The sequence below is a fragment of the Falco biarmicus genome, chromosome 8 (genome assembly GCF_023638135.1).
Source record: "Falco biarmicus isolate bFalBia1 chromosome 8, bFalBia1.pri, whole genome shotgun sequence".
In the NCBI taxonomy this organism is placed as follows: Eukaryota; Metazoa; Chordata; class Aves; order Falconiformes; family Falconidae; genus Falco; species Falco biarmicus.
In genome coordinates this window covers 26,690,275-26,932,262 of record NC_079295.1, presented here as the reverse complement: position 1 = coordinate 26,932,262, position 241,988 = coordinate 26,690,275, and the positions used below count along the sequence as shown (strand labels likewise).

General features: G+C 55.6%; 20 protein-coding genes across 46 annotated transcripts; 13 read left to right on the top strand and 7 right to left on the bottom strand.

Moving 5' to 3' along the window:
• The first annotated feature begins 16,102 nt into the window (after nucleotides 1-16,102).
• RUFY4 (RUN and FYVE domain containing 4) lies at nucleotides 16,103-23,445 on the top strand. 6 transcript variants are annotated; one of them, XM_056350402.1, is made up of 12 exons: nucleotides 16,109-16,191; nucleotides 16,887-17,098; nucleotides 18,097-18,158; nucleotides 18,536-18,642; nucleotides 19,004-19,129; nucleotides 19,403-19,509; nucleotides 19,665-19,808; nucleotides 20,508-21,819; nucleotides 21,901-22,007; nucleotides 22,590-22,736; nucleotides 22,955-23,086; nucleotides 23,168-23,445. In XM_056350402.1, exons 3-12 carry the CDS (start codon nucleotides 18,113-18,115, stop codon nucleotides 23,268-23,270), a joined length of 2,331 nt encoding a protein of 776 aa, XP_056206377.1. In that variant the 5' UTR covers nucleotides 16,109-16,191; nucleotides 16,887-17,098; nucleotides 18,097-18,112; the 3' UTR covers nucleotides 23,271-23,445. The 6 variants fall into 6 exon arrangements, 5 of the variants coding, with proteins under 5 accessions (XP_056206374.1, XP_056206373.1, XP_056206377.1 ...); XM_056350399.1 differs by having other exon boundaries at nucleotides 16,103-16,191; nucleotides 17,002-17,098; nucleotides 22,955-23,445; XM_056350398.1 differs by having other exon boundaries at nucleotides 16,108-16,191; nucleotides 22,955-23,445.
• Nucleotides 23,446-24,595: 1,150 nt separating this feature from the next.
• LOC130154370 (C-X-C chemokine receptor type 2-like) lies at nucleotides 24,596-29,146 on the bottom strand. 3 transcript variants are annotated; one of them, XM_056350397.1, is made up of 3 exons: nucleotides 29,036-29,146; nucleotides 27,523-27,817; nucleotides 24,596-25,994 (listed from the first exon to the last, which is right to left on the bottom strand). In XM_056350397.1, exon 3 carries the CDS (start codon nucleotides 25,987-25,989, stop codon nucleotides 24,916-24,918), a length of 1,074 nt encoding a protein of 357 aa, XP_056206372.1. In that variant the 5' UTR covers nucleotides 25,990-25,994; nucleotides 27,523-27,817; nucleotides 29,036-29,146; the 3' UTR covers nucleotides 24,596-24,915. The 3 variants fall into 3 exon arrangements, with proteins under 3 accessions (XP_056206372.1, XP_056206370.1, XP_056206369.1); XM_056350395.1 differs by having other exon boundaries at nucleotides 27,534-27,817; XM_056350394.1 differs by having other exon boundaries at nucleotides 27,550-27,817; nucleotides 29,036-29,145.
• Nucleotides 29,147-29,369: 223 nt separating this feature from the next.
• Nucleotides 29,370-49,767, top strand: ARPC2 (actin related protein 2/3 complex subunit 2). 2 transcript variants are annotated; one of them, XM_056348208.1, is made up of 10 exons: nucleotides 29,370-29,570; nucleotides 39,623-39,657; nucleotides 40,675-40,787; nucleotides 42,824-42,869; nucleotides 43,418-43,604; nucleotides 44,009-44,102; nucleotides 46,429-46,555; nucleotides 47,669-47,769; nucleotides 48,244-48,344; nucleotides 49,325-49,767. In XM_056348208.1, exons 1-10 carry the CDS (start codon nucleotides 29,497-29,499, stop codon nucleotides 49,347-49,349), a joined length of 903 nt encoding a protein of 300 aa, XP_056204183.1. In that variant the 5' UTR covers nucleotides 29,370-29,496; the 3' UTR covers nucleotides 49,350-49,767. The 2 variants fall into 2 exon arrangements, with proteins under 2 accessions (XP_056204183.1, XP_056204184.1); XM_056348209.1 differs by lacking the exon at nucleotides 39,623-39,657 and having other exon boundaries at nucleotides 29,424-29,570.
• A 287-nt stretch (nucleotides 49,768-50,054) lies between these two features.
• Nucleotides 50,055-54,403, bottom strand: AAMP (angio associated migratory cell protein). 2 transcript variants are annotated; one of them, XM_056348198.1, is made up of 11 exons: nucleotides 54,248-54,403; nucleotides 53,769-53,921; nucleotides 53,231-53,350; nucleotides 52,936-53,075; nucleotides 52,676-52,820; nucleotides 52,434-52,517; nucleotides 52,101-52,216; nucleotides 51,642-51,745; nucleotides 51,050-51,140; nucleotides 50,596-50,750; nucleotides 50,055-50,327 (listed from the first exon to the last, which is right to left on the bottom strand). In XM_056348198.1, exons 1-11 carry the CDS (start codon nucleotides 54,333-54,335, stop codon nucleotides 50,252-50,254), a joined length of 1,272 nt encoding a protein of 423 aa, XP_056204173.1. In that variant the 5' UTR covers nucleotides 54,336-54,403; the 3' UTR covers nucleotides 50,055-50,251. The 2 variants fall into 2 exon arrangements, with proteins under 2 accessions (XP_056204173.1, XP_056204174.1); XM_056348199.1 differs by having other exon boundaries at nucleotides 54,276-54,351.
• A 129-nt stretch (nucleotides 54,404-54,532) lies between these two features.
• Nucleotides 54,533-66,667, top strand: PNKD (PNKD metallo-beta-lactamase domain containing). Of its 2 annotated transcripts, XM_056348207.1 has the most exons (10): nucleotides 54,533-54,658; nucleotides 55,006-55,216; nucleotides 63,842-63,957; nucleotides 64,186-64,298; nucleotides 64,525-64,583; nucleotides 64,734-64,826; nucleotides 65,072-65,235; nucleotides 65,357-65,443; nucleotides 65,551-65,666; nucleotides 65,845-66,667. In XM_056348207.1, exons 1-10 carry the CDS (start codon nucleotides 54,595-54,597, stop codon nucleotides 66,016-66,018), a joined length of 1,197 nt encoding a protein of 398 aa, XP_056204182.1. In that variant the 5' UTR covers nucleotides 54,533-54,594; the 3' UTR covers nucleotides 66,019-66,667. The 2 variants fall into 2 exon arrangements, with proteins under 2 accessions (XP_056204182.1, XP_056204181.1); XM_056348206.1 differs by lacking the exons at nucleotides 54,533-54,658; nucleotides 55,006-55,216 and adding an exon at nucleotides 62,442-62,638.
• Nucleotides 55,983-63,315, bottom strand: TMBIM1 (transmembrane BAX inhibitor motif containing 1). 4 transcript variants are annotated; one of them, XM_056348201.1, is made up of 12 exons: nucleotides 63,147-63,315; nucleotides 58,744-59,004; nucleotides 58,555-58,637; nucleotides 58,401-58,465; nucleotides 58,223-58,276; nucleotides 58,035-58,085; nucleotides 57,800-57,839; nucleotides 57,587-57,624; nucleotides 57,273-57,360; nucleotides 57,071-57,166; nucleotides 56,756-56,809; nucleotides 55,983-56,652 (listed from the first exon to the last, which is right to left on the bottom strand). In XM_056348201.1, exons 2-12 carry the CDS (start codon nucleotides 58,976-58,978, stop codon nucleotides 56,509-56,511), a joined length of 948 nt encoding a protein of 315 aa, XP_056204176.1. In that variant the 5' UTR covers nucleotides 58,979-59,004; nucleotides 63,147-63,315; the 3' UTR covers nucleotides 55,983-56,508. The 4 variants fall into 4 exon arrangements, with proteins under 4 accessions (XP_056204176.1, XP_056204179.1, XP_056204178.1 ...); XM_056348204.1 differs by lacking the exon at nucleotides 63,147-63,315 and adding an exon at nucleotides 61,989-62,169; XM_056348203.1 differs by lacking the exon at nucleotides 63,147-63,315 and adding an exon at nucleotides 61,939-62,056.
• A 385-nt stretch (nucleotides 66,668-67,052) lies between the features above and the next one.
• Nucleotides 67,053-69,562, top strand: CATIP (ciliogenesis associated TTC17 interacting protein). The gene is made up of 9 exons (XM_056349119.1): nucleotides 67,053-67,128; nucleotides 67,342-67,542; nucleotides 67,677-67,732; nucleotides 68,064-68,150; nucleotides 68,287-68,457; nucleotides 68,640-68,764; nucleotides 68,846-68,922; nucleotides 69,021-69,109; nucleotides 69,338-69,562. The coding sequence occupies exons 1-9, from the start codon at nucleotides 67,053-67,055 to the stop codon at nucleotides 69,560-69,562; spliced, it is 1,107 nt and encodes a 368-aa protein (XP_056205094.1).
• An 855-nt stretch (nucleotides 69,563-70,417) lies between these two features.
• Nucleotides 70,418-76,988, top strand: SLC11A1 (solute carrier family 11 member 1). Of its 3 annotated transcripts, XM_056350369.1 has the most exons (15): nucleotides 70,420-70,624; nucleotides 71,207-71,340; nucleotides 71,848-71,970; nucleotides 72,301-72,420; nucleotides 73,208-73,314; nucleotides 73,405-73,475; nucleotides 73,585-73,652; nucleotides 73,787-73,942; nucleotides 74,081-74,239; nucleotides 74,419-74,508; nucleotides 74,685-74,804; nucleotides 75,303-75,452; nucleotides 75,537-75,610; nucleotides 76,096-76,249; nucleotides 76,337-76,988. In XM_056350369.1, the coding sequence occupies exons 1-15, from the start codon at nucleotides 70,585-70,587 to the stop codon at nucleotides 76,445-76,447; spliced, it is 1,677 nt and encodes a 558-aa protein (XP_056206344.1). In that variant the 5' UTR covers nucleotides 70,420-70,584; the 3' UTR covers nucleotides 76,448-76,988. The 3 variants fall into 3 exon arrangements, with proteins under 3 accessions (XP_056206346.1, XP_056206344.1, XP_056206345.1); XM_056350371.1 differs by lacking the exons at nucleotides 76,096-76,249; nucleotides 76,337-76,988 and adding an exon at nucleotides 75,778-76,018 and having other exon boundaries at nucleotides 70,418-70,624; XM_056350370.1 differs by lacking the exon at nucleotides 70,420-70,624 and having other exon boundaries at nucleotides 71,218-71,340; nucleotides 71,859-71,970.
• Nucleotides 76,989-80,271: 3,283 nt separating this feature from the next.
• Nucleotides 80,272-85,657, top strand: CTDSP1 (CTD small phosphatase 1). 2 transcript variants are annotated; one of them, XM_056350229.1, is made up of 7 exons: nucleotides 80,272-80,505; nucleotides 81,929-82,071; nucleotides 82,280-82,381; nucleotides 82,640-82,696; nucleotides 83,223-83,315; nucleotides 83,582-83,767; nucleotides 83,860-85,657. In XM_056350229.1, the coding sequence occupies exons 1-7, from the start codon at nucleotides 80,439-80,441 to the stop codon at nucleotides 83,986-83,988; spliced, it is 777 nt and encodes a 258-aa protein (XP_056206204.1). In that variant the 5' UTR covers nucleotides 80,272-80,438; the 3' UTR covers nucleotides 83,989-85,657. The 2 variants fall into 2 exon arrangements, with proteins under 2 accessions (XP_056206204.1, XP_056206205.1); XM_056350230.1 differs by lacking the exon at nucleotides 80,272-80,505 and adding an exon at nucleotides 80,681-80,756.
• A 572-nt stretch (nucleotides 85,658-86,229) lies between these two features.
• VIL1 (villin 1) lies at nucleotides 86,230-94,835 on the top strand. Of its 4 annotated transcripts, none has more exons than XM_056350426.1 (20): nucleotides 86,230-86,539; nucleotides 89,077-89,162; nucleotides 89,396-89,470; nucleotides 89,610-89,806; nucleotides 90,058-90,166; nucleotides 90,502-90,612; nucleotides 90,709-90,911; nucleotides 91,400-91,478; nucleotides 91,624-91,722; nucleotides 91,821-91,974; nucleotides 92,083-92,183; nucleotides 92,320-92,457; nucleotides 92,635-92,793; nucleotides 92,885-93,064; nucleotides 93,180-93,325; nucleotides 93,432-93,576; nucleotides 93,855-94,043; nucleotides 94,199-94,267; nucleotides 94,431-94,568; nucleotides 94,658-94,835. In XM_056350426.1, exons 1-20 carry the CDS (start codon nucleotides 86,338-86,340, stop codon nucleotides 94,769-94,771), a joined length of 2,694 nt encoding a protein of 897 aa, XP_056206401.1. In that variant the 5' UTR covers nucleotides 86,230-86,337; the 3' UTR covers nucleotides 94,772-94,835. The 4 variants fall into 4 exon arrangements, with proteins under 4 accessions (XP_056206401.1, XP_056206402.1, XP_056206403.1 ...); XM_056350427.1 differs by having other exon boundaries at nucleotides 86,423-86,539; nucleotides 89,054-89,162; XM_056350428.1 differs by having other exon boundaries at nucleotides 86,425-86,539; nucleotides 89,057-89,162.
• A 579-nt stretch (nucleotides 94,836-95,414) lies between these two features.
• USP37 (ubiquitin specific peptidase 37) lies at nucleotides 95,415-134,002 on the bottom strand. Of its 2 annotated transcripts, none has more exons than XM_056349239.1 (24): nucleotides 133,863-134,002; nucleotides 132,848-133,055; nucleotides 129,256-129,427; nucleotides 128,603-128,703; nucleotides 127,173-127,354; nucleotides 126,732-126,806; nucleotides 126,054-126,151; nucleotides 124,438-124,522; nucleotides 123,389-123,550; nucleotides 122,790-122,921; nucleotides 120,648-120,771; nucleotides 120,238-120,443; nucleotides 119,037-119,154; nucleotides 117,712-117,791; nucleotides 115,123-115,287; nucleotides 113,636-113,701; nucleotides 112,292-112,442; nucleotides 108,337-108,589; nucleotides 105,766-105,932; nucleotides 103,889-103,949; nucleotides 101,658-101,773; nucleotides 100,332-100,401; nucleotides 99,812-99,950; nucleotides 95,415-99,020 (listed from the first exon to the last, which is right to left on the bottom strand). In XM_056349239.1, the coding sequence occupies exons 2-24, from the start codon at nucleotides 133,001-133,003 to the stop codon at nucleotides 98,933-98,935; spliced, it is 2,967 nt and encodes a 988-aa protein (XP_056205214.1). In that variant the 5' UTR covers nucleotides 133,004-133,055; nucleotides 133,863-134,002; the 3' UTR covers nucleotides 95,415-98,932. The 2 variants fall into 2 exon arrangements, with proteins under 2 accessions (XP_056205214.1, XP_056205215.1); XM_056349240.1 differs by having other exon boundaries at nucleotides 132,899-133,055.
• Nucleotides 134,003-134,121: 119 nt separating this feature from the next.
• CNOT9 (CCR4-NOT transcription complex subunit 9) lies at nucleotides 134,122-148,902 on the top strand. Its single transcript, XM_056349622.1, has 8 exons — nucleotides 134,122-134,280; nucleotides 139,204-139,383; nucleotides 140,482-140,597; nucleotides 141,882-141,991; nucleotides 143,033-143,142; nucleotides 144,084-144,182; nucleotides 146,399-146,490; nucleotides 147,204-148,902. Exons 1-8 carry the CDS (start codon nucleotides 134,257-134,259, stop codon nucleotides 147,370-147,372), a joined length of 900 nt encoding a protein of 299 aa, XP_056205597.1. The 5' UTR covers nucleotides 134,122-134,256; the 3' UTR covers nucleotides 147,373-148,902.
• A 731-nt stretch (nucleotides 148,903-149,633) lies between these two features.
• On the top strand, nucleotides 149,634-159,339 carry PLCD4 (phospholipase C delta 4). The gene is made up of 16 exons (XM_056350143.1): nucleotides 149,634-149,758; nucleotides 152,049-152,101; nucleotides 152,452-152,610; nucleotides 152,999-153,227; nucleotides 153,469-153,598; nucleotides 154,165-154,396; nucleotides 154,802-155,003; nucleotides 155,317-155,461; nucleotides 155,938-156,090; nucleotides 156,458-156,598; nucleotides 156,988-157,144; nucleotides 157,477-157,593; nucleotides 157,871-158,049; nucleotides 158,215-158,350; nucleotides 158,444-158,593; nucleotides 158,725-159,339. The coding sequence occupies exons 2-16, from the start codon at nucleotides 152,077-152,079 to the stop codon at nucleotides 158,829-158,831; spliced, it is 2,262 nt and encodes a 753-aa protein (XP_056206118.1). The 5' UTR covers nucleotides 149,634-149,758; nucleotides 152,049-152,076; the 3' UTR covers nucleotides 158,832-159,339.
• A 123-nt stretch (nucleotides 159,340-159,462) lies between these two features.
• ZNF142 (zinc finger protein 142) lies at nucleotides 159,463-169,723 on the bottom strand. Of its 2 annotated transcripts, XM_056350127.1 has the most exons (9): nucleotides 169,375-169,723; nucleotides 168,830-169,152; nucleotides 167,590-168,228; nucleotides 167,075-167,338; nucleotides 165,785-166,597; nucleotides 165,350-165,527; nucleotides 161,440-164,683; nucleotides 160,442-160,547; nucleotides 159,463-160,084 (listed from the first exon to the last, which is right to left on the bottom strand). In XM_056350127.1, the coding sequence occupies exons 2-9, from the start codon at nucleotides 169,110-169,112 to the stop codon at nucleotides 159,585-159,587; spliced, it is 6,027 nt and encodes a 2,008-aa protein (XP_056206102.1). In that variant the 5' UTR covers nucleotides 169,113-169,152; nucleotides 169,375-169,723; the 3' UTR covers nucleotides 159,463-159,584. The 2 variants fall into 2 exon arrangements, with proteins under 2 accessions (XP_056206102.1, XP_056206103.1); XM_056350128.1 differs by having other exon boundaries at nucleotides 167,075-167,335; nucleotides 168,830-169,723.
• Nucleotides 169,724-169,760: 37 nt separating this feature from the next.
• Nucleotides 169,761-174,733, top strand: LOC130154236 (mitochondrial chaperone BCS1). Its single transcript, XM_056350142.1, has 8 exons — nucleotides 169,761-169,822; nucleotides 170,688-171,064; nucleotides 171,337-171,476; nucleotides 171,592-171,786; nucleotides 172,181-172,244; nucleotides 172,620-172,789; nucleotides 173,235-173,352; nucleotides 174,034-174,733. Exons 2-8 carry the CDS (start codon nucleotides 170,745-170,747, stop codon nucleotides 174,284-174,286), a joined length of 1,260 nt encoding a protein of 419 aa, XP_056206117.1. The 5' UTR covers nucleotides 169,761-169,822; nucleotides 170,688-170,744; the 3' UTR covers nucleotides 174,287-174,733.
• Nucleotides 174,734-183,397: 8,664 nt separating this feature from the next.
• Nucleotides 183,398-189,343, bottom strand: RNF25 (ring finger protein 25). 3 transcript variants are annotated; one of them, XM_056350135.1, is made up of 10 exons: nucleotides 189,258-189,343; nucleotides 189,076-189,150; nucleotides 188,895-188,997; nucleotides 188,733-188,800; nucleotides 187,975-188,044; nucleotides 187,777-187,848; nucleotides 186,894-187,034; nucleotides 186,003-186,092; nucleotides 185,341-185,475; nucleotides 183,398-185,215 (listed from the first exon to the last, which is right to left on the bottom strand). In XM_056350135.1, exons 1-10 carry the CDS (start codon nucleotides 189,293-189,295, stop codon nucleotides 184,490-184,492), a joined length of 1,518 nt encoding a protein of 505 aa, XP_056206110.1. In that variant the 5' UTR covers nucleotides 189,296-189,343; the 3' UTR covers nucleotides 183,398-184,489. The 3 variants fall into 3 exon arrangements, with proteins under 3 accessions (XP_056206110.1, XP_056206111.1, XP_056206112.1); XM_056350136.1 differs by having other exon boundaries at nucleotides 185,344-185,475; nucleotides 189,258-189,342; XM_056350137.1 differs by lacking the exon at nucleotides 186,003-186,092.
• A 41-nt stretch (nucleotides 189,344-189,384) lies between these two features.
• On the top strand, nucleotides 189,385-206,179 carry STK36 (serine/threonine kinase 36). Its single transcript, XM_056350129.1, has 26 exons — nucleotides 189,385-189,856; nucleotides 190,726-190,866; nucleotides 191,598-191,675; nucleotides 192,101-192,231; nucleotides 192,470-192,719; nucleotides 193,097-193,190; nucleotides 193,413-193,582; nucleotides 193,799-193,998; nucleotides 194,078-194,204; nucleotides 194,316-194,459; nucleotides 194,727-194,906; nucleotides 195,094-195,191; nucleotides 195,542-195,647; nucleotides 196,041-196,182; nucleotides 196,465-196,592; nucleotides 197,197-197,301; nucleotides 197,532-197,630; nucleotides 197,844-197,938; nucleotides 198,254-198,317; nucleotides 198,517-198,627; nucleotides 198,776-198,850; nucleotides 199,291-199,462; nucleotides 199,844-199,991; nucleotides 200,215-200,374; nucleotides 200,635-201,381; nucleotides 201,483-206,179. The coding sequence occupies exons 1-26, from the start codon at nucleotides 189,773-189,775 to the stop codon at nucleotides 201,678-201,680; spliced, it is 4,047 nt and encodes a 1,348-aa protein (XP_056206104.1). The 5' UTR covers nucleotides 189,385-189,772; the 3' UTR covers nucleotides 201,681-206,179.
• TTLL4 (tubulin tyrosine ligase like 4) lies at nucleotides 201,931-228,551 on the top strand. 3 transcript variants are annotated; one of them, XM_056350133.1, is made up of 19 exons: nucleotides 201,931-202,070; nucleotides 209,118-210,486; nucleotides 211,178-211,287; nucleotides 211,719-211,773; nucleotides 213,495-213,619; nucleotides 213,915-214,025; nucleotides 215,024-215,100; nucleotides 215,834-216,028; nucleotides 216,112-216,194; nucleotides 217,262-217,390; nucleotides 218,037-218,159; nucleotides 219,707-219,805; nucleotides 220,378-220,512; nucleotides 221,252-221,389; nucleotides 222,659-222,761; nucleotides 223,383-223,593; nucleotides 225,877-225,947; nucleotides 226,542-226,624; nucleotides 227,636-228,551. In XM_056350133.1, the coding sequence occupies exons 2-19, from the start codon at nucleotides 209,180-209,182 to the stop codon at nucleotides 227,775-227,777; spliced, it is 3,297 nt and encodes a 1,098-aa protein (XP_056206108.1). In that variant the 5' UTR covers nucleotides 201,931-202,070; nucleotides 209,118-209,179; the 3' UTR covers nucleotides 227,778-228,551. The 3 variants fall into 3 exon arrangements, with proteins under 3 accessions (XP_056206108.1, XP_056206106.1, XP_056206107.1); XM_056350131.1 differs by having other exon boundaries at nucleotides 201,996-202,130; XM_056350132.1 differs by lacking the exon at nucleotides 201,931-202,070 and adding an exon at nucleotides 205,837-208,039.
• Nucleotides 228,552-230,862: 2,311 nt separating this feature from the next.
• PRKAG3 (protein kinase AMP-activated non-catalytic subunit gamma 3) lies at nucleotides 230,863-236,268 on the top strand. 2 transcript variants are annotated; one of them, XM_056350138.1, is made up of 11 exons: nucleotides 230,863-231,111; nucleotides 231,403-231,641; nucleotides 231,726-231,807; nucleotides 231,894-231,952; nucleotides 232,232-232,277; nucleotides 232,407-232,461; nucleotides 232,552-232,678; nucleotides 232,788-232,953; nucleotides 233,128-233,165; nucleotides 233,395-233,541; nucleotides 233,627-236,268. In XM_056350138.1, the coding sequence occupies exons 1-11, from the start codon at nucleotides 230,994-230,996 to the stop codon at nucleotides 233,741-233,743; spliced, it is 1,194 nt and encodes a 397-aa protein (XP_056206113.1). In that variant the 5' UTR covers nucleotides 230,863-230,993; the 3' UTR covers nucleotides 233,744-236,268. The 2 variants fall into 2 exon arrangements, with proteins under 2 accessions (XP_056206113.1, XP_056206116.1); XM_056350141.1 differs by lacking the exon at nucleotides 233,128-233,165 and having other exon boundaries at nucleotides 233,627-233,763.
• A 100-nt stretch (nucleotides 236,269-236,368) lies between these two features.
• On the bottom strand, nucleotides 236,369-241,768 carry LOC130154233 (sterol 26-hydroxylase, mitochondrial). Its single transcript, XM_056350134.1, has 9 exons — nucleotides 241,515-241,768; nucleotides 239,236-239,426; nucleotides 238,765-238,964; nucleotides 238,484-238,681; nucleotides 238,185-238,345; nucleotides 237,679-237,845; nucleotides 237,323-237,404; nucleotides 237,034-237,234; nucleotides 236,369-236,937 (listed from the first exon to the last, which is right to left on the bottom strand). Exons 1-9 carry the CDS (start codon nucleotides 241,749-241,751, stop codon nucleotides 236,812-236,814), a joined length of 1,563 nt encoding a protein of 520 aa, XP_056206109.1. The 5' UTR covers nucleotides 241,752-241,768; the 3' UTR covers nucleotides 236,369-236,811.
• Between the last annotated feature and the right edge of the window lie 220 nt (nucleotides 241,769-241,988).

Here is a 241,988-nt window from a genome sequence, read left to right as displayed (position 1 = left end):
GGATGGAGCCCTGCTCTCCCCAGCCACACCTGGGGTATCCCAGCCCTGGCTCTGCTGGGCAGGCAAGTGCTCAGCGCCGGGAGACCAAGGAGTGATGGGGGGAAGCCCCCAGCAGTGTGAAGCACTGGGGAGCCCACCAGTGGTAGCCCACAGAGTGGCGAGCCAGCCGAAAAGGCAGGGAGCCAGGCACCCGGCCCAGTGCTGTTGACATTTTCTCGCCCAACACCTCCCCGTTCCTGTTTGCGTTTCCGTCCTTGCACTGCGGGCTCAGCCAGAAGGCTGGGGCTGGCTCTGCTGGCACAGGGCAGGACCCCAGGGACCCCTCCGGCCTTGCCACCCCCCCAAAAAGCAGCAGGGAGGGGCTAGTGGTTAGGAGCTCTCCTTCTGCCCTCCTTCAAGACTCCCATAAGATGCACTACCCCTGGAGTGCAATCCCACTCCAGCAGATCCTGCCCAGCCTCTCTGTGCCTCAGTTTCCCCAGCAGCCGGATGGTGCTGTGGGATGGGAGCACTGAGAGGCACCAGAAGACCCTTCCCACTGAGGGACAAAGCACCAGAACCCAAACATTCCCAGGGGGCACCTGCTCATCCCCCTCCTGAGCAAGCGCCAGACCCACTGCGCTCCCCAGCACCCAAGGGCATGGGGCTGGACCCCAACAGACACCACTCTGGGGCCAAAACCCCCCCACCAGGATTCATGGGCACCCCCAAACAAGCCCCCCAGCACCCAAAAAGCAGGCATTCCAAAAAGAGGGGAGTGCTGCAACTGGGATAGAGGGGCAGTAAAGGTCCTGTGCCAGAGAGCTGGGCATGGATGCCAGCTTGGCTCCAGCGCAGACCCCCGCACCGACACCCCCCCAGCCCCAGCGCCTTGGGAGGCAGCTGCAGGACAGCTCCTGGACCCTGGGAAACAGCAGCAGCAGCAGCGCCGGGGCCAGATGGGAAAGTATCAGCATCTGAGCAGGGTGGAAATGAATGAGTGAGTCAAGGGCACTGACAGCACGTCCCCATCCCCAGGGAGGTGATGAGAGCTGGCCCCTGGGGAGATGATGTGTTCCCTTCACAGGACACAGCCAGAGAAGTCCTGACAACATCCCTGAACTCCAGCCCCCTACGTACCTCCCAGAGCCATCGGGTCAAAAAGCCAGTGGGAGCAGGTCCGATGGTTGGCTCAGCACCCCACGGGGTCCCACCAGCACCCCCAGAGAAACCACCCGCATATGAACCAGCTGCTCCACAACCCAAAACAATCCTTGAGCATCACCACCCCAAAATGTCAGCAGAAGAAGGGGGACCTGGGGACCAGGGACCCAGCGGGATCATCTCCAGAGGTGAAAGCACACAGGAGATAAAGCCCCAGTGTGGGGTCTGTAAAGTCCCTCTTGAGTCGGATCTTTCAGCTGGTTTAGGGTTGATGCCACCCCTTGGAGCATGCTGGGGGTCCCCAGCCACCCAACACCCTTCCTGGGGCAGGTCCCAGGAGAAGTGGCCATGGGGGACGCAAAGTGGTCTGGGAACGAATAAAGTGAATGAGAAAAGAGACAGAGACGCTCCACAGGAGCTCCCATCCAGCCCAGACCCTGTGTCCCACCACCACAGGCCCCTGAGGGGGCTGGATCCAGCCCTGGAAGCCCCTGAGGAGGGAGGCCGGTGGTCCCCACTGTCTCAGCTAACACCTCCCAGGCAGTGCTCACCAGTGCAGCGAGCATGGGCGGTCTCAGCACCCCCACTCCCCTGCCTGCCCTCCCTGCACACAGCAGCACCCAGAGGGTGCAGGGAAGGGCCCCGGCTCCTGTGAGCAGCCAAGCCGACCCCCCTAACCCCCCACCCCCCCACCCCACCCCCGCCACCTTGGAACTGAGAGAGGCTGAATATTTGGGCAGTGACGTAAAGAAGAGGAAAAAGGAAAGAGGGAGGAAAAAAGAAAACCAGAACCCCCTCCAGGACCCGCTGCACAAACACGACCTGGCAGGGCTGATCCCCACAGCCCCCCATCCCGCCACCCCAGCTGGGCCCGTGCCAGGGCCAAGGACACATTCCTGCGGCATTCCTCCCCCTCTCCGCCTTCTCAGAGGAGGGATGTTACTAATTACTTGTCCTGAAGCAGTGGCAGGGTGGCTTTTAACGGGGCATCAGGGACAGGGACTGGATGGGCAGCTCCCTGTGTGACTGGCACATCATTCCCTGCACTGCACTGGGAGGAGGCAGCTGGGCAGAGTGGCTGGGGCAGTGAGCACGGACAGGACAGCCACATGTGCCCTAGCATGACCCTGCTCCAGCTGGGACATGGATGTCCCCTCCTTGCAGCCCCCATTCCCGGCACAGCCACAGGGAGCCTGCAGTGCACCACCTGGCCATGCTCCCCAGCACTGCCCATGCCCCTGGCCATGTCATGGCTGCAGGGTGCCCACCACCACAAGTCAAGCCTGCCCAGAAGGGTCCAACCACTCCCTGCCTCAGTTTCCCCTCCTGGCTCTGACTTGCTTTACAAGCAGGGGAGCCCCCAGCACCAGCTGAAGACAGGAGATGCACATCCCCTTTGCCACCACCGTATGTCCCAGCATGGGTCCCACTGCATCCCCAGCGCCACCAAGGGCCCAAGGCACTGGGAGCGATTGCTCTGGCCAGGACGTGCCTCACTGCCCAGCTCTGGCCCTGCTCCAGCCCCCGGTTTAATGATGGACAAACACCCCCCCCGGCCAGAGTCCCATCGCAGGGGGCCACTCGACAAACAAGCCGGGCCTGGCATGAGGCCAGTAGGAATGGATGGCACTGAGCTGGGAGCACACGCATGTGACCACCTGCCCATGTGCAAGCACACGTGCACACGGATAGATATTCTTGCACGCACATGCATTGCCCTGAAGGCTCACGCACACATTCATGCACCTGTGAGTGGACATGATCATGCACACATATGATCATGTAAATGTGTTCATGGTCAGGCACACACATGCACACACACTCACACAGACACGTTCACATGCACAGACACACACGTACTCACACACATGGCCCAGCAGCCCAGCAAAGTTCCATCACCCAGTGAGAGCTCACCAGGGGACAAGGCAGCCCCCAGATGCCTCTGCCCCATGCACTGTGCTGTGCCTCAGTTTCCCCTCTTGGCACAGCCCAGCACCCCCACTCCCCCAGGACCTGCGGGCCCTGGTGTGGCACAGGGTGACTGGGGCAGGCTGGAGCCCCACCAGGCCCAGCTGCCAGCACAGTCGCCACTTCCCAGAACCACTCTCCCGTCCCCCAGCCAAACCAGCCATCACTGGGCTGGCTCTCGCCACCAGGAGAAGCATTGTCCCCTGTCTTTTCCCAGATTCTCCAAGCAGCGTCATGGCAAAATCCAGCCCCAGTTGGAGGGAGCACATCCTGGGGGACGCAGATGCCCACAGCACCTCCCTTGCTCCATGATTTGGGACATGCCTGCCTAGCTCCACTGCCTGGAGCATCCTCAGGCTTATTCCCCCCACCCCAGCCAGGATGTCAGTGACACCACCAGATCCTGGCAGTGCCACAACTGGCACATGCCAACACACAGGCTCACCCAGCCTGACCACTTCCACGGAAAGCACTGCGCCCCACGCCATGTCCCCTACCTCTGTCTGCCCCCAGGCAGGGCTCTGTGACTCAGTTTCCCCACTTTTCAAAGGGAGCTACACGCCCCCTGCCTTGGGCAGGCAGTTTGGGTGCAGGGAGGGAGGGACCAGACAGGCTGGGGGGGTCACGTACATGCCAGTGTCCATCCATCCATCCCCCTCAGAGGGAGGGAGGGAGGTTTGCTAAGCGAGGAAAAATCCCTGAGTGGAGGCGCTGAGCACGAGAAGGGCCTTACATGGGCATGGGAACGGCGTGCTTCCCAGCTGATGCGTGTGTGGCTGCCCCAGCCCCCCCAGAGCCGCCCACGGACACTGGGCACCCTGCCAGCATTGCTGCCACCGCGGGGCACGGGTCCCACCACTGTCCCCCACGCTGTCCCTCAATGGGTGCAAGTCACTCCTGGGGCACAGATCCTGCCTGCCCTGGCACAGCTATACTGCTCACTGTCTCCTCAGGAACTTGGCACTCAGCAGCATCCCAAAACGTCCCTGGTGTCCCCACATACACCCCAGTGCTCCCCCCCATCCCCATCACACCTGTGATACCCCTTGGCACCCACACCCATCACCCCCAGGACAACCCTTCACACCCAGCCAGCCCCTCTACCCACCCCTCTTTTGCTCCCCTCTCCCCCCCCCCCCCCGCTCACCATACCCAGTCCATTTGGGGTTTGTAAGGGGGGCGTCCCCCCAGCTGGGCCAGGAGCCAGCTATTCCAGGGGCAGCCGGTGGGGCAGAACAAGGGGTCAGGGCAGGTCCCAAGGGGGTAAATAAGGGGACCAAGGGGAAGATGTTGCCAATAGCACTGTGTGACAGGCTCCAGGGCCGGAAACCGCCAGGGAGGGGGACACAGGGTCCTTGCAGCATCTCCAGGGCAGGAGGAAGAAGGGTTGCGGGGGGGCAGCTGCCAGCACTTTGGGGGTGAACCCATCTTCCTGCTCCAAAGTATCCTAGGGGTGCAGGGGTTAAACGTAAGGGGCTTCAGGTAGACAAGAGGCCGTTTTTGCTCCATGCCAAGCCCCCTCCCCACAGCGCCCTCCCTGGAGACCCTACAATAACAAGCCGGCGTGTGAGTCAGCTGGCCGCTTGCCCAGCCGAAGGAGCCCCTCCCTGGGCGCTGGCCCAAAGGAGCTCCGCAGAAGGCCCCTGGCCCTGGCCCCACGCACGCACCCCCCTAGCAGCACACCCCTCAGCTAGCCGGCCCCACTGAGGGGGCTCCAGCTTCCAAAGAGTGTGGGAAGGGTGATGGAGGCTAATGAAACACAGCCGGCTGCAGGAGCAAGCCATGGGTTGCCCCTGCACACAGGCTACCCAGATGCTGGGACCCTGGTGTGACCCTCCTCTTAGTGCACTCCGTATCAGACATCAGAGAATCCCCACTGGGCGAACGCCCAGACGCATGTGCTTCCCGACACTCCCTCCTGCCTGGAAACCACTGGCAGATGCACCCTGCCACCACCTGCCATACTGCAGACATCCCCCCACCCCGTGCCCCCCTCGCCTCCCTCTGCGGCATCCCAGCATCAAGGCAAAGCCACCTCCTCTGGCCCCAGCCCCTGGGCGTCTTCAGAACAGGGTCCCAAGGCTGACACAGGGTCCTGGGATGGCAAAGTCCCCAAGATGGCATAGGGTTCCCCAGGGCGGCACAGGGTCTCCAGGGTGGCACAGCCCCACCAAACCTCCTGGCCACCTCTGTCTTGCCCACTCAGGGCCCAGGGTTCCAGGCATGTCCCCAAGGTGCCCCCATAGCCCCCACCTCCTCCAACACCCTGGCCAGGGCTTGGTGCCTGGGCTGCTCCCAGCGCCTGCCCCACACCGCCACCCACGCCGCAGCACCCGGCAAAGCCCAACGCGTGCCTGGCCCGCGGCACAGCTCCCCCCTTCCCCGCCCCCCCCTCCCCAGGCCTTTCCTCTCCCTCCCTGCCCAGCCCGGCATGGGCACGGACACGTCCCAGCCTACGCCGCTGCCTGCCCGGGGTGCGCCAGCCTCTTCCCGCCTGAGATGCCAGCCCCAGAGCCGGCTGGCACACATGCCTCCCCAGGGATTCAGGAAAGCACAGCCTCCCCTGCCCTGGCAGCTTGGTGGCAGGCACCGTGCCCACCTCTGTCTCCCTGGAGAACCTGGGTTGCCGTAGGGTCCCCCTCCACTGGCGCAGCAGCCGGACAGCCGGACATCACCACCGGGCATCCTTGGCTCCACTCCCTCCTGCCAGTGAGATCCGCCCCTGCCGGCGCTGGGTATCAGGAGAGGTGCCCAGCCTGCGTGCGTGCTGCCAGCAGTGCTCAGCCACGGCGCATGGCGCCCACATGCAGCAAGCAGCCACCCTGGCAAAGGGTATCCTGCTCCAGGCGCTGGGGCACAGATCCCTGCCACCTCTGAGCTGGGCTGCACCCCAAAACCCAGCCCTGTACCTAGACAGGTATGTGTCATCAGCAGCCAGGCAGCATAATGGCACCGCCAACCTTACCCACTGGTGACACCAGTGCCACCATGACTAGCTCACAGACACCAGCCCATCTGGGTGCCCATCCAGTGGGGTCAGCTGGGTGGAAAGTGGCATCCCCCCTCCGAGTCCCCAGTGCTCCCCAAGCAGGGAAGGGCACACCTGAGGGTGCTGGCCTTACCTTGGCTTGGCACTTGGTGTGGCAGGAAAGCTTGCAGCCTGGGGGAGGGACAAGGGAGAGAGGGTTAGTGGGGGCAGGAGAGGGAGTATTTCTGGGGTCAGCCTGTGAGCACCCCACATGCTGCAGGGCATGGAGCCCCTTGGCACTGGGCACAGGCTGCTGGGACATGCACACATGCACACAGATGCCTACAACTTGCACACACACATGCACACTCTGGGTGGCACCAGCACAGCATCATGTGCACATGCACGTGGCACTCGGGCACACACCCACACGCACGAGCCATCCTCCCTGGTGCCAACGTGCCAGGAAGCATGTGTGTGTGCAAACCCCAGTGCCCAGGGGTTAATGGTATGAAGGGGAGGCTGTGCACAAACACGTCTCCCAAGGCCTCGCATGTGCACCAGCGTGCACGGGAGCACCATGGGGGTGCAGCCAGTGCAATTGCCCCTCCTGCCCGCTTGCTGCTGTTGCACGCTCACACCCACGCCCCTGCTGATGGTATGTGCACATGGTCAGCACAGGCCTGTGTTTGCCACTGCTGGGGACAGATGCTTATTATACAGGGCACCATGCCTGGGCAGCCCTGCAAAGCCACATGTCCCATCCCCAGGGTACACCAGGGTTCCTGTGCAGCGTGGCCCCCGCCACAGTCACCCCCCGGCCCTGTTCCCCCTTGGGGCTGTTTCCTGCAGCGCAGGAAGCTGCATTGTTCCCACAGCAGCAGGGTTTCCGACCGCCACCCCTTGCACGGGGCTTGGCAACACCACACACGTGCGAGAGGCCGCAGCACCGCCTGTGTCCCACCAGGCACCACAGGCAGTGAGCACAACAGAGGGCACGAGCACCCGCCCGTGCACACAGACCTGCATGTATGCACCGACGCATGACATGACAGTTGCACACTCGCTGCATGTGCATGCAGCTGGCATATGGCCACACGCACGCAGGCAAGTGCCTCCACAGGCCCCCCCTACTTTCCAGCCACCTTCGCACCCACAAAGGCACCACGCACACTCTTGCACACCCACAGGCTCCCCCGCTAACACACGTGCACACAGGTTAGCATAGGCAGGTGTTCCCACCTTCACACCTTTGTGCACACAGCTGTACGCGCAGGCACACACATGCACCCCCCGATGGCCTGACCCCTCAGCACACCCCCTTCCACACGTGCATGCCCACGCCCCCGGCTCACCTCGGCAGGTGCTGCCCTGGCGCGTGATGGCCTGCCGGCAGATCCCACATGCCTTCACCTTCTTGAAGCTCGTCATCTCGAAGCTGTGTTCCAGGGGGGCCTCCAGGTCCTGAGGCTGGGGGAGACACAGGGCTTTGTCAGCGGGACCGAGGTGGCACGGAGACTGGGGAACTCAGTCCTACCCTGCCTCAGTTTCCCTCTGGGCAAGGGGTCATCCTCCACCCCCCCCTCCCCGGAAGAAATGTGCCCTCCCCTTGCACACCATCACCCGAGGCCGCGCCTTCTGCGGCAGGAGCGGGGCCGTGGGGCGGTGGGCACGGCGGGGATGGGACCTGGGCTCGCGCCCCGGTGGGCAAGGGCTAGTGCCCCGTCCCGCGCTGCGGCGGCCCCTTTAAATAGTCTCTGCCGCCCCCTGGCGGTGCGCGCCGGAGGGCCGTGCGCGTGTGCGTGCACGCGCACGCGCCTGTGTATACCATGCGCACAGCTAAGCACCGCCACACCTGCGTGCACGCGTGTCCACCGGTGTCTGAGCACGTGTGCGTGCACATACGTGTGTGTGTGCACGCGCGGTGTGTGCATTTGCGCATCCCTGCATGTTGGTGCATTTGCACACGTGTCCCTGTGAATGCCTGCCTACGCATAAGCGTTTCTGTGAGCACGTGTGCAGGCACAAGTGTGTATGTACGCACACACGGGGAGGTGCACATGCTTGTATGCACGTATGTGTGTGCAAACTTGTATGCACATAAGCACATGAATGCACCTACGTAAACGTGTCCGTGCATGGATGTGTTTGCATGTATGTGTGTGAATACACAGATAAGTGTGCAAACACACATGTACATACCCTGTTATGTGCAGGGGCTGCCAGAAGGGTGGCAGGGGGAGGCTGATGCTGCAAGTGTGAGTGCAGAATGGATCCAGACTTGTGCAGGCACTGGGGTATGAGCGTGCAAGCATGTACGTGTGCTCATGCATGGGTGCTGAGGGCGGAGCAGGGGGCCTGGCATAGCTGCAAGCAGCCAGTACCCCTCCTGACACCCCCCACCCCCCTGCAGTGTTTGGGAGGAGGGGACCTCCTGGCAGTGTGCCTGCCCTGCCCACTCACCCGCCGCCAGATGAAGACATGAGCCCCCATAAATCCGCCTTTTCATGCCAAGACTAATGAGATTAAGCAGAGGCCCGGCAGCCTCCCCTCACTCGGGCACCCCGCTCTCCTCTGGCCTCAACACTGCACCAGAGCCAGGGGGGGATGGTGCCAAAGTCAAAGTGTTGGGGTGCCAGGTATCTCCCTGCAAAACCTCCCTGCCTCAGTTTCCCCAGTGCACTCATGGACAGGCAGAAGGACCACACACAGGCCAGCATGCATGCATGCAAACACCCCTGGAGCTGTGAGGGTGCTGCGCCTGCTACACACAGCCTTGTGTACATGTGTCAGGGCACTGCATGTACATGCACACCGGTGAGTGTGCAAGTGTGTGCAAGCATGCACATCGCAACCAGCCACAGCAGCAGCACACACGTGGGCTGAGTTCCACGTTCCCACATGCAAATCCATGTGCAATTGTATGCACACTCATAAGTTTCTACACACACCTGCTCCCACAGGGCCACTCTCTGGTTCCTCAGCAGCCCCCAGCACTTGTGCCACCCTACAAAGTGGTGGTGGTGGTAGTCACCACCCCTACGACGAGGGGCACACAGCTATATGTATACGCATGCATGCACATGCATGTGCACAGGCGTGTCGTCACCCATCCAGCAGACGTGGGAAAAGCTCCCCGGGCTGAGAGCTCCCACGCCACAGTTGCTGGGTGACAGAGAGGCCAAACGATGCCATGAGCTCGTTTGCATATGCAAAGCAGCATCTTTGCTGCAGGGTGCCCCGGGAAGAGGCCTTGGCCCCCCGCTCCCAGGAACCCAGCCGGGATGCCCGTCTCCCACGCATTTACCCCCCACCCTGCCCTGGCACCACGTTAGCATGGGCCTGCTTCATTAACAGCAATTATCCTCGCTAGATGAAGAGCTGCCTCCCCCCTGTTCCCAACCCAAAGAGCCCCCTCTGCTTGTCCTATTGCCAACACCATCCCCATGCCAGGGGGCTGCCAACCCAGAAGCCAACTTTACGCCCCCAACTCCCTGCTGCCAGGGGGGCACCTTGCCCACCCAATGCCTTCCTGCTGGCCAGGGAACCAGCTCATCCTATGAAAAAACCCTGTCCCAGCTCCATACTGGCAGGATCCCAGTTAGCTTCCCTGCCCCCAGGGCTGGGAACTGCTGGTGGGACACATGGGGAGGCCAGGGGGCTTCTTGGGGATGTGACCTGGGTACCCAACCATGGGCACCCACCTCCAGGAGCCAGCCCCCACACGGTGCAGAGGGGGGGGTGGCACAGACATCTCTGGCCATGGGCCCTCCAACTTGCAGACACAAGGAGGCTGGAAGGGGACCCAGGTGTCCTGGGCTGGAAGAGGCACTGGGGAGAGATGCCAGATTAATCAGGAGCTGGGAGGCCTGGGTTCATTGCCCAGCACTGCAGAGAGGTGCAGCGGGGCGGGGGGCGATAACGGGGGACGGGGACGGACGGACTGGGACACCCAGTTCCCCTGAGGCTGCAAAGCTGGGGTGGGTGGGGGACACTGGGACACCTGGGTCTAGTCCTGTGGGCTTGGGGCCACTCAGCACTTCACCCCCCACTGTGCCCCGGGGCCCAGCTCATCCTGGTGACAGGGAGGGGGGATGCAGAGCCCCAAACCCCCAGCACTAACTGGACCCCCTCCCCAGTTTGCCCAGTTTCCCTCCCCTCCTGTGGGGTAGCAGAGCCTCAAACCGGGGGACTGGTGGGGGCCCCCGGCTGGTGCCGCAGGCTGGGTGGCATGGGGGACCAGCCCCCCACCCTCCCCATCCCCAACCCCACACACCCCCTCCACAGCCGCCACCACCACCCCCGGTCCAACGTCCTTGTCCTGCATCCCATTCCGGTCGCCCCCTTCATGCACCCCCAGCCCGGTGCCCACCGCCACCGCCTTCCCGGGCTGGGTCCCGCTCCGCTCCCCCCGCTCCCTGGGGCTCCTCCCGGCCCCTCTCCCGGTCCGGTCCCCCCAGCCCCACCCCGTCCGTCCGTCCCTTCTCCTCTCCGCTCGGTCCTGGTCCCCCCCCGAGCCGGTCCTGGTCCCGGTCCCGGTCCCGATCCAGCACAGCCGGCTCCCCTCGCTCCCGCTCCGCCCCGGCCCCGTGCAAACGCCCCCGCTCTGTCCCGGTCCCCCCGCAACCAGCCCCATCCACCGCCCGTCCCCGGGACCAGCCCCGCTGCCGGGCCCCACCGCGCTGCTGTTCCGCTCCCCCCGGTGCCCCCGGTGCTCCCGGTGCGGGCGCGGCGGGCCGTACCCAGAGCAGGCAGGAGAGGCACAGCCCGGTCATGCTGCCCGCGGCGCGGCCCCCCGGCCGGCCGAGCCCCCCGGCCCCCTCGCTCCGCCCGCCCGCCCCGCCCCGCCCCGGCCCGGCCCGGCCCCTGGCCGCCCCTCCAGCCGGGGGGAGAAGGGGCACGGCAAAGCCCCCCACCGACATCCCGGCCGAGGTGGCCCAGGGGGCGGCCGGGACCCCCTCACCGCAGCAGAGAGGCTGCGGGACTGGGGGGGTCAGAGCGGGCTGTGCCTTGTCCCGGCCCCCCTCTTCCCCCGCACACATTTGGGATCCATTTCCTCCGCTGACCCGGGGGGCACCCGCCACCCCCTCACTCCATCCCTCCTCAGGCCTCCAGCGGGTCCTGAGGCAGGGTGTCCTGTCCCCCCCCATCCCCCCCAGCTGTGTCCCCTGGGTGGTCCCAGGATAGGAGACAGGGAGGGATGGGCGGACATCCATGCACCGAGCCGGGGGGGCCTCAGCCAGGGGGAACAACTTCCAAGCAGGATGGACAGTGGCTTGGCTTGGCTTGGCTTGGCTTGGCTTGGCTTGGCTTGGCTTGGCTTGGCTTGGCTTGGCTTGGCAGTCCGTGGCCCTGACGGGGGTGGGTTCTGCAGGGGAGTACCCCAGCCCTTCCTGGGGTGGCTTGGCCAGGCAGCACACGGTCCCCCCACACCAGCACTGACTCCAGCTCCAGCGTGGAAACTTGTGCTCAACTGGCCATGACCACGAGGGAGTGAGTCAGGGTGGGGGATGCGCCGGCGGGAAGGACACGCAAGCAGGACAAGCCACAGCCGGTATGGGGACCTGGGCACGGTGGGGACGTGGGCACTGTAATGCCCCCGCTCCTCATGCCTCAGTTTCCCATCTATAAATTGCATACAGCTGCCAGCCCGGAGAGGAAGGGCAGGGTGGGATGGGGGAGCTGCCCTTCCCAGGCACTGGGGTGGTAATCTGACCCCCTCAAACTGCAGCATCCCCCCCCAAAATATCCCCAGCCCAACACTCTCTGCACCACTGCTTCAATATGCCCATGGTAGGAGTACCCCTGTGGGAATGTGCTAGCTTGGACAGGGGACAGATGGGGACAGCACCCCCGTTCCCCCATGACAACCAGGCCCAGGGAGAGAGGCTGGGGGGCCTGATCCTGCTCACAGCACTAAACAGGCAGAGAGTGCCCATCCATGCACACAGGCACAAGGCGCACGCATGCACGCACGCACACACGTCATTATAGCTGTCATTAATCAAACCTCGTTACTGCCCACAAATGAAAGCCCCAGTGGAGAGGGGTGTCCCCACCCCCCCCATAAATCACCCCCTCTCGTTCAGTGCCATGACAAGCCCGGGCCCCTCAGAAGGGCAGGGACAAGGGTCATGCAACAGGGACAGGGTAGCCACAAGGGACACTGCCAGTGAGCATCATTTAGGGCTTGTTTTCTCAGCAGGGTGTGGGGGGACACAGACAAGGGCACTTAGCCCAGGGATACCCCCCCATGGGTACCACTGGTGTGGGCATGTACCCCCAGTGCAAGGCCAGCCTTGGCAGCAGTCTTTTGTGTGTCCCCTCCTGGAGCTACCATGTCCCCAGAGGCCCCCACACCTTCCAGCAGAGCTGTCCCCACACTGCCCTTGGGTGCACAGGGCACACACATGTTGCAGACACACCCTCATTGTGTACACACTGGGGCACACTCACACACACCACACATACAGCCCATGTCACGTGTGGCAGGTGGGCACCCGTGGAGGGGGCCATCTGGGCGCAGGATGGGCTGGGGAGCACCCCTCTAACAGCTCACACCAGCGCCAAGCCCCACTGCTCCTGCACCCAGCACACACACATATGCCGGGGGCACGCACACGCACCCACGCAGGGACACACACCCCATGGCAGCTCCCCAGAGACCTGCTGTGCACCCACACCCACACGAGCTGCAGTTCGCTTTCACGCTTGTCCCACCTGCACACTTGTGAACACACACATGCACAAGCAGGCATGTGTTACACATGAGTCCCTGTTCTCAGACCATATCGGGGACACATGGACACAGGGCCACACAACTGCCTCCCCACACCTCATCAGTGCCACCCACAGCCCTGAGCACACACACACACACCCCATGCTCCCAGCAGCTCATGGTCCTACATCCCCAGCATGTGCTGGGGTGCCCAGGCAGCCAGGGGCCTCTCCCTCCTCCAGGCTGGGTCCCTGCCTTGGCACATACTGGCCTGCAGTGACACTCCCCCAGGCACTGTCCAGAGGTGGCTTTGGCACCTGCCTTGCTGGCACAGTGCAGCCGGAGCGGCCCATGCCATCCCACCAGACATGGGGCAGCTTCCCAAAGGTTAAGGAACAAAGTGAGGGTGGTGCAGTGGGAGCCCCGCGTCCTCCACCAGCCTCTCCCCTCCCTGCCTCAGTTTCCCCAGCATGGGTAGCAGAGCAGGATGGGTCCCCACACCAGGCACTGCATGGGCACAGGGATCTCCCATGTGGGACAGTCCTTTGGCACAGGGATCCCACACACACCAGGTGCCGATGGGCACAGAGATGCCCCATGCCAGTTGCTTGTGGACATGGGGGTCCCTCATGCTGGGCGCTTCTCTGGGCACAGGGATCCCACCCAAACTGATGACTTTACGGGCACAGAGCTTTCCAGTGCCAAGTGCTTACAGGCACAGTGATCCCACATGCTGGGCACTTTATGGGCACAGGGATCCCACATGCTGGGTCCTTTATGGGCACAGGGGTCCCCCTGTTGTGAGTGCTGTAAAGACACAGGGACACCCCCCACCTCTGCATTCACTCTGTAAGGACACTGGAGGAGCCCAGCAGATCCCTTCTCATGAAACGCTGTACAGCAGATCCCAGCAGACCCCCTCCAGCTGGGCACTGCAAGGGCCCGCAGGTGCGGGTTACATGGGACAGGGCTGGGGGCAGAGGGTCACAGTGCCACGCTGTGGGGGGACACAAGGAGGGACAAAGGACATGCCCGGCACCCTGGCATGCATATGCTCGGTTTAACCCACCGCTGCCCGCACGAGGCAGGGCCAGTGCCAGCCTGTACCCCCCTCCCCCTGCACCCACCGGAGCCCACCCCATCTCCATGCCCCCCCTGCAGACCCTAACCCTAACGCAGTGCCCGGCGGTGCCTGCTTACCTCCCGGCGGCGGCAGGCACGGAGGGGCAGGAGACAGGACACCAAGGACTTCCCCCAGCGAACCAAGGTGACAAAGCACCAGCTCAGCCGGGTCATGGTGCCCCTGCCCGGGGGTCACCCGGCCGGTGGGGTGCGCAGGGCCGACCCCTGCCCACGGCGCACTCGGGGGGACGGCCGAACCCAGCCGTGCCTCTCCCCGGCTGCAACAAGGTCCGGTGCCCGGGCAGTGCCCAGGAGGTGCCCGGCGGTGGGCACGGGGCCGCGCGGCGACGGGCTGGGGGGCTGCGGTCCCACCGGGCCCTCTCCCCCCGCCGGTCCCCCAGCGTCGCCTGCGCGCTGGCAGCCAGGCAGGGAGCACCGTGCCCGCCCATGTCCTGCAGTGCTTGGGTAGGAGCCAGCTCCGCCACGCTCCCCCTCCTCCGCCGCCTCCTCCTCCTCTCTGCACACGGGGCTCGGCGCCCCCCGGGCTCCCCTGCCTGCCCCCGGGCACGGCATCCCCTGGGGTGGACGCCAGACCCCAGCAGCTGCCCCCTCTCCAGCCCCCTCTGGTTTGGAGCTGGAGGAGCCCGGACACCTGGGTTCGGTCACAGCTCAACCCGCGACTCCCCACCCCGACACTGCCTCAGTTTCCATGCAGAACCCCCTGCCCACCCTAAACCCTAAATGGCAGTGCTTGCACATGGAGGGGCTTCCCTGCCCCTCTGCCAGCCCCCCTGGCACCCCACTAAGCCTCTCTCCTTCCCAAGAAGCCTGAGGACACATTCAGGGACCCCCCATCCAGCCCCCTCCATTGGGGTCCCCTCTCCAAAGGGTGCCTGGCTGATGGACCACGCCGTGGGCACGGTGTTATCCAGGGGACCCCCTTGCCACAGGACACCCCCACACAGCTGTGGGCACCCCCACCCTACCACAAGGTTTACACAGGGCAGGGGGACAAGGTGCACCCACACAGACACCCATTGCAGTGGTGCCAAGGGGGGCTGGCGGCAGCATCCCCAGATGCCACTGCGATGCGGCAGTGATGCTGGGCAAGGACCTGTCCCTGTGGGGTGGCTGCCAGTGCCAGCGCCCAAGCGTGGGCAGCAGCCATGCCAGGCCTGAGTACTAATTGCGTTTGACTCAGGAAGGCTCCTAACGAGCAGCGGTGCCAGGGAGAGACATGGCAGGCAGGGAATTCTGGGGGTCCCACACACTTCATGGCTGTCCTCCACACCCTGCCTGGCACCCTGGGGCTGGCAGAGGGCTGGCGGGCAGGGGGTGCCAGTGTATGCCAGGGTACAGCCCCCCACCCTGAGCACCAATGAGGTGACATCACTGCTGGCTCCATTGTCCCCCACCCCCATTTAATTAGCAGATGGCCCCCCAAACCCCCCCGCTGGGCAGCACCAGGCCTGTGCAGGGCCATTAGCTTTATTGGCTGTGCTGAACAAGGGCCAGGCCTCGTTAATTGAATTGCACCCGCGCCAAGGACGGGCAGGCGTCTTCTCCCCTCCCCAGCCCCCGGCACCCTGGCCCTGGCCCTTGGCTGGGGCAAGGACAGGGGATCCTGCTGCCAGGGTGCTGCAGTGGGGTGGCACCCACCCCAGCAAGGGGTGGGCAGGGGCACAGCCCCCCTGTGGGTATCAGTGTCCTGCCCGTGGGGTGCCTGGCATGGAGCAGGTAGGTGCAACCGTGGGCATATGCATGTGTGTACATGCACACATGGGTGCCCTCAGCCCCATGCCCGTGCCTGCCACATGTATACTGCCTGCACCTACATGTGCACGCACATAGCCGTGCACACGCAGCCTGCACACAGATGCAATCTTACACATGTGTGCACACACATATGCATCTCCCTGGCACAGTGAGGTGATGCTCCACCACCCTGCCTCCATCTACCCATCCACCCCACCCCCCATCCAACGTGGGGTGCTGTGCTCCATGCCCGCAGCACCACCCACTGCGGGGTGGCATGGAGCAAGGGGGTGCTGGGGAGGCTGGGGTCACCCAGAGCACTGCCACCAGTTCCCTCGTGCCCTCTAGCTGCTCAGGGGCACCCCACGGCCCAACATAACCCCCCGCCCCCAGGAGCCGGGAGGGTGTGTGGAGGCCCAGGCTCCCGCTCAGCATCACTTCCTACTTTCGCTTTGGAGCTGAGCCGAGGCCTGGCCTGGGGGAGGCGGGTACCCCCCTGGCCCCCCGGGTGGCACAGGTAGGGGCAGTGGGTGCTGTGAGGTGGGTGCAGTGGGCAGCAGGATGTGGGGGCAGCTGGGTGTCACTGAGGGCATCCAGCAAGTTAGACAGTGCTGGGGAGCAGGATGGCAGTGGGTCCCCATGCGGGGCACTGGCAGGGTGAGCTGGCATCCCACCTGCCCCCCTGCCAGCAGATTTAGTCCCCACCGCAGAAGAAACTCACAGGACAGGGCTGGCACAACAAAGGGGGACGGGCATGGTGGCTGAGAGGCATTGCCAGGCTGGGGGCCCCCCAGGCATACATTGCAAGGGGGGGCCTTGGGTGCCCCGGGAAGAGTTTACACCCAGGCTTTGGGCTTAGGGGCATAGCCCCGATGTGGGGGCAGATGTCCAAGGGGGGCTGTGGGCCTTGCTGGAATGGGCTGCAGCTTCTGGAAGGGGGTATCTCTGTGACTAGGGGCTGTTGCCCCTGGGGGCTGTTGTGCATGGGAGGGGGAATACTGTGCTAGGGGCTGCTGCTAGCTGGGTATGGGTCCCAGACCCTGTCCCCAAAAACTGCAGAGGGGTCCCTCAAAGCACTCTCAAGCCCCATTTGCGTGCAAGGGCATCAGGGTCACCCCCAGGCCTGGCACTGTCCTTCCCCCACACCATGGGGCTACACGGAGGGACCAGCCTCACTGGACTCCTCCCCAAGACTGGCACCTCCCAAACCAGGGAGCTGGGTGTTGGGGGACCAAGCCGCGGTGCCTGATGTGATGTGGAGCTCGTTGGGGGTGGCTCCTGCAGCCCCCCCAGCCTCCCACACTTCCTCCTGGCTGAGGTACAAAAGGAGAAGCAGGCAGGCACGGCGTGGGCACAGGCACACTGCAGCGTCCCCCCTGGCACCCAGCAAACACCTTGGGGCATCCCACAGCTCCCAGCCACAGGTAAGGGGCTCCTCTTCCAGGGGAAACTGAAGCATGGGCAGGGTGGGCTGGTGGGTAGATGGCTTGTCCAAGGTCATCCAAGGGCACCAGGACGGGAACTCAGGCATCAGGAGTCCCGTGTCCTGCTCTGCCTGCTGAGCCACTCTGCCATGGGGGGGTGTGGGGGGGTGGGGGTACAGAGCACTCATGCATGGTTGTGCACACTTGTGCACACACGCTCCTGTGAGCACACACGGCCCCTGCCCTGCACACACACGTGTACTCCCCCAGCCCTGTGCCCAGCCACCACCTGCTGCGGTGACAAGCCCCGGACCTGCCACCTCCATGGGCACTGTCCCTTGCCCTATCTCCAGGTTGCCACCCACCACCCCTCAAAAACACCCTACTGCATTGTGCCACCTGCCCCCCCACCCCATGGCCACAACACTCCCAAACCCCGTGCCAGCCCTATAGGCAGCATGCTGTGCCAGGGGGCTCTGCCTGTGGGGAAGATCAGTTTGGGGGGCTTCATGCTGGGGGCTGTGTGCCCCCCTTCCTCAGCCCCCCAGGATCCCCACACACTGTTCATGGTGTAAGTAAGGGAAGCGAGAGCAGAAGCAAAGGCAGTGCTTCCCCCATGCCAAACCCACATCCTGGATCCTGGGGGATGGGGAGAGGGATGAGGACAGGGACACACTGGGGTGGGGGCTGGGGTGGAGACTCAGCCTCAGGAACCCCCTAAGGAATGGGGGCAGAGGCTGGCATCATTTTGGGACAGGGAACGTGGACAACTAAGGGGGTATGGGATGGGACACCTTTGCCCACCCCATACCCCCTACCCCATGTAGTGGGGAAGATGTGGGCAGGGAAAGGGGGTGTCTGAGCTCACCACCTCTTACCTTAAGCAGGCAGCTCTGGGGTGGAGCTGGGGGGGCAGACCCTTTTCTTGGGGCAGAGAGTTTGGGGGTGCCAGGTGAGTGCCAGCCTGGCACTTCTCAGTGCTGCCCCTGCCTTTGCAGACCCCCGGGGACAGCCATGGCAGGAGACGGGGAGCTCAACCGTATCATCAAGGACCTGCACAGTAAGTGTGCCAGCCTGTCCCCTGACAGTGTGTCCCCTGCATGGCACATCCCACCCTGGCTGTGCCGGGTCCCTCCTCACATCCAGCCCATGGAGCAGCAGAGCGGTCACTGCCAGGGGTGCTCCAGAGCCCCCCAGTGCCAGCCCTGCTACTGCCACCTGCTCCCATCCTCGCCATCAGCCCCAGGAGACCAGCAGTGCCCAGCGGGTACCTGTGTCCCTCGCTCCCCAGTTTCATCCCAGGGCAGTTCCTCTTTCACCCGCTGGCAGAAATCCCCAGGGCTGGGAGCTGGGAGGTGACGAGGAGCTGGGGTGGGATGGGGCAGGGTGCCCACTGCCTGGGCAGGGCTGTGCCAGCTCAGCTCTGCCATCCTGCAGAGACTGTGGACGAGCTGAACCGCAGCTACCGGGAGCAGAACCTGCCAGTGACAGACGGGAGCCGGGAGTTGCACAGCCTCTGTGCCCAGCTGGAGTTCCTCCTTCAGGTACTGCTGCTCATCTGTCCCTGTCACTCCCTGCCTCAGTTTCCCCTGGGGCACAGTTGAGAGCAGACGGGTCCCCATGCTGGCTGTTTCAGGGGGCTGAGATGACCCCAGCTGGCTTTGTCCAGCCCTGGGCATCCCCAGCCATGTAAGCACCTGGATCAGGCTCATCCATGTCTGCATGTGTAATTGCACATACTGCAAAAGGGAAACTGAGGCACAGAGCCAGCAAAGAGGAGACAGCCAGGGGACACTGAGACTCATTCTGCTGGGGAAGCTGGCTGGATCCCAGCCCCACAGGGGACACATTGAGGGGACAGGGGACTCCTCCAAATAAGCAAGCTCAAGTTTGTGTCTCTGCCAGTTTGACCTCAAGGAGAAGAAGAGCTTCTTTGGGCAGCGCAAGGACTATTGGGATTTCTTGTGCCAGGGCCTGGCACAGCGCCGGCAGGAGCACGAGGGCATTCGCTTCGTCACCTCCCTGGACAAGGTGGGCATGGGCTGGCAGGGCACCTGGGGGCTTGCACACGCACACGTGTGTGCGCTTCTGCTTGTGGGTGCATATGCGTTTGTGCACCAGCACACACTCACTTGGGTACCAAGGGTTCACCCACTGGCACTATAATGGGTTTTCTCCCCTCTGGGGTCTCCGCTGCCCCCCAGCCCTGTCCCTGGAGGCCCTGTTCCCCCCAGTAGGCTGGGGGGGTTGGCGTGGAGGGGGCAGACTGGCATGGCAGTGCTGGATAACCCCTTCTCCCCGCAGCTGAAGACCCCCGTGGGCAGGGGCCGAGCCTTCCTGCGGTACTGCCTGGTGCACCAGCAGCTGGCAGAGTCCCTGCAGCTCTGCCTCCTCGACACTGAGAACCTCCGGTGAGAGCAGGGGCACAGGCAGGAGATGTTCATGGTGCTGGTGGGCACAGCCAGGGCGGGCAGCACCCTGCAGCATCCAGTCAGTAAGGGTGCTGCAAGGTGCATGTGCTCGCCCGGGGCACAGAGGAGTTCATGAGCTCATTTTGTGTATGCAGTGAGTGGTACTACGCCCGCAGTCCCTTCCTGAGCCCCCAGCGCCGGGCCGAGATCCTGGGCAGCCTCTACGAGCTGGACTGTGTCACCTTCCACCTGGCCCTGCACAGGGCTGACCTGGACACTGCTTGGCCCATGTTCTCTGAGTGAGCCTGGGGACACAGGGGGCACCGGGGACATCAAGGGTGCTGGGGATGTCAGGGGCACCTGGGGTTCAGCATAACGAAGCAGCACGCAGGCGTTGCCCCACCATCTGGGACCCCATGTGCCACCCTAGCTGTGCCAGCCCTCCATACATGGCCCCAGGCAGGCACAGACACTTGTGCCAGCATGCATGCTATGCCTGTGCCTATGAACATGTCACATGTGCCTGCACCCCACCCCCCCCACTGTCCTCTGCCAAGTACATGCCCAGGCACAGATCTGCTGCAACACCGTGACACTGTGACATCTGAGACATGGGGGCATATCTGTATGTGTGCACACCTTTGCCCCCAGGCACACTTGCAGGAGGGCATTCGCAGATGCAGCCACTCCAGCACACTCACACCTGTTCTGCTGCTTACACACTCATGTGCATGCGCTGCCAAAAGCACACATGCAGCCCCCAATTTCCCACTGCAGCCTCCATGGGGTCTCTGGGTGCCACCTGTTCTGTGGGTGCCCAGGCTGGTAGCACCAGCATCCCTGATCCCCTGTCACCAGGTGCCACCCAGCGTCACCAGCCCTGCTGCACTTCCCATCCCCAATGCCTGCCTCATGCCCAGGGAGCTCGAAGGGAGGGTGGTGGCGCCCTGCTCAGCCTGGGAGTGACCTGGTGGCCCTGAGCCCTATGTCCCCTCTAGGACACTGGTACGGCCCAGCCCGGTGGCCGGGAGCAGCCTGGCAAAGACGGCCCTGCAGACAGATGATACTTGCACCGGGATGCATGGATGGCCCAATGGCATTACCCATCCCACCGTGGCACACGGTGGGGTGCCAGCCCACCCATGCCCACCTGCCTTGGCTGCCCTGCAGGTAGGGGATGCAGAGGCGGAGGATGCGGAGGAGGATGTGGAGGTGAAGAAGGATGTGAAAGAGGAGGTGGAGAAGGATGATGATGATGAGGAGGAGGTAAAGGATGTGAACGTGGAGGTGAAGAAGGATGTGGAAGAGGATGAAGAAGAGGAGGTGGAGAAGGATGAGGAGGAGGATGGGGAGGAGGTAGAGGAGGTGGAGGTGGAGGAGGGCATGGAAGAGGAGGTGGAGGAGGATGAGGAAGAGAAGGTAGAGGACGTGGATGTGGAGGAGGAAGAGGAGGTGGACGAGGATGTGGAAGAGGAGGTGGAGGAGGAGGAGGTAGAGGACATGGAAGAGGAGGACGAAGAGGACATGGAGGAGGAGGAGGTTGAGGACGTGGATGTGGAGGAGGACGTGGCAGAGGAGGAGGATGTGGAAGAGGACGATGAAGAGGAGGACGAGAAGGAGCTGGAGGACACGGGTGCAGAGGAGCTGGAGGCCGCCCGTGGCGCTGGCCGCGCACCCCAGCCTGACGGTGACTGGGAGCCCGGCACGTCCCCGCCGCCCGGCACGGGGTGCGCGCCGGGCTCCACGCCACCGGTGCCCGGGCAGGACGGCAGGACGGCGGCGTCCCTGCGGGCGCTGGTGTCGCGGCTGCGGGCCGAGCTGGGGCAGCGGGAGGCAGCGGCGCGGGCGCTGGCGGCCCGGCTGGCGCGGGCGGAGCGGCGGCACCAGCGGCGGGAGCTGGGCAGCGCCCGGCGGGCCCAGCTGCGGGCGCGGGAGGCCGAGGCGCTGCGGGAGACCAACGCCTTCCTGGGGCGGGCGCTGGCGGCGGCGGGGCCGGGCGGCGGCGCGGGGGCGCTGGCGCGGGCGCAGGAGGAGGCGCGGCGCTGGCGGGAGGTGGCGGAGGCGCGGGGCGCCCGGCTGGCCGCGGCGCTGGCGGAGGCGGCGGCGCTGGCGTCGCGCCTGCGGGAGTGCCGGGCGGCGCTGGCGGCGGCGGGGCGGCCGGCCGTGCTGGAGGGTGCCGGTGCCCCGGCCGAGGTGGCCGCCGTGGAGGAGGCGCTGCGGCGGGCGCTGGAGCTCGCCCGAGGCCCCCAGGAACCCCCCCCGGAGCCCCAGGTGGAGGGGGAGCCCGGCACGGCCGCCGACATGGCCATGGTATGGGGCAAGCCCGAGGGGACCCCACGGGGGGTGTGGGGGGGTGGGGTTGGCAAGGGTTGAGCCCCCGCTCTCCCACAGCGCCTGGCCACCTTGGCCACCGCGGCGCGCGAGGAGGCCCGGCAGAGCCGGCAGCAAGTCCAGGCGCAGCGGCAGGAGGTGGCGCAGCTGCGGGAGCAGCTCGGCAGGTCAGGCGGGGACCCCCTGCTCCCATCACCCCGCAGCAGGTCCCCCCCATCCGCACCGGCCACAAAGTTTCCCCTGGGACGCCCACCGTACCCCACTTGGACCCAGGGGAGCAGCAGCTGGGGATGGGCAGGGGAAGGGAGGGAAGGATTTGGGGAGGGAGGGCTGGAGAGAGGAGGGCACTGTGGGCCTGCTACATAGGTGGGTGCACAGAGGGGTAGAAGAATGAACTTGGCATGAGTAGGTGGATGGAGGGATGTATTTGGGGTGAATAACTTGATGGGCGGGTACACGGGGGGATGAAGTTGGGACTAGTAGGATGGAGGAACAGAGGAATGAATCTGGGGTGTGTAGATGGATGGGTGGGTGGGCAGAAGGCCAGAGGGATGGATGTGGGGAAGGACAGATGCGCAGCTGGGAAACAGATGGGTGGCTGGCCCTGCAGATGGCAAGGTGGCTGTGGGGATAGGAAGCCAGCTTGGGGATGGATAGGCAGCAGATATAGGGAGGGAGGGATGCGAGGATGGATGGAGAGATGGTCAGCTGTGTGACAGGGAGACGATCTCCCCGCTGCCCTGCCCCAGGGCTCGGCAGGATGGTGAGCGCTGGGCATCGGCGCTGCAGCGGGCGCAGAGGGAGGCCCTGGAGCGGGAGGCCACACGGGGTGCCGAGCAGGCACGGCAGCAGGAGCTCATCCGCGACATGAAGGGACGGCTGCTGGAGCTGCTGCGGTGAGAGCCCCAGGGATCCCACTGGTGTAGGGCCATGTGTGGGCAGGGGAGTCCAGACACCTTTGCCCAGAGGAGGGCACCAGAGCCCAGGCAAATTCATTCTGCTCACCACCTCAGGAGACTTACGTGCCCACCTTGGGTCTGGGGTGCCAGGGCGTGCTCCTGGACCTCCACCACCTGGCGTGTTCCTGCCAGGGCTGATTTGTTGCCTCCCGCAGGGAGAAGGATGCCCTGTGGCAGAAGACGGAAGGCATCAACACCCCAAAGCCCAGCCCGGCACCCCATGATGCAGGGCTGTGCGCCCGCTGCCACAAGGATTTCCGACTCCTCTCCCGGCGGTACAACTGCAGGTGGGCTGTGGCAGGCACCAGGAGGGGGGCACCAGCATGGCACCACGGTGGCAGAGCTCTCACCACCCACTCTCTCAACAGGTTGTGCCAGGGCAAGGTGTGCCACACATGCTCCGTGGACGTGGGCAAGCAGGGGCGCTGCTGCCTGCTTTGTTACCAGCAAAGGCACCCACAGGCTACATGAGTCAAGCCCTTGCACCGTGCCTGGGACACCCCCTGCCCTGGCTGCCTCGTCTCAGGCTTACCAGGTACCTAGGTGTCTGGGGCCTGCAGGCAGGTCCTGCTGCCTGACATTTTGGGTTTGAGATAGGTCTTTCTTGTGGCTGGTCCACAAAAAAGAAAACAACCCATTCCTGCTACCCCTGTGCCTCCTGTGTTGTCTATCAGTCTTCATCGGATTGACCCCCAGGCTGGGCATGGGGTGGGGGAGTGCTGGCGTGGGTGTGTCTGAGCACTCCTGGGGGGAACCGTCCCCATAAGGAGTGTCCCAGCTGCAGCCAGGCTGAGCCACCATCTACCCTGTCTGCTTCTGCCTCCCTGCTACGGGACAGGGCAGATGGCTCTTGGCCAACAGCCCTGGCTTCCTGCTGGGCTGTGAGGAACCGCTTGGGCAAGAGGTTTCCCAGCTGCAAAGGTAACGGGCAGTCCCTGTCCAGCACCCCTGCTGCTGCTGCCCAGCCCTGAGTCCCCAGGGCTCCCGGCCTGGGTTCTGGGGCACTCCAGTAGCCACCCATGAGCCAGCGCATGGATGGCTGGCACCTACTCATGCCCACATTGTTAGGGCCCCCAAGATCCTGGATCAGGGGCAATGGAGGAGCAGTATGAGACCCCTACACAGAGATGCTTGGGCACACTGGGGCAGACACCCTGCTGCCTGGCACACAGGGTGGCAGGAGAGACCCCAGCAGGGTCACAGCCCCCTCTTCAGCTCTTCTGCCCCATGCTGGTGCCAGCCCCCATTGCCCAAGCTGGGGCGGAAGCATCCTGGTTGTGTAATGGACAGGTTCCCAGCCTTTTGCACAATGATGTCCTGGCACTGCAGTGTCAGGGGGGGCAGGGAGCACCCTGGCTGCTAGCACCCTTCAGGCAGGCGTCACAGGGCTGGCTCAGTGTCAAGAAGGGGTGCTCAGGCATCTTGCAGTGATTTGCTCCACTGTGGCTCTGATTGGGGTCAAGAAGGAGTGGCTTTGTCCCCAGGTGGGACAGATGCCACACAAGAGACCCCACACTGGGGAAATGCCAAGACCTGGCTGGGTGGATGCAGGGAGTGAGACCCGGGTCTGGGTCCCCTCTGGCCATGCACAAGATGCCGAACCCTCTGCAACAGCCTCTCAGGCAACAGCCCTTCTCTGGCTGGGCAGTGGGGTTACCCACAGCCCGCCAGGCTCAGCTGGCACCACCGCTTTGGCACTGAGGTAGAGAGCCCAGCACGCACTGTCCCTAGAGATGTGTCCCGACCCCATCCCACCATCTCACTCCCAATGGCAAAGAGGAGCCAGACCTGGGTGACCAACATGCCAACTCCTTTATTGCTGGATGGCTGTCGGCCACGAACACTGTCCCCACAGCAGGGTCGCAGAATCCCCGGAGTCACAGGCTCTGCTCCAAAGAGCAAGGAGGGTGTGCAGTGCTTGGCATCACTCCCCTGGCAATGGGGTCCTACCCCCTTGCTGCCCAAGCCCACTTCCAGCCAGGGTCCAGCATCCAGTGGTGGTCCTGCCAATCCCTGTGGCATTGCTACCTGCATCCAAGGGCGCTGGGCAAGGATACTGGGGTGTGTGGGGTGCTGAGACCTGCTGGGAGCTGTGAGGGTTGGGTCCCAGCAGGGCTCAGAGGGTGGTGGAGGTGTTGCCAGAGGTGGAGGCATAGGATGTGCGGCCATAGCGGGCCACGGCATCCTTGCTGATGAACCCACGCTGCGCAAGGATCTTGAGGAAGCTGTTGCGAAACTTCTGCCCAATAAAGGCATATATGATGGGGTTGATGCAGCTGTGAGCGAAGCCCAGAACCTGTGTGACGGAGAGGGCCGTGTCAATGCGGTTCCTCCTCTCGCAAGTCTCAGCGATGGCCCGTGTCCTCATGAGGGTATCGCTCACCAACGTGATGTTGTAGGGCAGCCAGCAGATGAGGAAGACCAGCACCACAGCGAAGATGACCTTCATGGCCCGCTGCTTCTGGGCATTCTTGGTCTGCAGGAGGGTGTGGATGGTGACACCATAGCAGAAGAGCATCACCAGGAGGGGCAGGGCAAAGCCGAAGGTCTGTGGCAGGACCCGCAGCACCACCCGCCACTTGGCCGTGTCCTCACCGCCAATGCGCTCGTAGCACACGGTGCCATTGCTGGGTGAGGGGAAAGCCTCACGGAAGAGCAGCACAGGCAGGGAGAGCAGCACGGAGAAGACCCAGATGCCCAAGCAGACAAACTTCACCCAGTGCCTCTTTTCAGTGGCAGCCCGGGTGGCGTAGACGATGGCCAGGTAGCGGTCCACACTGATGCAGGCCAGCAGCAGTATGCCGCTGTAGAAGTTGGCCTCCTGCAGCACAGAGATGGCTTTGCACATCACAGTGCCAAAGACCCACTCATGGGCTCGGTAAGCAGCCCAGAGCGGCAGGGTGAGGGCAAAGAGCAGGTCTGCCACAGCCAGGTTGAGCAGGTAGACATCGGTGACGGAGCGGCTGGTGTGGCTGGAGGTCACCACCAGTACCACCAGCCCATTTCCCACCACGCTGAGGATGAAGACGAGGCAGTAGATCACTACCACCAGGTACTTGTTGAGGACAGAGCCATCGGGCCGGCATGGGGCAGAGGAGATAGCAGTGTCAGGCATGGCTGTGTAGTCATAGGTATAGTTGTAGAGGGTGAAGAAGTTGGAGAAATCCCCATTGAAGGAGAAGGACTCCATTTAGCCTGTGGAGCACAAAGCAGCTTGAGGGTGGGGTGGGAGGATGGCATGGGCCAGGGGTGACAGTGTCTCTGGGTCCCCTGGCATTTCCATTGCCCCCCAGGTCCCTTCCCAGCCAGTGGGCAGCCCCTCTCTATCACTCTACTGCAGGTGCACACTGACCCTCATATGTCTTTTTGTACAACACCCCCAGCACCCCTCAGTCTGCCGCACTTCACTCCAACTCTGTCCCTTCATTGTCCCCCACAGAGGAAAGGGGACCCCACAGACCAGCCACCTCTTCCTGAGTTGGAGGGCTCCCTTATCAATGCAGCATCACATCCCTCCAGGAGACACCTGGCCCCTCCATCATCCCTGGGTCCCCCTGGATTGTGTGGGTCCTTCAAAATCCTCTGAGCTCTTTGAGCATCTCAGGGTCCCTCAGGCACCTCCAAAATCCTCCAAGCACCTCTGGGTCCCTCCAGCTTCTCCATCCCCTCAAGCATCACTGCTGGAGCTGCCCCTCCTGCCAGCCCAGCTGGTGGTGAGGCTGCAGTCACAGTGCATGGGGCTGGCAGCACTGAAGAATGTCTGAAGGTGGTTTCATGCCCTTCTTCCCCTGCCCTAATCCTGTCCCTGTGCGGGTGGTTTCACTGCCGGATGGAGAGACATGTCACCCTTTGCGGCTTTGAAAATATTTCACATCTCTGGTTTTCCTGTTGCTCAGCCGGGCGCTGCCAGGTGTCCCCATGTCCCCTGTGCTCAGCCACGATGTGGAAATCACAGGTGACAGTCACTCTTCCTGTCTCCTCACACGTAGGACATCCTGCTTTGTCCCTGCCTCCCCAAAGACCATTGGGTTTCAGCCTTCTTCCAGTATGGATCCAGACTCATTTCACCCCTCTGCCCCATCTCTGAGGCCCCGAGCCCCTCCAGGGCTTGGCAATGCTAGGGCTGCTTGGGAATGCCGATGGGTCAAGGTCCCCCCCGAGTGGGGCTGCCACAGGCACGGGGCACAGCCAGACACCAGTGCTTCCCCTCGGTCTATTTTTGGCTGCTTCTTTCTGCCTCCCCACTCCAAAATCACAGTGGTTCCTGCAGGACCGGGTATCCCTCAACCACTGGTACCCCACAGCCAGCCCAGCCAGGAGAACCAGCAGCACCCCATTTCCCCTCCTGACCCTGGAAGGGTTGGAGGACACTGGTGTGGCCCTGGGGGTCCCACGGGGAGGAAGGAGGGATACACCATGAGGAAGCACCCTTCCATTTCATGGCTGTGCAAGGAAATGGGAGCGGGCGCTTCTCCCCTGCAGCACCCACAGCTGATGTCCCTGGGGACCACAAGAGGTTTGCACCCCAAATGAGCTCTAAGCACAGTCCCAGGTGGCCCCACCTGCTGCCTCCCACTCCCCCTGCACCAGGCAGACCCTCAGGCAGCCAGAGCAGCCACCGTGACCCCCAGCCCAGCTGGCTCCCCACATGTGAGGGGGCTCAGCCGGGTGCTGGGGGAGCCAGCACAGCCCAAGGAAAGCCCAGATCTCCAGTGGAACACACCAGGGACTCACCACTCGCTGCCCTCACCGTTCTCCCAAATCTGGGGTCTTCTCTTGGTCCCAAGTTGGTTCTCACCGGGAAGCACCCGGGCACAGGGAAAAATCCAGGCGTCACTCCCAAAGGGCTCCGGTGCAGAGTGTGGGAGGACGTGGAGCAGCACCAGACCTGGGGGTCCTGCCAGGCCAGTCAGAAGGTCCCTCACCTGCAGCCACCACTGTGCTGCCTCCTGGCACCCCTTCCCTCCGCTGTCCGATTTATGCCACCCAGGGAGGAAGCGAGGTTGCAAAACCTTCTCCTAGCATGAAGGGGAAGTGGCAGTCAGCAGGGACCCTTCCCCGGCCCCCCCCAGGATGCTTTTGTCAGGGCCGGGGGGAGTCTGCAGCACACCCACCCACCCTACCTCAGGGTGTCCGAGCCACCCGGCACCAGGTGACACCGGGGCACATCCAGGGGTGCCTCTCTCCCCCTGCAGCGGTGCACCCCCTGGGGGTCTCCAGCCAGGGGTCCCCACTTTGTTCCCTGGCCCCCAGTCGATGTGGAGCTCCCCTGCGAGGACTCCCTGGGTGCTGCAGCCCCCCTCGGGAGGGTGGAGGCCCTCTGGGACTGGGGGGCTTTGGTGGGCAGGCCAGTGGGCAAAGACAGGCCAGGGCTCTGTGCCTCAGTTTCCCAATGGTTGGGTCGTGCTATTCCCCATTGAGGGGGCTGGTGTTGGCGTTTTGGGGGCACAGGGGGACCCCCATTGCGGGGCTGGCTTCCTCCCCATTGAGGGGTGCAGCAGGGGACCAGAGCAGAGGAGCCCCACCCGCGTCCCTCCTGCCCTGGCTGTGCTGCGCAGAGCCGAGCCAAGTGGCGCCGTGCCACCAGGCGGAGCTGTGCCCCCATGCCAGCCCCGCAGATTCGGGGGACCCTCCCTGGCACCCCCATAACCCTGGGGCACCCTCACACCTCCGAGCACCCCTGCTGCCTTCGGGGGAAACCTGCACCGAGGGCACTCCCCGGGTACCTCTGTTCCTCCGGGGCACCCCCAAACCCTTGAGGCACCTCCATCCTCACACCTTTGGGGTGCTTGTCGGTCTTGGGGGTCCCACACTTTTGGGGCACCTCCCTTCCCTGGGGGCACACGGACAGTTGTAGTTGCACCATCATACCCCTGGGGCATCACGAGGTCACTCATATTCCCTCGGAACATCCCCAAAGGTTTGGGCACCTCCCCAGCTCCAGGGCACCCTCACAGCCCCCTTAGGGTGTCCCCACTCCCTGGGGGCACCCCACATTTTTATGGCCCTGTAACCCTGGAATCATCCAGTTCGCAGGACACACTTTTCCCCTGTGAGCACCCCCACATCCCTGGAGCACCCAGTTCTTGTGCAGACCTTCATACTCTGGGGCACGTCCACTACTTCCTGAGTTACCCCTCTATCCCTGGGGTCACCCCACACCTTTGGGGACCCCTCATACCCTAGGAACACCCCATATCCCTGGGAGCACCCCGCACCTTTGGGAACCCACTCACCCCAGGCACAGCCCGTATCCCTGGGGGCACCCAGCACTTTCGGGGTCCTCCATCCTCCAGGCGCACCCCATATCCCTGGGCCCCCAAGGGGGGGGGCGCCCACACAGAGGATCAGCCTCAGCCCCCCGGGGCACCCCTCTGCCCCTGCCCCACGACATCGGCGGACGCCCGAGGTACCCGGTTCCCCTGACGCACTCCCCTCCCCTTCGCCCCCCCTTCCCGTCTGTCCCCCGCCGCTGGTGGGCGGGGCATCCCGTGACGTCAGCGAGGCGGGCGAGGGCGGGGCGGGAGGCGCGGGCACGCTAGCTCTGCCGCCTGTCGGCCCGCCGGGGCCGGAAGTGACGTGCGGGCGCGAGAGCGGAAGCGGCGGCGCAGGCTCGGGCGGGTCCCCGGTGCGCGCAGCGGGCTCGGCTCCCTCCGGCCTCGGTGCCCTGAGAGCCCCTCCCCTCCCCGGCACCGACATGATCCTGCTCGAGGTCAACAACCGCATCATCGAGGAGACCCTCACGCTGAAGTTCGAGGGCGCGGCCGCCGGGTAGGATCGGGGGCGCTGGGACGGGACGGGCTTGACGGGCACGGGGGCGGCGGGGCTGGGCCGGGCCGGGGCTGCGGCCTGAGGGAAGGGCGGACGCCGGCTGGCGGGGGCAGGGCTGTGCCAGAGGCCCGGGCAGAGGGGAGGGCCTGGCGGGTGGCGGGGCGGGTGGTGCCTGTGTGGGATGGGGGCCCGTGGGAGGACAGGGCTGAGCGGGGCCGGGGGGAGCGCCGAGGCAGGGTGGAGGTCGGGGGATGGAGGGGCTGAGCTGGAGGAGGTGGTACGGGGGCGGGATGGGGGCTGGAGGAATGGTGACAAGGCAGGATGGGGGCCTGGAGAATGACGAGGGGTTGGCGCTGAGGTGGGGTGGGGGTCTGGGGAGCCAGAAGGGCAGAGCTGAGACAGGGTAGGGGTCTGCGAGGTGAGAGTGCTGGGAGGAGGGTCTGTACTGGGGGAGGGTGGTCTGGGCTGGGGTAACTGAGCTGGGGGCCGTGGAGTTGATCATAGCTTGGGCAGAGTGAAGGGCTGGGGGACGAGGGAGCAAAGTCAGACAGGCATAATCAGAGGGCAGAGTGGGGCTTGAACAGGTTGGTTAGTGCTGGGGTAGTGTGGCGGCCCGGGGAGGGAGGAGGCAGCTGGGGAGGGTATTGGAGATGGCGGTGCTGAGGTGGGCTGAGGGAGCAGAGCTGGAGAAGAGGGCCTGGGCAAGGAGGGAGTTGGGAAGGGGGAAAGGTAGTTTTCCATGGATGTTTGCTTTGGGTAAAGCCGCATTTATAAGAACAGGCCCAGCATAGTGCCAGCACTGGTACAGAATGTGTGTGGGGAGCTGAGGAACAGGAAGCCTGTGTGTGGAGTTGTGGCCTCAGCCTTCTGCTTTGTGGGTGGGGAGCAGATTCCAGCCTGACCCCCTTTGCTTTCCAGAGCAGGAGGGATGTAGGCCCACAGCCCCTGGTGCCAGCCTGGTGGATGTCCTGGCCTAGGGGCATGGTTGGAGGTGCTGGTTTGCACCTGCATGTCTGGCTGGGACAGTTGAGTCCCTGGGGAGCTAGTGATTGTTTACTGCGAGTGTTGCACCAGGGCTATAAAGGTGCTTGTCTGAGCACAGCTTAGCTTGGAAGAGAGTCCCTTTCATATAAATGTCCTTATCTGTAGCCAAGCTCACTGTGCTGTCTGCTGGCGTGAGTAACACCAGGCACCTTTGTACGGAGACAAAGCCTTGAGAAGCAAAGCACAGTGGTGTTATCTCTAGGGTGGAGCCTGCCCTGGCACCTCAAATAGCATGGGCCAGGCTGCTCTGGGAAGGGACCCCACACACAGGCAGGTGCCTTTTTGTGTGTCACCTTTTCCTTCAGCGGCTTTTGAAGCTCTCAGCCTTTTATGTGCAGAACTTTGACAGAGGCCATTTCCTCTGCTTTCTCTTCTCAGTTGACTTGTTGCTTGAGTTTGGGGTTTTTTTTCATAAAATAACCTCACAGACTGCACTGCCTTGCAGGATAGCTGAGCTGCTTGCAGGCTTCTTACTCTTCTTGAGCTTGATCATTTAATGCAACAAGTTTCCTTTCCCCAGAGCGCAGGCACCATGCTGGGAAGAGAGAGCTCCTGGGTGACTACTATGGTATTGCAGCTGCATCCATTAGAAAATATTATATGTACAGAGGTTAATAGTGTGCGTCAAAAATGCTCATTCATCACTAGTCTATACCAAGGCACTCTTCCTGCTGGAGAGAGAAGAATGTGCATGTGTCCCTGTGTTGGTGATGTGTAGGTGGTAGTCTGCAGCATTTAAATGCACCTTAAAACCCCAACTCTGTGTGACCAAAGCTGGACTTGCTCACTCTGCACCAGCCCACAGGCCCCCAAAATTTCCATTTCACAGTACAGCAAAGCCTCCTTGCTTCTGCATTGGCATGCTTGCATGACATACTGATTGTTCCTGGATCAATTCATAGTGCTGCTGATGGTGCTCTGCTTCTGCCTCTTACTCATCTATGGCGTGTTCTTTTCTTTAGATGTCATTTCTAGATAAGTTTTCTGTCTTGAGTGTGTTGCTGGAGGAGAGGAAGTTATTTACTTCTGCATTTTCTTCTCTGCTTATGCTGGGGCCCTCCTGTTCAGGCAAGCACAGGGTGGAGACAAAGTTCCAAGATGTGCAGGGAGGTGTATTTTTTTTTCTGTCCTGGTTTCAAGTCTTCTAGGGAATGGGTGTTACGCAGTGTTTATTCATATTAAATTTCTTTTCCCTCTGGCCACAGTTCTGGGGTCATTCCTGTGGCACCGAGCCTGGAGAAAGGAGGGGATTTCCTGTATTTCATGATTTTGGTGATGCCTTTCCCAAGGCTTGTCTTAGGAATGGACACAGGACAGTCAGGGCAAGGTCAGGCTTTGAGGGATTCGGCAACTGGGAGGAGTGAGTCTAGACACTGACAGAATTGGTTTTGCATTATTTGCTCTAAACCAAGACGGGGCAGATGCACAGATTTGGCTGTAGCGGTTGTCTCAGAGCCAGGTGTGCCTGGTGGCTTCAGCACCAGGCTGGGAGTCAGGCAAGGTGAGGCTTATTTCCAAATCCTTTGCCAGAGGCTTGTTCTGTGACATGGGCTGTGTTGCTCCCCTCTGCTTCCCATGGCTGCATTGTGGCCATGATTCAGCGGGCTCCCTGCAGAACTTTTCTGGATGATCAGATGAGAGGCACTTCATATTTCACCTTATCGTATAGAATGAGGTCAAATTTAGAAGTTGGAGCTAATAACTGCTCATAATATTATTGTCGTATATTATATGTCAAAATCCACTCTGCGTGGAGGTCCATCAGCTGTCTCTGGAGTTCCCAGTGTGGAAGGTGCCTCGGCAGGGCTGCAGGGATCAGGCCTCGAGGCAGGGCCTAATCTATGTCTTGAGAGTCCTCCCTTGACAAGGTCCTTGGGGCTTGGCAGCATCCACCTGTAAACAGGGTAATTCCAAATTTATTTTGTTTTTGTGGGTAAACCCCATGGAAATATCACATCCTTGGACAGCCACCATTGAATGGTGGTATTTAGATCAAGGTAGTGACAGGTAATGGACTTCAATGCATCTGATTTTTTTCTTTATTTAATATTGTAATTTCTTGTTTTAAATCCATTTCCTTAAAACAACCACATTTTTAAATAAAAGGCCTAAAGCTACCAGAATCTGTTGAAATAACTGGAGTTAGAAATTTGCTGCTGAAACTTCCAAGCATTGAACTGCTGCAGTACCTGGGAACAAGCGTGTTAAAATGAGGCAGCTTGTGAGCTTTTGTAGGTGTCAAGAGAATAAAATGTTCCATAAGCTTTTGGCTAATTTATTTGGACTTAAGAAGTCACCTAGAAGCTGAAGTCATACTTGGGTTTTCCCATTTCTGATAGAAACCTGATGTGAGGGGATGAGCTCTACCAGTTGGAAGATTTTGTTTCTCATCATTGCTTCCCTTTGCTAACCACAAAGGAAAAAACCCACAACAAACAATTTAAGTATAAAACATTTTCATGCTTGTTCTCTGTACCTGGTACTTGTTCTGTTTAACACATGGGGAGGAACTGCCTCCCAAAACAGATTTGCTGTCCCATTTTGTCCTGCTCTAATTTAACTGACTCCAGTGAAAGTGTGGCACAAGGCTGCTTCACAGGGTGTTTGGTTTTCCAGCCATACATAGCTTGCTATAAATCTCTGATAAATTAATCACCTGCCTCAAACTGTTACTTAGTATTTATCCACTGTGCAAAAGAAAACAAATTTGCATAGCTGGGGAACAGTGTGCTTTTTCCCTTGGTCGGGGTGGAGGGAAGAGAATCCTGAATTAAACCATTGGTTTCTTAATAGGTACAAATCTGCAGGGCTTCATGACTATTAGCTACATAGGAACACAGCTGAAGCTTGAACTTCCCTGATGTAGAGCAGTTCCTGTGAGATAGCTGGAGAGCTGGGCTGAAGCTGCACCCACGTGCTTTTTGGTATTTCCCATCTGTGGTCTCTTTGGTGCTAGTCAACTGTAGAGCTGAGCCTTTCAGACCAGCAGGCTGAGTGCTGGCTTGAAACGAGGTAGTGTGAACTTTGTGTTCATGATGTGACGTGTGTAAGTTCATTGTGGGGAGACCAAGTAGCATCTGGAGGCTGTCAGGCACGTTGGGAGGGTAGAGGAGCTTTGTGTCCTGCTAGGTATGACTGAGAAACATCCTGCAGGAGTGGCTGTGGTGATCTGTCGCTGTGGCACTTCAGGGGAGATCAGCAGCCCCACTGAAAAGAGAGGTTGCTCTTTGCCACCCCCTCCTTCTTGCTGACACAGGCATTGTTGTGGCTTCAGGGGAAGCAGGATTGGGGAAGTGACCTAGGCTAAAATTAAACAGGCAAAACTGGGTATTTTTAGCCCAGATGAGTTTTCTCATCTCATTCATTGTGTGAAGGCTGCGCAGCTGAGGAGCAGGGATCAGCCCTCCCTCCTTCAGCAGTAGTGGCAGGTGCTGGCTCAGTGTCCTCACAAGCCCAGCCTGGAGCTGCACACCTCCCCTAGCACATCCTCGCCTGCTGAAACAGCCTGCCTGACTCTGAGGAGCACTTGGATGATGTGGCTGGCAGAAAGCAGTATCCTTGGGTTCAGCATGGCATAGGTGGCACTAGTGGTAAACCTTGTCCATCCACATTGAGCATGTTGTAGGTGTTTGAGAGTAGCTCCTGGGCTGCCACAGCACATCTGGCTTCAGCCACCAGTGAAAGTGACTTTGCATTAATGATGGATTGTGAGCCACCTCTGTCCGGAACTAGGCAGTGCTCTGCTTTCAAGGAGTAGCACAAGGAACAGCATGGGAGAGCAGCCCAGATCTGCAGTGTTATGTTTTGCAAGTTGTTCTGTCATTGCTCCAGCCTCAGTTTTCATCTCAGGTTCCCAAGAGAGGCCTGCTCTGTATTATCCTCTGAGAATGGTTCTCACTACAGCCACTGGTGTTTGACACCAGAGAAAAGTGGGTATCAGTTGCTATACCAAAGAAGTGTAGTGAATGGTGTGTGCAAAATGAGGCTTTTCCCCAGAGACCTGCTGAGCGCTGGATCACCCTGGTGGGGAACTGTGGGCTACGTACCCGCAGCTGGAACGGAGATGTACAGGGCACAGACCTGGCTGGAAGTGGACCTGCCTGGACCTGCGTGCTGCAGCACCAGCTCGTGCCTTGTCCACTGGGAATCCCAATGCCTTCCTACCAGCCAGCCTCCTCCAGGCTGCCAGGCCCTCAGCGAGGGAGAAGCTTGAGCACGGAGGGGTCACCGAACCAAGAGAGGAGAAGTAGCAGGTATGGGGGCTGCCATACGCTACTTGGTGTTGCTCGCCTGACAGAGCACTCCTGTTCAAGTTCGTGGTGGGTGTGCTGCCAGAGCTATGGGAGCTCTTTGATTACATACGCTCCCGCAGCTTATGCAGAGTAGCTTTTGTTAGCTGAGCAGGGTCCGTGAATAGAAGAACTGTTCAGATAATTTTAGACATTGCTCATAATTTTTTTATTGGGGTGACCTTTCTCTGGTGAGAGCCTGCAGTCTGTCACTGAATCTGGCATGCTCTTGCCAAACTGTGTGTTGACTCTGGTGATCTGAAAGCTCTGCTCAGGGCTTTAAGCTTTGAAATACCCCCTTTCTTTCCCCCTGCCCCTCTCCTCTGGGGCAAGAGATTAGAATATCTGCATGCCTGCAGCTTTTAAAATAATTGCCATCCTCCTTTATTTGATACAGGTATTAACTGTGATGTGGGAGGTGCTTCAATATGGTTGTTGGCCTGTATAATTAGAGTCTTTGTTCTTCTGTACTTAGATTTGTTGTAACATTGGGCTAAGAGCCTCTGTGGCCTGAGAGTGAAGCGGGGGAGTCTGGAAGTTGTTTGAGTCAAAACTGAGGAAATGCTGTCAGAGAAAAAAAAAAAAAAAGGTTTGCTGTTGCTCTAAAGTGCTCACTGGTGTCTCTCTGTGGGCAGTGTGGCTTTTCATGGATGTTCTGCTGGGGTGAAAAATCTGATCTAGAGCTGGCTCTGTATTAGATAGACAGACCATAGGAACCATTTGGAGACAAGTAGGAGGAATGTGGGCAAGAAGACATAAAACCTGTCAGGGTCTTCTATTGTTAAAAGCAGAGAGTAGGTGGGATTTGGTGTGGATTTTTTCTTCAGACCTGGTAAGTGTTATCAGAAAGCAGACCGCTGCTGCTGCTTAGAACAGCTGCCATTTTAGCATCTGAGTTCAGGCAGGGTTTTGCAGAAAGGCCTGGTCTGGATTTGGTGTTTAGCGCAGAGAGGAGCCATCTCAGTTATTCCCTATGTGAGCTGGTTTTATTGTCCATTTGGGACAGAGGGTAGCAAACAGGGAAGGTCGCTGGGGGAGGCTATGTTTCAGGTAGCATTGGCGGTAAGGAGCTTGCAGGAGTCGCAGCAGTTCTCTGCCCAAGGAGCGGATGGGCTGTACTGTCTGAGATCCTCTGAGCTTAACCAGGCTTAGTCTGGTTCTCAGAGAGACTTGAATCAGGGGTGGAAGTGAACCCCAAATGAGGTCCTGGCTGCCCAGAACCCTGCTTCAAAGTAAACCACAAAAAGGATGGCTGGGGTTTACAGTCACTCTGCACAGAGCTGCTAAACTGCTAATTCTCACCATAGGTGTGGATGGGTCTCATCACTGAGGCAGGGGACACTGGAGCATGCTAAATGTTGTGAAATTGCTTGGAGGGGGGAATTACAGATTTAATATTATAACAGCGCTTTGGGGAAAAATACAGCACTGGACCAGGCAGAGCCCTTTGGGATCGTGCCAGTAACCTGATGGTAACCAGTACCCGGCCTGCAGTGGTGCAGCCCTGGTGCCAGGCCTACTGCATCCCCTGCTCCAAGCCTTCACCTGCCCAAGAGCAGGGTGGGCTGGGAGGGCTAAACACCAAGAGGACATGCTGTGCCTCTGCGGGGTGTTCAGCACGTTCCTGCTGCTGTTTCTGTTGGTGGAAGGTCAAGGGGAAGTGATGACATGCGCAAGTCTGCTGTGAGTCCAGAAGCCGCGGGAGGCTGGAGGTGAGAGCTCCTCTCTCTTCTGCCTGGGGAATTCTTGATGGGGGAACAATTCAGGTAGCAAAATGGGTGATTTTTCTGTTGTACAAACGTTTTAAGTAGCCAGGATAGCTTTGGTAAGGTGAGCCAGAGAGATAAACAGAAGCACTTTAAACTTTGGGCTTATAAGACTGCTGAACTGTGAAGGGCTACGAGAGCTCGCTTTGCTCCCAGTCACACTTCTGATACTCTTACCTGTCCTCCCCTGGGCCAGGCCAGGCCTGGGTTACTTAAGCGTGTGCCAGGCAAGGCAGAAAAAACACCCTGCAGTAGATGACAGGGCCAGCGCGGCTGCAAGGAGCTCTGTATGCAGCTCACGTGAGCGCTCGCTTCACTGATGCTGTGCCGGGAAGCAGTTGAATATTCAGCACACCAAAGTTCTGCCCAGTTACCTGCTTTTCCTTTAAATATCTCCCCTCCTCAAAATCCCCCAGTACAAGAATTGAGCTACTTGGGAAATCAGTGTTACAGTAACTTCTTTAAGAAATCATGCTTGCACGATGAAAGGTTCAAAAATGGGGCTGTGTTAGAGGTAGGCTTTTGTGTGCAGAACAAAGGCTCTCCTGCAGAGCCATTAACCGACTTTGGGTACATGGTCTCACACAGCTTCTTAAATAATGTGACCAGTGATCTTCTGCCTTCCCCTGGGGTACTGGGTGAGTGAGCAGGGGAATCGTTGTCCTTCCTAGGTAAAACTACTTCAGTGCGCTGGCTGTCAGTCTTCCCTGTGTTGCTGAGAGGGAGGTGCTGTGTTTAGGGGCTCTGCTGGGAGCTGGGGCTCTGGGAGGCGTCAGCTCCATGTGCATGGGGAATGGGGTTTGAATGGTGTAATTCTGAGAAAATGGAACAATGATTTAAGGATGTGTCCTCTTTAATATTCCTAGCTCTCGTGTGCCTGACTGTGCTATCTTTAAAGCTTCCTACATAGGTTTCTTTTTTTATAAAAATTTATACTGCCATCCAAGCTGATTCCCAAGTCTGAGTGTGGTACTCTAAAAGAAGAAACATGTCTGCATTGACTGACCTAGTGGGATCAGCAGGATTTTCTTTTATTTCTGCTCTGAGCAGTACTCGGTGAGCTGAACTGACTTGGATGTGGCTTGGGGAATTGCTCCCCTTTCCAAGAGCCTGGGTTAAACATGCAGCCAGGGATGCCTGCTAAGCCTCTGTCTCAGGCCCAGCTGGGAAGGGGAGATGACAGAAGAGAGGTCACAAGTAGCTGGCACAGCTCTTAAACTAAAGGACCTGCCTTGGGTGCACTCGCTCAGCTTCTTTCAAGCGTGTGGTTTTTGTCTTCAGCAGTGCTGCACAAAAGACAGGCTCTCCAGCCTCCCGACAAAAAGGTCTGTTGCTTTTCACAGCTAATAACTTTCAAGAAGCAGCCACACCTCATCGTTCCCACTTAGGATCTCTGGCTGGAAGTTAATTCCTCCCTTTCCACCTGAGTAAAATGTTGCTAACACAATGCATGGTCTGGGATCAGTGCTGTTCTGTGCCTTGGTCTCCCTGCATTGCCCATCTTGAGATTTAGCACATCACGGTCATTCCTGGCTTCCAGGAATGAGGCTGTCTGCAAAAAAGCTGATGGAAGAATAGTGCTTTCTGCTGGGGGCGGGGGGGAAGTCATTAAAACCTTTCCAGAATATGGTGAGGGAAATTAGAGTCATTGCTCCCCCGCCTTTCTCTGTGTATGTACCGAGGTGTAGCTAGTACCTAGCAGCATGTACGTGTGTGGACAGAGCAATATTTGGTGAAAAGGTTGAAGCTGGTCTCTGGGAAGCAGCAGCATAGTTGAGGCCACAAGGCTGTCTCAACACACTGGCTTTGGTTTGAGGAGTTATTTCAGTACATTGGTTCAGGTGGGTGTGAATGAACTGCTTTAGAGGCTAGATTTGTTAGCAACAGCCATTAGCCTGTACTTTGTTTAATGTCAACTGCTTTTGAAAAGTAAGTGGAGATACACAGTGAAACAGCTGCATTTTTATCCTATTCTCATTTTTCCACCCCTGCTGTCATTGATGGAGACCTTTGCATTGCTCCCTGTTGGAGAATGGCCTATTAATACTAGTCCCCTCAGAGCTGCTGAAGCAGTTTATAGTGCCAGTTCCAACAAAATCACTTTTCAGAAGCAGTTACATCTTTCACAGGATCCTAATCTACAAATCGTGGACAAACTGGCAAATAGGGTCTGTTAAGATGTTGTGAAATCTTCATACCCACAACATAAGACGTGATGTGCCTTTGGCTTGCAAGGTGCTCTTGTTGCTGATGAGAGGATCCCAAAGACCACACTGGGCAGTGTTACAGCAAACCCAGATGTACAGTTTTCCTGCAGAGGTAGTTGGCATAGTATTGGGGTATTTTGGAAGGGATGTGCTGGGTGCGGGATGAAATGCACATCTGGAAAGTTTCCTTCTGTGGTTCACTCCTAGCCCCAAACTTGCAGAAGGGTCCTCTCTGTGAGTGAGTTATATCAGTGTGTTTGTAGAGTTGCTGTTGATGGCAAAGGTGGCACTGCGTCTGGAAGGATTGTTCAGTCTCTAAGGCCCTTCCATGAACTAGTATCGCAGGAACTTACAAAGGAGCCTCTGTCCCCAAACCTGGATTGTGGCTGTTCTCTGTGGAGAATGTGCTTGTTAAACTCCATAGTGACAATTAGCTTTTTCAAACATTCCTAACTGGAAATCTGCTATCTCAAAATCTATTAATAAGCTACAAATAATAACAGTCTCTGCCAGCTTCAAGACCTATTTCCTATCATCTAAGGTAGAACTGGTGGGTACAGGAATGAGGAGAATTTGAAGATCCCTTGTTGAAGGTTACCTGCTGGTTGAACAGCAGGAGACAGAGGGGTTTTCAGGTAGAGCTGCTTGTGAGAAATAAAGCATTGGAAATTAATCCTCTTTTCTTCACAGCTTGGAGGCTGCTGTTTGCATTCTCATTTACCTCCTTTGTTTTCTTTGCTTTTTAGAAATAAACCAGAGGCAGTAGAAGTAACATTTGCAGGTAAGCTCTGCAGCTCTCTTGACTTCTCTGAAAAAAAGGGCTGGCTCAAGTAGTCTGCCCACGGTTATGCCTGCTGTGGGGCACTGCAGCAGGGGGCGGAGAGCCATGCAGGGACAGATGGTGTGGGCACCCCGCAGCCTTCCCAGAGCTGGGGCTTTGTCAGTGTCCCCACAATTTTCTCTGTCCATTCACCTTCCCTGGGACTTTCTCCACAGCAGTGAGTTCAGTGGTGGCAGAGCTATCTTTGGTGTGGTTTTGTTACCTAGCTCTTCTTTTTTACCTCGTGTATTCTCCAGTCCTGCCCTTGATGCTACTTGTCATTAGGTCTTTAGCACCATCTGGTTTGGGTTGTTAGAAAGCTGGCTCAGGGTGACAGGCAAGATGAATTCATCACCTGAAGTTTACTCTCCAGGACAAGAAGTGCCAAGGAATTTCAAGTGCTCCTTCAGCAACCGATTTTTTGCTTCTGTTATCAAAAATCTTTGTAAGCTGCAGAGCTCCATGGGGAAGTAGAGCTTGCTAGGTAGCTGGAGGGTTGCCTTTCCCTGCCTCCTGCCCTCTCTGCCCAGTCTGCAGTGAAGTGGAAGCTGTCTCAGCAGGCAGCAGCTGAGATGCCTTTGCTGGCAGAGATGTTTTCCCCTCCAGGCTGCAGCTCTGGCCCGGTGGCCTTGTCAGTTACTTTCTGTGCTGGCCATCCAGAAGGCTCCAATCTCTGTGTGTCTGTATCCTCGTGTGTTGAGCATAAGCAGATTTTCCAGGGATACTAAATGACAGTAGACTAAAACTTTCGATGATGGACAGGTGTCAAAACTGTTTCAGCTCTTTCAATGGTAACAGGTCTCCCTACATGACATTACCGCTTTCTTTAATTATGGGTTTCTCTCTTGGTGTATGTGTGAGGGCTGGAGCAGGGGGAACAGTGTCTCTTTATGCAGTTCCTGGAACATGTAGGGAAAACCTTCCTCAGAAATAGGAATTGGCTCCTGTTCCCTCACATTTCTTTTGCTTGCTTCATAGACTTTGATGGAGTCCTTTACCATATTTCAAACCCCAATGGAGACAAGACAAAAGTGATGGTCAGTATTTCTCTGAAATTCTACAAGGAACTCCAGGAACATGGTGCTGATGAGGTGAGCATCTCTGGGTCTTGAGCCTACAAATACTGTCTTTAGTGTAGCCAATGTCTTTGCAATGTTGATGGATCTAACATCCAACCCTTAGAGAAGCACCTGTGCTCCCATCTCACAGTGGTCAAAGGAGCAGCCCTGGGCCAACCAGGAGTCCCACTTTGCTGGAAGACAAGGGCAGAGTGTGTTCACACACTCTCATGAATAAAAAGCCATCTTATATGACCCTGCAGCCTGAAAGTCAAAAGACATCACAAGTTTTGAAAGTCCAAATGAATGTGAGGCCTGGGCACATAGAAATAGTTTCCCTGACTGATGTGCTGAGTCCACAAGTTGAAGGCAGGCACCAAGGCAAATCCTTGCTGCTGTTCCTACTCTAACCATGTTTGAGAGCAAGTGATGGGCTCCTGCTGTGTGTGGCAGATCATGATCTGCAGACTGGTTCCCTTTTGTCTGCTGCTGTGTGAAGCAGTTGGTTCAGTTCCTGTTGAATGGGCCGGGGCTGTGGAGAGCCATTTATGGTAGAAAGACGGAGCCTGTCTGAGCTGTGGTTGGGTGCTGAGGCAGGAAGTATGACTCAGTTCCTGAGTCAGTTTTCAAATCTCCACATAGTAGCAAATGAGGTTCACCCAAGGCTCTTAAGCAGGCTTTTGCCTCTGGGTGCCTGTCCTTGGAGGAAAACAAGGAAACTGCTCCATGAGTTTGAGTCTGGTGGAAAACAGGTGGTTTGAACCCGAAGTAAATTCCTGTGAGTTGCTGCAAGACATACCGAAGTCAGAATAAATACGTTTGAGTGTCCTCCTTTCCTGGTTCCTTGTGCAGAGCTTTCTAGGAGCAGCATTGCCTGCTACTGAAAGGTACCGCTGCTGGCAAACAAGAGAGTCAAGCAGCCCAAATGGTGGAACTCCCACAACATATTTAGTGAGGATCAATAGGGATTGATCCCAAGATAACTGCTGTGGTGGGTGAGTGGCCGATGCCACTATGCACCAGCAGCCATCATGGTGGTTGGTTGAAGGCAACTTCCCAGGTTTTTAGGGTGAAAATGGGATCTCTGTAGAACTGCCTTGGGAGTGCTGACTAAATAGAAATTACACTTTTAAATTGCCAGTTAGCAAACTGTTGCTTTCTGTGCTTCCCTGGAGATGATGGAGCTTGCTTCTGCTCCATCTTTGGTGAAACTCCACTGTGAGGAGCGCAAAGTGGGGTTCCTGCTAAGAGCATCTCCCTGGGCTGCAGCAGGCAGGCAGGCTCTCTGCTGAAAGGAGGTTTTTGACATGCAGAGAACCTGTGCATCCTCTCTGCATGGTGGTGGGTGTCATCCCAGGAGAGCCAGTTCTGCCACAGCATTATTGTGTTCTCTGTGAAATACCTCCTGTTCCCAGCCCCCTCATTGACACAGAGCTATGGCTCAGTTGAAAATTGCCATTGATGTAAAATTCAGCAGTGATTACGTTTGAATAAAGGTTTTTGCTGTGCTGTAGGCGGCTCTGCTTCTGGGAGGCATCCAAGCTGCTTGGCAGTCTCCTCTCCATCCCCATCTGTCCCTTGCAGTAGGCTGAGACAGGGTGGGTGATCGCCCAGCCATGCGGTACATGACCCCCGCTCTGAATTTGCCTTCCCACAAGGAGAGGGACGGGGCACACTTTGCATCTGCCTTTGAATGGGAAGAAGGGTTTGTAGCCCTTAGATCTGTTGTGTCAAGCTCTGCTACAGTTCTCCTTTGAAGTTATGGGGTGTATGGAGGGGTTTTCTACCCCATACAAGTTCAAGACTAGCAAGAACTTTAAAAAGTTCCAGCTCTCAGTCCTGTCCTGCAGTGCATCCCCTGTCAGTGGCGGTTTAGGGAGCTACACCTAGAGCAGGAGCAGCCAGTAATACTAGAAGCAGATGACTTAGTATTTGTCCAAGTTCACTTAGTCTAAGAGAGGCAGATGCTGTAATTTGATGTTTCTAAATGAAGACCACACATGGCCTGGGCTTTGCAGGAGGAAACAACCCTGACAGCTTATGCTTTCAATGTTTAATTTCTTTCCTAGGTATTGAAGAAAGTCTATGGAAGCTACTTGGTAAATCCTGAATCAGGTAACCCTGGGGTAACATTTACTCTTCATGTGTGTGAATGCAATTCCAAAATTACTTCAGTCACTTCAGAAATGCTCAAATGAAGGCTGCACTTCAAGAGCTTGGTATCTGGGGCTCTCTGTACCATGAATGACAATATAAAAGGTGGCTCAAGTAAGTCAGGGCTGCAGTAGCTTGCAGCACAGGCTGTAATTCGTGATGCAGTCCTCCTCTGGGAAGCCTCTGTTCCTCACAGTTGGGGTCTTTGTTCTTCTCAAAGACGCTTTGTGAGACACAGGAAAACCATGGTTACCTGTGACAGCATCTCTTCCTACTCACTGCAAAAACTTGGGAGCAGCTGAGCTGGCACTTGTGTCTGGGAGCTCAGGAAGGAGCTCCAGGTGTGTTGCCATGGCTTCTGATGATACTTGGGGTAGGAAACACTCACTCCTGGGGCTTCTGGGAGGGCTTAAGGCAAAGGTGGGACTATATATGTCTCTTTTGGAAAATGTCTCTGACTTCATTAAGGCCTTGCGTAGATAATTAAGGTTAGTGGCTGTCCCTCCTAGGTTACAATGTCTCTTTGCTCTACGACCTGGAGAACCTTCCCGCAGACAAGGATGCTATCGTGCACCAAGCTGGCATGTTGAAGCGCAACTGCTTTGCTTCAGTCTTTGAGAAGTATTTCAAATTCCAGGAAGAGGGCAAAGAAGGAGAAAAAAGGGCTGTCATCCACTACAGGGACGATGAGACAATGTAAGTGTTCAAACCAAGCAGTACAGGAGTTTGCCAGCTGTAGGTTGTGGTGGAAAGTCAGGAAATCATACTGCTCTGTACTTTGTCAGGGTAATAAGGGCCTGTCCTAGGCTGTCAGAATTATCCAGTGAGGGCAGTGCTCATCCCTCAGGCTGCAGGGTGTTAAACAAGAGTCTCTTGTTAGTGCCAGCACTTGTGGCTGCATGCAGGAGAGGAATTGGCCGCTCCCAACAGAAATGTTTTGCTCCCTGTAAATACTGTCTTGAGGGAGGGGAAATTTTCAGCAGCCAGGCCTGTGAATGATTGTTGTATCTGCTTGACCTCGTCACACGGTTGCTTCCTCATCCAGTTGTACTTCTTGGCTCTGGTTCACAGCTCGATTCTCCTCTCTCACTCATCTGCAGGTATGTTGAGGCAAAAAAGGACCGTGTCACAGTTGTGTTCAGCACAGTATTTAAGGATGACGATGATGTGGTGATCGGAAAGGTGTTTATGCAGGTATGGAAACTGAATTGTGGGGAAAGGGTCTGGTCCTCAGTTCAGATGTCTTGTTGCTTGAAAGAAGCATTGCCAAAACAAGCAGATGTTAGGCTGAAGTGAGCTCACAGGCAGCTTAACGCACATAAATGCTTTCTTTGCAGGGCTCCAACCTGCACTGGGATGGCATAGGCAGTGTATTTTCAAATCCAGACACATGCATTGGCATCTTTTATTATCAATGGTCTTGTTCATGTGGGCAATTAAAGATATTACCTGTTACAGATGAGAAACACCGTGGTGAATACTTCAGTATCCACCTTGAGGCCCTGTAGTGCAGCTGGCTGTGGTGTGGGGATTGCCAGCCAGCTGAGGAGCTGAGCATGGTGGGGAGGCTGTAGAGGCAGAAGAAGGGGTGAGATGGTGCTGAGAGTTGTCTTCACCTTGAAGTTTGTTCCTGCTAATGTTCAAATGCTGTAGAGAGACTCCACAGCTCAGTGTGGCTGCTCTCACGTGCCATGATGGTCTCTTGAATCCAAGCTTTGCAAAGCTATGAATTTGCTTAGTTTGCAAATAGATTGCTTTAATCTGTCATGATAATGCCAAGTACCTCTGGATTCAGCTACTCTTTGCAATTGCCATTCAGCCAGGAAGCATTCAGAAGCCCGTAGTAAACGCTTTGCATGTCTCTTAGTGACTGCGTGCAGCCTGTGGTGATTGAGACGTTTGTTTACAGCTGAGGAAGGTTCAGTGCATGTTGGTGCATGTGTTCATCCATGTCGCTGGCCCACCTAGCTCACTTGTGTCTGCTGAAGCACCTGAGCAGCTTCCTGCGCAGTCATGGCCACGGAGCAGGGCCCTGCAGGGTGTTCCCAGGGCTAGAGGAGCTTTATTTAGCCTATCCATTCAGGGGTATAAGGCTGTACTGCTGACAGGCTTGTGGACAGCAAGTTACTGTCCCAGTTTGCTGGATACCAGTTTACCTGTACTGGGAATCACTAGGGCGGTGTCTGTTGTGATGGGAGTCTCATCTTGCAGTTCTGCTCTCTGTGTTCTTTAGCCATGGGCAAGGCATCTTCTCTGGCTTTGAGGTTTTCCCCACCAGCATATCCCACAGCCTGGAATTTAGCTTTTAAAACACTGAAGGAGGATGAGGTGAACAAAACAGGGTTTGTGAGGCTCCCGGGGAGGTGGCAGGGTTTCAAGGCAGCAGCTGTCCCAGAGTATCCATGTCCCAAGTTCTTCGTTTTTACAACAGCAAACCCTGCTCCTGCCCAGCCACAAGAATTTCCACTCTGAGTCACGCTGCCTCCTTCCCTCCAGCTATTGCTCTTGCGTAACGCAGCCCAGTCGCACATGGTGGCTGCTTATCTGGGCTGTCATGGAGAAAATCTGACCATTAACTAACCAGTGAAGCCATTTGAAGTACTTCACCCTCTGGCATAAGTAGGCGAAGTGCAAGCTAAGCATTTTGTTAAGGAAACCACAGTGAACTACTCAGTTCTCTAAAAAGGGCACAGATGCTCCTGCCCTTCCCAGGGTGAGCTGTGCTCAGAAGGGAGGAGAGGCCAAGGTGGCTGATGTGTAGCTTGGGCTGGGGGTCTGTGAGGCAGAGGAGAGGCTGCCCTGTCTTGGGGCAGGAGAATGGTGTCTGGACTTTCCCAGCCCGGCATAGGGACAGTCCTGTAAGTCCTGAAATGCGGAGCCAGTTCATTTCATGTGAGGTGGGGTCATGCTGCTGTCAGGTTCCCTGGCAGAAGTGATCTGTTGTTTCAAGGTGTGGAGAAGCGTTAGGAAGAGCAGGCTTTGCACATAATCTTCAAACCTATAGGTGCCTTCTAATGCCTAGACAAAGACTCCTGGTGGGAGATGCTTTCTCACATGGAAGAGTCTTTACACTAGGTGCAATGGAGACCTTGCAGCCCTTTCTGAGAATTTCCTTTCCTTTGGGATGATGGGCACTGCCTGCTTTCCCTGGAAGCATTGATGGTCTTGACTTTCTGGCAGGAGCTGTGCTGTCTCATGCGTTTGCTGAGACGGGGGTGTCCCTTCCACAAAACACCCGTGGCAGGAAGTGCAAGGCTGAAAGTCACCCCAACTGAGGGGCTGTGCTAGGGCCACGTGCAAACCCAGGACAGCTGTGCATTTTGGTCTGGTTTAGCTGGGAAAAAGGATTGTTTTCCCAAGGTTTGGCCTGATGGATTAATCCCATTCAGGGAAAACAGGGAAACCTCCTGCTCAGCTGCCCTGCGGGAGTGTCCAGTGGGCATGGGGAAACCCCATTTGCTTTCCTAGTGTGTTGCTGGACTGTCACAGTGGGACTCACCTTCAACTTTGTCTTGTTCAGGAGTTCAAGGAGGGTCGCCGGGCCAGTCACACAGCCCCACAAGTGCTCTTCAGCCACAGGGAGCCGCCCTTGGAGCTGAAAGACACAGACGCAGCTGTTGGCGACAATATTGGCTACATCACCTTTGGTAAGCAGGCAGCTCTGAGGCCTGGGAACACTCGGGGAGGAGAGAGGTTCCTGCTGCCGCATGAAGGAATTCACCTTCCCTGAGTGTTCAAGTTGGTCATTGAAGGCTGAAGGGACTCTGGAGTTGGATTCTGTGTTGTCTGTCCCCTTTGGTGTGTCCCTTTGCTGTACTGGGTCACCTCAGCTCTGCTCAAGGTGTGGAAGTAGACAGTGAGCTATTTAGTGTCTGCCTACAAAATAAATTCAGCATTTGGAAGCAAGGGAAGAGTAGCTTTGCTGCAGTACTGTGGAAACTGGATGTTTCCTGTGGGAGGTTTCATGTGAGTGTATTTGTAGCTTGTCCAGCTGCAGGCATCTGTGTGGTGCTTGATAAGCAATCGGAGAGTGGGACAGTGAGTTCTGCTTCTCCAGCTGTGCCTCTTTGCTCTGGGTCAAACACTTCCATCTCTTAAAGAGCCACTTTCCCCTGCCTGCGGAGGTGCTGGCCAGCAGTCACCACTTCCTCCTGGGCAGCAGTGCTGAAGGCTGAGCCAATTCCAAACCCTGCCCTGTTCAAAGGAAAAGGTCTTTTCCAGAGAAACTGGAGATTGTCATCCAGACAAAAAGGTCTTTCAGGCCTTGGATCTGAGTTGCTTAGCACAGCAGCAGCCTCTGGAAAGAGCAAGCCACCAGGCCCCTGCAGTAATCAAGTCTGGTTCTGTCATGGGGCCAGCAAGCTGGTCAAGGGTAGACTGGATCTTGAAATCAGTTGAGCAGCCTGGCTGCCCTTGTCTGCCTCTTAACTCTCTCCTCCATTTGCTGCTCCAAAGTACTGAAGTAGCATCATGCAGTTTCCTACAGTGCCATCATCTCTGGGCACTTGGCCTTGCCGGCATCCTCCAGAGTGCACAGCTGTGTCCAGGCTGCTGCGGGAGACATGGAAAAGTGCTGCTAAGCCCTGTGTTTAAAATCACAAGTGCTGCTTAATCTTTATATTGTGTCATAGTAAAGGGCTCTTTGTAGAGAGCCAAGTAGGTGTTCAGAGCAGCACACCCTGAAGCCTCCAGTACTGGAGGAACGTGAAGCCCTTTGGTAGCCTCAGGAGGCACTAACAGTTTGTATCGCTCTCTTTTAGTGCTGTTCCCCCGTCACACCAATGCTGCTGCCAGAGACAACACCATAAACCTGATCCACACATTCCGGGACTACCTGCACTATCACATCAAGTGCTCAAAGGTACTGAGGGGATGGGGGATACAGGGTAGCTTCAGCCCATCCAACCGGGGTGCTGCAGCGGAGGAGCCACAGGGCAGAGGTGCCCCCCTGAGAACTCACTGGGGTCTGGCATTGCCCTCCCCAGTCATGCAGGGGGGGCAAGTGATGCATTATCCCCTTCTCCCTGCTCTTTGGCGCAGGCAGTGCCTGTTTGCTTCCCATCGTAGCAGCGAAGTAGAATTTTTTTTTTCCCCTTTTTGGATCTGGTTTCCTTTCTGAGAACAGGAGGGCAGTTGTTCAGAGAGACCTGGCTTTGACCAGGGCTCAGGCAGCCATTTTCACCGTTGCCTCCTGAACTCCCCTCACAGCACCATGGCCATGCAAAGCTAGGTGCTTTCCCAACAAGCAGAAAGATAGCTCCTGCCCTGTGTCCTGAAATCTCAGCTATGAATACAGGATCCTGACAGGTCCCCATTTTGTCCTTACAAAACGCAGGCCTATATTCACACACGTATGAGGGCAAAAACATCGGATTTCCTCAAGGTGCTGAACCGTGCCCGTCCAGATGCAGAGAAAAAAGAAATGAAAACAATCACGTGAGTAGCACAGCGAGGCCCAGCTCCCTGGGCTTCTCAGCCAGCCATGAGCTTGCTCCTTCTCAGCTTGACGTAATCCGGTCTGGGGAGGACTGGGATGCTGTGGGGGTCACCAGACCAGGGCTTGATGTGCTGGGACCCCATCTGAGAGAGAAGGAGGGTGTTTCACAGTCAAGTGCTTGCTTGGGTGTCTTGAGGTGACTGGACTCCCAGGACCCCTGGTGCTCCCTCCGCCACAGTCACTTACTGCCTCACATGTCCTTTGAGGAGCTGGGGCTGTGGCGAATCCTGTACGGGCAGGTGCTATGTGAAAGGCTTGTACACAGCTCTGCGAGCCCCAGTGTCTCCGCTGCGTGTGTGTCCCCGGGCCTGTCCATGTGGCATTCGTGGGGCTTTTCCCCTGTTGTGTTAAACATGGTTGATCAGCTCTGGGGGCAGCTCCAGCTCACGGCGGGGCCGGGGGAGAGTGGCCCCGTGCTTCCCGGGGGTTTGTGGGCACTGGAACAGGTTCCTCCTGCCTGGTGCGTGTGCAGCTCCTTGGAGCCCCTGGCCAGCAGGTGGTTGGGGCCAGGAGCGCTCCCAGGCCACCACGCTGACAGGCCAGCTGGCTCCCTCTTGTGAATAAAACAGCCCAGAGGGAAGTGGGCGGAGAAGAGTTGTGTGAACGTGTTTCCCTCGGGTCCTTTACCCTTTGCTCATCCCACAGGCCCCCTGGTGTCCTTTCGCTGTGTGTCCTGGCATGTCCCCTTAGTTGTTCTGCTCTGGGGCCACGGGGTTGTCCCCTCTGTGAAAGCCAGCCCTTCCCCATAGCCCCGTGACCTGGTTCCGCAGCTATAAACGCCTGTGAGCTCTGAACCAGCGGTGCCTGCCTGGCTTTGAGAGCTCGGTGCAAGTATATGCCCCACCAAAAGCCCTGTAGCTGCCCTGGGGGACCCCAAAACAGCTGGGGACTGTGCTGACCTCTTTCTGCATTCTTTCAGGGGGAAGACGTTCACAACCCGTTAACGCCAGGGTCACTGAAGCTGCCGTGGAGGACAAAGGTTGGGGCACTTGCTACCCGATAATCGTAGCTTTTAATGTTGCACCTCTGTGGGCTCATAAGGAATTCAAGCAATCGGGGTCTGTTTGTACGACAGTTTGGGGAGTAATCTGCAGAAACGAGCTGTGCTTGCGAGGACTCGATCGTTCCAAGAAACAAAACCTTAATTCCAGTTTGATTGACTTAATTTCTTTTCTTTTTTAATTTTTTTTTTTCTTTTCAAGCTGTTTCGCTTTGCAATATGTTACCGGAAATAAGTTGCAGTATTTCTTATGAGAATAATGCAATATTAACTTGTTTTCTTCTGAGTATTTGAGTTCAAAACTCCTGTATCTGAAGAAATACTGTTGGGGTTCATTAATAAAGGAGATCTTTCTATCTTAAGGGGCTGTGGGGCTTTGGCTTGTCAATGCATGTGGCCTTGCCCCCAGAAGGGGTATTTGGATAATTACTGTATTGTAGAGCAAATTACTTCTGGTGATCTCTGTCTTGAGGGCTGAAGTGGGGGTGCTGTGCCCAGGTCTAGGAGTGAGTAGCCTGTTGTGTTAGGGAACTCCTGGACTGCACAGAAGAGGATTGTCCTACCCTCAGTGAGCAATCTGCACCCTTCCCTCCTCCCCTGACGCCTTTGTTTCTCTTCCCTCCCAACAAGCAGAGTGGATGGCATACAGTTAAGTGAAATAATTTATATAATTAAAAGACGTTTTCATACAAAACCCCACACTTGGCCCCCAGATGGTGAGGGCAAAGCAGGGCAGGCGGGAAAATTACAAAGCACACAGTGGAGAAGGGCATGAAACCCATCTCCCTCATTCCTCTGTACACAAGCCCCCTGGCAGAGCCAGGACACCATCCCTCAGCACAGTTCCTAGCGATCAGGGCGCTGGACACAGAACACTTTGGCTTGGTGGTCACCAGAGGTCGTCACCACAATGGAGGCATCCCTGGGGGAGACAGGACTCAGAGATGGGGCTTTGAGCATCCCTCACCAACGCCCTTAACCCAGCTCTGATCTGCCCTACTCGCCCTTGAGACCCTCAAGTCTCAGCATGGACCTGGTTTGTGCCCCACCCGCCCACCCCCCCCTTGGGACCAGACCCCAGGGGCACCCAAAGGAGAGAGCTCATGATTGAAGTTCCTGAGGCTGGAGGCCCCTGCCACCCCTGGTCTACTCTACCCCTCAGGGAAAGGGTCTAGGAGTTTTCTGCTCACTTGTTGACGGCGAAGTCAAGGATTTCAGCTGAGTGCCCTCGGTACTCGCTGATCATCTTCCCCGAGCGGGCATCCCAGAGCCGCACAGCCCCATCCAGGCTGCAGGTGTACACCACGGCTGAGCTCTCCTCCCACAGCAACTGCACAATCCCTGACTGGGGCAGGAGGACACCACAGGGTAAACACTGGGGATCCCCAGCAAGTCTCTGCTCCCCCCACATGCCCCACCCAGTGTTGTCTGCCATCCCCACAGACAGGAGAGCCAGCCTCCAGGGCCAGGCTCTGGGGCACATCCTGTGTGCAGGGACTGCGGCTGCCTTTGGGGAAGCCCAAGGGGCTGAGGGAGAAGTGCAAATTGGGAACTGGCCCCAGGAAAGCCCCTGGCCTCCAAGGGAGATCTCGGAAGGGCCCAAAGCCCACCCCCCAGGCCTAGGAAGAGGGGGCAGGGCAGTACCTCATGCTGGCACTTATGCCTCAAGCTCTGTGTAGAGAGGTCGTAGATAGCCAGCGTGCCATCCAGGTAGCCTACAGCAGCCAGTGGCATCCTGCAGAGAGGGGAACAGGCACTATGTGAGCCTGGCAGAAACCGGGATGGAAGCATGTGGAGAATCAAGGCTGAAGGCAAACTCTGTGCTAAAGACTACAGCATATCAAGAAGATGAGGGACAACCCAGTGGCCAGACCATGAAACTCCCTGATCAGGAAACCTGACAGGACAGTCAAGAGTCAGCAACCAACCCAAGGTTTACAAGGGAGAAGATAATGTCCTGGTAGGAAAGATCCCCAGCAGCCATGTCTAGAGGGTATCCTGGCCAAACAGTGGTCCATCAGGCTAGCCCAGACACCCCAACGTGGTGGGGGCAGGACTGGGCAGCTGGTGTCCCTTGTCCTCTGTGTCACACCCAAGTGACTCGGGATGTCCACAGCCAGCTGGGGAGGACGGAGGTGAGAGAAATGGCAGCAGAATGAGCACAAGAGGTGGAAATGGATGTTTGTAACAACCCCTGTTAGATCTAGCATTGAAAAGCAGCTGTCCCCACACTCACACGTTACAAAAGCCCAGCGACTCCACCGAGTTGGACTCTGCCTCCTCGCCTTCGCCGGCAGGGGCCTTGGGGGCCATGCTCTCCATCTTGAACACACACACCACCTGGGTGGAGGGAGGCGGACTAGTCCCCGAGGGGAGGGAAAGGGGACCCCCAGCCACACCGAGGTCCCCTTCCGTACCCGGGATCACGCCTACGTTCCCTGGACACCAAGGCCCAGCCCGACCCCAAAAAACCGCAGGTCCTCAGCGCTAACAAGGGGGAAGCTCTTCCAGGAGCCCAGCGGAACCGCCCTGGGGGAAGCGGTTGTGTTGGCGAAGGGCGCCTCCTGCTGGCTGCCGCTGGGCACCACAGGGCTGCTGGGGCCGGCAGCGCACCGATGCGGCCCGGCGCACGACAGGGGCTCGGGAGGCCGGTCCCCCGGGGTTCCGGGTTCTGCCCCCACTCACACGGACCCACCTTGCCCGTAGCGGAGTTGACCAGCTTGGCGTGACAGTCCACAGAGCCCGTCATGATCAAACTGCCGTCCTGGTTGCTAGCTACACACGTCAAGGGGTCCTGGTGGCCATCCTGGCCTGGGGGGCGAGGAGGAGGGGCATGAGCTCCACGTGGCCTCTCTGCTGCGACCCTGTGGGCCTCGAAACCCACCCTCCTGCAGCCTCCACCCTGCCTGGCTCCAGGCTCTGCCCAACAGCACCTGGACTCAGAGGGTTCCACCACTCCACCTGGCAGGCACTGAAAGAGGCGGTTCCCCAATTAAGGAGCATCCCAGGTGATTAACCTCTTCCCTACCTTTCAGAACATGCAGTGAGGTTCCCTGCTTCAGGTCCCAGATGCGCATGGTCCCATCCTCATACCCCACCACCGCTCGCTTCCCTGGGTGAGACAGAGCCAGCAGATAGAGCCAGAGCTCCCCTTGTCCCTCCACCTCCTGGCTCAGCAACAGACTGGCAGAAGCAGGAGGGCAGATGATGACAGCTGGGATCAGTCACAGAGCTGCTGACATTCCCCACCCAACAGCTCCTGTGCCTCACCATCAGGCAGGATCCTGCCACATGTGGCTGGGCATGCAGGGCCCTGGAAGGTTTTGCAGTCTCCGCTGGGGATCTTCCACATCCAGGAGTTCCCATCAGCTGTGCCCGCCAGAAGCACATGGGCTTGAGGGTGCCACTCCATCCACTGGGCAGAGAGAGGGACAGACAGCATCATGGGGGTGGCATCCCCCCTGCCACCCAGGTGAGTCCCAGATGCCAGACCAGGAGCTCCCCACAGCACCAGAGGTCCCACCACTCACCTCCAAGTCTCCCACCTCAAAGGACCACACTTCTTCCTTGGCATCCACCCGCCATACTTTGATAAGACCAGACATGTCACCCGTGGCCACAAACACAGAGTCGTGACTGAAGCCGGCACAGGTGACCGAGTCCTTGTGTCCTGAAGACGTGGGGGACAGAGACTGCTCAGGCCAAGCCATGAAGGACAGCCAGGAGCCTGACTCCAGCAGAGCATCAGCTGGGAAAGAGCACGTCCAGAGAGACACGGCTGGGAGGAGATACAGCCTCTCACTTGGACAATTTCAAGTGCCTCACCTGAGCATTCAAACAGGAGCTCTCCATCGCTCACACGCCACACAAAAGCCTTGTCGTCCTCCCCACCTGTCACCGCCAACGTGTTGGTCTTGGGGTCGAGGCTCACACAGAAAACAGAAGCTTCACAGAAGAATAAAGACAGGCTGCATGGCCTGGATGCCACTCATGCCCCACCTGACATTCCCAGGGGATCCAAACCCCACATAGCACTGGGTCTGGGCAGGATATCAGCAAGCTGAACCTCCCAACCCAAACCAGTGGGAATCAATTCTTCCCATGGAGGAAAAGCAGCACAGGCTGTCTGCTGAGCCCAGGGCGAGCTGCCACGGTAAGCGGCCCAAATGGCTTCTCTACCAGAACGTACGGTAGAAACAAGCGCAGCTGAAGGCAGCACTGAGTCAGGACGGCTGTCCCAAGAATGGCTAGGAGACAACTGCCTGGCAGACACCTGCTGCACCCCCTTACCCTGGGGAATGCCAGGGAGGGAGCAGGCCCTGAGGGAGACCCCCAGCTGCGGCTACCTGTGCCCATCACTCACCCGAGTGGAGGGAGAACGTGACCTCGCTGTCATCCTGTGCCTCCATGCTGTCCTCCACCCCCTCATCGTCCTCCGTCTCCCAGGCCTCAGCGCTGGGCTCTTCCGCCCCCTCGTCATCAAAGTCTACGTCCTCCATCTCGTCAGCCAGGTCATCTGCAGAGAGCAAAGGTGAGAAGGCAGCTCGAGGCCTGCCCGGCTCGGCCCTTCCAGGGCAGGCGGCTGCGGCCACGGGGGACCTGAGGGACGGGGCAGCGCGGGGGGGGACGCGCGATCCCGATGCCGCCGCGGCCAGGAGCCCCGGAGCAGAGGAGCTGCAAAGGAGCGAGGCGCCACCCGGGGAGAGGCCGCGGGCTGAACGGGTCGGGGCCCGTGGCCCGGCCTGGCGCAGGGGCGGGGCCGGAGCGGGCCCGGTGCCCCGGCGGGAGGCCGGAGCCCCCGCAAGTCCTGCCCGGTGCGCAGCGCGGTGCGCCCCGTCTCACCCGGCCCGGGCGGGCCCAGCTCCACCACCTCGATGATCTCCTCATCGCCGTGGAAGCTCAGCGCCCCCGGGCCCTCGGCGGGCTCCATGCCGGCCTGCCCGCGCACCCCACCCCGCCGCCGCCGCTGCCGCCGCTTCCGCCGGTCGCCCCGCCCCGGCCAATCCCCGCCCGCCGCCCTCCCGCCTCAGCCAACTCCGACCCGCGTCCTTACCCGGGCCCCGCCCTTTCCGCCAGCCGGGTAGCCCGCCCCCGCCCCACGCGGTGTGCTCTGGGAGCTGTAGTTTCCCGCGCGCCGCCCGGGCAGCTCCGCCCCCCGGCAGCCCAGCGCGCGGGCGCCAGCTCCCGGCATGCAGCGCAGGGGCCGCGCGCCTGCCCGACCCGCCATGGCGGCGTTGCTCGGCGGACTGCGGGGTAACGGCGGGCGGAGCGCGGGGGGGCGGAGCGCGGTTGGGGCCCCGGGAGCATCTCGCCACCACCCTCAAGGCACGGCCCCGCGGCCCCCGGCGCACAGCCTCGGGGCGCCCCCAGGGCCGGCCCCGCCCCGCCCGCCTGAGGAGAGGCCCTGCGGTCCCGCCCCCCGCGCGTGGCCCCGCCCCTCAGCCTTGCCCCCACCCGGCGCGGCTCTAGCCCCGCCCCCCCGCCGCGGGGGCATGAAAGGGGCTAGGACAGGGGCAGAGGCGGGAGCCTCAGGCAGCTTGGGCTGCGCCCCCTACAGGCTGCCACATGGCTGCCCCTCACTAACACCTCTCTCCCCACAGGGCTGCTGGTGGCGGTAGGACCAGCAGCGGGTCCTTCCAGGCCTTGGGCGTCGCTGGCACCTCCGGGCACACGGCTGTTCAGGCAGAGCTGCCACCGGCTAGTGGGGCCACAGGCCAGCCCGGAGCCTGGCCGTAGCAGGCTCCCCGAGGGGGTGGAGTACATCCCCACACGCAAGGCCAAGAACCCAATGAAGCCAGTGGGGGTGGCCTGGTGAGTGGTTTGGGCAGCGGGAGAGGCTCAGCACTGGGAGGCTCCACTATTCTGTGGGGTCTGGTTTGGGACCAAGGGGGCCCCAGACAGCTGCGGTGCCAAGCAGGGGGGTGTCCATGCCACTCTAGGGTGGCACAGAGCCCTTGTTTCCCCAGCAGCTCCCTCCATCTCCTGCCTACTGGCTGTCCTGCAGGGCCATCGGATTGCCCTCTGGCATCATCCTCTTCCTCCTGGCCAAGCGCGAAGTGGACAAAAAACGTCTGGAGCAGCTCAAAATCCGCCAAAAGATGATGGAAGCCAACCAGGGCGAGTACGAAACAGAGCGATACAAGAGGGTGGCCAGGGGAGCATAGCCAGGTTGCCCCTGCCCCCAGCCTGGCACCTGTGATACCTTGAGGGGATGTCAGCCTCGTGTGACATGCAGCACTGGCACCTGCCCTCCCTGTCGACCCAGCAGGCTGGGTGTGGGGCTGGGTAGGGACAAATAAACCTTATCCTCAGTGAGTGGAACAACTTGGTGCCGCTGCGGTCACTCCCTCAGTGCTCAGCCTGCCCCCACAGCGCAGGGGCCCAGCTCCTCTGCCACCAAGGTTCTGCCCACAAGGGCAGACGGGTACAGGCAGGGGAGGGAGGCCAGGCCTGGAGCAGCTTGACCTTGTTTTTTCCACCCCAAAGTCAGGTTTGCACTGCCCCACACCACAGCCTCCACTGAGGCTGCCCACGGGTTTTTTGGGGGAGTCGCCACACCAGTAAGACTGGGACTGTCTGGAAAATTAAAGTGTTTTATTTAGCAAGTGCAACTTTGCCCATGTCCGTGGCTCCAGGGCATCTGCAACGTGAGCTCTGCCACGAGTCCCTCCACGGGTGTCCCAGCTGCCCCCTGCCCACGCTAGGCACTGCCACAGCACAGGAAAGGGGGCATGGCCAGAGCAGTGTTTAAGGCACCAAGTGGTGACACCAAACGGGCTCTGTCAAAAAAATCCCAACACAATCCCAGCGGACACTGTCAGTTCCCCACACCCCAGCAGGACTGTGGCAGTCCACTGCCAGCCTGGCACTGCCAGCAGGGCCTCAGCAAGCAGTGCTGAGGCTGGGCATTGCCTAAACACTGGCAGCCAGTCTCCCCCACCGCCCTTGGAGGCTTGTGGCAGGGTGATCAAGGGAAGCAGTTTCCTTAGCAGCCTACGGGTAGGGATGCTAAAGCATTAGGAGTCATGGGAAGTGGCCATATCCTGTACAGAGGCCAGAGGAGGGGTGAGGGGTAGTGGGGGTTGACAGGAGTGGTCCCAGGGCTAATCCCGGCCCACGATCTGCAGGAGGAACGTGAAGATGTAGATGATGTCAGTGTAGATAGTGAGGGCACCGTAGACATACTCCTCGGGGCTCAGTGTGTTCTTCCTGTTCCCCAGCACAAGTTGGGTGTCATAGGCAAGGAACTGGGGGGGCAGAGGGTGTCTCAAGACAGGAACCAAGGCAGGGGGATTCCCCCCTACCCAGTCCTTACCTGATACCCTCTGCCCATCCCAGCCATCAACTCACCAGGGTGAAGGCAATGGCACCAATGGCCGCGTACAGCATATGGAGCCAGGGCACCTGCGCGGGGAAGGGGACATGGGCAGGGTGAGCCAGGTTGCTGGCACGCAGCAGACACGGCAGGGCAGGTCCTGCCCGCACCTGGCTACCGAGGAGCTGCTGCTGATGCCGACGCACCCTCTCCCTGCAGGCAAACTGCCTCTGCCGTGGCCAGCACCACACCCTGCTTCCTGGCAAAGAAGGACCACCCAGCCCCCCCTGCCCATACCACCCCTGGGGACACCTGTGGCACCCCACAGCCCCTCTGTCCTCCCCACTCACATATTTGAAGGAGAGGACGATGGCTGTGACAATCCCAGTCACCATGACCACGATGCCCAGCACGCAGAAGAGCCCAGGACATGATGTAAAATCAACCTGCCGGGGCAGGGGGACACATATGTCACAGGAGAGCCCAGGTGTCCCCACCACCCACCTCCCTGCGCCTGGACCTCCACAGGGCAGGGCACATCCCCCTACTTGCCTTGGTCTGGAAGCAGAAGATGGTGACAATGATGGCCACAATGGCAGTGATGAGCATGGCGATCAGGACGGCATTGGTTCGGTACATGCTGCAGATGGAGGGGACACCAGAGTCACCCCACACTTAGGCATCCTCCTGCCAGGGGGGTGTTGGTGACACCCCCCCCAGCCCTGATCCTGGATAGGGGCCCCTCCATCCCCAAGCCCAGGGGACCAGAATGTCCCCCAGCTCCTGGCAACCTCTCATTTGAGCCAGCTGCATGGCCAGGACAGGAGGGCCCCAGTTCCTGTCACTGCAGCGTCCCCGGGGCGTACCTGGCGATCGTGCCTGTCATCAGCCCCATGGCCAGCGTCTGTGGGAGAAGAAAGAAGCGTGGGCTCAGCAGACTGAGCGGCACCATGGTGGCCAGCAGTTCCTGGCTGCCCCCCACCTGCCCACGCACCCCCCTGTCCCTCCCAGCCCGCCTGGGGAGCTGGGATGCCACGGGGGCACCCCCAGGCCCCCCCTGCCAGCCCCAGCCCACTCACGAAGATGCTCAGCAGGATGATGTTCCAGGGGAAGCGTCTCCTGGGGATGAAACAAGGAGAGAGAGGTGAGCTGGTGACAGGGGCCACGTTACGTCCCCCTGATCCTCATGCCTCAGGGGCAGCGCCAGGCAGGGACACCCCCTCCTGATGACCTGGAGACACCCCCCATATCCACTGTGTGGGTATGCCGCTGGGACACCCCCAACCCCAGGGGTCCCAGCCACCAGCAACTCACCGGGGACCCTGGCAGCAGGCCAGCACCAGGTAGGTCACCAGGAACACACCACTGCAGAGAGAGATGGCAGGGGTCAGCCCTCTGACCCCCCACCAGGACCCCTCCTGGGCTGGGAGTCTGTGATTGTGGGGTGCCAGCTAACAGATGGCACCCCAGAGGGGGCAGGAGCTGGCAGACCCCCTACTCACTACGAGGCATAGTAGATGGCAACGTTCCTCTGGACAAAAGAGCGGACAGGGGAGCTGTGGGATGGGAGAGACGAGCGTGAGGGAAGGGGGACAGCAACTACTGTCCCCCCAGAACCCCACCCCAGGGGCCAGGCTCTCCCTTTTTGGGGGCAAAGCTAAGGAAGGACCTTCCACTCACACAAAGGTGAACACGGCAATGATCCCCACCGTCACCAGCAGCTGCAGGGAGATGATAGCGTAGACCTGCAAGAGATAGGGCGGTGAGCACCCAGCCCCCCACCCTGACAGGCACCCCCCACCCTGACGGGTGTCCCCAGCTGCCCAGGACTCACCTTGCGGATGAAGGTGTGCCGGACTTTCTTGTCATCCCAGTCAACCGATTGGAAGGGGGAATCATCCCCGATGGCACTGTCGCCTGCAGTGGGGGACACCTCTCAGCACCAGGGTGGGCTGCACAGCTCCCCCATAGCATCCCTGTTTCTAGTGCCCCCCCAAAAAATACCCAAGCTGCCCCCACTTACCAAACCGAATAGGCATGGTGGGCATGGCCATCCCCGGCTGGGGGTACCCCCCTGGCTGTGCATACCCCCCTGCTGCAGGGTACCCCCCTGGCTGTGCATACCCCCCTGCTGCAGGGTATCCCCCAGGCTGCGGGTACCCCCCAGCGTAGTGGGAGGGCTGGGGGTACCCCCCTGGTGGTGGGGGGTAGAGGGGGTTCTTGTCGTCGTAGGGAGGGGGTGCGTTGGGCTGCGCCATGCTGGCTCCCAGTCTCCCACAGGCACCTGGAGGCGAGAGAAGGTGGTGGGGAGGGGGGTGTCAGTGCAGGTCCCCCTCCCTGGGCAGTACGCATTCCCGGCAAGTGAAGCTGCAAGTGCAGGGACACAAGGGACAGTGGAGCCACAAAACCTCCGCCTCCCACTTTAATAGCAGCTTCTAACTAATGACAAGCTGGCCTCAATGCCAGCAGGTCAGTGAGACACAAGGGACATTCGGCCAGCTGGGGCCACCAGCATTCCTGTGCCCTGAGTCCTGCGTCAGTAGCCAGCCACCGGCAGGGCAAGGCCACGAACTGACTCAAGCTGTAGCAGGGACATGACCTCTCTGGTGAGGGTATGACCCCTCTGGGCTCTGCAGCCCACCCCGCCATCGCTGACCCACGCAGATCCCCCACTGCCCACCCCTCCATTTTGGGGGTGCCCCCCACCCAGCAGCCCAGTGGGTCACGCAGGGGCTCCGGAACTCCTGAGTCCCCCCAGGGAGTTATAGGGACAACTGCCACCCACGTCACCTCAGATGGAGGTGGACACGTCCCCGGGGAGGGGAGCCAGGACCCCCCTGAAGCTGAACTCTCCACGCCAGCTGCACTGGGCCCCCTTGCAGAGCCCCCGGCAGCCATGAGCAGCCAGCCTGGGCCCAGGGCCAGCTGCTGGGATTAGCCCTTGGAGGAGGAGGAGAGGGAGAAAGAGGAAGAAGACAGGATCTCCAAGGCCAGGAAAACAATGGCACTGCCAGGAGCCGGTGCCAGGCCTTTACCCGTCTGCCACCCCCCGGCACTGCCACTGGCGGATGCCCACCCCAAGCCCCAGGCAGATGCCAGAACCCGCCACGTCCCCTCTGCCTGCAACAGTGACGTCCCCTCTGCCTGCAACAGTGATGTGACCCCAGGACCATCCCTGGGAAGGAACCAGGACTGGACTCCACTGGGAGTGGGCTGGGAGACGACTGGGTGCTTCCTCCAGCATGACGTCAGTGCTTCCCATGGCTGGGCTGGGCGGGTGGCGGAGCAGGGGGGCACACCCGAGCCAGCCATGCCAGACCAGGGGGAGCAGCTCAGGGTCCATCCCTCCATCCTTCCCACCGTCTGTCCTAGCCACAGCAGAGCTGTCACGGCTGTGCCGCCCTTCTGCCATCACGAGGATGGCGGTGCTGAAAATAACCAGCACGGCACTGACCACCTGACCAGGAAGTTTCAATTCCACTGTTCTGCGGTTTCCCAAAAAACAGCCGGTCCCCCCCAGCACTGCTTCATCTGTAGCGCCTGGGAAGGGCCCAAAATAGGAGCCTGACCCCAGGAAAACCCCTGTGGCTGGCACCTGGTTAAGGGGAACCAGAGTCCCTAGGAGAGAACCCACGCACCTAGGGAAAGCGGGACTTACCTGGCCAGCACATGGTCACTGTGCAGGTCCCACCCTGGAGGCGTCCTACCCTATGCCCATGGCCAGCACCCTGTGGCCAGGGTCTGCCAGTTGCCCCAGTCCCCCCTGACCCCACGCCACTGGGGTAGCCTTGGGAACAGGGAAGGAACCAGCCTGACGGGTCCCTGTGGCCCCGCCGCACCCAGAGAGGCAGGCAGCACCCTGCACCCTCCCGGGGCTACAGCACAGCACAGCCCCAAAAGCAGAGGTCACCAGCTCAGTGGCCCTGGCATGACGTGCTGTCCCCGGGGACAGGGTGCTGTTCTGCACTGGCACTGTGACTCAGCACAGATAAGGCACACGTGGTGGGGACCAGGGGCGCAGGCGGGTGTCACCCCCGGCACAGCCCCATCAGGCAGCGTCTCCGCTGGCTGCCTTGGCCTTCCTGCCAGGCTCAGGCTCCTGCCACCAGCTCTGCGGGGACCCTGGGGCACCAAGGGCCACCTTGGGGGGGGATCAGCGTTTGGGGGGGGGGCAGGGGAGGGGGCGGCCAGGGCTCCCCACTTTCCCCATGGCTCCCCACAGTGAGGCTGCCTGGGAAAGCATTTGACTTCCCAGAAGAGCCTGGAAGCTCCCACCAGTATGGCACTGCTTGGGAAGGCACGGCTTGGGACAGCACAGCCCGGGATGGCACAGCCTGGGACAGCACGGCACGGCCTGGGACGGCACGGCACGGCCTGGGACGGCACGGCACGGCTCAGTACAGCACAACTCCGTACAGCACGGCCCAACAGAGCACAGCACAACTTGGCCCAGCCCGGCCCAGCTCAGCTCGGCAGGGCTCACGCCGGGGGGGTCAGTGCGGCCCCCCCCCCCCCCCCCCCCCGCTCACACGACACGAGTTTGCAGGAGCTCAGCATCGCCACCGCGCCTCTGTCCGCGCCCCCTGCCCGCCTCCGCGGGGGACGGCGGTGCCCCCCTGTGCCCCACGCCAGGAGCCCTCACACCGTCCACAGCCGGTCCCCACGCACCCCCCGCGGTGCCACGCCGCACCCTGCCGGGCACCGACCCGTGCCACCACCACGGGCTCCGTGGGGGACACCCTGCACGGCATAAAAGGGCGCTGCCACCCCTGTCCCGCCCCGAACCACCCCCACACCCGCGCCCCTCCGCGATCCCGTGGGGTCTGGAAAACGGCATCAGATCCCGCCCGTGGGGGTCCCGTCCCCCCGCGTCCATGCCCGCGGGGTCCCACCCCGTCCCCGCGCTCACCCGCCGCGCCGCACCTCGCCCCGAAGTGCCCCACCCGCCCCGGGGACGGGGCTGGGGGGGTCGCAGCGCGTTCCCGCCGTTCAGGGACCAGCCTCCCACCCTCGCCCGGACCCCGCCGCCCGCCGGGACGCTCGGTGCGGCGCTGGGACACCCCCCCGCACCGGCTGCGGGCCCGGAGGGGGCCGGGACAGGGGGGTGGGGGGGGGGCAAAGGCGGCCGGAACCGGGCCGGGGGGGAGCCGGGGGAACGAGAGGAACCGCGGGGTGGGGGACGGGGGTCTCCGTGCCCCACCCGTGTCAGCGGCCCTACCTGGGAACCGGGAATGGCGGGGGGAGCGGAGCGGGGCCGGGCCGCCCTACCTGCTGCGCGCTGCTCCGCCGGGCTGTGGCCGCGACGAGCCGGGACGGGGCGGACGGGGCGGGGGAAGGCACCGCCCGCCGCGCCCCCCTGCGGCGACTCCGCGCCGCTGCGCCCCGGGGTGCCGCGGAGGCCGGGCGGGGGGCGCTCCCCTCCTGTTGCTGCCCGGGACGGACCCCCTCGACCCCCGCCCGCCGAACGAGGCGCCAACCGCCCCGCCCGCGCCCTCCCTCCTGCTGGCCCTGACGTCACTTAGGGACCCCCCTTCTCCGCTCAGTGACGTCACTGGGGGGACACCTTTTGCGGCGCTGGGGAGAGGGGAATCCCCTCCTCTCTCTGCCGGTGACGCGGCCGGTGTGTCCCCCCTCCCCGGTCCCCGCGGCAGTGACGCAGCGTGACCAGCAGGGGGCGCGGCGGGTGCGGCGGCGGGGGGCGGTGGCGTGACGCGCGGGGAGGCGGGGCGGGGCGGCATGGCCGCGGGGCGCGGGGGGCGGCACCCGGGCGATGGCGGGGCCGCGCTGCGGGTGGCGGTGGCCGGTGCCCGCGGGCTGGGGGCTGCCTGCCTGCGCCGCTACCTGCCCCTCCGCCGCCTGGCCCGCCGCGCCGCCGCCGCCCTCATGGCCCTGGCCGGCCCGCTGCTGTTCCGCGTGGGGTGAGTGTCCGCCGGTGCGCCCCGCCGGGAGGGAGCCACCGCCGCCCGCCTTTGTTCTGCCTGCGGCAGGAAGGGCCCGTTCTCCGCTGCTTGTGCAGAGCTCCCCCGGCGATGCCAGCGGGGCCAGCCCGGCGTGCCCCGGCCCCGCTGGCATCGGGAGGCCGGGCTGGGGCTGGGGGTGGGCAGCCGGCCAGCCCTCCACGGGTGCTCAGCCCGCCCAGGTCGGCGGGGCGAGGGCAGGCGGTGTCAGCCCGGCTACCGGGGGGGCTTTGCGGGGCCGGGAATCACCCACCGGCTCTCCGAGCACGGTGGCGGTCACCCTCGTCTCTGAGGCCCTTCCCCGCCCCGGGGCTCCTTTCCTCGGGTCTGATCATTAACCCACCCCGGTGCCCAGCCGTGGCCCTGCTGCCCGGTGCTGCAGGAGCACCCGCTGCCCGGCTTCGGGCTCCCACCACCCCCTAGATGCAGGAGACCCCCAGCTTCTGCCAGGATCCCTCCTGCCATGTACCTGCTGGTGCTGGTGCGGAGGGTGTAACCGCCCAGGGGGATGCCTTTGGCCCAGAGACGGGCTTTACAGCCCGGGGCTTTGCATGTCCTTCTTGGCACTGGTTTCCAGCCCCAGCCCAAAATGCTGCTGTATAAACAGGGGGTCCCCCTGGACCCCCAGCCTGCGTCCGTTGCACCCCTGCATGGCACATGCCATGGGGCATTTGTAGCTTCCCTTTTCCCCAACCACTTCGGCCCCCGCTTCCCTTTTTCCCAGGGCTGTGGCACCCAGGGCCAGCCCTCAGAGCAGGGTCAGCCCTGGGCATGGCCCTTCTGGCAAGGAAGGGGACACACCGCACAACACACCCGGGGATGCCTGGCTGTCAGAGTGCTGCTGCAGGCAAATCCCTGAAGCTCCAGCCCTTCCTAGCGAGCAGAGCCCTCCTGGACAAAGTGACGGACACCCCCGCGGTGATGTCACCCCTGGCCCTTGCTGCCCAGAGCAGCTGGGGGGACATGCCTGAGGAACTGATTCTGCCCTTGCTGTAGATCAGGGACAGGGGAGGGGGAACGGATGCCACCTTCAGCCCCCACGCATGGGAAGGTGACCTCGTATGTGTGCCCTGTGGGGGTCATGGCCCTGGCAGCAGCTCCCCCTGCAGCTGGACTCCTTGGAGGGGCTGGGGTTTAACGCCAGGCGGTGTCTGCCCTCCCCAGGTACAGCCTGTACGCCCGCACACGGCTGGGCTACCTCTTCTACCAGCGGCAGGTGAAGAAGGCCCGGGAGCGGTACCCACATGGCCACTCTGTGCCCCAGCCCTGCCGCTTCCCTGGTGAGTCCTGGCAAGCCCCACCACTGCCGTGACCCCGTCGTGTCCCCCCACACTGGCACTTCAGGGTGGAGAGGGGTTGCCATTGCCAAATTGCCCAAAGCATGTTTAACTGAGAATTTGATTTAAGGTGTGGGGAGTTTGGCCTGTCCTCCCCTTTCCTGGGCAGGGGCGTCGTGCCCTGATGTCTGTCTGCCTGTCCATCTATCTATTCATCTCCTCCACCCCCAGGGTTGAAAATCCTGCCCATTCCCGTGCTCTCCAACAACTACAGCTACCTGGTCATTGACACTGGCTCTGGCCGGGCGGCCGTCGTCGACCCCTCAGACCCGCTGGCTGTGCAGGTGAGACCCCCACAGCCCCCCCCAACCCAGTGTTCGGGTGTCCCCAGGTGAGGGTTGGCATCTCTGGCTTTTTTGGGGGGAAAATCTGTCCCTAATCTTCAGCCTTTAGTGCCTGGGACAAGGTTGGAGGGTGGCAGGGCTTGTTCAGTCTCTGGGGAGCTGGGGGAGGGTTAAGGGTCTGTGTCCCCCCAAGATCTGTCTGTCTGTTCCCTCCCCCCATTCCCAGGCTGCCATTGAAGAAGAGGGGGTGATGCTGGAGGCCATATTCTGCACACACAAACACTGGTAAGGGGCAAGAGGGGGCCCTGAGGGCGTTGGTGGCTGCTGTGGAGGGTGCCCGAGCTGAGGCAGCCCCCAGCCCTACCCCCCAGGTTGCAAGGGGTGGGGGAATATGGGGGGCAGCACATTTAGGGGCGCTGATCTCCCTGTCTGCAGGGACCACAGTGGGGGTAATGCAGCACTCTGCCAGCAGCATGGATCCTGCAAGGTATATGGCAGCGCCCTCGATGCCATCCCAGAGCTCACCAAGTAAGTCCTGCACCCCACATCCCCCACAGCACCCCTGTAATTTTGGGGGAGTGTGCGTCAGCCCAATCACCATTGTCTGCTTCACCCACCCACCAGTCCCTGTAGTACCACGTTGTCCTCTTCATGGGCAGAGACCTGACACACTTATGACACTAGTGCACCAGGAAAGGGTTGTATGGGGAGGTGGGTGTTTTGAGGTGCTGGGGCGGGGGGCACCCTGACCATGCACCCTGTGCCTGGTGCAGCCCACTTGCAGACCGGGAGAAGGTGAGCGTGGGCTGCCTGACCTTCGAGGCGCTCACCACGCCTGGCCACACTGTGGGCCATATGGTGTACGTGCTGGATGGCGGGCCCTTCGGCGGCCCCCCCTGCCTCTTCTCTGGGGACCTCCTCTTCCTTGCTGGCTGTGGTGAGTGTGCCCAACCCCAGACCTGGGTGGCTGGGCAGGGGGGATCAGTCCTGCCCTGGGAAGGGCTTGGGGGGACCTCCCCAATCCCCTCCCCATGACAGGTGGTTGTGTGGTGGTCCAGGCAGGCTGTTTGAGGGCTCCCCTGAGACCATGCTGGCCTCCCTGGACGTGGCTGTGGGCTTGGGTGAGGACACACTGCTGTGGCCGGGTGAGTGTCCCCAGCAGTGAAGCAGAGCTGTCAGCGTCCCCCCCAGCCCCTGCTGCCAAGCTGGGATGCCAGACAGGAGCAATGCTAAAGGGTACAGGGGTCCACAGGCCATGAGTACGCGCTGGAGTGCCTGACCTTCGCCAGCCTCCTGGAGCTGGACAACCCCGCGCTGGAGCAGAAGCTGCGGTGGGCAATGCAGCAGCGTCAGGAGAAGAGGAGCACGGTGAGGCTGGGGGGGTCCCCTCGCTGCAGCCCCTACACCCCAGCACCTTGCGGGATTCCCCATCCCTTGGCTGGAATGCTGCACCCCAGCACCCCCTGCATGGTAGGGTGCGTAGGGGAAGGTGGTGTTGGGGGGGGGGCCCATGCTCTGGCAGGGGTCTGAGCGGCTGCCCCCACAGTGCCCCTCCACGCTGGGGGAGGAGCAGACCTACAACCCCTTCCTGCGGACCCACCGGCCGGAGCTGCAGGCGGCGCTGGGGCTGCGGCAGGGCAGGGGGGAGCACCCCGACGCCTTCCGTGCCCGTGTCCTCAAGGAGGTGCGGCAGCGCAAGGACCTCTACAAAGCCACCTAGACCCACCCCCCCATCTTTCCATGGGGCCGGGTGCTGCTTGGACACAGGGGGCCTGAAGACTGTGTGGTTTGATTTGCTGTATATCTCCCTCCTGGGGTGCTGAGCTGGGGAGGGAGTGGAGTGCACACCCCCACCCCATGGGCACCCACCTCCGTGGGCACCCCATAAGTGATCCCTGCCTTTGCTCCCCCAGACTTGGGGGTCACCAGCTACCACGTGGAAGCACCTCGATGCCCCTTCTGGGTGTCTGTAGCCCCCCACCCCACTGCTGGGACTGTAGGGATGGCACCAAGGGCTTTTCCTGACCCACTCAGCCCCGTTTTTCTAGGAGCCTCCAATTCACACAGACACTGCTTCCCCCCAGCCAGCACTCAGGGAGCCCCCCCCTTCCCCTGCCAGCCCCCAGTGCCGTGCATCTCCTTTGGGGGCAGGGGCTGGGATGGAGCCAGCAAGGGGAGGGGGGGGCAGCACTACCTCCAGGCAAGGGGCTCTTCTCCAGCACCCCATGCTTGGTGCCGGAGCCCCCCCTGCACACACACACGCACAGAGAAATGGGGCCATGGGGGCACGCTGGTGGGGTGCTGCTGTACTGGGGACTGGATACCCACCCAACACCCCCACCCCACCCCCAATAAAAGACTGGATCGGATTTGTACCTGTTTGGTCTTTTCTCTGCGCGGCCGGTGCCCCCCCCCCCCCCCGCGAAACCCCACTGCGAGGTGGCTGCCCCTTTAAGAGGCGGGGCCAGGCCGTTGCTATAGAAACGGCTGAGGCGTCGCAGGGGGGTACCTGGGTCCGGTCCGGGCAGGTCTGGGGGCCGGGGGGAGCCCCGGGGCTCGGCCGGGGGACTCGGGGGTGTTGGGGAGGCTGCGGAGGGCCGGGGGTGAGGATTGGGGGGCGACGGGGGCTGGGAGGGGCGGTCACTATGTGCCCCCCAGGGTTACACATGTGGGCACGGGGGGTGTACCGCGGTCTGGGGGAGACGTGCAGCCCCCTTACCGGGGGGTCCGGCAGCAGGAGCCCCCAGGCTGGGCATGGAGCCCCCCCGCGAGTGCCGGCAGGAGACCCCAGCCATCAGGGAGGCAGCCGCCGAGTTCCTGAGCCTCATCGGTGGGTCCCCGGCCCCGCGCTCCCCCGCGTCCCCCTACGCCGTGCCCTGGGGATCCTCCGTGCAGGGGTGGGGGCCGTCGGGTCCGGCAGGAGGAGGACGGGGCGGGGGGGCTTAAGCTGGATAACACGGTGAGGGGCTCAGCCCGGGCTGCAGGGCGGGGGGAAACTGAGGCAGGGGGTGCCCCGGGCAGGGGTGACGGCCCCCCCGCGCAGGGCCGGAGGAGCTGGAGCGCTGCCTGTTCGCCGAGACGCTGGCGGTGGTGGCCGCGGAGGGACAGGCGGCGGGGCAGCGGTGGGCGGCAGCCCGGTGGGCGCCCTACGAGCGGGAGGGCGCGCCGGCACGGCGCTGCCTGCTGGTGCAGGCCGGCTCCCGCAGCAGGCGGCACGGCGTGCCCGCCTCCAGCACGCTCAAAGGTGAGCCGGGGTGGGGCGTGTGCCCCCCCGTCCCCAGGGCTGGAGCATCCCCGTCCCACCGGCCCCCAGGGCTGGGGTGGTGGGCACTGCTGCAGCGCCAGCAGGGTGGACTGAGTGTGGCTCTACTCTGCCAGCCTATGTGACCCTGCAGCTGGAGACCCTGGAGCAGGAGGAGCAGGAGCGCCTGGAGGTGACTGGTGTGGCAGTGGCTGTCCCCTTGCATGTGTCGTTCCCCCCCTGCCCTGGGGTGTGCCCTGCAGCTATGCCCTCCTGGGGGCTGTACCCTATGCAAGGTCGTTGCGGGCAGCTGGGTGTCCCCTCCCCAGCTGGGATACCACCTCTGTCCCACCAGCTTGGTCCCCACCCCCTCCTCTGGGTGGCAGCTGGGGCAGAGAGTTTCCCATAATGCATCTGGTGTGGTACCCTGATTGAAAGGGGTGCTGGGATGTGCCACCTCAGAAAGGGGGTGCCCTGGCTCTACCCTCCACCCTGTGTGTGTCCCGTCCCCCTCCATTCTGCAGCTCAGAGCACACCCCATAGTGAGAAGGACCCACATGGTGAGCCACCAGCATGGGATGACTGTCACAAAGACCTTCCAGGAAGGAAAGGTGAGGGGGGGGCGGGGCGGGGAGCGGAATGTCTCACTCCTCTACCCACCAGATGGGTCACATCCTGGGGTGGGATGCGGTGCATGGGGCTGGTGAGGCTGTAGCTGTCCCATGAGGTGGCCAGGTCTCTCCACAGGCAGAGCCACACTGCTGGAGCTTCTCCTACAGCTGGGCCGAGCTGCAGGGGCTGGTGCTGGAGGGGGCCAACCTGCTGCTGCTGCGGGTGATGGCGTGCCGACAGATAGTGCCTCCTGGTCTCGTCTTCCCGACCATTGACACCGAGGGCCACCTCTGCACCTCCAGCTACGTGAGCTGCTGGCCAAGGGGGGCCTGTGGGATGGGGAGGTCTGGAGCAGCTTGGGGTGCCAGGGTGGGAAGTGGGAGATGGGAGTGAGTAGAGTGTGGCTGACAGCATGGGGGGACTTGGGGATGGCACCCAGGGCCAGAGGTGACTCCAGGACAGGGGTGACCCCTGTCTGTGCCCCCCAGTGCCCCCTGGGCATCCAGCAGCAGGCAGTGGGCTCAGCGGAGGCAGAGGTGTTTGTGATCAAGCGAGCTGTGCACACCAGCACTGGCGTCTCCACCATCTGGCACAGCAGCTTCCTCCCCAGCGGGTATGGATGGGAGTCTGGCCGGGGGCAACCCCAGCCCTGTGGAGACCCAGGAGAGGGGGTCACCAGCTCTTCCTCCTGCAGGCGTTTGGCCCGGATGGAGCAGGTCGGCTGCCCGATGCTGGTGCTTCTGCAAGATGAGTCTGTCCTTGGCAAGACAGGTACTGAGGGGGAGGCTTCTGCCCCCCAGCATGGGCAGCCCCAGCCCGCTGTCTGGCAGCCAAGTGGGGAACACCCTGTCCTGCCTTTCTGCTGCCAGATGGGGTCGAGCCTCAGCCCCCCTTCCCCAAACAGCCCCTGGACTGGGAGGAGGACATCCAGCTCTGGTCCTGGTTCATGGACAGGAAGGTGAAATGGGGGAATGGGGACAGGGAGACATGGGGCTGTGCCACTCCCTAGCAGTGTCTCCCCCCGGGGTGCCCAGGAGGTACAGTGTGGGGGGCAGGCTGGCCAGCATCCTCTCCCACACCTCCTCAACTGTGGGAGAGGACTCAGGCATCCTGCCCTCCCCACCCTGGCACAGCATACAGGGTGGGGACACTGGTGCCTGTGCCCACCCTGGCCACCCCACCACAGGAGGAGCTGCAAGCGTCCCATGCCGCCTATGTCCAGCAGCACCCCGAGCTCCGGGCGCTGCTGTCTGACTTCCTCCAGGCCCTGCTCCTCCAGCAGCCCTGTGACCCCATCTCCTTCGCTGCCCAATTCTTCGCCCACCAGCAGCGCCCCAGGACCCCCTTCACCTCTACTGGGGCTGCCAGCCCCAGCCCCCCACCTCACCGCCCCCTGGCTAACAGGGAATAAAGCTGAGAGCGGTGCCTGTCCAGGCTTGTTTGCTTTGGGGAAACTGAGGCACGGGGAGGGCAGGGGGTGCTGAGTTGCATGCTAACGCGCCCCCATGCCAGTCTGGGGAGGACCCTGTCCACCTCCCAGCTGTTCTAGCCATTAATTGGGGTGGGGGGTGTCTGGGTCATACCCTGGAGCAGGGCCAGGCTCACATCCCTGTGCCCACCCCACCCCCACATCTCCTTGGGGGTAGACCCCGATGCCCACTTCTCTATGGGGCACAGCCTGTCTGGCAGAGGGGTGCCCCAGAAAGTCAGTTGGTGCTCCCCAGGCACCCATAGGTGCACCTGGGGTGCTCTCTCTCCCATCTCAACAGCCATGAGGGTCCTGGGGATGGGGTGCCTCACTTTTGTAGGCACAGCCTGACCTGCAATGACACTGAGCACCCCATCTTTGGGTGAAGGCCCCCCCACCCAGGGGTGGTGTGAGCACCCTGTGCCACAGAGCCTGCCTGCTGGGTGCTCCCCCCCCCCCCAGCAGCTGAGGGTGCATTTTGACCTGCTCACGCGCTTATGCAACACTCCTGCTTCCTCCTCGCTCCTACTCCTCCGGCCTTTCCCCTACTCCCGTGGGGCCAGCCCTCCCTCCCCACGCGGTGGGACACTGTCCCCGGTCCCTCCAGCCGCCCATGGAGCAGGACCCCTGGCAGGTGATGGAGGCCGACATGCAGACATGCTCCGACACCCCTGGGCACACTGGTGTGGGTGCCCCGGGCTTGCACATGCCTGTGCATGCCAGGGGGGAGGGAGGTGCTGGGTGTCCCCCCCCCCGCCTGACAGAGGGTGGGGGAACTGAGACCGTACACATTCATAGCACCCAGCCCGCACTAGGCAGGGCCCCTTTCCCACCCCAGGTCTGCGGATAGGGAAGGAGCACTTCCTCCTCCTCCTCCTCCTCGCGGGGGCTGCAGCTGGGGGTGTCCTTTAAAAGCTGGACGGCAGGCATTGCACGCAGTGTTGAAAAAGGGGCCTCCCAGCACCATGTCCAGATCAGACCCAGCCACGGCATCGCTGGAGGCAGGTGAGTCCCATGACACTTGGGTCCCCTTGCACCTCCTTCCCTCCCCTAGATCCCCTTCCCTCCGCCCCAGAACACCACCTGGCTCTGCTCCCCCAACCCACCCACTGCCCCAGTGGGCACCATCCCCCTTAACCTGTCCTGGCTTCCCCACTTGGCCCATCCTCTGTTCCCCCAAGACCACCAGTGATTTACCCACGCTCCCAGGACATAAGTGGGCTGGGGAAGGGGGCGGTTGGGACCAGTATGAGCCTCTTGTCCCAGTCTGCCCATCCAGCAGCAAGACCCAGAGCACGGTCCCCTCCTGTCCCTCCTGCCCAGAAATGCACTTATCTCTTGGACTTGTGAAAGCTGCGTGCGACCAGGGGGCTTTAGGGACACGTGAGCTGGAGGTGGCATCTTACCCCTCTGGGTAGCCACTGACAGCCCTCATATACCACCCTCAGAGCCCCCCTGGGAAAATGGGGCTTGTCCCTCGTGGGGCTCACTGGGCAGCGGCAGGGGGGACTGAGGGGAAGCTGGTTTCAGGGCTGCCAGCCCACCAGTGTCCTTGTCCTCCTCTCCTCTTCCTTGCCCTCCCTCCAGGCCTCACTGGGTCCCTGAACCGGGACAAAGCCCAGATTTACAGCACCGGCCGGAGCCCCATGCCCCCCCAGCGCCCTGGTACCCGGGACCAGACCTACCTGGATGAACTCATAAGCATCCCCAAGGGCGGCGGGGTAGGTGCTGCCAGGCTGGCACCTCTGGTTGAGGGTGGGAAGAGACAGGGTGGGGGGCCAGTACCACAGGGATCTTGAGGTGGGAAGGCAAAGGGCCACCGCAGAGGGGGACACATGCCTGGGACTTGCCCTGGGGACCTCAGTGTCTCCAGACCTGGCTCAAGCAAATCCCAGCCCCAGGCTGAGTGTTTCCACATAAAGGTTTCCAGATTGGGAAACTGAGGCACAAGGCAAGGTGCTACCCAGCCGCAGGGATCACCCTGCTGCTTACGCACTTTCTGAGCTCCCCGTCCTGGGCCACCTGTGCCCAGGCCCGTGGGGGTCCCCAGGGCTGCCTGCACCCCACCAGCTCCCCCATCCTCGGCTGGTCCCAGAGGCGGAAGGGAGAAGGGGAGGGAATGGGGGTTCCCCTGCCGGGAGGAGTGGTGAAAGCATGGCCCAGCAGCAGGAAACCACGAAGTGCAATTAACGGTGCCTGACAGCCCCGGGACCCCCTCCTTGTCCCAGCCTGGTTTCAGCTTTAGGAAACTCTGGGCTTTCACTGGTCCCGGCTTCCTCATGAGCATCGCATACCTGGACCCGGGCAACGTGGAGTCGGACCTGCAGTGTGGGGCTGTGGCGGGGTTCAAGGTGAGCCCTGGGCCCCCCCAGCCCCGGCATCAGGAAGCAGACGAGGGTTTTGTAACCTCTCCCACGCTAACGGCCGCCCAGCCCCATGGCAAGCCAGCCTCCCCAGCCTGAACAGCGGGAAGGGCATGGGTGGGGGGCCTTGGTGCTGGGGGAGGGCACCCAGGGGTGGGAGAGGGCCACCCCTCTGCCTGGGCTGGGGACCACCTCTAGCCCCTCCAGGCTTCTCTTCCCCATGTCCCTGGGCTGGTTGATAACCTTGCTGGGATCCCGGGAAGCCAGATCCTGCCTGGTGCTCAGCCCCTGCTACCTCCCTCCCTCCTGCCCCCCCAGCTGCTGTGGGTGCTGCTGTGGGCCACCATCCTAGGGCTGCTGTGCCAGCGCCTGGCCATCCGGCTGGGTGTCGTGACAGGGAAGGACCTGGGTGAGATTTGCTACCTCTACTACCCCAAGGTGAGCAACCACTGGGAATCCCCCAGGGGGTCACAGCCTGGGGGAGGTGCTGCATTTGGGCTGATGACAGTCCTGGCAGTGACTTGGGGGGCTGGAGAGGAGCAAGAAGATACTGTGACAGCCCCACCTTCCCCAGGGGCTCCCCAAAGCACCCCCAGCCCCAGTGCCCACACACTCCTGCAGTATAGGGGCCCAGGGTGTTGGAGGGAAGAAGCTGCCTCGGTGTCCTGGTCCCATCTGGGGACATGTGAACGCGTCCTCGGTGGGGGGGTGAGCCCAGGCGTCGAGGCAGCAACGCGCAGCTGAGACGCGGGATAAGCCTGGGCGTGTTGGTGCAGGGAGATGGGGGAGCTCAGGGAGGGGCAAACAGCAAAGGAGAGGGGGAGCTAGGGGTCCCTTCTAGGCAGCAAGGTCCTGAGGGGGGGGAATAAGTGATGGCTGATGTTGGCTGAACGACAGGTCCCCAGAAGGACGGCTGGATATGCCTCTCTGCCCTGGTGTGCCCCCTGAGCATCATATCTAGACAGCTGGGTCCTATCCTCAGCTCCCACTGGGGCAGGTATGGGGGTGGGGGAGGCAGGCTGGGATTTAGGATCCATCTTGCGCCCTGAGACTGTGTCATGGGACAGGCTGGTGGGGTGTCTCCTGGTGTCCCCATGCTGCTCTGGGTGGCTTGCTGCAGCCTGGGGACAGGGATCTCCACCCTGGAGGCTGTGCCAGTTCACCTGGGGCCAAGCTCCTCTGCGAGCTCTGGCACCTCATGGCACCCTGGCCCTGGCCCCTCCAGGTGCCCCGTGTGCTGCTTTGGCTCATGATCGAGATCGCCATCATTGGCTCTGACATGCAGGAGGTGATTGGGACAGCCATTGCCTTCAGCCTGCTCTCAGCCGGCCGGTGAGCTGCTCCATGGGGACTCCCATCCTCCCCCATGGCCCTGCTCTGTCGAGGGGGACATGTCTAATGCCCCCCCTTGCCATCCTGCAGAATCCCCCTCTGGGGTGGGGTCCTCATCACCATCGTGGACACCCTCTTCTTTCTCTTCCTCGACAAGTATGGTAAGTGCCAGGGTGGGGGGACAGGGGAGACGCTCACCTGGGAAGCCCTGGTGCCCATGTGGCACTGGTGTCCCCTGCTCTGCCCCACTCCATCTCTCGACCTCTCTAGGGCTCCGAAAACTGGAGGCTTTCTTCGGCCTCCTGATCACCATTATGGCCCTGACCTTTGGCTACGAGGTGAAGGGGGGAGCTGGGGATACCCCTTTCCCTGCAGGGCGCTGGCAGGGGACCCCTGTGGGGCATCCACACTGGCACTGGCCTGTAGTGGGCAGGCAGGGCAGCTCACACTGCCCCTTCCCACCGGTCCCCAGTATGTGGTGGTGAGGCCAGGGCAGGTGGAGGTACTGAAGGGCATTTTCCTGCCCTATTGCCTGGGCTGCGGGCGAGAGGAGCTGCTCCAGGCCGTGGGCATCATTGGCGCCATCATTATGCCCCATAACATCTTCCTCCACTCCTCCTTGGTGAAGGTGAGACAAAGGCACTGCCATGGGCACTGCCACCCCAGGAGTGTCTCAGGGGACACTTGATGGGGATCAGCTGGTCCTGGATGTGGGACAGGGGTGCTCACCTGACCCTGTGGCACCCATGTCACCCGCCATGCTCAGACACGGGCAATCGACCGATCCAAGAAGGAGGCGGTGCAGGAGGCCAACACGTATTTCCTGATCGAGTCCTGCCTAGCCCTTTTTGTCTCCTTCCTCATCAACCTCTTTGTCATGGCTGTCTTTGGCGAGGCTTTCTACCACCAGCGAAACGAGGATGTGGTGAGTGTCACTTCATGCCTATGGGGAGGTGATGGCTGTGTTAGCTGTGGAGACGGGCAGGGCGAGCATCTCTCGGAGAGTGGGTATCCTCCTGCCCCAAGTCATGGTGTGGCGGGGTCCCCCCATGCCTGTGGAGACTACTGGGTGGCCGTCACGCTCACGCCCACTGTGCCTTGCAGCACAACAAGTGCATCAACAGCAGTGTCCGCCAGTATGCCAGCATCTTCCCCACCAACAATGAGACGGTCTCTGTGGATATCTACCAGGGGGTGAGTGACCCTGGGCTGTGCCCAGTGGGCATCTGTACCCACTGGGGGAACATAGTGCTCCCCCCATTGACCCCTGGGGCTGGGAGCTGCCGCAACCCTGCTGGAAGGCTGGGAGCTGATGGAAGTACCCCGGGTGGGGGATGATTTGGGATCCCCATGGGACTGTCTCTCCACAGGGTGTTATCCTGGGCTGCTATTTCGGGACAGCGGCACTGTACATCTGGGCCATCGGGATCCTGGCGGCGGGACAGAGCTCCACAATGACTGGGACATATGCGGGGCAGTTTGTCATGGAGGTGAGGGACAGGGATGCTGGCCCTTGCCCCCACAGGTAGCACGTGGGAGCGGCGGCAGGAAACACAGCTGGGCCCTGGGTGAGGGGTCCAGTTTGGCAGAGTTAATTGCCCCCCATGCCTGCAGGGAGCTGGGCATACAGCGATGCCCACCTGGTGGGTGGCAGCTTGCTCTGGCACCAAGGTCCTGGGTCCCCAGGAGGTGGGATGGGGACAGTGCCCACCCATTGCTGCTGCATGGCCACCCCCATTCCCTGTGACACCCTCCCCGAGGCACTCTGTGGATGCCCCACACAGTATTTCCCTGAGATCTTTCGCTTAATGAGCTGGAGCTGACATCTAGTGGGGCCCAGCAGCCCTGCAAAGGCTTGCTCAGTGCCCTGGCATGGAGGAAGGGGTGATGCCCCACATGTTCCTCCAACCCAGATTTGGGGGGTCCACCCTAGCATGGTGCCCCAGGCACAGCAAGGGGTGAGGGCACAGATTTTTCCTTGTCCCCAGGGCTTCCTGCAGCTCCGCTGGTCCCGCTTCGCCCGGGTGCTCTTCACCCGCTCCTTTGCTATCTTGCCCACTGTCTTTGTGGCTGCCTTCAAGGATGTCAGCCACCTCACAGGCATGAATGACCTGCTCAATGTCCTGCAGAGCATCCTGGTAAGGTAGTGGTGGGGGAGCACCACCTTCCCCCCAACACCCCAGCCTGATGGCTATGCCCCCTTCATCCCCCTCTCCTTCCAGCTGCCGTTCGCTGTCCTGCCCGTCCTCACCTTCACCAGCCTGCACCCACTCATGCAGGATTTCACCAACAGCCTGTGAGTGCTGGGGCACGGGGGAGGTGCGGGGTGGGTAGAATGGAGTGCTCCAGCCACAGGCACCCTCCTTTTGGCTCATCCTGTCCCCCAAAACCATGCCATGGGGTCAGTTGGTGTATGGGTATTGGGATGGTCTAATTCCTGCCTGTTCGCTCCCACCTGTTCAGGGCATCCAGAGTGGGACAGACCCATCACTGACCTCTCCATCCTCATCCAAATGCCAAGTGTGGCCCCCTCAGGCATCCCTGGGTCCTCAGCATCCTCCTAGCAACTGCCAGCCCTGCATTCAGAGGGTGGCCAAAGCCCACACCCAGACCCCCATTGTAGGGGTGTAGTATGGCCATGGGGTGCAGAAATGTTCTAGTTGGGGTTTTGCTCACCCACAAACCCAGATCCCCCAGTCCGCTGTGCCTGGTGGCATGCAGCTGGTGTGTGTGTGTGTGTGTGCTCTGCCCTGGCACTGATGCCCACTCCCCTGCCCGCAGCCTGGGGAAGGTGCTGATGACCCTCATCACGGGGCTGGTCTGCGCCATCAACGTCTACTTCGTGGTGGACTTTCTGCCCACACTGCAGGGGCTGGGGTACTACATCCCCCTGGGACTGCTGCTGGCTGCCTACGTGGCCTTCATCGCCTACCTGGTAAGGCTGGCGCTGTGGGGAGGGGCAGTGGGTGGGGGGCGGCATCCCTGGTGGGTGCCCATCAACCTGCCCGCTTTGCCCCCACAGATCTGGACATGCAGCATCGCACACGGAGCCTGGTTCCTAGCCCGGGGCCACCATAGCCGGTTCAACTTCGGCATCTCCTTCGACCCAGCGGCAGTGGCAGGGACCCGGTGACAGACCCCATCAGTCCTTGCTGCCCCGCAGTCCCTGCCCAGCACCGTCTCCCACACCAGGCACCCACCAGATGCCACGCCAAGCCCAGGGATGATGCTCTGGCCAGAAACACACCCAGTAAGGAAGGGGTTAACAGCCGGGCAGCCCTCCCCCCAAGTTTTTAGAGCCTCTTCTTCTTCCCCCCCCCCCCCCCCCAGTTCAGGTCTGGGTGCTGGGGGGGGTGTGGATGGCAGCAGGATGTGCCAAGGGCTGGTGAGCGAGCCGCCCCGGAGACCTCCCCCCCTCCTCATTAGTGCCGGGAACCGCCGGCCCCCGGGACCGCTAATTACCGCCCGGGACCGCTAATCACCTCCCGGGACCGCTAACCATCCCTCACCGCCCGCCTCCCGGGGCCACCGGGGCAGCCCCGGGGGGGCGGGGCCGCCAGCGCCGCTGCCCGGCACCGGCCCCAGCCCCCGGCCCGGCCGGAGCCCCACGTGGGGCTCCCAAACTCGGGGGGATTGGGGTGCGTGTGCTGATAAATGGCGTGTTTGTAACCTGGCCTCAGCCTCGCTGCTGCTGCGCGCCGCGGCGGCGGGCGGGGACCCCCACGGCACCCGCATCCCCCGGGCCCGACCCTTTGCCCCAGGCTGGGGGGCTCGGCGGGGGGGTGGCGTGGGGTGTTGCTTACACCTACGCGGGGCCGCGGGAGGAGGGGCTCAGCACCAGCTCCTTGCATTCCCCCGGGGGGAGCGGGGGCCCACCGTGCCCTCTCCGCCCCGGATGCCCCGTTTCCCGCCCGCCGGCACCGCCGGATGCGGAGCCGCTCGGGCCTTCCCCGGCTGCGGCCGTGCCCCCTCGCCTGCTCCGCACCCCGGGCCGGGGGTGGTGGGGGGGGGGTGTCCCGCCGCGCTTCGCCCCCCGCCGCGGCCCGCACTTGCGAGACGCTCCCTGGCTGTTTCAAGGCTCCCCCCTCTCCCCAGCACCCCCTACCCCAAAATCCCCGTTCCCAAACCACCCCGGCCGGGAGGTGGAGGGAGGGAATTGGGGGGCCCGGCCCCCCTGGCCCTGGCCCCCCCCGCCCCCGGGAAGGGGACCCCCAGCTCCCGGGGGCCGCGCTTGTTTATGTGAAGAATTTCCCCTTCCTTAAAAGGGCGATGCCGGCCGGGGTGGGGCGGTGCCTCCCCCCGCCTTCGCGTTGGCCTGGCCTCGGGCTGTTTGAAGGAGGAGCCAGACCGGTGGGGCCCACCAAAATGCGGGGTCGTGCCGCCCCCCTCCCCAAGGGGCGCAGCCGACACCAGCCGCCGGGGCTGCCACTGGCCCCGGGGAGGAGGAGCAGGGACCACCCCGCACCCCCCTCGGCGGTGAGAAGCACCCGCAGAACGGGGCGCATCTCCCCGGGGGTACAGGGCTGGGGGGTCTCGGGGTTGTCCCCAGCGGGCGCGGGGCCGGGGCCGGGGGCTGGGGTCTGTGGGGTCCAGGGACAGCCCCACGGCTCGTCGAGGGGCGGGGGGTCCCCAGGGCTGTGCCTTTGGGGATTGCCCTGCTCCGGCTGGGACCTGCACCCTGGGGGCAGCCGCAGCGGGGGGGCAACTGCCTGGGCCCAGCTTTAGCAGGAGGCATGCGGCCTGGGCTGTGGGGCAGCACGCCGTGGGGCAAAGTGCCCAGCGCTGTGGCTGGCTGGTGGAACAGGGGACAGGATGCAGGACCCTAGCCTGGGGACAGTGGGGTGGCACAGAGGGGTCCCTTGGTGCCTGGCTGCTGGGAGCCGGGTGCCACTCTGCCCTGTGCCCGCACCCCACAGCATTCACATCCAGGTGGGATTCGCCTGGGCTGGGGGTGCAGGATGAGTCCCCTGTCCCCACCAGCTTGGTGTCCCCAGGATGGGTATGACCCCCCTCCCCAGCTTCCCGATCTGGCCGCAAGCAAGCAGCAAAGCTAGAAGTGATGCTCCAAGTGCTGCTGCAGGTATCTGGCCTGGAGACGTTCCTAACTGCATTAATTAAGAGGACTGGCAGGGCCTGGCTAAGCTGGGGCTGTAGCCTGCGCATGGCTCATCAGGGAGGGAAGAGAAGGATTTGGCCAGAGGCACAGGGATGCTGGAAAGGATGCTGTGTGGTCTCCACTGCTGCCCCACGGTGAGCAGCATCCCCTCGCACCCACCAGCAGCCCAGCCAGCCAGCAGGCATCCTGCCCCACTCCACCTGGGCTGAGGGGGCCGCACAGGTCAGCCCAAAACAGAGAGTGGAAGAAGCACGGTCTCTTCCTTCCTCCTCCTCCTGCCAGGCAGCGGGGCAGTGCCGGCTGCCTCCCTGCCCAGTGCGGCAGAGGGGCAGAGAAACCGAGGCATGGCTGCTGCCTGCTGCCGGAGCGCGCGGAGGGGATGGCAGGTTGCAGCGTCCCGGTTCCCCCTGGGGCTTGTGGTGCCAGGATGCCCCACGTGGAGCCGGGAACACGGGAGCCACGGGCACGAACTGGCTTTTGCTTCACCAGTGTTTCCAGTGCCTGCCTGGTCCCGCTGTCATCACAGCATTCTAATTCTTCAGGAAGGCACGTCCTGATGCCAGACCCCATTTCCCCGAGGGGTCCCTGTGGGCATGTGTTGTGGCCCACACTGGCCGCGGGGAGCACAGGTCCCCTCCCAGCCCTGTTTCCTAGGGGCTGTTCCTGCCGTATCAGGATGGCTCAGCCCTGTGCAGCTGCAAGGGCAGAGCTGTACCCGGTGTGTGCCACCACGGGCATGGCAACCTTGCCTGTGCCCCTGCACCCCCCCGGGCCAGAAAGGACGATCTCGACCCCTGAAGTCCCCACACTGCAGCTGGGAGAGATGGAAAGACCCCTAACAAGCTTAGACAGAGAATTTCCAACCTGCTCTGTCCCTGGGGCAGTGCTGACAGTGGCCATAGCATCTCCTGCCACCGAGATGGCACGGGAGGGAGTGACTGGGACCAGCCAGACCACAGGGTCAGATGCTGGGCAGTGTGGGGTGAAGCTGCCCTGGCAGGGCCCGGACGGGCTTGCCAGGGGGAAGAGGTTGGGGCTGGAGGATGCCAGCACATGGGGGGCTTGGGCAGTGGGGCAGGAGTGGCTCCTGAGGGGATTGGTGCATCCTCAAGCTGCTGGTAAGAGCCGTTTTTCGGAGAGCACCTGGAAACAGCCCTGCTTCCCCGCCGCCCCCCCGAAGTAGGAGGGGAGGAATTGCAGGGGGAGGTATATGTATTGCTTACATATATATATGTGTATATATATTTTCCCAAAATAACTGGGGAATTGCAGGGGAAAGAGGGAAAGAAAGAAAAAAGCAGGCAGCTACTGGCGCAGCCCCCCAGCACCTGCTGACCCGTATGCTGGCCTGCCCTGGCAATGGGGAACGTGTTCCTGGGGCAGGGGGGAACGGGGACGACGGGGACCACCCAGCCTTGAGCCACCAGATCCAGGGGTCTCTGCTCCGGGGCAAACCCAGCACTGGGGAGGGGCTTCATCTGCTGCAGGAGTCCCTTCCCCAGGGACTGCCAGCTGGACGGGGGGTGACAGCAGGGCTGATCCCCCTCTCCATTATCCCTGAGCCGGGAGAAGGGGGCGGGGGTTGGTTCCGTACGACCACCGTGGCACAAGGTGGTGGTGTTCTTCCCAACCAAACCTGCGGCGCAGGCGCCCCCACAGAGACCGCCAGCCCCTGTACCCCCGGTCCCAGCGGCGGCTCGCCGGGGACCCCCGCTCCTCCCCCGCGGGGCGGGTGCCGGGAGGCGGAGGTGAGAGGAGGAGGAGGAGGAGGAGGGGGTCACCCCCCCCCCCGGCGTTGCCCTTTTAAGGGGTTCCTTGAAACCGCGCCCGGGTTCCATGTTTGCAGCCCCAGCCCGGGCGGAGGAAACTCCATGTTGTAACAAAGTTTCCTCCGCGGCGCCGCTCCCCGCGCCCGCCGCCCCGCGCCGCCGCCGGCCCCCGCCCCGCCTCCCCCCCCGGGGGCCGCGCCGGGGGGGGCCGCCCCCTTCCCCCCCCCTCCCCGGCGCCCATGGAGCACCAGTCCATCATCGCCCAGGTTAGCAGGGAGGAGGGGAGCGCCCCGCTGCAGGAGAAAGGTAACGCGGCGGGGGTGTCCGCCCCCGCCCCCGGTGCGGGAGAGGGCGTGGGGGGGGAGGTCCCCGGGGGGGGTGTCTCAGACATCGAGGGGGCTGGGGGCCTGCGGGTGGCTGCGCCCTGAGGGTGTGATGAGCTGCGGGCCGTCTCAGCCTGCCCCCGTGCGTCCCGCTGCCCCAGGGCTGGAGGGGGATGCGCTGGGGCACGGGGGGGCCGCGGCTGGGAGGGAACGGAGTTGTCCGCACCCGCCGGGGCGCGGGGGGCCGGGCTCCGTCCCTTCCCGAATACCGCCGGTTACCCCGGGGTGTTCGGGGCGCTGCTCGGGCCCCGGTGCTCGGCGTGTCTGCGCCGTTTCCTTCGGAGCCGGGCGGGGGTGCGCGCCGCGCCGGGGGGAAACTGAGGCAGGGAGGGGGCCGGGCACCCCGCCGCAGCCCGGCGTCCCATCTGCTGTGCTCCATCCGCTGCGCTCCGTCCGCCGGCGCAGGGGGTCTGGCGGGGAGCGCTGCCCGTCCCGCTGCCTGACGCGCGGGTGCTGCCCGCCGGCCGGGGGAGCGGGCAGGGCCGGGGGGAGCAAGCGTGGGAACGGACCCCGTCCCCAGCGGGCAGCTTCTGCCCCACGGGCTCCGTGCCGTGGGGCGCCCCACGGGGTCGCCAGGGCGCAGCGCTCCAGCCCAGCTGCTGGGGGGCGCGACCAGGGGCAGCCGCGGCTCCCGGCCCCGCTCCCAGCCCAGGGGCAGGATCCGGTGGGGAAGGGGCTGGAGCCGCCGCGCTGCCCCCGGGGCGGGCGGGAGCGGCCCCTCTGCCTCAGTTTCCCCTTGATCCGCCAATGGGGGCCGCGGGCACGGCGCCCAGGGGCGGGCGGTTCGCCCTGATTGGGCTCTCGCCTCTGGTACGCCTGAGTCGGCCAATGAGAGGGGGGCAGGCTGGGGGCGGGGAAAGGAGTGGCTGTAAGCCCCGCCTCCCCCGGCGAGGCCCCGCGCGCGGGGCCACATAACCGCGTGAGTCTGTGCCCCCTGCGGAGGGACGGCGGGGCCGCCCGGGACACCGGCACCGCGACGGCCACAGCCCCTCCCCTGGGGCAGAGCTCCGCTCTGTTACTGTAGGGTCTACAGCCGCGCGGGGGGCCCCACGGGGGTCACCCGTGGTGGGGGACGCGCCCCAGCAAGGGGCTGTGGGTGGTCTCCAAACGCGCGTGTCCGCGGTGCTGCCCGGCGCCGGCGCTTGGCGGGGCAGGAAGGGCGGCCGGAAGAGTGCTGGGGGCCGATAAGGGCACGGGGGGCTCCGGGGCCCCCCCTCCACCACTCTGGTCCAGCATCAGCACCCCGAACCCGGCTGAGCCACCCCTTCCTCGGCGGGCTGGGGCCGGCCCCGGGGGTGCCCCTGCCCCCTTACCCCCCTTCCCCCCCCGCCACAACCCCCCCGCAGGTACCCAGGCCCCGGCCAAGAAGCCACGGAGCCGCAGCATCCTCCAGTCCCTCTTCTGTTGCCTGTGCCGCGATGAGGGGGAGCCCTGCGCCAGCACCACCAGTGCCCCGCTCCTGGTGGAGGAGAACGGGGCCCTGCCCAAGGTACCCCCCAGCCCCCCGCCTGGCACTGGAGGGTGGGGGCAGCACTTGGAGGGCAGGGCAGCCCATCCCCAGAGCTCCTCTTGTGCCAGTATAGTGGGGTTAAATGGGCTCCCCCCTGCCATGCCCCTGCTCTGGGTGGGCAGGGGGGGAGGGAGTGCCCCTTGCCACCCCGCTGATCCCTGGGTTTGCCCATCCTGCCCCGCCGCAGGCTGCCGTCAAACACCTCCTGCCCGAGATCAAGCCGCAGGACGCCAGCAAGCTGTGTGTGGTCATCGACCTGGACGAGACGCTGGTGCACAGCTCCTTCAAGGTGGGGGATACCCCGGCCAACCCCCCATCCCTACTGCCCCATGCCCCCCACGCTGCCCTGCTCCCCCCCCTCATCCCTCCAGGCGATGCCCAGCACCCAGGCACCCGTGGCCAGCACCTGGCACAGCCCTGCGGGGTGGGATGAAGTGTCCCTGCGAGGGGGCTGCGGGGCTGGCAGGAGGTGCATACTGGGCAGAGGGCAGGCAGCGTGTGGGCAGGGGGCGCCTGCCTGGCGCTGACCCTGCTGTGCCCTCCCCAGCCGGTGAACAATGCCGACTTCATCATTCCTGTTGAAATCGACGGCATCATGCACCAGGTAACAGCGTGGGGCTATGCCCATTGGGCAGAGGCCACAACCCTCTCTGCCCCCCCCGCCCCCCCCCCCGGGACCCGGAGCCATCCCAGTGCTCTGCACCAAGGGGCAGTCAGGGGCATCAGGGTGCCAGGGCTGGCACCCTGGGGGGCAGAGGTGGGTGCCCCTCTTCCCAGCAGGGTGGGGAGGTGAGGGGGCGGTCCTGGCACGGTGCCCTCCTGCAGTGGCTGGCCCCGGGTTCAAGTAATCCAGGATAGGCTGTGGTCTGGGCAGTCAGCCTGTTCTCGGTTACTTGGCTCTGGAGCCGGCCAGATGCTTCGCCCTGGACGTGCCAGCAGGGCCGTGGTATCCCCCAGCCCACATGGGGCAGCCCCCACGGCATGGGGCACAGGCAGCTCTCTGCTCCCCTGCCCCAGCAGGGAGCTGTGGGCTGGGCTTGGGGACACGGGTGTCCCCTGGGGTGGGCGTGTGGGTGCTGAGTGGGGTTACTGGTGCCCGCGGCACGCTGCCCTCTGCCCCGTGCCCACAGGTGTATGTGCTCAAGCGGCCGCATGTGGATGAATTCCTGCAGCGCATGGGTGAGCTTTTCGAGTGCGTGCTCTTCACTGCCAGCCTGGCCAAGGTGGGTGCCCCCACCGCCCCCCGCCATCGCCCTCCCCTTCCCAGCCACCCTACTCGGGTGGCACGACTCCCCCTCCCTCCCCACTTGTGGGCATACCTGGCCCCTTGTCCCCTGCCTACCTGCAGGCAGCGCCAGCATCAGGCAGCACTGCCTGCCTGCGCCTCCAGGGTGCTGGTCAAGGAGAGGCATGGGGCGAGCTGGGTGCCATGGTCACCATGGAGTGGGCACAGTAGCACAGCGTGGTGACCCCTCTTTTGTGCCTGCAGTATGCAGACCCTGTGGCTGACCTGCTGGATAAATGGGGAGCTTTCCGGGCACGGCTTTTCCGGGAATCCTGCGTCTTCCATCGCGGCAACTACGTGAAGGACCTGAGCCGCCTGGGCCGCGACCTGCGCCGCATCATCATCGTGGACAACTCTCCTGCATCCTACATCTTCCACCCCGATAACGCCGTACGTACCCCGGGGGTGAGGCTGCAGGGGGAGCACAGTGGGGAGGTGGCGGGGGGCCCACCCTCAGCTGCTGCCCGCTGCGCTGCCTGCAGGTGCCGGTGGCCTCCTGGTTCGATAACATGGCAGACACGGAGCTGCTGGACCTGCTGCCCTTCTTCGAGAGGCTCAGCAAGGTGGAGGACGTGTACGCAGTGCTCAAGAAGCAGCGGACTAACAGCTAGTGGCCCCCCACCCCGCCGGTTGCTGCCGAGGGGCACCGCTGTGGCAGCCGGGTGCCTTATTTGGGGGGGGGGAGTATGTCCCAGTGTGCCCCTCATCATCCTCCCCAGCCCTGGTGGGCGCGGGTGCCCTCCCTGCCTGCCGGTGGTGGGAGATGTGGGTGCCCCCTCTGGGGGACCTGGGTGTCCCCCTCCCTGTGGAGGAGGGGTGGCCATGGGTGACCCGCTACCTTGCTGTGCTGAGGACCTGTTGGGGGGGTCCTGTCCTCCCCCACTGCCCCGTCCCCACCGTCCCCACCCCAACCTGCATCCCCCCTCCCCGAAACAGTTCTCAGGTCCTTTTCCCCTCCATGTCCCCCCAAGTGGGGAGGGGGGGTCAGCAGCTGCTGCTTTCCACTGCCTTTGGGGGGAGTCTAGATCCCCCGCATCCAGGCTCTGCCTGCTGCAGGGGCTGACGGCCCTTGGCCCCTATTGCAGGGAGTGCGGGACTGGTTAAGCCCTTGCCACCCCCCAGAAATGGGGGAGTTTTATTGGTCTTGGTGCACAGGGGTGCCGCCGTACCCTTAACTCTGCCTTGGGTGCAGCTCATCACCTCGGGGGGGTGGGGGTGGGGGACATGCCCCTACCCCCTGCCTTGTGCCTTCTACCCCCTGCCTTGGGGGTGTGTTTTGGGGGGCAGCCTGGCCTCAGGGCTGAGCCCCTGGCCACGAATGCCCCCCACGTGCCTTGGGACACTGTGTCTCCGTGCCCCCCCAATTCCTGCAAGGGGTGTGCCTGGTGGGGGGGGCATTCTTAATGCACTCCCTCCAACCTCGGTTTCTTCCCATGGGGGGAATCTGGTGGCTTCCCCCACCTCCAGCTATACTGTGCCAGTGGGAGCCACTCCAGTCACCGACGGGGGGGTTACCTCCCTTGTGTGCGGGGGGTGGGGGGGGTGGTGGTCCTGCGCCCCGTCCCCATCCATCTGCAGCTTCATCAAAGGCTGCAGCTCCTAGGGGGAGGAATCCCCGTACCAGCCTTAGTGTAGCCCAGCCCCCCAGCTGGGGCAGGGTTGGGGGGAACTCTGGGGTTCCCCCCCCTGCAGCATGGGGTTACCCTGACCCCTGTGGGGTTGGGCTTGTGCCAGGATGTCCCCCAGCCTTGAGGCACTGGGGGCTCTCAGGGAGGGTTGGGGGGCAGGGGGCGGGAGCTGAGCTCAGCCAGGCCTTTTTTAGCGTTTCAGCATGGACAATGTCTCAGATCTCTTCAGGGGGAAAAGCAACGGTTTCCCAAAAAATCATGGATGCCTTCTTACCGCTGTGCCAGGGAAGGGGAGGGGGCAGTATTTGGGGGCGGGATGCGAGGGGTTTTAGCTCTCCAGTGCGGTCTAGCCAGCTCCTGCTGGCACTGCCCTTATCCCAGCACTGGGTGCCGGGGCAGGCAGGGGTCCCCCCAGGCCTGTCTGCACTCCGGTGGGGAGGCGGGGTGAGTGGTGCTGTGGTACACGCACCCCCTTGGACCCCTGCCTGCCCCAGGCCTGATCCTGCCCCTCCGGGAGGGTTGAACTCAGCACTTTATATTAGACAAGTCAAACGGCACCAGCAAAGCCTGCTGCCCAGCAAGCACCCATGGGTGCTGCAGCACCCGAGGAGTGCAGCCCCCGTGCTGGGCACCCTTGGGGGGGTCCGGGGAGGGGGGGAGGTGGCACTGGGGGGGTTGGGGAGGGCTGGGGGACCAGATCGAAGTGCCTTCATGTGATTAAAGCTGTCAAACCATCTTGGAAAGGGGAGTCCTGTGAGTGTGTGCACGTGTGGGTGTGGGCACATGCCACCTGTGTGTCACTAGTGCGTGTGCACAGCGGGGAGGCAGAGAGCCCCTGGGATCCCTTAAATTCCCCCTGGGAAGGGGGTTGCTGCAGGTCAGTGCTGTGGGAGCACCCTTGGGCTGCAGGGTCAGGGGAGTCACCCCTTGTCTGGTGCCAAGGGGGCACCCTCATGCTCCAGGGCAACCCCCCCTCCCCCAGCTGTCCTGGCACCCCCTTCCCCCTCCTCCTGGCAAAAGGACCCTGATGCCATGGGGATGGGTATCCTGCCCCATAACAAGGGGGGGCTGAATTTACTGTGGTAATTTACTATCAGATTTACCAAATTTAGCCAGCTTTGGGGCTTGGGGGGGGGCTGGGGGCACGAGTCACAAGTGCTCCCTTCCTTGGTTTGCTCTGAATAAGGTGTCAGACACACCCCCCACCCCCCCCACCCCCACCCCAGGCAGCCTGCTGCCAACGTGTAGGCAGTGGGGTGCTGCCCCCACCCCCTCCCCGTGCCCTCATTGGCCCTGTGCCTCTCCTCATTAGCAAAGTCTCTGTCCTTCCCGATGGTTGCACTAATTATTGAGTTCATTAGTGGCCCAGGCTGTTCAGCTGGGGGGCCCTGGGAGGGGGCGAGCCCTCTGGGCTGGCGTGGGGTCCCTCACCCCCGTGCGGCACTGGCAGTCTCAGCCCTGGAACGTGACCACCGAGCGGAGAGCAGCCCCCCAAAACGCAGCCCTGCACCCCTGCTGGCGGCTCTGCACCCAGGTAAGGGTCCCGTGGAGGACAGTGGCATGGGGTGCAGGGGGTTGGAGCTGGGTGCTGTGCTAGGAGCGTTTGAGGGTTTTGAGGGCCAGGGGAGCAGAGGGCGGCAGCAGAGCCCATCCCTGTGGCATCAGGGAACCCTCCTTGTTTGTGGCCAGTACACTCTTGGTCTGGTTGAGCCCGATGCCATCACTTTGGGGATCCTTGGCAGGTGAGCAGTCAGGACTTGAGGCTCACTGTAGCCCAGGCCTGGTGCCAGGGTAACAGCTGGGGTGTGGGATGCCGGTGGCACTTGTGGCAGGGGCTGCTGGCCCAGCAGGGCAGCCGAGATAAGGCTGCAGCAAGCCTGCAGGGCTGGGGGAGAGATAGGAGCAGGATGGAGAGCCCGGGGGGCTGCCTGCTGTAGTGAACACCAGCCCTCCCTGCCCAGCTTTATGTATCCCCAAAACCACTTCAGGGCTGGGAGCCACTGGGCAGGACTCCAGTCCTTTCTCCTCTTTGCCAGCACCAGCCGCATCATCAGGTACTACCCCTTGGGGCTGGGGGCTGGAAGCACGGGACAAGGCATAGGGTTTAGTGGTGCCACCACTGTGTGCCCTGCCCCCCACCCCCAAACCCCAGCCCCATGCCCCATCCCTGTGCCCCTTTCCCATCCTTAAGGCTGGAGCTGCAGAGATGCCCAGCACAGGGAGGCAAAGCCCATCGGGGAGTGGGCAGTCATCTGGCCTGCAGCTGGGGCGGTGGCACAGCATGGGGACAGTACCATGGGCAGGGAAACGATGTACCAGGTAGGGGACGTGAGGACACGTGAGGTGGGAAGGGGATGTGCTGGGAAGGTGGTGCTGCATTGCTGGTGGCACCAAAAACCCAGTTGCCACGGGACAGAGGGGATGGAGGGCAGCAGTGTAGACTGGCCCTGTGGCATCAGCCTGTTGCTGTCACTTTGGGGAACCTTTTGGCAGGGGGGAGATGCCAAAAAAACCCATTGCCACAGGCTTAGTGCTCCATGGCTGGGAGGGTTTGGGGGTTTTGGAGAGTGGAGGGCAGTGGCAGAGCGCATCCCTGTGGCATCAGGGCACCTCTGTGGCTGACACCCCCTTGGCCTGGTTCAGCCCATTGCTATCACTTCGGGGAATCTTTTGGTGGGGGGCAGGCATCAAAACCCCCATCACGGTGCCAAGGGCCAAGAGGGGAGCAGGCATGGGAAGGGCACAGGTACCACCATGGGCACAACAAGCCTGTGTGCAGGGTGCCTGGGGTTGCCTGTGCTGCCATAGTACCTCGGGGGGGAGGGGGGGGCAATTACCCCATGAGTAATGGGGCTCCTCAGGTACTGTGAAGCCTTGGAGGGCCGTGGGGACCTTGGCTCTGGGCTGTTCCTGCCCTTATATGGTGAACGTAGGCTGGGACAGGAGGGGACAAAGGTCTCCTGGGTGCTGGCACCTGAGCACTTTGCCTAGGTACGCTCACCTGTGCCCAGCTCTGCAGGGAAGGTGAGAAGCTGGGGTGGGGGGCTGGAAGGTGGGCATGGTGGGGGGCAGCACATCCCACAGCCACCCCTGCTCCTGGCACGGGGGTGGCCTGAGGATGGGGCCTGGGGACCCATTGCCCCACCTTGGGGCTGCACTTGGGGGGACATCACCCCCTGGATCTGAGGGCAGGATGTGGGTGCTTTCAGGAGAGCACGGTGGGACCAGGCAGAGGTTTGTGGGGCTGGGGCAGCAAAGGCCTCTCCGTTGGGCACTGCTGGCTCTCCCTGCCAGCCCCCTGCCGGGGCACACGGCGGGGGAGGGGGGGGCTTCGCCCAACGCCGGCTGCCTGACCTTCCTGCCTGCCTGCTGGGAAGCACTGCCAGCCTGGCAGGGATGGCTGTGGGCAGCCTCGGCAGCACCGGGGCTGAGCCCTGGCACGCTCAGCACCTCTGCGGGGCTGGGCTGTGCCCTGCCGGGGGCACATGGATCCGGTGGTGGATTCAGGAGCGGGGGAGGCTGAAGCAAGGAGTGGGTGCTTACACACATGTGTATGTGTATGTGCATGCATGTGAATGAACGTGCGAGGCCATGTCATGCCGTGCCATCTCGTGCCAAGCCGTGCCAGGAGCAGGCTGAGCAAGGCCGGTTCCTGCTGGTCCTGGGGAGGAGCAGGCTGCTGCACAGCTGTGTCACCCAGCTGTGGCTGCTGTGCTGGGGATGCCTTGCACAGCCCAGCCCCGTACCGGGGCACTGGGGCACGCAGGGGACCCAGCTCCTGCCCGCTGCAGAGCCTAGTACAGAGCTGTGACAGCCCCCAGCAGCTGCAGTGCCAGTCAGGCTAAGGGGGACAGTAGTCCCGCTTGTGTGCCCCCAGCCCTGGCACCAGAGTGCCAGGGGGTCCCCTCACCCTTGCAGCTCCAGGTAGGGGGTTTATGGCCTGGCTTGCTGCAGACTGGGCAAGGCAGCAGATGGCACGGCAGGTTGGCTCTGTCCCAGCTCTTAATGACACCACCTGCCATTAACAAGGGCGTTGCCAATGCCCCAGCAGGTCCCCTTGCCTGCCTGCAGCACTCATCACCATGGTGGAGCTCAGCACCAAAGTCAGCGGGACACTCAACAAGACCACGCCGGGCCTCCAGATATGGCGAATCGAGGTGGGGACACGGGCGCAGTCTGGGCACCCATCACCCAGGCACCCATCACTGGGCTGTTTGGTGGGGCTGCGGGAGGGGAGATCCTCCTTGGTGTCCTCAGTGCCTAGGTTTGGGGGTATCAGTGCAGCATCCTGGGTTAAACCCACCCAGGTTTTGGGGACGGGGTCAGTGGGGCTGTGTGGGGCTGGGGTGGGGGGTCTCCACCAGGGCTGGCATTTTTGTTCCTTCTGCAGAGCATGGAGATGGTGCCAGTGCCCACCAAAAGCTACGGCAACTTCTACGAGGGAGATTGCTACATCCTGCTGTCGGTAGGGCAGCCTGCGGTCCCACGGGGGACTGGGGACAGGCTCTGTCCTGGGATGGGGCTAGGGGGCAGGGAGGGGTGTCCCTGGTCAGAGTGGCCTGCGGGCATGGCGGGTCTTCTAAGTGGGGGCTGGTGTCCTGCAGACACGCAAGACTGGGAGCAGCTTCAGCTACAACATCCACTACTGGCTGGGGGAGAAGTCAAGCCAGGATGAGCAGGGGGCGGCCACCATCTACACCACCCAGATGGATGACCACCTGGGCATGGTGGCTGTGCAGCACCGTGAGGTCCAGGGCTACGAGAGCGAGACCTTCCGTGCCTACTTCAAGCAGGGACTCATGTATGTCAGTCACCCCTGGGCACCTGCTGCCACAGTGGGTTATGGTGAGGGGGGGTCCTCTGCATGCCCCCCATGGGGCTGTGTCCCAGTGGGGTGGGGGTGGCAGGAGGAGGATCTGGAGCTGGTCTCACTCCATCCATCACCCACGTGGGTGGGTGGGTGTTCCTGAACTGTCCACAGAGGTGGGAAGGGGGACCCCACTGGAGCGAGAAGGGGGGGCCCAGGGCTGACACTGTGTTCATTGCCCCCAGCTATAAGAAGGGTGGGGTGGCCTCAGGCATGAAGCATGTGGAGACGAACACCTACAAAGTTCAGCGCTTGCTGCACGTGAAGGGCAAGAAGAATGTGGTGGCAGGAGAGGTAGGTTATGGGATGTGGTGGGGTCCCCAGCCACCAACCTGTGCAGAGGTGCTGTTTGTGGTAAGGATCAGGCCAGAGCACACAGCCCCCTGCCACCCCCTCTCCCCGAGCCCACTGCCCTCAAGCAGGGGATAGAATGGGTGTGGGGCCATGTGGCCTTGCCTCAGGAGCAAACTTACCTCCAAAAGCCTCTCTTGGGGCAGGGAGGAGGAACACTGGCTGGGAGCATCAGCACTGAGCTAGGGCAGGTGGGGGCTGCAGAGCCAGGGGAACCCAGGTATCCTGCTGCTTGACACACAGCCCCCTCCCCACAATCCCCCCCCCCCCCCCCCCAGGTGGAGGTGAGTTGGAAAAGCTTCAACCGAGGGGATGTGTTCCTTCTGGACCTGGGCCAGCTCATCATCCAGTGGAATGGCCCTGAGAGTAACCGAAATGAGAGGTTGAAGGTATGGCCAGGGAGTCCCAGGGTCTCCCCCTGGAGGAAGGGGGTGATCGGCCACCCCCTTCCCAATCCAAGCTGACCCTTTCTCCCCTGGATGCAGGCAATGACCTTGGCCAAGGATATCCGGGACCGGGAGCGTGGGGGCCGTGCCAAGGTGGGTGTAGTGGATGGTGAGGACGAGGGCGCCTCGCCGAAGCTCATGCAGGTACTCACACACGTGCTGGGCGAGAAGAGGGACATCAAGGCAGCCACCCCTGATGACAAAGTGGATCAGAAGCTTAAGTCCTCCCTCAAGCTCTACCAGTGAGTTGCCAGGAATGGGTCACCCGTGGGGGCATCTCACAGGGTGCCAGAGGGACCCAGCACCCCTCTCTTCTATGTCCCACAACTCCCATATCACCATGGACAGCCACAAAGAGGGGTCAAGGGCACTGCAGGGGTGGGGACAGGTCCTTTGAATGCTGTTGGAGCAAGGGGTTGGTACCTGGTAGAGAGATGCTCATGCAAGTCTGACCTTTACATATGGTGGCAATGTTCCTGGGTGTTCCCATCACATCTGACACCCCTTTGCCCCTCCCCATGGCCACAAGTGAGCTGCATGGCAGGGCAAGCTGCAAACCAGGTTGCCACTATGGGCAGGGAAAGAGGGTCCCTGGGTACCACCTCTGCCATGATCATGGTGGGGATGGAGAGGGGACACCCCAACCCAACCCTGCCATCCCAAGGTGAGGATGGGGACGGGGCTTTTCAGCTCTACTTCTAACTCCTTCTCCTCTCTTTTCCCCTGCCAGTGTCTCTAATGCCAGTGGGAACCTGGTTGTACAGGAGGTGGCAGTCCGACCACTGACTCAAGACATGCTCCTGCATGAGGTGTGTCACCCATGGGATGCTTGGGGGTGCCCAATTTCCTTGGCAGCTTTAACCCTTCAAAAACTGATTTGGTGGGCACCAAAAGCTCTTTTGAAGGGTTAAAGCTGCCCAAAGTCCTAATTTCTGCTGTTGTCCCTCCTCCAAGGACTGCTACATCCTTGATCAAGGAGGTCTCAAGATCTTCGTGTGGAAGGGCAAGAACGCCAACAAGGAGGAGAAGCAGCAGGCCATGAACAGGGCGCTGGTGGGTGTGCTGGCTTAGAGGTTGGTTATGGGACAGCCTGGCTGCTCCCTAGGGAGCCAGGTACCCCATGCCCATGCTCTGGGTCTGAATCCCTCCAGAGCTTCATCAAAGCCAAGAACTACCCAGACAGCACCAGTGTGGAGACAGAGAACGACGGGTCTGAGTCAACCCTCTTCAGGCAGCTCTTCCAAAAATGGACTGTCCCCAACCAAACCAGTGGCCTGGGCAAGACCCACACTGTGGGCAAAGTGGGTGAGTGTCTCCTTCTGATGCTGCAGGACTCCTCGGATTGGGATGGGGGGGCTGTGGGGACCCCCACTATCAGTGGGATGTGGCTCAGCCCTCTGCCCTCCCACACAGCCAAGGTGGAGCAGGTGAAGTTTGATGCCACCACGCTGCATGCCAAGCCCCAGATGGCCGCCCAGCAGAAAATGGTGGATGATGGATCTGGGGAGGTAGAGGTAAGGATGGCTAAGGCAGAATGTAGGACCCTCTCAGGGCACCCTCTGGGCTGTGCCAGGGGATGTCGTGGCACCCAGGGGCTGCAGGGTAGGGGGATGCACCAGCCCTGGCAGCAGCACATCCCTGTCCCCCCAGGTCTGGCGTGTGGAGAACAAGGAGCTGGTGCCTGTGGAGAAGAGATGGCTGGGCCACTTCTATGGTGGGGACTGCTACCTGGTGCTCTACACCTATTTTGTGGGGCCCAAGGTGAACCGCATCATCTACCTCTGGCAGGTGAGACCCCTTAGGTCACTGACCCGTCGCAGGGGGGAGGATGACAGGGGCACCTCCCTGGCGTGGGGGTGCTCTGCCCCTACGCGTGACCCCATGGAAATAGCACGAGGGTTCCCCCTTTCCAAGAGGGAAAAGGGGGGCCATGGTGGCCACTGACCCCCTCTCTGCCCTGCCCAGGGCCGCCAAGCCAGCACAGATGAGCTGGCTGCCTCTGCCTACCAAACTGTCATCCTGGACCAGAAGTACAACAACGAGCCTGTGCAGGTCCGTGTCACCATGGGCAAGGAGCCAGCCCACCTGATGGCCATCTTCAAGGGCAAGATGGTGGTGTATGCGGTGAGTGCGGTGCTGCTGGGGAGGGGTGGGCAGTGGGCAGGCGGGTGAGCCTGTGGCACTGGTAGTGATCTCCTGTGCTGGTCCCCCTCAGAGTGGCACCTCGCGGGCAGGCAGCACGGATCCCACACCCTCCACCCGTCTCTTCCACGTTCATGGCACCAATGAGTACAACACCAAGGCCTTTGAGGTGCCAGTCCGCGCCTCCTCCCTCAACTCCAATGATGTCTTTGTGCTCAAGACCCCCAGCTGCTGCTACCTCTGGTATGGGAAGGTGGGTACTGCCAGGCACTGAGGTGGGTGCTGCCACCCCCAAGAGAAATGTCCCCATCTCCTCTTCCTCCTCCTTGGCTGGGGCTGGTGATGCAGCTGCTGGGCTTGCTTGGCAGGGCTGCAGCGGGGATGAGCGTGAGATGGCCAAGACTGTGGCTGACATCATCTCCAAGACAGAGAAGCCAGTGATCGCAGAGGGACAGGAGCCACCTGAGTTCTGGCTGGCCCTGGGGGGCAAGTCCCAGTATGCCAACAGCAAGAGGTACCAGCCCTATGCCCAGGGGCCCCTTGTCCCACAACCCCCACTGTCAGGGGTAAGATGGGCCAAGCTCCATCCCCACCACCACTGCCATATTGCCCCCTGCCAGGCTGCAGGAGGAGAACCCCTCCGTGTCCCCCCGACTCTTTGAGTGCTCCAACAAGACAGGCACCTTCTTGGCCACGGAGATTGTAGACTTCACCCAAGATGACCTGGAGGAGGATGATGTTTATCTGCTGGACACCTGGGACCAGGTGACTTGGGAGGGCATAGGGTGGGGGACATGTTTGTTCCCACAAATGTCCTGGAGTGGTGCAGGACCTGCAGCAGCCAGAGGTGGGATGAGAGGTTGAAACCCCACGTCCCTGGCCCCATGGTGTTTTTTTCCAGCCCCCCTGCTCCAGGGATGGCTGAGGATGGACCCCAGTGCCCTTTGCTGCAGGCAGATCCTGTGTGCTCCCAACCATGTGTCGGGCACGGCCCCAGAGGGCCCTGTCTCACCCCAGTGGTAGACACAGTGACCTCATTGCAGGTTTTCTTCTGGATTGGGAAAGGTGCCAATGAGTCTGAGAAGGAGGCGGCAGCGGTGATGGTGCAGGAGTACCTGTGGAGCCACCCCAGTGGGCGTGACCTTGACACCCCCATCATTGTGGTGAAGCAGGGCCATGAGCCCCCCACCTTCACTGGCTGGTTCCTGGCCTGGGACCCTCTCAACTGGGCTGTGAGTCATGGAGGTGGCTGGAAAGACCAGGGAGGCCCTTTGCAGATGGGACCAGATGTGGATCTGGCCCCAGCCAGCATCTCCGTGGTGCAGGCAGCGGTTTGCCTGATCCCTGCCTGTGCCAAGGGGCTGAGTGCTTTTGTCCCCTTCACCAGGACAAGAAATCCTACGAGGCACTGAGAGCTGAGCTAGGGGATGACAGCAGCTTCGGGCAGCTCACCTCAGTAAGTGGCACAGGGAGAGGGGGCAGCCAGGGGCAGAGAAAGGTCCTCTGTCCCCTTGGAGGTGGTGCAAGGACACATCCTCCTGTAAGTGGACACCTGGAGCCAGCCTGCTGCCTCTGTCCCTGGGGCAGCCCCCGATGTGACCCTATCCATTGCCATCCAGGTGCTCACATCCAGGCAAGAGGTCTTCACCGCAACCACCACCCTCTTTGCTGACAAACTGGAGACCTTCCCACTGGACGTGCTGGTGAACACCTCGGCCACGGACCTCCCAAAGGGTGTGGACCCCAGCAAGAAGGAGGTGAGACAAGACCAGGGGGCTGCTGGGGCAGGGGGACCAGACTGGGAGAAGTCCCCAGCTTCAGCTCAGCCTTCTCTCTTCTCCCCCAGTGCCACCTCTCTGACCGGGACTTCCAGGATGTTTTTGGCATGAGCCGCTCTGCCTTCGGCAACCTGCCCTTGTGGAAACAGCAGCAGCTCAAGAAGGACAAAGGACTCTTCTAGTGCAGGAGCCTGGGCACAGGGACAATGTCAGCTCATTATTTTTATTAAATAAAATGGAGTTGGAGAGCAGGTCTGCTTCTTCCCCCCAGCCCCCTACTTATTTAGCAGAGATGGCATGCAGGGGGACATGGGTCTCCACCAGGCACCAAGGCAGTGCAGGGAAGGACCCTCAGCTCATTTTCCTCAAACCCTTCATTTGCCCCGCTATGCTCAGAGGCAACGCGCAAGCTGCCCAGCCCCTGGGGCACCCTATCCCACCCCGGCAGCTGCAGCTCAGGGCTAAAGGTCTGCTATACAGCTGGAGCTGCTCCCTCCGCTATCACAGGAACCTCAGCAAACACGTGCGGTACCAAAGGTAAATGCAACCAGCCCAGTGGCTGATGGGATGGCACGTGTGTGGGGACAGAGACCTGGGATCACTTGTCCTTGCCCCTGGGAGGGGAGGAGGACATCCCTCCTGCTTGGGATGCTGGGAGAGGGGCTGGGGGGGCGGGGCAGGAGGCATAGAACCATATACATGCTATTCCCAGACAACTGAGCCAGGTCCCAATGCCAAATGGGGGGCTGAGGTGCAGTGCCCAGTGCCTGCGGCACCCACGAGGCATCAGCTCAGGCACCATGGAAATAAGATCCCAAACCAAGAGAGGGTTAATAAAGATATTTTAATTTCACAAAAATCTATCTACACATCGTTTAAAAAGGGGCTGGGAGAACCCAAGAGCAAAAACTGTAAAGAATAGAGAGGAACAGGTCTGCTAAAACACAGAGAAAAGTGCTGCTCCACATCGACAGTGTAAAGAACCAGAAAGCTGGGGTGCAGGCAGAAACTGGCAGCAGCCACCCTGTGGCAGGCAAGGCTGGAGGCCAGCAGCAGAGCTACACGGACAGCAGCTGCCAGGGGTCCTGCAGCCCTGATTTTTTCTCTTTGGTGGGTGATTACAGGGATAATTAGCTCCATTAAAAAGAAAACAAAGCAGATGAGTTATTTCCAGCCCCCACCAAAGCACAGCACTCCCCACATGCCTGGTGCTAGGGTGAACCGAAGCGGGAAACGCTGGGCTGGCCGCCAGCCCTTCCTCGGGATGCGGGTGGGAAGATGCACGGCGGATGGTTATCTGTGCCGCACTGAGCAGGAGGTGGAAGGCGAGGCCTGGCCACAGGCACGGGAGAGCCCCGTGCTCCTCCTCCTGCTCAGGTTCTCACTTTGGGTCTCAGGCTGGGAAACCGGCCCTCGCTTTTCAAAGGCTCTTTGTGCAGCCCTGCCGCCAAGGCCCCCCAGGGACCCACGCACACAAGCTCCAGTTCATTGACAGGAGCTGGTTTGCACCTCTTGGAATAAGGGAAAAAACCGAGACCAAATTATCGCAGTCAAACAACGAAGGGGTGAGAGGAACGGCAAGATGGGAGTTCCTTGTGTTTATATGCTGAATCACACTTGGACTAAAACTAGGCTGATTCAGGAGCAGGTAAATGTTTAACCGTGACTGTCCATCGGAGGAAGAGCCTGCACATGTTCAGGGACTGTTAACTGAACTTCACCTCCCTATACCCCAGGATGGGTATCCACCTGGAAGGGATGATCTTACTGAACTTGCTGCTGCAACAGCATGAGCACTGGGAATATTACAGCTGGTGGGCAGCACACACCTTGAGGATTACACATCTGTCTTCCCACTGTTCTCAGACAGGGAGAAAGCTGGCTTCTGCAAGGAAGGGGCTCCACCAACACTCCTACCAGGGTGGAGGTGCAACTGAGCTGCTGTATACCGAACAAAAAAGCTTAATTAAATTATTTAATAGATGTCTGCAATTCTTAATGGATAGAATAATAAGCAAGAGCTTTTCATAAAACAAGGAACACTGGTTTCAAACATCACCTTTCATGTGTTGATCCAAACAAAAACTGGTTTTAAACAAAAGTTACTGCACTGAGAAATCAGGCAATGTTTGCTTTTATTATAAATTAACTGGAGTGCAGCACCTTGCAAAAACAAACTTGCCACCCCAAAAAGCAGAGCTGACTTCTGATACTACAGGAATACCAGTTATTTACAACACTAGCACAGGATGCACTTGGGGAAAACCAGATTTGCTCTCTGGACAGAGCAGCCTCTTCATCACATTCACAGGGGCCATCAGTTCGAAGGACAACTCCCATGTCACTGCCTGTTCCCATTGCCCCAGAATTCTACCAAAATTAGTATCGACAATAGAAAAGTATAATGCTTTGTAATAAATTAACATATAGACCCACTCTGGCTGCATCTTACAAGATAAAATGCTCTGTCATGTTTACAACCATTCACTCCTAGCTCGGAAACCAGAAAGGTGTCACCCTGACCAGGTCCACCAAGCTCATCTGACACGTGGACTGGAAAGTCAGTCAGTCTTTTCACCACACTGGGGTCCCCAAAGTACTCTGCTTGGGGAGGACTACCGATGGCTGTCACTCACTGCTGCGCAGAGGTGTGAAGAGACCATTGAGGAAGCATCCCCCTGCCAGCCGGCTAGGAGAAACTCTAGCGTGGAAGTGCCCATGAAAGAGGTGCCTGCTGTCTCCTAAATTGATGGTTTTGTCTGCTTTGCTTCAGCTGATTTATTCCTGAGAAACTCCTAACAATAGTTTAAAAACCCCAGAAAATATCTTGACAGCAAAAAAAGGCATTTTTTTTTAATTTAGAAAAAAAAAAGTAATCTTTCACCTCTAAAATTCAAGTTGCAAAAATCAGAACTAGAGGCCAAAACAAGAGCAACTACTCTGTTTAACAGTAACAACTTCTCTGAAACAAATGCCAGCAAAAGGAAACATCTGTCCCTGCCAAGTAAGTGCCAAGATGCTGAAAAAATTAAGTCACTAGGCTTTCCTCCCCTGCTGAAACAAGCTATAAAAGGAGCATCATGCCTCTAAATCCAATAAAACGCAACACTTCTTAACTGTGTTGTTACTGCTGAGCGTGGCCTTTCTGAAAGCTTTCCACCTGGTTTAGTTTCACAGTTTGAATGCTCTGCACTCCTCAGAAAGGAGAACAGAGGCATAGCTGTAGTAAAAACCTTCTCACCCTGGGATACAAGAAGACCAAGGCAAGACCATGGTTTGATCAAAGAGCAATTCAAGCGCCAAGCCTACCCTGCAGACCCTTTTCTCGCCATTCCCATTTCACAATGACTGAGGCCTGTGCAGAAAGGGTAATGCTAGAATGCTGCTTCCCTCCCAGAAGATACAAAGTGGCTGTTGCTCACCTTTTGCTACTGCTCTCAGCCTGCTCAAGGTGTTCACCTACCCCCAGAGTTATATCAAAGCAGCCCTAAGCAATATAACTTCAGTGCGAAATACTGTGCATCCAAAGAGAGACCTTTCCTCTCCAATTGGTACTTATGCAACAACCTTATGAATAAAATGCAGTCAAATAATAGAACTTGCAAAACAAAAGAAATCACATATATAATCTCACATCTAAATGACGATGACCGTGAATGGTGAAAAAAACCAACAGAGCTGCCACCAGGTATGCAATACATTCCACAGCACCAGACAGTTTGTTTCCTGGAACCGCATGTAAATAGCAGAGTGCTTACAAACCCATGAATGTCGAAACGCATCAGCTTGAGTGATTCCAAAACGCCTGTTAGAGAGATGACTGGCAAGAATATACTCAGTGATCTGGGTTTCCAGTGAATATTACTAAACACAACACACGCCAGGTTACAGAATCTATTGCTTAAACTGCTCTTGGAGGAAAAAAAAAAAAAAAAAAAAAAGCAAAAAAAGCCAAGTGATATGTAAATCCTTTCCACTCACATCTCACAGGTGAATGGGCTTTTAAAATTAAGTCTCTTTTTGCACTGTTTTTTTTTTTTTTTAAAAAAATCAGTTTATGAGCAGCTGTAGTCTTGTGGCTTGATGCAACTCTTTAAGGCTCCATGCTGACGAAATTATTTGAGGAACAATAAAAACTTAACCACAGGAGGATCGCTCTGGGATGTCAAGGTTTAAACACGTGCTTCAGGCCCAGGACTTGCACAGATGGTTCAGGAAACCAAGCGTCCCATATTTCTACCTTTTTCCTCTTGTTTTGGCCCTGAGCTGTTTGATACTCCTGCATGTCTGGCCCAAGTTCAGAATCTTCCTCGTTCCTCAGGAGGAACAAGGTGTTTTACTCTTCACAGAGGCTGACGAACTGATCTTCCTACTTCCACGCTAAGTGGCTGTGCATTTTTTTCTGTTTCTAGTAACTCATCGAAGATATCCCTAAAACAGAGAGAAAGACCAACAGTGAAACTTACGTACAACAACAAACTGCTATGAAAGATAGCTCTGAGGGAATCAGCCACTGGATTTCATCTACTAACTCAAGCATCACAGATCCTGGTACAGAAAGGTGTCTTTAACTGGCATCTCTAAGCAAGGCTCCTTGAATCCCACAGGACTTTTTTTTTTTTTTTTTTTTCCATTATTACAATGAATAAGGTCAGTGGTAAGCCTCAGAGAGCAGTAACAATAGTGAAAATAACTCCTGGCTGGTAAAAGGATCAGAAGCAACACAGGACCAAATCTGTAGATGAAGTAATATCCTTTTTTAGAGCAACCAGTAAAGACAGAAGGAGGGGACAAACTGAGGCACAAACCCCCTTCTTCAGTTCTTATGCCTGAAAAGATACCTCTTCTACCTACAAACCTCACCTTCCTCATGTCCTGAGATGACCACAGCTGCAACAACACAACCACTAGGAGCAGGGATAAAGGCATTTACAAGTATCACAGCACTTCAGGAAAAAATCCAAGCTCCATTATGATTCCTGATGCAAGTATATACAGCTGAGACACTGAACCCCCTCCTTAAAATATGATTTAATGTGTGTTGTTAAAACCCTATGTATTACTGACATACAATTCCATGCCTCTGAACTCTTGAGGACTTCAGTTTTGTCATCCTTGCATACAATTCTGACAAATACATGGAGATACTTTTCATCCTAGCAAAGAGGACTAGAGGAGAGGAGGTAATAATTACTAGCACTGAAATTTCCCAAGACACCTACTTGTGCATGTAGAAGAAGATGTACCCGCTTCTGTCTCTGTCACACTGAACGGTGGCCTCTAGAGTTCTAGACACTTCTAGGTCATTGTAGGTGAACCAGGATTGCTTCTTGATATCATAGACATCACTGATATAATGACCTTAAACACAGAGAACACACCTTTCTTTTCATGCTGCAGTTCAACCAGTAAGCTGTTTAGCTAGACACCCTGGTCCAGCAACCTATGTCAGATTTAAATGCTAGAAGACTCTTAAGATCGTGGTCCCTGGATCATACCTGGTCCACGAATGGGTAAGAAGCACAAGCAATTCCATGGACCCCATAAGCAGTACACTGCCCACATGCTGCAGTTAGGCACCATGACATCCCCAGCCTGCACCCCCACCAGCAGCAAGGCACGATGGAAGACTTGCTTTGCTGCCTGAACTCTTCTCTGCAAATAATCCTCCTACGGTAATTCTGTATTACAGATTTTTTTAAGATAGATAAGAGATGAAGGATAAATTATGGTATCTTTTACCTGAAGATGATGTGCTTCCGATATGGCTAACTATGCTGATGAGACGATAGGAGTGAGGAAGCTCTCCTGTCTGAAAACAAAGTTCAATTAAAGCTTTTAGGCATTCACTTTTGTCCCACGTAGCTTATGGACAAGAAGATTTATAGCCCAGATACCAGCTTTGGCTACTATACTCAAAGCTGCAACCCAATCAAGGATTACAGAGACACACCCTGCTTCAGACCAAACAAGGAGTTCTTCCAGAAGTGGGAAAAAGCCTTCCATCTTCTTCAGTCTTTCAGCAAGCCAATGAACATGCAAAAAAAAGGAGCCACTCTGACCTCAGAACAGATGCTCACACAAACTCTACGCCGCAAGTTTTCTAAACAATCATTTCCTGAGCAACTTCCACTGATGTCAGAATTAATCCACCAAATAAACATAGAAAAGCAAAAAGGAAACAGCATGCTCTTACTTCTGAAATATCAGAGAAATACCCTTCATAATGGCAAAGACACTTAACAGTTAATACTAGATGTGTAGCCCAGATTCTCTTGTCCTGCACCTGTAACGTCAGCAGACAGTGCCCTCTCTGCATGCAGGAAATATGCTCTGTCTATTCACTGACAATAAAACTAAACAACAGTAATTGGCTTTTGACAATTATTTTTTAATCCTCTCTGACCAGGAAATGTTACCGATACCATTCACTAACAACACTCTTAAAACGTAACTCTTGGTTTAAGGGTAAGGAAATTGGTGAAGGATTGTAAGAAAATAAAAACTACTCAAAGAAACCCCAATTATTTCCACTCTACACAGTACTCCTTCCGCTGAGGCAAGCAGGCAACTTTCACAACACTGCTATGTGGAGCCTGAGCGTGCAAGTGGCTGGCAGCACAGCCTAGGTTACAGTTACATTTCACCTAATGGGAATACAATCCTGCCACAACATCTCAGTTCTGGTGGTGCAAGATCTAGAAGCCCATGATGCTGCAACTAAACTACCACGCTGGCTGAAGTCCTCTCTCTCTGCAAGTAAAAATTTCAAGCCCACTGCTTTATATGCACTGGAACATTTCTGCTATAAAATTACTGTTTCCTTTTCACCATTGTCCACATCTCAGAGAAACTCAGAGACCCTCTGCAACCACTTAGTTTTGTTTCTTTAAAATTAAAATAACACAATAGGACAGACTCTTAAGGACAGAAATTTTCACTCTCTTAACTTTTGAACACAAGACCTTTCTAGACTCTATACCTGCTCTGTAAAACTACCTCCAACACTAAACTGATGGTCAAGATCGGGTATATTTCTCAGCTGGCTTTTGAAATCATAGATCACACCTCAGCATTTCTTTTCAGCTCTTCTGCTTCAGCTTCTGAATACTCCATGTCAAGAACATCCTCATTCCCAGAGTCTTCATCAGAACCAATGCTGTCCAGGAGTGAGCTGTTAAACTCTAGATAGCATGGAAACAATGACACTGTGTGAGAAGCTGTGGCACGCGCAGGAATTCACAACAGGTTGAGGTATATCTACCCACATAAACAAGCATAGTAAAATCCTAACGCAAGGAAAGCAGGAGATATTGGAATTTCCAAATAAAACCTCTCTCCCTTCCCAACTTGTCAGAGCAATAATTAAGGAAAGTATCTTGGACTACAGAATTAATTTTAGCATCATCTGTCTCATACTTTTACAAAAGGGCATGATGGCAAATGACAGCTGGGTGATAAAAGAGCATTTAAACACCCAATTCACTCCAGAGCACCAGTGGTCTGCAGCCAGGACTGACATTAAAAGAAGTACAGCCAGTCTGGTCAGTGAACTGTAAGTTTCTGCAACGAGAAGCTATGAATTACAGTTTTAACTATAAGTTCCAATAACAAAGTGCATCTTTCAATTAAAACTGGCATCAAAACGCTACTGCTGGCAGCAGGCATCTTTTCATTGTTTTCAATGGTAAGAAGGCTGCTCACCGCAGGAACTTCCAGTTTGCTTGGCTGAGCAAAATGCAGGCAGCTTTCTGTAAAGAGCCGGAAGGCACCACTACTCCCTGTACACACTGTTCCAAACTTCCTGGGATTCTGCAGCTACCCAACTAATTTAAGATTTTGTACAGTACTCATTAGGAGAAGTAGCTATGCTTTCACCAGCTAAATTAAAGCTATGAAGTCCTGTGGGTGAGAAGTTGAGATTAACAGGACACACTCAGGACTGTGTTTTTTTATGAGACTTATCATGCCAGTTGTGATGGAGATGTTTTGCCAAAAACAAAACGCACTGTTTGCCCTGTTAAATCATCACATTCTGGATTAGTATAGTCTTCTTGGGAAGTTTATAGACAAATCCCTTTAACTGAGAATATTTTCCTGCTGATTTCTACACTAATTTGGGCTGTGGCAAGCTAGACTTACAGCCAAGAAATGCAGCCACTTCAGTAGGTATCTGCATGAAGCGCTTGCCATGGGTACTGCTAAACACCACTTCACCAACAGCCCCTGGATGATGAGCAGTTCATTGATTGCAGCACTACTAGGAACCTTACTTAGACAAATACTACCAGTTATAAGGCTCAAGATTATTAGCACCTCCTTGAATGACTGCTGGCTGATGCCTTACAAATGAGTCAGTAGGAAGTTGAGAAGCACAAGGCAACGCTCATGTTTAAGTCAAGCAACTGCAAATCAGGAGGAGGAAGGATTTCTAGCCTTGAATTCTTCCTGGACACAAATCAAGGAAGACTTGGGAAGGACTGGGCATTCAGTCTACCACAGCTTATCAGGGAACAGAACTCAGGTCGAGGGATGCTTAAACAGCATTCAGCTTCTCTTCAGAAGCATACACAGGTTCATCCAGTAATAACCGAGGGCCTTTAAAGGTGCCTGAGCAACTATGAGTATTTTAACACAATAATTTAACCCCCCTGCCTCTCCCTCTTCAGAGCAGGAAATTTCTCTTGGTTATGCTTTGCCCTGCCAGATTGTATGAAATCACTTGCATGCCAGCCTCACACAAATGTTAAACAGTGCCTGAGGCTCACCACACTGTCTGGATTTGGAGAAGACAGTGAATTTTGGGTTTCTTTTTTCACCCCCAACAGCTATACCTTGCAGTGAGGTCTCCCTCCCTCCCATCCTGTACAGACAGATACAGCACTTGCACTGAAATACCAATGCAAGTAAGAAATAATCCTTACACTCTGAATAGAGCCATTAGCATGCTGGCTTTTGATGGGACTGCAAAATTTCAAGGTCCATTTTGGTCCCTCTAGATTAATATTATGTATTAAATATATAATATATATTTAATATCATATATATATAGATGTATACATCTAAGTAAAAACTCAAGAGACTGAAATAAGTAATTGAAAAATTAAGTTTTTTCCTGGCATTTGCTTTCACAACTAAGAGCAAGAAAAGCTGACCTGAGCAAAGCCAAACACAACAAAGCACACACCAGAAGAACATGAAATCCCAGCTGACTTACAGACACTCAGGAGCTGCACTCATACATACAGATCTATTTTCCCTCAAAAGCAACATCCTGGAAGAAGTTAAATAAGTTTCACCTTGTAGACTTAATTCCGTGGCTCGTTTGAGGTCATCATCCTCTTTTTGCTCTCGTGCCTCCTAATGGGAAGAGAACAAAACTTAGCTCATTGAGACACTTCACTGTTTAAAATTCTTGTGGTGCTCTTTTTCCATTGAAACTGTGCTGCTCTGGTTTCTACAACAAACCTGACATTGTAAATTAAAGGTTCTGTGTGAAGGAATGTTTGCAACCAGTGAGAGTCCAATGTTCCCGTGCAACAGAACCTGGGACAAACCTTCATTAAGGCTTGTCAAAGCTCCTGAAGTTTGGTATGCAGCAGAGCAAGTCTCTAGTAAGACCAAACGCTTTCTTTGGATCATTAATTTGAAAAGCATCTGAATGAATTTGCAACTCTTCGCTAAGGAAAGCTGTCACTTACACACAAAGCTCCTCACACTTCGGCAAAATTTAGACGACTTCTGCCCAAAGCCAGCTGAGGACAGAGTTGTTAAATTCTGACATACTTTATTATTTTTAAGCCATTTGAAAGTAGAGCCAGTGGTTTCATGTTAACAGGTGTAATTCACAAAGGCAGGATGCAAAAAAGAGACACCACTAAACAACCAGGTATTAAAAATAATACCATGAACAAGTAGCAAAGAAACCTCAAGTCAACAAACCTTTCTAATCTTTGGATAATATCATGCTCCTGTTCCTCCCACCACTCTTGAAAGCTCAGAGCTACAGCAAGCCAGTCAATAATATTTAATGAGCTGGCTTCTTAATTCAGGGTTTGAATGCTTTCATGCACCTGAACGCAGAACCCTAACTACATATTTCAAATCAAGATAACCACAGCTACTACATTTCCATGCCTGAATCATTAGAATAGCAGATTTTTGCTTCAGAACTGTAGCAGAACAACGCTCAAAGGGCAGTTTTACATTATTAGCATGAGGCCTTTTTATCTCGCTATTTCTAAAGCATTTGGGAATCTTTGTTAAACTACTCAGCACTGCTGAATCAAAGCTACATCTGGCATGGAACATACCAACCAGCACCTCATAATGAGCAATGGGAGAGAAAAATCCAAGAGCCATGGAAACATCAGATCTCATAAGGAAAACCATGACAGCTTTAGTATTAATAGAGAGCAGACAAGGGCACCTATTTAAAGAAAGACGTGGCTAAGCACTTGCTTCACTCTCAGCAGCTCGGTTAAACTTGTGGAAATCAGTTACAGGTCTTGAAATTCAAGTGGAATACAGATGGTGAGCATACAACCGAAGATCCCAATTCTTTCCAAGTCTAATTTAAAGGACTTACTTTAGATTAAATTATTCGGGATCCTTTTTCCAATTTTCTAACAAGGAAGGGTCACATAAATGTTCAGTTCCTATATTTTTGCTAAGCATCCCCCTCCTTGGTAGTACCAGAAACAAGACACTGGGACAGACAGATCTTTAACCTGACCTGCCACGGCCGTTCTTAGCTTTTGCTTTGAAACCTGCCTCTCTCACTGAGTCTCGACATGACACACTGCAGGAAGCAACTTTCAGGGAAGCTAAAGGTGGGTTTGGTTCTTGGTGATAGATACTAAGAGTTTTGTTCAGTTTATAACTGGTTTTTATGTGATTTTACAAGACAGTGTATAAATGTGCACAGAAGGCTTTGAGAAATCCACAGGTCTGTGATGTGATATATGGCTTCCAAAGCACATACAAAATGTACCCAGACGTATTCAGTGCCATGACTACTGACACTGAAGCTAGAAGAAACCCAAACCTTTTTTCATCTGGTTCTCTAAAAAAAAGCAGCAGAATCCCTTTGCAGTTACTGTTGGAACACAAGTTTTTCCTTTAGCCATCAGGTTTCCAGTGTGGGGAAGATAAGGAAGCAAACTTTATTTCTTACTTGCTCTTGAAGGCTTTGAGCCAGTGCCTGCTGAAGTTCTTGTTCTTCCCTCTCTCTCTCCATATCATACTGCTGTAGCCAGTCAACGTCCCCCTGGGAGCCCTCCGGAGTTTTGTTTTCCTTATTCTCATCAAAATCTTTAGTTATCTCAGTGAAATTGGCAGGACCTGAGGAATCAGAAATTACAGTTATGCTTTCCTGGGTCTTCATTATGTTACCAGCTAAATCCCCTTTAAATCACCACAATCCTTGTAGCACAGTGACATCTATTGACAGGGAGAGTTCACCAGCCATAAAAAACCTCACAGAGTCAAATGGAAAAAGCTCCAAAGTGCAGTCTTGCATTTATTTTAACAGGTGTAAGATGAACCATTTGATTATCCCCTGATCCTGTTCTCTTAGCCTTTGATGTTCACTCAGAAACAGCAACTTTTAACTGAAGTAAGATGTCACACTCCACTAGGTTTCTGCAGCCATGAAGCCGACACTTGAATTTCTCTAGAAGGAACTATGGATTACAAAAATTTGCATTGCATATTATACCTTGGAGTACTACAGATGAAGCCACAATTAAAGCCAAACCATATGCAAGGCGGAGGGAATACAAATCTCAAGTACTGTTTAAATTGTGTCAACTCGTTTCCTCAGGTAAGAGCCTCAATTTTGTGAGCACTGTCTACTGCTTTGAAAGTGCAAGAAGATTATAACTTTTCAGTTCACCTTTAAAGAGAACACACTATGGCAGAAATATTTCACAAAACTTCTGGAATGAACATCCATTCAACTATCACATACATCTCCCTGCAGTTGCAGGACACTTTGATTATCCCATTTGCTGGCAGCTGAGAGTCAGGACTTGCTCCAACAGCTATCACACAGCAACATGTGAAACTTTATACTTTTGCCCTACGCCGACTTTGACATCTGCTCATTAGTTATTAGCAAGGATTATACAAGGCAGACTCTGGTATCTGTGACCTCTTAAACACAAGACCACCAGAACCAGCACTATAATCCATCAGTCTAATCCTCTTACCATGAAAAACAAACCAAAATTTATTACACGACCTTTGAGAACTTGCAGTGCAAGAAGTACTCACTCGACTCACACAACTGTTATTTGAGGCTCATGTAGCAGAAAAGACATCTTCTGTCATATCCAAATTAGCCTTTTTTGAAAGCACCACAAATTATTCAGTGTTTACAAGAAAAATTATTACTAGCAGTAACAAGGAATGGACCAAGTTAAATCCATCACGTTTAGAATCATCTTGCCTGATATAGCAAAGTATCCTTTGCAATTAAGTTTCCTTTAAATAGGATATAGGATTGTGAACTCATGGCATGCCACATTCTGCTGCCATAACTGGTAACTCAGTGTACATACATAATCTCATCTGAATGCCAAACCGTATGCTTTGAGTAGTACTTCTGTCTTTTTGGTCATGCACAGCCAAATGCAGAAAGCAGAATGCAACACTGAGTGTTTAACTCCATTCTTAATCAGAAAATAGAGAAACTTTTATTAAACATATTTTTTGCTTAAGTGTCACAATAGAGTCTTCAAAAAATTACATTATACTTTGCAAAGAAAACCTGGAGAGAGATACATTCATGTGGCTGGCCACACTCTCACAACTCTTTCACACACCCATAAGCAACATCAGCGTATATAAAGGAGGGTAACAACAAGGCTGATTACGGATTTAGTTTTCTTAACATACTTTCCCAACACAAAAGCTGTCAAGAGCTTTACGTTGAAACAAGTGTAATTTTTGGTAAGAGTGGTTTTGGTTTTTTTTTTTCCCCAATATTTAAACTCCTGGCTCTTAAAAGAGTAGGAGAGCATACTGTTGGCCTGTTTTTCCAGGCTAGGGGAATTAAAAATGTAACAAATTATAAAGACTTAAATTTCCTTCAGCCAATTAAAGGAAGACACTCAACTTCCTCACACTGACATCAAACAGGCTCCTTGTTGTACTTAACTGTGTTTCTGGGTTAGAGGCTGTAATTCACATGCTCAAGGGTCTACACTCTCATATAAAAAAAAGTATTAGAAAAATTACAGAGATAAATTAATTAGTAACAAAATAACTACATTTATGAAAGCATTCTAGTCTTATGCACCCCAGACATTGCTCTTGCACACCAGCAGTGTGAACAGTGCTACATGCTGCCCGGGCTGCAATAGCTACAGAAACAACGATACTTTCTGATTATGGAAGGTTAAGTTCCAGATGCTGCCAAAACTTAGTAAATTGAATTGTCTGCTATGGGAACCAGTGGAAGCACGTGTTAATCAGGAGAGAAAAAAAATGGAAATTAATGCTGAAGGATGACTTTACCTTTATCAGAGAGGTGACAGACATACAAGAATACATGTTTTCACAGTTCAATGAATTAATTAAATGCTTTATACACAGGTAAACTGGAAAAAGAACTCTGAGGAAGTCAGGCAGTTTCAGTAGTGCACTTGCACCTAGATTTTGCCACCATACATTACTAATCTGCTGCTGTCAGTAATTTGCTTTAGCTTGCCCTAGTCCAGCCAAGATGGTTACTTTGCCTTACCTGAGTCTAATGCTGCTTTGGGTTTCTCCATCTCCATAGATTCCAGGTTTTCTGGCAATTCCTGAATTTCATCATCTCCAAAACCAGTGTCTGGGCTGCTTGTGGGCTTATCTTCGTCATGGCTCAGAGACAGAGAAGCTTCCCTTTTGCTAATCTCCAAGACAGCTGCTAGCAGCTCATCTTCGCTCATCCCATCAAAACCAGCATTACCCAGCTCAGGTTTATCACCCTCCATTTTACTTCTTTTTGAACCCTAGAATGGAGTTATGATAAGTGCTTAAATAAACAGGTATATAAAACCACCACAGAAATGTAAAGCTGATGTATTTTATTTATTAACTCCAGGGAGTGGGAGCTTGGCTCTGTCAACATTAAACAGATAATTATGAGACTCAATGGAGAGACAACCTTTGTAGCTACATTCACTCCAAGGAACAACATTTAAATATAAATTACAACCCAGTTTTTACAGGCCCTGTGGATTAACATACACAAGGTAACTCTTCCCTTCTTCCTTTCCTTCAACACATGGGTTCCACATTTAGGTTCTGATGAACCCTCAAGCCTCTGGCAAGTCAGTGCTGAGGCACAACTAGCAAAATCGCAAGTTTGTTAACAAAGGCTGAAGCAGCAACATGAGAGTAATTGCACACATGGACGGAAGAATAGAAACTGAAATCAGGCTGGTATGAAGAGCAATTAAAATTAGGTTTGGTGCTGTAGACTTGCCATATGAAAGATAGGGGGATGGTGGTGAGCAGGACTCTGCAAACCTAGTAAGAAAATAGTTAACCAAAGAAAGGGAGGAATTTTCTTCCTACGAACAACAGAATGACTTTAAAGTGCTTTTTCTTTCTTCCAATTTAGCCTTAATCTGAATTTTTCCCTCTCTAGCTATTTCCCTAAAACTGACACTCATCAACTCCTACACCATACTGATTTGCAACTAATATAGTAATTTCAATCATTTTGATATTAGCTGTTAATCAGGAGCTTAACCTCCATGTACACATATTTACACAATTACATTACTTACCATATGCTTAGATTTATTTTTTCTATTTTATGTTAAAAATGGGGGGAAACAGTTTCTATCAGAATGCACTTATCCAGGTCTCATTCCAAACTGCATTTGGCTGGATCTCAGAACTTGGTTAAAATGAACAAAAATACATTTGCACTGCTGCTTTTTACTTAAATACAGCAAGCCTTTGATGAGCAAGACTAATTTTACATAGTAAACATTTTGTATTAAAACTGGCTTATCAAACAAGATTAGCAAATGAATTAGCCAATTAAATTGCTTGTTCAAGACATCATGCCCTCCAAGATTTAGAACTGACAAATTTAAACCTCTCTCCTCAATCACGTTCATGCTGAATAAGGGAAGCAGGGTACCTGTTTTATAAGCTTTCTGATTTCTCTCTCTACACCTGTAGGCTACTAACGTCAAAACTGGTTTAGCTCTTCAGCAAACCCTAGTTCCAGGCACTTTGCCAACAACTACCATTAATTCAGTGGCTGGACTGTAAAGACTTGGCAGCACCTCTGTGTTATTTGAATATAACTTTTCTACAAGAAATTATTTGCGTAGATTTTAAGTAGCTTAGGCTTTAAGACAGGCTGCTTTAGGTAAGTATTTTTTAAAAGTACTTCAAATATCACTTCATCTGCAGAGGCAGAAATCACAGGAATTGCAGTCCTGCCCACTTTAGATGGATAACTGCTATTTGCCCCTACAACCCAGTGTTATATAGCCCTGCTGTGCCGGCAGTGCCTAACAGGGGATATACCGGCTGTGTGGGGTGACTGCTGAATTCCTAATGCCACTATGAGAAGCACACCAAGGGAAACGGTGCAGCGGCAGTAATGCCACTTCCAAGGACCAGGGCCAGGTCCTCCCAGGACAACACTGAGAAAGACAGATGATCTGAGTGATAACAGATAGCTGGTGAAGCCTGTGGTTGAGGAGTGCCCAATGTGCATGGCCACAAAGAATAAAGTCACTTATGTGGAATCATCACCGCTACTGTCTCATTCCCACAACAGGCCAGAAAGCCTGTAATTAATTTGCTATTCAAATTAATAGACTTTATTCCCACAACAATATTTATGCGATAGAGACTACCTACACTTCCTCGCAAACAAAACTTGAGGAAGAATCATGTAGGACACTTTGGAAAACTTCTATACATAAGAGGGATTTCAAAGGCAAGCTAGTTTCCTTCTCCTACCTGCAGCCAGCTATAGACGTGCCATGCAGGACAGCAGTTGCCTATCTTGTTCCCGAGACCTTCAGCAAAGAGTTATCTGCTTTCTCCCAAGGCACCACATTCTATCCCTACGAGCATCAGAAAAATTTCCCTGATATTGAATCTAAAAATTACTGTCTGCTATTTAGTCTATTACTTCTTGTTCTATCCACCAAGGGCACAGAAAACAGCTCAAGTGTTCCTATTCATTTTTTTCCCCTTCCTTGAAGACACAAGCCCTGCTTAGGTTTCTACTTAAACTATTAAGACCCAAGTTCATTTGCCTGCTCTTTCCCCCAGAATCTTCCTTTCTAGATCTCCGACCATTCATGTTCCTCTCCTCTGGTGCCACTCCAGTTAATCTACAACTCTTTTCAGTCCCAAAGCTGAACACATAAGTCCATCTAAAGCTCAATGCTGAAGAAAAAAGGAGGGTTACATCACACAACCTGCAGGCTATGCCTCTGTCTATACACTTCTGTTTTCAACCAGCCTGACCTTGTGACCATTACCTTTCACACCCTTTCTGAAGGCCCACTACTTTCCCAGCTGTTTCCGTCCCACATTTACAGTTGATTAGTCCTGCTAAGATTAGCACCTTTAGCCTGTTCCTACTGAACCACCCTCCTATTTTTATGCAGTCTCTCAGATTTGTCAAGATCATTCTAAATTGTAGTTCTGAGATTCATCATAACGGCAGCCCTTCCCAGCTCCGGGTCTTCTGAAAATTTAATACTCATTATTTATTTTATTATTTCTTAAATAGTGAGTGGATCAGGATCCTCGCATCAGATTAGAAACTGTAGATATCTTCCTCTTGTTACCTACTGCTATTCAGCCAGCTTTACACTTGTCCTTTAATGCCATAATCAAGACCCCAAGTCCTGCTTGATTAAAATAACCCCATGAACACCGTCAAAACCTTTAAAGAAGTAGAGATGCAGGACACTTGTCCTAAGCACTAGACCTGCACTACTCTTAATAGAAGAAAGTGGACTGCAAGATAATCCTCTAAGCTTCTTGTTTTCCCTTGGGGGTCATCACTCCTTCCCACACAACTCACCTACCTGCTACACTGCCGTGACAGAGGCAAAAAAAATAATCTTGGTAACTTTAACACTAGTCACAATGAATAGCTCAAAGGCAATTAGAAATTAACTGTGCCTTTATATCAATTAACTTGATCTCTACACAATTCTACGTGTCCTCCTCCAAGGACTGATAGCTTCAGTTTCTGAAAGTTTTAAAAAGCCACACTTGAAAGGGGACACAGATTGAATATGCAAGAAGTTGTCTCAATTGAATATTTTGCTTAGCCCAACTTGTACTGGATCTAATTTAATCAAGGGATTTACTGCATAATTTTATTACTGACAGCCCATTACATTTCAGCCTGGGAACGTTATTAGTGAAAGTTACCCAAAGGACTGACAAAACTGCTAAGCAGCTGGTATACATAACCTGAAAACTCAAGTGCAGTTGCAACACAATTACCTCTGTTCCCAGTGGGAACCCAAGACAACTGTACAGAGAGGTCAATTAGCAAAGCACTCCCCTCCAGCATTGTAGTGCTAACTAGGAGAAAAACCCCCACCTTTTAATCTTACATCAGTTTTACTCACAATCTGTGCTAAGAAAAGCACAACAGGCCAGACAAGTACATATAGGAACTAATACATAAAAGTTGTGTTTTTTTCCCTTACCTTTTCTGGCTCTTCTTGCAGTTGTTGCTGATCTCTACTCTGTATGTTACACAACCTTTGGCTATGGCCAACAGAGCGTTTCAACGGCTCGTCATCACTGTCAGAATCTACATAGAGGGCTGCAGAGCTTTTTGACTTGAAAGTGTATTTTCTGTAAATTAAAAAAACATGGCTATAAAACTTTATAGCATTATACAAATCTGTTTCGAAGCAACCATTAACAAAACATTACACCTAACTTTCACACTGCAGGGCAGTGCAATTTGGGGAACAAAATGCAACAACTGACAATGACAATTTATTAACATAGCAGGCAGGGTTTTCAGAAAAAGTGTATTTACTAGGTTAACTGACCTACCTACTTCAAGCATGCAATAGCAACTTACAGTGTTAAAAGTTACTAAGTGTATGGCTCTTGCTTCTAAGGCCAAGGATTCTGCACTTTATTACCTAGCAATCCTAGACACTACGCATTTGAGTCGAGTCCACAGTAACATGTAGAACTCGACACAAACCATTTGACTTCCAAATTTTACTAAGCTGGACACATGACTTCTTACATCATTACTAGAACATATAAAGTGCAAATCTGCACTGGTTTTCAGTTTTCCTGTTTGCTCTCTCATTAAGATAAATTCTTGCTTCTTTAGAACAGAAGACAAGGGAGTCTGGGGAAGTTGCAGTTTCTGCTTGATTACAAAAACTGGTGTTTTAAGTATTCCACAACGCAAAACTATCCAGTGCAATATCGGTTTTCACTATATCAAAAACTAGCCTTTCAAAACAGCCTATAAAAACAATGCCCTCTCATCTTCGCAAATAAACTTAAGGCACTAACCACCTGTTCCCACAACACACATGGGGGCTCCATAGAGCCTGAACAGAGCTAGACTGCAGAATTAGAAACCATTTTGCTTCTTATATATGTGACTTGCAACTACAAATGCAAGCTAGTTTAAGATATCTGGCACTGACAAATCATCTGTACCAACTAAATCCAGTTCTCATTCTGATGCTCAGCCTTCTGTCTGAAAAAAAAAAAAAAAAAAAAAAAAATATCTTTGCTTGCTTACAAGTTCCCAAAGGCTCTCAAAATAAATGCTAAGGTCATCATGTCAACTAGGCAAATTGTACCACTGATACTAATTTCAGCTAGCACGTAACACAACAAAACTCAGATATGAAAATAGTTGAAATAATTTACTACAATATAAAAAATAGGAAGAAAAGAAAACAAATAGCAAAAGTGGAATGATTAAAGAAAAAAAATTTGAAAATTTTAAAATGCATTAAAAATTATCCCATGAAACTCCAGGCCATGGGCATTTCAGAGCTATAACTCACCTACAAGGCGTGGAAGTGCTTATAGCACAGGAATTCACCATTTGGGAGGCTTTCAATGGACGGGAACTATTAAAAAAGCAAAGTATTTATTGCAGCAGTTACAGTCCTTAAAAAAATGTTTACTTGTCTGCTATGCATGCAAATCCACCACCAAAGAAACAAGTAGAGTATCAGCATGTACCTGCTAACTGCTTAGATTTAGAGTAATAAATCCATCACACTATAAATATACAACAGTTGTTCAAAACCATATATAATACTTTTAACTTGATTCACTTAGTGATGCACCCTTAGGGACAAGCTCACAAATTAAAGGCTTTGGGCTCCCATCTCAAGACAGCCCATTCCTTTATTTTTTTATTCCCACCAGCACTTAAGTTCCTGCTCCCAAACCGCAGTCTCCTGCTACTATCTGGATCAGCTGGTTTTCTGGAATGTCCCATGTCTGTTTCTCCTCCCTTACCTACGTTCTTCAAAACAACTTCCTGCTCCATTTAATCCTTTCATGGGCTCCTCCATCACTATGTATCTATCCACCAGATGGCTGCTAATGCAGAAATCTTTTTCTAATCTTCCTCTCAAACCAGGGCTGCTTCTCTCCAGCCCAGTTACCCTTCCAATCTCTGGTCAATCAGAATGGTTTCAATGACTAAAGAAGCCATTGAAAAGCTATTTCAAACATATTTTCAAGTATTTGTGCTCTGGTTAGCTTAAGCTGTTTGTTGTGTTTAAGATTTCTATTGTTAAAGCAAACTCTTGGAAAACATCCATGTAAATCTCAAATGCCACCAAACATTCAGCACAAAACATATGCCACATGACTGAACACATACACCAGATGTGTCCTAACTCACAACGGCCACCATGGTTAGGTAGGGACCACAAGAGGCCTGAGGGTTTCTTTTCTTTATTCTGCCACAGACTTCCTATGTAACAAGTGGCACATTTAATCTCTGTGTCTCAGGACAAGCAGCTGTACAGAAATAACTGTCACAGGGAAAAGGATATAGTATTTTTGCATGTGTAGTGCTCAGATACTACAGTGGCACAGGAAAGACAGTAAAAAATGAATGATAGCACAGGAGGTATGAGAGGAAATTAGCAAAAAAAGGTAGGATTTACATGTCCTAAGCAGAATTAACTGTGCTGTGAAAAGTAATCTAGATTATTTTGGATCGAGGCATAAATTTTAGGACAAAACAAACTCTTAACAAGGACAGAAAGTTGTTTTCGAAGACAGAGAAGAATATTATCTGACCAAATATTACATAGATAATGCCCCACCAACTCTTTCTACTGTTTCTATCATGCTTCCTTTCCACACATGTTCTCATGATGGCATCATTACAAAGTAGCAGTGCACATATGAAGCTGCATAATTTTAATGTTTCCTTGCCCAGGTGTCTTCTGGAAAAGATCTGACAACTGCCTACCTTGTGGCATATGTGCTTAACATGGCGTGAATCAACCACAAGTTGTTTACTTACACTGCAGAATGGATGCTCCATCCCAGCATCAGCGGCGGCCTAGTGTTTTCTGTGCAGTGTGAAAGCAGGGTTAAATATCTTGGAATAACCACCTGCTGCCCGACTTTATGATTGAGAGACAATGCTACATTGAAGCTGTATCGTTTCAGATGAAGAATCAGGACCCTGGGAGAGATGACAGAAGGACAAATGTTAATCTCAAGACAGAAGTCAGAGAAAACCTATTCCGAATCCAAGTAGCCCTGCTTACAAAATGCATTCACCTAACTCTAAAACAGATTATTACTTCAGGGTGGTAGGGAAACACTATCCATCTCTTACCTGGCAAGAGACAGCTAATTACTCTCCTGTCCATCATTCAAATTTGTGCCAGGTGCAGAGTGCAAATTCTGCCGACTCAAGAGCATTCCTGCTTTGATCCACATCATCTTGCTCTTCAGTCAAGCATAAGCAAGCAGCTCTTAGCAAATTTGTTGTTTTTATTATGCAGTGAGACGCAGGAAACAATCAAAATACCATTACAGGCCAGAATGCTAGTATATTAGTCCCAGATATTCATGACACTGATGGAGGGATCACACAGATGTCCATAACGGAGGAGCAATTGTGCCCAATGCAAGATGTGTATTTGGTTTATCTGTCACGACACTTTTTCTTTGAAAGAGCTTTTGATCACAACAGTATAGAAAGCCTGAAAAGGCCTCCTTATACTGAGTCTTCTCCCTTACACTGCATTTTGTGCTCCCTATTTTGATCATGCAGCTGTATCATCACTTATATTGTAATAATATTCAAAAACTTTGACAAGAATTTTGCAGAGCTAGCACAAATACACTATCCAAGCAAAATGCAAACTAACTATCAAGTTACTGGGTTCAGTATAAGTACACCTGGGACAAGGACATAGACCAGGTAAAGTCATCCAACAGACTTTTAGCTTTACGTCCCATGAGAAAATGGGAAGCACTTCCTCTCTAAATAATGAACTAAACCCAACCACGAGGTCAGAAACTATCAAGCATGCCATTAACCCTCAAAGTGTCTGCCGTCTTCCTCAAAGTGCCATGCTTACTGAGAGAGAAAACAGGGTGAAACAGAGAAATCTACATGGGAAGAATTAACTGATCAGAGTAAAACCCTCTATACAACTTCTGGCACTAATGCCTCCAGCGCAGTCCCACCCATCACGTCAGCTGAGCACAAAATATTAACTTCCAGAATATATTTACTGTTTCTGTTTCCTTCAGATCGCAGGAACCCCATGAAAAGGGGAAAACTCAGCCCTCCTTGTGTACCAACAGGGAAGAAGAAAAAAGTGTTGCAGAGGGTGCCAAAGAGAAGCTTCTTTAGAGGGAAACTCAAGAACAGCAAGAAGACTACTGTCTGCATGTGCATCTTTCTCACATGCTGACCACCTCTATCGGGTTTGCGTGGCAAGGTTTTGGTAGTGGTGGAGCTACAGGGCTGGCTTCTGTGAGAAGCTGCCAGAAGCTTCCCCTGTGTCCAGTGGAGCCAATGCCAGCCAGCTCCAAGACTGACCTGTTGCTGGCCAAGGCTGATCCAATCAGCAACAGTGGTAGCACCTCTGTGATAACACAGTTAAGAAGGTGAATAAAGCACCTGCGCAACAAATTGCAGCAGAAGAGAGGAGAGAGAATACACAAGAACAACAACTCTGCAAACACTAACATCAGTGAAGAAGGTGGGGGAGGAGGTGCTCCAGGTGGTGGAGCAGATTCCCCTGCAGCCTGTGGTGAAGACGACAGCGAGGCAGGTTGTGCCCCTGCAGCCCATGGAGGTTAATTGAGGAGCAGATCCCCACCTGCAGCCTGGGGAGGGCCCCATGCCAGAGCAGATGGATGCCCAAAGAAGGCTGTGACCCCGTGGGAAGCTCAGGGTGGAGCAGGTTTGCTGGCAGGACTTGTGACCCTGTGGAGGACTCATACTGAAGCAGCCTGCTCCTGAGGGACTGCACTGCATGGAAGGGACCCATGCTGAAGCAGTTCATGAAGAACTGTAGCCTGCAGGAAGGATTCATGTTGGAGAAGTTCATGGAGGATTGCCTCCTGTGCGAGGAACCTTACTGGAGCAGGGGAAGAGTGGGAGAAGTCCACCCCCTGAGGAGGAAGAAGTGGCAGAGACAAGGTGTGATGAACTGACCACAACCCCTATTCCCCATTCCCCTGCACTGCTGATGGGGAGGAGGTAGAGTTGTGCCCAGGAAGAAGGGAGGAGTGGAGGGAAGATGTTTTTAAGATTTGGCTTTTCTTATTATCCTACTCTGATTTGAACTTGAACTAATTTCCTGAAGTCAAGTCTGTTTTGCCCTTGACAGTAATTGGTGAGTGATCTCCCTGTCCCCATCTTGACCAACAAGCTTTTCATTGTATTTTCTCTCCCCTGCCCAGTTGAGGAGGGGAGCGATAGAGCGACTCTGGTGGGCACCTGGTGTCCAGCCAGGGTCGAACCTCCACACCACCGTACATGCTGTCCTACCCATCCTCCCAGCTTTACTCTTCAAGTGACTTCTGCTTGCACTTTTGTAATGTGTGCTTTCAAGGGAAGAGACGAACACATGTCAGCGTTTACCTGGGAAGCTTGTTGAACTTGTGTGTGACAACAGCAGACTTTCCATTGCACTTCTCACAGGAATACTCGATCTCCTCTGCCTGTTTAAGACAACAGAAAAATGACTAGTGGAGGAAAAGACACATCAAACAGATCTCAACAGAACGCACATCGCTTTTGCTGTCACAGAAGCTCTTCAAAACAGCAGTTACACTTAAAATTAGAATCACCTTCAACATGACCTGACAAGAAGGCATCTAGTAAGAGGACAGGTAGCAGAACTTACAATTTGACAACATATCCACTAATACAGGTGGAATTTTTCCTGCAAGTCTATTGCAGACCAGTGAATTAGCTACAGTTGAGACATATTAGCTTCCAGAGAGAGGGAACTGTCTTACATGGTTTATAGTTTTCTCTTCCACACACAGGGTTGGTTTGTTGTTTTTTTTCCTAATAATCATTGGTGGAGGATAATTTGCCATAAAGTTTTCTCTCCCTTGTTCAAAACCTCAGCTTTGTTCCTGAAAAGTTATCCTCATCTAAACTTGTCAAGGATGTGTTACACCAGAGTAGAGTTTTGAACAGACAGCAAAAGGGGAAGCATCACTGTGATTAAGTTACATGACTCATCCATCAAGCATTTCTACAGCCCATTTTTTTTAAAATGAGGTCAAGTGACACCACTATAATTTTAAGAATCTTTTAAAATCATAAGACGTCCACCAGCTTTTAGAAGAATAAGCACGTCAATTACTCTACCTGTTGAAAACACCATCTGTAAATGGAGAAAACACACAGGTCTGTCCCAAGATACAACAAAATACTACACTAATTCACAGGTGTAAGGCTCATCTTCAGCTTTCAGAAACCTCACCTTGAAGCTCTACTTACAAGATGAGCACTCACATATAAAAATTATTTTTTAAATTACTGCATCTGCATGACCTTTTCCCTCCCTGCTAATTTAGGCCAATACATAAGCTGTTGAAGCATCCTAACCCAGAAGAGGAAGTAGCAATTCCTGAGCAACTGTCTCAATTTGACAGCCTCCCTTCTCTCCCGTGTATTTATTTATGCCTCAACTCTTCCACCACAAAATGGGGAAGTTTACCTATCTCACAGCAGTATTGTAAAGATCATTAATTTCTGCACAGCATTTTACAATAAAAACTTCTGTATACTGTTAAGGTATATACCTAAAAAAAGCGCAAAGTTTATTATTTCACATGCCGGCAACCCCTGTCATACAATCTACTAATCAGCCATACAATCAAAATTTCCGTAGGGTACATAACCTACACATAACTCTACAGTGAATAAAAAAACCCTCCAAAACTATGTACCCGAAAAAAGAGGTCAAGGGAATCCTGGATCGATCGGGAAGGAAGCAATTTCTTTCTTCGAGGAAGATCAATGGAGAGGTCATTAAACTGTTCTCGTTTAGTGACTGTTTCACCACACCTAAGAAGGAAACATGCTTACGTAAGTCTGATGAAAAAAATATTTGAAATTAATGACAACTTACATTTTTTAGGCTAAAGTAACTTCCCAGTAAATGTATGACTCTTGATCCGTCTATTTTTACTCATAAAAAAGAAACTGTTTGATGCTTATGACAAAGCTGAACTTTGGGGTTTCACTTTGATGCTTTAGAAGTTGAAAGAAACATTTGTGTAAGGGTGAGGACAAAAACCCACGGACTGCTTTGGATAGGCAAGTGATCAAGTATAAAGGAAATCAAAGTGACTGCCATGTGGCTGAACACACCTTCTTCATTCAGCATTCTTAGAAAAAAAGAAGTCAGCCCAGCCCAGAAGAAAGGAAAGCCTAGAAATACTTTCAAACAGTTTTTAGAAACAAAATAGTAGACTTAATCTTAAAAAAAAAAAATAAATCTCAAATTTCTTGTGCTTTTGGGGTGGGGGGAAACCCTACAAGTCATTTGTCTTCAATAATTATTACCTGCACGGAATGTACATTTAATTATTTTAGGGAACCTGTGCAGTACACACAAAGTAATATTCCCAATTATCTGTGTTCAAGAAAACTCCGTGGAATTGCAAGCATCCCATAGGGGAATCTATGCACAGGTCATACACAATGAATGCCCACACATACCGGTTTACATCTTTTTTTGCAATAACCTAGAGAGACAGAAGAAAATGCCATTGCCTGGAAACCCTTAGAAACAACAAATTAAAAACATGGGTTCCAATTTTTTTGAAAGAAAACATTATTTGGCTGAACGCCCCTTTTCTCTCTATTCTCATACAACTGGTACACAAAAAGCAAAGCACAGAGGCTTTCCACTGGATACATAATGAAGAACTAGATGGTATGACACTGTTTAAAGAAGGCCTGTAGCAGCAGGTAGTGTGGTGTAAGGTTTACAGCATTTCTAGACCACAGAATATTTTCTAAATATCTAGCTTTGGAAAAAACACAGCTCTAAGTTCTAGTTATAACCTGCAGAAGTTTTGTAACATGGAAACACTTCCCAGTCTTTTAAGGTAAGTATGAGAAAAAGCTCTCAAGCATACTTACATTTTGCAAATGATAGAATGCTGAACCTCAAACTCTAAGTTACTGACAACTGGACATGTATAAACTTTGGTGGCTGAGAGATCATCAGAAGCCCGTCCAGGTGAGTTATCCTCGTTAGGGACTGGCTCACTCTTCCAAGTTTTGTTTAACTTTTCCATGTCTTCCTTCAGCTGATCCAGACACTGGCTCAAGAACTCATGTGCATCCTAGAAAGGGGGTAAACTCAAAAGTGATATTGTACAACTTCATTCAGTATCTTTCAAACACACACAGACTGGGGAAATTATGTTTTAGTTCACTGCAATACTGAGGCAGTTCTGCTCTAACAAACAGCAGGTAATCATCATTCAAATGCAGTCCAAATACTGAACAAATTACACATAACTATTTCTAGACAATATGGTACTTACATTCTGCATGTACCCAGAAAATCTCTCTGCAGTAGCTGAAATGGCACTTTTCACCTTCTTGAGCAGCTCTTTCTTAACCTCAGGGCTGCAGACATCCTTTTTAGCAAGCAGATGGGCAAAGCGTCTGTAATGAAACACTGATTGACTATCCAGGACTTTAGAGAAACAAAATAAAACTCCTGATACCTCATTTTAAGAGTCTCTAAAAGCTTTTCTCCTGTGATAAGTGGTTTAGGGGTTCTATATAAAAATATCTCATATATAATTAACCTTTTCCATTTCAAGTACTTTGAAATCTCATTTAAGGCCATCATTGGAACAGGACCCAAATGAACCAAAAAATTCCACAATCTTTGAAGGTAAAAAGAAGAGCCTTATAAAATTCTATAAACTTATTTCTGCTATATCTTTTATGAGAAAAAAAATTAACAAAAACCACAATGCTTTTTGAAACCATTTGTATTGATAGGAGACATGAAATCACAAGGCACCAAAATAAGCAATACAAAATCATTAAACTCAACTTGTGTGGCCAGACTGGTTTCTATGTTGGGTTTGTTGGGGTTTTTTTTTTGGTTTTTTTGGGGTTTTTTTGTGGTTTTTTTTTTTCTTACTTTTTAGACTTCCAGTCAGTTTCAAGCCTTACTTCTTTTGGCAGTAAAACATTAGAACAGAGTAGAAAAAAGCTGTAACAAGAAGAGTCATGAGGAGTTCCCTGGTTCAAGCTACATGTAGTGTTACTGGCAACTTAACTGTTGAAAATTACTTTACCTGTGCCTATCCGTTACTGTGATTTAGTGATCTTTTACAACTGCTTGACAATTTCACAGGAAATACATGCCTAATATATTCCAAGCACAACAGTTTTGGTCATAGTATATGCCTGGCAGGCGATGGGAAGATGTCATGTTCCAAGACACACAGACACACAAAAAAAAACCCACAGAAAAGACCTATGCAATTCCCCTCCCACCCCAAATCAACAGCTAACACTTTACTGAGACTCAAGAAGTTTCTGCTATTCTGCTGAGCCACAGTAACAGTGTGTGCCCTCCTAACCCTCTACAACTGCTCAGTGAAGCATGTCAGGAAACACTCCTTTTTCACCACAAAGCAGTCCATAGGCAATGGCTTTTCAACCAGAAAAACATTCACCATGTTAGATCAAACCAATAGAAGCCAAAGTAGATGCTACTGAGTATCAACTCTGACTTCTACTAAGGCACAGGATCACACACAGCTCTCCATCAAAGGTACTAGGGCACAAGCTCTACCCACACAGTTTACCATTTAGGTGTACAGGATACAAGCTTCAGAGGTCTTTCTACAAAAATTAGGTAAAGGATGTTTCAAGAGGCACATGGAACAACCTCTGATCCCGAGTAGTGTAGGAAGACTTCAAGAAGACACAGCAAAAATAGAAATGACCCCAAAAAGATATAACACACTATGACACGGAAACTGAAATGGTTCTAATTATCCTGAACCTTGTTTAGTGAGTGAAAAGAAACAAGGGACACAGAAGCACATATAATAAAAATCCCAAATGGCACAGAGTGCAGTACATAGAACAAACAGCAGTTAGTCCTTCTGGGAGAGATACAATGGAATCTGAATGGCACAGGAATTCAAAATTTCAAAGAAAAAGTGTTTTACATACTAGAGAAATCTCTGGAGTTTCCTGACATGAGGTTTGACTGAACTGAGTTCAGCTGAATTTAGAAAAAGACTAACTATGCAGAACTTGAACACCCTCCACAGCTACTAGACAAAGGATATTTTCCAAAAAGGCACAGGCCCTTGCATATCAGGTGAAGTTAGTGACCAGCTTAAACCCTAGCTGGTAATGTTTTAAAAAGAAGTAATTCTGCATTATTTCTCTTGCAGTTTCTTGCATTTTCTTCTGAACCATTTCAATCTGCTAGAAGTACTAGAAATACAGCAGAAGATATAAAACACTGCCTGTAACTCGGCATTGCAATTTTTAAGAGCCTACTTCCAATTTCTAAAGTAAAACTCCAGAGTGCTCTAAGATTTATTATCTACACATGCAAATCACCCTCTGCAAAGCTGCTTCAGTACTACAAAACTAGTTTCTCAGTAATGAAAGAGAAAATATCCTTCCCAGAAAGTGAATTTTACCTGATAAGTGCATTGATTGGAATTTTTTTCCATGGGATACCCTGCTTGAGCAAATCATTAGCAAAAGACTGAATTGAAAACAAGGACTGTAGAATGGCATTCATATAGCAGGTGTTTCCCAAGTTTGAAAATCTGAAAAGAAGAAGATTGAACATGGTGTGTATGTCAATGTGTAAACATGCCAGTGTTAAACATAGACACATAACACAGACATTGTCCCCAGCTGTTCCCCGCAGTTTCTTATTGGAACTGTCCTTCTGCCCTTCAGACTAATCTGAAAACTCACAGGAGGCAGCATTTCTCAGGACAGCACCCATGAGTTTCTACAATCAAAATTTTAAAAAATGTATGTATATACACAAGATAGAGAAATGAATCATGGAAGTGTATGAAAGGAGCATGAGTTACCTGACATTATTATATATCTCAAATTCTCAGGAAGTTAATTTAAGAATATGTATTTTCCAAAACAGGAAAAGTGTTCCCTGTCTCAGTGTTCATTAATTTCAGATTTTTTTTTCTCCTTAAATAATTATAACAAGAATGTGCATGTTCTGATGATCAAAGTGTGTGTGCTAGATAAAGAAAATTAAATTTACCCTTGTAATTGTTGTTGAGGATGGGTGGAAAGGGGAACTCGGGGCTTGTTCCACCCTGTGTAATCTTGATTAGATCTCATTTTTTTAACAGAAAGAGGAGCAGGCTGAGAAAGAAATCCCAGGGTTCTTTTGGCTGAAGGGGTCTGGCTGGATACACTAGACCTAAAACCACAAAAGGATAACAAGGGTAAGATATCTAATGCTCTTCCTTAAATAAATGTAGTCCATGACACTGCAATGTGTAACTATAGAAGACAAGGGCTGGTAAAGTCACACAAGGTAACTGGCATGTATTATAATACCAAAGAGGTGTGAGAGAGAGAGCTTCTTTGCAGAGCACTTAAATATTTTGGTTAAATTCTCTTACATCCACAGGTGTGCATGCAGTGTAACCAAGCCTTTTGTCTTTAAGATACTTAATTCCCCACACTGTATGACAATAGGAAGAAAAACTGTGTAGCATGAGATCACCACTCCTAAGATATGCTTAAAATTCACATCTGGGCCAGACTCTTTGTTTTCAGCCTTTTGGTTTTATAACCTAATCACTATGGACCTCAGTTCCTCACGTGTAAAGCATGGACAATGCTTCTTTTCTTCCTTTATCTTGTATCTCATCTATCTAGGGCAGAGACCGGCAGTTTGATTGCACAGCACTAACACAGAAGAATCCCAACCTCAGCAAGATTCAGTATTACTATAGTTTCAGGCCATTTATCTACTTGGGAAAAACAAAGTAAGGATTCAGTCTAAAATTCTGGAGTTTATCTAGAATTTGAACCATCTAGAGTTTATATATCATCTGGATCAGTCATTCACAATGACTATACTTGAGTGATTTTAGAAAGTCTATCTATTGCAAGCAGTAACTGGAGCTTGTAGCCACGCTGAATACCTAGATTGTACTCCGGGGGGTGGGGGGGGAAATATATATCTATATGTATACACACACACATTTTATCCCTAAAAGCTATACACCACATGATAAACACACATGAAACTGAAGAACCTAATTCCTGGGAAAGAATTGTCTTTTACAGTTGTCCTACCTGTCCAGGGTGGAACTACCAGTGGAGTACTCTTTTGATGAGGACCGACTACCATAAAAGGATGATGACTGCAGTGGTAAAATACCTTGAAAAACAGAAAGAGAGGCAGGTCATTTTGTTCCAGGTAACTCAGCTATTTATATAGTATACAACTGGGTTAAAAGTATTTAGTCAAAAGGTTTAAAAATCCTCAAATAGTGTTTTCCAGAATTGGTTGGGAAAGTACTAACACACATACTTGGAGGTACTAATGCAAATATCTGTAAATAAAGACATGCTGGGAATTTTAATTGAATTGAATACCATAATTCCCCTCAAATTCAAACTGCAATAGAAAATATTAAAAAATTATTGAATGGTCTTAAACTATCTGAAAGACAATAAATACCTACCTCTTGTTCAAATATACAAGATATATGTAACAGAAAACTCACAAATGATTTCCAATACAGTGCTCTCAAAGTTCAAGGTAAATATGCAAAAACGAAAACATTTTCTTCCCACTCCAAATTCCCCAGTCAACTACTATATGCTTAGGACAAAATATGACTGTTGCATTGTTCTGATATCATTGTGTCAAATCCTGAGACTCTAATGCCTCAGATGGTGCCACATAAAAAAATCCCATACTCCCAAGAGTAAAAACCCCCACCTATTACAGTGAATCACAGTATAATTTAGTTCGGATAATGAATAAACATTTGCTTCTATCCCAGCCTGAAGTGGTTTGAGCCATGCAATGTTCAGAAATGCAGATGTATGAAGGAAGTTCACAATACTGTTACCTGAACTTGCAGGTATACACTCACAGATTCTAACTGTGACTCTAAAGAGCAAACCAGATTTTCATTCAGAGATAAACATTCACCCTACTGGCTCCTCCAGTAACATGTTTGTGCCATCAGAGCTGCACTAAAAAAAGACTGCAATCAGCAACATTCCCCATAACAAGATCTTGAATACATTCTCCTTTATGGTGAAAGAGGTTCAGTATTTATTAGTAAAACTGAAGAACAGTGCTGCTTACTAGCTTATGTACATATTTTCAATATTTCAGTATTGTCTGTAAAACCTGTCACACAACAGTATCCAATAGAACTTTGCTAAAAACAGAACAAAAATCCTGGCCCCAGATAGTTCCCCCTCTAAGTTCTGGGGAAGAGATACAGACACAAAAGCAAACAGTACACATTTTCAGCACAAAACCCAGCCTACAATTCATGTGGGCATTAACAGCAAAGAACAGTTTTAAAAATAAACAAGAAAGCAAGTAAAAAGGAAATCCTTAGGTGTTTATAGGCATCCCCTCCCAAGGGGAAGAGCAACTTGTAGCGAAGTTTGAAGCTGCTTGTTGAATTTTCAAACAAGCTGGCACAAGGCTGGCATCAGCACACAAGTATAAAGGTCAGGGTCACATTAGAGCAGGATAGGCTTTGAAAACAAAGGCAAGTTGTTTGCATCTCATATATGGCTCTGTAGGAAGCAAGGAAGTTAGTGGTACAGGGAAAGCAGAAGAGGAAAATCACCTCTGCAGCAACTTCCTAAACTAAAATCAAACGGGTAAAATTGTACTGGTCAAACACAGGTACTATTTGGCTTCACTTTTATTTTTTTACCTGATGACCTATTTTCCTCTCCCTGCTTCAGATTCAACTGTTTCTCTCTGCTACTGTTCAAGTACTTCCATGCTGGATCACTCAAGGCTTTATTATTCCTACAGATAAACAAGAGTGGAAGTCAGTGCAGTTATAGAAGATAGAGGATATTCCTGCTTGATATTTACAACTTTTTTGAAGCATTTCCCTCCTACCACCTTTAATACTTGACTGCGGAACAGTTAAAGTTTATTTGCAGGTAAGTTTAACCAATTCATTTAAATGAGCCTTCTTACTTATGCTTAAATGTGATTTCAAACACATGGAGCTCATTCTCCAAATGGCAATTTTCTTTTATGAATTTTGTTTCGAAAAGGGTCAAAGCAAGTTCAATAAAGAAGGTACCTATAGCTACACACATAGAATATGTGGCAATCTTGACTAAACTGACAAAAGGAAGAAGACAAAATTTACATGTGTCAGTTCCTGCAAATCAACTGCTAGAGCAGGTTGTATTTCTCTCACTAATCCTGAATGCAAACCCCATTTCAAGCGCTCAGTGCGTTCACAAGTTGACTATTGGTTAGCCTGTACCATGTTGCTGAGACAGGAAGCACCCAAGCATTCTTTTCAGAAAAAATTACCTTTACAAATGAACAAAGAATTTCAAATCAGAAAGTAGAAACAATGGTTACTTACGTTGAAGAATCATTCTCTTTGGGATAATCTTCACTCATTTCTGAACCAGGAGGTTGTGGTCTTTTCCTCTTTTCACTGATGACAGAAAATTTTTGAAGTGGTCACTCTTTCAGAATGGCTAGTAAATGATCCTCTTCCAACTGAACAGAACTCCTCAATGCTTTCTGTGCATTTTGCACCTATCTTCCACAATCTTCACTTTTATAACATAGCATATAGAGAAGAATTTGGTTTGCCCAACTCTTAAGTTGTTCATAAAGCTCTAGTGCTAGTACCAGCCAGAGGCTAGAAAAGCACATATTAACATCCTGTTAAAAGTAACAGCAAAACCAGAGGAAGAAACATATTCCTTTCTTACTTTTAGGTGCACTGAGTTCCACCTGCAGCTCTATAAAGAGCAAAATTTTAACAATATCATAAATAAGAGGATAACACTCCTACCGATTCTCCAACAAGCCTGTTCTGTGAGGGGTCGATGATGCAGGAGATGCTGAAATGTTCACCCTGTTGCTAGGTGTTCCAGTTCCAGCAGAATTCTTAACAGATGCTCTCGCTGGGGTACCCAGCACCTTGCGAAATGGATTTTCCTCCTTACTTTCCACGGTCACTCTTTTGGGAGGAGTCTGCAAAATTCAAGTGGAGGGGGGCAGGGAAACATCCAAACCAGTGAAAAACATGACCATCTTTAGTGTAACCTAGCATTTACACTACCGCTTTACTTACTACGGTGTAGCATCCAAAAGCAGAAAAATGCTACTTGTAATACATTGAAAGAGTTTAACAATAATTAGACATAGGTAAAATTTTTACTGTATCGATGCAAGTCAAACATGAAACTTTACTGCAGTAACCAATTTTCCTTCTTATTTTCCAATGCTAAGTCAGTTGAAGTTCAGTCTTTAAAATCTCCTTTACAAGCTTTGCCATTAAAAACCCAAGGCATGATTCTTAACTATCCCCAGATCAATACTGGGTGGTATTAAAAAAACCCAAACCAAACCGGGTATTAAAACCCACACAATTACAACAGCGTCCTGACAGCCTTAGGCCAAGCAAGCACCACACGTAATGCAATGGAAAGAGCTAATAGTTGGTTAACTAAGGAATGTTGGCTAATTTTAGACTAAAAACTGAACATGTCTAACCTGACTACTATATACAAAACCTTATACTTTTTACTGTGAGACTGCCTTTAAGTAACATGTATAATTTGTTTTGGGACAACATCAAAAATGTTCTCCTATATTCACAGAGATAAAGTAAATTAAAGCCAGTAGACACACCATGAAATCTATGTTATGCAGGAAGAACAAAAATATTTTGAAGGAAAACCACTTTTGGGGAAGAGTCTGCAAAATTTACACAAAAATCTGAGAATGCCACAAACTTCATTCTGATACAAAATTGGGTCAGCAGCTTTTCAATATATACATTTGGCTGAAGTCTGCTAATCTCATTAAGATCTGTGCTGACTATAACATGTTCAGTTGCCATGTAAGGTGTTCAGTATAAACAAAGAGATATTCAGAACTCAGTGAGAAGCAAGTCTTAATCATGTACTTTCCCCACTGTTTCTGCTTCTTCTTCACTTGCCTGATAGCTCAGCGTGAAGAACATATTCTGTCTTCCACAGCCAGATGCTGATTTTTCTTATTCATACAGAATATATGGCTCCTCATGAGCAAGACACATCACTGCCAACAAGTGTTGCATACATCTATTCCAGGCCCTCTAGATTACAAAGGCATTACAAAGGCTTTGGATGCAAATTAAGTATTTACAGTACTATTACAACATACAATAAGAGAATGAGAGGAGAAAGTGAATGAAATAAAATTAAAGGAGAGGAAAATTTGAACAATTAAACAAACCTGGTTCTCTGTATAAGAGAATTGCCTGTTAGCTTCCTTCTGTGTGGTCCTGCTGCCCAGCACACCTCCAAAGCTGCCAGATCCCTGAGAGGGTTTCCCAGCTGACGGGAAAAGCACACAACATTTGATTTGATTGTCATTTAACTGATTATCATTCTTTTTTGTAATATAATATTTAGCTGGACTGAGTTGATTTTGGAAGGGACACTAGATTTCCTGCCAACAGGCAGTGCAATATTCTGAGTGCACAAACATAAGCATATGTTTATGGATATCCCTTATATTGGTCATTTACTCGGTTGGCAAGAGTTCCTATCCTTAAAAAGGACAAAATAAAGAGGTAAAATAAAAAGAAAAGACTACGCATGTGTGATAAACAGACAAGTTTTTCAAATACCAGCACACTTACAATATAAACAGTTTCTACATGTTTAATCTCTATTTTTATCATCTCTATTGTTCAGCATGACAAAGGTAGATTAATAGAAGGGTATATAACAAAAATTGGGGTTCTGGGCCAGAAAGAAGCATTTACACAAATGCAAAGAAAGTCAGTAACACAAGGAAGACAAAATGGCTAAAGATGAAAAAAAGAAAATACAGCATCAACCCCTCTCCAAACTGTTACTAACATGATTTACAATCGCACTTACCAGTATGAACTCTGTCTTGATGAACTGCATCCAAATACATCCGCATTTCATTTGCGTCTTTCAATGGTACCTTATCAATTGTCAGGAAGCTGGTATCCTTTAGTGTTAGCATCAGACAGCACAGTTTTCTACCATTTGGTCGTAAGGTCACAGTTTTAATGTTATGGCTTAGCTGAAAACAAGAAAATTACTATAAACATAAATCCATTTTAAAAAAGGCCAAAATACTTGGAAATTCAAACAAAACACTTCAAACACAGAGGGTAAGAGGCACTCACACCAAAATACTACTTCTTGCTCCACTCTGACCAAACATTAAACCTCACAGAATTAATGCAATCTGTGATCTTGGAAGCAGACAGAACTGAAAGGACAGTATCACTATAGCTCAACAGGCTCTATATTCCTGGATAAGCTTTCTAAAACTTGCTTTGCTACCAAGTGTGACATTTTTGAACATAAAGGAAGAGCTTCATACAGTCCCATTTAACTGTCTGAAACTTCCACATCAAGTCTGAAACAATTTAAGAAGGGGACAGTTTAAATGTTAAGTACAACCTGCTACTCACTTTATAATTTGCTCTCAGGGAAGACAGGTTTGACATTGCTTAAAAAACTTGCTGACAGAGTAAGCCAATAAGAAGCGTGCTTAGTCTATATGCAACATTATAACAAGTGCAACAAAACTTTCAATATTACGGTCAAGCACAAGAATAATTTTACTAAAAATTTGTGCTCCCTAACAATGCCGCTGCTACTTTATTACACCATTACTTAACTGTTATTTCATGCTAAGTCACCTATGAGAACTGGCTGTTCAGCAAAGGCTCTACTATCCACACAGGTTGAGGGTAACTCTTAAAGCAGAGGAAGCAAAAGAATCTCTTGCATCTGCAGACTGCATGGAAGTTTGACAATAGATACCTAGGCATACTTTCATTTTCAATTCCCTTGTCCTTTTTTGCTGAATTTTTCACTTTATTGCCACTTCTTCAGCCTTGCCTAAGATCAGGCACCAGATACACAATAACCTCCATGCCAGTACACTGCTATATATGCTGTATATATACATATGTACACAGAGTGCTTCATACAAGATCGGAAACTGTAACCATGGTCACCAGACACTACAAGACAGAGTAAAATACTGCCCATCAGACTGGAGTCTTTCTCCTAAGTTGGCCTGACCTGCATACTGCCACACTACCAATCTAAGTATAACAATAATTAATAGACACGAACACTAATTACACTCTAACACCAAAATTTCACTATACATTGCTCTAGAAGATATAAAAGACTAAGACAGTAAAAGGCACTCCATGTCCATCAGTGAGATTTCTTCTTTTCCATGCAGATATCTAGCTTCTTGGAAAGCCAACCTAGACACAACAGCAGTTTATAAGAGAGGCTGAAAAACCACCTTAATTGGAAACTAAGGGTTTATTTTGCTGGCAAAATTACACTTCTGAAATACTTTGTGCTCAATCCTTGTGTTCTGGGATTGGTTGCTTTTTTTGTTTAATATAATCTAAAAAATCTTCAAAGACCTAAGAATTTAAAAGGGGGCTCCAGATTTTTCATCCTCTCTTAAAACACTGAGCCCAGTGCAAAGATATTACAGTTACTTCACCATCTTGGTGCAAAACAACCTATTTCAACCCAAACCACTACCATAAGAAAGCTCCATCCATACTCTCCATGCACCTGTTATGACCCAGTCAGAGTCACAGAGTCCTGCAAAGTGGGAGTAAATGAAATATTTCTTAATATATATCTAGCATCTAGGACAACTTAGTCAAGGCTCTGAAACATCAGTAAAACATATCATCCAATATAAGAAGTTTGATGATGCACCAGTCACCACAGAAAGAAGTATAACCCTGGATCCATCCAAGTGTTCTATTATAGGGAAGTAAAAAAAAAAATAATGGAGAAATCACCCACAGTTCTCCCAGAGCAACTTGTCAAGAAACAGGGAATGCTACTTCTAAAGCAAAATTATCAGGAACTTGTCATGCCTGAAGTTGCACACAAGAGCACTGTGACAGACTGGGGTCAGCTCACACAAACTGCACTCAAGCCCAATCCTGCAGCAGAAGGGCCAGGCAGCTCTCCCTGCCTGCTGCTCACTCCCACCAATGCTCTTGTGCTGGTGTCTCTGTTGCTTCACAATGAACAGGACCAGAAAGCAGATCCTGCTGAGAGATAACCACCATCCAAACAAAAATAACTGATCTAAAGATGCGGCATTTCCTCCATTGCTGCAGTCCTAGCTGCATGGTGCCCTATCACCCTCTCCACCAGATCTCGGATTCTGTCTTTTCCCTGAATTAATGCACATGAAAACCCTCCAACTGAGCTCACAGAGAGCTAGTGAGTGGCAGAGCCAGCAGATGTGAAAGGCTAGGAGCAAAACCTGCCCCTTTAGGCCATGGTTAGCTGTTCTATAGGCTCATCATCCCCATGCAACCACCTTTTGAGTCACTGTCATACCACATTAACACTTGTCCAGGCAGAAAAGAGCACTTGAGAGCAAGCACCCAGGGAAGAGACTACTCTTCTTAGAAGCAGCATGGTCCAATGCTGGATTAAATCAAACAGCATCATGCATGAGAAGCAAATGATTCTTTTCAAGTCTACAATAACAGAGGTAGGAACTATCCACAGCTCATGATTTTCCCATGCCTTGACTCCAAGGCAACACAGGCCGCCAGATTCTTTGCTGTGACTTTTCAGCACACTAAGGTGGCAAAACCTCATCTTTCTAAAATAAAGTGAACGTTTTTTCATTGAGTCCATCCAGAGAAATAAATGGCTCAGAGAAAGGTCTCGTGACCACCACTGATGAAAAACAACTGTGGCACAAAAAGGCAGAAGCCAATGTTTAGATCAAGTTTATGCTGTTACAAAGATGCTAAATAGGATACAATTTTTTTTCCTTGCAAGTGCTCTTACATGCTCTACATACTTTTAAATCAGAAGTTTCTTACAGTAAAACACTCCTTGCACTCTTTCAGTTAAGGGCATTTTGCACAAAAAAACCTAGGAAGATAACTAGAATGAGCTATAGAATGAAAGAAAGGCTGAATATTGCAAGAGAATCTTTAACAGTGATCTGCATCAGCCTCCCAGTGAGGAGACCACGTTGCCTGGCATATTTAAAACCTAGAGCCTATGCAAAAGGCTATACAAGTTAACACCGTTCCTCTTCAGCTGGGAAAAATTGCTAGTACAATGTGTTCAGAATCTTCACCTCTAGATTCTGCAACTGTAACAGTGACAGAAAGGTTACATGTTCCAAAAATCTGAGCACCTGAGCCACCATCTGTATACCCTGGTAACTTTCCTCTGCTTTTTGGTTCTTCCCATTCAGTGGTATCTCTATGCCGACCATGGCTGATCGTTTAATGATACATGTGAATAATTTATAGGAGAGTTATACAAAGGGATAAGTGTTCAGGAAACAAGGAACAAGAAACAGTGACAGAGGGAAGTTTGCATGACACTTAATAGCCTTGAAGAGCACACCTGTTCACAAAGAAGCACAAACCATGCACTGATCAAACAAAACCCTTAATATTTGGTGTACCTGAAATGTCTTTGGAATTCCTCCAACATTGTAGTGAACCACTAGACTCACTTTGTTGTCCTTCTCCACAATTTCAAAGCTCCCTTCTTTCCATTTTGTAATCCCAGTCTGCATGCTGCGCATCCGGACAGGTCCATGCACCTTTAGTAGAGCCATGCTTTCTCACAGAAAAGAGCTAACAAGAGTAAACGTACTCCACCTTAAACACCTGTTAAAAAGGAGAAATTTGTAACTAGGCAGGCCAAATAATCTCTACAGAAAGATGTAACTGTGGCTTAAAGCTCCTGTAGAATTTTGGTAGAACCATTTGGCTGCTGTTTTTAAATACAGTGAAAGTGAGCTAGACACCAGCTAAGGAAACGTAGATTAATAAAATCTCTCCCAGCTCGGGCAGCAACGTGCTGATTCCTCACTGTTGAAAAGCAAGCAGACCCAGTCCAGACATTGCTAAGCCTTAAAGAAACTTCAGCAGAATCAAGGGGGAAAAAAATCCAATCAAAAACCTGAGGAAAACCGGTAAGAGATGGACACCAAAGTTTTGGACGAAATCTAAGAGGGGAAACCTGCTCGCTTCTGACGGGACGCGAGCCACGGCCACTCGGAGGGGCCTGGCGAGGGTCCCCGTGGCGGCGGTGCTCCCCTGTGCTGCCGGCTGCCCCTCGGCACTCCGCCCGGCAAAGCCACCGGCCCAGCGCTAGGAGAAACCGCACCGCACCGCCGGGGGCTCCCGCTCGGTATGGCAGGATGTATTGTAAATAAAAATTAGAATAAATGAATGAAACAGCCCCCGCGCGCAGCCCGGGAGGCGCCGCCGAGCACGGTGCCCCCTCGCAGCCCGCGTCCAGCCGCCGCCGCTCCGCCCCTCCCGCCGCTCCATGGCCGCCCTGGGCCGGGCCGCTGCGAGGGGAGGCGCCGCGCAGCGGCGGGGGGGGGGGGCGGGGGCACCCGGCCGGGCGTTGCGGGTGGGGTAGGAAGCGCGGGGTGGTGGGGGAGAAGGGGGTGCGAGCCCCGGTACCTGCGTCCCGGCGCGTCCCCGGCGCCGCTGGGCAGGTTGAGGCCCGGGGGGAGGGGGAAGGGGGGCGGCGGCGGTGGCGGATGGCGGGAACCGGCCAGCAGCGCCAGACGCCGCGCAACGCACGCACGCACGCGCGCGCGCGCCCGTTTACGTCAGCGCGGCGGCGCCCTTCCCGGCGCACCCCGCGGCCGTTCGCGCGCATGAGCCCAAGCGACTCGCCAGCCCCCTCAGCCCCGCCAGCCCCGCCCCGCCGGCGCCCGCGCGCATGCGCACAGCGCCCGCCTCGGCGCCCCGCCCCTGTCCCAGCCTCACTCGCGGCGGCCGGGCGGCGGGGTGAAGGGTCGGGGCGGCCTCCTAAGCCGGGCCCGGCGGCAGTACCGGCACCGCTCCCACCATGCACAGCTTGGCTACTGCCGCGGTGAGGCGCGGCTCCGGGGCGCGGCGGGGCTGGGGACGGGGCCCTGCGGCGCAGGCCGCGCGGGGAGCGGGGCGGGAGGCGAGGCGGGCCGCTCGTGGCTGCGAGGGAACGTTTCCCCTCGGCCCTCCGCGGTGGAGGGAGTGTGAGCCGCGCGGTGGCGGAGCCCTGGTGAGCTGCCTCCCCTCGGTGCTCCCCGGTGGCCGGCTGTGGCGGCGGCCGGGCGGCGGGGTGCCTTTGGTAGACGGGGAGGCGCCGAGTGATCGCTGTCTTGCTCCAGCTGACTCTGCCTCCCCGGGGCGGCCGTGCCTTGCTCTGCTGCTCCTGGGGACGAGGTGGCTCGCCCAGGGGCCAGGAGGGCTTCCCTGATGGGTACCCCGGCTGTACGCCTTCTGCCTAGTCTGTGTCACGTAGAGTTTTCCCCTCTTCCCTCCTCTTCCGCGCTGCGCTTCCTCCTTGCACCTGGATGCTCCTGCATTCCCAGCCACCTACTCTGTCCTCAGCAAACTCTAAAAGAAGTAAAACTTCTGGCCTTAACTGCAGAGGAAAAGAGGAGACAGCAAAAAGTTCCTCAGGGCAGCACACAAGCAGGAGGGAAAACAGAGGCTGCCTGTTCCTCCCTTTTCCCCCAATACCTTGCAGTGCTGTCTGTAGTTGGTGCTTGCCCTCTTCCCCCTCAGAAAGCTGCCATGGTGAGATGGGATGCCTGACATTCAGCCTGCTGGGAGTGGAGCAGGACCTCGGCCTGGTTGGGTTCAAAAATTGAAATTGGGTTCAAACTCAGAACGATGTGGTTATTGCATCTTATCTCCTGTCTGAGCGGGTTTGTGTTGTCATTTTCACTTATCCAAATGCATGTTCGTCGTGTGTATAAGATGTCCTAGAGCTGATTGAGTCTCTAGTGTGTATTGAGTTTGGGAGCTGTACTGCAAGACCAGCAGTCAGCTGTTTTCACACGAACTTGGCTAAAGGATCTGTTTGGGCTAACAAGCAAACAAGAGTAAAGTACTTAGGAGCAGGAGCTGAGAGATCATTTTAAGTCTTCCCACTTTGTTTAAGTGCTCCTGACTTTAAATTGGTTCTTGGAGTGCTGGCAAATACTTCTGATTTAAAGTGGCACTTTCTGGAGGATAGAAGGGTGTGCAGGATCATAGAGAACTCTCTTAATTAGCATTTACGTTTTTGTAGAAGTGTAATTCCTGAGCACTTGGTGAAACATGTGAGGGACTATTATAATCTCACATTAATCATCTATCTGTGTTCTAGTCACCTCTCTCTAAAACGATCTTTTTTTTAAAGACAATTTTAACAAAATCTCTTTAAAGAATTGAAATCAACTTTATTTTGTGATTCATATGAAAGTATATTTAATTTATATATAATTTGGGCTACCTGGTAGTTCTGTATTGAAATGTTTCCTACAGTATGCTTACACTAAAGGTGACAGGGAAAGGTGTTTGGCTCTGGAGATGTGCTTGGGAGCTGCAGAAAACAACATTACCTCTTAGTAGGGTCGTGACTTGGCTCAGGAATCCCTTTGAGTGTTTTGAATGCTGTTGTGATAAAGCTGTGGTAAGCAAGAACACTAATTTTTATATAGTGATGCTGGTGGCAGAAGAAACGTTTCAATTTCAGATCTGAAGACAGCATAACATGCTAGAGGCTCAAGAATAGGCTAAAGACAATAAATGTAACTGTAGCAGTAAGGCATTGAAAGGCCAACTCAGATAAGCTAATTTACTGTTACTGAAATTCAAAGGTCATTTTGGTATTTTGAGTGGTGGTCTATCAAAACAGTATAAAAAGCACATGTATCCAGTTAGTCAATGTTCTGCTTTGGTCGACCAGTACTCTTACCAGTGTGTGTAGCAGCAACTGCTCAGTTAGGAAGAGAAAGCCAGTGGCTAAACCCAGTTCGTTACGTGATTGTTGGAGATATAATTGGTCATGTTTGAGGTAATGCTGTTTCCCTTGAGGAAGGTGTTACACGATCTTTCATGATGCAAAGGTGGCTAGTTTGTGCTGTGTTGAGATGCTGTTTGTAACTTGCTTTCCCTGTGTGCAAAAGAAAATCTGCCTAGCAGGGTTCCGTCTTAGAGGTTGCAGGATTTGTGTATAGCACTTCGGGCTCCCCAGAATTTTTGGGTTTAGAGGGTGAAGAGGGAAAAACAATAAAGTAGGAGACTAGCAAAAATATGTCATTCAGTTTAAACTAAAACGAGAGCAACAGCTGTAGAGCCTGTGAAAAGCAGTTGGTTCTGGCTAAGACAGGTATTGGACATCATAAACTTAATTGTGTGGAAAAATCTGCTTAGTGTTCTCTAGGGATCACAAGCACATGATTGTGCTTTTAAAGGGTCGATGTATTTAAGCTTACAGGAAATGAAACTTGCAGTGAGTCTAGAAAAATAGATGGAAGCTTTAGATAACACAATTATAACAACATTATTGCTACGCTGCTTGTCACTCTACCATCCCAAATAATAACAAATGAGCTCTGTTTATTCTCCCTCTTTTTCTGAGCTCCAGTATAAGAGTTGCCATTAGAATTGCACTCACAGTTGCAAGAACAGAATAAATTTGTCAGGATTACTAATTTAGTGTGAGGTTCTGGAAAAAAAAAAGAAGGTAGACAAGAGAAAAAAAGAGGATAGGAGGAAAGATGAACAGCTAAAAAGTATTTGAGCCCTAGTACAGGGTCTGATAACAGCACATTGGCTTATATATTGTCCTGGGTTTGGCTGGGATAGAATTAATGTTCTTCTCAGTAGCTGGTATAATGCTGTGTTTTGGATTTGGTATGAGAATAATGTAGATAACACACTGGTGGTTTTGTTGTTGCTAAGTACTGCTTACTCTAAGTTGAAGACTTTTCAAGTTTCCCATGCTCTGCCAGTGAGCAGGTGCACAAGGAGCTGGGAGGGAGCAGAGCCAGGACAGCTGACCCAAACTTGCCGAAGGGGTGTTCCATACCATAGAAATGTCATGCTCAGCATATAAAGCCGGGGGAAGAAGGAGGAAGGGAGGGATGTTCAGAGTGATGGCATTTGTCTTCCCAAGTAACCATTATGCACGATGGAGTTCTGTTTTCCTGGAGATGGCTGAACACCTGCCTGCTGATGGGGAGCGATGAATGAATTCCTTGTTTTGCTTTGCTTGCATGTGTAGCTTTTGCTTTACCCATTAAACTGTCTTTATCTCAACCCATGAGTTTTCTCGCTTTTACTCTTCTGATTCTCTCCCTCATCCCACTGCAGGAGGAGTAGGCAAGTGGCTGTGTGGTGCTTAGTTGCTGGCCAGTGTTAAACCCTGACATACATAGACATTTAAGTTAATATGATGGAGGTGGCTGGAGGAGAGAGGAATCGCACAGCTAGGGAAGGATCTCTCTGGATGTGACTATGGCTATAATGTGTGGATGAATGGAGGAGGGAAACCTTTGCAGACATAGAAACAGACAGCTCTGGAGGTGTCTGCCAAAGGTTAAGTCTCCCTTCATCCCTCCTGCAGTTCTGGGAGCCTGCCTCCAGCATATGGTTTCAGGTTTGGTTGCAGCCACTTTCAGTTCCTGAACTCCTTTGTATTCTCTTCACTGCTTTAGTGATGAGCTGCTTAGCAGTAGTGTCGCTGTCGGTGCGGTACAGGCAGTGCTCACAGCTGTTGTAGTAAGCACATGAAGAGTTTCAGTCTGGGTTTAAAAAGGAGAAAAAAAAAAAAAAATACAATCTGTTCTCTGTTCCCAGCTGTGATTGCTGTACACATGGGGATGCTGAGCTGGTTGCATACAGGCTAGCTCAGGAGCAACAGTATATGAGTGGGGCTGTGCTTTATTTGAATAGTAAGCACTGCAGCAGAATGTTTAAATAGGTTCTGAACTGGCTTTTGGAAGTGTTCATGCAGGAGGTGTTAATGCTGATGTTTGTCTTCCTCAAAATTTTGTACCTGAATCACTAAACTGTCTACTTGGGAAGCCTGCTGAGCATTTGCACCTTGAGTACTAGTTGTGCCAGCAGAGGCATGAGGCAAACTTGCATTGAAAGACTTGAGTCTTGCCCTCGCCACAGAAACTGTGCTACAGTTCTACAGTTCCTGCTTCTCTTCCTTTCCTTCCCAGCTCTTCCTCATTTTTTTGGCTTGAAGACTTGTTGGCCCTGATGCTGCTGTTTCCCTGATGTTCCAAGAAAGGCAGAGGAGAAATCCTACATTTCTGCTGAGTAGTAGAAAATGTGCCTTGACTGTGCATACAAATCTACCCTTTTCTGGGTTTATTTTAAACAGGAGTTTTTGTACAAAACCAGTCTGGAAAAATTCCTTTTTAGCTCCATGCATGTAAACAAGATACATGGGACGAGTGAAATGTCTCTAACAGCAGGTGTTACTGGCTGCAGACAGTGTCATGCTGATGTTGGAGTACTGAGGATTTTTCTAGTATTTGAATATTTTTCTCATGTCTGAATCCGATTGACAGTTTCCAATGTAATAGATGTTTTTGGAGATACAGGTAGAGTCTGCCTTTGAATTTGTGGAAGCTTGCACTTGAAGCATGAAATGAATGTGTGCTAAATACAGGTGGAGCAAATGATAGCTGGCTAAAGTATGTGTGACCTCCCTGGGAGCTCTGCTGGCACAGACAGGAAGCAGCGTGGCTCTCTTGTATTGCTGGTGAAGTTATAAGGTACTGCTTGACCAGTGGATTAGGAGACTGTCCTAACAAGTCAGGCCAGTTGTGTTTCAAGTAGGTGAAATAGTAAGACTAATCTAAGGGAGGGATCCATATCCAGAGCGTTGTAATGTAGCTTTAGTTCCTCCCTCCCCCAGTCAGGAGTTTCTTGAGCACTTTTTTGCTTACCTGCCAGGTTGTGGGAAGGGTTTAGGGTGAGACTTGGATAAAATGTTTGGACTGAAGTTTCCTTGTTTCCCACCCAGCCTGTGCCAACAGCCCTGGCTCAGGTTGACCGTGAAAAGATCTACCAGTGGATCAATGAGCTGTCCAGCCCTGAGACGCGGGAGAATGCACTGCTGGAGCTGAGCAAGAAGCGTGAGTCTGTGCCTGACCTTGCCCCAATGCTGTGGCACTCATTTGGCACAATTGCGGCGCTCCTTCAGGTGGGTAGGATTGGCAGCCTCTTTATTCAGTGGTGCAGCACCAGAACATTGCAGAGCTTGTGTGTACAGGGGGCAGATCTGGGGAGGCACTGGTGGGGTCCCTTATTGCCGTTGCTGGAAATACGATGTATGTTGGATCATGTGGTGAGGGGAGCAGATGGGGGAAGCCCATTTGGCATTAATCATCACTAGCAAGGCAATGTGTGCAGAGGCTGTAAGATTTCTAATTAGCTTACATACTTGGAAGGGGAACGGGCAAGTTTTTGGGTGTATGAGCTCCCTGTGGATCATGTTCTACTTATTTTCATACAGTGTCATAGCAGAGCCACAACAGTCTTACTCTTAAGATCTCTGGTGTGATTTGTTTTGCATGAACTTGCGCGCTTCCTGGTCAGAAGGTTGCCTTGCAGGGAGCCTGTTGGAAGGGCAGCATGGGAATACTGCTCACTCCCTGCTCCTGAGACACTTGCAAGGGAATATACCTGCATTTCGTGTGAGACTGAGCAGCTCTGCTTGTCTCTGGGCAAACTATGGCTGATGACTGGCTGTCTCTTAGTGCCAAATCTAGTCATTTCTTTCAAAGAAGGAAGGAAAAGAGTGCAGGATTGCCAATGTCAAACTGCTCTTGGAGTGGCCCTGAAACAAGTGAAGAAAATTAGAAGGGAGCTATAGTTGGAAGCAAGCAGATTTCTGAATTGGATTTCTTGCCCTCAGCTGCTTTCCCTGCATTGAGTTAGAAGAGTACCAGCAGCCACATTTTGAATAAGAGTGGGTGTGCTCTGCCTCTAGGCACAGGAGCAACACTCCTCTTCGATCTGGAAGTTAAAAACAAAGCAGTCCCTACACTAGTAAAGAGCCAAGAAATCAAATGAACTCTTTTATTTTAACTGAAATTAAGGATGGAATGCATTCCTGTGATTCAGTGTCAAATTGATTCTGACCCAGCTCTGCCCTTGCCTGGGTGTCATGGTGGCTGCCATGTAACTTCAAAATGATGCCTGGTGAAAGCAGACTGTCATCTGCTGTCACCATAGCTCCTTGCTGGGCAAGTGCTTTGGTACAGCTTTCTCTAACTTTTCTTTACCTGTTAATTTTTAGGAAATTGTAAATATTTATCCATCAATCAACCCTCCGACCTTGACAGCCCATCAGTCCAACAGAGTTTGCAATGCTTTAGCTCTACTACAGTGTGTTGCGTCACATCCTGAAACAAGGTAAGTGTTTCCAGGTGTGTGAGTTTTCTGAGGTGTTGAGGTTGACAGCTCAGCCTGTTTGACTCCACAAGTATGTAAGCTTCTTTCTTCATTTTTACCAAGAGAAGTGGAGCAGAGGACAGAGCTGGAAGATAGGAAGTTGCCTGCTGCTTTCACTTGTTTGCTGGGATTATTAGGAAGACAGCTTTATGGTGGTCCTAAATGCACTGCATTCCCTGGATCATCCTGAGATCCTGCAAATTCCCAAAACACTGGGTTGTGGCAGCTCCTTGAAGCTCAGCCAGAGATGCCATGTGCAGGATCCTTGTTTTAATGAGCTTACAATTATTTAGACCAACAGCTTACGGTTAGTTAGACTAGCTGTCCAAAGGGTGGGATGGGCAGGGCTGTCCTTCCCAGAGACCGTTGTGGCAAGGGAGCAATAGCAGAGCTGTGTCTGGAGTCCTCAGCCAGTGCCTGACTTCAGGTTTTCTCAATCGTGTGTCCAGCCTGTATCAGCAAGGGAAAAGATGATGTTGGTTCAGCTGAAATCAGTAGCTAAAACTCAAAGAAAACTGTCCTGAGATCCATGATCTCATGCTTCTGTTCCTGCGGAGAAGAAAGTGCTACATAGCTGAAGTTGTTTTTCAGCTGCTGCAAAGTAATACTAAGCTGCAACCCTCCACGAGGTGATATCCAAAAAAATAGGGTAGTTTTACACCACACACACTTACATTTAAAGTTTGAAAACTGAGAACAGAGGAGGAACATTGGATGATTGTGCAAGGGAGCTTCCCTCTGCTATCAGAACAATCTCTAGGCTTCTCCTTGCAATCTGTATTTTTCCCCGTTGTCAGAAGGCAGTGTGACGACTCTTGGGGAAAAGTGGCTGTGCACATTTAAACTGTGGTAATGCCTAGAGATCAGCCAGTCTGGATTTCTGTCATGCAAAAGCTTTGCACATGCACTGTGGCTGACTGTCCCTTCCCATGGGAGCCTGCAAGGTGAAAGGCAACAGTGAATGTACAAAGCAGAGGTAATAAAAGCAACAGGAAGTGCTTTGTTCCTGGTCAGCTGGAAACAGCAATGCAGGTAACTGACAGTTCAGGTGTTAGGTTTTGTGCTGTACCCAGTGCAGAATTTACTTCATACTGTTCCATCAGAGAACAAACTGTTAACCTCTTTTGAGGAGTGGTAGCAATGGTGTCTGTCAGCAATAGTCTTAGGTTCTGCATGGTAACACTGGATTGTATGCTCACTTTGTTTTCCTTGTCTCTCATGTTGGGTGTTCTCCCTTTCCTACAGGTCAGCTTTTCTGGCAGCTCATATCCCTCTCTTCCTGTACCCCTTCTTGCACACAGTTAGCAAGACACGTCCATTTGAGTACTTGCGTCTCACAAGCCTTGGAGTGATTGGTAAGCAGCCAGACTAATGCTGGAGCACTGTTTTTTCACTCACTTTGATGCAGTTCATTCTGTGGGTGGAGAGACCTGCACGACCAAAATCACAGGTCTCTTTACTGGGATCTTCTGAGTCCCGTAGTATTAACAAGAGGAGCTGCTTACGCATTATGGAATCTGGCAGTGAACTCCCCAAAACGGTACCTACTCTTTTTGTCTTAATTAAGACTTATTGCTGTTTATCTCTGACTGACCAGGCAGCTGGTAACCTGCAGAGTTGGCTTGTGTCCTGTTGCAAATACTGGGGCAACTCTGAGTGGAGTTTTTACTTCCTCAAAACCCACCAATCCAAGCCAGAGTTCCTGAGCTTGATAGTTTTTCTGGGAAAGATCTTGCCACTCTCATCACCGTTCCCTCCTTTGCAGCCCTGCAGAGTAACTTTCAGGGCTGAGCTGGATCAGTTATGAAGCAGGTTCCCCTTAGTGTGTAGGAACTGGGCTCTTCACTAATAAGAAAACACTGAAGTTTGGGTGCATTGCCAAAAATGTGTTTCCTGCGAGTACAAGCACCTGCAGGCTTGTGCCTTTGCCCTCAGCCCAGCCAGTGAGACCCTAGGATGGTTGGGTGCAGGCTGGGCTTTCTTTGGGTTTTTGTCATTAATTGACTTGTGTGTATTTGCCCTATCTTTGCCTTATCCTGTTTTTTTTGTCTTCTGCCCAAAACATTTCTCTCTCAATGCATAAAGTAAGAGGGTCTTAAAATGCATTTCTTCTTCCCAGAGGTTGCTGTGGGTGGCATGATCCTCTTGTTTGTTACTACTGGAGGAGAGCCGCGAATACATCCACTTTCTGAAAAACAACCCCCAAACCCTGCTTGATTACTTTTATGCTGCCAAAACAATTTCTTCTCCAGCTGCAACATATTTAGGATGACAGTTGTGCTGCCTGCCATTCAGACTTAATGATTCCTGGGAGGACATAGCACAGGCAGTCTTTGAAAGGTGAGATATTTTTGAAACCATTTATCATTTATTGATTTTTCTATTTTCTCTTCAAGGGGCCTTGGTGAAAACTGATGAGCAAGAAGTGATAAACTTCTTATTGACAACAGAAATTATCCCCCTGTGCTTACGCATTATGGAATCTGGCAGTGAACTCTCCAAAACGGTACCTACTCTTTTTGTCTTAATTAAGACTTATTGCTATTTATCTCTGACTGACCAGGCAGCTGGTAACCTGCAGAGTTGGCTTGTGTCCTGTTGCAAATACTGGGGCAACTCTGAGTGGAGTTTTTACTTCCTCAAAACCCACCAATCCAAGCCAGAGTTCCTGAGCTTGATAGTTTTTCTGGGAAAGATCTTGCTGCTCTCATCACCCGTTCCCTCCTTTGCAGCCCTGCAGAGTAACTTTTGGGGCTGAGCTGGATCAGGTTTCCCTGACCTGAGAAAACAAATGCTGTAAATACACGGAGCAGAGTTTGGGTGGTAGCTGTTAGTGTTGGTTATGGGAATGTTCATTGCACTGGACTAATTTGTTGTCTCCTCTGATCAGGGGCCCCTTTCCCCCATGAGCTCAGATGAGGTCAGACTGGTCTGATGACCCAGGTGGGCAGGCCACAGGTTTTAGTCTGTGTGTGCTTCTCTGGTGAAGCCTGCTGACATAGCTGGCTGAGGTTCTTCCAGAAAGTGGTGTCTTGTGATGAATCGATAATGCTAAAGATGAAAACTGAAATCAGCTTGCCATCTAGATGGCAGGGCCAAGGGACAGATCCTTCTCCTGCTTCCTGCTCTGTGACTGCAGTAGTCTGACTGTAATCTTGAGGCTGTCCTGAGTGGCCCAGCAGTAGTTGCCATCTTACGCAACCTGCATCCAGTCACCTTGCACACACTGCTTTGTGTCCATCTCTTTTCTTTAACCAGAGATGCCAGGTATTGTGTAGAGACCTGCATTTTCTTTTGGCTTTAAACTTTTACTGACTAAAATGTTTATTGGCTGCTGAAAGGCCTTTCAGTTCTGAGGCTGCCTTGAAAAGAACACAGCACAAAGGCTGTCCCTTTTCAGGATAGGTAAGTTGTTTCAACACTTTTTCTGTGTTCTCCCCATTCTAGGTTGCTACATTTATTCTTCAGAAAATCCTCCTGGATGACACAGGGCTGGCATATATCTGTCAGACTTATGAGCGGTTTTCCCATGTTGCCATGATACTGGTAAGATTATTTGGTTTTAAAATATCTGGGTTTAAGAAAATAGTGCTCCAGCAGCTACTTTTACTGCCCTCTGGCTGGAGCACAGGATGAGGGAGGCAAATGGTTCTTGGGCATTATTGCTTGTGACACTGTAGCACTCTGCTTCCGCATGTTTCCTTTGTGTATCTGGTTTGCATGTCAGGAGAACACACACCAGTTTTAATGTACCAAGTCCTCAAGATAGACCAAACATCTCTAGAGAAGAAAAACTTTTCAGGGTTGTTGTTTGGATGTGAATTGATTTAATTTTATGTAAGAATGATAACACAGCTCAGACCATTGATCCATTTTCCCATCTCTGCCTCCCACAACCTGGCTCCTATTAGCTGCTGCTTATGACTCTAATTTTGTGTTGGGACACAGAGAGAGCAGGCAATATTTGTCCATTCCCTGTCCCCTGTGAAGGAGAACTTTGGGTACTCATAATCTCTTCATCCCAGGAGTAATAGCCCCAACTTGAGCTTTATTATCTTTGAGCTCACCAAGGGGAATACGTCTGCCCTGAAACAGCTATTGTCCTGCTTTCGTGTTTGGTCGTTTGTTTGCTTTTTAAAGAGCAGTCTCAGGAGGAGAAAATGCAGCATTAAGTTAAGTGCTTTGCAATGCTGGTTCTGTGCCTAGGTGTTGATGCGTTCACTGGGAATATTTATTTTTCTGTCTGTTTTCCCAAACATGAATAAAATGTCACCTCCTAATTCACCCACAAACAGCAAAACATGAATGATTGTGAGCTGATACCCATAATACCCAATGTGACGTGATTTTGCATTCCAGAAAAGAATGGACTTTGATGAAAGTACATCAGGGTTGGGGCCAAAGTGAAGGATGTAATTAGAAACCCTGGAGCAGAGGAGGGAAGGAGACAAAGGAAGAATCTGTAGCTGGGAATGGTATGAACATGAAGGGATGTGGGCATGTAAAACTCCGTTAGCGTGGAAGAAATCCTAGCTGTGGTGTAACCCCACCACCAGGTGAAGCACTGACATGATTAATACTCCATAGCACTACTGAGAGAGATGAAAATGTTCATCGACATTTCTGTTCTCTATTTCAAAAATTGAGATGGTGTACTGCTGTTTGATGAGGGTGATGATTTACTACTTTGTCTACTGATAACCAAGTAAGATGTTACACAAGCATTAGATGCTTTCAAAAGGGTAAGTTAGTATTTCCTATGCAGGAGCTGTCTGAGGAATTCTCTGACTTGTTCTTCATTGTGAAGAAACTTGGTATCCTGGGGAATTGCTGAGAACAGGAAGTGTGCAAAAGGGCAGATGAGGGAGACCTACTAATTTCTAACTGCCAGAATATCCAAATACAGGTGAATTTGAGGAAAATGGTTAGGAGGGCTAGCCAGTGTAGTTTTACAGGAAAAAAACCCAACTTGTTGAACAGATCTGAAGATTTGATTGACTCCTAAGTACAAGGAAGCAGTCTGTTCAGACTCCTTCAGAGCGGGCATGTGAAGGCATCCACACTGCTTGCTGGGCTGGTGCGTTCCAAGGTGCAGCCATGTGCGAAGTCCTACATAGTGTGAGAAATGGAGGCTGGGCCAGAGACATCTGCCCTGATCTTGTTTCCCAGTAATGGGTTAATGAGGGATGTAGCACAAAGAGAAAATACAACTCCTGGGTGCATGGTAAGACCAGATGTGGATCTTGCTATACGTGGTATGGGTGAGCCCAGTCCTTCGGCATGGCTTCCCAGGCTATATTAATGTTTTAAAAGGGTGTTGAAATGAAGGCAGTGCAGATGAGAACACGGAGCGTTACAGATCTTGGGAACACACCTCACAGGGTGACTCAGCCTGAGCTTATCAAAAGGTTGGGGATACATTCACCTTCTTCCACAGGGGGGAAACCCCAGGTTCAGTTTAATCTACCAGCGAGTTGGATCACTAAGGAGTCCTGGGGATGTAAAAACCAAATAGGGATAAGACAGGCTTTCCCTGAGCTGCTGAGAGAATCCTTTCCAAGTTGTGACTGGCTGCTCTTCTCAAAGACATCTTGGCAAGCAGACCACCGGACTTCATGCAGGGGTATCTAGATGAAAGGTAATGGGCTGTGATGCGTGGGAAGCCAGAGTGAGCGATTCAGCAGTCTTTCCTAAGTCTCTGCTGATTGTGAACCTGTTCTTACAAAGACTTTTAACTGATGGCACTGGCCTCTATAAAACAGGGTAAAATGGTCCTGCAGCTCTCCAAGGAGCCATCGGCACGGCTACTGAAGCATGTTGTCCGCTGCTACCTTCGTCTTTCCGATAACCCCAGGTAAACATTTTAAGAGTTTGGGCAGGGGCTTCTTCTGCTCCCTTGGAAGTGCAGTTCTTTGCCACAGTGCCCACTCAGGGAAAGTCAAGTTTCCTTGTCTGCCTTTAAGTTAGCCTTAGTTCAGTGTGGAAAGTGGGTGGGTTTTTTGGTTTGTTCTGGTTTTTTTAACTGCTACTTCTGGGAGCTTTTATGGTACATGAGAGAAACAGTGACTGTTTGGGGCTTGAGCAGACTCAGGCTGTACAGGTTATGACTGCCTGAGGTCAAATGTAGCTGGAACTAGATATGAGGGAGGGGCTGAGGTGGAAGGTATGCTGTGCTTTCCCTCTTCTGCGTCATGTGGGCTGTTAGCAGTAAAAGCCAACAGATAAAATTCAGATGAGGGAATAGAAACTAATTTCATGCTGATCAGCAGCTCTGCCCAAAGCCACTGAGAATGTATTTGTTGTCTCTGCCTCTCCTGGCATTGCATTGCTTTTGACTGAGGGGTGTCAGGGCACAGGGGTTGGTGTGGTGGGGTCTAGCATGAGGGATGGGAGCCATGGTGGCTGGCCAAGCACCACGTGCTGCAATGCTGCTGCTCAATGCTTTGCTTGGCTGGTCCTGCCAGGGAGACCCCCAGGCAAAGGAGTGTTGTGTCCCCAGTGGGGTTTGCTCCCCTCTTGCCCCTGTGAGTTTATTTGTTGGGCCCCGTTTCTTGTCTCTTGATGTAGGGCACGTGAAGCTCTCAGGCAGTGCCTTCCTGACCAACTGAAGGACACCACCTTCGCCCAGGTCCTGAAGGATGACACCACCACAAAACGCTGGCTGGCTCAGCTCGTCAAGAACCTGCAAGAGGGTCAAGTCACTGACCCACGGGGCATCCCTCTTCCTCCGCAATGACTGCTGGGGGAGGTGGGGGACCGGGGAAGAAACAGCTCAGGTTTACAAAGAACCAGGAACAGGTGACCTCTTCCGCAACAAACGAACTGGGCACGCCAGCTGACTGTCGGCTTGGCAGCCAACGGGCTGCTGTGTAGCAGTGCAGGATGCCTCTGGGGATCGCAACACCAGCAAATGCTGATACTACAGCTTAAAAAAAAAAATCAATAAAGACAATCTGTAAAGATCCCCATCTCTCCAGGAGGCTTGGCTGGCATCTCTTCCCCCACTGCCAAGCAGGGGGTAGTGCAGATGTCTGCCCTTCCAGCTAGCTCAGCCTCCACCCAAGTGGTGCGTGACAAGGGGTGTGTGCACCACCACCACGTCCTTCCAGTTCCTTGTCACTCCTTGTTTATATGTCTCTTTAGATGAGTGAGCTGAATAAAAGGTGATCGAGTTGCTTTATCCTCTCTTAAGACTGCTGCTCAGCTGCAGGTAGCCCAGAGACAGCTTGCTTCCCTGTCAGCACATCCTTGCTCTCCATCCGGCTGGTGCAGTGAGCTTTTCTCTTCTTTTTCTTTGGCATGGAGGTAGCAGCTGGAGCCAGGCCGTCGTGGTGCTTGCCCCAAGAGGAGGGGTGGATTACTCAAGATGAGCCCACATGTCATCAGCTTGCTTCCCAGAGCTCTTGGGAAGGACAAGGCAGCAGGACTGTGACTCTTGTGCTGTAAATACTGTGCTCATGCAGCTAAACCAGCAGCTGGGGGCTGATGTGTGCTGGCCTCCTGTCTAGCTCACCTCTTGCCTGGCGGGGCTGCTGGCTGGCTTGTCAAACGGAGCTCAGCGTTGGGGAGCCTGCCTTGTGGTGGTGGGCAGGCCACCGGCCAATGATCCCTGCTGCAGGACAGCTGGGAGCGACGTCCTGCGGGCTCCAGGTATGCCAGCTTCCACAGCCGCTGCTGCCTGCCAGACGCCTCAGTCCTGGCCCCCTTCCCTTTCCTCCCTCACCAGCTCATCTCTGGCGGTCGGGTGGATCCATTTCAGCTTTCAGACCTGCCTTGGCGCCTGCCTCGGCTGTTGCAATTGAACTGGAGTAGCAGCTGCTTACCTGTGTTCTGTGCTGAGCGGTTAGTGTGGCCACGGCAGGCTCCCAGAAGCAGCCATGGAGCTCCCAGCTCTGCTGCAGCAGAGCCTGCTCTGCCTGCTCTTGGCTGCAGGCAGGCCTGGGCAGCTTACTCGACTTCTCCCCCCTCCTCCAGTAGCCCATTTTGCTGATCATCTGCGGTGTCGTGCCAACAGTGTCTTAAATCCCATCTCTTTTTTCCCCCTTCCCTCCCCTCCTCTCGCTGCCTTGCATAACAAGGGCAGAGCGTGGCCTCTTCCTTACCCCGGGGTCCTGTTTTATAACCATCGCCTTCTTTTCCCTCCCCTCCACCCTGACCTTAATAGGGTGTGAAAATGCTTCTGTTTGGGGGTGGTTTTTTTGTTGTTGTTTGGGGTGGGGTTTTTTTTGTAAGTTCAGATTAGTAAATAATAAAACCCCAGCCAGCACAGATTGGTCCTGGTCTGGTCTCTTGGGGAGGGCAAGGGGCAAGGAGGGGAACTCATTGCAGGTGGGACGGAAGGGGGATCAGTGCCAGCTTGGGGATATGAGCTGGGGAGAGAGTGTGGCTTTTTCTAGTGGGAGCTGTGGAAGCTGTCCGCATCCCTGCGGCACCCCATCTCTCCTGGAGCAGATAACGTTGAGGGGTGTTGGTGGGGAGGTGCTGGTCTATCCTGCTTTGTGGGAAGGCAGCAAGTGCAAGTACTGACCCCGGCTCCATTCAGACCCTGCCAGGGAGAGCACTCGCTGCCACACTTGCCCAGGGTCCACATCTGCTGGAGCATCGGCCACCGCAAGTTTGGTCCCTGCCCTGCTGTCCTTGCACCCAGCTTGGATCCCTGTGGGCGTTTTGCACCAGGATGCTCAAACTCTGTGCCCTGCTCTTCGGGTCCTGCAGCTCTCCCAGCCCTGGGAGTGCCCGTGGGCCACTGTGTCCTGTGACGGGGACAGCGACACGCTGGGGATGCTCTGTGCCCTGTGGATGGGGAGGTCAGGCTGTGCTGGGTGCAAGCGGGTCTGGGGAGGGACAGGATGGGAACGGGTGCCCTGTACGGTGCTCCCACCCCTGCCGGCCCCGCCACCCCCCCCGGCTCCGGGAGACGCGTGACCTTAATCCGAGGCGACCTTGAGAGGCGGTGGCTGCTGGGCGTGCGGGGCCGGGGGCGTCCCGGGGGGCGGGGGGGCCGGGGGCGGGCTCGCCGCCCTGCCGCTGCCGAGGGGCGGGCAGCCGGGGCAGCCCCGGCCCCGTGCGGCCGCTGGCGGTGGAGCACCGGCGGAGCGGAGCGGCACGGCACCGGAGAGCGGGTACGGGGCGGGGGCCCGGTCCTTGGCGGGGCAACTGGGCGTCCTGCGGGGGGACAAGGGTGGCGGGGCGGGCTGGGACCCCGGGCTCGGGCAGCGCTGCCCCACAGGCGGCTGCACGGGTGGGGTGGCGCGGGGTGGGGGCCAGAAGAGCTGGCGGTTTTGTCTCCTTCGCTTTCAGGCGTCACTTGTCCCCCCTCCCCGAGCCCTGAATCCCCCGGGCTTTGCTGGCCCATCCCGGGGCCCCCTGTCTGACCTCCGCCCCGAGCCCCTCTGGCCCCGGCAGCTGCCCCCCGGCACGGGTGATGCTCCCGGCCCCTGCCCTGGGGCGGTGGGAGCGCTGTGCGGGGCTGAGCCGAGCCCCGGGGCGCGGGCAGGCTGTGTGCGCACCGGAGCAGCAAGAAGGGGCGGGGGGGCGAGGGGAGGCATGTCCCTTCCAGCTCCGGCACGGCCACCCCCATGGCGGCGTTTAATTCTGCTGGGGAGCTCCGCGCTGGAGTGGCTGGGGAGCGCTCACACCCACCGGCCCTCCGGTTCTGCTGGGGGACTGTCACCTCCAGGAGAGGAGCTGCAGTGGCTCAGCGTGTGCTCGGGCAGCTGGGACTGTCCCTGGCAGGAGGCGGCTGTGCTGCGGGAAGCTCTCGGGTTGGATTTCTCTGTGCGCTGGCTCCTGTCCCGCTCCTCTCGACAGCGTAACTCAGACCAGGGTGAGGGAGGCTGCATGGGGCCCTGGGCTCGGGGCATCTCTCATGCTCTGGGGAGAGCCAACAGCTGTGTCTTTGCATCCATGCTTCTGGGATCTTCCCCGTGCTGGCAGGGATTGTCTCTTCTTTGCTCTGTGTGTGCGGAAGGCACAGCTCCACGGCTGGGGCAGGGCTGGATGTGCCCGGTCTGTGCCGGGAGCCTGGAAGGGCTGGCACTGGGGGAGATCAGTTTAGCTCCAAAATCTGAGTGGTTACAGGCCTGGGGGCTGCAAGCAGCTCCCTTGCACGCTGCCACCTTGCACACATGCATGGCGGGGTGCAGAGAGGGCAGATCGGTGCAGGCAGCCCAAGCCCTGGGCCAGTGGGTTGGTGCCCCCTGGCACGTTGGATGTGGGGGGATGCAGGCACTGCAGCGAGTCCTTGTGGTCTGAGCCCTGCAACAAGGGCTGCTGCTGGGGACGTGCAGCCCTGCACTGGGCACTGCTGGGAGGTAGCTGGCATGGCACCTTAGCTGCTCCGTGTCTCCTGCAACATGTGAGGTTCCCAAGAGTGGGGACAGGGGGTCCTTATGTGCCCTGGGTACAGCTGAACAGCCACTGCCAGCCCCATGTCTGGCATGTCCCCCAGGAGCAGGGCCACAGCTAGGGATCTACCTGCCTGGCCATCCCCACACTGAGCCGGGGACGGCCATCATCTGGCCCCAGAGCCTGTGAGGGTCTGGCAGCTGGGCTTGGCAGCTGTCTGCACACTGACAGCACCGGCTATTCTCGGCCCCGAACGGCCGGTGCCTGTGCTGAGTCAGAGGCCTGGGGTACAACTGCCACCCCTGTGCCCTGGCACAGGGTCCTCTGCCCCCAGGGACCCCTGGATCCCCTCCTGCACCTAAATCCTAGCCCACCAGCTGAGGCCTCCGCTCCTCGAGGGCCCAGCTCCAGCACCCAGGTGACAGGCACATGCAGCAATTTGTCAGTCTAATTGAAGTCTTAACAGCCTAATCAAAGCCTTATTGTCAGTCCAGTCATATTTATAGTCCCACTCGTCGCAGTGCGCTCCCTGTATGGCCACTGGTGCAGTCACAGCCTCTGGGTGCTGGTGTTCTCTGGGGAGAACGGGCTGGGGGAGCTGCGGGTCATTTCTCTGCACCCACTTCCTTGCTCTCACAGCCTCGCCCCTCCCTTGCTGCCAAATCTGTTGGCTGGGGGCTGTTTCCCAGGTAGTGGGGGCTGTTCTTGGTCACCCCCACAACAGTTTTTCCTGGCTTCCAGGGCTGCTTCTCCCCTGGGAGCAGTGACCTGGGAGCACTAGGGCTCCAGTACCTGCTGGGCTGTTGGTTGGCCATGCTCTCAAGTATTTCTGTTTTCCTCCAACACCTTTCGAGCTCCGGCTTCCTGGTAACACTAATTAATATTTCATGAGCACAGTGGGGTGAACTCGACACTTAAGGAACCCAGCAGGAGACAGGCGCAGGTGTGCTTGCACACAGACAGGCGCACATGCACCTCCTACACATGTGGAATGGTTGGAGCCCACCAGTGCAGTGCGGGGGTCCGTCCTGTTCCCACCAGCTGTCCTCTCTCTTCCTTCCCCAGCAGCCACCAGCGTGGAAGAGGCACAGCCATGGCATCGCTGCTGTGCAACGCCCGTGAGTGCCCCGGCGGTGGGGAGGGGCAGGGGCAGGGCACCACCATCCAGATTTACGCCATGGCAGATCTGGACGGTGGGTTGAGCTCTCAGCTCAGCCACACTCAGGAGCATCCGTACCCCCCATGGACATTGAGATTTGGGATTGGCAGCACTGAGGGTGGATGGGAAGGGTCGATGGGGAATTACCTTCTGCCCCTCTTGTGGCAAAGGGAGTTTGTTTGGGGTCCATCCCTCCTCCATCCCAAACTGAGGGACCACATGGGGTTCCAGAGGCAAGAGGGAGCAAGGTACCAGGGCACAGTGCCCAGGTACCCTTGCCCTCAGTGATGTAGCCCATGCTGCCCCCAGGCATCCAGCTCACTGACACGCTGGAGCAGATGCAGCAAGGGACACTGATGCGCAAAGTCAAGTCCAAGAGCTGGAAGAAGCAGCGTTACTTCAAGCTGCAGGATGACTGCATGACCATCTGGTACCAGTCCAAGAGGACAGGCAAAACTGAGTCTGCCTGTGAGTACCAGTTGCTGTGTGTTGGCTGTGGGGCCATCAGTAGGGTTCAGAGTGAACAGGGATGTGAATGTATGAAGATCCTTGGAGCCATGCTTGCAAATGGTGCTGGGGCATTCAAGACAGGCTCTGTGTGCGTGCTTCTCTCACCCATACTGCTCCTGCCCTCAGCATGGGTCACAAGGGCTGAGTCGAAATTGCAGCTGGTACAAGTGGAAGCTCTGGCGTGCCACTTGTACATGCCTACAGAGGAGTAGGCAGGCAAACAGAGGAGCAGGTGGATAAGTAGCTGGATGGATGGAAGAAGGGATGGATGGAAGGACAGGTTGTCTGTGGGCAGTGCCCCCTGCCCTCGTCCCCCTCAGACAGGCCTCCCCTCCATCTGCCCCAGTCTCCATCAGTGATGTGGAGACGGTGCGGGAAGGGCACCAGTCGGAGGTGCTGCAGAGCCTGGCTGAGGAATTCCCCCCTGAGCGCTGCTTCACCATTGTCTTCTACGGCCGTCGGGGCAACCTGGACCTCATTGCTGGCTCAGCAGAGGAGGCGCAGTGCTGGGTCCAGGGCCTGCGCCAGCTCATCGAGGTGGCCACCAGCATGGACCAAAGGGAGAAGATAGACCAATATCCTTTCTGCAGGCACCATTTTGCACTTCACACCCAGTCCTTCTCCCATGTCTGGCCATTCCCCAGGCCCTGCATCTCCAGCCTTGCCCCAGCATGTGCTTACGTCTTCTGGGTCTCACCATCTGCATCAGGGCAGGGAGAGCCCACAGAAAAAGGAAAAGAGGCCATCTGATGCTCCCCAGAGCCATCTCTCTTAGCCAAGGTCCTTTCCCTTAACATCTGCCCTGGTTTCTTTCACATGGATTCGTGACTGGTTCCAGAAAGCCGACAAGAATAAGGATGGACGCATGAACTTCAAGGAGGTGCAGCGTCTCCTCAAGATGATGAATGTGGACATGAACGAGGATCATGCCCTGCGGCTCTTCCAGGCAAGCACTGCACCTGAGGGCCTGGAGGGGCTGGGGAGGGGCTGGAACAAGCTGCACAACACCTTCCTGCAGAAGGATGTGATCACTTCCTTCTGTCTGTCCGTCTGACCATCCATCCATCCATCCATTCATCCATTTGTTCACTTAACTACCTGTTTACCTAAAGAAACATCCATTTGTTCATTTATCTGTCAACCCAAGCAGCCAATGCAGCTGTTCCTCCCCGCATTCATATGTCTGTCCAGCAGCTTATCTGTCCACCCAGCTAACCAGCCATCTATTTATTTACCCATCAACCCAACCATCCACCCATCCATCCATCCATCTGTTCTTCCACCTGTTTGTCCATCTCTCCATCCACGGACCCATCCATCTATCATCCCACCCCACCAACCCTCCATCTGCCAATCCATCCATCCATTCATGCATCAATTGATGCCTACCACTGCTGCTGGCGTGGAGTCTCTGTGCCCTCTGTTGGGGGTGGGTGAATCCCCCACAGCCCCTTGGTGTGGCCAGGACACCCCATTTTACACTGGCTGGATGCTGAGTGAGCTCCCTTGCAGGCTGCTGACAAGTCGGAGTCAGGGACGCTGGAAGGGGAGGAGTTTGTGCTCTTCTACAAGGCCCTCACACAGCGTGAGGAGGTGCTGAGCCTCTTCCAGGACTTCTCCGAGGATGGGAAGAAGCTGACACTGCTGGAGCTGGTGGATTTCCTGCGGCAGGAGCAGCTGGAGGATGAGGACACAGAGGACCTGGCCATGGAGCTCATCGACAAGTATGAACCATCGGAGACAGGTGAGAGCCAGCCCAGACATCATTGTGCTCTGCATGGGGGGAAGAAGGGGGCTGAGACCCACAGCCCCATGGCAGGGTCACCCCCATCCCCATCCTGCTGTGGATGGGCACAGGGGGAAGACTTACTGTGGTGTGATCTGGGTGCAGTTTCCCTTTTTTTGGTCCATTCCTGGACCATTTTGGTGTAGAAGGTTGACCATCCATGGGGTGCAAGCTCTGGCTTTGGGGTCTGCTGCTCACCTTCCCAAGGTTTCTGTCCTGAGGCATCTCTCCCTGTGCCCCAGCCTCTGGCAGAAGCTGTGCCCACCATGCTGGGGATGCCAGGAGCCACCAGCAGCCCTGTTTGCCCCCATCCTGTTCCCTCCGGGTCCCTGGCTGTCACTGAGCCTCCCACTCCACCTGCAGCCCGGGCTCGCCACGTGCTGAGTGCTGATGGGTTCCTCATGTACCTCTGCTCTCCGGAGGGCTCCATCTTCAACCCCCAACACCGGGCACTGTGGCAGGACATGAGCCAGCCACTCTGTCACTACTTCATCTCCTCCTCCCACAACACCTACCTGATAGAGGACCAGATCCGGGGCCAGAGCAGCATCGAGGGCTACATCAGGTAAAGGGGCTGGTCCCTACTGGCTGCTGCCCAGTACCCTCCTGCCCCAGTGCCATGCCACGGGCAGCTCCATGGGGCAAACCCAGAACCTCCTTTGCCTCCTCCATGGCCCAGCACCCATGCAGCCATGCCATGTGGTGCTTAGCAAGGGGGATGCTGAGCCGATCTCTACCAGCCCTGCATGCAGCAGCATCCCCACCCTTGATGGTTGTCCCCTGGTCCCTGTAGGGGTGACAACCACAGGCATAGGGGAGGGCAGGGGGCTGGTGCCCTGGCTGAGTGCAGGGTCCCAGGGGTGACAACACAACCCTAGGGCTCTGAAACGGGGCTGCCGGTGCCTGGAGGTGGATTGCTGGGACGGGCCGAATGGGGAGCCCATGGTGTACCACGGCCACACCTTCACCTCCAAGATCCCGTTCCGGGAGGTGGTGAGCACCCTAGGGAAGTACGCCTTCAAGGTAGGGCATTCTTCCTCAGGTGCCGGGTATCATGAGCGTCCCTCAGCGGGTCAGGGGGGACATGGCTGCAATTCGGGGCAGTGATAGGTCTCTCGAGGGCTCATGGTTCTAAGATTCACATGCCTGGTGCTGCAGCAGGATTCACCCCACCACAGGCAAGAAGGGTGGCTGTGTCCCTTCCTAGGGGACAGCACTGGGGAGTCTGACCCACAGCCCTGCGCCATGCCATGCGAGGGCACATGGGTGCATGCAGACATGGTCTGCTGGGGGTGCAGGGGTGAGATGGAGCCTGGTGGATGCGGGGATGAGATGGGATATGGGGGATGCTGGGGGATTGGTGGGGTATAAAGGTCTTGAGGGGATATAAAGACACACAAGGGGCTCCATCCGGGCACTGATCATGCCTGGGCAAAGCCCTTGTGAGAGCTCCCCAACCCCACCAAGTCTGATCTCCAGCTGTGCATGTTGCTCCCCAGACCTCAGACTACCCGGTGATCCTGTCCCTGGAGAACCACTGCAGCATGGAGCAGCAGGAGGTCCTGGCCCAGCAGCTCAAGTCCATCCTGGGGGAACAGCTCCTCACCACCACCACGGATGGGCATGTCCCCAGCCAGCTTCCGTCCCCAGAGGTAGGAACAGAGTGCGTCCGTGCTGGGCATCACTGTCCTGCCTGGGAGTGGGGTGAGGAGGTGGCTCTGCTGTCCAGAGGAAAGGCCACCCCTGCCCCAGCATTGTCCTGCTCTACTGGAGCACTTGGGAACACTGGGGATACTGTGTCCTCATGTTCACCATGGTCCCAAAGTTGTCCCCAAGGTTGTCTTCCCATGTCCTGCACAGCCAGGCAGCAGGGCAGAGCCCTCCTACCTCATCCCCTCCTGCATGCTGAACGGAGCTGGTGGTGCTGGCACCTAACAGTGTGGGGTCCCAGGGGACAGCAAGTCCCATGGAGGAGATGGGCACCCCAAGGTGCCTACCTGTCTATACCCAACCCCACAGGAACTGAAGCACAAGATCCTGCTGAAGGGGAAGAAGATTGGGCGTCTGGAGGACATGCTGGATGGGCCAGGGGATGAGGCACCTGATGTATCTGATGATGACAATGGGGCAGAGGCAGAGGAGGAGAGGCGGAGGGCAAAGGTGAGTGGCCTGGGCTGGGGACCATCTGGGAGCAGTGAGCCCCTGGACACAGCTATGGGCTGTGGTGACATCCCAGTGCCAAGAGGAGAGGCAGAGACTGCAGGGACATCACCAGGCAGGGCGGACAGCCATTTCTGCCCCTGGTCACACCAGTCTCCTCTTTGCATAGCATCCCTGTGGTGGCAATATGTTGGGTGCCACTCAACATGTTGGGTGGGTCCCCTGCTTGCTCTGTTCCTGGCAGGAAGGCTACCCATGGTGGGGATGCTGCCACCCTAGCACATCCCTGGATGTTCTTGGCTGCCCTGGGCTCTACAGCCCCTGTCCTGGGTGAGTGCTGGAGGATGGTGCTCCCATCAGGAGGGACTCAACGTGGCTCTGCCTTGCAGAAGGACAAAGAGAGCCTGGCACAGGCATTGTCTGACTGCGTTGTCTACTGCAAGAACGTGTCCTTCCGGGGCTTCCAGGAGGCCCGCAGCCATTCCCGGCCTTCCGAGATCTCCTCCCTTGCTGAGGCCAAGGCCAGGAAGCTCATCCGGGATGCAGGTGAGATGGAGGGGGCAGTGGCACCAGTGGACTGGGCCAAGTGGAGGCGGCAGGAGGCTTCCTCAGCTGTAGGGCTAGAGCCTCCAGACACCAGGGTTCCCTCCCTGCCCAGGGCGAAGGGGGGTCCAGTGGGGCTGTACCCTGGGCTTTAACTCTAGTGCGTGAGGGGGGTTTATGGGCTTAGGAAGCAAGGCAGGATGCCTGCATTCCTGGGAGGGGAAAGGGATGAGAATTAGTGGGTGAGTGGATGATGTTTGGATGGGCAGCACACATGGGTGGCTGTGCAAGCCAAGGAATGACCCCACAAGTAGCCCCTCACGCTCCATCCCTAGGGAATGAGTTTGTCCGCCACAATGCCTGGCAATTGACACGCATCTACCCCAGCGGGATGCGGACCGACTCCTCCAACTACAGCCCACAGGAGATGTGGAACGTGGGGTGCCAGATCGGTATGGCCAGGGGGCTTCAGGGATGTGGGCTGGGGAGATGCCCTGGGTCCCATGCACCATCAACACTCATGTTGGTGCTAGCTGCAACCCCAGCTGGAACCCGGTCTGGCTGCACGCTCTTGCTCTTGCTCTGCCCTGGGAATAACCCGGGCATTGGTGCCTTGTCCCGCTGTGCAGCCCCGCATCTCTGGCTACGGGGACAGGCTGGTTCTCAGCTCCAAGCAGGTCATGGTTTCTCCAAGCTGCCCTGAACTCTTTCCCTGCCACCTTCTCCCAGTGGCCCTGAACTTCCAGACAGCTGGCATGGAGATGGACCTGTGTGATGGGCTCTTTAGCCAGAACGGCCGCTGCGGCTATGTGCTCAAACCCCCCTTCATGAGGGATGAGGAGACTCCCTTCAATCCCAGTGACCCCAACAGCTGGGAGGGCCCTGGCCCCATCACCTTGACAATCCAGGTACAGGACCAAGGAGACCCCGGGGAGCCATGACAGTGTCCTTGGGCTCCCTGTTGGTCCCAGATGAGTAGGTACACCACTGGGCAGCGTGCTGGAGCCATGCAGCCTCCAAGCAGATCAGTTCAGCTGCTCCCTGGCTCATGGGGTCCGTGCCCCTTTGCACAGGTGATCAGCGGGCAACAGCTGCCCAAAGTGGCCAACAGCAAGGACAGAGCTATCATCGACCCACTGGTGCGCGTGGAGATCCACGGGGTCCCTGCAGACCAGGCACGCCAGGAGACCAAGTACATCGAGAACAATGGTGAGGCCCACGGTGGTGCCAGGGACCCCGCTGTGCCCATGTGGCCAGTCCCTGCCCTCCCTCACCCTCCCAGCACACACTCTCCCTTCCCAGGGTTTAACCCCCGCTGGGATGAGACACTCCAGTTCCAGCTCCACGTGCCCGAGCTGGCCCTCGTCCGCTTTGTGGTGGAGGATTATGACAAAACCTCCAGGAATGATTTTGTGGGCCAGTTCACCCTAGCCTTTGCCAACATCAAACCAGGTGAGTGGCTGCTGCCTGGTGGTGGTGGTGGGGCTGGCAGGGCAGCCCCACGAGGGTGTCAGGCTCAGCTGGGTGCTAGAGGGTCAGGTCAAGGGCAAAAGTCAGCCAGAGCCTTGCTGTCCCCCCTGCAGGCTACCGCCACATCCATCTGCTCTCGAAGGATGGCACCAGCATCCCACCCTCTTCACTCTTTGTCCACATCCGCATCACCGAGCCGCCTGGCCCTGAGCAGGACTGAGCTCGTGGGGTGAGCCCGACCTGGATGGAAGCCATAGAGCAGGCCCCACATGGCTGGGGCTGCGAAGCCAACTGCATTCATCCTCTTTTGAGCCATTTGTATTGTCATTGCTGCTGTGCCCCGCTTTGCAGTAGCTTCTGAGGGCTAGGAAAGGTGCTGACCTCCCCTTCCTGGGTTTGGGATGCTGTCTCCCATGCATGAGCACGTGGTCTGTGCTGATGCAGCACCCTGTGCCCCCAACATGTATCCTGCCCTGGCCCACAGGCATAGCTTCGCTGCAGGGAGGAGGAAAGAGAGTGCACGGTGCCCTGGCTCTGCTTCAGGGGCTGGTCCCCTGCGGCCAGGGGAGCAAGGCTGGAACCCAGCAAACCCCAGGGCTGGGCAAAGCTGGGAGCAGAATCGGTCCTCACTAACCCCCCAACCCTGCAGGACCCCATCACAGCCCCAACTAACCCTTGCCCTGTCCTTTCTCTGTGAGCAACCTAATAAATTGTTTGGTGACAGGCAGTCTGGGTGTGGTGGTGCTGGGGAGAGATGGAGAGCTGGATTTGTGCTTGCACTCTTTCCCTGTGGGCACCTGGCCCACTGTTCGTGCTGGGCTCCAAACAGCCCCAAGAAACAGTATTAAAAGGAGCTGAGAGATTCCTTTTATACAGCTGCATATTTTACAACCCATATACATATATGCCTATACACACACATCGCCGCAGCAGGTCTGTGCCACCAGGGCCTTAAAGCAGTCAGGATTCAGCCTCAATGCAAAGTGTCATCCTTCTCCCCAGAGCACCCTCCTTCATGCTCCATCCTGGGGGGCCCCTCAGCCCGGTTCTCTCTCTGCACAGCGTGGAGGTGGACGGTAGGCGTGCTAGGGTCCTTGCCCACCCCCTGGCTGGGGTCGCCAGCCCCATGCTCCGGGTGATGCCGCTGGATGTGTTTGATGACCTGGAACTTCTGCTTGGCCTTATAGGGGCAGTAGCGGCAGAAGAAGGGGTGCTCGTTGGTGTGGGTCAGGTAATGGTGGCGCAGGCCCGCCGCCCAGCGGAAAGCCCGCCCGCAGGCATTGCAGACATAAGGCTTCTCCTCACTGTGCTTCTTCAAGTGGGTCTTGAGGAGGAAGCGGGTCTTGAAGGCCTTGCCACACTGCTCGCAGATGAAGGAACGGGCCTCCTGATGCCGCGTCTCCTTGTGCACCCGCAGGGCATCTGCCCGATTCGTGCGGTACTCACACTCATTGCAGTGGTATGGCTTCAGGCCTGTGGCAACAGGGAAGGAGATGGCACCGGGATCAGGGGCACAGTGCCCTCCATCCCACAGGTCTCACCATCCCTGTAACAGAGTGTCAGCCCCCAGGGACCATCCCCTACATCCCATGTCAGAAGGCATCCCAAGACCCCCCATTTCCAAGGCACCACACGGTGCCTGGGGTTCGTACCACCCCACCTTCCCTCCCAACCCACCAGCACACAAGAATGTCCTGCCACCCAACTGCTAGAAGTCCTCCCCCACCTCCAGCTGGGCCACCATAGCAAAGAAAGCACAGAAATGGGGCTCCCACAGCCTCAACACTCTCAACGGTGCCCCATGGCCTGTCCTCAGTGGGCAGCACTCACCCGTGTGCTTTGTCATGTGGTACTTGAGCTGATTCACCCACTTGCACTTGTAGCCGCAGTCAGGGCAGAGGTATTTCCGCTCCTCCTTGTGGATCCGCATGTGGTACTGGGTACAGGGCAAGAGGACAGGGTCAGGATGAGGCCATGTCCCCTGTCCTGAGAATGTGCAGGGCGCTGGCGTACCAGCAAGGGGCTTAAAGACAGCTCTGACATCTCAAACTGCATGAGGCAAGGAGGGCTGTCTGCTTACCTGGCAGACTACGGGCAGGGGGAATCCACAGCAGGGTCAGGATGAGACGCCTGTACTGCTAAGCTTGCTCTGTCCCAGCCTGTGGTTGGCACAGGCATTTCTCCCCGGTTTGGTATTTAGGGCAAAGTCTGGGCTAAAACCCAGCCCAACAGAGCCAGCCCTGAGCTAAGCACATTGTGCAGCCTCACCCCAGGCAGTCCCAGAGGGCTCCAGCTCAGCCTGGCCATTAAAAAAAGTCAATATTTCTTTTAGCAGGATGAGACCATTTTCCCCTCCATTACCCCATGGCTGGCCCTCCAGTACTAGCAAAGGCCCTTTACCATGCATAAGGATTCCGCTAATCACCTACAGAAATGAGGGCAGGGTCTGGCTCTGCTTGCAGGGAAGCTGAGCTTTCCCTGCACCGTGTCTAACTGGTGCCTCAGAGCACGCTGCATGCCAGCAGGCAGACAAACTTGGCTTTGAGTGGTGCAAGGCTGCATCCAGAGGCCACCAGAGATGTCAGCGGGAAGAGGAGTGAACTTGGGCAGCTGCCCACATTCTTGCCCCTTCCCCTTAATCTGCAACAGCAGGAAGCAGGGAAGAAACATACTGTACCCTCATGAGTTTTATCCACTCGTCTCATGAGCCACAGAAGAGGATGGAGGACAAAACTCCCCTTGGGAGTTTCTTCTTCCCCAAATCCCCGTCTGGATCCCCCTCAACCCATGTAGATGCAGCAGGGTATATCCCCAAGCAGGGCGCTCACCTTGAGACGTGAGGGGTCGGCACAGGCGTATTTACAAAGGTGGCACTTGTAGGGTTTCTCGCCGGTGTGGATGCGGATATGCCACGTGATCTTCTGCCTGTTCTTGGTGGTGTACTCACAGTCTGAGCACTTGTACACGCGGGTGCCCCCATGACCTTTCATGTGCTGGTCAAAGACAAGCTGGTGGCAGCAGGCAAAGTCGCAGAAGGGACACCGCAGGGGTTTGTCCTGGGGGGCAGCTGGCTCGTGGCTCTCCACGTAATGCCGCACTAGCTGCTGCCGCTCCTTGGCCGCAAAGCTGCACAGCTCACAGCGGTGGCTGAAATGCTGTGTCTTGTGCTCCTCCAGCGCCTCCCGGGTGGTGAAGGTCTCCTTGCAAGTGCTGCACTCCAGGTGCGGGTGCTGCTTCTGCAGGTGGCACTTGAGCGTGGCCTCGCTGTGGCACACAAAGCCGCAGCGCGGGCAGCCATAGGACACCTTCTCCTCGTGCCGTCGCAGGATGTGCTGCTTGAGGGCCGTCTCAGAGCTGAAGCGAGCCTCACAGCGGGAGCAGCCGAAGTTGAGCTCGCCACGGTGGCAGCTGTTGACGTGGCGGGTGATGTCATTCTGCAGGTAGCTGCTGTAGTCACAGAGTGGGCAGAAGTGGGTGGGTGTCTTTTCATGCACCCGCAGGCGGTGGATGCGCAGCTTGGAGTTGGTGCCAAAGGTCTGGCTGCAGATGCCGCAGGCGATGCGCCCCACGCCAGTGTGCAGGGACTGGTGGGCCTCCAGGCGGTAGCGCCGCGTGGTGCTGAACTCACAGTAGCAGCACTTGTGTGGCTTTACTCCCTCGTGTTTGATGCGGATGTGCTGCCGCAGGCAGCGGGCTTGCTTGCAGGTGAACTCACACTGGCGGCACTGCAGCTGTGGCCGCTTGCTGTAGTGCTTGCGGTGCAGTTTGCGGTGCAGCCGCAGGGCTTTGGCTGCCTTGGAGGTGAAGGGGCAGGAGGTGCAGCGAAACTCACCCAAGGTCACACAGCCCCTCTTCTTGTGTGTCTTCATGGCCCGTTCCTGGTGGCAGGTGAAGGGGCAGGTGGGGCAGGAGAAACGCCTCCTCTTGGGCAGGGTGGCTTTTGGGGGGGTCACATCCAGCAGGAGCTTGCTGGGCTGGCCTGTCTCAGTGCTGGCTGGGTCCCCCTCCAGGAGCTCGGTGCTTTGTGGTCCGTCATCTTCAGGATGCATGATGTGCTTCTCGGCACAGTGGCTCTTGAGGGCCCGCCGGGAGCGGAAGGCCTCAGGGCACAGGGAGCACCAGAACTGCTCTAGGCTCCGGCACCCATCCTCCACATGGGAGGTGATGGTGGAGACACGGGAGCACACAAAGGAGCAGGCATTGCAGTGCAGCTTCCCTCCCTCCCGCCGGTATTTCTCCGATGGTTTTCCAGGGTGGGGAGGACAAGTGGCTCTACCTGGCTCAGCCCCATCCCCTTGCTGGGGAGGCTCTTCTGCCACCTCTGTGCTGTCACCCAGCACGGATTTCTCAGGAGCAGGAGAGCCCGATGCCTGCTCCCCATCCAAAGGACTACCTGCTGTCTGCATTTTATCAGGCAGCAATTCAGCTTCCCAAGGGCTCTTGGCATGCCCTGACTCCTCTGAGCCTCCCTTCTCGCTCTCCGCTGTTTCTTCTGTATCATTACCACCAGGCTGGTCAGCAGGTTGGCACAATCCAGGTGGCTCCTGACCAGCTGGTTTGATGATCTTGTTCTTCTTCAGGAGAACTGGGCACTTCTTGAGTAGGTGGGTGTTGAGCCCCCTTTGCTGCTTAAAGCTGGCACCACACTCATGGCACACGAGTGGGGCCCGGCGGCTCTGACAGCTGGCTTTAGAGTGCAGGGACATGGACTTCTCCTTCCGCGTGACGTATGAGCACTTCTCGCACTTAAAGATCTGACTCTCTGACTGCACCACCAGCATCTGCACCCTGCCCTCCAGCACCAGCGTCTCTGCCTGCTCCTTGTCCTGCTTCCGTAGAGCCTTCAGCACTGACTCTGAGCCACCCCTGGCATCATCACTGGAGGTGGCCACGTCCTCTGGGACAGGTGCGTGGCTCTGTTCAGCTGTCTTCAGCACGCTGAGCCAGGCCTCTGGCAGCTCGGCTTGGCTGGTCTCTCTCATCTCTGTGTCTGGTACCAGATTATTGTGGTCTGAGCACGACCCCTGAAGGTGGCCTGTGGCCTGCCTCAGGGCATCTTTTTGCTGGCTGTCTCCTCCTGCTACACTGCCCTCCAGCCTCGCTGCCTTGTGTTCCCCTACATCTGCCGCCTCTTCTTCAAAGTCTGGGATGTCTTCGAGTGCATTGTCATTGTCATCCAAACCCAGGTCCTCCTGGGAGCTCAGCATCTCATAGGCTGCAGGAGGCTCCTTGCAGGACAGCATTTCCACACCCTCTGGCCCTGCCGCACAAGATTCTCCAGCCAAATGCTCCAGGAGGGGGTCAGATGAGACATTCAGTGCCTCCAAATGCAAAGTGCAACTCTCTGCCACATCCCCAGGAGCAGCGAGCTCAGTTGAGCCTGCAGCAGCATCTCCTTGCACGCAGTCATCTCCCAGGGTATTGCCAGCAGTGGGACAGCCCTGCTCCCCCTGGTCCACACCTCTCTCCACCTCGCTGCTGCTCTCAGGTGGAGCGGCATCCTGCCTAAGGAGGGGCACCACAAACGCTTGCTGGTAGCCCTCTTCCCCCTGGGATTCCAGCTGGGATGGCTTTGCCTTTGCTTTTGCCCACTGCTCCTTGCCAGGAAGGGGGGAGCTGGCATCCACATGCAGGGCTGTGCCGAGGTCATAGCTGAAAAGCACCTCAGATGAGCTGATTTCCAGCTCCTTGTTGGCATAGTTTTCCAGCCAGTCCTTGTCACCGGGTACGTAGCCATGAATCTTGCGCTTGTGGAAGAAAAGGCTGGTGTTGCTGAAGGTGCAGTAGGAACAGAGGGCGCAGCGGAACTCCTTCTGCTTGGTGTGTTTGCAGTTCTCATGGTTCAGCAGTGCCTGCTTGTACTTGGTCTGGTACGTGCAGTACTGACACTGGAAGACGGGCACCTGGTAGTTCTGTGAGTGCTTGGCCTGCATGTGCTTCTGCAGCTCGTACTTGCGCTTACAGGTGAAGCCACACACCTCACAGATCAGACTTTTGCCCTGGTGCCGCAGCTTGTGGCTGCTCAGCTGGTCAGCACGGTGGCACCGGTATGAGCACTGGTTGCATTGGTACCTGGGGAGAAAGCAGAATCAGTCAAACAGTATGAGGAACTGGGGCAGCCTGAGCCCCATCAGGCACGTTGAGCTCTGATTCCTTGTCCCGGACACATGGGGAAGGGGTACCACTTGGTTTGCCAGATCTGACCTTTGCCATGCAGACAGCTCTTACCGCAGGCAATTCCTCCCTGCTGCAGCCCTTGGCACTGCTGGTACTTTACAGCCCCGGCTGGGGACAGGAGATAGATTCCCTGAGTATTCCATACAGTGACTGCATCACCCCCACATACATCACACCAGCAGCAACCCCGGCATCCCTGGAGGCACACTAGACCCAATGGAGGTGATAATACAGAGGTGAAAAACATGTTTTGGCAGAGTCCTGCACATGCCCAAGCTGGCCTTGGCCCACAGTCATCAGCAGAACCCATGAACCCAAGCTCAGAGCTGCACTGATATGTTAATACACCTCCTTGACCAAAAATAGCCTTGCCTCCACAGCACCATGCTGGCAACAACCTGCAAGCTCAAAGACCACATTTTTTACATGCCAGAGTAGGCTGTAGCCATCCCCCAGGCATGAGAGTCTGGCACGCAATGCAGCCTGGGAGCAGCAGACTCCTGGAGCAGGATTTGGGGAGCCCTGACTATGCTGCCAGGCCAGCAGAGACGGGTGTCATACCGGAGATCTCCAGTGTGCTTGCGCATGTGGACATTCAGGTAGTGCTTCCACTTGGTGATGTACCCACACTCGGTGCACATGAAGTTCTTGTCATCGGAGTGGGTCAGCATGTGTTTGGACAGGTAGCTCACATCCCGGCATGTGAAGTTGCAAAGTTCACACTTGTGAGGTTTCTCTCCTACACACAACACAGGAACACCCTCACCATGACAGCCAGATAAAGCAATACTGTTTGCCTCCCTCTGCAGGTAAACTAGATCAGCAGGAGCTGGGGGTAACAGCAGGGACAGGGACACGCCCTGACTTCAGCCAAGTGATGACAGGGTGACAGGGCCAGCAATGGGACCCAGGAGCCCTGACCCAGCCCTCCCTGCCCACCGGGAGCTGGACAGGATCCCTCCATCCCAGCTCGGGACCCCTGCAGCGGACACCCACCAGTGTGCAGCAGCATGTGTCGGATGAGCACCCTCTTGTGTGCAGTGGCAAAGGCGCACTCAGTGCACTTGTGGATCTTCTCGTTGGCGTGCATCTTGCCCACATGGTCGTGAAACTCCACGGGGTTGAAAGTGGCGTACGGGCAGAAGCTGCACTGGAGCTGCTCACTGCCTGGGTGCCCCTGCTTCTTGTGCTTGCGGAAAACATGCTTGTTGGAGCAGATGAAGTCGCACTGCTGGCAGTGGAAGGCATAGTGGGTTTTTCGGTGAGCCTCCATGGCCTCAGCTGTGCCAAAGAGCAGCGAGCAGGCATGGTACTTGCACTCCACTGCCTTAATGCCATGAGCATCCTTGAGATGACGGACAAACTCTTTCCGGTCCTCCACGCAGTAGTCGCAGCCCCCCTGGAAGCAGCTCAGCTTCTTGGGCTCAGCTTTGTGAGTCTTCAAGTGCTCTTTGAGTGCCTGGCTGAGCCGAAACTTCTCCTCACAGACAGGGCAGGAATAAACATCAGAGTAGAAGTTGGAGATGTCCTCGTGCATGCTGGCCATGTGACGATTGAGGGCATTCTTCTCCACCGAGCTGTAGTGGCAGAGCGGGCAGCGATGGGCCTTCTCTCCTGTCTCCCGCATCATGTGGATTTTCAGTTTACTTTTGCTGGTGAAGTACTTGTGGCAGTTGGGGCACTGCAGGCTGGGGTCAGGGAAGTGCAGGTTGAGGTGCTCCACCAGGTGCGTCCGCTTCTTGAAGCACCGCTTGCATTCAGGGCACATGTGGGTTTTGTAGAGGTACTCAGAGCCTTCCACGACATCTCCTGTGAAAGCAGAGTAGGGGGAGCCGTCAGCAGAGAAGAGACGGAAAGCATGGGCAGATGTTCTCTCCCAGATCCAGCTGTGTCAAGGCACGGGCTTATACGCATATGTGGTCACACAGCAGCCATCTACTTGGAGGTACTGTCCCCACCCCAAGCCACCAGCACAGTTCAGGTGAGCTCTTTCCAGCCTAACAGTGGTAAAGCACAGCCTATATCAGGCCTGCCTGCACATCCCCAAAGCCAGGCAGACTTTTGCCTGCTTTTGTCTGAGCCCGGCAGCAGTTGTGGACATGCAAAAGGAGGGACGCGTTTGCTTGGGTAGAGGGCAGGGGGAACAGTGCACTGGTACATGCAGGATCCTGAATGGGGACCCCCAGGACCCACAAGCCCAGCCCACGTTCCTTCGCCAGTCTTGAGGCTGTGCTGCTTGATCATAATACAAACCAGAGCAGCTCCTGGTAGGGCCCCACATCCTACCTTTAAAGTGCTGCACCTGCAGCACTCTGGCTTTCTCGGGAGCTGCCTTCCCATCCTCTTTGGCCTCGCCTTCACAGGGGCTCTCACCATCCTCATCCCGTGACTCGTCCCCACTGCTGTCTGAGTCCTCTTCTCCAGCTGACACTTTCTGCCCCTCCAAGGAGCCCTCCCTGGTCCCTGTGGGCTTTGCAGGCCTGGCTTCTGCTGCAGTGGCTTCCCAGCCAGCGTGGCAATTCCCTGCCTCCTCCTGTCCTTCTTCTGCTGCTTCAGTGGGGCAAGACAGAGATCATCATGCTCCAGGCAAGAGGGAGCCACCCTCCTCACCCACACACATGCAAAAAACTTGCTGGCCAAGATGGGGGGCACAAACCGTGCCACAGGGAGGAAGGAATGCAGGGCTCCATGGCCCTCCAGCAGCACAGCCTCAGCCCTTGCTCCTCCCAGTTGTAACTGGGATGCATGGACAGTCAGCCTCTGCAGCACCCACAGGCCCTGACCCTCCCACCCAGCCATACCTGATGGCAGGATGCAGCGCTGCTCCAGGCTGTTGGGGGCTGAGCCAGGGGGGCTACCTGTTGCAGGCATCTCAGCAGGGGGCTCTGTGGTGTGGCCCTTCCTGTGCTGCCAGAATAGCTTAGCATTGGCTGTGATGAAGTCACAGTGGCCACAGTGGAAGGGAAAGTGGGTGCGGTGGTGCTGCTCCATGGCTGGGCGGCTGGGGAAGAGCAGCGGGCAGGCACGGTAAGCACAGGACACGGGGGAGGCCCCATGCAGGCGGCACAGGTGGCTGCGCAGTTGCTTGCGGTCCTCTGTGGTGAAATGGCAGCCCTTCTCCGGGCAAGGCAGGGCTCCTGGTGGCGTGCGGTGTGTCTTGAAGTGCTCCTTGAGTTCGCCGGGCTGCATGAACACTTCCCGGCAGATGGGGCACAGTAGGTGCTCAGGAGTGGAGCTCTCCTGCATGCCAGCTCCAGGTGGCTCCGAGCCCCCAGGCTCACTCTGGCCCTCGTTGGCAGAAGCCAACAGTGCCCCAGAGAGCTCCAGGTGCCTGGGGGGGGTCAGCAGCAGGCACTGGTGCAGTGACAGCAGGGAGGCCTCTGGGAAGCTCTGTCCACACCTCTCGCAGAAATACAGCTCCACTACTTTGACCAGCACCTCTGCAGAGAGCAAGGGGCAAGCATTAGGAAGGGCTTTTGCCAGGCCCAGAGCTTGGAGCTGGTGGTTCAGTTCCAGCTCTGGACAAGGAGGATAAACCTGTTGCCACAAACTACAGTTTGGAGAACTGCAGCCCTCCACCTGCCCAGGGTATTCCAGGACACCTCCCATAAGAGAGGGGACACCACCACCAGGGTAACCACAATGACCAGGTCTGTCCCTTAGCACCTTTGAGGCATGCAGAGATGTGAGGCTGGCTCAGCCCCGTTCCTAGCAGTATGTGCCCATGCTGGACCTGGGTGAGAAGTGTGCTGGGGGTGGCAGTCTGGGGCGGACATCTCTGCCTGGTCCCCACTGACAGCACAGAGCAACCCCCTCACCCGACATGCAACTCCCACAGCCACCCCTCCCCATCCACACTCCCAGCTTGTGCCAGGTCTGCGCTTGATGGTAGCACTACACTCATGATGCACACAGGGTCAGAGACACAAGGGCACTGTGGTGTCCCCAGGGTGCCAGCTGGTAGGGACAGGGGCCCTGGCCAGACCTCTGTCCCTCTGTCGAGCGCTGTGGGGCCCATGTTGCCCTCCCTGCACCCCATACCTGTGGCATTGGCTGCGTTGCTCAGTGTCACATTGCCAGCCACTGCCTCGATGAATATTTCCACGTTGCTTCCTTCAGCATGAGCCCCTTCCCCAGACATCGACGCCTCTGCCAGCAGCAAGTCCTGGCTGGCAGACAATGGGGGTGTCCCAGCCAGGTCAGTGCTGGCCACATCAGGGCTTTCCATGGCTCCTGCCTCTCCTGGCGGGGGCAGGAGCAGCTCCGAGCACAGGGCCTCCATCTCCCTGCCGGCACCCTCAGACACAGCCACTTCTGCACTCATTGCCAGTGGGCACTGGTGCTGGGCAGGAGGGCCTCTCACTCTGAAACAGAAGAAAGTGCTTTAAATGAGGGAGAACCCAGAGGCTCAGGGGTCCTACAGGATTTTGGGGGTCAGCCTGCTGTGCCAGTCCCCAGGCAGGGGTATCTCGACACTGGCTCCCTTCTGCTGTCCCCAAGCAGGCTGGTGACAAAACCCACTGCCATGGAGCAGATGGGGTGTGAGGACCCCTGTACCCTCCCCAAAGATGCCCAGGGGCCTCTACCTGAGCCCAACAGCCAGACTTGCTCCCTGGGCACGGGTGGGCCCAGACCCGGGCCTAGCCTCTGGATCCAGGTCCAAGTGGGCCCGAGCCCGAGTCCAACCCCCAGACCTGGGCCCAGCCGCCAGTGAGGAGGTGCCCACGGCGAGTCCCCGCACGGCCGGGGCCGTCCCAGCCACCTCGCACTGCAGCCCCGGCCTGTCCCCCCCGGGCCGGGGACTCAAGCAGGACCCCGGTGCCTCCGGCCCTGGCACATCTCGGTGGCGCGCGCCGGGCGAGAGGGAGCGTCACCCTTTGTGCAGCTCGCCCGGCCGCTCTGCTCTGCCCCGCCGCCCGCCCCGGCCCCGCTCTATGGTGCCAGCCGGCAGCCGACCGGAAGCGGCGCCGGGCGGAAGTGAGGCTGGGGCCATAGAGAGCGGCGTGGCGCGGGCCAGAGCGGCGCCGCGCGGAGGTGAGGGGCGGCGGGGCCGGGGGCCGCAGGAGGCCGGCTCCTGGTGCGGGGCGCGGCCGGGGGCTGGGCCCCTGCCGTGGGGAAAGCCGGTGTGGGGCTGGGTCTCCTGCCGGGGAAGGTGGGCTCCTGCCGCGGGGCTGAGGCTGGCTGCGGCGGGGGAAGGCCCCACTGCGGAGCGGCGACCGTGCCGTGGGCCCGAGCCGTCCTGCGGGGCAGGGGACACCCTGCCCTGGGAAGGAGCCTTGCTGTGGCGTCAGACCCTGTTCTGGGGGAGGCGGGGTGCTGCTTGAGGGGGCAGAGCGGGTCTGTGTATCTGTCAGGAGAGGCGCCTCCTCATTCCCTATATCTGACAGACCCCTGCTGAGAGCTGGAGAAACTTCAAGCCCCCTGTGTGTGCGACCGGTGCCCTTTATCCACACGCGGAGGTGCTGCTTCCACCACATTTGTGCACCCGTTGCCAACAGCAAAGAACCAGCTCTTGGCTCAGCTGGCCGAGGCACTTCAGGTTTTTCAAACAATAAACCTTAAATAATTGCAGTACTTGTGATTTCTAGCTGCTTAAAGAATAAAACTGTGCAAAACTGTTGTAATGGCTGACGAAACAACAGAGTGCTCCTGTGCTTGCTTGAGAGCCTACAGCTCCTGGCCCTTTCCTGCCTGTCTCGCCCAGTGGCCTGCAGAGAGCAGGGAGGCTCCTGCAGCCGGTGGCAGTCTGAACCTCCAGTAGTAAGATAAGCATGGATGTGGGAGATCTGTATGTGCCAGGCAGCCTTTCACGTTGAGAGCTGGCTAAAATAAAGCCCAGGGAACTGTGGGCAATCCATTGTGTCCCTTGCTGCCATTCAGTCCTTCTTTTTCCATGCAGATTTGTTTCTGGAGTGCGGAGATGGTGCTGTGGAAAGAGCCTTCTTAACCTCCCACAATGCCCTTTTCTGACTTTGTCTTAGCACTGAAGGACAACCCGTACTTTGGGGCTGGGTTCGGCCTCGTTGGGGTGGGCACAGCCCTGGCATTAGCTCGGAAGGGGGCCCAGTTTGGGCTGGTGGCTTTCAGGCGTCATTATATGATTACCTTGGAGGTGCCCAGCAAGGATAAGAGCTACCACTGGCTGCTGAACTGGATCTCCCACCACGCCAAGCACACGCAGCACCTCAGTGTTGAGACATCATACCTGCAGCACGAAAGCGGGCGCGTCAGCACCAAGTTTGACTTTGTCCCCAGCCCTGGGAACCATTTCATCTGGTAAGAGAGGGCAAGGAAAAACAGTCTGGGGATTGGCCCTCACTTTGGCAAGGGAACTTCAACCTGGGGGATCCATGGAGGCAGCAGAGAGGATCCTGCCTCCTCCTTGGGTCTGGGTTAGTGCAAGAGGTTGAGAGATGCGAGAGGAGTCTGTATTCACCACTGTGAGGTGATATCTTTAACAGAGATGAGTGTTCTTGATGCACAAACTGGGCTGGGTGCAGCTGAGTGGTGCTGGACCGCTGTTGCCCAACCCCATCTTCTCGCCCCAGGTATCGCAGGAAGTGGATTCGCATCGAGCGCAACCGGGAGAAGCAGATGATTGACCTGCACACAGGGACGCCATGGGAGTCTGTCACCTTCACTGCACTGGGCACCAACCGGGAGATCTTCTTCAGCATCCTCCGGGAAGGTCTGTAGGGGAGCTTCATGGGGTCCTGCTGGGAACAGCCTGCTTCCTGGAGACACCCAGGGCTTCACAGGAGATCCTTTTCCCTGCCAGCTGTCCCCTCTGCCTCTCTCTGCAGCCCGGGAGCTGGCGCTGCAGCAGCAGGAGGGGAGAACGATCATGTACACAGCCATGGGAGCCGAGTGGCGGCAGTTTGGCTTCCCCCGCCGCCGGCGGCCTCTCAGCTCTGTGGTGCTGGAGGAAGGTGTGTCGGAGAAGCTGGTCCAGGATGTGAAGGAGTTCATCGACAACCCCAAGTGGTACAGTGAGAGAGGCAAGGCTCCAGTGTTGTGTCCGCTGTACTGTGCCCAGCATGGCTCCTTACCTTCCTGCAGCCACGGCTGTGGGACACCACCCTCAGCACATCCTGCAAATGAACAAGCCCAGGCAGTGATGTCAGTCCTGGGTCTGCAAAGGGACACACTCCCCTTGGTTCAATCCAGTCCTGGAAACTGCAATAAGCCATGAAGTTCATTGCTCCTGCAGTGCTGCTGTGGGGTGGGGCAGGATGCCTGTGGTCCTCTCTGGAGATGGCTGCAGAGAGGTTTTTCCCTGCTGCTTGCCTTCCCCTGGTGTGTCCTCTGTGCATGCTCAGCACAACCCCATGGCTCTAGTGGGGAGAGCTCAGAGCATCCCAGCTGGTTCCTAAAAGGTCACTGTCTTCCTAGGGATCCCCTACCGAAGAGGCTACCTGCTGTATGGTCCTCCTGGCTGTGGGAAAAGCAGTTTCATGTGAGTATTGCCAATTGGCTAATGGCATTTTTACTGCTAGCTGCCTGCTCTGGGGCACAGCAGTCTCTGGTGAGAGGGTGTGGGTGAGTCTGGGTTTGAAATGCAGGAGTGGGCTGTGCCACCTGTGTGATGCCTGGTGTAAGCATTTGCGTTGCTGGCACCGTGACAGGTCTGGGTGATGAGCCCATTGCTTTTCACAGTGCTGCATAGCACCAACGGGCTGAGCAGGTGCTCCCACTCACTCCCCATGTCTGATCCCCACCAGGGGAGGGTGCCTATGTCCTCTCCTCTGCTGCTGGGCAGGGAGCTCTGGTTCTTCCTCTGCTCTGGGCTTTCTCACTGTGATTCCACCCCTGTGGTTTGTGTCCTTCCCAGCACAGCTTTGGCCGGGGAGCTGCAGTACAGTATCTGCCTGCTTAGCCTCAGTGACCGCAGCCTCTCTGATGACCGGCTCAATCATCTCCTGAGTGTGGCACCGCAGCAGAGCATCATCTTGCTGGAAGATGTGGATGCTGCCTTCATCAGCCGGGACCTCGCTGCTGAGAGTGAGTGGTGCCCTGTTCCTGGGCCAGCAGTGGGAGGGATGTTTGTTGGCTGTGCTGGGGGAAAGTTTGAACTCTGGGCTGCTCTGCTGCACCAGCAGAGACCATGAGTGGGCAGCTCTCAGGGGCCTCAGGGCCCAAGCTGCACCTTGCCCAGTTTTGGCTAGGCTATATAAAGAGAAATTTGGGTCCTTTATTCTCAGAGACACTTCTCCTGCCCAGTTGTTTTCAGCATGAAGGAGGAGGTGGCTTTCCCCCTTGTTCTCTTTTTGGGTTCCCATGGGTGCAGGTGGGTAGGGAAAGTGAATATGCTGCCAGCCAAGGAGACACAGGGGGCCAGCCTCGGGACGGGGAGCTTGGCTTAAGCCATAGGTGATAGGGAGGTGGCCTGCAAGACTACACAGGGTTAGTGGCCAATGGATATGGTCTCAGACACCTCTGTCTCCAGACCCAGCTGTGTACCAAGGCATGGGGCGCCTGACCTTCAGCGGCCTCCTCAATGCGCTGGACGGTGTGGCATCCACAGAGGCCCGGATTGTCTTCATGACCACCAACTATGTGGACAGGTCAGAGCTGCCCCCTGGGAGGGAACAGGGAAGGTAGCAGGGGAAAAACCTTGCTCTCTTTTGATGGGCTTTATGGAGGGCTATTTGCATCCTTCAGCTTGACAACTGGAGGTTTCCCAAATCCTCCCTTGAGATGCAAATCCTTTGATTGCTAATCAGGATCCTTTTTGATGGAGCCTCGGGTGCTTCTTTGCTGTTCAGACCACAGTTGTGCCCTTCAGGAGCAGTACCAGCTTCCTGCCTGTGGGACCTGCAGGTTTTGGGGTTCTGACTGTGCTGCGAGTGGAAACACTGGCCCCACACACAGCCCGCTGGGTTGGCAGGATGCAATGTGGGCTCATGGCACCTGGCCAGACACTGCACTGCGGCAGGCTTGGCTCACTCCAGACCACGCTGGCCTAGAGGGTTGTTTAGAGGTTGCCCATGGGACAGAGATGGGCAGAGCTGTTTCCAGGACACGCTTGTCCTCCTCCGGAGCCAGCCCTTCCCCAGCTCTCTTGCTTTTGAGTTGATTTTCCCCCTCAACCTTCCCAGGGACAAACCTGTTCTTCATCTTCATCGTCTCACAGTGCAGAGCACATTGCAGATAGTGCTGTGCTGGTGTGGAGGGGGGCCTCCTGCAGGACCCACCCTGCAGAGACACTTTGATCAGGTTTTCAAGTCACCTGTGTCTCTCAACAGGCTGGACCCAGCCCTGGTGCGTCCCGGCCGTGTGGATCTCAAGCAGTACGTGGGCCATTGCTCCCGCTGGCAGCTTGCCTGCATGTTCCAGCGCTTCTACCCTGAGCAACCCCTGGCTGCAGCCGAGCGGTTTGCAGAGCAGGCACTGGCAGTCTCCAAACAGATCAGTGCTGCCCAGGTGCAGGGTCACTTCATGCTCTACAAGACAGACCCTGAAGGAGCCATTTCAAACATACGCTCCATCCTGCTGTGACCAGGGGCCCAGCTTTCCCTGGCCACGCTAAGAGGACTGGGACAAGGATGTGACCATCTCAGGGATGCCATGAAGCTGCCCAGCCATGCATGCCAGGTTTCTGTTCACCTCTACTCCTCCAAGGCCTTGACTTTTTATTAAAACACATGGAGAGTCAGAACTGCCAGCCTTGCAGTGTGGAGAGGGAGTCAGCTCTTGCTGCTCCCCAGACTTTGGTGCTACTGCACCGTCCCTGTGTGTGCCTCGTGCTGGGATTGCTGTAAGCTGCCAAGGCTTCTGGATGTGAATCACCTTCCTTGCAGGACAGCCTGGGGGTGCACTAGAAGGGCATTTCCTTGGGGCAGGACATTGGGGTGCTGCACTACTAAAGAGCTGCTGGCCTTTGAAGGGACAGCGGTCTTCACTGGTTTGTGAATATCCTCTGAAATACACAGCGTGGCTCTTGGCTTTCCAGTCCCTTCACCTGTTAGTAGCCCCAGTATCCAGCTGCTGGTCCAGAGCCCTGCTGACCAGGTCCTGGCCACTGCCAGTACTGGAAATCCAGAGTGTTTTAGAAAAAAGCAGCTACCAAGAGACAGCTCGTTGCCCATTGGGCTGTAGGCTGGTGCCACAGCTCCTCCCCTGCTGGGCTGTGATGCCAAGTCACAGATCTGCTTGGACATCGTTCCTGGGTGGGCTTGACTGTCCCTCCTACCAGCAATGTGGGGCTGGAGCTACTGCAGACCTCGGGGCAGGGCAGATGAGAGGCTTTGGCTGGTTACAGAATATCTTCCCAAGAGCCTGATATTAATACCAACATGAATTTTTGCAGCCAGGCCAGCCTGGTACAAGGTGCAGAAATCCCTGCTGGAGGTGACTATTTGTGTCTTTTCCAGCAGGAGAGGCCCTGCATGGTTGAAGGAGGGATGTGGCCTGCTGCTGGTAGTCTCACAGCCTTTTTCCTGTCATTGGGCTTCTTTCCTGCCAGGAGTCAAAGTCCTGGATGGGCTGGTAGAGCCACAGGTGCCTGAAATGCAATCAAAAAGCAGGCAGGTTCTGCACCTCCTTCCCCACACCACAGAACCAAGTGTCAGCATGTGCGTGCTGACCCACAGAACAAGCCAGCCAGAGCCTCTCCGCTCCCCTGTCCCTGTTTCAGAGTCCCTAAATCTGGTTCCCCAGAGCCAGCCCCTTGTTCATATCCTCAGTTTGGGAGCTGTGTCACCTTGGTGGGGCTGGGGGAGCTGGTTCCAGGCCACGCTCAAGCTGTTAGGTTGCTGCTCAGCCCTCCTCTTGGCCCTGTCCTGCAGGGCCAAGGGTGAAGCTGAGAGCACATGGGGATGGGAAGGGGCCCAGCTGGTGCCACCCAGCTGAATTTCAGTGTAAAGAGGCACAGCTGTGATGCAACCCCCAGACTCGCGCAGATGTCTCTGCAAGTGAAGGGTTGATCCTGTAGGCACGGCAGGGGTCTCTAGTGACTCAAGGTGGCTCCTGGAGCAGGCTGCTGCTGTTGGCATCTCAGACCCTGTACTTGGCCATCCCACTGAGGTTGACTGCTCAGATCCAGCCTCTTCAGTAAAAGCTGACCAGTGTCTGGCGAATGCCTCACAGCAGTTTGAGAGGATGGGGGAGTGGTGAGGGGGAGCGAGAGGGGCAAGATACCACTACATGACAGCACAGGTGACATCTTTCACTGTTTGCTTTTAATAGTGTTAATGCTACAGACACCACCGATGTCCTTCTGCCCAGCCTGACTGCTTTTGCCAGTTAAGCCTCACAATAGCCTTGTGAGGTAGGTGGGTGACACAGGTGGACACCAGGCAAGGAGCCCCAGGGCAGGGTGCAGGCTCCATTCCTCCCCTCTGGCCTGGAGGTTTGTTTTGTTTAGCCCAGATTCATTTCCATGCACTTGCAAAATGTTCTCTGCTCCAGGCTGATGGCAGTGAGTCAGAAAGGTGAGCGGCCTTCCTAAATCCTTACTCCTAGGAAAAAATCCTCCCTCTAACATGTCTGGCATTTGATTGAATTTACTGAAGTCCTTGCTCACCTCCCATTTCCATGGCTGAATTCCCATGCTCCAAACACTATGCACAGCAGCTTTCCTACTGAGAGCAAGCCTGGCTTACTGGAGGAAGCCACGGAGCTTCAGCAAGGGGCACAGATCTTCTGTGTTTCTTTCAGGACATAATCGGTCACCTTTCTTGGAGCGCAGCAAATTCACAGTGAAGGCAGGAGGTCACAGAACAAGCACCAATGTCAGATAAAGTTTACATCATTTCACCCAACTGTGGGCAGGCCGTTCACCCAGAAACCAGCTGGAACAAGGACAGAGTGAGCACTGAAGTAAAATTAGGGCTCTCTTCAGGGAGTGAGTGCTCAGCCTGCGTCCCCAGCAGGGCACAAGGTCTGACTGTTGCTGTTGAAATGGACACAACACACAAAGAGTTGTGCACAAAAGCCAAAAGGCCAAGGCCCCCATTTATTGTTCTAACAAACCTTTTTCTATATTTCTCAGGAATAGGTGTCTATACATGATCGGTTCACAGAGACAAAGGGCATGGCCAAATGTCTAGAGGTAACCCAACCAAGCAGATAGAAAAAGGATTTTCAGGGGTAGCGACAGAAAGACATAAAGCTTCTTGATGCATTATGTTTGCCAAAGTTATCCATACATTCTGCTTTGGTTGTCAGACCATCCATTCTTCACCTGCATGAATCATCCATAACAGGCCGAATACAGCGAGCAGGAACCCACCAGGGGCTGCTGTCTGTGGAGACACAAGCATACCCTCTTCCCCAGGTTAATAAATCACATGGAGGTGACCATTGACCGCTCTGCAGGCCCTTCACCCTAACATTAACACCAGGGGAAACAGTGGTCATTTTACGTAGGGACTCAAAGTAGAAAACCAAAGGTGGCTCGTGCAAATCCTCTGTTACATTAACAAAATTCAGCACATAAGTGGCTTCATTTAACTGTGCTTCAGGGGGTTCACCAGTCATTCCCCCTTCTTGTTTTTGAAGAAGGCGTTTGAATGTGCCATGTGCACATTCCACAGTGCTTTGTCTGGTGGAAGAATGAGGGATACTGGTGACATGGGTAACCCCCAAAAGCTGTAAAAAAGCTTTCACTCAGCTGGAAACAAGCAGGACCATTATTGGTCTTAATTTGGTGCGGAACACCACATACAGCAAAAGCTCATTGCCAATGTCGAATGACATCCTGAGCTGTTTCCCCTGTGTGTGCAGTAGCTACCATGACTGATGAAAATGTGTCAATAGACACATGCACGCATTTAAATTTACCAAACTCTCCAATGTGGGTAACATCAGATTGCCAAATCTGCCAAGCTTTTAGACCTCTGGGGTTCATACCATAATAGGCAGGTATGTGCTGGCCCCGACAGTCAGGGCAGGCTGCAACAACAGAACGGGCCTCTGCAGTTGTTAAATGAAATTGACATTTCAAGGCACAAAAGCCTTGATGCAAAAAACCTATGGGATTCAATTGCTTGCTGTTTCACGTTAGGCACCGGTCCTGTTGCCACAGCTGAGACCAACTGGTCTGCCTGCGCATTACCAGCTGCCAGGAATTCAGGCAAAGTGGTATGGCTTTTAATATGCAAAACACAATATGGTTGCAATCTTTTTTGAATTGTCAGCTGTAATAGCTGTAGCACACCAACTAACCAGGTGTTACTCACATCCCCCAAGACTGCCTTATCCAGTTGTTGTAGCAGCCCCGCTACATGTGCTGAGTCCGTAACAACATTCATTGCACAAGTAAATCCTTGGAATGCCAAAGTAACAACACAAAGTTCAACAGTTCGAGGGGAGCCTTCTTGTTGCTTGAGTATGTGTTGCCACTGATGACCATCATACCAGACAACAGCTGCCTTTCCAGTCCTTCCTGACCCATCTGTAAATACTGTGGGACCTGTTACAGATTCCTTTTGGCTTAATTGTTTCTGGCCAATATGTATCTGACTTCCTAATTTACATAATGGATGAGAGGGAAGATGATACTCAGTTTGTCCCGTATAATTCGTTAATGTGGCTTGCAATGCTGAACTTTTAGCTAGACACCACTCAAAACAGTCCACTGCACAGGCAATACAGTTCTTTCCGGGTCCCTTGCCAACAGCTCTGAGCATGTCATTCGGGTCTTAATGATGATTTGTGCCAATAATTCAAATAGGCCAGGAACAGTTTTTCTGTTACGACAAGACAAGAAAGCCCATTCCAATACATGAAGTGGGTCTTCCCAACCAGAGTTCCATTGTATGATCATTGCAAATGGTATCATGTCATCAATTAAAACAAATACCTGTACCACAACAGTCATCTCAATTCTCCAAACATGCTTTTCCTGTATTGCCCGTTCCACCATCTCAATTGTTTGCCTTGCTTCAGGGATTAAGGACCGTGGTGCTGCAATACCAGTGTCCCCTTTTAATAATTCTAAAAGAGGCCTCAAGTGTGATGAAGTCAAGTCTAAATAAGGCCGTATCAAATTAAAAATTCCTGCTAATTTTTGTACATCATTCAAGGTTTTCACCTCCATCATTAACTGGATCGCTTGTGGCTGCACAGTTCGATCAAGCACCTGCACGCCTAAATAAAGCCACGGCTGGGTGCGCTGTACCGTCTCTGGCACCAGGCCATACTGTTCAGTGAAACTCGTGTGTCGGATTCCATTGCCGACAACACTTGAGATGTAGGAGCAGCCAAAAGGATATCATCCATATAATGATAACAGTACCCTGCTGAATATTTTTCTCTAATTGGGCTCAAGGCCTGAGCAACAAACCATTGACAAATGGCAGGTGAATTTTTCATTCCTTGTGGAAGCAGTTTCCAGTGATACCTTTGTGTTGGTTCAGCATGATTAATCGATGGAACTGTAAAAGCAAGCTTTTCCATATCATCCATATCTAATGTAATTGTAAAAAACCAGTACTTTCGATCCATCACAACAATTTCCCATTGCATGGGGATCATTGTGGGTGAAGGCAATCCTGGTTGCAGTGCTCCCATTATTGCCATCACCTCATTGATCCGACGCAAATCATGTAATAATCACCATTTTCCTGATATTTTCTTAATTACAAACACTGGGGTGTTCCACTGCAGCTAATTGTTCTGCTACCAAATTTTGCAGGGCTACACTCTTTTCATGATTGAGGGGCCACTGATACACCCAGACCAGCTTTTCCGTTAACCATTTCAAAGCCATTGTGGGTCTTTTCATGCCCTGCAACACAGTGACCCCTACTGAAAATCCGTAGTTATCCGAACACCTCATTGTGACAAACAGTCTCTTCCCCATAAATTTAGAAGGGCCACAGCCACATAAGGTCGAACAGTAGCCTTTTGCCCTTCTGGGTTGGTGATAAGTACTGGTTTCTCTGCTATGAGACCAGTGGCAATTCCCCCCAAGCCCACAACTCCTTGGGTGGTGGAGATGACAGGCCAAGAGGAAGGCCAGTCTCACTGAGAAATAATAGTGACATCTGCACCTGTATCCAATAGTCCAGTTACCTTCAACGATGTTGGTGATGCCTGATCCATAGACAGCGCACACACCATTTGTGGCCGACTGTCAGACAGTGTCTGTGTCCAAAACACTTGCAGTTGTCCAGTGGATCCAAACCCTCCAGTGCCCTGGGTGACCTGTTCAGTCCTAGGAACACAACTCATAAAAGGTACAAGTTGAGCAATGCGAGTGCCTTTGTCTATTGTAACAGTGGAGTGAGTGTTGAACCATAGCACAGATTTGTCCCTCATAGTGAGCATCAATGACTCCTACATGTACCATAAATCCTTGTACAGTAGCACTTGACGGTCCAATTCATAATGCACTTAGCCCTTCCCCAGTAGGTCCCCAAGTATCCAAGAGGACTTTATGTACCCTGTGTGTTGTTATAGTTACTGTGTCGGCAGTGGATAGTGCCGGCTGATCCACTGGTTTTCCCTGATAACCAGTCACAAAGGCTCGTGTTTGAGGATGGCCGAGAAATGGATTGTTTGCTGATGTGGCAGGCACTTGTGTCTTCGCACAACCCCTCGCACTCTTCTTGCCGTTCCCCTGTGGCAAGGGCTGGCCATTTAAGTGAAATTTAGACTGACACTTTGCAAAATGCAAATGCACGGTCTTTGCAAAATGACCGTTTTTTCCACATTTATGACATGTAACCACTGCTGCTCCTGCTGCTCTACCCGTGCCACCCTTTTTATTTTCATTAGAACATGCTACTTTAATGTGCCCACTCTGGCAGCAACTAAAGCATTTCTCGTCTTTTGTTTTCAAAGCAGTCATGGTTGTGGCCAGGGTCACCACTTTATGCTCTACAGATCCCACTTTGGCACAAGCCTGTATCATCGTGTCCTGGGTGGGGTCCCCTGGCAACGCCTCAATAATTTTTTGGCAATTGGCATTTGCATTGTCTCTCACGAATTACTAACACAGTCCTTAAATTCCCATCAAATACTTGTTTTTCCACTGCAGCTTGCAACTTTTCGACCAACTGCAAAAATGGTTCTCTAGCCCCCTGTTGAATCATGGTATATTTGGATATTTTTGGTTCAGCTAATTCGGCCATCTGTATTAAGGCTTCAATACCCACAGCCTTAACCTGTTCTAAAATCAATAGATGCTACTGTGCCTGACGTTGTGGATTAGAAAACCGTCCTGTTCCTGTTAGCACATCTGAACCATTACCAAAGTGCACATCATCTTGTGGAAACTGTACATTTCTAAGTGCTTGGGCATCAGCCTTCTGCACCCATATTGTTTTAAAAACAGCATATTGCTCCGGTTGAAACATGACCTGCACTAACATAGCAATATAATAAGGTGTAATTTCTTCCATAGTTAATAGTCTAATTAATTGAAGAGTCGCTGGAGAATTCAGACCATATTGTGCTACACATTTCTGCAAATCTTGGATTACCTTCCATGAACATGCTTTGTGTTCGTTCATTATCCCTTGTGCTGGGTCCCCCCTTGCAACAGGAGATGCCATTGTTACAGAAGTGTCGGCAGCAGGCTCTGACATTGAGATGTCTATCACCTCAGATAAATCCCAATTCACTTCCTGCAAAGCCTGTGCTTTTACCTTCTGCCAAAAAGTTAGAGGATTATATGGACAAACAGTAATACATACAGGAGGTAAATCACATGACTGCAGCATCTTTCTACAAGAGGGACCCCCAAGAGGTTTCTCCAATTGTTGTTTTGCTTTCTGGCCCTGTTCATTCTTTCTCTCCCCACCCCTATTCATCGGATTATCCCAATCATCAGGCCCTCCACCTGGGAGTGGAGGATACAGAGTTACTCCTTCATCTGAAAGAGGAGATGGTGGAGCCGATGGCTCTACTGGAATTGAATTATTGGAGTCAACTGATTCTGGCTCATTTAACAGCTCTGCAGATGTTTTATAAGTTTTATCACCAGCTGTCAGAAAGCTTTTTGTGTACATCTCATCACCAGAGTCCTCCCAAAGCTTCACCCTCCTTCGCGGTTCATGGGTTTTAGGGTGTGCTCCAGAACCTACAATCTTTTCTCCTTCCAACATTACATCCCCCGTTGTCCCCTTAGCGTCCATAATTTGTGCATTTCTCTGAGTCTCTTCCTTTGAAGGAAGCGGCACGGGGGGGTACAAGACTTTGCGTGGTATTAGAAGCTGAAGCAGTGCCCTGTCTGATCTCGCTGCACTTTAAAGTCTTTCAAAGTTTCATAAAGCAGACGCCATGTCGTTAAAAATGCTGCAGTCTTTGCCCCCACTTCCCCCCGTGTGGCACAGTCAGTTTATCGCCTAACTCTTTCCAAGTAGAAACACTAAAAGATTTGTTTCATATCCTTGTTCTTTTACTCCGTAACATTTTTCGCAATAACAACTCCTCCAACTGAACTCCTCGTTTTTGCAAAATCATTTTCCACATAGTAACGATAATAGTCTCTTCCTTACTTAATGAAGTACCCATGTTCCCAGCAGCTCACCTTATCCAGGTGTCTCTTCCAAAGCCGGCTCCGGCAGCTCTGCCCGCTGCTCTGCCGTGCTGGGCTCCGTCCCCGCGGGCCGCCCGCCGCCCGCGCAGTGCCAGTGCTGTGATCGCGTCGGGGTCACCAGGTGGCGCTGTTGAGACGGACCACGACACACAAAGAATTGTGCACAAAAGCCAAAAGGCCAAAGGCCCCCGTTTATTGTTCTAACAAGCCTTTTTAAGTATTTCTTAAGAACAGGTGTCTATACACGATGGGTTCACTCACAGACCATCAGTTCATGACTGGATGGCCTTTTCTTTGCTACATCTTTGATACACTTCTCGTACATGCGCATCTGGAGGTTCCTTATCTTGTTGACTCAGCTCTTCTCAGGTCTTTCCCAGGCTCTTCAAGGATACACGGGTATCTGTTCAAGGCTAATGTTAAGCTCGCATTCCGATCCCTCGGACCAGCCGAGGTTTCCCACAACCCTCGGATCCCCAAGCCCAGGACAGGTAGTGTAGGCTCAGAGCAAGGAGGGCAAAAAATGCTTTTAGAGCATTAGGGTTGAAAATAGGCCCATGATGGAAATTTAAGCACATAAGGTTCTTGGGCAGCAGGTTAAACAAGCCCCTTCAGGACCAGGCTGGGCATGGACAGAATGGGGCAGCAGGTGAGGAGGACCCACTCAAAAGAGCTTTTGTGCACCCTTCATGTGCCAAAGGATCAGCCAGGCAGATGCAGCACAAATGCCCTCCTGACCAGCATGCAGCCCTTGGCTTCTGAGGCACCTCACACAAAGCTCTGTCAAGTCCCTGGAGGCATGGCCATTTTTGCATTTAGCAGGAGAAAGAAAACAGTAACAACACATGTGTGGCCAAAAGAGAGGTGGGGGCAAAAGGCACGAACAAGTGTGAAAGAATCAGCTGTCCGGGTGAGCCAGACAGCTTACAGTGAGCCAGGCAAAGCAGGGACTGGGAAGACCTCCTGCCAGCCACCCAGGAGTGCCAGGGGAAGGTCTCTGCCCCGGCTCTGGATGTAGGGAGCAGGGAGGGGAGCAAGCAGTATGAGGGATCAATGTCTTTGCTCCAAACAGCAAAGAAGAGGAGCAAGAGTGCAAAGAAAACAAAGGGAGCAGGCATGGAGAAGACTCAATGAATTAATTTAATAGCAGTGTCCCACTTCAGAGGTTTGGGATCACCTGTTCACAGCTCTGAAGTGGGACGCTGTTTAAATCCGTGAAGCAGCAGCAGCAGGATTGGCACCAAGGTAAACCCAAATCCTCATTTCTTTGAGGCAAGATCAGCTTAAGGAAAGGAGGGTAAGAGTATCCAAAGTACTAGGGCATGTCTTCAGGCTGCTGGAAGCTCCAAGATACAGCCTGGCCTTAGAGGGGGATCCCAAGAGATACATGTCACAAAGCAGAGTGCTCTTCCCAGGTCTCCCCTATCAGCTTCTGCCTGCGTGAAAGCAGCTGAAGGACAGTGCAGGAGCTCCACCTAAATTCAGGCTTCCTGGGGGAATAGGAGCCAACCCAAAGCCTCAGTCACCAGACAGCCCTGACCTGCCAACGTGTTGACTTAAGCTTAATTTAGGTCTCCTGGCTGGGACTGGGAAATGTCCTGTCATCCAAAGGAACTTGCCTGGCCAAGCCCATCAGCTGAACAGTGGTCAGGGCTGCAGGAGAAGGAATGTTGTCTTCAAGGGACAGGGACAGCAGTTGAGAAGGTATGCTGAGAAGGGATGGGCGACATAGCAAGCTGAGCTCCAGACTGCTGTCCTGGTACAGCCTCATCGCTTGGCACTACCACGGCTCCACTGGGATGCTGGCTTCCAGGAAAGGTCCTGCCACAACTCTGGCTCTGCCTTAGCACCGCACGGGGCTCATTCCATTTGCTCTATAGGTGTGCATGTTTCTTGGTCGCTCACAAACAGGGATGATGGCTGCGGGTCCCCAGTCAAGGCTTCCTTTGTCCCCTGGGTCCTCTGAGACCGAGGTTGACGTGATCTGTCAGGAGTCAGCTTCTCCAATGCTGGTGACAGCCAGTCATTCATGCCAGGATGCTCTACTATGCACATACCTTGGAGACACTGCCTGTCCCAAGCTGTGCCACATGCCAACTGCCTTCTTCCTCCCAAGGGGTACGGTGCCTGCTTGCTACTGCTCCACCAAAGCCTTTACTGTTCCCCCCATAAACAGCTCTTCCCTCCCCCAGCTCAGCCACTCCCCACTCCTGCTAGGAGCCACTCTCCTTCTCAAGGAGATGGGCTTCTCGTTGTCCACTGGGCCTGAACGCTCCTCGCCCTCTTGGCGCTCTGGGGTAGGAACCACGCTCCTGGACTCTGGACCTCTCCCACCTCCCGCAGTCCCAGGGCCTGTGGTGGCCCTGCCAGCTGGGAGCTGCTCTGTGCTCACTGCGGTTGAATGCCAGGTTTTCCATCTCCCTGCCCTGGGCCTCAGCCCCCTCCTCCGGGGACCATCTCTCCACATCACGGTGCTCTGCTTTCAAGTCCGCTGCTTCAGTTACTGGTGAGGGATCTTCAGGACACAACTCCTTTCTTTCAGCCAAAGCAGCAGCCCTGCTTCTGTTGTGAGGCTTTGGAAACTCCTGGCTGTGTCTCCCACCAAGTCTCCGCTCTGGTCTCTGGCTGAAGCCTCTGGCCCCCCTGGAGCCATGGAGCGGATGACAGGCTTCCTCTGCCGGTTCCTGCAAGCCACTGCATGACTGCCTGCCCTGGCCTCTGGGGGCTGGCCTCTCCCCTCTGTGCTTCTCCCTCTTGCTCTGTTGCTGTCTGGGCACAGAAGGCCTCTCGGGCCGCCTGGGCTCTGCCCTGGTCTCCAGCACCCCGGCTGGCTCTGTAGCTGAGGCTTGACTGGGCAGCTGGGGCACGTTCACAGCACTTGCGCTCACCGGCATTTCAGAGGCAGTGGCTGCTTGGCCTGGATCAACAGCAGCTGGAGGCTGAAAGAAAGAAGTCACCAGTGAAGAAAGGGACAGGGTCACAGCAGATGTCCCACAGCAGATGACAGTGCTCAGTCCTGCAGTCCAGGGCCCCCCTTGCCAGCTCTCTGTCCCCAGTGCCATACCACCTGGAGGCTGATGAAGTAACGGTTCCTCTCTGCTTCAGGGTCAATGATGCCCCCTTTCTCTTGCTGTTTCTTGAAAATTAAGCGTAGTTCCTCCTGGTGCTGCAGTGTCTTGGCATCTGGCCTGTATGGCTCCTGAGTAGCAGAAAGCAAGGTGGGTTAAGGACTCTCAACATCTATCAAGGACAGGCAGCTGGCAGCACTAAGGGCTGCTCCCCAAATGCTCCTTTGATCATACAGCGCCCAGGCAACCTGCTTCCCTTTGCCACATTTGGCCAGGCCTACAGATGCACGTGAAATCCCTAGATGCAGACCCACTGTTCCTGCAGTGACTACCTTGGGACACCCTGCTGTGGAGCAAGATGCAGAGCAGCTACAATCAGGTCACTCTCCTGACCCTGGTGATATCCCAGTGAGTACGCCCCATGGCAGAATCACCTCTTCCCTAGCACATCTGCTCAAGACTCAGGGCTATACAACTAAGCCTGCTCTTCGTGGACACATCAAAGTCAGGAGAAACCCTGCTAGGTTTTGTGAACTGCCCTCTGGATGGGCCATCTAGGAGGACCTGAGAGCATGCACTCATTCATGCATTATAATGTCCCAGTCGAAGCTAGCCAGCAACCAGGCACGGCTGCACAGGTGAGCCCCTCATCTCTTACCAGCGGGTGCTGCGGGGGTGGTGCCGCCTTCAGAGCACAGAGATCGTAGACCAGGGTCTCCCGGCAGACAGGGCACTGCACACCGACTTCCTGAAGGGAGGCAAGAGGTGATACCAAACCCTGGCTGTGACCCAGCTCACATGCTGCTGGATAACACCAGCCGGGAAGTGGAACAGGGTGGCCTTATTCACACTTCTGCCAGGGTAGGGAAGACCATGAGGGTTCTGGCAGCATGAAAACAGCCTGGTGTCTCAAAAACTGCTATGGAAGGCGTCTCCACCATAAGGCATGCTGGTATTTGTGCTCCAAACCTCCTCTGTTAGCACATATGGCTTCAGTCCTCCTTAGTCTAGGATCTATTTTTCTCCACTCCAAAGTGGAGCATGTCATCTAGGCAGCACCTCTTTGTAAGGGTTTTGCAGGAAGGAGCTTTTGACTTGTTTCATGCTCAGCTGCGCTATTTGCTCTGTGGCTGACAACTGTTCCAACACTTGCTCAGGCAGATTTTATCACCCCAGAACACAGGTCATCACATTTATCCTGCTGCAAACCCCTGCAGTTCAAAAACTAGAGAAGGAGCTCTCTTTCCTAATTCTTTTGGTTCCAGAAGTCAAAAAACGCAACTCTCCCCTGCCCCCTCACACAGCAGACTCTGATCCAGAGATCCAATAAACCAACTGTTAAAGTACTAAAAAACTCATGGGGTAATTTTGCTCGGAAAGGGCCCTTGGAGATCACTTGGTCTAATCCTCACTTTGCTTCTCAGGGCAGGCACAACATTGACTGTGCTGCTGGGTCACGCTAACCCTTGCTCCATGTCCCAGAGTGGGTGACAGAGATGCCATGAGGGCCTCTGTAGGTAGCCAGGAGAGAGAGCCCAGGGCCTAATACCTGTTTGGGGGATGGCACCAGGTGCTGGTCTCTCTCCTCCTGCTGCATGAGGATCTCCTCCTCCATGTGCTGGGCATAGCGGGCCAGGCAGTGAGAGTGGAAGTAGTGGTAGCACTTGGTCTTGGTGAAGGCTTCTCTTTCCTGTGGAGGAGAAAGGGCAGCTTTAAAAGGTTTCCGAGCACAGGGTTGTGTAGCCTCCGCAGCTGAGGTGGGTTTTTACTCCCATGTCAGTACTGGCAGTGGGGAACTAGTGCTACTGCTGGCAGAGCCACATAACATCTTCTGCTGGGCTTCATCTCTAATTCCTCAGCTCTTACTGGGATACTGCTCCCTGTTCCAAGTGTTAGAAATACTCCTAATGTCAAGATGCAAAGTTTTTCTGGACGGTTTCTCTGCATGTGTTCCTGGGTAAGCAGCAATCTTCCCACCTGATGTGCTCTTCCTAGGTAGGCACTGCCTCTCCTTGCAGCCCAGGCAAAGCAAGCTCCCCTGTCTTCAGAGACATCAACACCTGCACAGATGTGTTTCAGTCCCTCCCGAACACAGGTTTGTTGAACTCCAGGTGAGGTCTCACCAACACAGGGAAGCTGAGATGCACCAGCAACTATACCCACACCCCACCCACTCCTTCGCAGATGAGATGCTCTGGCATCATTTGCTGTCCCTACACCCAGTTTCTGTAGATGGTTATCTTCAGGCTGACAAGGAGAGCAGCACACATTGCCTCAGCAAGGTTCATGCTCAGTAGTATCACCTACAGACGAAGGGGGTACAGCTGAGGCACACCCCGGTCCCAGGCTGGCATCCCAAGCTTTGAGCCACAGGCTCCCTGTTCTCTTGCCTCACTTCCCAGCCCACTTGTGGGGCCAGGAGACACACCTACCTGGAATCCATAGAGGCAGATCACACACTGGCCATGAGGAATGTTATTGTCAGTGAGAATCTCCTTCCCCTTCTGCAGAAGCATTAAAGCAAACATTTTACTTACTGGCCTGCCCACAGGCTCAGGGCTGTCCCACCTCTTGGGCAGTCAGGGACCAGTGTCTGTGGTTCGTCACCCTCAACCTCCCTGAGCTCTCACCTCGATCAGTTCGTAGAGCACTTCTGTTCCCAGCCTGGCTTCAGCAATGCTTATAAGAGTCTGGGAGATCCTACAGCAAAGCATCAGAAATACTTAACACAAATTTAGCCCCACCTTTTCACTGTCCCACATACCTGCTACCCCACCACGATGAAAAAAGGAAGAAAGAGAGCATTGGCCTTCCGGCTTTGCCTGCAGCAGGGGATGGGCACATACATATTCACGTGCTCTCCTGGCTCCCTACAAGCTGGTGTACTGGAAGCCTTTGTCCTCACTGCCTTACTTGAGCTCACCCAGCAACCTTTGGTTTTGGTGAATCTCAGGTTTTGTTTATCTGATGGCAGACCCTGAGCAGGTCTGGTGGGAGCTTTGCTACTCTTGTGCTGCTGGCGGGTACCAGTGTCTTTCTGCACACACTCTGCTGCACCAAGGACAGGAGCACAAATGCAATAACAGGCTGCCCAAGGACTTTGTTCAGTCCCACCTCTGTCAAAGCAGGACCAACAGCTTCAAAGGCCCAGAGGATTTAGATTACATTTCAACGGGACCACAGGGGAACAACCATCAAGTGGGCCCCTCAGCGTCAAACTCAGCACCAGCGGCTCCTATAACATTTAAGACAAGGTGACTTAAGGACCTGTATCTGACTGTTAACCAGACATGGGGAGCCACGTGAATCTGAAAAGCTTTTTCACTGGTTCTGCCTCCTGGATCTCCAAAGCGAAGGATCACCCTCTCCCCACCCTCTCAGCACTCACTTTTGAATTTGCTCATCTGACAGCCCCCGCGGGTTTCTGATTGAGATTTCTGGAGCTTTATCGGGATACTAGGAAAAGAAGGAGAAACACACAAAGCACAACAAGGAAGGCAGAGAGGCCCAGGGTGGGGACAACGGGGGGCGCGGGGGGCCGACAGCCTACCTGGGGGGGCACAGACAGCACCAGAGTGAAGCGGACGTACTGGGAGTCCTGGTCCTGGGCCGTGGCGGGGTGCAGGGTGATGCTGATCTCCCAGGGCTCCCACCTGCGGGGCAGGCCGAGGTGAGGGGCGGCGGAGCGGAGCCGAGCCGGGCCCGGGGGGGGTGCGGGCCGCGGTACGTACCTGTCGTGGCCCCGCGTCACCCGCAGCTCCTCCAGGTAGATGGACTCCAGCACCTCCACCTCCGGCGGCAGCGCCCTGCGGAAACCGGGCTGCGGTCAGGCGGCAGCAGCGCCGCCAGCCCCGCTAGGCTGTTGGTGCGGGGCACCGGGGCAGGGGAAGGGTGGAGGAGGGGAGAATGTTACCAGTCCGTCGTCTCCTCCTCCTCACCGGCCGCCGCCATGTTCCCGCGCGCCCCGGAACCGGAAGCTCGGCGAGGGCGCACGCGCGGGGAGGGGTTGCTAGGCGACGCCGCGGCGGCGGCGGGCCCGGGGCGCGACGGGAGCGGAGCGGGGCGAGGTTAATGTCACCGGACGGCCGCCGGGGGCTTCTCCCAGGGCTTGCGCCTCGCCCTGCCGTGGGGCGCGGAGGTGGAGCCCGTGGGTGGGGACAGAGCCCGGCGGGGGCCCCGGGGGACAGGTGCCTGGCATCGGGCCCCGGGTGGAGCCCGCGGGGCGGGGAAGGCCCGGCCCTTGGGAGAAGCGAAGGCCTGCTGTCCCCAGCGCTGGCACTGCCTGTCCTCATCGCAGCCGGGGTTGGGGCTTGGCGCCCCATGGCAGCTGGTGGTGGAGTGGGAGACTAGGGGAGAGAGGGTGAAGTTTGTCTCCTCACCGGCCACTTTTCCTCGGCAGCTCGGCGGCCCCCTCCCCGAACGCCCGTGATGGAGAAGTACCATGTCCTGGAAGTGATTGGGGAAGGCTCCTTCGGGCGCGTGTACAAGGGGCGCAGGAAACACAGCGCCCAGGTGAGCAGAGAGGTGGCAGGGGAGAGGGCCAGGGGTCTGTTGTGTGGTGCCAGAGACTGGTTTCTGGTGGCTGTTGGGTTCCAGGCCCTGCCAAGTGTTTGGGACTCAGCACTCACTCACTTTTACGCTGATGCTCCGGACCACCTCTTGCTGGCACAGAGTCGTTCAAGTGCAGGGGACCTCAGGAGGTCTCTAGTCCATCCCCTGCTAAAAGCAGAGCCAGCACTAAATGCAGAGCCTGTGAAACCTCAAGTACAAACACCCCACAGCTAGCGCTTGGCTGTACTTGAGGTGAATGGTGTTTCCTCATATCAAGTTGAAGTTCCCATGTTTCAATTTGTAATCCCTGTGTCATCCTCCCATGTGCTTCTGCCCCCTCACCATCCTGTTTGCCTCCGCTATACCCACTCCAGCCTACTGATGTCTTTCTGGGCCCAAAACTGGCCACAGTATTGCCGATGTGGTCTGAGAAGTTCCAAATAAAGGGCAATAATCACTTCCCTCTTAACTCCTGCCTGTCAGTACATCCCAGGGTGCTGCTAGTGCTCCTCACTGCCAAGCCACACTGCTGGATCGTGTTAGGCTTGCTGCCCACCAGCATCTTTAGGTCCTGTCCCATGTTTCTGGCAATCCTACTTTTGTCTGTGCTCACTGAGTAAATTGCTTTAGATACCAGTGTGCAAAATACTGTGAGCACCTGTATCAATGTTCAAGAGCCTGGGACGAGCCCCAGCTCCAAGGGATCCAGTGAACAAATGTCTTGTTCTGTGTGCTCAGCTGGAGAATCCTGAGTCTTGTTTGGGTTAAACATGGCCTCTGCTAGGGTGGGTAGGAGCCTGATCTGATACCAGCTTTGCCTGCTTTGAAAGGTGGTGGCCTTGAAGTTCATCCCCAAGGTGGGGCGATCTGAGAAGGAGATGAAGAACCTGCAGCGGGAAATTGAGATCATGAGAGGCCTCTATCACCCCAACATCATCCAGATGCTTGACAGCTTCGAGACTGACAAGGAGGTGAAGAGGACGGCGCCAGGCATACGCTTTTGCTTGACTGGGGCAGGAAAACAAGGATGGGTCCATGCTGTCATAGGGACCTCTTTCTCAGGAGATGCTGTTGACACCCTCCCAGGGCCTGTCAGTGTTGTTCAGAGCCCTCCAGTATGTGCTGTGTAGGGAGTCAACAGCTACCTGGGCTGTGTGGGGTGCACTAGGTCATATGCAGAGGTAGAGGAGCTGGACGAGGAGTATGTGATGCAGGAGTGGTTTGGGATCACAAGATGAGGGTGACTCTTCAGTCACCTCATCAGTGTCTTTAGAGACTGATTTTTGACTGATTTAAGCTCTCATGGAGAGTGTATAAGAAAAGACTGAAGACTGTGCTATGGGACATAGGGGCATGAAATTAATTGGACAGCAGATTCAGAAGAAGCTCAGGGGAGCAGTTCTACCCACTGGGTTTGGAAGTACCATTCTGGACTTGTCCTGTCTTTGCTTCTTCCCTGGTTTCTGCTGTCTGTTTGAGATAAGAACAGCCACAAAGCCTCTGCTAAGTGTCAGGCCCTTGCTGCAGTGCAGCCACGGGGGCTTTCTCCCATCCCAGGTCCCAACCCATGCTGACGGACTGTGCATGATGATTTCCCAGCATCTCCCTCAGATTTCCTACCGTGCTCTGTACTGGTTCCTAGGGCATGGTGGGGATGCAGCTGGGTGAGTGCCTGATCTCACCACACTCCCCTTCCCTCCAGGTAGTGGTGGTGACTGACTACGCAGAGGGGGAACTCTTCCAGATCCTGGAGGATGATGGGAGTTTGCCCGAGGACCAGGTGACTGTCAAGATGATGGCCATGCAGTGTTTGCTGCAGAATGGAGAGAATGGGGCTTGTCTGCTTGCAGGCAGTTCTCTGCTGTGGGCCAGGAGACATCAGGAAGGCAAGGGTGTCTCTGGGGCTTTACCTTGCAGAACTTCTGAAGGGCATGGAGAGGGGGGCCAAGTTTCACTGGGAGACAGTGAGGTCCAGCAGGGACATCAGTTTCCCTGTTTCCTCTCCAAAGACCACAGTGCCAGGCTGCTGTCTCAGCCATTGGCCTACTCCAGGGAACTACTGCCCATGCTGGGGCTGGTCCCTGCTCCAAACAGGGCAAGGGCAGGAGCTGGAGGTACTGGGGGAGCCAGGCCATAAGGGACCCCATGGTTGTGCCAGCTGGTGGCACCATGGGACACAGGGTGAGGCTTCCATCTCTCTGGCAGGTCCAGACCATAGCTGCCCAACTGGTCTCTGCTCTCTATTACCTGCACTCACACCGCATCCTGCACCGTGACATGAAACCCCAGAACATCCTGCTGGGCAAAGACGGCGTGGTCAAGCTCTGTGACTTCGGGTAGGTGCTGGGGACCAGCTTGAGGGGGACAGTTGGCCTTGGGGCACCCAAGGGGTGCTGTAGAGGAAGAGGGGGGGAGTGTGGAAGGGGATCTGGATTCTGTGTATTTTTAGAGGTTGAGCAAGGATGAGGGATTTTTGACTCTGGGGGGAGGTGTTGGTAAACTTGTAGGGATCTTGGTGGGAGTTGCAGTGGATGTTTCAGCCTGAGCTGGCCATCTGTGCTTTGCTCTGAGCAGCTTTGCCCGTGCCATGAGCATCCACACCATGGTGCTGACCTCTATCAAGGGCACCCCACTGTACATGTCCCCTGAGCTGGTGGAGGAGCGGCCATACGACCACACGGCGGATCTGTGGTCTGTGGGCTGCATCCTGTATGAGCTGTTCGTGGGCACACCTCCCTTCTACACCAGCAGCATCTTCCAGCTCGTCAGTATTATCGTCAAGGACCCCATCAAATGGCCTGCGGCCATAAGCCCAGACTTCAAGGTAAGGGCGAAGGCACTGTCTGTGGGATGAGATCCATTAATGCAGTAGCAGCTTTGGCCTCACCTGCCCTGGTGGGTCACTTTTAGGTTTTATGTCCCTAATGTGGATTTCAGAACATAAAGAAGGGATGAGAGCTGGGCCTCGGGGGAGGGGGACCCTTATGACTGCTGTCCATAATCTGGGAAACTCAGGCCAACAGTGGAGGAGTGATTTACTGAGCTGGAAAGGGAAGTGTCTTCCTGTCTGCCCTAAGCACTAGAACCACTCCTTTCCGAGAGCCAGGCAGGGAATGAGCTGCCCTCACTGTGGGAGGCTGGTAGGCTCACTGGTGGGTGCTCAGCATGTGTCAGTGATGCTGGTGCTGTGCTGCCCTGTAGAGCTTCCTGCAAGGACTACTAATGAAGGACCCCTGTCAGCGCCTGTCATGGCCAGAGCTGCTCTCTCACCCCTTCATTGCTGGACGGGTTACTGGTGAGTACCAGCTCTTTTTCCAGTGCTGGCCAGGTCTGTTTCCTCCTCCACCTGCCTGGAGGCTGGGAGGACCACCCGGGTCTTGGCCTCTCTCCTCTCAGCTTTCTCCAAGCCCTGAACCCTAGTTCCTGCCCCTGGGATTCCCCTGGGGTCCCAGAGCTGATCACTCTCCCTGCCTCCCAAAGGAGAGCTGCTGGTAAAGTTCTCCCCTCACCTCCCTAGTGATTGATGACACAGAAGAGCATGGGATCTCAAACCCCTTTACCACCAAGCTGTCCCCAGAACTGCAGGCCCTGAAGGAGCATCAAGCCCATTCCATGGCCCCCAGGAGTGGTCAGTCCAGGATCCTGAGAAAGGCCCGGCAGAAGATGGTTGAGGACGCACAGAAAAAGGTGAAGGAAAGTGTGAGTTTCCCCTGGCTTGTGTCCCACAGGCAGGGCAATGGAGGGACACTGAAATGGAACCTGGGGGGAAGGTACATGGGTTAGGCTGGGGTGTCAGCCAACATACAAGGCAGGATGTGGGATTCTCAGGGTGGTGGGGTCTAGAGAACTCATCTGGCTGGCTGAGTAATCCTGCTTTGACCAAACTTCTCTGCCATCACGCAGGGGCAACTGAAGGCACGTGATGCATCTACAAAGGTCTCTAGCAAAGGATGCTCTGGGCATAGACCCAGAGCAGCTCCTGGGAAAGCAGCCCTTAGGGAGGGGGAGCTGCCGGCTGCTTCCAACAAGAAGAACCCCAGCGTCCTGCAAGGAAAGAGCAGCATGGCAGAATGGGAGTTGGAGGAGCCTCCTCCCAACCCATGGTGAGGGGTGGCTGACGCTGGGACAGGAGGAAGAGGAGAAGGCGGGGTGGTTCACTGACTGTGCTGTTTCCTTGGCCAGGGAGCACAACATCACTCAAGACTATGAGAGGGAGTTTCCTGGAGTAGATGCCCCTCTGCAGCCTGGTGCTGGCAGGAACGAGACCCAGGGCAAGCACAGCATTGAGACTGTGGACCTGGAGAGTGAGGTAAGACAGTGTCTTGTGGTGAGGACAGCAGGGTCCATTCCCTAGGGGCTGGTACGGAGACCCGGGGGCAGGCAGAGTCTGTGGCACCAGTCCTTTCTTCTCTGTGGCTAGGAGCCGGAGAGCGATGAGGAGTGGCAGCACCTGATTGAGGCCACTGAGCCCTCGGCCATGCAGCTGAGCACACCACTGAGCCTCCTGAAGGACCCAGCTTTCCAGCATCGTGTCCAGGCCCGCCTGGCAGACTCTACTCAGCAGGTGAGTTGGCTTGCCCAGGCAACTATGACTGGGGACATGGATGCTGCCTTCTTCCCCAGGATTGGGTTGGGAGCATTGGGAGTGTCCTCAGTCCAGCCAGCAAGAAGATCCTCTGCTTCTCCAGGAGCTGGAGCTGTCTCATGCACTTAGCTTGCCATCTGCTCCCCTGCCGTCCCTTGCCTGAATGGGTTGAAGGGTGGACCCATGGCTGATGGAGAAGCCAAAACCACTGCTGATCATGAGCTCTTCTGGTTTCTTTGTGTCCAGGTGCTGGAAGGGATGCTGGAGGGAGCCTCCCGTCTCCGTCCTGTGCTCCGTGTCATGGGCAACCTCCTGGCTACCCAATGTGACTCTGAGCTGCTGGGCCACTTCTGCAGAGAGCTGAATGTGCCTCTGTCCCTGCTGTGTCTAACCAAGCAGATCCTGGAGAGTGGTAGCATCAAGCAGGTAGGTGTAGGACCCCAGGTGCTGAGGAGGCTCTGATGTCCTGCTGGAGCTCGCTCACAGGATTGGTGCCTCTTCCAGGCACCCTTGAGAAGGCGGAGGTCCTGGCAGGGAAGCATCCCACTATGGTGGTGGTGGTGGGATGGCCAGCAGACCATCCCCACTTGCTGTTTCTTTCTGGATCCTGCAGCAGCCCTGGGGTATCACAGTGCTGACAGACCTCCTAATGGTGACCACAGTTTATTTCAGCTGTGAATGCAGCCTGGAGGATAGTGGGCAAAAGGACAGGTAGGGACAACCTTCTATGCTCTGAGGTCTCTTGTGACTGCTTTGGGGACCTGGCAGTAGGGTAGTGTTCATACTCTGTGGCTGGAGCTGTCTCCTTGGGGAAGCATTGTGGACTAAGTGCTTTGTGCTGTATTGCTGTGCTCACAGAGGACTGCTTTCCACGAGCAGGACTAATTAAGGGGAAGGCACAGCTGACTAGAGTCCAATTGTGCTGCCTGCTGACAGTAGCTCACAGTGCTACTGTGTGCTGCCTGCTCCATTGGCCAGGGTCGTATGGGCCTGGCCGTATCCTGTCCTCACAACTAGGGCCATGTTTCTCTGCTTTCCTCTGCCCCTGCTGCCTCCCTCAGCCTGCAGGTCTTCCAGGAGAGTGCTGGCTGCTTCCTAGCCCTGCTGCCAGAGCTGCTGGCTGAGCCAGCGGACAGCAAGATGAGGCTCTGCCAGCAAAGCCTCCTGGTAAGGGTGCCCCTGTCTGCCTTCTCCCCACCCTCTCCGCCAGCTTCGTGAGTGTGTGTCAGGGAGAGTGCAGGCTGTGCGCTCTGTTCCCAGCTGTGGGTTCTGATGCATTCTTGTCTGGGCAAGCTGTCTCACCCACTGGGTTTTTTTGAGGCGATCATGTGCAGAATGGAGGTCTCTGAGGGGACACCTTCCCTGGCTGTGCCTCCAGCCAGCATGCAGCTGCATGTGGCTCCCACACATTAACCTGGCTGGAGAGGACACTTGGAGGTCCCTGAAGCTCCAGGATGACTCCTCCCCTCTCTGCTGTGCCCCCCAGCCTCCTCCCCCATGTTCCTTCTCTCTCCTCCCACCCTCAGTCCGTAGTGATGGCAACCCCTGTGTCTCCCTCAGTGCTTCACTCTGCTCTGTGAGAGCCTGGATGCAACATACCCCTCTGTCTCTGCCCCCTTCTATGCCAGCCTTCGAGAGGAGGATCAGCCACTGCTGAACAGACTGCTTCAGGGATCCACCTCAGAGCAGCCTGCTCTGCAAGGTAGCAGTGGTAGAAGCTTACCACCTCCTTGGGTTTCCCCTCTCCCTCCTGCCCTTGGGCTCTCTCAGAGCACTGACTGCCATTGCAGTGCTGTTAGCCAGAGGAGGTGTCTGTAGCTTATGTGCCCAACACCTTGCTAACCAGGGCTCTCCCTCAATCCCAGATCTTGCCCTCCTCATGTTACATGCCTGACTTTTCCTCTCTTGGCCTCCAACTCCATCCTGCTGCCCCTCAGCATCCCCCACCCTTAGCACGTGTCTCCCAAGTTCTGTCCCTGTGCAGGTGCAGCGATGGAGGCCGAGTCAGCCCATGACCAGAGCCCATCTGTGGCAGACCTCTTCATAGCTGCATTGGCTGCTGCTTGCAGCATCCCTCTGGAGAGGAATGGCTGTCGGGAAGCCAAGCAGCAGGTCAGGCCAGATGTCTTTGCAGGGTGAGAAGGTGTGGTCTCCACAGGGGCAGCAACCCTTTGCAGGAGGATCTTTTTCAGCCTTTGAGTGAAGGGCTGGGGTCCCCTGGCTTTGGTGGCTGCAGGGCTGGCATTTGCAGACTGTTCCTCCCCAGCCAACAGCTGAGCTTTAGGAGTCTAAGGACTCCTAAATCAATTAAGAGACTCACACTTAGGATCTGAGCTGTGGGATGGGCTAAGTAAAGAACTAGGCAATGCAGAGCAAATATGAAGAATTCTTATAGTGATATGAACTGTAGGAAATCTGAAATTGGATGGACAATGAATAAGAGGGAAAACAAAACTGCAGATTTACATTTGATCCTTTAACTCAACTCCGGGATCAACAAGGAGGGAAGCGGAGGAGGAATTTCACCTCACTCATTTTGGCTCTGGGACTGTGCAGCAAAGCCATGCTGGGTGGTGGCAGATGGGCATCCCTTTGTGAATGCAGGCAACACGTAGGAAGCAGATGCCTTTTTTTATTTATTTGTTGCTAGCATTAAACTCCTAAGTCTGTACAGTACTTCAGGTGCTCAGGGTGCAAAACAGGCTGATTTTTGCAGGTCGCTCAGGAGGTAGCTGGAAAGCTTATGGAGAGGGAGAGCCAGCAGCTTGGGAGACTGCTGGGGAGACTGGAGCACCCAAGCTGCTCCTTGAATGTGCTGAAGGTAATGGTCCCGTCCGTTTATGTGGCTGTGCCCAGAGGTGCCTGGATCTTTTGGTCTGGGATTAGGAGCTTGGGAAAGGAGGAACTGTAGGCTTAGTCCTCAATGACTCCCATCTCCCTGGTGTCAGTTGTTGAATAAATGAGCCCATGGTAGCCATGGGTGTGACTGGGATGGGCCTGGTCATTGAGTCCCTATCCCCAGGAGCTGGTATGCATCTCTCTGCCTCACAGATCCTCTATGCTGGCTGCCATGCCAGCCTGAGCCTGTGTCAGCACTTGGGAAGGAGCCAACAACTCTGCAGTTCCCTCATGCAGCTCTTGAAGGGCGAGGTAGGACTGACCACAGCCCAGGTGGTGGGGTAGGATTGTGGGCAAGGAGGACACATTCCTCCGAGTGCTGCTTAGACCAAGCTGGGGAATGTGTAGGGAGAAGAGTTTGGGGGAGCATAGTCTGGAGAGTGCAGTTCTCATTCAGGGCCCCAAAATATCCCTTCCTCCCCTCCCAGCCTTGCTGTCCCACTGTGACTCCTGCTTCCTTGGCAGGTCCCCATGGTGGAGGTGGCCCAGGGGGCAGCCTGTGAGGCCTCTCTGTACCTGCTGGCCTTGCTCACCCTGCAGCTCCAGGCCTCCCCTCCCAGGTAAGCACCTGCTTTCACTCATGGGTGGGAGAGGAACATGTCCTGCCCTGAACAGCCCTCTGTCCCACACCCTGCCCAGAGTTGGGCTTCTGCTCCCACTGATCCCTCCAATCCAGACACACTAGCAGAGTGCTGGGCAGCATGGGTGGCTGCTAGGGATGCACTGAGGACCCAGTGTGGACAAGGAGGTGCTGTGAACCAGGGCTTATTCCTCCTGGGAGCTTGCTTCCCAGTCCTGGGGGTATTTGGATGCTGCTGTTCTGTGGGATGCGAAGCTGTGGGAACAGTGCCTCTCTTCTGATCTCTGTGTTTCAGGCCTGAGGAGTTCGTTACCCTGGCTATGGATCTCATCACCCAATCTCCTGTTGTCTCTCTTGTGGTGAGTCTGCCCACCCTGCCAGAGCTGCCACTAAGAGCCCTGCAGAGCCCTACATCCCATTTGGGTCTTACTGTTGCTCACTCAGGGTGCGATGAGGGGCAGGCACAGCCTGGCTGTCTCTGTTGGCCAAGGGATGGAGTCAGCACTGAGTGGGCAGATGGCAAAGTCCCAAAGGTACTGAACTCTCCCTGTCCCACAGGGTGCTGCAGCATTATTCCTGACACAGCTCAGTCAGCATGGGGTAGCCTTGGAGCTCGGAGGAGAAGAGATCCTACTGGTGATGACAGATGTGCTGGCAGCACCTGCTGAGGTATGGGATGGGGACAGAGGAGCAGGGGAGTGATGCTGTCACCACACCGTGGAGGTGTGCAAAGATGGACTCAGAAGGGTGCAGGTGTGGTGCTGCTGGCCTCAGACCCAGCACCTAGCTCCAGCCTGTCCCCCACTCTGTCTTACAGCTGCAGTTCTCCCCACCAATGGGCGCTGGTCTGTACGATGGGCTTTTTTTCCTCCTGCTGAAGCTCCTTTCCCAGGTACCAGTCTGCCAATCTCCCTTTGCCTGGTTCCTGCCAAAAGGTGCAGTGGCAAAAAGGTCTGAATGTAGATCACTAGTGGAGGCTTAGGCAAACTGGGGAACCTGGCAGCTTTTGCTGAGCTGTACAACCTCATGAAAGTCACTTCATGTCCCTGGGTTGTCTGCGGAGCTCTGGAGGGTTTGTGGGAGAGTGGTGGGCAGGGAGGGGTGGTTCATGGACACACTGGAGTGAGAGAGGGAAGATATGCCCTGGGGCTGCCACTCAGCAGGCGCAGCAGGGCTGCCAGCTGCCTGGCGCTCTCTCTTGCCCCTTGGCCATGTTCATCCAGCCTTGACCTCATGACCTCAGGACTACGGAGCTGGCAGAGCCATGGACCAGAACTCTGGGGAGCCATGGAGGACCATGAAGCCCTCTGACATCTGCTTCCCCACCTCTAGGAGGATGTGGCCACGGGACAGGGCTTTGCCACCACAGAGCTGTGGAGTGTGGTGTGGCATTGTGTTGCTGTGGTGCTTCGTGTGGGCAGCAACAGGGCAGCACTGGAGGGAGACCCCCCAGAGGCAGGTCACCCCGCTGCGGAGCCAGACTGGAACCTCCTTTCCCCTCAAGGTAGGAGCTGCGGGATGGCAAGGCATCTGCCCTGGACCCAGCTACACATCCTGCCCCTCAGACTTGCCCACATCTGTCTGCAGTCACATCTGGTCCCTGAGGCCAGAGGGCTCAGGGGGCTTTTCCTGAGGATTGCTGTTGTCCTCTGGGGAGACAGGGCTGGGCTGGCCCATGCTTTGCCCAGTCAGCAGCAGCTCAGCTGAGCCTGGCTGTGGAGGAAGAAAAAAGGGTGACCACCATGGGTGGACATTGGTCTGGTTTTGGGCAGGGAAGCACAGAAGCAATCCTGGAGCAGCCTTGAGGCAGTATAAGCAGACAGAAGAGAGGAGACTTTTCAGCCTTCCCTAGCTTTGCCCCTCTGCCATGCTGTTCCCGCTGCAGGCACTCTGCTCTTCCTCAGCCTGGCCCTCTTTGTCTTCACTCGTGAGTCCCACCGGTGCCTGCCTCAGCTCACCCAGTCCCACGGTGTTCTCATGGTGACACTGAAGAGGCTGCTGTCCCCTGATTTCCTGGCATGCCTGGCACAGACGTGAGTTGTGGGGGCGGCTGAAGCAGGCAGAGCTCAGCTGCTGAACAGGGCTTGGACATGAGCACACAGAGGGCTGAGAAGTTTCTGACCCAGCACTTGCAGAGCACAGCTCATCTGCAGAGCTTCTCCTTAGTGCCTGGCGTGGGGAATGCTCTCTGCCTCTTGCCCTGATATTCTTCTGATCACCTCTGTGTTAAGCCCTCTCTCTCTCTAACAAATTCAGGCAAGCAGGAGACGATGGGGACCCTGAGCTTGTCCCAGCTGTGGTAATCCAGGCCTGCCAGCTCCTCTGTTTCCCTTTTGCCCTGGATGTGGATGGAGACACCTTAGCATTGGTCATGGAGGCTGTGAGAGACACGCAGATCCCTGCCCGGCTGCTGCAGGTACACTCTTGGCCCTGTGTTTCTCTTGCCCACCATACTGTGGAGACACCGCAGCAGCCCCTGATGTGTGGCACCACTTCACACTGTGCTGGTGGTTTCTGCCCACACAGGGATGTCACTCAAGTGCCATGCAGGCCTCAGAGCAGTTTGACTGGCAGCTGAGCTGTGCACCAACCTGCTGGCAGGCTTTGGCCGCTGCTTGACTTGGCCCACACGTGAGCAAAGCACACTCAGCGCTGCCGTCTCTCCTTTCTCCTTAGGTCTGCTCTCGCCATTTGCCCTTTTCATACACTGAGCTCCCCATGAGCCTTCTGTGCCACCTCGTTGTGTGTGATGAGCAAGTTATAGACCAAATGGTGAGGGAAGCTGCCACCTCAGAGCACATCATTGCCTTCTTGACATCTGCCTTGTTTTCAGACAGCCTCACACTCACAACTGACCTCCTGTCTCTCTTGACCCATGTGGCCCGGGCCTGTCCGGAGCACCTGCCCTTTCTCCAGAGGATCCTGAGGGGCTCAGATGTGGCCAGCCAACCACTGACCCACCTGCTTGGCCACGAGCAGCACCTGATACGGGCCAAAACCTGCAACCTACTGGGCAACCTGCTCCGACATGACCACGGCTTTCCCCAGGCACTGCAGAGCCAGCCTGACTTGCTGGAGAGCCTGCTGGGGTGCCTGGTGGACCAGGAGGAGAGCGTGCGCAAGGCAGCCAGCTTCGCAGTGGGCAACGCCGCCTACCATGAGTCCTCCCCGGCTGGGACCCTGGGCAGGGCTGTGCCCAGGCTGACGTGGCTGTTGAGTGACACACAGACCAGGACACGCTGCAACGCGGCCCTGGCCCTGGGCAACCTGGGCCAGCGCTGGGCAGAGCTGGGGGGCCTGCTGATCGAGAGCCGGGCCCCCCATGTCCTGCTGGAGGTGGCCTGCCAGGACCCACAGGAGAGCGTGCGGGAGGGAGCCCTCATTGCACTGCGGGCCCTCAGCCAGCACCCCGGGACACGGCAGGTACTGCGTGGGGACCTCGGCTCCTTTGTGGGACCTGATGGTGCTTTGGGGACAAGGGGCCAGGCAGGCAGGTGACTCCTGTCCCTGTCTTTGCTCTGCAGGTCCTGCTGTCCCTCGGAGCCACTGAGAAGCTGGCTGCGCTGGCCAGCGGCGACCCGCAGCCCGCTGGTGGCGGAAACCCCCGGCCACCTTCCGCTCGGCACTACGAGGAGCTCCTGCACCTCCTCGTACCCCTGCGCAGCACCGACGGGAGCGGCCCCCCGGATCCCGGCAAACCTGCTGCCCCCCGCCAGCGCTGAGGGCGCCGGGGCTCGGCCTGACGCTGCCTCCAGCGGGACGGGACAGGCGCTTTCTTCCTCTTCCTCTTCCTCCTCCTCGGGCTCCAGCCCCGACCTGCCGTCGCACCCCCTCGGTCCGCCCGAGGGGGACCCTGCCCGGCCAGCCTTCCCCGTGGGAAGCCGTTCCTGGAAAAGTCCCTGCAGCCCCCAAGACACCACCTCTTTCCAAGCGGCCTCCCGTGCCGTGCCGGCCCACCGGAACCTTCGCGCTTCCGCCTCGGGGCAGCCCCGCGGCGGGCGCCCGCGCGCGCCACGCCAGGCCGCCAGGGGGCGCCGCGGGAGGGGCAGCCCGCCGGCGCGGGGGCTGCTGGGAGGTGTAGTCACGTGGCGCCGCCGCCCCGGATCCCTATGGTAACGGCGGGGGGTGCGACGGCGCCGGGAGCGGCGGGGCCCGGGGGCGCCGGGCGGGCGGTGAGTACGGGAGGGGCGGGCCCGCGTATGCCTCCCCTCTAGGGAGCGTGGGCCCCTTGGTCCTCTCCGCTGCCTCCCTGGGCTTCCGGCCCTCCCTGCCCCGCCGCCGTGCCCCCGGCACCCGCCCGGCCCGGGCCCGAGGAGGTGCCTTGCCCAGCCTCGGGCCTGCCCGCGGGGGCTCGCCGCGGCCTCGCCCTCCGTCCCCTCGGGGCGCGCCGGGCTGTGCCCCGCGGGGCTGGGGAGACGGCGCGTGGGTGCGCGGCGGCGGCGGGGTGGGCTGGGGTCGGCCAGGCCGGCGTGTCTGGGGCAGGTCGGAGCGTCTCGGTAGCGCCTTTGGCCTCAGAGACCTTCACCTGAAGAAACGAGAAGCAGTGTGTGCCCTGGGCAAGCGCCAGGGAGGAAGAAGAGCTGGCTTCCTGCGAGCCACGGCCCCAGTGAGCCTCCGGTGGCACTTGGAGCCGCAGTGGGGATGGAGCGGGTCTTGACCGGACCCGAGTGGGGCGCTGGGGCCCAGCCTGGCTGTTAATCTTTCTGCCGGGGGCTTGGCTGCTCTGGTGGTGTAAAAAGGAGCCATTGGGTCTGAAAGGTGAACGGCAGAGGTGTGAGAAGAGTTGAGACGAGTCTGGAGTGTTTCCTGAATGCCTCCAGGGTCCAGCCTGGGAATGAATGGCACAGGAGTAGGGAAGCCCTGTGGTGCCGTGCCAGCCTGCGGTCTCCCTGCCCGGCTGGGCTGCTGGGTATCTCGTGGAGGCAGAGTTCAGCCCCACAGCTACACATCAGAACCCTCCTCCCTACATGACTCCCTGCAAAGTGGTTTCTCATTGCTGTGTGCTCCTCACTGAACGTGCCTGGGACATCTAGTGGCTCCTAGGCAGTTTGGGGGAATTAACAGCAAATTGTTGGTCTGATTACAGTTTTATCTAGTAGTTTTTCCTTGACTCTTACTGGATGTACCCAGCAGATAATGGTACTTGTCTGTCTTGCGTTGCTGTCTTGCTGCAGTCCTTAAGTTCTGTATTGGCAGGTTTTTATGACAGATCTGCCTCTCCTGCTCTTTGGTTGTGCCTGGGGCCCTTCTCAGCACAGCAGGGAGCACATTGCGAGGATGACACTGATGGGGGCCAAATGCCACCGGCCCCAGATAATTATGCCTGCATGGAGATGTTGTGTCACGGATGCAGGTCAGGCAGGGGCTTTGGCTGCCCTACTGGCCTGGCTGGGTGCCATTCCTTGGCATTTCCCAGGTTCCTTCTCTGCAGCAAGTCTGTGGGAGTTTTTGGCAGCTTCTTCCCAACTTGAATCTCTGTTTCTGCTCCACTCCTGAGCTCTGAGAGACTGCTGTATGGAGTGAGGTGGTTGCAGTGACTCCAGAAGAATCTTTCCCACCCCGGTCGAGACATGGAAGGATCCTCATCACATACTGAAGGACAGACCTGGGAACTTTTTCTTCCAGTTCCTGACATGTTTCAGGAAAAAAGGACAGACAAAGAATTGATGCGTTTTGAACTAATTAGGTAGTTCTTGTCTCCTTGCTATGTGTTGGTACTTTATACTTGTTCCATTCACCCCAAGTCTTCTGCCTTTATTTTATTTCTCTGCCAAAGGCTGAGAGTGTGGTCAGGCTACCTAAAACCAGACCAAGCTGTGCTGACCACCTGTCAGTTCCTGTGCTGGTGGCCAAGCTCTCCCCAGGTCTCACTGCATAATTCTCCTGTACCTTTTCTCCCATTGTGAAGCTCAGTTGAGACTGCTACCCCTTTGGTTCACTGTCTGCTTGGCTCTTCAGGAAGGTGCTTTAGACTTCCTTGCTGAAAGGCTGTAAAACACCCCATGCTTTAGCTGGTTGCTTTTAACCCAGGCTCATTTTCCTGCTCTAATTTATGCTGCAATACAACTCCTCCTGTAGCACGGAAGTTGAGGAAGTATGAATCGGGGATGGGAGCAAGGATGGGGACTTCCCTGCTTCCCTGCTGGGGAAACAGAGCTGGGCAGTCTGCTGTCAGTGTGTGGCAGGTTCCCTTCGGTGGCCTGGGGACTCTCAGGGTGGAAGAGCTGATATCCCTTAGTAACTATGGGGAGTCCATGCACTTGACCTTTCGCCCTTTGGTGAGGCACTCTCACTCTCTGGTCACAGCCAGGTCAGCCTGCCTGGGGCGAGCACAGAGGCAGCCCTTTATTTTAGATGTCTCTGGTGCGCTCTCTCCATGGCAAAGCTGTGGCCCTGGATTTTCTGCCTAGCCATGCTGGAGTCCCTCACCTGATCTGACACTGTGCTCCCATGCCCTGAGAGTGGTCTGAAAGTCGTGAACTTGAATGTGTGAGCCTTCAGTCCTCAGCACAGCCTGTGTGTGTGTGGAGGGAGGCATTTTCTGCCTCGCAGAGCGAGACAGTTACTGGATTCCAGCTCTCCCGTGGCTTGGTCCGGTGCCCTGCTGCCCGTAAGGTCTGCCTCCCTCCTTGCCACCCTGGAAACAGAGGTGTGCACTAGAGCTGCCCTGCTCTTCTTGCAGGGTAGCACTCTGCTTAATTAAAGGATCATTTTGGGTAGCCATGCACTTCTCATGCCTTCTCTGTTCAGTGCAGAGTGGAGTTCAGCACCACAGCTGTTGAATTGAAATGACTAGCCCCAGCACAAATGCCAGGCACAAATGTAATCCCGGGAGGCAGGTGGAATTTGCTGACGCATCCCCATGGTGGGTGGTTTCTCACTGGTATCTTTCTGACCTGAGTGGCCAAGCAAAAGCTTGCAGTCTTGATTAAAAGAGAAACTGGCTGTCATCCTGTGCCTCCAGTTTTGTACCCAAAACCTAGTGCTACAGGACAATACTAGAGCTGAGAGAGAGCAGCAACGCTTAACTGTGTGGCAAAGCAGCACACCAGGCTGTTGGTCCCATTGCTGCTGGCATTTCTGTGGTGGCTGAGCTGTCTTGTCCTCATAGACTCCTTCTGATGGCCAGCAGGACCCTCTGCTCTTCGGCTTGAACTTGTGGGTAGCCTTGGGTGCTGCTTTGCCTCCTTGTGTGACTGCACTTGAGGCCTCTTGTTTCCTGGATCTGATGTAGGTGAGGGTTGTTTCCGTGCTGTTGAAACCCGAGAGTTTATATCTAGCTACCAGGTGTAAGAGCAGCTTTAGGTGCTCTCAGTCAGTTGGTTTCAGATCAATGTGCCTGATCTTGTTGAAAGTTTTTACATTTTTGTAAGGGGTACAAACCCTTATTTTGAAATATCTGATTGAAGTATATTGATTTTAAAACCTGTTTATTTTGTTAACTTGCTTATTCAAGCTTTAATCGAAAGCCCCAGAACTGCAAGTGAGGAACTTGGTGTGAACTCAGGTCTCATTTAGAAAAAGATGTTATCCTTTCTATTCATAAAGAACAGAAATTGCGCCCTGCAACGGCACAGAAAACAATAGCAAATCACAGTTGTCTGACACACACGCACACACCCCCTTTGTGACTTTGGGCTGCATGAGGCTGATGGTACTTTATCAGGTCGGCTAGCAGCTCATACATTTGCAAGCTCTTGTTATTTTAAGTGTGTCACCACAGCTGCATTTAAAATAATCTCTCCAGCCAAACTCACATGATGGAGGGATGATGTGCACACCTGGGCTCTTACTCTCTTATCCTTTCCTGTTAGAAACGGGTCTGTGAGGAGCTGCTGTGCTGCTGTTGAAGGAGCACATGCTGCAGGGAGGCTCAGGCTGGAGGAAGGGACTTCTGCTGATGCTCACTGGGGTATGCATGGTGGCCTTACGTGCCTGTGATGTGACATTTATAAAGGCTGTGGCAGTGCTCCAGTTGACGTCCTGAAGCTTGTGAGCAGGCTGTGTGATAATAAAAGGTGCTAGCAAAATAATTGTGAGTGCAGCTGTAGCGTCACTCCAACAGTGACAGCTTTGGCCTCTATATCGTGTGTAAGTAAGTCCAAGCCAAAATCCATTGATTACTAGTAATGATGTTTGTGTTTGACTTGCAGTGTGAACAGTTCACCCTGGGCTTTTCCCAGCTCATGTTTCTACAATAAAATTTCCAAGTGTAGTTTTATTACTGTTGTGACCAGCAGAATGGACTCCTGCTCCTTTCCCATATGGTAGAACTAGGGCAGAGCTAGGGATTGCATCAAGCTGTGACCTTCCTCCACCCCAAAACAGACCGAGTTAAATGTAAAAGGGAAACTTCCCTACTGGTAACCTTGGGGCAGGTCACTTGGTTCATGGCCAGAGGCTCAGGGGCACGGCAGCTGCTGTCCTGTTGTGCCCACAACCTGGCATATGGAGGTGCCTTCATCTCTGCCGGTTCTCCTGGATGTTCAGCCGCTGCTTTGCTGAGCTGCCCTTGCAGGGAGGACAGGAGCTGGTTTGCAGGCAGATATCAGAGGTGGCTGTAGTGGCATGCAGGAGGTGGGACAGGAATGTGGATGGGGGGAAGGACAGGCAGTATAAGCTGCTGCTGCCAGTCTGGATGCGTCCTGACCTGCCCTATGCAGGGGCACGTTCTTACTTTCATCTTTGCTGCCACTATCTGTGAGCTCCTCTCTCCACAGGGAAACAGCAGTGGTTACTAGCCATCGACTGGCACAGTCCTTGTCTGGAAGCTGTACGAAAGGCCCTGCTGCTTCCTTCTGCAGCCACTGCTTCCAGTGCACCCCTGTTCTGTACTGGCTCAGCTGCTTCTGCGGCTCCATGGCAAAACTGTTCCGGAGAGGGGCAAGTAGCACATTCTCCCTTTGGCACTGCAGGGCTGGGGTCTGGCCCCGGCTGAGCAGGCACTGGCAGCTAATGCTGTGCTGTGGCCAGACCTCCAGCCTGGCAGCCATGACTGCTGGCAGTACCCCCATGTCTGTCCTGGTCGTGTCTGTGCCACCATTGTTACTTACTGCAGAGCAGGGTCACACAGGGCTTCTGCTGGCCTACTCGTGCCTGTGTCTAAGCCAGCTGTAGGATTTGTGTCCCTTGCTAGAGCTTCATTAGTCCAAATCACTTTTATTTTTATAGCTGGATGATCCACTGATAGCTGTAAAGCCAGGTGGAGATGAGGCAAAGGTGGCTTTCACTGCAGGCTGGTTTTGCAAGGTCACTTGCAGTGGGGCGAGAGCACTGGCAATGGCCAAGCCGGCAGCACGCATGGTGATGCTGCAGTGAGAGTCCCCTCTAGGCAGGGATGTTGGGGACATTCACCTCCTTGTATTTTTATTTTGCTTTTTCACATCTGCGTTTGCTGGTGTGCTAGGGTCACTTTGTGGTTTGAGCACGCTTGCAACCTGGGTACATCTGAGGGGATGGTGTGTGGAAGCCAAGCTTTGCTCACTTGTTTACTGGGAGAAACTTGGGCTGGGCAGCAGTGGCAGGTGAGCCACAGCCTCTTCACTCTGTGCTGATAGCTCTGAATGTCACAACACAGCCAGGTTTGCTGCTGGGCACAGGTTGGGTGGTAATCAGGTAGCATGGTACAGTTTGGTTGTGTATGGTGCATGGAATTCCCTTCCCTGGGGCTTGGAGCTCACAGAGGGAAGGAGCCACCCCCAGTCTTTGGGAGTGCTCAGTGTGACTGTACAAGTGCTAACATGTAGTGCAGCCATTGGGCATGGAGTGGACTGACCCCTTCCATGCTTGTTTGCAGAGTTTGGCAGGGCAGCAGCTCTCCTTGAGGACGTACAGCTCCTAAGGGATCCTGTGTGGGATGTTCCCACCTTGTACAGCCTCTGTTTGGGATGCTGTTGCCCTGATGAGTGCTGGAGACTGGAGCCTGATTCACAGGCTGAGGAGGCAGAGTGTAGGTCTGTGTGGGTGTTGGTCTGTCTGACCCAGTCCTGTGGTGGGTGTGAGCTGCTGTCGTGGTGCTACAGAGCCACGCTGGGGACGCCTAGCTACACTTTAAGTGCTGCAGCAGAGGCTGCATTTTCAGGTGAGAAAGCAGTGTGAATGTGTATTGCAGGAAAACAGTCATGGTTGATACTCTGCTTACCCTTCTTTTTGTACCTTTTTTTTTTTTTTTTTTTTTTTTTAAACATGCAAGCTCGTGAGAGCTGGAAGGTAGAAGAGCCAGCCAGTCAGGCTGCTTGGGATACAAATTCCTATCATGTCCGTATCCAGGGGCCCTCCAGGCATGTGTTAAAGCAAGACAAATACCTGGCACATGGTTTGTTTTCTTTTTACTTTCTGCCCAGGCAAGAGGATCTTACAGGTGCAATAGTTCATTTTAGGAGGATTCAGGACACCTATGTCTGCAGCTCTGTGGTCTGCCAGTTGCTCCTTGCAAGAGGCTTTTCTGTAGGACTGCAATGAGGAGGAATGTGTATGTGCAGTACTGCCAGTCTCTGCTGGAAACCAAGATGTTAATGTTAGAACAGCCCTGTATTTGCTGCTTGCTACCTTCTCACTCCTGAGTTCTTTAGGATGCCCTCAGCCCTTGCTGAGCTTTTCTATGAGGTTACAAAAGCGAGAAACACGTTGCTTTTAAAAGGAAGGACTGAGGTTCTTACCTAGTTTTGTGACCTTGGAAGCTGAAGCTTTAAGGAGTGGGGAGAAGAAAAAGAAGCAGACATTTTGGGGCTTGCACTGGAGTCGGCAGAGCTGGTAGTGGAGTGCACTGTGTGGTTTAGAGACATAGACCCATGGGAATGGGCTCTGGCTGCTGTGCTGGATCCAAGGTGGGCAGGCAGGTGGCCTTTCCTTGCAGCTGGGGCTGCTGCCCCCCGGCCCTGGCTGGCACCCCTGCCCATTTGCAGGGTACAAGCTTTCCTGTGGACAGCACTTTTCCCAGGGCCCTCTCTTAAGCTGTCCTTCGCATCCTCTGGTTTCAGACAAGATGCCAGCTCTTCTTTTGAATTGGTCCCAGGAGACTCTCGGGGATCTTAGCAGATGGAGATGCAGATTTTCATCCTGCAGGAAAGCAATTTGCCCTGCTCCCCTCCTGTTGTAGTGGGCTGGGTACTTAGTCCTGCCACAGTAACGGCACCTTTCATGCTGTCATCTTCTTTCAGGTCAGTAAAGATGCTGCTGTAGGTGACTTGACTCGCCCGTGCCTCATGTGCTATGGGTCTACATGGCCTCTGCAGGACCGGAATGTGCTAATCTGGGCCCCAAACAGGAGAAGAGTGTTGAGCTCAAGTCAGGCACCCTTCTGGCAGGGAGAGCTCAGTCTCACCAGGCCTGGCACCTTGCTCAGCAGCAGGCAAAGCCCATCTGGAATTTAGAGAAGTATGTGAGTGCTTTCCAGGATCACAGCCTGCTGCCCTCAGGGATCCCTCTGCAGCAATCCTGCTTCTTGTGCCCACCATCGCTATGCCATGCACACCCTGCTGAAGACACCCTCACGAACCTGCCCTTGGCCCAGCCCTGCCTGGACCTGGGTGGGAGTGCTCTGCTCTACCGACACTCCTGCCTCAGACCCAAGCCCTACGGGTTTCCTTTCCGAAGCCTTCCAGACACTAGTTTTGCCACAGGAAGAGTGATGTCTTCCTTGCTGATGGAGCCCTGCCGGCTGCCTGCGCTGGTGGAGGAGCACTCTGGGACTGGTATCAAAGGCTCTGCCCTCAGCTCAGGTCAGCAGGCTTCCAGCTCCTGTAGACCGGTGCCCAATAACAACTCCTTCCTACGGCCAAGCAGTGCTAAAGTGCCTTTGCTGCAGTCACTGGAGATCAAGAAGGTAAAACACACCCACAGTTTCCCCACTGCCTCGTGGCCCCACTCCAGGGATGATGAAGGCATCTCCTCCAGGAACTTCATCAGTGGAGCAGTGAAAAGCAATGACCTTGTGTTGGAGCAAACCACAGTCTCCTCCCTCAGCCTTGTGCCCAGCAGTGCGATCCTCAGGAAGGACTGTTTGCAGGAGGACACTGAGAGGCGAGCGTGCCGCTTAAAAGAGAAGGAGGCAGAGATCAGCCTCACAGAGGCCGTGCAGCAGCTGGCCGGACAGACTGCCACATGCAACAGCTTTGGATGCGAAGTTGAAAGCTCCAGCCCTACAAATGCAGGCAGCCTGTCCAACTGGAACGGCAGGTGGAGGCAGCCCGTCATAGCACAGGTCACCCGGAAAGAAACCATCACTCCTCTGAACTTGGAGCTGAGTAGCCATCGCCTTAACAGCAACTTGAGCCTTATAGGCACTGATGGTGCCGTTGTCCGTACTGAGTGTATCAGTGTCCCTCACTTGGCCTCGCGCGCTGGCTCTCCCAACTGCGACGCTGACTGCCGGCTTGTGAGCATGCTGAGCCCGTGTGGTGAGGACTGGGTAGTAAGACCAGAGCCTCCACACCTTGCCACCGTCTCTGAAGTGACAACTCAAATATCCACTATCCAACTGGAGAAAGAGGAGAAATGGACCCAGGCTGTGCTCCCGGGAAAGCTTGAGTGAGTAGAGCCAGGAGGAGCGAGGCTGTGGTGAGCTGGGCTGGCTGCTGTGTTGGGAGTGTTGGGAGAGGATGCGCTGTGGGCACTACCGTGGTGGCTGTAAGGGTAACCATGGGCTGTGTCCCTGAGCAAAATCCATCTACGGCATCCTGGTGTGGGGGGGAGCCTTCCTGTCACCCCAAGCTTGATGCAGGCACGAAGGCTGGCTGCGAGCCCTTCCATCTTCTCCTTCAGCCACAGCATGTAATTGCTGAGTGGCATTTCTAGCTCGCTTCCCACACAGTCACAGGGCCCTGCCTGCTGTGGCAGGCTCTGTGTGTATGTTGGGTGAAGCCTGCTGTCAAGCCAGGCCCAGCAAGGCTTTCCTGGGCAGAGGCATGGGTTCTTTAAGGAATGTGGAGCCAATGTAGGACAGAGAGGGTGGAAGGACATGGAGCTCCTGCTCTTGTGCTGGGAGAGGGTGTCCTTGTGCCTCTTTCTTTCTGGCTGCTCTGGAAAAATGTTCCCTCTCAAGGTGTCCTGGGGCCTCTCCATCTTGCTAGCTTGGGATAAGCGCTTGTACATCAGCACTGGGGAGGGCAGTGCTGTCACTCCCCTGCCTGTGTTATCTCATGCTGCCTTGTGGGCTTCTGGGTCTTTTGGCCCTGGAAAGCACATGCCACTCCTTCTGACATCATGTCCTTTATCCCAGTGTCACTGCTGAGCATTTGCCACTGGAGCTGAGCCATCCCCAGGATGAAGTGGAGGAAGAACTTCCTGATGGCCTGGATGAGAGCTGCAGTCAGGAGGATGATGAGGACAGTGAGTGCTGGTTCCCCTGGGAAGACTGCCCTGAGGTGGGGAGTGTGTGGGCTGTGTGGGACCTGGGGTTGAGCACAGCTGTCCTCCTGTCTTACATTCGTGCTGTCATTTCAGGATGACCTAGAGATTGGGCTGAATCCAAAAGCAATGTAACAGCAAGGAGGAACTGCATGGGTTCCTCTGGGGAGCAGGTTTGGGTTTACCACTGTCCTGCACTAAAACTTACCCATCTCTTCTTCTCTGTGCAGGGCTGTCAGTTCCCCTCCCTGCCCTTTTATGCCACCAGTTAGTGGGTAAAACCCAGGATCCAAGGGTTCAGGGCAGCTGGGAAGGGTTTGTCACCTGGAGCATTTCTTTTTAGTCTTCCCTTACTAACTCTGTGTGTGTTCACAACACATGGAGACAACACTTGCGTCTGTCCCCTCCTGCAGGTGACTCTGATGCTTCCTCTGTGGCTGGTGTGTCATCTGTGACTTTTGTATCCAGGTTAGTAGCTGTAAATAGTGCATTGAACTTGGCGTCTTCATCCAAACTTGTCTGTCTTTGCCCTCCCTGGTGACAGAGGAGAGCTGTACCATGTATGGGAATGGAGCGAAGGTAGTAAACAGGCTCCCCAACCAAAATGAGCTTCCTTGCTACCCTGCAGACCAAAGTTACCTCTCTTGCTACAGATAGTAGCCTGCAAAGTGCTGAGGGTGCATTCATCACAGCAAAACAGGGGTCTTAATTTCACTGCCACTGCCAGTTGCTGGGTTAGGTTTACTGGAATAAATGGTGCTCTTGCAGTGTTTGCCTTGCAGATGAAGCAGAGTGGAGGCGTCTGGGGCCAGAGACTGCAAAAGCTCCTTGGGGTGTTGTGACTCAGCATTGCATCCTAGGGACAAGTCCTGGATCATGGGTTTTTCTTGAGCTGTTGGAAGGAGGTTTCTTCTGGGGAGGATTGGTCAGCTTGTGGTCGTCTGAGCCCTGCCTCTTTGACTCCTGGCAGGCCTTTGTGGGACCTGGTTTTGCCCATCCAGCAATGGCAGCTGGTCCTTGCAGCTGTGCTGCCCCTTGCACAAGGGCTGCCTTGGGCTTTGCTGTCTGCTTTCTTGCTGCTTTCTATCATGCCACAACTCACCTGGGAGATGAGGAAGGCATCCTGCAAGCAAGTGTTGAACCTAGGGGTGCTGCAGAGCTCTGGGTATGCACATGTGGTGTGAAAGTCCTGTAGAGGTGACATAAATTGGACCAGAAGCTGTTGCTGGCAGGATGTGGCTGGTTGGCCTCTCGGGGCAGATGGGGGGAAGTGATGCTGGGGCCAAATGCTTCCTGCAGCAGGGAGAGAAGCATGTTGGCCACTTGTGTGGGCTGTGTGTTGGGCTGGCCTTGAAGCCTTTGCAGCTTCTCCTGCCTTCAGATGTTGCAGGCAAAACCAGTTTTATGCCAGGGAATGCTAATGAATATAGTTTATTGCCAGTTAACAAACTTTTAGTTACCAATTCTGGTATTGAAAAAAACCCCATGTATATACAAGGACTCAGGGAAAAACACCTCTTCTCCCCCTGTCCTGGTCTCCAACCCCCTTGCTACGCTCAGTCTCTTCAGAGAGGCAAGGGGTTGCTTGGGAGATTAGGGTCAATGTATTGTGTTTCCTTTTCTTTTGCTGCTCTTTGTTCCGTAGTGGATTGCTCTGGTATGGCTTTTTCCACTGGCTACAGTGGCATATATTTGAATATATGTTCATATTAAACTCTACTTTTAGTGTCATCGCAACCTTAATAGATACGTTATAAATTCTACCCTTCCTCCCAGGTGTTAGAGATTGCTGTGTTAAGGCGGAATACTTACAGCTGGTAAAACTCCAGCCCTCTTCTCTGTAATACACCAAAACCAAGAGGTTTACAACAGCTGAATCATATATGCATTACAGCCTCCACCCCTTGTTCCTATGGACTAGGTTATAGGGTTTGTCACATAACAAATGCTACCCCTTGCCCCTGCAAAATACAACACCCACAGGGGTTACAACACTTATATGTGCAATCATTACAAGCTTGCCGCCTCATCACTGCAGACTGGGTTACTGACCTTAGTGCCCATTGCTTGCACCACATTGCAACGATGCAAATTCCCAACACCAGGATCAAGGCTCCTTTCAGCTTCCCCCTTCCTCCCTGTGCTACCTTTCACCCTTAGCCAACTGCCTACTGCTTCATTTCTCCTAGGAACTGCACTGAGTGCCTGACCCAGCCCACTGAGGCTCAGGAGAAAGTCCTCAAACCAGCTCTTGTCTGCAGTTTATTCCCTAATGTGCCTCCAACTATCTACTTCGGTACTCGGGATGAGAGAGGTGAGCCAGGGTCCGTGGCTGTGCAGGGTGAGAGCAACCAGCTCATTATTAGCAAGGGCTGGAGTAAAATGATGGCTGGGGCATGACTCAGGCTGCCACCAAACGTTTCAGTGTCTTGGATCTTCCCCAGCTGTGGTGTCTTCTGCTCTGTGCTAGTTCTGCAAAGGGGGTATGCACCCTCCTCCGCAGGCCTGGTGCCTGTGCAGCAAACCAGCAAAATTTCCCTGGGTGCAGCTGTAGAAAATCCGCGTATTGTGCTTGTTTTCCTTCTGTCCTTATCTTTTTGTCCTCCTAGTGGAAAAGCTGCCTTGGGAACAGAGGAAGCTGCTGCGATGGAAAATGTGCACAGTCACACCAAACATAGTGAAGCAAACCGTTGGCAGGTCCCACTTCAGAATCAGCAAAAGTAAGTTGTGGGAGGCTGGCAGCATCTGACACGTTGTGTCCTCTGTCACCTGCAGCCCATCGGCATGAGAAGGCACATTGCCTGTGAAAAGCAGAGCAGGAGCGATTCAGGCTTAGCACTGCAGAATGCAGCAGAATGCCTGTCTGCCCGCCTGCCCTGTGATATCCAGGCTCTGTGGGTCCTGGCAGGGCCTGATCTCCCTCTTGGCTTGTCACTGGCATGGACTACGAGTCCATGGCTTGTCAGGAGCTGAGGCAGCACGTGGGGCAGCAGAGCTGTGCTCTGGCTTGTTTGAGCTGTACCTCTAGATGGTGCTGCCACTCTAAGGAGGTGTCTGGTGCCAACCCCAACACTGCTGTCCCTTGTCCCCATGTGCTGAGGAAGAAGCCATTCTCTCTGACCATAGCCAGAGAGTTCTCGGGATTGGGATCTTATTGCTGAAGAGATGTGTAGCAGAGGGCTGGGGCTGGGGAAGCACTGAGCATTTGCAGCTATGATCCATACCCTGGAGTGTGATCTCTCAGCAGTATTTACAGGACTTCTGTGTATATCTCCTGATATCTCCTGTGATATCTCCTGACCTGTCTCCAGACCATTTTGGGGCTGTAATGGGGCACACAGGGCAGAGCAAGACCTAGGAAGTCTTGAAATCCTACATCTCTCTGAAGCGCAGTGCTGATTAGCCAACTGCTTCATTCACCTGTTGTAAAGAAGGGAAGTCAGGGTGTTGGGGGATTAAAGCCATCCTTTGACCCTGCACCTGCCCAGATCCCTGCAACAATCATGTTTGCAAGGACATGACCCATCTGGTTAAGTGGATCCTGCTCACAGCCCTTGGTTTGGCAGCTTCACAGTACCCAGTATGAGTCCTTTGTGCTAGTGCTGTGCAGCATCCCGGGCATACTTCTGCTGGCTCCAGGAGATGGGGTGCTGGTGGATTGAGAGAGCTTTGTGGGTGGTGGTTTACTCTGTCATGGATTTTTCTGTTTTTATTGCAGAAAGCAATGACTGGCTGGGTTGCTGGGGCCACCACATGAAATCCCCCAGCTTCAGAGCCATCAGAGAGCACCAGAAGGTAGGGCACGTTTTGGGCTGACCTTCTTCATGTGCATGGAGAGCATGTTTGGAGCAGTTTGGGTGCCCCTCTATTCAGGGGCAGGTGTTTGCTGTGCAGACTGTCCCTGCAGCGTCCCTCCCAGAGCATGGCAACTAGCATTCCTGTGCCGGGAGATGAGTCCAGGAGACAGGCGCAGCTGGGTGAGCATCCCCACTGTGAGGGTGGCTCTTGCACAGACTGAGGCTGTAGCCATCACACATACCTGTTTGTTCTAGAGAACCATGATGTTCCAAACTCCTTGGTCTTGAGGCAGCATCCAGGTTTGGAAGCTAGCAGCCTCCAGCCCTGTTCCTATCCTGCTGTGGGGTCTTTCTGTCCCCAGTGCTTGTGTTGCACGGGCAGGACTCTGGCATACAGTGTAGAAGCAAGTGGGAAACAGCTGAGGTGGAGGATTGTGCCAGAGGAAGCTCAAAAGCTGGGGGGCTAGTGCCCTGTAGCTGCTCAGACTTCAGAAGGGATGAGGTGGCAGCTGCTGGCTTTGTAGCTGGTGTGGGTTACCATGTGGGTGTTTGTCCCTGCAGAGCTTCAGGAGCAGGTGGGTCTTGTCTTGGTGCAGTCCTGAGAGGGGAGCAAAGAGCATTACCCTGCACTGTATTCAGAAAGGTTATATCCTCTGGCCAGGGAACAGCAAGGGGTGGACAGGGAGGCAGGGAAGCAGGAAGATCTCACCAGCATCTGAGTTCCTTTTCAGCTAAACCACTTCCCTGGTTCATTTCAAATTGGGAGGAAGGACCGTCTGTGGCGCAACCTGTTGAAGATGCAGGCTCGCTGTGGGAAGAAGGAGTTTAACTTCTTCCCCCAGTCCTTCATCCTGCCCCAGGACATCAAATTACTCAGGAAAGCATGGGAGGAAGGAGCTAGCTGCCAGAAATGGATTGTAAAACCAGTAAGTCCAAAGCAGAGCTCAATCTTCTGTCCCATTGTAGCTGCAGGAAGAAGATCTGATCCTTTCTTGTTTGCATTTTGTAGCCAGCATCAGCAAGAGGCATTGGTATCCAGGTCATCCACAAATGGAGCCAGCTTCCCAAAAGGAGACCGCTGCTGGTACAGAGGTGAGTGACGGACTTGACACAGCCTGGGATCTCCTAGTGTCTAGTCTCTCTGGCCAGGTCTGGGCCACTGCCACCATGTGGCAGAGCAGAAGCACCTGATCTACATCTGGAAGCTTACCGACTGCCTGGGTGTAATGCTGCTGCTGGAAGTCAGGCCCTGTCAGCTGCAACTGGGCTTACTGGAGTGCTGCTGTCTCTGTGTAGAGTTTTGAGGTCTTGGGTACAAACTGGCTCCATGGGCTTTTTGGAGCTTCTGGCAGGTGATCAGCTTCAGCTCTGCTGTGATCCAGCTTCTACTGCTTCATACTCTGGTGTTTAGCATCTTTGGAGGCAAACAAACCTTATCCAGTGGCCACAGGCCCAGTGGGAAGAGGTGACAATTGTGAAAGATTTTTTCTTACCCAAGTTAGAATGAGTCAGTAAAAGCCTGTCTGTGTGGATGTTGGTCAAAGAGATTTCTTGAAATAACAGATTTTCAGAATCTCCTTCCCCTTCTGCAGAAAAATTCAATAGCTCATCTTGCATTGAGGCTGCTTTCTGGGAAGGTTCTTGTGAGGGCAGGAAAACTGTCTGGTGTTTGGCAGACGGGGAACTGTTGTGTTGGCTTGTCTCTTCTCCCTGTCTGCTTCCCATGCAAAGTGATACGCTTTCCTATAGAACATGATGAAGTTCTGGTGTGACTAATCAAATGATTTGGATTAAAATTGCCAACTGTTTCTGCTCACTGAATCAAACCATCTGTGGCTCAGTGCGTGTCTTAGATGTTCCTGAATATTGTGATCAGTCTTGTGGGTGTGGAGAAGCTACCGTGCCTTAGAGCTGGAGAAAATGTCTTCAAAATGGAACTGAGCTGAAAGAAATACAGCTTGTATCTCTGCAGGATCTCCCCTTGCATGGGAGACCTTTTTTCTCTCTTATTTTGACTGTGATGCACTTAACATGGAAATGCTGTGGAAAAGGGCTTCTGCATTGATCCCTGGTTTTGCCAAGCCTTCTGAGGTGGGGGCTAGAGATGTTCCTGCATACATAAATCATAACCCTCCTCCGGTGCTTGCTTCCCTCTGCAGATATCTGCACAAACCCTACCTCATCGGCGGAAAGAAGTTTGACCTGAGGATCTACGTTTATGTCACCTGCTACGATCCCCTCAGGGTCTACCTGTTCAAGGATGGATTGGTTCGCTTTGCTAGCTGCAAGTAGGTTGCGAGGGAGAGAAGTGCTGGGGGGCTGTCTCAGTGCTGAGGCATGTGTGGCTGTGGTACCTGCCTGGGCTGGAGCAGGGAGGGAGTCATCCTGTATACAGTAATGCTTAAAGCTGTAGCTTACTTGCTTAAGGAGCAATCTGGAAGCGCACGGGGTCACTGCAGGTGACGGTGTTGAAAGAGAATGTGAGAGGATGCTTCATTCATCCACCTTTCCCAAGGCAAGAGCAGTTCTTGAAACATGTTGTCTGTGCTTCATACTGCATAAGAGCTGGCATACCAGAAACTGAGATGTTTCTTCCAGTTTGGGCTATATTGCCTTGGGCTGTTGCAGTTCCATCAGTGCTTTTGCTTACTTCTTTTTTTTTTTTTTCTTCCCTCTGGTCTTTTTGTAAGGACATGCTCTGAGGGTGGGATTGCATCCCACTGCCCCAAGGCAGCCTGTTCTGTGTCTTATGCTTTGTCCCATCAGCTTTGGGCCCATGGGGAGAGATTGCTCCAGGTGGCCTGGGAAAGAGAGGCAGTAGGGCTGATGGGTGGCTGAGAGTGGTGTGAGAAAAGAACAGTTTCTGCCTGCCCCATGGGCCTGGGGGCAGCCAGTTCAAGCTCAGATTGTTTGTGCTCTTATTGCTTCCTCCAGGTACTCCTCCTCGATGAAGAGCCTCAGCAATAAGTTTGTGCATTTGACCAACTACAGTGTGAACAAGAAGAACACAAAGTACAAGTCCAACTCGGATGAGACTGCTTGTCAGGGACACAAATGGTAGGTATCACTTTTAGGGCACAAGGCAGCTCTTTCTACTCCCCATTAAGTCATCCTTTTTTCACTATTCCTACCCAAAACTTGAAGGTGCTTCCTGTATCGTCTGCTCCCCCTTGGAGAAACTGGAAGAGCAGAGTGATTTTAGCATAGGTTAGTGTCAATGGAATCTGGACCATCTCCCGGGCTTGTGATTCATCCTGTCGGCTGCTGCTTGGGCTGTGGTTGCTGTTCATCCTGCCTGTGTCTGTCCCATTCCCTGCTTCCAATGCTGCTCTCATCTGTGCTCATTCATCCCCTTGCCCGATTGCAGGGGCAGTGGGATGTGGTGAAAGCAGAATCTAATTTTTTGCTGTTAAAACTTGAATGGGTAATTATGATGCTTAAATTGGCTAGATGGGAGCTTCTGCCCATCTCACTCTTGACTTCCCTGTGGAGGCAGAGAAAAGTACGGTCCTGGTGCAAAACTGATAATTTATGTGTTGCTAGGTGTGAATAGGAGCAGCGGTGCCATTTCTAGGCATTTGGGAGGAGGGCTGCAGTCTTGCAGGAGTTCCTGTTCGCTGCTGTTCCATGGGTGGACTGATCCAAGGCCCCAGGCACTTGTCTCTGATTCCACAGTGATGTTTAAACTCTTAAAAATAGTGCAGGATAGAGTTCTCAATTCATGGGCCTGAGCAGGGCTATTTCACTTCAAAGGGAGCTGCAAAAGGTGGTTTGCTGTGGTAGGATTGCTTTCTCAGACCTGTACCTGCTGCACAGTGGTCTGTTCCTCCACTGGGACTTTGAGAAGGGTCTGCTGTCCTCCAGCAGTTTAAATCCCACAGAGGTGGGATTGTGTGGCTTTTTGATACCACCATGCAAGTCAAAGCTAGCTGCTCCCACATTAGAGATGAGAGTGGCTGTAATATACTCCATCTCGTATGCAGGAAGCATGACCTTTGGATTCCTGGCCATTAGCCACACAGTCTCACTTGAGCAACATCTGAGCATCCTTGGCTCAGTGTCAGGGTTACTTGCAGCACTTAGTGTGGTGTGGGAAACTCCTGTAAAAGCTGGGATGCTCCCCCCTACCATCTTGTTCTCCACATTTTTTAAAAATCCACATACCCCACCCCAAGCCTCGGTGAAATGGCTCTAGCTAAAAGATTTATGGGACTCTTGCTGGATTCCTGCATTCCTGCTGAGCTGCTTTGCAGTGCTGCCGGGGAAGGCCTGCAGGAAGGGGAGGTTTGCTGAGGACACAGAGTGGGAGGGAAGAGAAGACCTGGGCCTGAGTTCCCTTGCTCATGTGCTAATTTGGGACCTATTATTCCAGTGCTGGGACAAGTCTGTGACAGATTTATGTTCCCAGTACCTTGGGCCTACAAGACCAGGGGCCAGGCTGGGGAGGGTAGCAACCAGTAGCTGAGGGGTCTGAAGATAAGCAGAAAAGGATGGCTGTGCCAGGGAAGAGCTTTGTCAAGGCTCCTCTCTGCTGCTTTCACTCCCCTGGCAGGACTGAGCAGTAAGGGACTACAGAGCTACCTCCTTTGCTTTCTCTCTCCCAGGGCACTCAAAGCTCTCTGGAGTTACCTGACGCAGAAGGGAGTTAATAGTGAAGCCATCTGGGAGAAGATTAAGGACATCGTTATCAAAACCATCATTGCGTGAGTCCCGGCACCCCTTGCTCTGTTCCTGGCTGTGGGGTACACCCTGGCCCTCTGGCTCTCCAGTCCGCTCTCAGCCCAGTCCTTTTGCTTTTAATCTGAATGCTGCCACTGCTGTTGGCTTCAGTATTTCTCTCTGGATCCTTCCTTTTCATCCTGTTACTTAAGCTCATGCTGCTGTAGCTTCAATGGGTACGTAGACCTTATGTTTTCTGGGTCTACCTGCAGTGCAGGGGAGGAGGCCAGGAGGGTGCAGTGTAACTCACACTTAGCCCAACTTGCCATCTGTTCCCGTGCTTGGCCAGGGTGCCCGAGAAAAAAGGTCCCCTGGTGCAGGATGGATATTGTGTTCGGAGGTGGATCCTGCCCGACAGAGCAGGGATGCTCAGGATGCAATGCTGTATCCATGCGCAGTGCAGCAGCAGCGGCTCACAGGCCTGCATGGTCTCTCAGCCCACCTGATCCCACAGCATGTGGTTGCATACACTTTCAGAACCAGTAGCATGTGCTTTGAGCAGCCAGAGCTCTGCTGTCTGACTGTTGGAAATGTGCATTTTTTCCTTGGCTTGCAGATCTGAGCCCTACGTGAACAGCCTGGTGAAGATGTATGTGCGGCGGCCGTATTGTTGCCATGAGCTGTTTGGGTTTGACATCATGCTGGATGAAAACCTCAAGCCCTGGATCTTAGAGGTCAACATTTCCCCAAGGTAAAGCAGATTCTGAGCCACAGCAGACTGGATAATGGCCTTTCTTTTACCACAAAATGAATTTGGCTTGTGATGTCTCCTGCACCCTGTGCTGAAAGACTGTGGGCTTTGAAGCCTCCCTCTCCAGATTGCAGGAATCAAAGTCCTCCCTGTCTGTGAAAGCAACATCCATCTGCAGCTCAGAAAGCTTCGCTGGGCATGCTCCAGTTAGAGCCAGGGAAGAGTACGTTAAAAAAGGAAGGCCAAGGAGGGATGTGTCATGTGGGGAATGGGTGATGGCAGAGATTTCTTCTTTGTGTGGGCAGACGTGATCAGCAGCTCCACTGTCTCATGTGCTGTTCCTTGCTTGCTGATGGCACGCGGCTGCGTGGTGTCAGCTATGCAGGCAGGGCTGGGAGCTGCAGTGTACCTGAGCACAGCCACTCTTGCCGGCGAGAGAGAATGGGCATGAGCTGGATGCAGAGCCGTGGTCCCACACAGGGCTCTGAGGATGGGTTTGCTGGTTCCCTGCAAATCTGGGAAGAGGTGGATAAATGAACCACTTCTGGTGGGGAGCCCCCCTTCAAAGAGCTGTTGTCAGGATTTTTCTCTCAATGTCTCATGTCTGTCTGTAATGAGGTGAGGGACAGGCTGTGTTTTGTATTTCGGTCAGTATTAATCCAGGGAGTGATCCTGGGGCCATGGGGCTCGGCACCTCCATTCTGGGACTCAGACTTCTGTGATGCTTCCTCTCCCACAGTCTCCATTCCAGCTCCCCACTGGACGTGAGCATCAAAGGCCAGATGATTCGGGATCTCCTCAACCTCGCTGGCTTTGTTCTGCCCAGCATGGACAGCATGGCCTCAAGACCACAGACAAGAAGTGGCTCTACCTGCAGGTCAGCCCCCTTCTCTGCCAGAGAGGCAGGCTTTTGTCTTGGAGGATTTAATCTGGGGGCTGCTTGCAGTCCAGCAAATGCTGGTTTCTATGTCGTTGAGAGCCTTTGCTGGCTGGTCCTCAGCTATGGGTCTGAGGGACTTGCATCATTGCCTGGGTATCCGATTCCTGTGGTCTCTTCAGGGCAGAAGGATTTATGCCCTTTCTGCAGGTCCATAGTTGGAAGTGAGGCCAGCATAATTTGTGCTTGCTCTTTGGTTAGTAGAGTCGTGTTCTCTCCTTCCCGCTGCCAGCACTAAGGCAATGCTGAGCTGCACTGCCTCTCTGTTTGCTTAGAGGGCTGGCTGACTGTGTTGGGGCTGGAGCTGGTTTCCCTCTACCCTAGGACTGATGTGCTGCTGCTTTGAGCAAGAGGAGCACCTGTTGTTTTGCAAAGGCTGGAGTGATCTATCTGTTCCTTAGGCAGGAATGTAGGTGCCAGAGGTTGTAGACCTATGGATAGGAGTGTGCACAGTCTTACCTGGCAGCTAACATGACTGTTTCTTACATAAGGCTAATTCCTGGGCATGTGTTAACCCAGGCCCCTGCTCCTTCTGTGTTTCACCACTGCTTGGGCTTATACTGTTTTCAAACCTGATGGTAGGGGAAACCAGTCCCATTCCCAGCAGCAGAGCGGCTGCTGGCTGTATGTCACTGCTTGTCAAACTGTACAAAAGGCCAGGATTTCCTGTGACATATGGAGCTGGAACTGAGGTCATTTAGAGAGTTCTTGGATGTTGCAGGAGGAAGTTGTTGATCTGTGAGTTCTCTCCTTCCTTGTATACTGGCAGTACCAAGTACTCATACTCCCAGCCCTGTGGTTACAGTTAGGAAGCTGTGTTGTGAGCGGGATGTAAGCATAAGATCCCACCAGGCTTCCAGTGCTGTGAATTGTGTCATGGTGTGTCTTTGGCCCTCTTGAATCCTATGTGGATGTGAGGTGATGGTTCACCTATTGGACAAAGGAATGCTGAAATGCCTTGGCAAGGAGCTGGCAGGGCCCTCCCCGTTCCCCTGCCCATATACTTCCTGGGTCCTGTGCTGATGCACAAGGCTGTGGGTGCATCACTGATCTTGGAACTAGTGACATCCTCGGAGAAAGTGTTCTCTCCTCCATGGCATCTTCCTGAGTGTGTCACCGCTCTCACAGAAGTTGCTGGGAGCAGCTTTGCCATGACAGGACATTGTCTTCTCTGCCTAAATGCTCTACTACCTCTTCTTGTGTCCTCAGTCTGGGCAGTGATTTGAAGGAGAAGCCCAAGCCAGCATCTGAGCATTTCATAGCAGAGAAGATGAAGAAGGCCTATTACTTGACGCAGAAGACACCTGACCAGGTATGACACAATCTCCGATGCTTGTGCTATCCTGCCAAGCCACTGTCCCAACCAGTCCCACCTATCACTTGTCCCTCTCCAGGTTGTACTCTGGAGCTGGGGACAGACAGATGATGGAGTACTTGGGCTCCCGTGGGTTACAAGACAGCTGGTCAGAAATAAATCAGTTTGCTTAAGCCACTGCTGCACTGGCTCATCTTTACATTAAAATAGGCATGTGTGGAGGGGCACGTTACCTACCGGTCCCCAAACAGGGTCTGAGCTCCCACTGGAGCACTGGAACACTGCCTGTTCCCCCTTGTGTCTCTGTGCAGCTCTGGTAGCCTTTGCCTGCTGACCCCGTGCAGGTTAGCAGGGATGCTTGTCTTGTGTGCCACCTGGCAGTGTCTGTAAGAGAGGTTGGGCTGCAGAACTGGGGATCTCCTCAGCTCTGTGTTGCATTGATGTCACCACTGAGCTTAGAATTCTTCCTTTTCCATGTGGCCTGTGTCCCAGAGATCTCAAAGATCTCAGACACATGAAGACCTATGCCTGAGAGACTTTGAGGAGTGGGGAGGTGGGAAGGAGAACTGACAAAATGCAGTTCACTTCTCCCTGACCCTGGATTGCTCTTCTCTGCAGGATTTTTATTCTTCTGTCTTGGACGTCCTGACCCCAGATGATGTTCGGATCCTGGTGGAGACAGAGGATGAGTATTCCCGACGTGGGCAGTTCGAGCGGGTGTTCCCCACCCACATCTCCATGCGGTACCTGCGCTTCTTCGAGCAGCCTCGTTACTTCAACATCCTGGTGACCCAGTGGGAGCTCAAATACTACCTGAATAAACACAAAGGTAACTGCCATCCGAGAGTCAGGCGCAGTCACCTGAGTCACACAGGCTGCCTGCTGGCGGTCGTGGGAGACTTCTGAGCTATGCCTGTTGAGGGGGAGCTGCCTGCCTGCACACTCACCATAGGAAATGTGTTACCCTCCCAGACTGTTTCAAATGTCACAAAAAGCTAATTCTGAGTTGGTCAGAGGTGCTGACTGTTCTGGTAAACGCAGCACAAGCACTTCTGGGTGCCCTGGGGCTGAAGCAGGCTGGGATTCTTCCATCACCCTGTAGCTCTGGCCTCTTATAGCATTCCTCTGCCCCCTTTTGAGGAACAGCTGGAGTCACTGGGCTTTGCTCCTCACAGGTGATCTGTGAAGTGAAGGAAAAATTGGGCCTATTCCCTGGTCTCCTGCTGCTTTCTAATTGATGAAAAACTGCCAGTGTGCACACAGAGGAATTTTTCCTGAACACTAAAACTCTATCTATCATTTCCACCTTTCCAGGACACAACTCTATTTTAATAAAAAGCACGCTTTAATGAGGCATAGCTGGGCTGGACCATTTCCTTCTCACCCAGGGCTGTCTCTATCAGGGCAGCAGTAGAGGCTACTTAGAAGAGAGAACCAGTGAGATCTAGTGAGAAGGGTTAGTGAACGTAAAAACCTGTGGCTCAGGGCTCTCCATCCAGCATCTGATCTAGCCAGAGAGGCTCCTGCAGGAACTGGCCCTCCACTGAGACAACTGTATGTGTGCTGCTAGCCTGGCTGTCATGCAGAGAAAAAACAAAACACTTTTGTCACTTTTCACTGGTGTTAAAGCAAGTATCAAAGGGGTTGGTAACAGTCTTTCACAGAGAGACAGTAACCTCATAGCCCTCTCCAGCTGCGCTGTCGGCATGTGTCATCCTTTGACTCGCTAATACCTTTGCTGGATGCTCTCCTGTCAGCTGGAGAAAGATTCTGTCATCATCTGCACTGAAGTGCTGCCCTGAACTTTCCCACTCAAGCCAGGGTCCTGGTTTGGTGCTTCAGCTTCCCTGAAGTAGCCCAGCAAGCAGATTTGCTCTGTCCTCTCATTACTCTTCACCTCTGAGCAAAAACCAAATTTCCCAGCCCCCTCCTATTCACATATGTTCCATGCAGCCCTCCTCTCTCCCTGGCCAGCAAGGTGCAAAGCCCAGGCTGGTGCACAGAGCCAGGACAGGGCTGCCGAGCTGCCTTGCTCCCCTCAGCCCCCAGTACGTGGGGTTTTTTTCCCAAGGTCCTGGGGCTTGCTGAAAGGTCACTGAGGAGCAGAGTTTGTTGGACAGCAAGGATTCCTCCTATAACCAGGTCTGGTATCATATAGCGAACCACAGTAACCCCAGCTGGACAGCATCAAGTTCCTGGCCATTGCTCTGCTGGTTCTTAAATCTCAAGGCACCTTATCTTGTGCTATGGCTCTAGGGCTCTTAAAAAAGAAAACAGGAAGGGAGCAATCCTAGATTTCCCAGAAATACTGGGAATATTTCTGGGCCAGCAAAAAGCAAGAAGCTTGGCTGCACTCGGGACAGCTAGCAGGAGGCCTTGGAGTAAGTGGAGCCAGTTCAGTGCAGTCAGACACATGGCTGTGCTTCAAGGTGACCTCCCTGTGCTCTGAAGCAGCGTGTCTTGTGTGTGGCTGGAGGAATGGTTGCTTTCAGTCGCACCACCGGTGAGCTTGGTCGATGCCAGCCTCACCCTCTGACAGGAATCAAGACCAGGTCTCGGCCCACGTCAAGCTCCAGATGGATCCATGCAGGGAGGAGATGATGCGCTGGGATGCTGCAGCTGATCGTTACTGTGCAAGGAGGAGGTTGCCTGAGCTGCCCTCCTCTGGGAAAGGGGACAGTAGCAGCAAAGCTGCTCTACATTTGCACTGTAGGAACTTTCACCAGTGCAGCCCAAATCAGGCGCTGCTGTTGGCAGGCACCTGGCTCAGGGGGACAGCCAGTCTGGTCTAATTCGGCAAATCCCATGTTGCCCCAGTTTCCCTGCTTAGCTGAGCGTGCTGCATGGTGCGTCTGGCTCCCTGGGAGGAAGGCAGGCACTGCGGCAGCCCACATGCTGGCACTCGCTCCAGTGTTTGCTCATACAAAGGGTGAACACCCTTGGTTTACTCCATGTTTGCTGGGGCTCAGGCACGTGTTCAAGTAGTTATTGCATAGCATGTACTTCATGGTCAGTTCACTCTGTGCAGCATATTTGTGTGCTGCAAGCTGGGAAGACTTAACTCTCTGCAAACCTGGTTATTCATTCTTGCTTCTTTTCTGTCGCTTCCCAGGTTTGGAGCTACTGAAGAACTGGTGTGTCAAAGGGTACCTCACTGGGTCAGGGGTGGATTTGGCGCAGATGGTGCGTATGGCTGTGGGTGAGCTAGGGGAGAGGTGGGTGGCTGCCTGGGCAGAGCTAGGCAGAGCAGCTGCTTATTCTGTTTCCTGTGGTTCCTGCCCTACCTGTTTGCCCTCTTCTTCCCTCTCTGTCAAGGCCTTCGGGAGTCTGGAAAAACCCATACTTCTCTGTCTCCCACCAACATAAAGTCCACCCAGTATATCAGATCTGCAGGTATTTTGCATCTGAATATTCTTGGGTGGACTGGGCACAGCCCTACGTATTTGGTACCTGGCCTGCCCTTTATTCCTCTCTGTGAGGGAGCCATCTCTGTCTGTCACTCCTGTGCCTCACAGCAGGCTGATCCATTAAAAGAAACCCGCTCTTCGACCTCAAGATGCTCTGCTCCCACTTACAGCAGAGGGATTCATTAAGCAGAGAGCAAAGACTGCTCTGTTTGCTGTTCTGGGAACAGTCTGGTGGCAGTGACGCTGCACAGCAATGTGAGGCAGTTCAAGCTGAAGCACACTAGGGCAGCCTACGGCAGAGCACAGCAGGCTTGAGGGATTTTTGCCACGACTTAAATAGCCATGTTGTTGTCTTTCTCTCCTCCTGCAGTGGTCATTGCCAAAATCTTTCTTCCTCCAGAGGAGCAGTGTTCAGTCAAATGGCTTCAGCAAACTGGAAATGGGCAGACTGGGGTGAGTTTGCACTGGCTGTGACACGTATGATGTTCGCTGCATGGCTTTAGTACTGGTGTCCTGAGAAAGAACTGGCAGCAGGGAAAGCAACTTCATGTAAGGGGAGAGGAACAGGTTGGCTTGCAGGCTCTGAAGCCAGTCGTCGCTCTCTGGAGAGCTTCTGGTGGGGTTGGCATGATGTCTACGCAATGGGGTGTGTGTCCTTGGCACTGTACAGTCAGCTTGGATGGGAATGAGGCCTGGAATAGCTGAACTGGGTGATGTGTGGGGTTGTCATGCTCAGGACATGCTGACAAGATGTTTCTCACTGAGACCTGCACCACTTTGATGTGGCTAGCAGTGAGCAGAGGCTCTCAGCTGCAGCGTGGGGCTGGAGGAGCAGTGTCACCTCCAGGTCTGCTGCACTCTGCCAGCTTCCCTGAGCAAAGCTGGGCTGCAAGATGGGTGCTGCTGGCCCCGACAGCTTCCTGCAGAGTGGTGGAGGATGGGGGTTCATCTAGGTGAGCCTAAGTGGAAAGCAGGCACACCCCTGGTCTCTGATGTTAAGGGAAGGGGCATCCCTGCTCCTGTGCCCAGACCAAGGGTCCTCAAACTACGTTCCGCGGGCTGGATACGGCCCCCCAGGGTCCTCAATCCGGCCCCCGGTATTTACAGAACACCCCCGCCGGGGGTTGCAGGGGGAAACCGAGCAGCCGCAGATGACTGCCTGCCACTTCATCCGCGCGCCGGCCCCCTGTTTAAAAAGTTTGAGGACCCCTGGCCCAGACCATGGTGGAGCTGGATTTATGTGCAGGCAGGGAGATCAAGCTGTGACCCTGAAGTCCCGTCAATGTCTTGGATGTCTTTTGGGGTGAGTGCTGCTGCCTGGGATGGGAAATGGAGTAGGTGAGCATGGCAGCCCTGTCTCTCAAGTCTGTGTATGATACTGCAGATGAGTGTTGGTTGCACCATGGACCTTTTTGATCCTTTCTCACTGTCCCTAAGAAGTATGGGGTCTCCTTTCTCCTGCAGCACACTCCTCCCTTTAGCTGGTGAGGACCTCACAAGATGCCTGGAGCCCAGCCCTACTCAGAGCTTACCTCTCAACAAGTGTACTGGTGGAGCTGATCAGAAACCTGCGGGCTGCCTCTCAGACACTGCCCTGGTGATTTGACCAGGCAGCTGCCGTCCCTCCCCAGGGACACCTCAACCTACCTCAAAGGAAGACAGGAGCTGGCTCCAGAGAGCAAGGACTGTGGGAGCCCACTGTGCTGCATACTTGCTTGTGGGGTTGTTTTTAGAGTGATGTCTTACTTGGCAAAGAGGAGAGCTGTGTGACTTCCATTTTTAAAACAAATGGCAAAGCCTGGGGAAGTGGGGTTTGGCCTTTGTCCTAGACTGCTCTGAAAGCTCGATGTGGTGGTTTCTTTGCTGGGGGAGTGTGGGAGCTGTCTGAGCTTGGAGTCAGCCTGGCCTTCCTGTCCCCGAGCAGCATGGGCTGAACCCTTGCTCACCTCTGTCTCCTTCTGCTTGTCCTGAGCCACCTGGAGCTGAGTCTGCTTCTGCCCTGCCGCAGCCTGGCCCCTGGAGAAAACTGCCCAGCCACCACCCTGCTCCTCGGGAAGGAACAGGGCTTGGGGCTTTCAGCTGACCCCTTTCATCCTTTCTGAATGCCTGTGCCAACATCCTGCCCTTCCCGAGACTCGGGGCGTGGGGGGGAACCTCGGGTGTGCATATAACTGCACGAGAAAGACCTACCAGTGTAGCTCCGGTTTGTTGTGGGGACAGTAGGGCTGCTGGGGAGGGAGTATCCTCTTGAGGCTATCTGCTCTCCTGGGTGACCTGCACCATGCATGCAGGGACTGCAGGCTGGTGCTCTTCTGGGCTCTGCTCTCTATTTTCCCTTTGTTTCTCAAGGATTTCTATTAAAGTTTGACACTCAGCTGCTCTTCTGGCTTCCATCTGCCTCTATTTCCCTGACCTGTTTGGGTCTGCAGTGCGCCTTGGCTCTCCACATGCTTTGCTGGGCTCCGGTACAGGAAGGGTTGGTGCCACCACCCTGCCATTCTGTTTTCCTGTCCTTCGCAGAGCTGGGGGCTGTTCTTGCTGCCCCAGAGCAGGTAAATGTGCCCTCTTGTGTGGGGGAGCAGCTCCCAGTGTGGCTGTATGTCCTGGGGGCTCTCCCGCAGATTGCTAGCCTTGCAGCAGGGGAAGGGAAGGGTTGAGTCCCCTGAGCTGTCCCCTGCCCATTTTGGGTTATGTCCCCCAAGCATGGCAGGGGCATGCTGGGCACTTGAGTGGGATGCTTGAGGTGCTGAGCCCTCTGTGTGGGTCGTGGGGCTTGCAGAAAACCCTTCCCTCCCCACAGCCCCAGCTGCCCGGAGCTGGGCCCTGTTTCTCCGGTCTCCTTGGTGACAATCTCATCGCTCCTCGGCTTCTCTCCAGCACCTGAAAATAGCCTCCGAAAGTGGAGATGCCTGCTGCCTTGCCTGCTGCCAGCACCCGGCCGTGGCCAGGCTGGAGCCAGGCTGCCCAGCTCAACGCAGCTGTAAGGGCTTGGGCCCATCCAGCCCCTTGCACCACTGTGTGGCTGGGGCCACCCAGGATCTGGGTAGCCACTGTGTCCTTGTGTCACCCCACCCTTGCTGGCTTGTCCCCAGCAGCAAGCCACCTGCCCCTTCCCTCCTTTTCCTGCCTGCCTTGGGGTAGCACCAGGGGACAGGGGCTTCGCTCCTTGCGCCCCACCATGGGCTGGGGTCCAGCTGTCCCGGGGGAGTCAGCTAGAGCCACTTTGAACCCGTGGCTGGGCAGCCACCAGTCTGCTCGCCCACGGCTGCTCCCGGGCTGGCCCGGCAGCCAGCCAAGGGGTTATTTGAATCTTCCTGAAATAGAAATGGAGCTGGGAATGAGCAGAGGGCGGCAAGACTGGGTGGCCCTGTGGGCGAGGAAATTGGTTCCCCAGCAGTCGCGGGCTGCCCTGCCGTGAGGCCTGGGGTGGCCGGGCACGGCTGAGCCGCGGTGGGACCCCGGGCAGGGCCAGGGCAGCGTCGGGGTCAGAGGGATCCAGCTGGATCCGCGGCTGGATGCAGCCCTCCCCCAGCATCCCCGGTGGAGCGGGGGGATGCTGTGCCCCCCCTGCTCCCCGGCTCCTGCTGCAGGACGGCTGGGGTGGCACCTGGGCAGGCAGGGCCGCATACCTGGCAGGAGCCGAGCACCGCTCCGGGAGGACAGAGGGGTCGGTGGAGCGGGGCGACGGGTTTTCTGCTCCCAGCCATCTCTCCATCGCTCCCTCCCTCGAGTCCCCAGGCCCGGCGCTGTCCCCGGGGCCACGGCCACCCCCTCCCGGCCGCCGCGGCGGGGTGACGCCGTGGCTGTAGGCGCTGCCCGGCTGTGGCGGTGTCCCCCCCCCCGCGGCGGTGGCGGGGGCATGGCTGGCATTGCTCGGTGACACCCTATCTGCCAGGCCCCCACCAGCCGCGGGCCCAGAATAGCAGCGCTGCCCCGCAGTCAGCATGGAGCGGCTCCCCGGCCCCGCTGCGTCCCAGGTACGGCCGTGACGGGCGGGGGGCCCGGCCCGACAGCCCCCCGCTTGGGGACAGGCCACCTCCGGGGTGGGGGGACGCGAGGGACTGGCAGTCCCCTTCCCGCGGCCGGGCAGCCGTGGGGACAAGGACGCGGAGCGCAGCCCGGCCAGCCCGCCTGCCTCGGCTGCCCCCAGTCCCCTGGGAAGGGCTGGGGGCGTTGGTGCAGGGTCGCTTCCTTCCCGGGGCTGCCTGCGGGAGCCGTGCCTGCGCCTTTGGTATTGTAGGGTGGCTCGTAAACACCGGCTCTGGCGGCGGGCTGGTGGCCCGGGCTGGTGGCCCGGACTTGCCCTGCCCGCCGCACGTGCCGCCGCATTACGGCAGGGTCTCCCGGGGACCGGGGGCACGGGGCCGACCGGCCGTGCTCGCCTCCCGCCCGCCTGGGGCTGCTCCCCGAGTTACTGCGGGGTGTCCCGGGGCGGACCGGGTCCCGGAGGGCAGGTGGGGCTGGCGGGGCTCCCGGCGCGGGAGGAAGCAGGACCGGAATTTACACCTTGGGCTTGGGAGAGGGAGAGGATGGGCGCGGAGCGGCTGCGGGACGCGCCGGGCTCCCACGGCAGAGGGAGGCGCCGGGGGGTCCTGACCCCTGCCCTGACCCACTGAACCCCGGTGTCCCCCGCATCCCCCAACCCCCGCGCAGGGCGACAAGCTGGGCGTCCCGGGCTGGAGCCACTGCAGGCTCTGGGGGTCCTGGGCGGGCACGGGGCTCCCCGGGGGGGCTGGAGGCTAAGCCCAGCCCGCATCCCCACCCTGAAAGGACTGTCGCCTCTGCTCGGCTTGGGGGGCGGGCGGCTCGGGGCAGCCGGTGGATGCAGGCAGAAGCCGTGGGTGGGGGAGAGACAGGGCTGGCTCCTGCCGACCCTCCCCCTCGCTGTGTGCCCCCTCAGGTGGCGCTGCTGGACGCTGCTGCCTGCCCTGAGGATGAAGGTGGGTAGGAGGCAGGGCCAAGGCTTGGGGGGGGTGGGGGGGCCGGCAGGCTCACTCATGCACCCTGCCCATACCCCCTTTTGCTCCGTTCAGCTCCTTCCCAGCAACTCCCAGTGCTCCTCAGGCTGGAGAGCTGCAGCGCTGTGTGCTGCTCCCTGCGGAGTGTGGAAAAGAGGGGGGTTTGTGGGGAGCATCCCTTCCCACAGCATCTTCCCGCTCCCCCCAGGCAGGAGGGGGCTGAGACCCAGCAGCTCAGCTCACCGGCCAGGGCTGGGGCGGGTTTGCCTGCAGGGTGCCTGGAGGCCCTGTGCCCCAGGAAGGAGGGGGAGGAAGAAGAGAAGGAAGAGGACAGGAGAAGGAGCCCAAGACCCGTCACCTTCACACTGGGCAATGAGGTGCTGGGGATGAGTCCAGAGAGTGAGTTTCAGAGCCCCGATGCCGAAGTCTACATGCACTTCATGAGGAGCCACTGCTGCTACGACGCCATCCCCACCAGCTGCAAGCTTGTCGTCTTTGATGTCTCCCTGGAGGTGACAAAGCTGAGGATTTGTGGGGACGGACAGGGGAGGAGTGGGATAGAGGACCCTCTGACACCCTCCCCATTCTGCCAGCAGATCAAGAAAGCCTTCTTGGCACTGGTGGCCAACGGAGTGCGTGCTGCCCCACTCTGGGACAGCAAGACACAGAGCTTTGTGGGTGAGTGCCAGGAGCACTGCCTGGCCCCTTATCCTGCCTGGCAGTGAGGGTGCGGGCAGTGCTGCCAGCCCCACGTGTCTCCGCAGGGATGCTCACCATCACTGACTTCATCAACATCCTCCACCGCTACTACCGTTCGCCCCTGGTGAGTGCAGCAGGGAGGGCACAGTGGGTAGAGGCAGGCACGGGGCAGGGAAGGGCTGTCCCCACCTCTCCTAGTCCCCCCTTCATCACTAGACCATGACCAGGGGATGCTCTGGGCCAGCCCAGTGTCCGCTTGGTGCCCCTCTGCCTGGCACCCAAGATATGATCCCTGTGCTTAGGGTGGTGGCTGAGGTGGGATGTCTGGGGAAGAGGATAGTGCCCCAGAGTCCCCTCAGTCCCCTGTGGGGCCACCATGACCATGTAATTTCACTGCCCTCAGGTTCAGATCTACGAGGTGGAGGAGCACAAGATTGAGACCTGGAGAGGTAAAAAGTGGCGGGCAATGGGGGTGGCTGGACTGGGGATGTCGTGGAGGGCATGGAGGTGGGCTCTGGGGGTGTGGGGCTGCAGGAGTGGGCTGGGGGACCCCTTCTCCTACCTTTCTCCCTTGGCAGAGTTGTACCTGCAGGGCTCCTTCAAGCCACTGGTCTACATCTCCCCGAGTAATAGGTGAGCACCTGCCCACTGAGGGAGAGCACACCCTGCGGGGGGGCACCGGGATGCAGCCCTATCCCCCCACGGTGTCCCCGTCACCTGCAGCCTCTTCGATGCTGTCTACTCCCTGATCAAGCACAAGATCCACCGCCTGCCCGTCATCGAGCCCATCTCGGGCAATGTCCTGCACATCCTGACCCACAAGCGCATCCTCAAGTTCCTCCACATTTTTGTGAGTGCCGGGGCTGCGTGTGCACACACATGGCGAGTGTGCAGGGGCACAAGCAAGGGTGTTGGGGTGTGTGCAGGTGCCAGCCCAGCCCTGTCCTGCCCCACCACAGGGCTCCACCATTCCCAAGCCACGCTTCCTGAAGAAAACGGTGCAGGAGCTGTGCATCGGCACCTTCCGTGATGTGGCTGTCGTGCCCGAGACCGCCCCCATCTACACTGCCCTGGAGATCTTCGTGGACCGCCGTGTCTCTGCCCTGCCCGTCATCAATGATGCCGGTACCTGGGGAGGGAACCAGCGACCCCCGCCATCTCCCTCAGCCAGTGGCTCTGGCCTCATCTACACACAAAACCCCCCTCCTGACCTGTGGGCTGCCCCTTGGGGTGCAGGGAGAGCATGGTGTGTGGTCGCCAGGGCCCCCTCCCCAGCCCCTGTACTGTCTCTCCTTGCAGGGAAGGTGGTAGGCCTCTACTCCCGGTTTGATGTCATTGTGAGTACCCTGTGTGCTTGCATGCCCGGGTGTGAGTTTGGCCCCTTGCATGCCACTGGTGGGGTGCTCACACCTGCCTGTACCTGTGTAAATCCACCCCATGTGCAGTGACATGCACATCCCAGTGCAGATCTGCCCTGTGCATCCCCGGGACTTGGTGTCCCCTGCTGTGCCAGCATAACAGGGTGTGAGGACACGCTGAGGCACTGAGCAGACTCCTCTCCCACAGCACCTGGCAGCTCAGAAGACCTACAACAACCTGGACATCAGTGTGCGGGAGGCATTGCAGCAACGCAGCATCTGCTTGGAGGGTGTCATCACCTGCTACCCACATGAAACCATGGAGGACATCATTGACCGCATCGCCAAGGAGCAGGTGAGCGGCTGGGGTGCCTCGTGCCCATGCCAGCCCCTCCGCCTGCTGGCCAACCTGCCTGTGATGCTCTGCCTGCACCCCACAGGTCCATCGTCTGGTTCTGGTGGATGAGAACCAGTACCCACGGGGCATCATCTCCCTCTCCGACATCCTCCAGGCCCTTGTACTCACTCCCGCAGGTATCGATGCTCTTAACTCTTAGCCCGCGACGCTCCATCTTTCTCCACTTGCACCCTCCATTTCTCTCCACTTCAGGTAGGCGCTGTCCCCTGTCACTGTGTGCCTGTTCCCTCCCCACTGCTGGGTCACCTGCACTTTATGACCTTCCTGCTCTGTCCACCTGCCTCCACCACAGCCAAACTGGCCATGGAGGACAAATGAGGATGGGGCTGGGGACTGGCAGTGCTGCGTGCCCAGGTGGGGACAGCAGGACCTGGATGCTGTTTGTCCCAGGGGACACAAAAATCACAGGGGACCCCTTCTGGGGTCCTGATCCCTGGCATCTGTGAGGAAGAATGGGGGCACCTGCCACAGAGACACCCCCACATCTCCATCCAGGCAGTGCATGGGATGCACATTTTGCAGGTCTCTGGGCTTTGGGCTGGATGAGATGTTTTGGGGTGTGACGCACCCCAAGATAAAAGCCCTTTTTTGACATTACCTCAAAGCCCCCCCTGAGACCTGAAGCCCCTTCAGTACCATTCTCAGGGGACAAAGAAGGGACAGACCTGCACTCACACGCCCTGGATATGCTGGCCACCACTAGCCACGTGCACACCATGGCTGATGCACAGGCCATGGGTGGCAGAGCCCTCCAGCCCCTCTACCCGCTGCAGCCCCAAAACTGCTTGCTCCAGGGACGGGACTCACTCCTGGGCTGCACCGGGACCACACTGCCCGGCTGCCTGCATCTGGCTCTGCTCTCCCACTGCCTGGTGAGTCCTGACTGGCAACGGGTGGCACAGCACTGGCATCCACTGTGGCACCCATTTAGGGGTGAACTGGGAAGGGTGGAGCTGGCCCCAGTGCCCAGCTGCTTCCCAAATGTTTTTTTGGGGTGGTGTTAGGGAATGGGCTTGGGACAGCCCCATGCCCACCAGTTACCCCAGCAGTGCCCAGTTCCTCCACACAGAAGGGTACTGGGCATGGTGTGTGTGTTAACCACACCAGACATGGGACAGCTACCCCCTCCCTTCCCCATCACGGTGCCTTAGCTCAGCTCATCCCTGGCCTATGGGGTGGCCATCCAGATGTCCCACTCCAGGACAGTCCCTTCCACCCCTACCCCAGGGCTGGCATCCAAGCCAGGGACAGAGGTGAGACCCCACTGTCTGCGGGAGCAGATCAGAGGGCCACGCCACCGGGTGCCCAGCCCAGCACCTGTCCCTGCCAGGGAGTTATGGCCTTGCACACTCTCTCATCCTGCAGGCATTGACCAATCCTTGCTCTGAAGACACCAGGGAAGTCCCGCCATCTCATGAGACTCAGGGGCATCTTGCGTGGCCCTGGAGCCGTGGAAGGATGTTTGGGCCCTGGAAGCTCTCCATGAGGAGGACCTGCCTGCCCAACCCAGTCCTGGGGCTCGTCTTGAGTCCAGGGCCAGGTGCTGCTGGCTACGGGGAAGCAGGGAGCAGGGAAAAGGGGGCCTGGCAGTGCCTCCCATCAGCAAGCACAGTTATGTTCGATGGGTATTATGCCATGCCCGCAGGTGGACACCGAGACCCACACAGCCCAGGGGACTCGGCCACCCCGTTCCCATCCTGCTGCCACATTTGAGGGCTTTGGCCGTGGCTCCCCACCCAGCGAGCATGGTTCTGCCAGCGGTGCCTGGTGCCGGTAGCATAGGCTCAGCTGCACACACGGGCTTGTTTATTGTCAGGTCACACGGGGCTGGAGGTTCCTGGCAAAGGCGCAGCCTGCACCGGGGCTGGCGCCAGGACGGGCACTTGCACGGGGACCCTGTGCACATTTCGGGGTGGGTGGGGTGTATTTATTTATTTGCTGGTCTGTTCAGCCTTGTTGTAACAAAGCAGCCTGTTCCAGGAACTGTGCCTTGCATTTCTGGGGTGCAGCTGGGCATGGCTCCTCTGGAGAGACCTGGGCTGGAGAGGGGGTGCCGGTGGCTTGGCAGGGCTGGGGGAGCCAGCGTGGGATGCCAGTGAGGCATGGCACATGCCATGGGCACAGGGTGGCACCTCAACCCATGTGGGTAGAGTCAGGAGGATGGGGACGTGGGGCATGTAGCCTCAGTAGCGCCACTATGGCACTAGTGTGCAGGTCCCCTCGGGGACACCCCAGGGATGGCAGCCTTGGTGCCAGCCAGGTTTCTGCCTGCTGCTTACTGCAGCCCAGCTAGGATCCCCAAGCAGCAGGAAGGTGAAGGGGGTTCACTCTTAGGGTGCCCCACACCCCAGCCTTCCAGGAGCCTGGGTCTGAGCCCCTGCAATGGCCCTGGGTATCAGCCTCATGTCCCTGCCTGGGCACAGGGGGAGCTGAGCTGATCCTCCCCTGCCTGCTTCCCTGGGAGTGAGTCCTGTCCCCATTCCCATGACCCCGTATCAGCATCTTGGCGAAATAACGGCTGATAGCGAAAGGTCCCGGGTGCTGAACACCCCTCCTGCGCTGGCTGGCCCTGCCAGGGCACACGATACCAGAGCTGGGTGGTGACAGGCCCCTTCCCCATCACAGGGACATGCTGTGCTACTGCTCTGCTAGCCTGGGACCAGTGCTGGCTCCCCCCCTCGGGACGAGGCGCAAACCCCAAACCCCGGACAGCGCTTGACCTGCCCCTGGGAGGCAGGGGGAAACTGAGGCACAGAGAAATGGCTGAGGCCAAGGTCAGCTGTTCAGAGAGGACCCAGATGTCCTGGCTCCAGGCACAGATCCACACGCAGCTACACAAGAACAGGACGAAGGAGACACAGAACGGCTGCAAGCCCCCTCCCCACCTCCCCCCCGCCCCAGCACAGGTCCCAGGTTCCTGACACAGCCCAAGTGGGCACGGGATGGGGGGACACAACCCCTCGTGATGTGTGAAAGGCACAGCAGTTCCCCAAGCCTCCTGCTGATTTGGGGTAGGGAGATACTAGTGCCCCAGGGGCAATTTGGGGGCATCCCTCATCCCCCCACACTTCCCCACAGTGGGGCTGGAAGCCCCCTGGCCCAGGCTGGGCAGGGGATGGGTGCTGGGGTGGGTTTGCCTTCCTGCCCCTCCTCATGGGGCAGCAAGGGTCCCCACTTGGCACCTAGGGTGGGGGGGTGAACACGCGTTCAAGGGGCCCCTGGGCGAGCAATGAACTCCAGGTTGATGGGCTTGTCGGCCACCAGGACGATGCGGGACACAGATGTCACCTCCACACCGCGGGGGTCTGGCCGCACCTCGAATGCCTGGATGATCTGTGGGGAGAAGCAGGGTGGCAGTGCCTCGAGGACTCCGCAGGGCCCCCATCCCAGCTTGTGGCGAGTTACCCAGGGTGGGGGGCCCCTACTCACCCTAGCGAGGGCCAGGTGCATCTCCAGCTCGGCGATGCGGCGGCCGACGCAAGCGCGGACCCCATAGCCAAAGGGGATGGAGCTGAAGGGGTGGTGGGGGGAGCCGTGGCCCCGGAGCCAGCGCTGGGGCAGGAACCGCTCAGGCTCAGGGAAGTAGGTCTCGTCGTGGGACATTGCGTAGTGTGCCAGGACGAAGAGGGTCTGCAGGGCAAGAAGCGAGGGAATTAATGACCCCCGTCTGGCCCCCACTGAGCACAGAAGGGGTCCCCACATCACGGTCCCCACTCACGTTTTTGGGGAAGAGGTAGTCTCCGATGACAATGTCCTTCTCATAGAAGACCCTGGCATTGGTGGGCACCACGGGGTAGACCCTGGGATATGGGGAGAGTGAGTGGGGAAGCAGGACCCATTTGGGGACCCCAGAGGGAGAGGACCACAGGCAGGACAAGGAGGAGCATCTCCCGCTGCTCAGCAGCTCTGTCTCTCTCCCCAGGGAGCAGGTGGATGGATGTGGCCCCGAGGGACTGAATCCAGCCCTGCACTCTGCTTGGCTGGTGCATCTCTGAAGAGTGGGGGAGAAAGGACTGCCCCTGGGGAAGGGGTCAGTGACCAGGACCCTGGGGCAGGGGCAAGGCTAGGCTGTACCTCAGTGTCTCCTTGATAACAGCCCGAAGCATCGGCATCTTGGGGATATCCTCAGCACCAGGAAACCGGTCAGCAGGCACGACGGCTTTCAGCTCCTGGTACAGGGTCTCCTGGATGCCCGGGTCCCGAGAGAGGTGGTACAGGGCCCAGGACAGTGTGTTGGAAGTCTGGAGGAGTGGAGCACCAAGGGGAGTGAGGGAGATGGGGCTGGCACCCGAGGAGCCTTGTGCCAAGCGTGGCACCAGTGTGGCACCACACAGCTCCTGCTTTGGTGCTCAAGGAAGCCAGGGGTGAGGGGCAGTGAGCACAGAGGAAACTGAGGCAGGGAGCACAACAGAGGACAGGGTCTGTATTGACCAGTCCCTGAGGGTTTGCCCCTGTGGGGCACCAGCTCCCCAGCCACCAGCCCAGAGCTCGCAGGGGCTGGGGAGCACGGCTGAGCCCCATGGCTCACCCTGGCACAGAGCTCAGTGAAGATCGCCTGGCAGTAGATGCCTGGCCCTCACCGTGTCCACGCCAGCCAGCAGCAGCTCAGCCACGCTGCCATAGACCTCGTCCAGGCTGAGCCTGCCGCTGGCCAACAGGTAGCTCAGGTAGCCAGACACCTCCTTGCCTCGCTCCACCTGCCCCTCCAGCTCCTCCATCTTTCGGTCAATCAGGTTCTTGCCTGCAGGGACAGATAGCAGGACCCAGCGCTAATGGAGCGAGGGTGGCCAAAAGGACTCATGGCTGTTGACTGCCCCACTTTTGAAGGTCCTTAGGGAGTCTGATCCCACTGTGCTGGGCCCCCATCATCACTGCTCACCGAAGGCAAAGATGGTGTCCCAGCTGTCCAGGTAGCGGTCCCAGAAGGGCAGCACCTTGCGGCTCCATCGGGGCAGTACGGTGGCAAAGATGGAGTTCTTGAACATGAGGTTGATGGAGTCAATGAAGCGCTGGGTCTCAGCTGGGACCTGCTGCTTCAGGCACCCAATGCGGGTCTCAAAGAGGATGTAGGAGATCCCTGTGGAAGACAGGCTGCATCCAGACACCCGTGGGGATGGGAAGAGCGAGGCAGGGCAGGGGTGAGGGGGAGGACCCCCCTACCTTCCAGGGCAAAGCGGTACAGCAGGTTGGCCACGTCCCCCACCAGCACCCCGGAGGGGCTGAGGCTCCGCTCAGCCCGCAGCCGCACCATCAGGTCCGACACCACCTCCCCGATGGCATCCGCATACAGCACGGCCTCCGAGGGCTTCAGCAGCCGCTTGTTGAGGACCTGGCGCAAGCGGTACCAGCGCTCCCCTTCCCTGTGTGAGGATGGGGCTCAGTGCTGGGGGCACAGTCGGGCAGAGGGCAGTGGCTGGCAGCAGTTTCCCAGTCCCCGGGTGCATCCTCCTAATGCCAGGCTGAAACCACCCCGGAGGTCTTTCCACCCACCATGGCCATGCCCTTCTGCTTGGGGGAGCACATGCTGCTTGCAGGAGAGGGAGCAATGCGAGCTGCCACCTGGGCCCTACACCTGAGGAAGGGACAGGAGCCACCTGCTGCCCTGCAGAGCGCAGCCCGGGCAGGACTCACTCGGTGAAGGGTCCGTAGGGCAGGCGCCGCGTGTCCCGGTGCTCCTTCCACAGGGCCATGTCGCTCCGCATGGGGTACTTGCCCTCCTGCCGTAGCAGCTGCTCCAGCACCACTGGGCTCCCAATGTTGATGTTCTCGTAATGCCCGAAGGTTGACCTCCATATAGGGCCATAAATGCGCCGGGACATCAGCTGTGATGCACCAGAGCACAGCAGGGTGAATGGGACAGGGCCAGCACTGGGGCTTGATCACCTCTCCCTGCCCCAGTGCTGCCCTGCATGTGTCCAGCATGCTCTGCACCTACCCTAGGGACCCCTCAGCGCCAACTGGGCCCAAGCACCCGCCTCTGAGCCCCCAAGCTGGCACCATCCTTGAAGAGCTTTGCAGATGGCTTGAGCTGGTGTCTCCAGGCACATGTCCTCTGCCAGCACTATGCACACTAGGCACCGACCCCTGGCACAGGCTGACACATCCCTCACCCACCCCAGAGATGCACAGAGGGTCTGGCAGGTCTTCTGGGGAAGCAACACCAAGAGGGGACAGCAGGGACAGGGGCAACTTCCAGGCACAGGGCTTTGCTGAGATGCAAGGCTGTTGCAGTCGCTGTCAGCAGGTCCAAGCCCTGCTGCTTCCAGCATAGCCCCAGCTCTGATCAACCCAGGGACAAGAGTACCTGCATGCGTCCCTGAACCCGCCACCTGATAAAGGTGGTTAATGATCAGCAGTGGGAGGGCAGTGTCAGGCTGGGGCAGGACCGGGCTGCTCCAAGGGCAGGCTACCACCCCCGGGGCATGGCCCTGGGGCCACAGGCTCACAAGCCAGTTAGGGGACATCCACCAGCATCAGACCTGCTCTGGGCTCTGCCAGCTGCATCTTCCCCCTCCTTGGCTGCACCCAAGAGAGCCATGCCTGCCTCCCCACTGGGGAGCACTGTGACCCCCAAGCGTACGCCTCAGGTGCAGCTGGGCACCCTTTTGCAAGCGGATCTGCACAGGGCCATGTCTAAGGGCTGCTGTCCATCCTACCCGGCACTGCCAGAGCCCCTGCAGAGCGGGGCCAAGCCTGGGGAGCTGTGGGGGACCAAGCAGGGAAGCCCTGGTCCCCATTCCCCGCGGCTACGGGGATGCACGTGGTACAATCTCCCTTGGTGACTGACTGCATCGCAGCCTGCGCCCGGATTCAGCTGGATTCGTCACCGCGGGGAGATGTTCCTCGCGCATGGTGGCAGGAAGAGGGGGAGGGATGGCTGCCCCGGTGCCGCAGGCAGCTCGCCGGGCGAACATGCTGTGTGGGGCCGCGGGCAGCCATGGCTCAGGTTGAAGCCTGCCCACCAGCATCTGCTAGCAGCCGGGACCCGACACGGCACAGGCCTTGGAGAGCAGGGCTGAGAGAAGCCAGAGCTGCCGGGACCTGGGGAAAGGCACCTCCAGAACATGCAGGCATCTGTCCGCAAAGCTGGGCTGTGCTCAGGGCCCCAAGGGCAGCAGGGAGCAGCAGGAAGCTCCCGTGTCCGCTCCTTGGGACCCCGCTGCCCTCAGCCCCTTCTCCAAACAGCAGTGCCTGGTGCTCTGCGGTGCTGGGGAGGCCTCATCCTGCATGCTCCTCCGGCCGGTCAGAGCTCCAGGGTGCTGGAAGATGCTGCCTGGCTCACAGCCAGCCAAGCCCGTTTTTGCTTCATCCGATGTATGAGGAAATGTTGACAGAAGAAAACAAACACCTCTGCCTGTTCCTCCCCTGCCTGCCTGGGTACCATCTGCCCAAACATCTGCTGGCTGCCTGCCCCCCAAGCCATGGCCCCTCCAGCTTGTCACAGCCAGGGCAGCCAGGGCTGCTCGGGGATGCCAGGGCCCCATGAGCTGCCTCTGAACCTCTGCCCTCGGCTGCCTGGCCAGCTTAGGGATGGTGAAGTGGCCAGCTTAGTGATGGTGGAGCAGCCCTGGGCTGGCAGGACCCTCCTGGGGCCACCCTGTTCCACTGCTGGCCCCAGCATCACCCCACGGTGCAGGGGTGCTCCCCACCACCCAGCCCCTCTTCTCCCCTGGCCTGCCGCCCCCCGCTCAGCTCCCCGCTATCACTCGTAGGCTGCTCCCCCACCCCGGAGCCCATCTCACCCTGCCCCCGGCAAGCACCCACTCCCCCTTCTCGCAAAGCCCCCCGCCCCCGCGCACAGCACCCTCCCTGCAGCCCACCCGGGAGCCCCCCTACCCCCACGCACCCGTGCAGGGCCCCCGCACTCCCCCTCCCCCCCGCAGCCCCCGGGCCGGGCTGCCCCGGCGCACCTGGAGCCGGTGCGTGTGCAGCAGGTAGCCCCGCAGGAATAGCCAGACGAAAGTCCGGAGCAGCCCCGGCCCCGGTAGCTCCTCCGGTCCCTTCAGCCGCGCCGGTCCCGCCGCCGCCGCCGCTGAGCCCCCGGTCCTGCGCGGCAGCCCCGGGGTGCTGCGCGGCGGCGGCGGCGGGCGGGGGCGCAGCAGCAGCGGCAGCAGCAGCCGCCGGGCCCCGCCGCTCGGGCCCGCCATGCTCCGTCGGCAGCGCACGGGACGGGGCGGGGCGGGGAGCCACCGGGGGCGGTGGGGGGCGGCACCGGGGGCGGCGCGGGGGGCGGTGTGGGGGCGGCAACCGGGCAACCGGCGCCGGGCACCGCGCACCGGCAACTGAGCATCGCGCACCGGGTGCTGCGCACTGGGTACCGGCCCTGGTGCCGGCTGCTGCGCAATGGGTACGGGATACCGGCTGCTGCACAGCAAGGACCGGGC

What these genes read in the sequence shown, in the direction of transcription:
- RUFY4 (XM_056350399.1), top strand. Translation starts at nt 18,113, where the DNA reads ATGGCAGGAGACGGGGAGCTCAACCGTATCATCAAGGACCTGCACA. An exon ending in CGGCCGCCGACATGGCCATG is followed by an intron (nt 21,820 to 21,900) that starts GTATGGGGCAAG and finishes GCTCTCCCACAG; the next exon opens with CGCCTGGCCACCTTGGCCAC. An exon ending in CGGCTGCTGGAGCTGCTGCG is followed by an intron (nt 22,737 to 22,954) that starts GTGAGAGCCCCA and finishes TGCCTCCCGCAG; the next exon opens with GGAGAAGGATGCCCTGTGGC.
- LOC130154370 (XM_056350397.1), bottom strand. Translation starts at nt 25,989, where the DNA reads ATGGAGTCCTTCTCCTTCAATGGGGATTTCTCCAACTTCTTCACCCTC.
- ARPC2 (XM_056348208.1), top strand. Translation starts at nt 29,497, where the DNA reads ATGATCCTGCTCGAGGTCAACAACCGCATCATCGAGGAGACCCTCACG. An exon ending in TTCGAGGGCGCGGCCGCCGG is followed by an intron (nt 29,571 to 39,622) that starts GTAGGATCGGGG and finishes TTTGCTTTTTAG; the next exon opens with AAATAAACCAGAGGCAGTAG. An exon ending in TCGGAAAGGTGTTTATGCAG is followed by an intron (nt 44,103 to 46,428) that starts GTATGGAAACTG and finishes TGTCTTGTTCAG; the next exon opens with GAGTTCAAGGAGGGTCGCCG.
- AAMP (XM_056348198.1), bottom strand. Translation starts at nt 54,335, where the DNA reads ATGGAGCCCGCCGAGGGCCCGGGGGCGCTGAGCTTCCACGGCGATGAG. An exon ending in CACGTTCTCCCTCCACTCGG is followed by an intron (nt 53,351 to 53,768) that starts GTGAGTGATGGG and finishes TCTTCTGTGAAG; the next exon opens with CTTCTGTTTTCTGTGTGAGC. An exon ending in GGCATAAGTGCCAGCATGAG is followed by an intron (nt 50,751 to 51,049) that starts GTACTGCCCTGC and finishes CTCCTGCCCCAG; the next exon opens with TCAGGGATTGTGCAGTTGCT.
- PNKD (XM_056348207.1), top strand. Translation starts at nt 54,595, where the DNA reads ATGCAGCGCAGGGGCCGCGCGCCTGCCCGACCCGCCATGGCGGCGTTG. An exon ending in GTTGCTCGGCGGACTGCGGG is followed by an intron (nt 54,659 to 55,005) that starts GTAACGGCGGGC and finishes CTCTCCCCACAG; the next exon opens with GGCTGCTGGTGGCGGTAGGA. An exon ending in TTCTGCACACACAAACACTG is followed by an intron (nt 64,584 to 64,733) that starts GTAAGGGGCAAG and finishes CCCTGTCTGCAG; the next exon opens with GGACCACAGTGGGGGTAATG.
- TMBIM1 (XM_056348202.1), bottom strand. An exon ending in GGCACACCTTCATCCGCAAG is followed by an intron (nt 58,466 to 58,554) that starts GTGAGTCCTGGG and finishes TATCTCTTGCAG; the next exon opens with GTCTACGCTATCATCTCCCT. An exon ending in TCTTCTGCTTCCAGACCAAG is followed by an intron (nt 57,167 to 57,272) that starts GCAAGTAGGGGG and finishes CTGCCCCGGCAG; the next exon opens with GTTGATTTTACATCATGTCC.
- CATIP (XM_056349119.1), top strand. Translation starts at nt 67,053, where the DNA reads ATGGAGCCCCCCCGCGAGTGCCGGCAGGAGACCCCAGCCATCAGGGAG. An exon ending in GTCTGTCCTTGGCAAGACAG is followed by an intron (nt 68,923 to 69,020) that starts GTACTGAGGGGG and finishes TTCTGCTGCCAG; the next exon opens with ATGGGGTCGAGCCTCAGCCC. An exon ending in CCTGGTTCATGGACAGGAAG is followed by an intron (nt 69,110 to 69,337) that starts GTGAAATGGGGG and finishes ACCCCACCACAG; the next exon opens with GAGGAGCTGCAAGCGTCCCA.
- SLC11A1 (XM_056350369.1), top strand. Translation starts at nt 70,585, where the DNA reads ATGTCCAGATCAGACCCAGCCACGGCATCGCTGGAGGCAG. An exon ending in CTGTGGATATCTACCAGGGG is followed by an intron (nt 74,509 to 74,684) that starts GTGAGTGACCCT and finishes GTCTCTCCACAG; the next exon opens with GGTGTTATCCTGGGCTGCTA. An exon ending in ATGTCCTGCAGAGCATCCTG is followed by an intron (nt 75,453 to 75,536) that starts GTAAGGTAGTGG and finishes CTCTCCTTCCAG; the next exon opens with CTGCCGTTCGCTGTCCTGCC.
- CTDSP1 (XM_056350229.1), top strand. Translation starts at nt 80,439, where the DNA reads ATGGAGCACCAGTCCATCATCGCCCAGGTTAGCAGGGAGGAGGGGAGC. An exon ending in TCGACGGCATCATGCACCAG is followed by an intron (nt 82,697 to 83,222) that starts GTAACAGCGTGG and finishes CCGTGCCCACAG; the next exon opens with GTGTATGTGCTCAAGCGGCC. An exon ending in TCACTGCCAGCCTGGCCAAG is followed by an intron (nt 83,316 to 83,581) that starts GTGGGTGCCCCC and finishes TTGTGCCTGCAG; the next exon opens with TATGCAGACCCTGTGGCTGA.
- VIL1 (XM_056350426.1), top strand. Translation starts at nt 86,338, where the DNA reads ATGGTTGCACTAATTATTGAGTTCATTAGTGGCCCAGGCTGTTCAGCT. An exon ending in GCATCATCTACCTCTGGCAG is followed by an intron (nt 92,458 to 92,634) that starts GTGAGACCCCTT and finishes TGCCCTGCCCAG; the next exon opens with GGCCGCCAAGCCAGCACAGA. An exon ending in GCAAGATGGTGGTGTATGCG is followed by an intron (nt 92,794 to 92,884) that starts GTGAGTGCGGTG and finishes GGTCCCCCTCAG; the next exon opens with AGTGGCACCTCGCGGGCAGG.
- USP37 (XM_056349239.1), bottom strand. Translation starts at nt 133,003, where the DNA reads ATGGCTCTACTAAAGGTGCATGGACCTGTCCGGATGCGCAGCATGCAG. An exon ending in AAAGAGAATGATTCTTCAAC is followed by an intron (nt 126,152 to 126,731) that starts GTAAGTAACCAT and finishes GTTTATCTGTAG; the next exon opens with GAATAATAAAGCCTTGAGTG. An exon ending in ATCTTCTTCTACATGCACAA is followed by an intron (nt 99,021 to 99,811) that starts GTAGGTGTCTTG and finishes TCTCTGTTTTAG; the next exon opens with GGATATCTTCGATGAGTTAC.
- CNOT9 (XM_056349622.1), top strand. Translation starts at nt 134,257, where the DNA reads ATGCACAGCTTGGCTACTGCCGCG. An exon ending in GCAGTGAACTCTCCAAAACG is followed by an intron (nt 143,143 to 144,083) that starts GTACCTACTCTT and finishes TCCCCATTCTAG; the next exon opens with GTTGCTACATTTATTCTTCA. An exon ending in CGTCTTTCCGATAACCCCAG is followed by an intron (nt 146,491 to 147,203) that starts GTAAACATTTTA and finishes CTCTTGATGTAG; the next exon opens with GGCACGTGAAGCTCTCAGGC.
- PLCD4 (XM_056350143.1), top strand. Translation starts at nt 152,077, where the DNA reads ATGGCATCGCTGCTGTGCAACGCCC. An exon ending in GTATGAACCATCGGAGACAG is followed by an intron (nt 154,397 to 154,801) that starts GTGAGAGCCAGC and finishes CTCCACCTGCAG; the next exon opens with CCCGGGCTCGCCACGTGCTG. An exon ending in CCATCACCTTGACAATCCAG is followed by an intron (nt 158,050 to 158,214) that starts GTACAGGACCAA and finishes CCCTTTGCACAG; the next exon opens with GTGATCAGCGGGCAACAGCT.
- ZNF142 (XM_056350127.1), bottom strand. Translation starts at nt 169,112, where the DNA reads ATGAGTGCAGAAGTGGCTGTGTCTGAGGGTGCCGGCAGGGAGATGGAG. An exon ending in ACACATGCTGCTGCACACTG is followed by an intron (nt 165,528 to 165,784) that starts GTGGGTGTCCGC and finishes TGTTGTGTGTAG; the next exon opens with GAGAGAAACCTCACAAGTGT. An exon ending in AAGCACACTGGAGATCTCCG is followed by an intron (nt 164,684 to 165,349) that starts GTATGACACCCG and finishes CTTTCTCCCCAG; the next exon opens with GTACCAATGCAACCAGTGCT.
- LOC130154236 (XM_056350142.1), top strand. Translation starts at nt 170,745, where the DNA reads ATGCCCTTTTCTGACTTTGTCTTAGCACTGAAGGACAACCCGTACTTT. An exon ending in CTTCAGCATCCTCCGGGAAG is followed by an intron (nt 171,477 to 171,591) that starts GTCTGTAGGGGA and finishes CTCTCTCTGCAG; the next exon opens with CCCGGGAGCTGGCGCTGCAG. An exon ending in CAAGTGGTACAGTGAGAGAG is followed by an intron (nt 171,787 to 172,180) that starts GCAAGGCTCCAG and finishes CTGTCTTCCTAG; the next exon opens with GGATCCCCTACCGAAGAGGC.
- RNF25 (XM_056350135.1), bottom strand. Translation starts at nt 189,295, where the DNA reads ATGGCGGCGGCCGGTGAGGAGGAGGAGACGACGGACTG. An exon ending in GAGGAGGAGACGACGGACTG is followed by an intron (nt 189,151 to 189,257) that starts GTAACATTCTCC and finishes CGGTTTCCGCAG; the next exon opens with GGCGCTGCCGCCGGAGGTGG. An exon ending in TCAGATGAGCAAATTCAAAA is followed by an intron (nt 188,045 to 188,732) that starts GTGAGTGCTGAG and finishes GCTTTGCTGTAG; the next exon opens with GATCTCCCAGACTCTTATAA.
- STK36 (XM_056350129.1), top strand. Translation starts at nt 189,773, where the DNA reads ATGGAGAAGTACCATGTCCTGGAAGTGATTGGGGAAGGCTCCTTCGGG. An exon ending in GCAGGAAACACAGCGCCCAG is followed by an intron (nt 189,857 to 190,725) that starts GTGAGCAGAGAG and finishes CTGCTTTGAAAG; the next exon opens with GTGGTGGCCTTGAAGTTCAT. An exon ending in CCATAAGCCCAGACTTCAAG is followed by an intron (nt 192,720 to 193,096) that starts GTAAGGGCGAAG and finishes GCTGCCCTGTAG; the next exon opens with AGCTTCCTGCAAGGACTACT.
- TTLL4 (XM_056350133.1), top strand. Translation starts at nt 209,180, where the DNA reads ATGGCCTCTGCAGGACCGGAATGTGCTAATCTGGGCCCCAAACAGGAG. An exon ending in GTGCTCCCGGGAAAGCTTGA is followed by an intron (nt 210,487 to 211,177) that starts GTGAGTAGAGCC and finishes CCTTTATCCCAG; the next exon opens with TGTCACTGCTGAGCATTTGC. An exon ending in CGGTACTCGGGATGAGAGAG is followed by an intron (nt 213,620 to 213,914) that starts GTGAGCCAGGGT and finishes TTGTCCTCCTAG; the next exon opens with TGGAAAAGCTGCCTTGGGAA.
- PRKAG3 (XM_056350138.1), top strand. Translation starts at nt 230,994, where the DNA reads ATGCAGGCAGAAGCCGTGGGTGGGGGAGAGACAGGGCTGGCTCCTGCC. An exon ending in TCTTTGATGTCTCCCTGGAG is followed by an intron (nt 231,642 to 231,725) that starts GTGACAAAGCTG and finishes TTCTGCCAGCAG; the next exon opens with ATCAAGAAAGCCTTCTTGGC. An exon ending in CAAGATTGAGACCTGGAGAG is followed by an intron (nt 232,278 to 232,406) that starts GTAAAAAGTGGC and finishes CTCCCTTGGCAG; the next exon opens with AGTTGTACCTGCAGGGCTCC.
- LOC130154233 (XM_056350134.1), bottom strand. Translation starts at nt 241,751, where the DNA reads ATGGCGGGCCCGAGCGGCGGGGCCCGGCGGCTGCTGCTGCCGCTGCTG. An exon ending in GGACACCATCTTTGCCTTCG is followed by an intron (nt 238,346 to 238,483) that starts GTGAGCAGTGAT and finishes CTGTCCCTGCAG; the next exon opens with GCAAGAACCTGATTGACCGA. An exon ending in GTTATCAAGGAGACACTGAG is followed by an intron (nt 237,405 to 237,678) that starts GTACAGCCTAGC and finishes CCCATATCCCAG; the next exon opens with GGTCTACCCCGTGGTGCCCA.